The sequence below is a fragment of the Arvicola amphibius genome, chromosome 9 (assembly GCF_903992535.2).
Source record: "Arvicola amphibius chromosome 9, mArvAmp1.2, whole genome shotgun sequence".
Taxonomy (NCBI): Eukaryota; Metazoa; Chordata; class Mammalia; order Rodentia; family Cricetidae; genus Arvicola; species Arvicola amphibius.
In genome coordinates, this window is record NC_052055.2 from 46,094,862 (window position 1) to 46,383,219 (window position 288,358).

The window sequence follows — 288,358 nt, forward strand, 5'->3', positions numbered from 1 at the left end:
TATCTGAAGGTACTTTTAGCAACACAGAAAGGTTTAAGGTGAGTAAAGAAAACTATACCAAGTGATGGGATCAAAAAGAAAGAGCAAGAGATGAGATAAAAGAACTTGGAGCATGGTGACGTCATGTCAGTACAGTTACTTAATGCTGTGGTTGTTTTGCGCATTGTAGTTCAAGTTGAAAGTAAGGAGTAAAGTCTGGGACCCCCGCAGCTGACAAGCATGTTAGAGATGCAAATGAGGGAAATATGACTGCAGACGAAGTGGCCAGAATTGGTGTTTGAAGTTAAAGGTTACATGGAGTTTGAAAGCTGCATATCTGGCAGACTGGGAGAGATCAAACCATCACTGCCAAGAGCAGGAGGCCAGAAAAGCAGGGCATGGGTCCTGTGAATCCCACCTTTCCACAGATGCTTTTGTAGTTACCTGTGGAAACTGGAGTACGAGCAAGGCTGTTGCTAATGTATCATCATTTTCAAAATCGCCACAAAATATCTTTAGCTCCCAGACAGAAGAGGTGTGCCAGCCTTCCTTTCTAGTCTAGATCATGGGGCTGTGCTTCCTTAAGGCCACAGAGGACTGAAGCCAACTTGTCTTGCAGCATGCTACCTCAGAGGTAACCTGGCTCGCAGAACTTTGGTCTGTGTTTATATAAAATAAGCAAGCTGCTACCTCTAGCGTTGTTGCTACAAGTGAGCCATCACTGGTGAGGTCACTGATGTGATCAGAACAGGGCTGGACCACACTGGACAGTCACACATGGGACTAAGGTCCCGTTTAGGATGAAACAGAAAGAATTCAGCGTGTCTAATGAAAGGCGTTCTCAGAGTGAGTGAGTCTTTACAAATCAGAAACTGTGAAAATAAAGAACCTAGATTTGGGGTAAGCAGTGCTCCAAAAAGAGGAAAAATTAACATTGAAATTATTAATTAGCTTAAAAAGAAACACCTGGATTCAGTTGCTGTATCTTTAGTAATCTTATGAAGACATGTTGTTTTTGTTTTATTTTTAACTTCTATTTAACCCATATTTTTAAGGCCAAAAAGTAAATGTAGAAGGAAAAATGTCAGTCTCACATTCAGACTGTTCAAACGTGCAGGAGCTGCCCGTGTATTCATTGGGAAATGGGAGCTTTAATTGCATGATTGTGTGTGTGTGTGTCTGTAAAATGAACAAACATATCAGAAAGGGGAATGATGTTAATAATCTCCTGTAAACTCCTCGGCTGAGGGAGTTTAATAGGCACATTCTTTAAAGTATTTAGCATGCAGGACTCTTCCCCCTAAGTAATGAGAAAATGGAAAAATGCTGGTTTAATTTCAGGAAGCCCTGATTGCAGATGTATCCCCAAGAATGGAAAAGCAACGTTGCTTTTTGTCACGAAGACTGAGGCTGGTGTTACAGGCCTTTTATGGGTATATAGGAGGCACCCAGCTAAGTACCCCTGGGGCCTGAGCCCTCAGCTGTCTGAAGCGCTACAGATACATCTGGGTTCCTGCCGCTGCGGCATTCCTTTGCCAGTGACACTATCAAATGGGACACATGTCATCGACACCTGCAGGAAGCCACAGCACCCTTGAAAAGTGAGACAAAGCCAGTGGCCATACAGCAGGGTTTGTATTAGAAATAAAGTCGTACTTCAGTGTTTCAGAGTCAGGTAGTACGAGATACTTCAGTAAGTTGTTACCCGCACCCCCCTACCCCAATGAGTTTCTTCTTCAGCCAATGCACCCGAAAGGCAGCAGGCACACAGTAACTGTACATGTAAATTGAGAAAATCAAATGAGAGTACCGGAAGCCTCAGACGTCAGCGTCACGCAGTGGTTCTGGTGTTCCCAGTACTGTGTCTGCCTAAAGCCAGAGGCATTGATTGTCCTGCAGGCAGGCCCAGCCCTGCAGGGAGGCCAGTCAGGAACTTCGGTTTACCCCTCCCCCCCCCCCCCCCCCCCCACTGATCACTCTCTGCGTGTTCTTGAGAAACCAGTGCTGGAAAGATCTGAGGTGAGAAATGCAAGCCCCAGAAGCTCAGCTGGATGCCTCAGAAGTAAAATGGACCTGCAGTCAGTGTCTTCAATTTCGAGTGGGATGTGCCCGCGCACACCCTGTGGTGAAGGAGTTGGACAAGCAGTGGGTCCGCAGACCAGACCCAGCTGCCGTTTGGAGATAAAGCCTTTGGGGGAGGGGGGATCAGTTGTGCTCGCTCACATCTGATGCCATAATTTCCATTAAGTTTCCAATAAAATTTGGGGGCTTTACCGATGGTTTTACGTTTTTTCCAATGTAGTTCAGCTAGGGGTGTGTGCAGGTCCTTGCCCTGCTACAGCAGACACATGACTCCAGAGTTAGAATGGAGACAAAGGTCATATGAGACTCATACGAGGGTCTTGGTTCTGGGCTTGAGGCTCTGGCCAGGCCTGAGCTCTGGTTCTGCCACTGGCCTAGATGAAATGCAGTAAGGATCGTGTTGACAAAGTCCCAGGCACTTAATTAAAGTCTGGCAATGCTTAGCGCTTGTTAACTATTGTCTTCTAACCCACGGAACAGACCCTGAAATGTGGTCCTGAAATGGAGCTAAGCATTCCTAAGAGTTGGATTTGGGACATGTCAGCATTTCTGAGCATCTGCAGTTGCTGGGAGGATTGCCTTAGGATATCGGGAAAAGGGCAAGTTGGATCATTACCACACGCCATGTCCTAGATGAAATTCCCTAGGGATTGCAGAATGGGATGAAAACAGCTGGCTGGTGAAGACAAAGCAAGGATGAGCACTGAACCAAGTTCAGAAGGAGGAAGAACGCTGCAAGCTCAAACCCCGCCTTCAAAATTCCATAGCAGCAGCTCACGCCCCCTGGCATTGTGAGCTGGGCAGTGTTCTCTAAGAAGGCAGGACGTACCAAAAGTGGCAGAGGCATGAATGCACCGACTTCGTGGCATAACTTACAGACTGCAGCTGCCAGGCATTTCAAGTACCACAAATCTCTAGCCTGGGGGTGGGGAGAAACCCATGGACTGGAGGTACAGTTCTCTGGCAGATCATATGCCTAGAATGCCTGGTGCCCTTTGTTTATCCCCTAGCCCACTGCCCCCTTCCTCTCAAGGATCAGTGTCCCGAATATCTGTTCTACTAAAATCATTTTAATACGCTACCCATCGTAAAGCTGAAGAATTATAAGTAGAACCGAGGTAATCTGGAGATTGGATGGAACAGTGGACAATTTTGCGTGCTGCAGAAACAGTCTACAGAGGAAAAGGAATGGGATGTATGAATTTTCAATTCCTACCGTGTGGAGCAGGAATGCACAAGAAAATGTGGAGGTTCTTCTCAGGCCATAGTTGATAACACAAATGAGGTGGCTGTCATCAGAGACATTGTGGTTGGTTTTCTTTCCTTCCGGCCACCTCTGTAGCCTTGTAGAAGATACGAGGATGCATAAACTCATCAGTCTTCTGGAAGGCATATGGACAGCATCGGTCTGGATAATCAGAGAGAAGTGCTCAATGCACTTGGAGCCCAGGGTTGCCTTTGCTCAGAAAAGCGAGCCTAGAGTTGGCACAGGACCCTCAGTTCCACTCCTCGTGTCTTTCTACCCACGAAAGAGGATTACCTGTCCACACATGTGCACACCTGTTTATTGTGACATTGTTCAAGCAGCCAGCAGCTAGAAATGGCCAGGTGTCCATCAGTGGCCAGTGGGTACATAACTGTAACACTGCCCTCAGCTGTGAAGAGGAATGGGCGCTGATGCTGGCTGCCACGTGGTACACCTTGCATGCTTCATACTGCATGAAAGAAGCCAAGACTGAGTCCTCATTGCGTGCTTCTGCTGCTTCTGTAAAATGGCCAGTCTGAGAAGACCAGAATGATAGGAAAATGCCAGGAGCTTGTCGGGAAGGTGGATGACGGCTGATGGCCTGGTGTCTCATTGAGGACACAAAATTAAACTAAGCCAAACTGTGGTGGTGATTGCCCAAGCCCTGTGAATATACTAGCACAAATCATGATTAAATATCATGAAATAGCACCATCTCCATAAAACAGCTACAGTGACCATATTGATGTTGTGCGCTCCACCTAGGGAGATTTGCCCAGCATCATCTCACTAGCCTGAACTCAGGAGCCTTTTCCTGATGGACTTCAGTGCTGTGGGACCATAACATCTCTTTGCTGCCTTGAGTCCTGCTCAGAACCTGAAATCTAGCCAGCACTCTCTATCCCCAGGACTCACCACTGGGCTGCAGGGTTTTACTCTTCACCCTGCGGCTCAAGATTCAAGATAGCAAAGGTGAACCAGATACTTGGCCTTGAGTCCCTGTCTCCTCTCTCTTGAGGGTCTGTACCCCTCAAAGGCATCCAGAGCACCTCAGCTTCTAGTTCTGTTCCTCAAGGACCTTCTGCTGTGGATCCTGTGGAGAGGGATGTCACCTCACCAGGGACCATCCTCACTGCTGACAGTCAATTAATTGAGGACGAAGGTTAAAGCTAGGGGTATGACAGTTTGATGTGCTCATGCCTAACCTCATTCCAGTTTAAAATGTATAAGAAGCTAGTTCTTCCTGGGAAGGATGGGTCAGTTTTCTTTTTCTGCATAATGAATTCACAGACTTAGCAACCCATTTTGGCATGCCTCTGAGGTCAGGGGTCCCACTACTGACTAGCTTCTCGAGCAGGTATACACTATAGCTGCATATATATAGATACATGTTCCCCCAACATTTACACATTCACACATATACCTAACCCATGTGTATGTGCTATCTCACAGCTATACAATGCATACAACACAGCCACATGCACACAAGGCACGTGTATTGCATGTATACATGAATCGTATGTGTATATATCATATCTGCAAGCACATACATGTGCATGCCACTCCCACATGTGCACACAATACACCACACCTGCTTTCACTCACAGATACATTCAAATGTACATGCACATATAGCCTACACAATACATACATATAAACATGCACATATTTGCCTGTTGACTAATGTTTATGTCCTACCAGGTCCCACAGCCAAATAGTCCCAAATAAACACACAGAGGTCTACATTAATCATAAACTGATTGACCTATTAGCTCAGGCTTCTTATTAGTTCTTCTAACTTATATTGGCCCATAATTCTTGTCTGTGTTAGCCACGTGGCTTGGTACCTTTTCCGGCAAGGCAGTCACATCTTGCTTGCTTTGTGTCTGGCTCCCTCTGTGTCTGGGTGACGACTGCAGACTGAAACTTCCCTCTTCCCAGAATTCTCATTGCTCTGCCTCTACTTCCTTTCTGGTCACCCCGCCTATACTTCCTTCCTGGTCATTGGCCAATGAGTGTTTATTTAAAATAGAAGTGCAGGGTACAGACCATTGTCCCACAGTATTTGCCAGTATTTTTCTCATAGATACTGCGGTCAACCAGCTGAGAAACTTGTTATTACAGGCCCTTAGCCACTGGCAGGTGGGTTAGGTGTAGAAGCAGGTTGAGTGCCAAAGTTCAATCAGATCTACAGCAGTTATGAGGGGCAAGTGAACACATATCAGAACACTCATTTTCACTTGTTTTGGTCTTCACACTGAGAGTCAGTTACCCTGAGGAGACTCCCAGTGTGGCATCTTGACCTTTTCACACTCAAGTGTTGTGAGACTTTCCCTTGAGGATATATAGTCTTCCTCCAGGGTCTCCTTTACCAGCAAACTTTTTAAAAGCAGGCTACCCCTGGAATGAGGACCAGGCCTGCATCCTGATCATAGTGATGGAGAACTTATGCTGGTGCCTGTCCTTCCCAAGGAACATGGAATGGCCAGCCTGGCAGCTGACCTGGAAATGGTGTGCAATAAAAAGAGCCATCAGCCATGGCTACTTGGCACTTCTGGAAAACTGCCCCCACATTACAGCCCAGCTTCTGGAAGTTTCTAGGAATGCTTCCATGAGAATAGACGCCGAGAAATAGAGATATAAATTCAAAATGGAGTTTTAAAATTGTTTTTCTTGAGCTATATATTTTTCTCTACTCTGCTCCCTTCCTTTCCCCTCCCCTTTTATCCTTTCCCATGATCCCCATGCTCCCAATTTACTCAGGAGATCTTGTCTTTTTCTATTTCCCATGTAGATTAGATCCATGTATGTTTCTCTTAGGGTCCTCTTTGTTATCTGGGTTTTTTGGGATTGTGAGTTGCAGACTGGATTTTTCTTTACTTTATATCTAAAGGCCATTTATCTGTGAGTACATACGATATTTGTTTTCTAGATCCATTTATTTGCCCACAAATTTCAAGATGTAATAATTTTTTTTTTTACTGTGTAATACTCCATTGTGTAAATGTACATTTTCTTTATCCATTCTTTGGTCGAAGGACATTTAGGTTGCTTCCAGGTTCTGGCTATGACAAACAATGCTGCTATGAACATAGCTGAGCACATATCCTTGTGGTACAATTGAGCATCCTCTGGGTATATACCCAAAAGTGGTATTGCTGGGTCTTGAGGAAGTTTGTTTGCTAACTTTCTGAGAAATTGCCAAAGGGGCTGTACCAGCTATACTCCCACCAACAATGCAGGAGTGTTCCCTTTACCACACATCCTCTCCAGCATAGGTTGTCATCAGTCTTTCTGATGTTAGCCATTCTTACAGGTGTAAGATGGAATCTCAGAGTTGTTTTGATTTGCATTTCTCTGGTGGCTAAGGATGCTGACCATATCCTTAAGTGTCTTTCAGCCATTGTAGATTCAGTTCTCTGTTTAGGTCTGCACCCCAATTTTTATTGGATTATTTGTTTTGATAATCACTTTCTTGAGATCTTTGTATATTTTGAAGATCAGTACTCTGTCCAATGTAGGGTTGGTGAAGATCTTTTCCCATTCTGCAGGCTGCCGTTTTGTCTTATTGATTATGTGCTTACAGAAGCTTCTCAGTTTCAGGAGGTCCCATTTATTAATTGCTTCTCTCAGTGTCTGTGCTACTGGGGTTATATTTAGAAAGTGGTCTCCTGTGCCAATACATTCAAGTGTACTTTCCACTTTCTCTTCTATGAGGTTCAATGTGGTTGCTTTTATGTTGAGGTTTTTGATCCACTTGGACTTGAGGTTTGTGCATGGTAATAGATATGGATCTATTTTCATTCTTCTACATGTCGATATCTAGTTATGCCAGCACCATTTCTTGAATATGCTTTCCTTTTCCCATTTTATATTGTTTACTTCTTTTTCAAAAATCAGATTTTCATAGGTGTGTGTATTGATATCTGGGTCTTTGATTCAGTTCCATTGGATTGACTGTCTGTTTTTATGCCAGTACCAGGCTGTTTTCAGAACTGTAACTCTGTAGTAGAGTTTGAAGTCAGGGATTGTGATGCCTCCAGAAGCTCTTTTATTGTACAGGATTGTTTTGGCTATCCTGGGTTTTTTACTTTTCCATATCAAGTTGAGTTCTGTTCTTTTGAGGTCTGTGAAGAATTTTGCTGGGATTTTGATGGGCATTGCATTGAATCTGTGGATTGCTTTTGGTAAGACTACCATTTTTACTATGTTAATTCTACCTACCCAATAGCATGGGAGATCTTTCCATTTTCTGGTGTCTTCTTCAATTTCTTTCTTCAAAGTTCTTATCATACAGGTCTTCCACTTGTTTGGTTAGAATTACCCAAGATATTTTATGTTATTTGTGGCTGTTGTGAAGGGCAATGTTTTTCTGATTTCTATCTTGGACCATTTATCGTCTGTGTAAAGGAGGCTACTGATTTTTTTGAGTTAATCTTGTATCCTGCTACGTTACTGAAGCTGTTTATGAGTTGTAGAAGTTCCTTGGTAGAATTTTTGGGGTCCCTTATGTAAACTATCACATCATCAGCAAATAGTGTTTTACTTCTTCTTTTTTGATTTATGTCCCCTTGATCTCTTTTTGTTGTCTTATTACTCAAGAACTATATTGAACAGAAAAGGAGAGAGTGAACAACCTTGTCTTGATTTCAGTGGGATCCCTTTGAATTTCTCTCCATTTAGTTTGGTGTTGGCCGTTGGCTTGCTGTATATTTCCTTTATTATGTTTAGGTATGTTCCTTGTATCCCTGATCACTCCAAGACCTTTATCATGAAGGGATGTTGTATTTTGTTGATGGCTTTTTCAGCATCTAATGAGATGATCATGTAATGATTTTTCAGTCTGTTTATATGATAGATTACGTTGACAGATTTTCATATGTTGAACCATCCCTACATCTCTAGGTGAAGCTGACTTCATCATGGTGTATGGTTTTTCTGATGTGATCTTGGATTTGGTTTGCCAGTATTTTATTGAGTATTTTTTGTGTCAATGTTCATGAGAGAGATTGGTCTGTAATTCTCTTTCTTAGTAATGTCTTTGTGTGGTTTGGGTATCAGGGTAATTGTAGCTTCATAAAAGGAGTTTGGCAATGTTCCTTCTGTTTCTATTGCGTGGAACAATTTGAGAAGTATTGGTATTAGTTCTTCTTTGAAAATCTTGTAGAATTCTGAGCTGAAACCATGTAGTCCTAGACTTTCTTTGTTTGGGAGACTTTTGATGACTGTTTCTATTTCTTCAGCAGTTATAGGTCTGTTTAATTTGCTTATCTGGTCTTGATTTAATTTTGGTAAGTGATATTTATCCAGAAAACTGTCCATTTCTTTTAAGTTTTGCAATTTTGTGGAGTACATGTTTTTGTAGTATGACCTGATGATTCTCTAGATTTCCTCCGTGTCTGTAGTTATATCCCCCTTTTCATTTCTGATTTTGGTGATTTAGATATTCTCTCTCTGCCTTTTGGTTAGTTTGGACAACTGTTTTATCTATTTTGTTGATTTTCAAAAAAAAACAACTCTTTGTTTCATTGATTATTTCTATTGTTTTCTTTGTTTCTATTATTTTTTATTTCAGCTCTCAGATTGATTATTTCCTACTGTCTAGGGCTCCTGGGTGAGTTGCTTCTTAAAAGTCCCACACTAGAGCGTTAACAGAACACCTGAAGACTCAAAATGGATTTTAAAGCATTGAAGGCAGAACTATATAAGTACCCTGTATTCAAATTCACTTAGAACTCAAGCTGATGTTCAAGAGGACCTAAGTTATTTAACTCACCAGTGTATGTACACATGCCGCTTGTGCCTTGCTTAAAGCAATGCTACAGCTGGCTCTCCCTGTAACAGTTAAGTTGGGGACAGTACCCATGTAGCTCAGAGGGTCCCAGCATCGCGTCCTTGTAGTTCTCTGCCTCATGACATCGAAGGGCTGCTTGGTTCTTGCCTTTCTACTCACCATCTAGCCTAGGTTGGGTAGTACCTGTATCCAGCCACAGTGTCCTTCAGCAGCTAGTGACACTCCACAGCTGTCACTGGGTCACCTTTGCCTCAGCCCCTCTAGTCATGTCTACCTTCCTCCCAGCTCAGGTCCTGGAGGTCTAGTTGTTGCTGGTTAAGGGGGATCTTGGGAAGAAGCATGTGATGTTCTGTCCTTCTTCCTGATTGTGTCCTGGGCTGCTGCAATGGCCTGGCCCTACCTGTACTTCTTCTGCCTCTGCCTTTGTATGAGGGTCTGAACTGTCACTGTGTTCTCTCCTCTGGGTTGGGGCTAGTCACCTGGGATTGCAGGCCCACCTGCCTTTCCTTAGCTGCCTCTGTGGGGTCTGCTTGGAAGTGGGCTGAGGACCTAAAGAGCTGATTCGTCACAATCCCACCACTGTCCTCCTCTGTGTGGGTAGAGGGTGGTCTCCCATCCTCCTTCTGGCTCTTAATCAGCACAGCAAGAAGTTCACTTCACCTGCTATCTCCGCTAGCCAAGAAGGAGCAATATTAGCAGACCAAAGGGAATCTTGGGAGCTAGAAGAGGGTCAGGGGATCCCATGATGGCAGCAAGGAGAATAGGGAATGATTGGTGCTGTACACAGTGGAGATTAGGACCTGGTTTTTCAGGGCCTGCTATGCAGTAGAAAGTCTTCAGGGTTCTTACAGGATTGGGGAACCCCTGGGTGTTGTGAAGGCCTCTAATTTTTTGAGGCAGACTGCCCACTGGGCTTTATTGTGGAAGTTAGCAGAGGTACTTGTTTCCAATCTCAGCCAATCACAGCCCTTACCCATAGTCAAGATAGTACACAGAGACTCTGGAATGGTGCATGGTTATCTAATCCAGCAGTGACACCGCAAACCATCTTAGATGCAAGTGCCTGTAGCACCTGAGTCCTGCCTGCTTTTGTGGGGTTCATATGGTGACAGTGTGGGAACCCCCTTGGGCAAAGGTAGGTGGCCTCTAACCTCAGAAGCTTAACTTGTTAACAGCTCTAAGTGCAAAACTCTAAGATGAGGGTGTGCACTGAGCCTGCTCCCTCCATAGCCTCCAAAGAGGAAGACTCCTTCTGCCTTGCCAAGTCTCTGGTGCTCCCAACATTCCTTGGCCCATGACTGCACCAGTTCAGTCTCCGCCTCTGTCTCCATGTGGCTGTTTCTAATGGCGCCGGTTTGTATCAGTGTTCAAACCCCGAATGCTGCCCTTGTAACAACACCAGCCATTAGATTATGATCCTCCATATTCCAGTGGGACTCTATCTTGCCTTGATTACATCTGCTAGAATCAAGGTCAGGGTAGACAAGTCATCCCGTCTACCATCCGAGGTACCAAGAGTAATTGGGCACAGTCTCTGCTCCCAGTCACGGAGACACGAGAGCCAAGTGACATGCACAGGACTGCAGCTTTTCTCCAAGACTAGCTGCACACGCAGAGCCCTCACGCTGAGAAGAGAGTCCACCTCCACTCCTCTCTGGTTCCCTCCTTGTTAAGGAGTTTGTTTATGGAAGATCAATAAATATTTGATGGAAAGATGAATAACTGTGGGCAGATTCCTCAGGCAAGCCCAAGGCTTTCCTCTGAGCCTCCTACGAGTCCTGAACATAGAACCCTGGGTCCCAGTGGGCTCTGGACTGCTTCAGTGATCACACCCCATTTTGATTAATGTGGGAAGACATTGCTTGCGAATTTTATCAGGGCTGCTGTTTGCCGTTGGGCAGTTTGAAGGTACAGGTCTATGCTGGGCACTGTCTGCCCAGCCTGGTGACATTGGGTTTGGGTCACTTTTCAGAGCTCTCATCATTGGCTGTTGGCAAGGGCTATTCCAAGATAAGCCTTAGTCTCTGACCCTTCCTGGGTGAAGGACTTTGTCCCCTGGAGGTGGGTACTGGTCCTCAGGTAGCAGAATGGTGTTGCTTACCTCGGGTCTCCACTGGACTGAAAAGGAGGCCAACTATGGTGCAGCGCCACCTTTGGGGATGGAGCAGCAGATCCCAGGAGTGAGAACCAGGCACCTAGGCCCAGTGCCTCTCCTGAGCCCTGCAGTTGCTTCTGTTACTGTTTCATGGGGGAATTCACATTTAGGTAGCCCTAAGCAAAGGCCCTCTCAAACAGAACCCAGCTTAACTAAGCTAAGTAGCTCACACAGCTGCTGTCTGAAGCTGCAGATCTGATCAGATTCTGTCCCACAAAACATGTCCTGCTGTGTTCTTAACCAGTCTGGGGGGGAGGAGCAGGAGATAGCTCTGCTGTATTCCTGGAACCATTGTCAGCCAGAAGGGGGATCCTGGATGCTTTGAACCTGAGTACAAGTGACTCCATACTCAGCGCTGTGAGTGTGCAGGTTCCTTATACAGGAACACACCTTTGCCACCTACAGTGACCCATCAGGCCCTTCGTCCAGTTACCAGCATTCTATCAAAGTGTACACGGTACTTACTGTTTCAGGGCTCAACTCCGTGTGTTGACTGCAGAAATGACTCAGTGCCTTTGAATGAACCCCATTTCCATTCTCAACCGACGTGTCCTATTGCTTTGAAGTCGGGCAGAACCTGTTGCCATGTGTCCTTAAGTCCACCCTAGTCACTATGAGTGCTGAGCTGGAGTCTGCAGGATGCCAGAGTGACCTCGTGACTGCTGTGTGGCTCTGTTGACCCCAGAAGTGCGTCTGGGCACCGGCACTGTGGGGAATGATCCAGAGAAGTGCTGCCTCAATAGTGGGTTACTCCTGGTAGCATCTCACTCTGGCCTTCCTCTGCTGGGTGAAATGAGCAGAGCACGTTGTAGACAGGCTGGCCTTCTTTGTAGTTATCCCACTAGGGTGTCCTTTGCTGCCCAGTGTGTGTTCTCAGGAGCCGAGTCACTGTGGTGGGTGTGGGAGTCCCTGGATGGTGCATTCTGGAATCAGGGAGACGTGTCTCCTGGAGACAGTAGTCTTGTTCCAACTGACAGTTGCTCTCTCCCAGATGTGAATAACTTGCAGGCAAAACTTAGAGTGGAACCCACTAGGCCATGAAGGTTTGAAGGCTGGACTTCCCACTAACTGCCTCAGGAATGTAGGAGTAGCCAGGGCAGAAACACCCCACTTCAGAATGTCAGGGGCGGGGTCAGAGAGACCCAAGGATGTTAGGCTGGGCAAAAACATTCCAGAATGTCAATTATTCTCTTTTTCATCTTAGGCTGCCACCTTCTGCCAATCTCTTCATTGGTAAACACTAACTCATGATGTAGCTATGTTTGAACCCGGGGAAACTGAGGTAAAAGGAGGCACATTTTAGCTGTAAACCAGATGTTCAAAAAACAATATGCAGCACAGCACTGAGCCCGGAAGATACATTCTGCCTTAGTCCCTCCTGTGTGACAAAGTAGCCCAGAGTAAGAACAAAGCAGGGGCGGGAGGGATGCACAGCAGACTGGGAAAGTCATGAACAGGTATCCTGGTTCTCATCTCTGAAGCATGATGGTTACCATGATGTTGGGGCTTGGAGTCTTAGACTCAAGACATGCTATAAGTTGCTGGGCTGAAGATAGACGGGCAATGAACATGCTACCAGAGGACCAGACCCTCTGTTGCTGCCCAGACCTGGCCAGATGGGCTCTACCATCCAGACATAAACAAATGGCCTGAGCAGGGCACCCTGACTCCCCACCCTTCATAGCACTCCTTGGGTGCCTGGAGTTAACCTACCTTAATCCATGTTTCTAGTGTTTTATGCTTGTCAGGATTTAAAAGTATGTGGCTACCATACCGAGCCACGTTTTATGATTTTAAATTAAACCACAGACTATGACTGCCCTCTGTGGATCTGACAGTTGTGAAACCCTGGCTCCTTGCGAGTTCTATTTTCCTGCAGGAAATGGAACAATCTGGAAAAGAAAGGAGATTGCTGGGCACAAGCTATTGCCAAGTATCGCTCATACTTCCTTCCTGATTTTCCCAGGGTGTTCCTGTGGGGGTCTTCCACTGTCCAGGAGGCAGACATATTCTCACCAATGTACATGAAACTCATTGTCACATGAAACTCATTTAATACGAATAACACAAGTCACACCCAGGGACAGAGCAGAAAGATTGTTTCAGAATGATGCTTTGCTGGTTCCGGATTGAAAGCAAACCTTGCTGTCCACCTTTAAAGGGGTGATCATCCACAGCATCCTCACTGGTACCCAGGTCATAGAAGTGCCCAAGTCATGCCCTTTGATATGAGCCATATCGATACCTCACCGTACTGCTGCCCATCGCTCAGAATGGAGCTGTGCACAATCCTGCCTGAGTGGATTGTTCCAAACCAACAGCCTTAGGGATTTTTTAGGGTTATTCTTGGAGTCATTCCGACTAGTGCTCAGTCTGAAAAGCCAGAACAGCCACATACAGGGAAGTCAACAAACTACACCATTGAGGTAGATATGACTAAACCAGAATAGTCTCTGCAGGTGGGAGCATGGGGTCACCAACCTGTCTAGGCCAGTCACTCTTGGACCTGGGTCTCCAATAGCTGATGCCAGAATAGCCTAAACCTGGGTACATAGTACAGAACAGCAGTGCCAGCCCTAGAAATCCCACAGTGTTCCTCATTAAGAAGGCCTGAGGTTAGGCTTGTGCCTATTAACCTTGTCAACTTGACACAACCTAGAATGGCCTGGGAAGTCTCAGTGATAGATCATTTACACTGGGTAGGTTCGTGGCCATGTCTGTAGGGGTATTGTATCAAAGAGGTAGTTGATGTGGAAAGACCCGGTCTACTGTGGGCAGCACCATTCCCTAGGCAAGGAGCCCTGAACTCTATGAGGTTAAGTTGGTGCAAATGGGCATCAGGCATTCATTTCTTTTTCTCTTCCTGTGGATGTGAGGTGACCCATTGCCCCAAGTGTCTGCCTTGATGCCCCGAAGTAATGAACTGTGTGACCTGGAACTGTAAGCTGAAAGAATGTGCTTTCTCCTGACGTTGCTTTTCATCAGGATCCTTTATCCCAGTGACGTAAATGAGATTGGGAGCTGGCAAATCTGTTTTACCTCTAAGTCAAATTCAGTTCTCAACTGGGCACTGACAGAGCCACAGCCCCGTGGGCAGCTGAGAATTCAGCAGGACAACAGTGGCAGCATCCAGTGAGCTGTAGGCAGCACCCAGTGGAGCTCAGGATACGGACACAGAGATCACCCCTCTGTCTGGAGTGTTCCCACGGCATCAGGGAGACACTCGGCACCACCATTGCTTTAGTGACAGGTCAGACGTCCAAGAGAGAGGGCATTGTAGTCATGCCAGGCCTCCTGGTAGGCTTGCTCTTTGAGTTCAGCTTACAGGTTTGGTCGGGACGCTCTAGCCATTGGTGGGGTGGGTAGCAGGGAGAAAAGGCCTCTGTAGTGCCCTTCTTGAGGATGGAGCAGAAAGCAAGGCCAGGCAGCATAGGACCACAGTACTGGCAGTGAGCAGGAGATAGGACTGAAGTCATGTGATACTTATGGGACATGCATAGGTCACCTTGAGCCTTATGACATGTCCAATAGGACCCCAACAAGCCTGGAGACCCTGGAAGTCTGTTGTGCCCTGCTGTTAGCCAAGTGGGAAGTTGGTGTCTGTGTGGCCCAAAGCCAGCATGTGGTGCTCGGGTAAATGAAGAAGGATATCATGTGGAGCCAGGAAGGCTTTCCATGCATCCCCTAGGACTATCTTCAGAATACCATGTAGACATGGTGGTTCCTAAGGGATCAAGCAAGGCATGTGTGGGGGTGGGAATTTGTTCCAGCATGGCACTATGCCAAGCCTTGGGTGTGTTGGTGACTCCACCATTCATTACTCGTTGGGCCAGGTACTTAACAAGTCACAACCGTGGATGGGGACAGTGCCAGGACTTCCCCTAGCCATGGAATCTGGGCCACAGTGTGTTCCCATCATATTGCAGATGATTCTCTAGGGCCCTGTGGATTCTGCCATCATCTAAATCCCCTCTGGACCTTGTATATTCCTTGGGGCTACAGCACTCAATGCATGAGTTCTACATAAAAGGGCCAGGGGGACAAGTGAGCATCACCATCACTAATCAGGTCATCAGGTGGGCACAAGTTACTGTCTGGGACCATCACTCACTGTCTGCTAAGCTTTGCTGTAAATGGAGACTCTGCTTTCATTTCCCAGCCACCCAGATCCAAATAATCACACAGGAACTATATTAATTACAATACTGTTTGGCCTATTAACTCAGGCTTCTTTTTTTTTTTTTTTTTTTTTTTTGATTTTTCGAGACAGGGTTTCTCTGTGGTTTTGGAGCCTGTCCTGGAACTAGCTCTTGTAGACCAGGCTGGTCTCGAACTCACAGAGATCCGCCTGCCTCTGCCTCCCGAGTGCTAGGATTAAAGGTGTGCGCCACCACCGCCCGGCTAACTCAGGCTTCTTATTAACTAACTCTTACATCTTAAATTAACCCATTTCTGTTAATCTGCATATCGCCACAAGGCTGTGGCTTACCAGTAAGGTTTCTGGTATTTGTCTCCTTTGGCAGCTACATGGCATCTGCCTGACTCCACCTTATTTCTTCCTGCCTTCTCTTAGTTTTTCTACCTACCTGTATTCTTCCCTGCCATAGAACAAAACAGCTTCTTTATTAACCAGTAATAATAAAACATTCATAACATACAGAGGGGAATCCCACATCACTTTGCCATATGCCTACCTGCCTACCTCTTCCTTCTATGGTCTGTCCCTGAGCACAGCCTCTGGAGACACCATAATCCTCATTCAGTGTCACATTCAGGAGAGTATTGGGAGATGCTGGTGCCTGAAGACAGCCAGTCCAGGTCTTACTGCAGACCAGCCAACTATGACTCCCAGTGTCTATACCAAGCAGAAGGATGCTGCGCTGGTCCCTGCTTTTCCCCACACAGTTTGAGCTCTAAGGAAGGTTTCTCTGTTCTGTGTGGGCAGGACACTCAGGTCCAGCTGAAAAAGACAGATCTTGGATCATGCTGACCCATTAGATAGGGCTTGTAGCTACTCATCAAGTACCTGGGGACATCGAGGACCAGAAAGGGACAGTGCTCAGCTGGACAACTGGGAAGAGGAGCATGAGGTTAGGGTGAGTGGGAAAGTGATGTAGCTAAAGGTCTAGGACTCTTGTGGGTGAGATTTGTAACCAGCTCTGGGCATGCCTGGTTATACAAGTCCGTTATCATGGGCACACACATGGAACACAGATGGCATACTGCTGAGATGGCAACTGTGACAGTCAGCAACATATGAGTCACAGACGCTTGGGGCTGTGTGATATGGCCAACCACAAATCTTTGGCTCTTGGGCCCTCTGGCTGGCCTCCCCCAACAAAGATTGATGTTGGAAATCCGTCATAGCCTGGAATGCATGAGCCCAGAAAGGCTTGTGGGTCCTTCTTTTGTGGCCACATAGGTGTAGTGCAGACCAGGCTGCTCTCCCAGTAAGAAGAGACCTATTCCAAATGTCCCAGCCTGGGGGTCAGGCCCTACAGTGGTCATTCTATAATGTTAGATCATGTGTGGACATGGACTTCCAATCTTTGTCATACTACCTCTGTAATTCTTGGGCAACTGTGGCAGCAACATCCATAGAGACACCATGAACCACCCAGCACTGGTCTCATCCAGTAGCCACTAAGGAGCAGCAGTCCTCAGTGTCCCTCTGTGTCCAGCATGCACGTGAGGACCCTTGTCAGAATGACAGTCACGTCTCTGGAGGAGTTCACAACACCTACCTACCACCCCGAAGCTCTCTCCAGAGATATGAGGCCCCCTTGAGGCCTGGACAGGGAGGTGGGATCCACAGTGCCTGTTTCGGTGGTTAGGTATTCCAGAAGATTTCAGAGCTGGGTGCCGAAGAGTTTACTGCAGGAGGAAATCTGCAGAATGAGTCCTCACTGTGTGGTCGACAGAAGAAGCCCACATGAAGGATTAGTGAAGACCTCTAGGAGGGCGCAGTGAAATCCACCCAAGAAATCCCAGCACTCCACACTCAGAGGCTATGACAAGGAGGTTCAACCTGGTCTGTGGATGTCAAGACTCTGTCTCGAAAAATGAATGAAGGAAGAAGGAGGGAGGTCTAGCCTTTGTCTAATGTGATATAAATAAAAGCAAAAGATCATGGATTGTTGTCCTACAGTAACTGTGCATTAAGTAAGAAAAGCGAAGCCCAGTGACACACCACAAAGGATCGGCGTACCCAATGACCAGAAAATATTTTGGGCGAATTACTAGTACTGTCAACCACCAAAAGAAAGTGGAAAGGGGACCAAACAAAATGCAGCTCTGCCACTTGTCAAACTAAATGTAACATGTGGACCCTTACCTCACTTCAAAAAAAAAAAAAGGCACTGGAGGCCCAGGAGCAAGAGCAGGACTTTTTATTCTGAGGCTCTGAAAAGTCAGGCATCCGCATTGAGAGGCAGGTATGCCGGTTAAGCATAGGCACTTTTTATACTGCTAATGTGGATCCCTTCATCCCTTCCCCCACTGGCTCCATAATCAGAAGGGTTAAGTCTTACATATCATCTAGATCTTTCCCTCTGCTGCTTGGGTTTGTATTTCTCTCTCTTGTATTTTTAATATCTACTTAAGGTCTGTCTGCACGTATGTCTATACGCCAGGAGTGTGCAGTGCCCATGATGACCAGCAGAGGGTATCAGAGCTGCCATGTGGGTGCTAGGAAGCAAATTCTGGTTCTCTGGAAAAGCAGCCAGTGCTCTAACCACTGAGACATCCCTCCAGTCTATGTTTGTATGTTCCTCTTTTGTTCTTGGAGAGTTTCACACAGTGTTTTTTGATCCTATTCATGCTTTAAAACATTCATGGATTCATCTCTGATTTGTCAACTAATTTTTTATCAATTCTTAAACAAGATTTTAATTTTTATTTATCTTTCAAGTTGGCAATAAAGTAATGGATTTCATGAGAGCGTTTTTCATGCTTATGTGTCATTATATTTCAGCACAGTAAAACCAATAGATGACAGATCTGTAGCCAATATTCCATTAAGTGAGACAACGGAGAGCAAGGAATAACATCTCTGCTCGATAAGTGTGTGACATCGTGGCTACAATAGTGTATTAGTGACAAGGTCCTCCAGGCAAAGTGTGCTTCCATGCCTAGAGTGTCCAGTGGCAACTGCCCTAACTTGAGCTGGTAGGAGAGATTGGGATGGGGTCCTGTCACCATGACGCTGAGACCACAGTAACTAACCTCAAGAGTATCTGGACAATCCCCTGCAGCTGGAGCCAGCCCCGCTGAGCTGCCCTCAAAGGCTAGCCAGAACTGTGAGCTGCGGAGCTGCTGATCTTATGAGCTATCCATGTGCAGCCATCGTGACTACAGACCCAGGCAAACTCAGAAGCAGGAGCTCAGCAGGGAGTGGCCAGCAGGGATAGCCTGCTGGCTGCGTGGGAGGCCACCTGTGAGCTATGTCCCAGCAGGTTCATGCTCAGGGACAGCCTCACTGACCATTGAGTGGCCTGGCCTAGTGAACCCTGCTCTGTGACCCTGGCACCTGGGGGCAGGGTCTGGGAGGGAGAGGACAGCCAAGAGCTTCTGTGCTTCTGCAAAGGGTTATTCCAGCCAGCCATGCAGTATCAGGCAGAAGACTTTGGGTGTAGGGTGAGGGAGCACACAGGGCTATGCATGGTCTGCTTGGTCCCTTGGGAGCTGGGAAGGATTTATAATGGAATAAGATGAGCATGAACAGAAACCACCTAGGGTGTGTGCGTGTGCGTGCATGCGTGCGTGTGTGTATGTGTGTGTGTGTGTGTGTGTGTGTGTGTAGCACAAATGAAGTAATATTAAGACCATCCACATTGTTCCTTTCTAGAAAGAGCAGAGACTTGCTACAGAACAGTGGTGGGAGAGCGGCCCCCAGAACACATCTAGAAAGAGTGAATTTTTGATAATTCAACAATATATTTGTCTTCCAAGGAAATGTCATCAGATAACAAATGTGTGTGGTTTCAGCTGTTGGTTTTTCTGTGTTTGCAGACAGCCCCCATCATCCTATCATTATCTAACAATCACCTTCCAAAATGTGCTGCAGACACAGACCACAGACCCATCCCAGTTCAGTATGATAGTAGAGGGAGGGGGTAAGCATCCCTGAAGCCCACACCAAGTCTGCCAAGCCATGGAGACACGCAGGATGCTGTGGTCCTAGTCAACATCTGTAACATGAGTGTCTGCTAGTTGGGGTTTCTGTCCTGCCCAGTTCCCACAGCCGGCAAGTCCCAAAGAAAATCACACAGAGGTCTCCATAAGTTAGAAACTGAATGGCCCATTAGCCCAGGCTTCTTATTAGCTCTTATCACTTATATTAACCCATTATTTTTATCTATGTTAGCCACATGGCTCGGTACCTTTCTCAGCAGGGTAGGTCACATCTTGCTTCTTCCATGGTCTGCACAGGACTGGGAGGAATGGACTTCCTCCTTCCTAGAATTCTCCTGTTCTCATCACCCTGCCTCTACTTCCTGTCTGGTTGACCCGCCTATACTTCCTGCCTGGCCAATCAGCATTTATTTAAAACGTGATTGACAGAATACAGACAATTCTCCCACACCAAACATCTGTTAACTATGGTGTGAATGCTGAGTGAGCTATTCTTAGCATGCACTTTCGAGGGATATTGAGAAGAACAATCTGAGGCTTTTCAGACTCAATTGCCCCTGTGTGTTTGGTAAGAATACGAGGATGCAAAGAAGCAGCTACACCTATTAACTTGCCCAGTCGATCCACCAACAATCCATGGTCTCCCTGAAGCCCCCCTACCATGGTATGTGGCCCGGAGAGGCCACTCAGCAGCTGGACCTCTCTCTCCTCTCTCTCTCTCTCTCTCTCTCTCTCTCTCTCTCTCTCTCTCTCTCTCTCTCTCTCTGTGTGTGTGTGTGTGTGTGTCTGTGTGTGTGTATACCAATCCCGTGTTCTGGAATCAGTCCCAGGGCACTTCCTCACTGTGACAGAACTGGGGTTGTTAGTAGGGGTGTTAGCGTTCATAGTTTGAGTGCTGGCAGCCCCAACAAAGCAAGGCCCATCATCCATCCTAATACAACAGAGACCAGCCTTGGTGTAAAGCAGAGAAAGCAGATTTATTCCACTTGGACACAGTGGGAGGAGGAATCAGAGGTCCAGTGGTCCCTACTGTCTGTAGGATACTGAAGAAATTTAGGCGTAGAGGGTAGGAGGTACATGTGTAACTAAACAGTCTTGATCAAGGTGTGGTCCCGCCCATTGTTGGCCCATCCTCGTCTCAGCTCAAGTCTCTCCTGCAAGGTACTCTGCTGAGTTGTCAGAATTATGTGAGCGCTCTTTCTGGGAGAGCGGACACCAGCCTTTCACCTTCCCCTTCTGTCACGGTGGGACTCCTGGAGATGTTTTATTGTCTGTTGTCTTGGTCTGGTTGCTGAAAGGTGGGGGAAGGGTGTGCCTCCTCTCCTCTGGCAGCTGTTAAAGGGTCCAGAGGGGAAGTGCATGCCTCCTGGGCCAGCACAAGGTGAGTGCTAAGTTTGCAGATTGGTGCCACCCACTCTTGGGAAACCAAGTGGATCTAGACCAGCTGGGGAGCTTACAGCAGTTCCTCTGGGTCCCCAGCAGAGGGCAGCCTCCTCTGAAACAGTGACAGGATGGTGCTTCTGGGGCATAATCTTAGGCAGAGTGACCCCCACCCCCACCCCGCCGCCCGCCGGCCCCATCATCCAGGTCTGCAATCTTAGTCAACTTCCAGAAGATGATTAACTTGCCCATGACGGGCAAGAGGGGAGGTATATGTGTCGGGGAATGTGCCAGAAACATGATAGAGTGGTTTCAGTATAAAGTTGACTGCTTTGTTTCTTTGCTCTTCAGGTCTCCTGACAGTCGCAGCCCCTGCGGTGCCCCTGGGCGTGGCCGTGGCTACCTGGAGATTCTACACCTCAGCCACAGTCCTCCATCCCGCGTGGACACCGCCTGTACTCCACATACCTACAGTTTCCCAGAGGCCTAACCAGGACAGCCCAATTCCTCGTAGCTCTGAGCTCAAGTCTGTCCAGCTGAACCCAGGAGGCCGGGACTCAGACCCACAGGTCAGGGGTGGTGCCAGGAATCAGCAATACCTGGTGTGTGGAGCCTGGCTGCACCCACCCTCCCTAGCCACTTGCTCCCTGGAGTTGGAGGACAAGAACAAGGAGGCTACAGCCCAGCCAGCTGAGCCACAACGCAAGGTCCGGGGACTGTCGGGTGCAGAAGCCACCACTTCCTGTGTCCCAGACTGTCTGAATCACTTTTATTTTCTTATACTTTCAGTATACTCAATAGACCAAAGAGCAAATCTATTTTAACGTGGACACGTCCCTGCTGCCAAGAGTTCCCGGGTTTGATTGTGGGGCGGGGGAGGGCACAGTGGCAGACATGCTGGTGGCCCAGGCAGCATGGAGAGGCCATCCGCGGCCAAGACCCCCGCCCCACGAACACTGCGGCGTGCTCTAGGAGGATGGCTTTGCCCAGAAGGACACCACTGTGGGGCACCTGCAGGACCCAGCCGGGGCGTGGCCGGAGACGGCCCCCAGCGGACAGCAAGGGCCCCGGACACAGACCCTCTGCCCCTGTGCTTAGACCAACTCTGTCGTACTAAAATCACTTTCTGTTTTAACCAGTTAGACATGCCTCTTCCACAGCTCCATTTTTGATAGTTGGATAATCCACCATTTGCCAAGAGCATGCTGGGTCTCCCGTGACTGCTATCTCATCTGATACACCATTTAGCTCCAGAAAGCAAATTAAAGAAAACTGAAGTAACCCTGTTTGAAAGAGATCATTAAATGTATTTTGCAAAAGCCTAAAGTTATATATTTAACAGTTTTTATATGTTGTATATTTGTAGAAAATCCTATTTAACATTTGACGGCAGGTCTGACCATCCCAAGAGTTGTGGCCAGGCCCCCCTGTCATCCCAGAGACTCCAGGGTGGCCATGGAGGACCTCAGTGCAGGCATGGAGGGGCCAAGCTGTGGGTGAGGTGCAGAGGACCTTGCCCATGCTAGGAAGCTATGTCTCTCTTTGCTTTTGTTTGGTCTGGTAGCTCACAACCCCCTGTGAGTCTGTGTGTTGGTAAACATTGCGTGTACAATATTTTCGTCATGCCTCCTCTGATGGATTTCGGTCCCTCTCTCTCTTAACCCCCTTTTACCATCCCATAGATCTTGAGTCCATGTTCGGCCAACTTGCCCTTCCCCAGTAAATGGTCCCCTTGGTTCTCAGAGGTCCTCGGTCTCCACACCAGGAGGCTGAGACAGCAGGGCTGGCTTGAGGGGGCGGAGGAACTGGGGAAGAGTCAGTTTCCTTGGTTGCCCTACACTGTGGTGCCAGAGTCCATCGGATAAGGGACAGCCACAGTGCCCATTCATTTTCCTGAGTTCTTCTAAAAGTATACTACCTACACGTCCAATTAACATGACTATCATGCTAGTAATATGCTACTAAAGGAAAAAGCAAAAAAAAAAAATGTATTTAACTCCAGTATATAGATGCCGTTCCAGCATCATAGGCTAAAGATAGGAAAGAAAGCCCATTTCTGTGAGACTCATTTCAGTATCCACGTGTCTTCCCTTCCTTCATGCAGAGGGATGAGCATCCTGGGCAGAGCAACGAGGCTGAGATGAGGGATTCTCGTCAGAGGAGGTGGCCAGGCAAGGCCACTGTCTGCACGGTGCCAGCCTCCGGTGGCCTGTGTCGCCAGGGGCAAGCAGAGCAGGAGGTCTCATCTCACCTATGAACCTCAACATACATTCCGCCTCCCCTCGGCCATTTCTTTTGCAAGCTAGCACAGACACCTCCATCTGAGGGCAGACCGGGAGATTTAAGATGTTGCAGCGTATTTTCCCCCTTGTTTTACGGTATCCAATTTTGTGTTGATTCAGCTAAATTATGAAAATAAAGAAAAAAAGTCCTTTGATAAGCATGGCTTTTGTTCCCTGGCCGTGGTGTCCTGGGAGAGGGGAATAGTCGGTGTGGCTGGTGGGGACAGTAGGTGGGCACCATGCCCTGGGTCCTTCCTGATCACTGCACCTGAGGCTGACGCTGTCACCAGCTCCTGCTTGCTGCACTCTCTAGGAGTTGAGTGCCAAGAATTTCCAGGGCTTGTACAGTGGGCTCTGAAGCCATCCCTCATTCAGAGGTTGTACCCAGGGTTTCTATACTATATGATAGCCCTGCTCAGCTATACTCCGTACTCATGGGATGAACCCTTGAGTCTTCCAGACACACCCAGAGGGTACCCTACTCATTAAAGACACATAATCATCTGCTTTACTTCATCCCTGTGGGCCAGAAACATCCCAGGTGACCCGAGGGAAGAAGAACTGCTATATGTATCTGCCTGTCTCCCAGTTCTTGTGGGCCATCATGGCCAGGACACAGGGGATTCCTGTTCTCCAAAGGACTCCTTTTTCACAGAAATCTACTCAAGCCTCCAAAAAGCAGTCCTTGGAGATGAGGCCTAGAGTCACCATCCAGTGCCACTTGACAGCTCCTTGTGACAAATACCAACCCTGAATAGCTGTGGCGGTTGGGTGGCATACGATGCTCTGGTATTCTGCGCTGTGTTCCAGAGAGACTCTCATCGATCTTCAAAGCCACAGAGGTAGGTAGACGAGACCAGTCTGTCTTTAGGGATCTGGCTTGTGCTGCTGGGGTTGAGGAAATAGTACAAGGGAGCTTGCCTTACCCTACGAAGGCCCCAACCAAACTCTGCCCCTTCTCATGTGAAGTCTGGATGCCCAAGCCAGGAAAAATCAGCCTAGGATAGGGCACCCTCTGGCTCCTCCTCAATGGTATAATGTGGTAAGCTACCCTGGAGTATGACAGAACATAGTCAGTCTGAGACAGTGGGACCAATTCCAGGGTCCCCTCCTCCATCCTCTAATCACATATATGGCATCACCCCAGAGAGGGAACTGGCAGTAGACTAAAGCAATAACTACCAAAGTTCTACTTGCTGTATCAATGAGTTTATTGGAGTTGCAGGAGATGGGAGAGGGGTTACTGACAGGTGCATAGTGAATTCCAAGGCGGTTACATCACCAAAAACGCACCCAGCATGGGTGACAACTCATGAAGAGGGAGCTCTCTGCGTGACTTGCAGACAACTCAAAAGACGAGTCTCTTTTTGGCATCTTACACAACCTTCAGAAGGGAGGTTTTTGTGACCAATAAAACTTAAAGGATTTCTTTTTAGACTTGTGGATTGTGTACTTCCTGTGTCTTAAGGCGCTTCCCCCAGGATGGAATGTGTCAGTTGTGATAAATTGGCGTATACCAATGCCCTAAGGAGTCGTCATAGGAGAGATTCAGGAGTCTGGCGCGGAGAGGAAGATCAGCTCCCTCTCCAGCACTACTGGGGCCTGTTTGCGCTGTGTAACAAGCAGCCCTTCCTCCCAAAACTGGCCACCGGAGGGCATGAGGAGTTTTTGGGTGAGGAGCCAATATAGGCCTGTTGAACATTCCATTCAGGAAACTTCCTGGGCAAGCAAGCTCTGCGGAGTCTGGTATGGACTGGAAGTCTATCCCTGGCCCAGAGGCACTGAATTAGGTGGGGGGTGAGCTTCTCCTGAGTAAGGGCATGTCATATACGGGCTTTTGTTATCTCTGGGAAGAGAGCCAGCCTTGCTCCTGGCACTTGGGCCCTGTGGTCAGCCAGTAGCCTTTGTTTTTCCTCCCACCCATAAAATCACCCTGGGTGCTTTCCTTCCCCCCTCACAATGCCCTCAAGGCACCTGGGGGTTGACAGCGGCTCCTCTGCATGTGAACGAACACCTCTATAAGGTTCTGTACAAGCCCAGATGCCACCTGACAGAAGAGAATTCAGGGACAAGATGTAACCTCTCCCCTCTCTGCAGATGTAAGCCCACTCCAGGACAAGAGCTGATGCAGTTTCAAAAGCCATTAGACATCACGATCCCTCTGTGCCTGACTACCATGGCAGCCAAGTCAGCTGTCTAGTGGGCAGGGCTTTCATACCTCCCGCCAGGCCCCTGCCGTGTAGGTAGATACATAGTAGTGGAGCCATTCAGGCCTGGGCTGATGCCACTTGATTGTATTTTCCATGGAGCACCTGGGAAGTCATGCTTTCTCCCTGAGCCTCATTTTACCCATTGGAGGAATGACAGGACTTTGGGGAGGCTTTCTGGACAAAGAGCATGCTTCAGTGTTGGGAACCACAGCCCAAGCATGGCATCACCTTCCTTCTCCCCTTTAGGGACCTTCTGAGCATCCGTGCCTGTATCAAGTTTCTGCCTCTCAGAACAGTACCCTCGACAAATGTACCCAGGACAAATGCTCTGAGCCGTATCTCCAGTATCATGTTCTGGGGATCGGTTGAGTTTTGCCACACATTATGGCAGGCACACCTGTGAAACCATGGGCCCATGCAGTGGGAAATTCATGAGCCCGTGCTTGTGCTCAGAGATGTAGCCTGGTGGTGTTCTGACACCAGGAAGTGCTACTCTGTGGATAAGCCTAGAGTTCCAGCACCCAGAGCCAGTGGGAAAGGGTGGTGGGGAGAAGTCAGGTGAGCATGTGAGCATTGGTGATGGTGGCAGAACACCAGCATCAGAAGGCGGGTGCTTGGGGCTGGCAGAGACTATGTGTCGGAGTGTTTATGCACATGTGTTCATCTTTACCGTCACTGAAAATGCAAAGCACTTTCTGATCTGGAGTCCTAAAAGGGTCCCTGTGGTATTTCCCACCTCACTGAACACCAAGATGGTGGTCAGAGGTGTCCCTTGAAGGTAGGAGATAGCTGAGGTGAAATGACCACCCAGAGAGAGTTTTGCTCCACTTTCCCTGCCATGTCTGAGTCTTCCCTGCCTCCTGTTACACTTGACATCTAGATGGAAAGGCACATGGATATCTTGCCTGAGCTTCCCCTCAGCTTGAGAAGTGGGTAGACATACAGGGCTTGTTTCTCACAAAACTGTCCCTAGCATGGAGAGACCCCAGATCCTGGGGGAATCCAGGATTCCACCTGACAGGAAGAGATGGGCTTCTGTCCTTGACTTGGCAGGGTCATCGATAGCTTCTTCCCTCCTACCTGTCTGACCTGACTGTGGCTATTCCCCAGCAAGACCAGCCAAAGGTTGAGCAGCAACTGGGAAAGGCAGGTAGGGAAGGGTAGAATGGGCTTTGAGTGGCGTGGTCCTGCATGCCATCTTTCAGGGATGAAGGACTAGATTTGAGGGTCGTCTGTGTTGCTCCACAGAAAAACCAGTATCTCAGATCTTAGGATAGTGACCCATTGTTGCCCTAACACATATCCAGTCATCCCCATTTCAAGGTTCTGCCTCTGCCTCTGTCCCTCTTCGCTTACCCAGTTCAACCTGCATACCAGTCAACTCCCCAACAACATGTGTGTGGGAAGGGGTGCAGGATTTGGTCCCTCCTCACTCCTGGCCAGGTGCCTGCCAAATGGAGACAGGACATTGCCCAAGATCCAATCTAATCTTTGTGTTCCCTCAAACCTGGGGTAACTATCATGGTTTCATCTCCTCAGAGCTCCTACGTGCTGACTCCTTGCAGTGAGGGCTCATCTCATTCTGTGGCCTCACGTACCTTCATCCAGAAGCCAACACCTCTGGGACATGCTGCATCCTAAATATATTTCATTTCTTTGTTTGTGCCTGAAGTCATGGAATTACTCTGAAATAATAACCACATTTGTTTTCTGCTTTTAAGAATATCATTCATTTGTTCCCCTCCGCCAACGCTTCAGGGGGGGAATTTGTCTCCGTCACTGGTCGTGGGTAGCCATTGGCCCCATGAAGCTGGGGCGGCCTTTGGTGGCTCAACTGAACCTCCTGTCTCTCTTCCTCGGGATTTTCTCTGAGAAAACTCTCTTCCTGGACAAAAATCAACCAGAAGAGCCAATCTCTGTCTAAGGTACAACCCAGTCCTGCTTCAAAAGAGGCCAGTGACTCTAAGGAAGGACATGGCCCTTGGCTTCGGAAGTGAGTATTAAGGAAAACCTGTTTGGATTCCCATTAATCAACACAAGAAAGGAAATGGTTCCTCAAGACCCTGGTGGCACAAGCCCAAGCCAGAGAGACACACAGAGAACCTCAGCTAAACTCCACTCACAGCGGATGACGAGGCCTTCTAGCCACTGAGCGGAGGGAACTGAGCAGAATGAAGAGGGCACATGGGGACAATGACTAACAGTTCCTGTGGAAGGCAGGACACAGGCACAGATGCCCATGCCAGGGGGAGCAGAGCTTGATCAACAGTGTGGGGGTCCCCAACTGCACAGGGGCGTGGACACACAGTAGCAGAAGTTTCCTCCTTTGCTCTGAGCAAAGCATGATCAAGAAGTACCTCTGTCACGAGTCATCTTTGGACACAGTGTGGAGCCTCTGAGAGCTCCCCACTCACCTTCCTGAGCAGTAGAGAGAAGAATGCTCGGGGAAGTGAGGGGATTCTCATGGCAGGAGGAAGTCGCAGCTCTTCTCGGATGGCACTGCTCTGTGATTCCCAGGCCACAGGGTGTATGGAAGAGAGAGATGGGGACAGACACTCTGGGCAGCTGCCATCCTGTGTGACTCTAGTTTGTGTCAGGCTGACAGAAAACTCACTGTCACAGGCAGACTCTCTGGTATAATGAGACAGGGCATTCTGGCACAGCCAATGCCAGTCAGTGCAGTGTGGGTATAGAACTCCTCAGCCCAGTATGGAGTCCATTCTCCAGGAAGGAAGAGCTGCAAGGAAGAAGCCTGACTTAGAGTTCTGACCATGACACTGTGGACAGTGGACCTGTGCCACCCGGTGGGGGCTGTAGTGATCTTATCCCAGGATAATACCCAATTTTCCTATACCTCAGGGAAATCGCAAACCCCATATGATGGCAAAATGGTGCAGGGTGGACATGAGACTGTTATGCTTCCAGTAACAAGCATCCCCATTGGCTCATGAGCCCCACATGAGCTCTGTGGGAGAAAGCAAATGCCACTGCACTCCCTATCAGTGGATCACCAGTGGCAGCGGCTGATGGCTGTGGGCACTTCTGAGTCACCAGGTCACTGTTATACACTTTCATCTGCATGATCCTACTACCAGCAGACAGGTTTGCTCCAGTCAGGGGTTCAGAATGAAGACAGACCCAGGGTAGGTGCCATGCCACGGATAGGCACTGGGACCAGTGTAAAGTATTTTGTTGGAACCTATAAGATTTAGGGGTCACATCCTACTATGCCATAATGGATCCTTATCCATTAGTGTCAGAGACCATTTATGATACCTCATTCACCTTCAACTGTTGGGTGTAAAGTCTGGAATTGTAGACATTTCTCTAAGAAGAGTTACATCTGCGCTGGCTCCCCTGCCACCTGCCCTGGGTCTACAGCTGAACCTGCCCTGGAGCAGAGTCAGTCAGAGGTATCCAGCAACTTGGGGAATATAGCATCACTTTCCAAACAGTGGATCATCCAACCACTGCCACTCCCCCTCTTCTGTGACAAATGAGCCCATGTTCTATGTGTGATGTATGCCTTCTTGCTGTGTAACACCTTAGTAGAAGCATGTGGAGATAGCCCAGGAGCGGTTGCGTCAAACAGAAGAAACTTTTTAAAGCATCCATTTCCTGACTCCATGCCAAATGCTGGTCCTGCCTAAAGTGGGAGGGCTCAAAGAGAAGGACCCTCCATCTGACACAGGCCAATCAAAGTCATTGAGAAGGCTGCAGATCAGATGGTACAAAACTTGGTTGTCTTGGCCCCCATGATGCCCAGGACCTGGGGTCCTCCTCTTGAAGGTACACATGTGGAAGCCAGAAACCTGTGTGAGTCACCCTGCCTTGTGTAAGCATGCAGCAGGAAACTCTGGTAAGTGATGTCTTGTGAGGTCCTGAACCCTGAGTAAAAGCACAAACTTCAGGTGTCATGACCACACACACATGCAATACACGTGTATGTGTATACATGCATGCATACCATGCACATATACACACATGCACACATATATACACATACACACATTTAGAGCATACACACATATAAACACACACGCACACCACATATATATATATAAGCACACACATGTATACATATACACTTGCATTTGCATAATACATGCATACTAATGCATTCACATATTTATAAGCACATGCATACATATTTATACACATTCTCTCCATACACACAAACACATGTGCCTATATGTGCACAGACATGCATAGATGCACATGCATGGATGTATGAACATACTATATAAACATGCACAGACACATACATAGACATATACACATATACCTGCACATTAATACACAGATATGCAATGCAAATGTATGCATGCATGTACCCACATGTACACACACACAGTGTTGTCAGTGGCAGTGGGTTTGTTGATTTGTCAGACTGTGGTAGTCACCTTAAGAACCGTTTGCTATAAATCTTGTGTTTGGACAGAACATAAAACAAGTCACAAAGAAGCTCCCATGAGCAGGATTAGGGAGGCCCCAGAGCAGAGATCAGGACAGCCCCACTATCATTGCACCCAGCCAGTCTGTTTCCATCCTGATCACGTGTCCTCATGCTCTCATGAACGCCTTGCTGCCTGACACAACCCCTGCACCCCACGGTCTAGATCCCACTCACTCTGCAGGTTTAAATTCATACTTGTCTACTGGAAGGCTGGTGGGCCCCAACTCTCCTCTTCCCTTTCTTTCCTCCACATCTGCAGAGATCTATGTCCCTCCTTAGTTTCTTCCCTCAACACAAGGGAACCTTCCGACAAAGAAAGGTCTAAACATTTGTCCTCACTGCGCAGACTCTTGCCTAGCATTGCTAATTGCATGCTTATGTGTGTGTTGGGACACAGAATTTCCACAGAAAAGGTTATAGGTGAGGTGGTGATGTATGAGATCCCCAGGAAAGTTCTGTATGAAACATTATGGGAAATCCTGGTCTATACCCGAAAACCTCAATGCTGGGCTCCATGGGAGGGAGTGCAACTGTCCACTGTGAGGCTCCAGGTAAAGAAGGGTTCCTCTTATGTGCACTGTGGACTAGTTAACTTAGGTTCAGCCTGCATTTTCTGGAAGGTTCTGCAGTGCATGTGTCACATACAGCTTAGCATCAGATGTGGATCAGTGTAACATAGCTGCACCATCCTGGACACTAGTAGTATGCAGCTGCTTGGGCCCACCAGGAGAAAAGGCATGCCCACAGATTCAAGTTCATACACTCTGCAAAAGAGACTCTAGGTTGCTGGATTGTTGGAGCCAAGTGCACGATCCCACCCCTCCCTGTTCAATCCACACACTGCCTCTGATTTTGGCCCCATGACCTCCAGCTAAGTCGCTGGCTGCAAGAATGCTGCTGCAGTGATGTGGGAAGAGCTGGCCATGCAGGTCTGCTCACTCACAGCACCTGCGGACAGACCACACTGCGCCTCAGGTGCACAATGCTACAAGAGAAGCAAGGAACACAGGAGAAATCCCCTTTCCCCAGGACCCAGCTAGCCAAAGTCATGAACCACCAGCTAGCCAGGTCCATGCTCAATCTGCTGACTCTGAGGATGGCTGTGTATATTTGACATTCTATGGCCCGACAGCAACAGCATACCATGAAAGTTCTGATAGGGAAAAAATTAAACTTCCTGAAGCACGATTAATAAAACTCAGAGACAGAAATTGCGGTTCAACTTGAAGATCCAAAAAGCAAAGCAACCAGCTACTGGCTCTTACCTCAACCTCAGTCTGAAATGGCAATCCTGCCTCCAGAAATCTCAGAATGAGACTTGGTGTGAGAACTGTCTCTTCTTGTTTTATAGACTTCTCTAGAGCTGGGATTAAATGTGTGCACCCCTTGGATTAAAGGCATGCACTGTCTGGTTTCCATGGCAAACTAGTATGGCTACTGGGATTAAGGGTGTGTGTTACCACTACCTGGTCTGTAAGGCTGACCAGTGGGCTGTTTAACTCTCTGACCTTCAGGCAAGCTTTATTTATTAAAATACAAATGAAAGGCCAATATAACTTCCCAACTTAATAGTCTAGATCTGGTAAAGATATACCTGTAAATGAATGTGAAATGGAGATACTTGGAGATGGAGAGAATGTACTCCCCTCAGATGCTCACCTCAGAAAACCCCAAAAGGAAGGGGCAGAAAGGAGATCTCCTGACCCCAGGAGAATGCTGGAGCCTGGGGGATGAAGTAGGATCAACTGACCATGGAGACCCAGAGGGAAGATGAAGAGGCCGGGGGTGATTCCTCCTGCAGGCGGCAATTGAAGAGTCTAAACACAGCTACACATGAAAGACACTGGGAAGCAGAAAAGGTCAGAATTGAGCAGAATGGGCTCTGAAGGGATGCCTTTGTGTCTCCTGAGGACCACAGGTTTGCAGCTGCTTACTTGAGGCTGCTCCTTAGAACCCCACCTGCTGTGAAAGCCACAGCCCTGCCAGCAGAGGTGGCAACAGTTCCCTCAGCAACAGAACAACTGGAAAAGTGAAGGGGACATTTGTAAGCTTGGAGCACGGGTGGGTTGAGACCTGCAAGCGGAGAGAGACTTTATCCAAATCCCTTGCTGACCACTAATGCCACGCATGCATGGGAGGCCCACAGAGGAAGGCAGAAAGAGCACAGGAAATGATAGGTTATATTTGCAAGAATCCTGTGTCCCTGGCCAAGCTTGCTCTGCCACCTATGCCTTCCTCATGTTGAAGAAGGAAGTTTCTGCCTTAAAGGAGTCAGCAGCTGCAAAGGCAGAAGCAAGCATCCAGAGGGTGAGCGAGCCTCAAATTTAAGGATGAGCCCTGGCCAAATACCTTTAGCAAAGCCAGAGATATTTCAGAGTGCCCATGACAAGTGAGTGAGCTTCCTGACTCCATTTGTTAGACATGCAAAGACACTGAAAACTGGAGAGCCGGGTGGAGGGCTCAAATGGTAAAGTACTTTTTATACAAGGGTGATGATCTGAGTTTAGATCACCTGCAACCATGTAAAAAAAAACTGGGGGCTGGAGAGATGGCTCAGAGGTAAAGAGCACTGGCTGCTCTTCCAGAGGTCCTGAGTTCAATTCCCAGCAACCACGTAGTGGCTCACAACCATCTATAATGAGATCTGGTGCCCTCCTCTGGCATAGAGATGTACCTGCTCAAGAAACATTGTGTACATAATAAATAATTTTTTAAAAAATACTGGTGAAGTAGCACATGCCTGTAATACCAGTAGTGAGGAGGCAGAGGCAGGAGGATTCCTGGGGCTTTCTGGTCAACCAGTCTAGCCATGTCATTGAGCTCTAGGCTCAGTGAGAGACCCTGTCTCTGTAAATGAGATGGAAAGTACCTGAGGAAGACACCCACATCGGCCTCTGGCCTCTATGTACACACACCCCTGTGCAATCACACAAGCATGTAGATACCAACTAAAAAAAGCAAAGGAAACTGGCTGGCACTCAGGAAAAGACCCAAGCATGGAAGCCAACCAGAGACAACCTTTTGTTGGCATTGGACATTATAAATAAGTCCACATGATTAAGAGAAAAGATGGTATTGATGAGTGAATTTCAACAGAGAAATATATATATATATATATATATATATATATATATATATATATATATAATAGTTGTTCTAGAGGTGAAAAATACAATATCAGAAAAGAAATGGAAATAATTACCAGATGGCTCAAGAGCAGATTGAAGGGACCAGAAAGAGAACCAGTGAACCTACAACAGATCAATAAAAATGGCTTCATCTGAGAAACTGATAGAAAAATGATTGAAGAAAAATTTGAAAGTTTCAGAGACCTTTGGGCCCACACCGAGCAGTCACCCTGTAATCAGAGCTCCAGAAAATAGAGTATGGGGAGAAAAGATTTCAAGAAATCACGGCTCAAATCTTCCAGCCTTAGGCAGAAGAGTAACCGACAGATCTATTCAGAGCCACTCCCAAATATGGGGGAACATCAGAAAACTAAGCTAGCTAAGAGAGTCAGAGCTTCAAAGATGAAGATGAAGAGAAATTCTTGAAAACAGCAAGAAAAAAATGACACATTTCATAGATGGGCAATGGCGAGATTAATGGGTCTACATCCAAAGTGCAGGAGGCCAGAGATACCAAGACTTAGGAGAAGCGGTGACAAAGAAAAATACCTGTCAGCCAAAAGGTATAGCCAGGAAAATTCATCTTCAAAAATAGAGACGAAACAAAGGCCTTTCCAGGAAAACAGAGATGATAAAATCATGGCCAGAGGGTCCCTACTGAAAGAGATGCTGAAGTATTAGATATGCATGTATGTGTATGCACCATCTCTTAATTTATTTAGAATATGCATGACCATTTCAAATAAAAATTGTATTATTATGTATGTTCTTGGGCTTGAAGACTTTAGGACGTCTATATTATATATGTATATTGAGCAAAGGATTGGTACCAGGATAGAAAATGATGGTTTTAAAATGTATTATTTTTCAGAAATAATTTAATTTTAACCTTAGACTGGCATGACACACTGTGATCTGTAGTGTGATAAAATGATTCCAAAAATTATATTTGACAACAGAATTGAATCAACAAGCTTGAAATGTTGTATGACCACAAAGAAGACAGAAAGGAATAGGCCAAGAGGAGTAGGATGGCGCAGTGTAAAAGAAATAAGAGGTGCACATATGTCCAGTTGACTGATAGACTAGTAAATCCAATAAAAACGACAAAGAGGCTTCAAAGGCTATGTGGAGACCTAGGTTTTTCCAACCTAAGGAAAAAAATCTAATTAGAGGGAATAATTAAGACACAGATGCCATGAAAGGACAGGGGGATAGACATGAGATTAAAGGTTTAATTAGGGATGGGGGATTGGGATGAGGCAAGGGTAGCAGGTGGGTTAGTCATGACTAAGTATACATAAAGAAGCTCTATGGAAGTCTGCTAACTTGAAATAAATTAAAAATATATACATACACATTTGTATATTGGGAAGACAAAAGGAGTTTGAGAGGACAGGCGAGGACAATACTGCTCTCAGACAACACGTTATTAAATAAAAATATCAATGTCAGCCATAGGATAAATGCCTATGATTCATTAAATAAGGTAGCCCCGGAGGCACCCAAAACAACATAGACTATTGCCGTTGCTCTTGGGTGCCCACCACAACTATGTGGTAAGTCTCCACTACTCCAGACACAACTCACTTTGGATACAGGACATAGAAAACTCCATCTCAATTGACTAGGAAACTTTCTCTGTACTGGTTAGCTTTCACGGTGCCAGAAGGTGCTTTGTAGGCTGCTGGAGGAGAAAAGACATCAGTGTCTTACCCATTTACTTGACTGGACCATTATTACCATTACCATTACTGGACCCTGTATGCTATTACACTGCCCCACTAGCAAGATGTGCCTATTTGTGCAATAGTAGCATGATGATTAAGGGGAGTAACCAAGTGCTTTCTGATTGCATGTGAAGTATCCTTACAGGAGGGATTTCATGCTTGATACTGTAAGCCCCTAGTCAAGCTTAGGCCTATGGAGAGCACACCCTGTGAAGGTGTGGAGGAAACCTACTGTCATTATTCACTGAATTGCCATGCCGTCAAAGGGCATTCTCAACACGTATGTTAGCACCCGCAGATTTTCATTGCTCTCAGCTTTGGTCAGAGGAGGTCTTGTTTGTTTACTTGTGGCTTTTGTTTGTTTGTTTGTTGTTTGTTTTTGCAGTGGGTAACAGCTGAAGTGGAGATTAGGAAGTGGTCAAAGTGCTGAGGATAACTGCTCTAAGTACCTAGCTGTGCACGGGCCTGCAGAAAGAATGTAAGAGTTAGCGGGTGGAGCAGGCAGCGGTGAAATGCCGACTTCCGATGTTGCATGGCTGTGTGCTCAGGAATTGGCAGCAGCTGAGGCCACCTGCACACGTCCAGCGCGAGGCCAACCAAGGCATGACAGGGGTGGAGGAGAGGCTCCCAACTGAGGGATAATGTCAGATGGTGGCAGCTGACGAAGGAAGGAGGGTCACCGTGCTTTGTGGAGATGGCCCCTGATAAGCCACTCACGCCCTATTGGATGGTCACACACCCGTATGCATAGAGATAGCTCCCATTAATAACATATATAACTAAGGACATTATTAGTAATAAAAAGTAAAATAAAATAGAGAGCGTGAGGCTGGGAGGGAGATGGAGGACACTCTGGGGGCTGGAGGAAGATAATGATAGATGGACATGACCAGAATATAGTATATAAATGTATGAAACTTTTAAAGAAAAAAATATCATGAAAAATAAAGCATTTAAAATTAATTGTCACAAACTACAATTTCCAAAAGAGAAAGATGAGCTTCAGCGTTATACAGTGAATATATTAAAATATTTGCATTTAAATGACAAAAACATAATTTATTAAAATCTATGCATGAAAGTGCAAGGAGGGAAAAGAGATGTCACAGAACTGGAAATAGAAAGTGACGCGGGATGGCTATTCCTGTGTCAGAAAAGCTGACTTCAAAACCAAGACCGTGACACAGGACAAAGGTCACCCCACAGTGATGCAGGAATTCATTGGATGAGAAGATCTCATGGCTGTGAATGTACCCAAGGCAGGAACATCAATCTTGTCCAAGATAGAAGGAGCAAACAGCTCTAGCGTGGTGACAGTAAGATCTCTAGCACCCCATTCCCACTGGTGGATAGACTGGGTAGACAGAAAATTAACCAAAAAAAAAAAAAAAAAAACCAAACACCAGAGCCAAATTGACTGTAGAGCAATGGGCCTAGCATTCGTGAGAGACAATGTGTTCAAGGCCTGCAGAGCAGATTCTTCTCAGGGCATGTGGAACAGCCCCTCCATCATAAGCCAGATATTAAGCCACAGAACAAACCTCAAACGTCCAAGAAATAAAAATCATATCATATATCATTTCTGACAACAGTGGAATAAGCGTAAATCAGCAACATAAGACAATTCAGGAATTCCACAAACAGGAGTAAACTGGCAAAAGTCATTGAATGAACCCTGGGTCATTGACTGAGTCAAAGGGAAATAAAACAGCAACAACAAAAAAAGACTTAACAGAATTCGATTGTTGTTGTTGTTGTTTATGGGTTGTTGCTTATTTGTTTGGTGTTGCTCATTTGATTGAATCGTATGTTGGTTGTTTGATAATCGTTTTCTCTGTGTAGTTCAGACAGCCTTGGGATCAGATGGGTAGTGAGTAAAAGTGGGAAAACTAGTTGAAGCCCATTCTATAATGTCAGCACTACTTTGATACCAAAAGCCAAAAAAAAATCACACACCAAAAGGATCACTATATGCAGCATCCCTGGTGATCATACATGTAAATATTCATAGCTAAATTCTAGCTACCATGTTCAACAACACACCAACACATCCTGCTAGATTTACCCCAGATAGGCAAGGTTGGTTTAATATATCCAAACCAATGGATGTAATTCACCATACTAGCAGAATGAGTGATAAAAAACATCACACAATCATATCAATAGATGTTCCTTTAAAAAAAAGCATTTGATAACATTTAACGGTCCTTCATGATTTAAAGATAACTGGACAAATTAGGTCTAGAAGGATTGTGGCTTAATGATGAAGGATAAATGTGTCAAACAAACCACCACCAACATCATACTGAAAACTGAAAACATGCATCCAAAGCTGGAACCAGATGAGGCTGTCTACCACCAGTGCACTTACTCCGCAGCACACTAAGACTAATCCAGAACATCTGGATGAGGGTGATAAACCGAAGGCATGCAAATAGAAGGAAGGAAGTCCAATTACCCTTGTTTGCAGATGTTAGGATTCTGTATACATAAAACCTAAAGACTCAATTTAAATGTGATTAAAATTGCATCTTGGCCTTGGATAAGATCAAGTATAAAAGGCAACTTGAATTGACCATGAGTTCAGGAAATTTGGGGGATTCAAATTCAACATTCAAATATCAGTAACATGTGCAATGAATTTACTGAAAAAAACATGAAATAAATCCCTTTAATAGTTTAAAAGAAGAAAAATACCTAGGGATAAGTTGTTAAAGAAGTGAGAGTTCTCTTCTTTAGATACTAAACATTGATGAAGTAAACAAAAAAAATAAAAATAAAATAAAAAGACACATCAAAAGGAAGATGTGCCCTGTTCATGGGTGGAAAAAAATTCATGTTAAAATGCTCAGACTACTCAAAGTGACTTAGAGAGTCTTTAAAACTCCCATTGAAATAGCAATAACACTCTTCATGGAACTGTAAAAAGCAATCTTAAAATTCGTATAGCAGTACAAAAGATCCCGAATAGCTAAGGCAATCTTGAACAAAATGATAGAGTACCAGCAGCTGGCCCCTCACCCATGAGTATATGGCACACATGTGACTCGGTGAGTTATTTGAAAAAAAAGGACACGGAATTGGGAGGGTGTGGGAAGGTCGGATTTGGATCTAGGAGGAACTGGGTGAGGAATAGGGGTAGATATGATCAAAATATGTAGTATACATGAATAGAATTCTCAAAGAACTAATAAAATTATTATATTGAAAGCTGTAAAGCTGTAGACATCAAGACATACTACAGACTGCAGTAACTACAGAACAACATATAGGCACAGCACACCAAGCAGTGGGGCTGAATAGAGGACCAAGAAATCAACCCTTGTACCTACAGCCAACTGGTTCATTACCAAAGAACACCATGCAGAGAAGACTACCTCTGTAAGTTTTTTAAAGTTTGATTTGTTTTTATTTTATATGTGTGGGTGTTTTGCCTACATGCGCCCCTATGTAGACATATATGCAGTGCCCAGAGAGACCAGAAGAGGGCGTTGGATCTCCTGGAACTGGAGTTAGATGTTAAAGGTTGGGGGAAAAGGTTCACAAATGATTCTTCCAATAATTAACTAATATGAAAAATTTGTAAGGATATTTTTAGAGCTTCCGAACAAGCATCTCTTAAAGAAAGGAAAACGATGAACAAACAAATGGGAAAGAAATGCAGTATTATCAGCCGTGGAGAAATGCAAATTAGGACTCGTGGGTGAATGGCTTGTATCCGAAAGACCAAAGGAGGAAAGGAATTGATGTCAAGTGTGTGGAGAGAGAGGAACCTGAACATGTGGCTGCCAGAATCAAATGAGTCCAGAAACTACGGGAGGCTGGGCAGGGTCAAGGAGGGAATGCTATGAGTTTGGATTATGGGAACTGCGATGGCAAATCTTGGTTGTTCTTAACATACTGAGATAGAGGGAAACCCCAAATAAGCATTGCCTCTCTCAGACCGGCCTGTCAGTATGCCCATGGGACATTCTTCTTGATTCCTAACTGAGGTGGGTAGAAGAATCCAGACCACTGACCAAGCCGAGGGGGACGAGCCAGTCAACAGTGTTCCTTCATGGCCGCTGCTTCAGTTCCGAGCCCACTTGGGTTCCTGCCCTGATGGATTACAACCTACACCTTTTCCTGCCCATGCTACTGTTGGTCATGGTGTTTAACCGAGCAACAAAAGGCAAACCAGGAAAGGAAAGCCAACAATGAAATGGAGGCTGCAGCTTCCGTAACACAGTAGGCGAGTGTAGTTCCTGGCACCTGGTCTGTCTTCCTGGGAGCTCAAAGCCTCTAAACAAAGACGAGGTCAGAGAACACTAGATGCCCTGATCTGATCATACAGGTAAACGCGAGTATGTTCTGATACACATCCCTCTTTTGCCCTGATCTGATTCACACGGGCAGGTATGCGTGTGATCTGATACTCATACCTCATTAGCATGCACAACTGTGACGTGTTACTACAATAAAATTCCAGGAATCAGAATGTGAGAAACAATACACAGCACACCCTGAATGCACATGTTCCTAGTGCAGTGCTGGGAGCGGAGAGAGGGAAGCAGATAGGAGAACCCCGCAGAAGAAAGCAGGGTACAGAGAACAACTGTGTACAAGTGATCAGATGGTGATGCACGGTTAATAAAAGCGCAGAGGCAGATCTTGGGGTTCAACCTGAAGACCAGAGAAACAAAGCAGCCAAGCCACTGGCTCTTACCTCCACCTCAGTCCGAAATGGCGATCCTGCCCCAGGAAACCTCAGAATGAGACTGTGTCTGAGAGCTGTCTCCTCCTGTGTTATAATCCTCTCTAGTTCTGGGATTAAAGGCGTGCACCACTACCGCCTGGTTTCTATGGCAAGCCAGTGGGGCTACTGGATTAAAGGTGTCTGTCATTGCTACCTTGTCTGTAAGGCTGACCAGTGTGGCTGTTTTACTTTTCTGATCCTCAAGCAAGCTTTATTTATTATCATACAAATGAAATGCCACAATAAGATGGAGCAAACACAGATGGTGACAAAACCAAACCTTTGCTTTTAAACATGACTCTTTGGGGGTATGACAGATAAAAGCTAACAGCATGCATTTAACACATAAAATTGTGGGGTTTTTGTTTTTTGTTTTGTTTTGTTTTTGTTTTTCAAGACAGGGTTTCCCTGTAGTTTCTAGAGCCTGTCCTGGAACTAGCTCTTGTAGACCAGGCTGGCCTCGAACTCAGAGATCCGCCTGCCTCTGCCTCCCGAGTGCTGGGATTAAAGGCGTGCGCCATCACCGCCCGGCTAAAATTGTGGTTTTAATATATAGCTTCAGTCTGCCACTCACCCCTGCCCAGTCTACCATAGCCATCGCAGCAGCGTCCCACAGACGGGGCAGGCTAAACGACAGTTCCTCCCATCTCAGCAGGATCCCACAGACTGGGCAGGCTAAATGACAGTTCCTTCTTGTTCCGTGGGCTGCAGGTCCAAGGTGACGTTGTGGGTGAAGTCTTTGCTGGTGTAGCGAGGGAGGGGGCGTTTTCCCGTGCACAAGGCACCTCCATGCAAAATAAAACCCATAAATAAATGTGATAAATAAGAAATAAATTTAAACAGATGCTACTTTGCAATGTCAGGGGTAGCACTTTGTCTGGCACACTTCGAGGAAAGACTCGGGGGATGCTTGAATGTTCTCTATTTATGGAACCTCCGTCGGGTTTCCTCTATAAATGGCTGGAAGACGTTAAAACGTGCTGAGTGTGATGCTGACCGTTTCCACATACCTTTTACAGTTTTCCTTAATGCTTGTAAATAGCCATTGAGCGACACGTTTGGACAGCTCTTTAAAATTCATGCTTTTTTCCTCACCTCTTGTTGAGTTATAAATCATGAGTAGGCACAATAGCTTTCTTGTTGTGGGATCGTATCTTACTGTGATTTGCCCCGGTTCGCATCACACACCCAAAGTCTCTATAGCTAGCAGACAGCTTTATTTTATTATTGCTTGTCTTTTAGAAAACAGTCCTTTCCAAGATTTATTCTTGTTCTTATCCGTGCCTGTATATGTGTGCACATGTACACATGTACCCGATGAGATCAAAAAAGGGCACCAGACCTTCCGGAACCGGAGTTAAAGGCAGTTATGAGTGACGGGAAGTGGGTCGTTGGACCTGGGTCCTCTGCAAGAGCAGCAAGTTCTGTTAACCACTGACCTGTCTCCCAGCCCGTGCCTATTTTTTAGATCTATCAGTGGAATTTTGGGCTTTTGTTGCTTGCTTTATTTTTATATGTTTCTCTGCATTTCTTCTGCTCTTGCATTTTAAAACATATATATATATATATATATATATATATATATATATATATATATATGGCCTCCCTTTTTCTCATCATGGTATTTTATTCTATCTTTGCGTAGACTTCTTCAAACACTGAAAAGCTCCAAGACAATGCAATCATCTTCACTTTATTTCATTAGACACATTCATTTCAAAGGGAAACAGTCTTTCTATTTACCCGTGTATTCATCTATTCTGGCAGTCTTCACTTGTTCCCGGGGAATCTGAGTTCCCCTCCTGCAGGATCTCATTGTGGCCCCTAGGACACCTTGAACTCCTCCCAGTTTCCCTCCTGGAGAAGGTCTCCTGGCAACAAATGCTTCTATTTTCTTTTATCAGAAAATGAGGGTGCCTTGCCTTTGTTCCTGAAGGATTTTTAGGCTCCGATGGTTTTGTTGTTTGTTTCATTTCTCTCTCGCCGCCCCCCCCCCACATTGAGGAAGTTGAGACCTGTTTTCCAGACTCTGCCTCCCCTGACTGGAAGGTGTTGCCTGCGGAGTTTCTCTCTCCTGTTCTCACATGCCCTTTGTCTCTAGTTAACCTCAATGATTTATCTTCATCTTGGCTCACCCAAAATTTCATTTGATATATTTTAAAAATCTTTTTGGATTTTTTTTTTTGAGATCGGGTTTCTCTGTATAGCCCTGGCTGTCCTAGAACTCATTTTGTAGACCAGGCTGTCCTTGAACTCACAGAGATCTGCCTGTCTCTGCCTGGGAAGTGCTGGGATTAAAGGCCTGCACCACCACTCCCAGCTATTTCTGGAATTCTTGCATCTATAAATTCATGCATTTCACCAAATTTATTAGTTTTGGTTCCTGAATATTAAAATGCCATTTTCTGTCCTGAAAACTCTTTATTCTTTTAACTTAAAAATGATATTTAATCTTTTTTAAATTTCTATTTATCTTGACTATTTCTTCTGTCATCTATTTTCATCGAGTAAGTTATGTGTTTGCTTTGTTGTATTTTTTTACCTAAATGCTATGCTTTTAGAAAGATTTTTAAAATTATGTGTATGTGGGGAGTGTGTGTGCCTTTGTGTGTGTGTGTGTGTGTGTGTGTGTTTATGTGTAATATACATGTTCACGCAGTGCTTCTGGAGGCCAGAAGTGGGTGGTAGATCCCCTGAAACTAGAACCACAAGCTACAGTGAGCTGCCTAATGTGTGTGCTGGGAGCTGAACTCAGGTCTTCTACAAGAGAAAAGGGCTCTTAACCACTAGGCCATCCCTCCATTCCCTTATGGTTTCATATATACTATTTCTTTGATCATATTTTCTAGCTTTTATTATTATTTAAAACATCTGTTATACTTTGGTGACATTTATGATTTTTTTCATCAGTAGACCTACCTGTCAGGGTTTTGATTTTTGTTGTTGTTGTTTGGTTGGTTTTATTTCATTTTGTGTTGTTTTAACATTCAAAATCTGTGTGGGTATTTTGTTAATTTGAATAATTTCAATTCAGTAAAGTAACCTGGTACTAATGTCAGTGATGATCCTCTTACACTTCACCTGTTTCTCTTGTCTTACTTCACTAGGCTGGAGTATCATTAACTGGCTGTGAATTATAATCAGAGTTTCTAGAAGGATCGTGCTTGCTGTAAGGTTCACAACTGACCTCCTTCAGGTGCGGGATGCTCTCCTGTGCGTGCCTCGCTGAGAGCTTCTTACTAAAGGTGGAGTTACATCTTTAAGCGCACCGCCATGAATCCATCACAATAATTGTGTGGTTTTATGTGGTGAGCCGTAGCATGAAGGGTTAATGCACCCTTTTACTCCTAAGAAAATCCAATTTGGTCATGAGTCATTTTTCGATGGGTTCCTGCTCTTGAATTGTTAATATTTTGAATGCTGTTTAAAAGTCTATGCCCATTAATTATATTGACCTGTGATTTCCATTCTTATGATGTCCTTGCCTGGCTGGGGATCAAGATTAAACTCATGTCATAAAGTAAGTTCATTCATTTTTTTATTGTCTGGAAAATTCTTTATGAATTGGAGTGATCTATTCCTTGCCTACTTGGTAGATGTCATCCATAAAACCGCTCATGCCTCTTTTTAAAAAATAATAAAAACATACCATAGACGGTCTTAAAAACACAATTATTCCATTTCTCGCATAGCTATAGGTCTACTTGGGCTTGGTATTACTTTTGAGGTCATTTTTTCTTTAAAGTTATAATTTTCCAGGAATAAGTTTAAGTTTTCACATTTATCAGGGCAAGAATCTGTTTGTAGAATTGTCTTAACTTGTGTTTCCGTGACCTGTGTTATGCCTTCAAAGTTGTGTGTAGATAGCTTTAAGAAGTATGAAACATGAAATACATGGCCACCCCAGCCCTGAATGGACCACTCCATCAGGACAGCCCATGGTGTAGACACAGCACAGCACAGTGTGTCCCACCTCTTTGTCACTCTGCACTGCATTTCATGCTCACAGACTATATATTCCGTTTCAAGGTACCATTTTGTTTGCTTTACACTATACTGAGATCTGATGGATGGCCTCATACAGATGACTTTCATGAATGTTCTGTGTACACAGGAGACAACAGCCTACAATTCTGTTATAAAGCATTGTGTGGTCTGGATTCCCATTCAACCTGCCTGTCATGCTTTTAGATCTTACTATATGTTTATGTTGACTGCACTCTTTTATATGTGATAGACAAATAAAACCTGTCCCCTGTGTTAAAATTTTGTTTGTGTTTTTATCGAATAAAGCTTGCCTGAAGATAAGAGCATGGAGCAAGCCACACTAGTTAACCATAGACGCCAGGCAATGATGGCACACACCTTTAATCCCAGCACTAGGGAGACAGAAGTAGATAGATCTCTGTGAGTTCAAGGCCACCTGGACTACGTGAGTTTGAATCAGTCTAAAGGAGAAACAAAACCAAGCAGTGGTGGCTCACACCTTTAATCTCAGCACTAGGGAGGTGGAGACAGGAAGTGATATGGCTGGGCAGAGAGAGGAATATAAGGCGGGAGGAGACAGGAGTTCAGGATTCAGTCTGAGGACTTGTAGAGACAGAATATCCCATTCGGTTTGAGGATTTCATAGAGATAAGAACTAGTGACTGGCTGCTCTGCTTCTCTGACCTTTTGTGTTTCATCCCCTAATATCTGACTCTGAGTTTTTATTAATAAGACCAATTAGAATTCATGTTACAGTTCCCCAGTGGTGTTGATGTACAAAAATGTTTTACAATAGCCCAGAATGGAGTATATTTATTTGGAGATAAACTCACAGAAAGTGTAGTGATCCACAGTCCTCTGCATGCACTGGAAACTGAAACTGAATCCAGCAGTATAGAGACCCATGCATGCTTTCCGTCTGCATTTATAGTACATGAGACCACGCCCAACATGGGCTGGTATCTTAAAGGCTATTGACTGGAGGAGTTCCCACAGCACAGTGGTTTTCTCTTTTCACTGCAAAGTAGCTTTCCTCCTTTTTAGAATGTTAATTTTGTTTTTAATTTAATGCCATAAGAATGGCTTCTTTCTTTCACACATTTCCAGTATTCTGTCCTTCCATTTGCTTTCAAGGTTCATTTTCTTATGTTTCATTTCTTATGTAATAGGCATGTCTCCAGTATTTAGCTTATACCTACCTGTCAGAATTGGCTTTGTTCGAATTGATTGCATTGAGTGTTTACTGTGCACATACAACTTCATGGTAGCCAATTCTGTTTCCTGTGTCTGAATGCTTTATTTTCCCTCATTTCTTGCTTCCTCTGGAAAGCTAGTCTTTGCTGCCCTTAGGAAGAATCAGAACCAAACCCAGAGGCATTATAGAAAGTGGTCACTGGAAACTGGAAGGTGAAGGTGGTGGGTTGAGAGGAGCAGTGACTTCAGCTATGGGACCAGCAGCTCAAGGAAGGTCTCGATGGAGGGGGCTCTGTGACCATCTCTTGTCTTCTCTCTTAGATCACTTGTATCTCTGTTGGCCCAAATCAACTGCATTAGGCTGGGGCTGAAAATGAAAGGGTGTGTAAAATGTATTACTGGTATAGTTGTTTTTATTTATTTTTTTGGCCATGCTAATACTGCATAATACATTCCTGCCTCTTTTTTTATTTCATGAGCCTTATACAAATCTATTGACCTGAGCTGACAATGGCATTGGATCATTGTTGCTGCCATCACCTTTGTGTTTGATAAAAGAGCTATGACTTCACTTTTTACTTGGGGAATAGTTTGGCTGGATATAAAATTATTGAGTGCTATTTTCATTAAACTGAAGTCTTTATGAATGCTGCTCTACACTCTTTTGACAGTGAAAGAGCCTACAGAAAATTCCAGTGTTAATTCAGTATTGTCCTCTATATTAACTACATGTTTGGGGCAGTGGAATCCTGCAGTAGTGTTTCTTTATCTCTCATTCTTAATAGTGTCACTCTCCTTTATGGCTAACAATTTAAATTACATATATGTTATATAATTGTTCCTATAAAATGTAATTACAAATATATATATTATATATAAATATATCAGAATCTGTGTACATATATCTATGTATACAAATATAAAGACATATAATCATATTTAGGAAACTTTTTTTGGAACTATCATCTGATTCTTACCTGTTTCTATTTCCTGATATTGTCTGTGCCAGTCTTTCCCTGACTGTGGCTTGTCACCCACAGGATGCACCTAGCATAGCTTCCTCTGCCACGACTCTTGTACCTTTCCCCTTCTGTCACAACTAATTTCCGTCTCTTTCGTTATTGCTTTCAGGGCCTCTGGCGTTTTGTTTTTTAAGACCCCAATTTCCTGACTCATTATATCTTAAAAATAAAGCTAGTCTTTTTACTTTCGTGTGATGAGATGTCTCCCACTAATGTTTTTCAATCTGATCCCAGGTCAACTATATGGTTAATTTCCTCTTCTACATTATTTCCTTATTTTTCCCCTTCTTATCTCTTTCTATTTTGGTTTAGATGAGAAGAGATATTTTCAAGCCAGATGTTCATAGAGACGGGGTAGGAAAAGGGCCTAAAGTAAGTACTTAGCTATCGCTCAACTTTCTTTGACTCTCAGTCCTATGTGAGTCAGACTGTGTGTGAGAATGTGTGTTTGGGAGTCTGTGTGTACGTCTGCATGTGTCTGTCTGTCTCTTTCTGCATGCATGCATCTGTGTATGCACCCAAGTGTCTGTCTTTCTCTACATGCATGTGTCTATATGCACATCTTTCTGGCCACGTGTCTGGGCAGCCCCACACATGGTATCTGGTGTGAATTCTCCATGCACTCGCCTTCATACCTGTCATCGACACTTCCAGGTTGGAGAGCCTTCCACAGCCGTTCCGGGTCCCTAACTGAGGACTAGCTGTCCTTGCTAAGGCATCAGACTTGCTTTCCTCACCCACCCTTTGTTCAGTGTGTGTGGTCTTAGGGAATCTGTGACAATGTGCTATATCCTATGCTATCCGCATGAACAGAAGCCAAGTGCAGTGCCTGCTGGTGGGGGAGGGGGCACGTCATGCTCTACCACCCTTCTTGGGACTGCAGGGAGCACCTGGGTCTTGCTAATAGTGCCCTCTTTGTGTTTTGATTTTGTAAATATACTGAAGACCAAGTGTCGGTTCTGTCCAATCTTGCAACAGGCTGTGGTTTCCCCTTCTTCGCTCTACTTTCCCTTTACGTCATCACTCAGAGATGGAGGGAGTGAAATCAAACAGCAAACCTCACTTGGTGTGTGACCCTTGGTTCTAAGGCTTGGTCTCAAGGAGCCCAGGATTTATAGGTGTGAACCCAGGTTGTTCTTTCTACAGCTGTTATGGATAAGGAAAACAGATCATAGACTACACACACCCAGAGCCCCCCTTTTTCCTGGAATTTGCCATTGCTCGATGTGTTAGAAGCAGAAGTCACCACAGAGAAAAAGAGATTAGGTCAAGGTTCTGGGCACTGGAATGCGGGTGGTGAAGTGTGGGTGCTTAGGAAGGGGTACTAAAATGCTGGGTGCTAAACTAGGATGGAGCCATGAGAAGTGTGAGTACTTGGATGGATACTGAGCTGGGGAGTGGGTTGTGATGGTAGTGTTATGTTCACGCATGGATGGTAGTGTGTGGATGCATGCATGCTGGGATTTCTGGGGCTTCATTCTGTAGGAGGCTAGGGTGGATCTATAGTCACTAAACTTGCTCTGGTTTTCCTGGTGCTCTGGATACAGCTCAATCCCCACAAATGCACTCCCAGCAGACAGCGAAGCCTTGGGGATATTGCTTCGTGGGAGGTACGTTCATCACCACGAGAGTCACAAGGGCGTGCCCTCAAAAGAAATGATAGCCTCTTTTCATTCCCCCACTCCATGGCTTAAGTCATGGCACTTACTACAGATAAGGGCTCCTGGATCTGTTGTTTCTCGCTTTCCACAGTGGAGCCGATGCAGGCAATGCTGCTTTTCAGTTTTCTAAACCGTGAGCTAAGCAATCTCTGCTTTCCTTGTCTCAGACATATTGTTGTTGGGACACAGCTTCCTCCATGATTAGCCTCAGGAAGTCCCAGAAACCGACCAGACTCACTACCCTTCTCCATGCCAGAGTAAGCAATAAAAGCTGCGAGGCCCTCTCAGAAACGCAGAGCCAAACTGTGAAGAAGACTCTGAGACCAAACCAGCTGCCCAGAAGAAGCAGAAAACAGCCAAGCTACCTGGAAGAAGTTTGGAACAACAGAGTTACTTGGAAAGGACACTCTCTGACAGCTTGAGCTGCCTATAGGCTGTGCAGTGAGCTCCAAGTTCCCAGCTTTCCTGAATTGTTAGCCATGCAGAGGTGGGCTTTGGTGGAGCAGCTGTCTTTGAGTCATTGCTGCTCTTGTCAGTAACCCCTTACCCACACTCCCAATACAACTCATGGTTCACCAAAGTGGACTTTGGTGGTACCTCTACTTGAACTGTTTGGGTGTCCCTATCTTGGGTGAGTAGGTATGTGTGTTGCATCTCCCCAGGAAGACTTTTGCAACAGCATGAAGCTGACATCGCATCAACAGAAGGAGAGGCATGGGAGGAGAGGAGCTGGAGGCAGAGGGCTTGGAGGAGCTCCTGACCTAGCACAGTTGGGGCACTATGGGCAGCAGGGATGCTAGAGGGGCAGAGTGGGAGCAGGGGGTGAGGGAGATCAGCCTAGTGGTGGAATATGAAACCCCAGAGGACCGGAGATCACTGAGAACCCTGGCTGTCACTGGGAGGGAGGGGAGCCACTGTGGGACTTGCCAGAGCAGTGGTGTGTTCTGAATAAGAACCACAGACACTTTTGGCTACTGTGTGGTCCTTGGCTGCCGGGGGAAACTAAGGCAAATTGGAGATACTCTGAATAGGATCAGGACAGAGTGGGGCGCTGTCAGTGCTGGTCCACTCTCCAATGTCCAGGAATACTGTCCCCTAGAAGAGTGCCTTGGCTCTTGTGACCAGTGCCCAATGTTCTGGGGAAAGGAGCTCGGGGAGAAGTAATGGACAGGGCACTGCTCCCTACATTTGGAAGAAACAGGGTGTGGGGAAGATTAACCCACCCATTTCCATGCTAAGGTGCCCACTTACCCGTGGATGGTAGCTGATGTCAAGCCATAAAATGGACCATTTGCCTTTATTTTCCTGTAACCTTGGACATTGCAAAATTCTGAGCAACTTGCTTGAAATTTAACTGAACATCAGCAAAGTGCCCAGCTCAACGGGTTTCACTGACCCAAGCGAGAGTTTGGTTTGGTCTTGGCTCTGGCTCTTCCCACCCCTGAGTAGAGTCCTAACAGGGTGGAGCCTGGAGGGGCTGGTGCAATCCTGTCTGCAAGTTTGCTCTTTTGCTCCTAAGAAGCCAGAGGAGATCTTGCTTTGCAAGGCTGTGATGGGGTGAAGTTTAAACTTCGTGTGTTTATATGTATGTATGTATGCATGTTCACATGTTTTCAAGTGCATGTGAATATTTGTGCACCTATGTGTGAAGACCAGAGACGGGCATCGGGTGTCTTTCTCATTCGCTCTCTACTTTATATTCTTGAGACAGGGTCTCTCACTGTCATAATTAAGGTTACTATTGCTGTGGCGAAACATGTTGATTAAAAGCAACTTGGGGAGGAAACAGATTATCTGGCTTACACATCCACATCGCTGTTCATCACTGAAGGAAGTCAGGGCAGGAACTCAAGCAGGACAGGGACCTGGAGGCAGGAGCTGATGCAGAAGCCACGGAAGGGTGCCGTGGCTTGCTCCTCACGGCTTGCTTAACTTGCTTTCTTATAGAACCTGGGACCACTAGCCCAGAGGTGGTGGTACCATCCACAATGGACTGGGACCTTCCATATCACTCACTAATTAAGAAAATTCAATTGAAGTCCCCTCCTCTCAGGTGACAATAGCATGTATCAAGTTGACATAAAACTAGCTAGCATGTTCAGAGAACCTGGAATTTGCGAATTTGGCTAGATTGGCTGGCCAGTGAGTCCCAAGAATCCCCCCCCCCCCTCCCCGCCGCCGTTTTCAGCTCTCAAACACTGGGGTTGCAGGTTTACAATACTGCACTTGGTTTCCACATTGGTGATGGGGACAGAAGTTAGGTCCTGGTGAGGGTGCAGCAAGCGCTTCACCAACTGAGTCAGCTCCCCAGCCCTTAAAGTGCATTTTATTTCAACTAATGAAAGCAAACTATTTTCAAGGCCAGAGGTACCAACTCAGAGAGGAAAGTCTGCAGCAGTGTGGACCTGGACCAAGCAGCCTGTCCCTGAGACAGGTCCTCTGGCCTGGGAGGAGGGGCACTTCTTATACAGGGGCAGCCTCTGCTTCCATCCTGGGGAATAAGGTCTCACTAACCACATGGGCCTCAGTGGCCAGCTGGCTACAGAGACCAGCTGGGATTTGAGTAATAATAAACAAAGAATAGAAATATGAAAGAACAGAAATAAGGAAATATAAATGCCAGACACTGTGGTACATGCTTCTAGTCTGACATTTGGGAGGCCACGGCAGGAACATTGCTTCAGCCCAGGAGTTTCAGGGTGACATGGACTACTCTACATAGAGAGTACTAGTCTCACAAACAGGAGGGGAAAGCAAATACTTTAAAAATTATTTTTAAATGTATGTTTTACCTTCATGTATGTCTGTGCTTTGTAGGTGGTGTCCATGAGGACCAGAAGAAGACATTAGATGGAACTGGAATTAGAGACAGTAGTGAGCCCTCATTTGGGTGCTGGGAACCCAACCCAGATCCTTTGTAAGAACAACAATTGCTCTCAGCTGCTGAGCCATCTCTCCAATTCCTTAGTCACATTTTTTTTCTTTTTTAATGAAGCAGAAGTGACTGAGCTGCGAAGGCGGCTGCGCCACAGCTGTGTTTGGAGAGCTGCTTCAGAAAGCATGGCAGACCACAGAATTACCAACACAAGAGGGTGTGGGGTAAGAGGAACACTCCTCCATTGCTGGTGGGAATGCAAGCTGGTACAGCCCCTTTGGATATCAGTATGGTGATTTCTCAGAAAACTAGGAAACAATCTACCTCAAGACCCAGCAATGCCACTTTGGGGTATGTGCCCAAAGGATGTTCAATCATACCACAAGGGCATGTGCTCAATTATATTCATAGCAGCATTATTTGTCATAGCCAGAACCTGGAAACAACCTAAATGCTCCTCGACTGAAGAATGAGTAAAGAAAATGTGGTACATTTACAAAATGAAGTACTACACAGTGGAAAAAATTAATGACATCTTCAAATTTGCAGGCAAATGGATAGATCTAGAAAACATCAAATTGAGAGGGAACCCAGACCCAGAAAGACAAATATCATATGTACTCACTCATAAGTGGCTTTTGGACATAAAGCAAAGAAAAACAATGCTACAATTCACAATCCCAGAGAACCTAGACAACAATGAGGACCCTGAGAGAGACATACATGGCTCTAATCTACATGGGAAGTAGAAAGACAAGATCTCCTGAGTAAATTGAGATCATGGGGATCATGGGAAAGGGTAAAAGGGGATGGGGGAGGAAGGGAGAGGAATGGGGAAAGATATATAGCTCAATAAAAAAAAGAAAGAAAAACAGAAGAGTTTCCTTACAGTGAGCCCAGAGGTGCCAAGGCAGAGCATCTACAGGGCTGGCTCCTCCAGAGTCCTCTCTCCTTTTCCCAGGTCTTCAAACATGGTTGTTCTTCACTATGACTGTGTCCTGGTCTCTTCTTTGCATAGAGTCATGGGTCCTATGGGATCATATCCAAGACTATGACCTCACTTAGCTAGGTCACCTTTCATAGTGACTTTTGCTGCTGCTGATCTATTTCAGGCCCCAGGAGTCAAGACTGGACTCATGACTCTGGCTATACCATTATCCTACAGCAGCAGGCTTGTGTCCAGGTGTGGAGTGTGAGGAACATGGTTCTCACTGGCCCTCCCTGCCTCTATCCTGGGATTAGGTTCACTTGCCAAAGGCCGTAGGTCACTGAGGGAAGGGGTTGTAGCTGTCATGGTGATCCTCTCTGGGACTGGACAGAGTCTGTGTTGATACGATTCTGGAGTCCAGGATGGAGGCTCCATGTGGCTGTGCCACTGGGCCTAGGGCCATGTGCCACCTGCTCTTTGTTGTCGTGCTGTTATTTTTCTTAAAGTGGCTTCGATTTAAGGCAGCATCAGTCTTGGCAAATCTATAGCCAGTGCTGGATTCATGCACTATTTTCATCCTGGGATGAGAGGCAGGGACCCAGTCAAGCCCCTCACTACTCATGAGTCAAGCCCAGTGAGGATCCAGGCTCACAGTTCCTGGTGGGGAGGAGGGGCTGAGATACACCCCTTCTGCCCCCTTCTATTACTTTAGTTTAAAACACTTCAATCCTGGTCATTCCCTTATCCATGCAGTTCTCCAAACAACGCTGAACCCAAGTTCAGTTTGTCCTTGAACACACATGTTCAAAGTTTAAGCTATAAATCGGACACAGGAAATAACAGCAACCAACAATGAGGTAGACTAATTCAGATAGTATCTTATAACGAAGGAGAATTAAAAGTGTGAATTATTTATTCATGCATTCTCCTCATTCCTTTTGTCAGATGAAGGTTGGCTGCAATCTAAACCTGGGGAGTAAAGCCATGGGCAGGAGAGGCCTGCATCAGAACCTCTGTGTGAAAACTTATACAGAATCGAAACGCCCTGTGTGGCCAGTGGGAAGCCAGACTGGCTTTCATAGGGAGTGGAGGCTGTGGCCGTAGCCCTGGGAGATGAACAAATTGTCTATTTGCATCTCATGGGCAGGACCCTCACCTGCTGGCTTCCTGCTGGAACCTGAGAGCCTGGAATTTTCTAGCATGTGATAGATGTTCCATTAGTGCCTGGGTTGACTAAGTAGGTACTATGAACCCTGCTTATACTCCATGGTCTTCATATACCTTTCTAGCTGTCAATAGTAGAGGTCACCTCACTACTTAAAGCGGTGGGAAGGGCCCGTCTCACGAGTCAATCTCTGTTCATTGTACTTACGGCTCCATTACTGTGAGGACCCTGGTAAGCATGGTAACAGCTTAGTCTTTCAACCTCACTGACTAATTTTGAGACGATAAACTCTTGACAGTGGCATCACTGGGCCGAAAGGCATGAAAGGCCGTGTGTTCTAAAACCAACTGTATGCTGCCAATATCACCCTCCAACAAGAGGTACTCTGACTCATCCACCAGCCATACAGTGGGCAGGAGGGTGCCCACTTTTCAGTTTGATGCCAAATTGGGGATTATAGTTCTTCTTAATCGTTGCCAGCTTATAAAACAGAAAAGATATCCGTCTCTTTGTGGCTCTAATTTGCACGTCTTTGATCCTATTGAGTTCAGACACCTTTTCATGCATACATCTGTTGGCCACTTATACAAGTACACTTGAACATTTATAATGCCATTTTAAATGCCAAGTGATTTGCTGGAATCAGAGGTATGTAGCCCAGGGGTCAGGGCCAGCTTAGAGAGAGAGGGTTCAGGCCATTGATGGCTCTGTAGCCCACTTACCATAAATGCCCCTAGTTACTGGGCCTTCTCCCTTTGTGTTGCAGGGTCAACCTCTCTCTCTCTCTCTCTCTCTCTCTCTCTCTCTCTCTCTCTCTCTCTCTCTCTCTCTCTCTCTCTCTCTCTCAGGGTTACAGGCCTCCAGACACAGCAGGATGGGCCTGGCTCACTCCAGGAAATTTGCATTTCAACAGGGAACTCTACTTCAGGCCAAAGAGAGCCGGCACAAAGGAAGTGAAAGTTTATCTCTGAAGCTGTGGAACTTTAATGCTAAATCAATAACCAGCAGCCCTGGTGGCAACAACCTAGCCAAGTGTGTTGAACTGTGCTCCCTAGCAGCAACTCCACTGGAGGGTGGGTTGGGGAAGCAGAAGAAGCTCTTGCCTGTCTCTGTACTGAGTGCTGAGTCCATGACGCTATGGCTATTTGGAAGTGCTACAGGCAAGGAAATATCTCTGAAGTGCTCTACCCCAGGCCTTAGCTATATCACTCCATGGAGGTGTGCGGATTGAGGGGCAGGGCCAGCAGGACCATCCTGCCTAGTCCTTCACCTCTAAGCACCACTGATCTGTCACACTCTCCCATTCATGCCTTCTTCAAAGCTTAGTTTCCCCTCACCCTGTCTGCGGCTGTCTCCAAGGCCAGCTCCAGCCCAAGGCAACCCCTCTCCTCCCCTCCTCACGCTACAAGCCAGCGTTCCACTTTATCTATTTTAATTTCTGATTAGTCACATAGAGTTCATTAAAGGGAAGATAGAGGTTTTCATAAAATATGTAGCAGAATCTTGGATTATTAATTTCAAAGTTAAAAAAAAGGTATCACTTTGGTGATGAAAGCATCTGATTGTAAAACTTCTCAAGTATCTGAGGATAGAGTTTATGGTCCAAGGGAGGAGTCCAGGAAATGCCTGGTTCTTTGCTGATCCCTCTGCTGATCAGGAGCACACCAGACATCAAGTACTCACTTGAGGCAAGCTGTGTGCCTGCAGTAGGGAGGCTGTTCTGGGAAGCCTCCAGATCAGAGACTGCTCTCAGATGGGCAGTGGAGTTCATTCAGGGTCTCCTCTGAGATGGTTGTATCCATGGAAGTGCCCATCTCCTCTCTGTAAAAGCAGGGGCCTCCCCTCTGTCCTGCCTCATTCTTGGCAAGTCCTGCCTTTTGGAAAGCTTGCTGTGTCTGAGCCCCATTAGAGAGTACCCTGAGGTCGTCCCACTTCTCCTTGTCCACGTGGTGAATCAAGTGTGTTGACTCTTGGTGAAGTCTGGCCAAGGTATGCTAGGATACTGCAGCCAAGTAGCCTGGCCTCCTCCAAAGCTTGAGTATGAACTGGGCTAGAACGTGCAATCCCATAGTCGCTGCAGCTCCTTTGTCTTGTGACATCTTGGACATATCATTTCTGTTTTCTTCCTGGCAAGTGAGGATTTTGACACCCAGTCAAAGCAGTGGGGAGTAGAAATGAAATTGAACGCCAAGCCTGGTCTGTGCCAAGAGAGAAGCCCCTTTGCCTTCCAGCCCAGAACCTCATGTACATATCAGGGCTCAGGGAGAGACATACCGGTGGAATTAATTCAGGTCTTCTGTGCATTTCCTGGAATGATGGGACTGGATACTCCCCTCAACTAATGTACTTGAGTCTTCAGTCTGGTCCAAGGCCTGTCTTCCCTGCTATTCTGGTGATGGAAGGGACAAGAATGGTTTCACTGGACGTGGGTTCTGGTCCACTAGTCTGATTTTCCTGACTCTGGAGCAAAGATTGAAACAGAAGGCAGCAGAACAGCTCTCTCTCTCTTATCTAAGGTCAGAGATCTGTGGGTCTATGGGCAAGGACTCAGGAAAGGCCAATTTCTTTTTGATGCTCTCAGTCCCTCCTTCTGAACCAAGGACAGGTCAAGGCTGGGATCCAGCCAGGCCAGGCTTCTCAGTGGCTAGGTCTCTGCTCTAAGGAGCAGGGGACAGCTGTTGTCAAACCACTAGTTGAGAAGTTCTGCCCAGGAGAAGGTGGAAATGAGAATATTCAGGGCTAAGAACTGACAAGCACAGCCTGGGCATTGTCTGGTTAATCACAGTGGGAGCTGCTCTAGCTAATTACTTATAAGCATAGGAGATACTGTCTTCCAGAACAAAAATGCTAGATATGGATTTTCCATAATTGCAAGTTGGCAGGTCTTGTCTCCTGCGTGGAGCTGAAGGTGAGCCATTTATAGCAGACTGGCCCAGCAGCCAGGAGAGCATGGGGTCTTAGCCCCAGAGTGTTGCTCCCAGGGAGAATCCGTCTTCTGCCATCCCACCTGCCTCTGTGGTTCACGTAACAGATAATGTAAATCAGCTGTTCTTAATAACTTCAAAGGCCTGATGGGAGGCCCAGCGAGCACATTGAGGCAGGCAACAGAAGATGGTGGGGATGGGGTGGGTGCCGACAAGTCTGGAAGCAGTAGCCTGACCCTGAAGGTCCAGTCAAGAGAGAAGTAGAGTCAGACTCCATCTCCACCAGGCAGATCTGAACCCACAGGATATGAGGCTGCTAGCTTCCTGCAGTCCTGGGGTCTAGGAACCTAAGAAGAGTCTGGCAGTACAAGAGAGTACCCTGTGGGAGGGCTGGATGGGGCAACGGACATTTCCAGCTCTGCATAGATGGGAGGACTGGCGAAGTCTTCGTCTCACAGTGACGGGCCCTCCTTACCCTATAATATGAAGAAGCCACGTGGGTGACTCGTTCATGCCCTTCAGACACTCACTGAGAAGGGAGCTGTGAGAAGCCACCTGGGAAAAGCCCTCTTCCCTGGAAGAGGTGGGGAGCCAGTAAAGGGGGATGGGCACAGCCTAAGGATGTGCAGACACATTTTTGAAGAGGAAAAACCTGAGATCGGGAAGGTTCCTGCAAGCTTCTTCAGGATGGGTGGTGGCTTTGGAGCGGAGATGGCAACATCCCTGAGAGGTATGTGACTGAGCATGGGCAGGGAGCAAGGCCCTCCCATGTCCTCTGGTTATTTGGGTTTGGTGGCCCCACTCTGAACTTGCTGTGTTTGTTCTCTGCCCAACATTCCAGGCTGGGCACAGCTGGGGAATTGCTCAGTCCCTGGGCAAACTGCACAGCAGAGGGTGGAGGTTTTGGAAAGCTGGAGCCGAGAGGCCAGAGGGACAGCCCAGGTCAAGACGATAGTCACAGGGATAAATGTAAGGCTTGACAGACCATTGTCACATGGGGCCATTGTCTTGGTTCTTAAAAAACAGTTAACTTTTTGGACAGTTTTAGAGTCACAAAACTCTGGAAAGACAGTGCAGAGAATTCTCCACACCCTGTTTCCATGCCTGGTTATGGTTGACTGGGCAAGGGTGCTGTGTGTCACTCACCCAACTACCCACTCTTCTCAGATTCCCTTGGTCTGAATCTCTGTTCAAGGATCTGAGGACATTCAATGGTCATGTCACCTTTAGGTCTTCCTGGCTGAGGTAGTTGCTTAGACTTCTCATCTGAAACGGTCTTGGATGTTCTGAGAGGTACTGCTCACTACATTGTGGGCCTACCTTGACCGGGATTCACATGGCATTTCTTGGTAGACTACACTGTATTTTAGAACAAAATTGTGTTTCTACCATACTGTGTCCAGAATAAAAATTCCACCTGAGATGGTGCATGGATGGGGATCCTGCTCACCTCTTGAGGTCACCCTGCGTTCCTTCTCTGTAGTCTTTGTACTGGAGTGGCAGTGTGTGGCCCATGCTTTAAGGCAGAGACACCACTCCCCTTCACCTGAGGTGAATGTGGTAAGTACAAAAATCACCTGGCAATTGCTTTGCAGAGATCTATTTTCCCTATTCATTTACCTAGTATTTAGTCACACCAACTCTGACTCATGTTTTTTTTTAATGCTTTTAACTATTTCTATATGAAATTTATTCCACAGTTCAAATAATTCTAGTTCTGGCATTAGATTCTCTCTTAGCTGCTTCCTCTTTCACATACCCTCTTTATTATGTGTGTTCATGTGTGTGTTTCCACACATGTGTACGTGTGTGTATGTGCGTATGTATTTTCATGAATGTGAGCATGTGCATATACACGTATGTGCACACGTGTGTGTTTTCATGCATGTGTGCATATGTGTATGCGTGTGCCTGTGTGCATGTGTGTTTTCATGTATGTGTACGTACATGTGTGCACGCTGTAAAAGTGTGCATATGTGTTCCTTTAACAGGAGGAAAGTGCCACTCAAGAGAATCTGGAGGACCTTGTGTAAGTGAAGTAGATCATGCAGAGAAAGGCAAACACTGCACATTCTCGCTGAGATACGGAAGCTGAGACAGTCAAGCTCACAGAGATGACAATGGGGTAAGGATATGGTGGCTGGGATAACAGTCAGAGGGTTTGCTGCTTCCATCAGGAGGAGCAACTGTATTGGAGCTGACAGATGAGAAAACCCTATTGCCTCAGTCTTCCACTGTGTGTGTTATACTGCATAGATATATCTCTTCCACTGTGTGTGTTATACTGCAAAGATATATCTCTTCCACTGTGTGTGTTATACTGCATAGATATATCTATGATAACTTGCTGTATTCAAAACATAGATGAACAGCTATATTAACTTTGGATTTTTGTGCTGTAAAGTTATGTGCATTTTACTGAATACCCAGTATGTTGCAGCCGACCACAGTAGCTCACAAAGTAGCTAGGAAATCCTGTTTTATCTGTTCAGCTCTCTTCCCTTCCTGTCAAGCCCCTGGTGACTATACCTGACTGGAACCTAACTCAGTTGGGAGTTACACCCGTGGGCTGGTCTGTGGGGATGTTTCCAGAAAGGATTAGCTGAGGAAGAGACCCTCACTCAGTTGATATAAAGAGATATAAGGAGATGCTAGGAAGAAGCAGTACTGCCTGCCTCTCTGCTTCTTTCCTGCTGGTGAGGGCATCCACTCTGCTGCTGTGGCTATTGCTGCCATCAAAGCCAACGTCTTTTGCCTTCCAACATGGACTGAAGACCACCACTGCTCCAGGAGTTCCCTCAGGCCTTCAGTGCATCACTGAGACCACATAAGCATCCAGCCTGGGGGCTGAACGGCTACTGAGTTTTCATTTTCACGCTCAGTCAATGAGAGCCCCGTGGCTCAGCATCCTAGGCTAAACTTAAGGGCTATCACCTTGTGGTTTAGTTGGACTGACACCCCCTTCACAGTTCCTGGCACTCAGCCTCCTCCCGCATGCTCATTCGCCACCCATGTGTCTTTCGGGCGCAGGCCCTCTTCCGTTCTCACTCATATTTTAACTCTCTTGTTGAAGTTCAAGGGCTTTTTCTATATTTTAGGAGCAAATTCTTTCTCGTGCAGCTCTGCCCGGGGTGAGGCTCATCCTGCTGTTGTCCACCAGGGTTCCTGCAGATGTTTTCATCTGAGTGTCCTCTGACCCACCCTTTCTTTCAGGGACCACACCAGTGTCGCTTGGCTTAAAATTCATCACAAGATGCAAAGCAATCGAGGTTTTCCTCCCATGGCTTTCTTCTAGTAGTTTCATGGTTTTGCGTTTTGGTTTGATTTAAGAGGTGTGATAAACACAAGTTGGGCCATGTGACCGGTAAGAATTTGTGTGTCTCAGTTCTGCTGGTCTCACGAGGGAGACAGAGGACTGCTACTCTGTTCTCCAGAAAAACCTGCTTGTGAAGATCACATGACTTCTTTTGGGCACATTTTAAAAGTAAATCCTGAATCTTTTTGTGACATTTTATTTATTTATTTATTTCCCAAGGCAGGGTTTCTCTGTGTAACCCTGGTTGTCTTGGAACTCACTCTGTAGACCAGGCTGGCCTTGAACTCTCTGCCTCTGCTTCCCGGGTGCTGGGATTAAAGACATGCACCAGCTCAAAATTTTTGTTCATGTTCGACCTGTTCCCTTTACATGATTGAAAAAAATAACTCAAATTAAAATTTTTCTTACTGTGCTAAATTTAATAATTTCATTTCCAAGAAATTTTTATTGTTCTCAGGACTGTTAAATTATCATAATACTCATCAATACATGTTCATTTTCATTTTAAATAATATATATGAGTGTATGTCCATATGTGATTATGTATACGTTGATGCTGGTGGTGCCTGTAGAGGCCAGAAGAGAGCCTTGGACCCTCTGGGGCCACCATACGTGGGTGCTGGGAACAGAACTTGGGTCCCTAGAAGAGCAGTACATGCTCCTAACTGCTGATCCATCTCTCCAGTCTCAGTGTATCTTTTTGGTTTTGTGTCTGAGACTATATTGCTCAGACTGCCTGAAATTCAGGCTTGCCTGGACCCTGGGACCACCCTCAGGGCTATAGCACCATTTCTATCATCCATTTAATGTAACTGAAAACATCCCAGGGCTCAGAGAGAGGTCTGAGCCATTCTTAATCCCAGGAAAGGATGAAAGTTCCTGAGTTGAGTGTCTTTCTCTGTTTCACCTGCCAAAGTCACTGATATCTCATCTCCCTTCTCAGACTTCCCGGAGCGGACACCTTGAAAGGCCCTGGGCAAAGCTCTCTGGAGTCTTTCTCACTGACTCACCACAGCGGGAGGGGCGGGGGGACAAGCTAGCCAGGGCCCTTGCTGACAACTCTGATGCCCTTGCTGAGGTCCTCTATATGCTCTGGCCACAGAAGTCTCTGACTTGAGACTCGTGGAGTATGATTCGGGTGCAACATTTGCGGGTCCTGAAGGTTCACCCTGTAATTCACTCTCAGGAGCACATTCTGGACTAGAAAGCATGGTTCTCAGGATGAGGAGGCAGCATGCCCAAGAGTATCCCACAGAGGAAGACTAGGGCAAATGGATGGAGCGTGCCCTGGCCCCCTGGATCTTCTCCTCTTTGTGCAGCACGGGCAAAGACACCCTGGGCTTTTGCAGTGCCCCCAGTGCCATCAGAATCACCACAGCTCTTCTGAACAATGCAAGCCCCTGGTCTGAATGCCAGACTCAAGCTCAGACTCCAGAGGAAGCGGCAGGGAGGGGACGCGCTCCTGGTGGAACCTTCTAAGTGTTCTTGGCAGCTGGAACCCCTGAGAGAGTTTGCAGAGTCTGGCAAAAGATGCTGCATTTTATGTTTTATTAATTTATTTTAATTAGTTTATCTCTTTAATTCTACTTATTGTCCATTTTGTCATGATCACCTAAATATCTATCATCTACCTATAATCTATTTACATATTTATCTGTCATCTGTATGTATATCTATTATCTCTGTTATCTATCAATCATTTATCTATCACCTTTTATCTATCATTAACTATTTATTCATGTATCAATGAATAAATTTTATCATCTCTTTGTAGATCTTTTCATCCATCACTAATCTACCATTTACCATCTATTATCTGTCTGTCTGTCTGTCTGTCTGTCTTCTAACTGTATATTTATCTTCTATCTCCAGCTATCCATCCATCTTCATCTATCTATATCTGTCTTGCTTCTTTACTTATCTACTTCAGAAGGTCCTCACTGTCACCCTGGCATTTGTTCCAGTGCCCTGGAACCTAGAGGCTGATGGTATAAGAATGAATGGATGGCAAGAGTCATGCGGGTGGTTGCAGTTACTTTCTGTGGTCTTCATGGCTGTGTGTTCCACACACTCACTGCACCCAGGGCTTATGATCTAAGAAGGGGCAATGGGTTCCTTGCATTTCTGAGAGTTTGATCCTTCAAAGAGAGCATTCTACACAATAGTGTGATCTGTACACTGGGTGCCCTTCTGCCATCTTCAGAGAAGTTGTGGTTGCCATAAAAAGCACAATATAATGCATAGGGGCTCATGAATATAATCCCAGCACTTAGAAGGCTGAGGCAGGAGGATTGCCATGAGTTTGAAGGCAGTCTGGGCTACATAATGAGATAGTATGCTCCCAGGACAGTCTGAGCTACAATGTGAGACTTGCCATCTCCTTAGGTATCCCAGAGAGTGCATAAGATGGGCCAACTCACCACAGGGCTTTATCTTCACACAGTTCTAGAAGCTGAGACACAGCCAAGCTTCTGACTTGAGTCTAGAGTCTGGAATTGTGGCCAAGACAATTAACTATGGTACTCAGATAATCCCAGCATCCCCGGAAGACCAGCCACTGTCTACTTCTGTAGACATGAGTCCACACACCCACGGTACATCTCACCTAATGCTGCCCACCACAGTCCTACAGAGAGGACTTTGGGCTAAGCAGATCCTTCACCGAGAACATTGAGCCTGAATACTACAGCAGGCCCGGACCTTAACTGAGCTGGATATATCAGGACCCCTCTGTTCACACATTGGCTGGGTTATTCTTGCTAATTTACATTTGTGTGGTTCCCAGGTCTCTCATAAAAATGAGGCCAGAGAGTCCATTTAGCACTCAAGATTTCCTCCCAGGAGCTGTCTAGAGGCATGCCCTCTGACCTTCCTGGGGAATTCCATGGTCATTGTTGTGTTCTGGGTCTCATGTGTCATGTAGGGATCCAGGAGAGGTGATTCCCATTGTGTGAGATGTTCCGAATGTGCTAGTGGGGTTTACAGCATTCAGGCTTGTGCTGTCCCTCTTCTAGACATGTCCTCTCATCCATGGTCCTCACAGATGTGGCCATGTCTCTTTATCATTTCTCTGGTTGAGTGTCCCGACCCCATGGCCAGCTTGTGCTTGGTGCCAACTTCCCCTCCAGCATCTCTGTGCAGTCTGTCCTTGCTGCCAGCATCCAGTGATCATCCTTCTTAGCAAAATGTCACAGAGCTTATTGCAATGAAAGGAAGAAACAGCCCATCAGAGTCTCAGGAGACTGACAGGTGTCAGGGATCCAGTTGAAGACTATCCTGGAAAGAAGCAGCGTGACTGGTTTTGGATGATGACCCATGCATCATCTGTAATTTGATTGCTGGCAGCAGCCCTTACTTTACAGCTACCATAGTTCACATGTCCCAGAGTCTGGAGTCTAGACTGCCTGGTGAGGTTTCATGATGTGATGCATAGACTGCCTGAATCCTAAGCCAGTGATGCTACCAGTGTCTCCAGTGCCAAAAGCAGATGACCAGACACCAAGAGAGAGTCTCCACTTGGCTCCATACCCAGGAACCATCTGTAAGGTCTGCACTTCTAGCCCCTGCCACTTACCTGGGGTTGCTCGCAGTTCATGGGAGGACACAGCCTGTCAAGCCCCTGATAGCTCAGTGTCCAACAAAGCAGTTAAGAGTGTGCCTTGATATGACACCTTGAGCAGCTGATACTGTCCTGCATCCTTCAGAATCTTCTGGAAGAGCTAATGAAGGAGTTATATTTCCAAAATGACTCTTATGAAGTGGTTTAGAGGAGTAGGTGACACTGCCTTGAGTCCAGCCCTGTTCTTGCAAAGAACCTTGGTCGGTGCTATAAACTTAACTAGTCACAAAGGCAGCCCTCTTCTTTGGCCCAGGCAAGCCAGTGAATGACCATGAACCAGGAGAGATGTGAACAGACATAGCAGGGGAAGTGGCAAGTGACCCTCTGCTGGGGCCAAAAAACAGACCCATTGTTCAGCTATACTGTTAAGGATAAGTGGGCCCGGGTTCCTACCTGAGACCCCTTCAGGAATACCACAGCATACTGTGAGCAAGAAGCCTGAATAGCCTGTTTGCTCCCAACCACAGCCTCATTGAAGCCCTTGACTGGCCTGTGGGTGACCTCCAACCAACTGGGCCTAGCTTGCTTTTGTCTGGGCCAGAACAGGCCCATTCAATCAGGCAGGGCAATGGTGACATTCGGAGTGATAAATGGAGTCATTAAGGAGATAGATGGCCAGGAACCCGCATTCATGTGCTTCCTGGGCAGGACATGAGGGGCTGGCATTTTTGTCAAGACAGGGCATAGAGCACAAAACCTTGAGGAGGACAGCCTGATGCCCAGCCAGCAGCCCAGCCTGCAGCCCAGCCTGCAGTATCTGACACTGGGAGGCTCAGGACATTGCAGGACAGAGCTTCCCATGTGGTTGGAAGAAAAGGGAAGAGGCCAGCAACAAGGTAGCCAGGCTGGACAGGAAGTCAGTGATCCAGACATGCTCCATGCCAGTACCTCCTTCACTGCTGGTTGCTGCCTGGCTTTCTAAAGTCTGGATTCTGTACCAGACAGCCTGATACCAGCATGGACAGAGTCAGAGTACCTCAGGGACAAGAGGGTGGTGCTACACTCATCATTGTGGGTGGAACATGACACCCTGAGCTGTGTAACAAGTGAATCCAAGTGACTCTCCAGCCTTACCTAACACCAGTAAATGGGGGATCCAGGTTCATTGCTATGGGAGGGACTAGATAAGGACAACTCTGGGGGAACCCAGTGGTTAAAGCTCTTATCCTCAAATGTAGGGTTCAGATCCTGAGATCCCAAGTAGATACCCAGTGGGCTTGTTATTGTGCCAGCATGGGAAGACAGATACAGGGGATCTCCATAGCAAAGCAAGATTAACCACATCACTGAGCTCTGAGTTTGGTTGGGAGACTTCAATGAATAAGATGTAATAGCAATTGATAGAGACAGCATCCCTGGGCCTACACCACACACACACACACACGGGATGGGGGCATGGGCAGGTATGCAAACATGCATATGCATGTACACCCCACAAACACGTGGAAGTGGAAAAAGAAAAGGACAAGCTGTAGGAAGAAATTTCCTGTCCTGACTGCCTAGTCCCAAATAACCACTCTGAGATTTCTATTAATTATAAATGTTCAGTCAGTATCCCAAGCTTATTACTAATTAGCTTTTGCATATTACGCTCTGCCACATGATGGTACCTTTATTAGCATGGCATATTCATCTTCGGCTCCCTCTGTGTCTGGCTGGTGGTTCCTCAGATTCCATACTTCTTCATCCCATCATTTGCAGTTTGGCTTTCCTGCCTAACTTTATCCTGTCCAGCTATTGACCAGTTAGCTTGTTTTTTAAACTAATCACAGGGACATATAGTTGCACAGTATAGAAGAATAATCCCCAGTCCTCTGGGCAGTTGGGGCTTCCTGAGATATCCATATCTCAGGGTTACCCCTGCCTGCAGCTCCGAGGAGCCTGAGCTTTGCACTCTGCTTTGCCCTTGGAGGCTTGGTAAATACCATACCATTGGGTGACAGGGCCCAACCCCCAGCTCAATGGCAGTGATAGAGCCTGCGGACACCCAGCTTGGTCTTTCACGGAGATCCCCTCAGTCTCGCCCACTGTGTCTTCGACACAGAGGCACAGGGCACAGTTCCAGACAGGCCCAGCTTGGCTTTCTGCAGAGGGCTGCTCAGCATCCAGGATTCCTTTCCCACACTGCAGCTGGGCCACACGTGGCTGCCTGCGACCCAAGGGTTGTCTGGGCTGCACACGTGCTCCCAAGCCCAGCCCACCTTGTCCTTTCTGGTGAAGAGTTGGATTTAGACCTGCGGGGCCTCCCCTGGTGCCCTCCACAAAGCTGCCTAATCAACCTTCTCCTAAATGGAGGATAAGCGGGAATTTGGCTCCTCAGGTGGGCACGCAAAGCATCTTGCCTACGGAGGCCTCTTGGAAAACATTAAAAGATTATCTTCTGCTCAAAATGCCCATTAGCATCCTGTGTGCTTGCCACTGTGGCCTCAGGCAGGGAACAGTCTTGCTGCTGACAGAAGTGGGAAAGCAATGCGCATGCACACCATGCCAGATAGAGAAGTCTCAGTGACTGGACTGAGCAGGTGCTGACACTGGGTTACCTGGGAGGGGAGACCCTGCACAGCGGGGGACCACCTGGGAGGGAAGACCCTGCACAGCGGGGGGGGACCACCTGGGAGGGGAGACCCTGCACACTGGGACCACCTGGGAGGGGAGACCCTGCACACTGGGACCACCTGGGAGGGGAGACCCTGCACAGCAGGGGACCACCTCAGAGGGGAGACTCTGCACACTGGGACCACCTGGGAGGGGAGACCCTGCACAGCGGGGGACCACCTGGGAGGGGAGACCCTGCACACTGGGATCACCTGGGAGGGGAGACTTTGCACACTGGGACACCTGGGAGAGGAAGCTCTGCACACTGGGACCATATAGGAGGGGAGACTTTGTGCACTGGGACACCTGGGAGAGGAGACTCTACACACTGAGTCCATTTGGGAGGGAAGTTCTGAACACTGGATTCACATGGGAGGAGAGGCTCTGTACAATGGAACTCCTGGGAGGAAGGCTCTCCACAATGGGATACCTGGGGATGAAGGCTCTGCACACTGGGACCATATCAGAGGGGAGACTCTGTTCACTGGATCATGTGGGAGGAGAGGCTCTACATACTGGGACACCTGGGAGGGAGGCTCTGCCCACTGGGGCTACCCAGAATGGGAGGTTCTGCACACTAGAAAACCAGGAACGAGTACACACATCAGTTGTCCATTTCCTCTCTGGGCATAGCTTTTCTGCCTGTTCAGCTCTGCATCCTTCCATTGATCCCTCTGTGACGCCCCAGCATTCAGTAGGGTGTGCCTTCCTACCTGTACTTCAGGCACAACTGGCTGGACACTCCATCCCTGGTGGGAAAGAATTTCCTGAAGCCATCCTTATATGCAAATGGAGACCAAAGGGACAGATCACCTTGGGAACATTCTGGAAAGGGAAAGGAGACATGATCAGTGGCCCGTTATATGTGTGTGTTGAGGGTGGGATCTTGGGCGGCCTATATGGGGCTTGATACTTCCACCTGCCCATGGTAGGTGTGGCTGGGAAGGTCTCTGTAGAGTTCAACACAGATATCTATAGATGATCCCCTGCTGGAAGAGCTGCCTAAGGCCTCAGCCTCTCCCTTAGCAAGGTTAAAAAAAGCAGGTCTAGACTCTAGTTTAATCAAGCTACAGGCAACTATTAAGCATCTATTGCATTCAAGGAATGTTCTTTCTGCTAAGACTTGGGAGAATGTTCCAGGGTTTGATATGATATGGTGAGAGAGTGGGGTGAAGACCACTAGAAGGGCTCAGAAGGTGTCATGGGAACAATGTGAAGGAAGGCTGAGACTCCATCTTACAGAGTGGCTGTGACTCACATAGCTTGAACCCCCACATGGTGAGTTCATCCTGGCTCCTAGAGCATAGGGAGGAATGTGGACTGGCTGTGGCAGGTTGCTCAGGACATAGGTCCACTGTGGGGTTGGGTGGGAAGGGGAAGGCTTGATCCTTTGGCTTGGTGGGGTTGCTCACGAGGGCAGGGGTTAGCTCCATCATAGCAAAGCCTAGACGGCTCTAGGTCTTTGAGTGTGTCATAAATGTCACCCGGGATGGATCTTTAGAGAGTATCCAGGCATGTCAGGATGTCTTCCTCTCCTCCATTCAGGGTCTGAAATAGGAATCTGTGTGGAAAGGGTCCAGAACCCTTCATAGTCTTTCTTTTCCTGGTATCTTGTACAAATGAATGGTTTCCCGGCAGCTTCTCATAATTGCTGTGGACTTACAATTTTTATGTCACACCAGGAATTCACAGGTTTTATATACCTGAGTTGTGTCCAGTCCACTGTGGTCACACCCTGGTGTCTAAAAGAAACCAGATTAGTCAGGTGGGTAGGAGCACTGGGACTCTGTGTCAATACAGTCCCACTAGTATAACATAGCTTTCTACATTCTAATATCCCATGCGGGCCTTCCCCAGAGCGGGCCACGTCTCTCCATACAGTTCCAACCCCTTGAGAACGAAGCAGCTTCGGAGATGGATGGGCATTGGATGTCTCTCATTGCCCAGACAGACAGACAGACAGACAGATTATCAGATTATATACATACATATATTTATACATATATATATATATAGAGAGAGGGGGGGGTAGAAAGAGACTCTTTACTGTAATAAAGTAAAGTGGGGCAATGGCAGAATCTTTTTTAGGTCATCATTATCCGTAATAAAACCAGACACAGTCATACTCATGATGATAATTTTTAAGCAAGTAAGAAGACAGCACCAACATGGCAACACCTCTTGCTATTCTGAAAAATACTCTGAGTTTGTGCTCATGATTCCCACCAGCCCTTATGAATACCCTGACATCCTTCCTGCTGCATTCCTAGCTTTCCTACAATGTGCACAGTTGAAGAATCACGGCTAGCACTGGCCGGATGGAAGCATCACTTTATATCCAATTACGTCCACCTCCTTTTCATTATCAAAACACCGTGCTTTCATCGTGTGAACTCAGTCCAGCTGATACCTTGCTCCTGTCTGCTTGTTACGGAATTAGGCTCAGGGTTCTTAGCTTGCTGCACAACTGTTAGGATGGGTTTCCCTTTTGATTTGTCACTCCACAGAGCACTTGAGTGGCGTTACAGTCACAGGCCGTTTAGGACACAGACACACCTCCACCAGTCCCCTTTATGCTTCTGTTCCTTTTACCTTCAGGCTCTATTTTATGGTGACATTACCTCATTCTGAAAATGTGAACATATGAGAACACATGTTTGTGCCATCTTCTTATTTGCTTAAATATTACCATCATGAGTACGACCTTGAGTCTGGCTTATTTATGCATAATATGCATAATGTTGAACCGAAACTAAAATTCTCCTACCAGCCCACATTTCTTTATTACTATTCTTATTATTACTGTAGATAGATCTAGCCATTTATCTATCATCTATTTCTATCATCTGTCTGTCTGTCTATATATCTATCTACTTACACTATCCACCATCCATTTCTATCATCTGTCTGTCCATTCATCCATTCATCTGTCCATCCATCTACCTATCCATGTACCTACTTATCTGATAGGATGGTTGCCACACGATTCTGTAGAAGACAATAGACTGTACAATATTTTTCTTTGTTCTGTCCACAGGGACAAATCCCATAGAATATTTCTGTGGATTTATACAAAATACTTAGATCTGTAGCCAATTTATGTCTGTAATATAGTGATCAGTTGACAGAATCAACCCACAAATGAGTGCCTGATTGCTTCTGGGTGCATGGAGAAGTCTCTGATGGATAAATGTTGTTCGCATGTGGATGTTGGTTGCTGCTTTCATTTGCATTCATGACAACCACAACAGAGAAGGAAGATATGTGTCCTGTTGCTTTCTCCTCCTGTGCTAGAGTATGCAGCTTCAGCTACTGACATGCAGCATCTCATCATGAGGGCTGTAGACATGGCCCAAAGATTTATGTTCTGGAAGCATGGTGCCCAGGTTAAGACCAAGTAAAAGACAGCAACTCTTATGAGGCAGGGTCCCAGGGGTATGTATTCTTCACAAAGGGATTAACATAGCTCTCCTGGGACTCTAGTTACTTCATAAGTTGTGATAAAGAGCAAACTTAAGCTCTGAATTCTGCACTGCTCCTTGTCTTTACAGGAGACCTCTCTTTATCTCCTATGCTTCCACCTTGTTATGACATCCACCCTCAAGTCTTCAGTGTTTAGCCGAGCTGGTAGCATGCTTTAGGTCTTCCAGAACTCTGAACTAAACACCTTTCTTTTCTTTACAGATATCCTAGTCTTAGTTACTTTGTTATAGCTGCAGAAAACAGTGTTGTTTTATTGTCTCTTCTACCAGTCCTTATTGCTGGTTTTCCCACACTGAGTTTTGCTGTAGAAAGGAATGCCAAGGTACACAGAGGCTCCTGTCATTTTATGCCATGGCAAACATGCTTCAGAGCACAGTGGCATGGTGGCTCTTGACATTTCTCCAGTCCACTGGTTTTATTTTTAGTAGTTCCTTATTTTCTGTGCTTTCCTTTAACCCCTCTCATTTCTTATTAGTTCTCTGAGAATTTTGTACAATATATTTTGATCACATTCAGCTCTCTCCCACTCCTCCAGACACCCCGACCTGACCAAATCTGAGCTAGAGCAATAAGACAAGTGAAGGAGAGAAGGGAGTGCAGATCAGAAAGGGGAAAGTGGAAGTATACTCCCTCGCCAGTGATATAATCCTATATATTAAGATCCCTAAATACTCCCGCAGAAATTCCTGGCCACAGATGAACACAAAGTAGCAGGGTACAAAATCAACACATGAGAAACAGTAGCCTCCTATAAACAAAGGACAAACCTCCTGAGAAAGGAACCAAGGAAGCAATACTATTTATCATAGCCTAAAAAATATCTGACCAGGGGCTGGAGAGATGGCTCAGAGGTTAAGAGCATTGTCTGCTCTTCCAAAGGTCCTGAGTTCAATTCCCAGCAACCACATGGTGGCTCACAACCATCTGTAATGGGGTCTGGTGTCCTCTTCTGGCCTGCAGGCAGACACACAGACAGAATAATAAATAAATAAATATTTTAAAGAAATCTGACCAAAGTAGTGAAAGATGTTTACAGTGATGTCTTAAAGACATTAAGACACCAACAAAGGAATTAAAGAGGATACCAGGAGGTGGAAAGACCTCCCAAGCCCATGATGTGTAGGATTAGTATTGTGAAAATGGCCATGCTATCAAAAGCAATGCACAGATTCAATGTAATGCCCATCAAAATCCCAATCTGGTGACTCTTCACAAATTGGGCGATGGTGGCCCACGCCTTTAATGTCAGCACTTGCAAGGCAGAGGCAGGCAGATCTCTGTGAGTTTGAGTGAGTTCCGGGACAGCCTGGACTGTTGCACAGAAAAACCTTGTCTCAAAAAACAAACAAAAAACTCCTGAATTTCATTTAGAAATACAAAAAAAACTCAGGCTCTAGAAGTGTCATCATCCCTGATTTCACATTACGCTACAGAGCTATAGTCATAAAAACAGCATGGCTCTGTGTGGCTTCTGAATGTCATGGCATCCATGAACTGAAAATATTCATCTTTTCCTTTGTAGTCACTAATCCTGTGCTTAGTTTCTTTTGCCTAATTTCTTTGACTGCTGCCTGCTCAGTAGTGATGGGCAGGAGTGGAAGGGATGGGTGTTCTTGTCATGGTGTGTTCAGACAGCTGCTTCTGGTGTTCCTCTGTTAGGTTGGTTTTGGGTTGGCTAATCTGTATTACCCTAAAAAATAATATAGTGATCAACTTCTTTGATATTGGATATTACCTAGAATAAGGAACGAGTGTTGAATTCTTTCACAGGCTCTCTTGAATTTTGTAGAGATGGCCAAATGAGCTTTTTCTGCTCTGTCACTTAATATGATGATAAATCACTGAAGGTTCCTCTTAATGCTGAGTGGCACCTGTGTTCCCGGGATGAACCCCAGTTGTCATGTCAGAGTTAATTTTCTATGACTCAGATGCTGCTTACAAACCATCTGTCATATTGTTTGCAGATTTTTAAATATCATATTTGACATTTCAAATTAATATGCACAAGTTGTCATTAATTTGACTTTTTATTGTGAATAATGTTCAAATATTGGTATTAAAATATCAGATACCTTGCTTCAGAAAGAGAATTTGGAAACTAATTAATCCTGAATAATGAGATTTTTAGAGGGAAAGACTGGGTGAAATTTCCTCTTAGTACGTGAGCATTTGGGGTTGTTTTGTGGATAAAGATCTTTATAGCTTTCTTTTGCCTTTTTTCTTTCTTTCTTTGTTCTTTATATTAGCGCCATAAAATTTAAATATACAAAGTCATTAGTGTAGAGTTTTTATAATACTTTGTTTTTATTGATTCTCTTGCCCCACTTCTTCCCCATCCTCCCCCTCCTGCTGCCCTGTCCCACTAATCCCTGTTATGTTTTCACAAGTATCCTGTTACTGTGTTGGTCAGTTTAATCATCAAGAATGGACACAATCTAGAATCTCCTGTGCAGAGAAGGTCAGTGAGGAACTGATGGATAAATTTGGCCCGTGGGCATGTAGGGTGGGCACATTGATCATGCATGCCTTCATATCTCCTTGTTATCAACTGTACATGTGACCTCCCCATATGATCTACCAGAACCTCAAATTGTGAATTAAAATAACCCTTTGTCCACTTCTTGCCTTTTGCTTTTTGTCACAAAACATTTTATCACAGCAACAGGAGTGAAATTATAACAATCACCCTCTTTCTTAAAATTCCCATTTTTAAGTTTCTTCCTTCTGCCCATAAGAGCTCCTTTCCCCTTCTGATGGCCCCTTTCTGTTTTCATGATGTATGGCCCCCTATGAATACTACAATCTAGGATTCACACAGGCAGAAAGAATTATATTTGCCTTCCTAAGTCTGGGATACTCTGTTCAAGATAATACTTGCCAGTTTCATGCAATTTCATGCAATTTTTTTACAGCTGAATATTATTCCAATGTGTGTGCCACCCAGATGCATAGGAAACGAGATAAAAATGCTGACTGAGAAAAGATACCAAGCCATGTGGATAAACATAGATAAGAATTATGGCTTAATTTAAGTTGGAAGAGCTAGTTAATAATAAGCTTGAGCTAATCAGTCAAACAGTTTATGATTAATATAAGCCTCTTTGTGTTTCTTTGGGACTGAACAGCTGTGGGATCAGGTGGGACAGAAACTTCTGGCTACAGTAACTTGAGCGTGCATGTGTGCGGAGTCTAGCAGTTGTCATCACGTGTCTTTTTTGGCCTGTCTCTACCCTGTTTTTGAGACAGTGTTTTGCGCTGAGCCTGTACCTTCCAGTTGGCTAGATAACTGGCCAATGCAATCTAGAGCTCTTTCTGCCTCCATCTTACCAACTCAGAGATGAGAGATACAGTTTGCACCTGCTCTGTGTTGGGTACCCAAAGTCAAGTCTTCATAATTGTAAGGCAAGAACTCTACCCCCTGAGCCAACTCACAACCCTGCCTCTTTCTTTTTGAGTTCTTTATCTAAATAACACTTGTTTTATTTATTTTATATAATAACCAGTTTCCTCCCATCTTCTCTTCCTGACCCCTTCCCTTTCCCATCTACCCCCTTCTCATTCTTAACATTAAACAGTCCTCTATTTTAGAAGATGTTGCCTCTGTCATCTCCTCCTTCATAGATGTATGGGCTTTCCTTTTAAAATTGTGGTTAACATCAAAATCTCTTTACTGATTTCCAGGGTGAAGCAACAGAGGAGGGGCCCATACTCTTTATCAGATGAACTGTCAGAGAAAGACGGGGCAAGGGGGCCTGGAGAGAAGGAAGGAAAGAAGGACTGGCATTTCAATCAAGGAGGTCTGGGCAATCCTTCCAGGACGCCTGAGTGACACATGCAGTCATTTTGCACCTTCCTGTAGCATGCAACCATTTTCTCATTATTGATTACACACTACTGCTTCTCTACAGGTACAGGACGGTGTGTGACCACTTATGAATTGTGTATTTATTTTGTCCATTTCATGACACACTATTGTACACTTTCTTCAGAGCACAACTGTATTCAAACATCTAGAAGCCTGATTTTCTTTTCTGTTATTTGTGGAGTGCTGAGATTTTGTTTTCAGTTTCTGGCACATGATAACTACATATTGAAAGTTGCAGGCATGAGCCACTATGACTGAGTTACGGCTTCTCTGTATCAATTTTATGTGCTTTCACATACATTCATATCTATAATGCTGTACTCTTATGACCTCTTGTTTTGCCCAATGTTTTGGATTGACTTATCTTGTGTTGGAAGTTAATGGTGTGATCCTTGACTCCTGGGAATGCTGTCTTAGGATCTCAGCCTCTGGTTTGGTTTATACCTCTTTCTTTGTTTCAGGCACATCCATGTGCTCAGGATGGATTTAATTTCTCTTTGCTAATGTGGGTACACAGAAGAGGTGGAAGAGCACATAGCAGCTCATACAGACTACATAGGTATCTCTACTGCCATGTACACCCTTATTATCATCTCTTTTAAAAAACATCTTGATTTTTATTGTATCCATCTGGTGTCTGAGGGACTTTTGCTTGTTCTCCAGGATTGCCCTAACACACCTTAAGCTCTGGAACAGAAACTCACAGAATCAGCTAGCTACTCTTTTTTCTTCCCACCCTGGTCCAGGAGCTGTGAGGCCATTTACTTTCCCTGTAGTCTGTTTGTCCCCGAAATCAGTTACTTGTGCCATTGTTTTGACGTATCATGTTGTCACATGCCAACTATAAACCTATCACGTGATGCTGATTCTCCAGTTAAATCTAGTGAGTCTGGGCCTGGAAATAAGTCAGTAGATAAACTGCTCACTTTTGCAAGCATGAGGGTCTGAGTTTGGATCCCCAATATCTGTTCAAAAACTGGGTCTGGTGATAGTCCTCACATATAGCCCCAGAGTGGGGCTAGGTCGGGGGGAGGGGGGGATAGTGTAGAGGTGGGTGGGTTCCCACAGCTTGCTGGTCAGCCCAGACAATTAGTGAGCTCTACATTCAGTGAAAGATTAGCACCTCGAACACAAAGAAGAGTGACAGAGAGACTCCTAGCAAGGACCTCTAGCTTCCACATCCATGCACACCAGCACGTGCATACTCATGGACAAATTTGCACACGCTTGTGTTTGCTTCTCCCCTGGACTGAGCTCAGCAGATCTGTCTGGTGCTGGCCTCAGGAAGACCTGCGGGTGATTTTGGGCTTGTGTTCACACTTGTTCAGAACAGTTCTTCTGTGGTCTTGCTAGGTGTGAGACCACAAATCCCTGGGCTTGTGTTTTGCTTTACTGAGTTCCATTGTCTCCCAATGCAAGGCTTTTCTGGTGATCGGTCCCATGATAGTCTTGCTGTTACTCTTCATGAGCGTGCTGACTGTCTGTCATCACCTCGGCTTATGTTCACACAGCAGAACAGATGCAAACATGACTATCGTCTCTCCGATGTTTCTGCAAACAGATACGCTTGACCCTTTAACCTCATTGCACTAGAAGACCTTATCGTTAGAATCCAGAGGTATATGGAATACTGGCCTTTCTGCACTCACAGATCTGTGCACACTGACCTCTCCTGCTCGTCACCTCTTTCTTTGGAAGCTGTGTCCCATTCCTTTGCCCTTTGAGGGACCCACTCAAACCATCCCGCATCTTCCTTGCTTCAGTTCTCTAGCTATCCATTTCTCTCTAATCTCTGTAAAATTGTCCCCATTTTCTCCCCTTTCTCCCACATATCTGATTGATCTCTGTCCATTTTCCCTTGTTGAACTGTCACTTCTAAACTGTGCTCTTTCTTTGGAAAGCTGTCTTCCGAGCTGTCAGCTGTTCTCTGCCTCTCCCTGCTTCACTGGCTCATTTCCTGGCTTTTCTATCCTCTGCTTATCAGAGGTCTGATGCCTCTCTCTCTCTCTTCCTTCAGCTCACCAGCGGCATTGAGCTCTTTGTATCCACTCAGCCTACTGTTATCCAGCCTACGGTCACACTGGGGCATCTCTTTAGCCCATTGTATCTACTACATGCTTGTACCGGGGATCCTCAGCCCTGTCTGTTTATTTTCACCAGGGAAGCTCTGGATAATCTCAGACCAACTTTCTTTGCTTACTTTTCATTCGTATCCAATGCTCCTGTGCTTGAGAGACAGGACATCTCCCAGCCTCGTAGTGTGTCTTGGCGTTGCCACTACTCGATTCACCTACCCCAGATTCCTCTCTCCCTTCCTACCATATTCTTGCCCTTGGCAAGTTAGACTCTCCCAAGAGGCAGGTGTCTAACTTCTGGGAGGTCCCCTTTTCGGGACGTTTGGCACCATTGGAGCCCTGGTTGTCTGAATCCTTCATCTTCTTCCCATAGTCCTCATGGTCTCTTGTGTTTGCATGAAGACTAGGGCTCAGAGCTTTCCTGAGTTTGGCACTGCTTCTTGCTCCTTCCTGCTTCTGTGAAGGATTTGTGTGGGCATCCTGGCAGAGATGAGCCCTCATCCTGCCATCTTTCATCCCCTAAAGGTCCATGTGAACCTGATGCTCATCTAACTGTATCCCCCAATGATGGTAATGCCTAGTTAGGCAGTTTCATTGAAGGTTATGTCAGAGTGGAGTTGGAGTGGGGAGACAGTTAACAACCTGGTTTGTAATCATTAGTTTCTTCTATCTGTGCCTTGAAGGGTTAGTAATGCCATGTCATCGTATGTGGCCTGGTTTCTAGGACCTGTGGTGAGAGAGTTCTTAACGTTGTCCATTTGCCTGGTGTTCATGACAATGAAGGTTCCAATCACCACATGTCCATCTCTGGCTCTGAGGTGTTGTTCTACAAGGTCCAGGTACTGAGGATGCTGTCTAGTGGTGCTAACAGCAAACAGAAGATCTGGGTTCTCGGGAGGCCACCTGGCCTGAGAGCTGGGTTCTGTGGAGACCACTTGGCCTCAGAGATGGCATCTCCAGAAACCACCTGGCCTGAGAAACAGTTATGTTCAAAGGCCGCCTAGCCTGAGAGCTGGGTTCTGTGGCGTCCACCTGGCTAAGTGCAGGCATCTCCAGAGCCTACTTGTCCTGTCACTGTCTTTTCTGTTGCTGTTTTTTCAGCTCTTAGCTACCCACAGATACTTTCCATGTCTTTTCCCCACCAGTAATCCTGGCCCTGATAATGGAGAACTTGCCCTGGAGGGACCACAATGATGAAATGCGATTCTCTCTTCCGCGGCAGACCATCAGCACAAGGGAAGTGTCCTGTGATCCCTGGCTGCTGCTCCTCAGGAGCCTGCTCCCTCCAACCTCAATCCTTTCACCCCAGTGTGCACTCTCCTGACCCTTCACAGTCAGGGCTGCTTTCCTCGGGTCTTGGTAATGTTTCTGACACTGTCGTGTCAACTGTCACTACTTTCATTTCTCACGGAGGGACACCTATCCAGGGTCATGCTCTGGCTCAGGATGTGGCTAGAGCATGTGCCAGGACCCAGGTAGAAGCCCTGTCCTCTTTGCAAAGGAAGAGGGGGATCTCCATGGGCAGATAAGGAAGAGCGTAGACATAGAGCCTTGATGAATCTCTATGCCAGGTGGTCTGCACTCTTCAGGGGGACTCCAACCCTCTCTGTACTGCATCTTCCCCCCAGTTTCATAATATTAATTTCTGCTACTGGAGAATCCATAACATGGGGACCCCAGGATATGTACAAGGCAAGAAGAAAATATAAGGATATAAGGCATGGTATGTGAGGTCATTTGACTTGTCTGCAGAATGCAAGATGGTTGGATGTCTCCACTGGGCTCTCTGTCTTTTGCTCCTATTTCTGCCTGGTCATGCGACATTGCTTGGGAGCTAGGATTAAATGTCTCTTCACTCTGGCAGGGCAAAAAAGGAAATCTAAAGAAATTTCCCACCCAAGTCTAGTGTGGCAAACCAGTGAGCTTAGTGGGGTATTCGCAGGACCATGGACGCATCAGAGGTAGCTATACCATTTAAGACTCCACCTAGTATAGGTAATGATCCCACAGCTCTCTACACAACTTACAGCCAGCTCCTCCATGTAATAGTCTCCCCAAGCAACTGTTTTGCCCTTGAGACTTGTGATCGTTTTACCTCCCTGAGCTTCCCCCAACCCAATGTATTTCATTTACTTAATGAATCCCACTCCTCCTTCCAGGAGAGAACGCTTCTATTTAGAGGGAACCACAACACAAAATAGGAATTGCTGGTATCTGGCTCTCCTGGGCGTTGTTTGCTAGAGCATCAGTCCCTGCCAAGTAACCACCAGGGGTTGACCATAAAGACCAAAGCTGTGTCTTAGGACAGAAGAGGTCTGGGACCCAGCCGTGGCACAAGCACTGCTGACTGAGTGTCACTAGGTGGCTGTATGTGAGCTGGTATGTCCCCCTCCGTTAGGTGGATTTAGTGATGTCTCTTGGAAGGGTTGTAAGGATTAAGTGAGACAGTGGCATGAGGTCTTTATCTGAGCTCTGCTGGGACTCACAAAGGTATGGTCCTTGGTGTGTGGTTGCAAGACTCTCCACTGAAGCTTATCAGAATTCTTATTGGGCCTTGAACTTGAGCATCTCTCTGGAGAAAAGATGGAGCTATAGCTCACTCCTCACTCCCTGCCAGGAGGAATCCGGCATCTGACCCAACCCCCCAAGTGTTTGGGGCACTACAGTCACAGGGCTTCTGTTCCAAGCTCTGGCTCTTTGTGCTATGGAGGCTTCACAGAGCCTAGAGCGGTTCTGCCCCTCATGGGGGTTCCTGGTATGCAAGCCAGTCGTGCTGAGGACGCCCCTTGCACCTTACTCAAACCAATAATCTCATGTTGATGGACAAAATTAGTCTCTGAATTTTAATGAGACTACGCACCCAGGAGACAGACAGCCCATCTGAAAGTAAATGAGAGAAACTGCCACTTCTGTGGCTTCTTTCAGGGGCACATTTGCATTCTGTCAGCTTCCATTACTAAGGGACGGTGGCCACCAGGAAGGAAAGGAGCCCTCTGCCAGGCGGGTCAGGGCACTGCAAAGTCTGCAGAGGGGATGGACACTCAATCAGGCCTGCTCTCCCGGTGACTTCTTTCTTCTCTGCCCTTTTCTCGGTTCTCAGAGGCCAGTGCCTCTCTCTAGAGCCTGTTTGAGGAAGATGCAGCCAGCCAGCCCTTCTTATCACCCAAATTTCTCTCCTCTCAGAGGCTTCTGGTTCAGCCCTGAAGTGATGACAAATCCTTCCCAAGAGCCCTCACAACCTCCATCTCCTGGGCTGCTTTTGCACTGATCTGGCCTTGTGGGACTGATGTATGGGCCTCAGCCACAGACTGATCTTTCCTTTGTACATCACACACACACATGGAAATAAATGTTATTATATTTATTAGCAATATATATACTATTTAATGGCATTATTTATTATATATGATATCATATTTATTAATAAATATACAATAACATTTTCTAAAAGTGAGTCTTGGCTCAGTATGGCGATGAGCACCTATAATCATAGATCTCCCAGGAAGGCAGAAGTGGAAGAATTGCAAGTCTGAGGCCAGCATGGGCTCTATAGAGAGACTTTGTGTTATATCTAGGCAACCTAAAGACACACCCACATATCTGCTTCCTGATTCTGGGACAGGGATTTTCTGTGTGTGGAAGGTCCTTTTATGCCCCTAGTTTAGAGTTTAGATCTTCACTTGGGCCTAACAAAAAGTCTCACAAAAGACAGCCAGTCACAAAAAATATCTGCAAACCCTGAAAGTTCTCGGGGGCCTGGAGCTTCTCATGAACTGAGCAGCTTAAGGTCTTTGTTTGTTTGTTTTAGATGGTTGCAATGGACTGTAGTTCCATAGCATCCACCACAAGCTGATCAGGGCCTTTTTTTTCCAGTGTGAAATGAAAAGACCAGCAAGCGCACGCCAACCTTGGGGACCTGAACAAAGTTCCTTCTCACGGCCTGCTAACGCGCTGCAGAGTCCTCATGGCCAGTGTCCCTCTTCTGTGTCTGGCTGTGGGCTTTGAGCTCCTGGAAGGAGCTGGCTGCCACATGGGACAATGAAGGTGTAGAATTCAGCAAGCGAGTGAGGTCAGGTCAGGGCCTGTTGTGTCCAGTGGACAGAGTCTGAGCCATGCTGTGTGAGGTTCAGGACAAAGACATCTGGATCAGACGCGGGATCAGATCATTTCACTGGGCATCCGAATCACTGTTTGCCCCAGCGACCTCTCCTTTCAAGTCTCACGTCCGAAGTATAATACAGGCAGATCATTAAGTCAGCCACCAGAGCTAACAGCTGACATTGGCACTAATTGTAATTAAAAATTAGCATAGAAATGTGCTTTTAGGAGATTAAAATTATTGGTGGGTCCTGACCCCCGTGCATCACCCTAAGTGATGGACGACAAATGAGCCCCGCATTAAATAAAGTCCGTCTAATAGGCTTCTGAGAGAGAAAAGATGCAGATTCATTGATTTTCCTTTCTCCTTGATTTACAAACACATCTCCTGCATAGATAAACAGCACACACCGGGACTGTGGGTACAGCAGACGTCACACTGCCTTTGAGAGGCCGTATCTCCATCAATTTTCATACAGGGCCTCGACCTCTGGTAACAGCTTTGTACTGTAAGCACTTTCTCTACTCAGCAAATTGCATTACATATTAGAAATATTATCTCCGCGCAGCAAAGTATCAGTTAATGATTAGCAGAGTGGCTAAAATGCGTGTCAGGAAGAGGATCTAGATTTCACGGAGCAATTACTGCACGGGCGCTGTGTTTGCATTCCCGTGCTGGATTTACGTCAGGGTACGGGAGGCTCCTGTCACAGGCAAAGTGACATGAAGACAGAGGTATCACAGGGGGGTATACAACACCTCCAGCTGCATCTTCTCTACTGTCTCCACTAGAGTACCAAGCTCTGTTTGATGGACAGCCTCCTGGGTCAGTTGGAGGCTTCTGGACCATTTAGGTAGATGGAGGCTCTGGTGGCGTACTGAGTTGGGAGGTAGCATCATGAGACAAATGGCTGGCAGGCTGCATGGAATGGGGATAAGATTGGCATGGCCTTGTGCTTGTGTAGTATATAGAGAGGAGAGAGATGCCATAGACCAATGGGGTCTGACAATAAGGAGCGGGAATGGACTAGGTACCGTGAAGAAATGGAAAGCCAAGGGTGCAACAGGCACCATGGGGGAAGGATGGCTTGGCTGCCGCCATCAGGCCCTCTCTGAAAGGACAGCCCATGCCAACGTCCCTAAGGAGATCCTGGAACAGTGATAGAAAGGGGAGATTCCAGACAGACTCCTGGCCATGGAGCTTTGGGGAATGTCAGGATGGTCAGCTGGGCTGGAGGAGAGAGGGTGAAGGGAAAGAGAGCAATGGCAGACTGGAGAAAGGTACATAAAACCACACTGTAGGGATGCTGGGACCCAAGTGGAGCCACACTGCAGAATCCTAGGTCCAAGAGACCTGGTTAGACCCTGTTTTCCAATGGTTTTCTGGCTTCTACATGGACCTTAACAGAAACTGGGATGGAGAATCAGGCAATCTGGATGAGGGGGCTCAGGGAGGCACTAGATTCTACACACGGACTGAGGATCACTTAAGCCTCGAGGCTTGGGTAGACTAATGGGGAGAGGAAGAATTCAGGGAAACTCTAAGCCCAGGGTGCCGAAGGGTAGCTGTTGAGAAGGGTGGAGGTGGGCAGATCCTATTGGGGTGGGGTGGGGGCAGTTATGACGATTACCCAGATACCTCTAGAACGTCCTATCTCCCAGTGGAGCCAAGGGAAGGCAATGACTTGTCCGCTGTTCTGCCTTTCCCTCATATGCACCACTCTTGGAATATTGATACAAATTTAAGGTCATTTTTATATGTATTTCTGCTCTTGTTTAAAGTATTGTGTTTGTGCAGTTCATTTAAAAATATAATGTATAATTAAGAAATACTGGTTAATAGTCATCTATAATAGTCAAACTTGTAATCATTTTAGTTGCTTTCTAAAACTACAAAGATATATTTCAGATTGGATAGGGATTCTTCAAATCTTTCAAAGTCCTTCAAAATATGGCATTTAAAATGTTTTAAGATCTTAGAACTTTTCATGACAATGAGACACATCTGCTCCTGGCAGCACCAATCTACTTCGAGAGGATGATGGGCATTGAAGAGGCTCATTATGGAGTTGCTAGCCTTTTGGGCTAGAAACTGCTCCTGCCTGGACTGTTTGATGTTATGCTATATAAACTGGACATTCAAGACCCACAGAAAAATGACTGTTGATGTTGCCTAAAGAAGGTGAACAGTCCTTCAGGATTCCTGCTTTATCAAAGAGTCTGCCAGACATTCTGCAGAACACAGAAGGAAGTGACTGACAAACAGCCAATATAGGTAGAACTGTCTTTGAAATTTTCTGCTTCATGGAAAAGTCTACCAGATGCTATGGGCCTGTAGGCTGAAGATAGGTGCCCCAACGGTGTAGAACTTTGGGTGACTGTCCAAGCAGCAAGATGTCTCAGTCAATTTTACGTTTTTGGAAGTTGCTTACAATGCACTTCCTGTTAACTTAAGTAATATTATATTTTTCTGCACTCTTTGATGGAGTTGAAGAATAGATAATTATAATTATAGTTTTCCTTAGTTAATGTAAAATATAAAATAGATACAAATATTGTAGCTGTAATTCTTGCTTGATACCTGTTTTGTACTATGTAATTTTACTATGTTAAAATTAAAACCTTCCTTTTTATTTAGACAGAAAAGGGGAGGTGATGTGGGATTCCCCTCTGTATGCTGTGGATATGTTTTATTACCATTGGTTAATAAAGAATCTGCTTTGGGCCTATGGCAGGGCAGAATAGAGCAAGGCAGGAATTCCAAACAGAGATAGAAGAGAAAAGTAGATGGAGTTGAGGAGATACCGTGGAGCTGCCAAAGGAGACAGACACCCTGGAACTTACCAGTAAACTGCGAGCCTCATGGTAATTCATAGAATAATAGAAATGGGTTAATTTAAGATGTAAGAATTAGTTAATAAGAAGCCTAAGCTAGAGGGCCAAGCAGTGTTGCAATTAATATAGCTTCTGTGTAATTATTTTGGGTTGGGGTGGCCAGGAAACAAGCAAGCAAGTCTCTGCCTATACACCAGTATGTCCTGAGAGTTTTCACCCATCAGCAGAGATGTTTCCAGCAGACTAGGTCAGGTAGCCAAAGTCTGCTGATTCTAGTACCACAGGTGAACATCAGGCTCTGTGTGTAGGGTGTGTGTGTGTGTGTGTGTGTGTGTGTGAGAGAGAGAGAGAGAGAGAGAGAGAGAGAGAGAGAGAGAGAGAGAGAGAGAGAGAGAGAGTGAGTTTGGGAGGTGATTTGTTCCCTGCCATCCCTGGCCAGCCTCCAGGATCCCCAGAGACCATGTGGTTTGATGTCTGGCTTCTCCTCTGTAGTGGACATACTCCTGAGGAAGTGTACACCCTGTATAGCCACCACCTTCCAACTCCCCAGCAACCTGGTACCTACCTGTAAGGTCCTCAACATTGTTGCATTCCCATTGATGTACCCGCTCTCTGCCCTTTTCCTGTTCCAGGTACTTCCTCTAGGACAGGGCCATCTGCCCTGCTCAGAGGTCACCTGACTCTTCCAGGACCACATCTTATCTGTAACCTTTGTCCAGGGCCACTCTAGCAGGCAGCAGCTGCCCATCTGCTCTCCATTGCTGCCAGGGCAGTGATTAATACTGCAATAGGTTGGGTCCAGGAGGCTGCCTGGTGTTGGGGAGCAGGCTTCAGGATCACTAAGGCTCATGGGGCACCTAGGCTTGTCTGGGCTTGGGGATCAGTGGGCAAAACAGGGTGGAGGGGGCTCTTTAGAATTATTTCTTGATGTGGGGTGAGCCAAGATGCCTCTGTACCTGTGGCTGCTAACTAGGAAACGCTAGGTTTTTGGTTCAAAGCCTAAACTCCTAGAGATTAATGGACAATGCAATCATATTCCCGAGAATTGGGTCCTGAAGTCACAGGAAGAGATGATGATGGGGTCACAGGAGGAAGGTGCTTGCAGGCAGTTTTATTAACCCTCGGTCACCTCTACAATCCCCCGCACCCCTACCCAGGCCCCTCTGTCACGGGCAGCTGGAATTGGCTGGTTTGGGTGGGGCATCTCAGACAGGGGCTCTAGAAAGATGAGAGGTTCAGGCTCCTTGCTTCTCAGCCTGCTCTGTTAGGCTGTTTGAAGAATATCCGCTGCTGCTTTTTGGTGTCAGAGTGAATTATTTAATGGCGAGTGAAAACCTGCCCTCGGAGTGCCTTTCGGAACACGGAGGAATTAGGATCTTAGATTTGTTTTTCTTAATATCTCTTTGTTTTTCCCGGAGGTGCCCTGAGAGAGCCAGATCTTGGCTCGGTGCAGCTTAAGAAGAGGCAGTCTGGGCTCTGTCTTCATGTCCTCCTGCCCTTCCCACGAGCCACATAGCTCCCCGGAGTCAGTTTAACTCAGCACACATTGGCATTGTTGAGCCTGTGACAATTCATCCCGCGCCTGCCCTCAGGCTGATTTTGGGGACCCCTACAGTTTATCCCATTCCCCACACCTACTCTCCTGCTCCATCAGGCCTCCTCTCTGCCATAGACCTCAAGACTTGAAAGTGAACCCTGGGAGGGGTAGATACCTGTTCTCTATGCTTATCCTTTTCCTGCCTCTGGTCTGGCAGTGTCTCAAACTTGGTGCTGCCCCATTGCCCTGCAGATGGGACACCAGCATCCTCCTCACTACACTTCACACAGATCTGTTCTGCTCCAGGAGATGCAGTGAGAGCCAGAACCTGGAACCCCATTACCTGCACATCCCAACTCTTCAGAGTCCGGGCAGACAGTACTGGCAATCCTGAGATCTCCAGGGCACAGTTGATCTAAGGGGGGAAAATGGAAGTTAAACTAGAAACTAAGACTCCAGTGGAAAAAAATGTTAATTCATGTGACCATTACCTTATGAAAGTGGTTTCCATTATGTGTGCAATCTTGGCCCAAGAGTAAGTCTCTCTGGGCTTGTAGGCACCCAGGCCTACTTTCTAGAATGGAGAGGAAGAAGGGCTGGTATGGGGGAGTAGATCCACATCCTAATCAGGCTTCTGGGCTCCAACAGCTGTCCACCTTCTACTCACTCAACTTCTGCTTTATTCTGAGCCCTTGGACTCCTCTGGGCACAACCCTGGATTTCTTGAGGTGCTGCTTGATGTTCTCAGGCTGAAGTGAGTGAAGGTACTTGACAAGGGAACTCAAGTGTGCTGGATCCCAGGACTTCAGGTGTGATACTGGGAGCTCCAGGGTGTGTGTGTGTGTGTGTGTGTGTGTGTGTGTGTGTGTGTGTGGTGGTGGTGGTGGTGGTTTGAATAATATGGCCCCCATAGGCCCATAGGGAGTGGCACTATTAGTAAGTATGGTCTTATTGGAGTAGGTGTGGTTTTGTTGGAGGAGGTATGTCACTGGGGACAGGCTTTGAGGTCTCAGAAGCTTAAACTAGGGTTACTGGTTCACAGTCTCTTTCTACTGCCTGTGGATCCAGACATAGAATTCTCAGCTACCTCTCCAGCACCATGTCTGCCTGCATGCCACCATGTTTCCCACCATGACAATAACAGACTAAACCTCTGAACTGTAAATCAGCCCCAATTGAATGTTTTCCTCTATAACAGTTGCTGTGGTCATGGTGTATCTTCACAACAATAGAAACCTTAACTAAGATGGTGTCTATGTTTGTCTGTGTGTTTATTTTTATGTATGCATGTATGTATGCATGCATGCATGTATGTATGTATGTATGTGGTATATGCATATACATATGTATGTTTATGTATAGGTGGTATATGCCATGTATGTATTCATGTTTCTGGAGGCCAAAGGAGAGCATTGGACTCCCTAGAACCAGAGTTATATGAAATTATAAGCTGCCAAATGTGGGTGCTGGGAACTGAACCCAGTTCTTCTGTGAGAGTATCAAGTATGCCTAAGAGTTGTGTGTGCCTCACCCACCTGTAGTTAAGATTCAGGAGTGGAATGACCAAGGGATGACTGAGTTACATTTTTCCCACAAACACTCCTTTCTTCGAGCTCGACCTCCCTGCAGCTCCAGAGAGCCATCCTTGCCCCAGGTTATGGCTCCCGTGTTTAGCTCTACTTCTTGGCTTGATTCCATCTCAGTTTAGGTGCCACTATGCTTGTTTCCAAACCACAACTTCCAGTTCCTGTTCCTTTTTTCACAGACAAATCTTTGTACCTAGCTGAGAGGTCCCGTTGCCTAGTTCTTATCTGTTGTCTAATCTACTCCTTTAATTTTGCTATCCGTGTCTTGCATTAACTAACACAGGACAGTGGGTTTCACTGTGACCTCTTCATGTATGTGCTTAACATGCTTTAATTCCATTTAAAACACTTCCATCCTTTCTTGTCTCTCCTACCCCTGGCCAATTTCCCCTCCCTAAGAGACCCCTTCATCTGACTCATAGTCTGTATATAAGAGAGCATAATATTCATTGATCCGGCCTGATGTATTTAACTTAATATGATTTCCAATTCTCCCCATGTTTTTTAAACTGACACTATTTTGTTCTTCCTTATAGCCTAACCAACCCTGCTGTGTTGATGACATACCCTTTGGTACATCTTTCTGGGGCAGGGTGTCTTCTTTTAAACTTTTTATAGGCTACACCAATAGTAGTTTAATCTGCCTTAGTGTTCTTCTGTGGTTTATTGCTTCCCATGCTCCCTACCCTTTGATTTTATCCACCTGTCTTATAAACACTTCCTGTATTAGTTACTTCCTGTCACCGTAATAGAACACAAGAGCCAAAGGCAGCTTGTGGAAGAAAGGATTTATTTGGGCTTACCATTCCCAAGGGATGGGAGTCCATTGTGGAAGGGAGCATAGAAGCAAAGTATAGGCATGGCAACCTAAGCAAGCTGAGAACTTACATCTTCTACCACGAGCATGAAGTAGAGACAGCAAACCAGAAATGGATCAAGGCTATGATCAAAGACTGCCTGGACCACATACTTCCTCCAACAAGGCCATACCTCCCAACCCTGCCTAAACAGCTTCTTCAGATTGGTACCAAGTGTTGAGATGCCTGAACGAACGGGGCAGGAGGGCATTCTCGGACAGACCACCCCACTCTCTGTATTAAAGTCATGTTCTCTTCGGCTAGAGAGCTTCTGGCTTCATGCAAGGAATGCCTGGCTCCATTTCACTGGATACAATTAAGTGTATGCTGAGGATTAATTATAACTTCACACAAATGACCTGCCCACTCAGCGTGGCTTTCTTAGTCACTCCTTGCTGCACTTTGGATGGTTATTTTCGTCATTTGTCCTCTTTCCCCTTAATCTGGTTCACTATCTCCTGTTCAATGTTGAGTAACACTGCAGCCTTCACTTTGGATGAAGAGGCTCTAACAATGATGAATGCCCTAACACAAATCCCTAAAGAGGCAGGATCTTCAGGCCTTTGGTCTCTCCCCTATAATATACCTGTGCTGTTCTGCACTTAAATTCTTACCTTAGATGCCTCAAATATTATCACAAGTGTGATATATAATTGTCATCACCATCCTCTAAGAAGAAACCCCACTTCTACTTATGTTCTAAAATTGCTCCCTCCCTGTACCTCTCTCATCTCCAACCTGCTGACCAAGGTTTTCCAAATCCAAACAGCAGTGGCATTATAGTCTGAGCCTGTTAAGGCAGGTCCTTGCGCACTTCGGTTCCTCTTGCTCTGAATCTGTGTCGTGCCTATTCCCGGGAGATAGTATAAGCAGGAAACTCTGTGATCTTCTGTCCCCTTTGGGTGCCACTCCTTGCTCCCTCAGCTCACTGCTTCTCACTCACAATTTTAGAGTAAATCCTTGTTTTTTGTTTGCTTTTTCCTCTGTCATTCTTAAGTTCCCCCAGCTCTCTGTCAGCAGTCCTTATTCTTATATACCTAGGATTGAGTTGCCCTTTCCACAGCTCCTTGTAGTTCAACAGACTCCTTCGATCTGAGATTAATATCTGGCAATTAAAATTTTTCTGGTCATTTTCCTTTCACAAAAATGCAAAACTCAAAAATGTAGACTTTTTGCACATAAATCTGGCCCCCCAGTCACTTCTCCTCTCTGCTGGTATCTGACACTCCAGGGGCATTATGCTATTAGGTCATGGTCATTCTACGTCCATACCAGCAGCATTCCGGTGACAGGCCTTCATCACCCTGCGTCTCTGTTCACACCAGGGCTCACTCCTAGAATGGTGTGTCCTGTGGGTTGGGATAAATGACACAGCCTATGGTGAATTTATTGATCTATAATTTTCTGTGAGATACCTACTCATCTCCCTTTCCTTTTAAATTCCATAATAAACAGTGTTTTGCCTTTTCTGCAGAATTATTTAATTGCAATTATATAGTTTTTTTTACATCGGCTTCTTTCATTTAGGATATACAGCTAAGGTTCCTCCATGTGTTTCCGTGTCTTGGTAGCTTTCTTTGTCCTACTATGAGTAATATTCCTTTAAATGGATATGTGAGAGTATTTTTCCCACACCCAATGATTTAGGGTTGATTCTAAACTTCAGTGAGTATTTATGAAGCTGCTGTCAACATCTGGGTCCAGATGCTGTAGGGACAAGAGTTTTCTGTTCATTCGGGTGCCTGGCAATGGGGCACAGTGTTGCATTACACAGCGAGAGTCTTTGGTAAAACGACGAGCTGTCTTTCCATGTGGCTGTCCTGTTTCCAGTTCCCACCAGCAGGGAATGAAAGATCGTGTTTCCCCACATCTGGCCCCTTATCCTGTCAGCACTTTGGATTTGGACAGTTCTCACGGCTGTGCATCTTGTGTTAATCTGTAAGTGAACAGTTTTGCACATGACTGTTTGCCACCTTTTCTTCATGCTGTGCCTCCGACTCTCACCTCTCTGTCTCTCTGTCTCTGTCTCTCTCTGTCTCTCTCCCCCCTTTCTGAAGACCCCTCCTCTTTCTCTCCCTCCACCCTGCACAGACTGGGCTTACTTTGTTGCTCCACCCTTCTGAGGCCAAGTGCCGCTTTTGCCTCAGGTGCCGGTACCCGGAGTGACAGGTGTCACTGTGGCTGGGTTTTGTAGTAGGAAGTTTCTGCATCATCTTTTTGGTAATAATCTTATTACATGTTTTCTTACTACCGAGCTTGAGAGGCTTTTTTGTTCATTTTGGATCAGAGTCTTTTATCTAACATTTCTTCTTTAAACCTTTCTCCTAATCTTCTTATTCTCTTTATGATGGTTTTCACACAATGGAAGTATTATTTTTGGTGACAGCTTATCATGTATTGCTGTTATGGATTGTGCTTTGAACTCTGCACACAAATGGCAATGTGGTACCCAAGATCCTTGAAGTTTTCTCCTTGTCATGCTGAGTTTAACTTGGGACTATGTTATGTCTTGGTCTCATTTGCAAACCCTCTGACTGGAGTTTGCATATATTCTATGTGGACATCCAGTTATTCCAACAACAAATAGAATTAGCATTTTCTACAAATAGAATTAGCTGGTCTGGGAGACAGTGGTCCCCTCCAAGTCCCCCCACCAGACACTGAGGAGCCACAGAGCTTGGACACACTTGTTCCCTATGCAAGTCTTGCAGACCACCTAAGGAGAAGCAAGACGCCTCATTCCTGGTCCCACATGCTGAGATTTTCCCCTTGCCTAGTGCAGCTAACTCCTTCATGGTGAAGTCCCGGGATCCCAGTCATGTCCACTTCACAGTGACTTGGGAATCAGGTAGGAAAAACAAAGGTGCAACTTTTCGAACTTTGGGGAGAGAAGGACAGAACTGAAAGTCATAGTCATCTCTGAACTAGGTCCCTTTTCCCAACCTAAGTCAACGAGCAAGGAAGACATTAAACAGCCCCCCAAACACAGATTAACCATATTCAAGAAAACCAGAAAGATATATGTGGTATCCTGGAGTGTGGGCTATGTGCTAGTATGTGTATGAACAGGGAATATAGCCTTCAACATGCTGTCTATGTGGGCTGCAAAGCTTGGGTCAGGAGGAGAGTGTGGTGGATGGCCCAGGGTGGGTAGTGTGTGTCCTGGGTTGTAGTGACTGCAAGCTCCATCAAAGCATAGCTTCTCAGGGCAGGCTCTGTGGACCTGAGGGATAGGTCTTCCCTTTCTCTTTGCCCTCATACCCTTCTTGCCCTGTGCACAGGTGGTATCAGTCTTTCTGATGCTGCCACTCTGTCTTGGCCCTTGGGAGTCAAGTCTGCCCAAAGCAACACAGTGGTTGTCTGTCCAAACTCGCAAAGCCCACACCCCACGTTGCTGCTAATTCCTTAATAAAAGACTGTGCATATAAAACCCGACATCATCAAAGGAGGATTCTAAGCCATGTACATTAGTCCTTTCATGGGGAAAAGCAGGGAATAGCTAATGACAGGCAGGCTCAGTGGAACAGATATTTCATCTAATATCAGTTTCGAGAAAGTCAATTGCTGGGTGATTTCCGCAGATTAAATTATCTTTATTTGGAGGTCACCTCCTACAGCTAGATTAAGAGAGACAGTCACAATACCAATGCCATCAGCGTGGTGTTAATTCACTCCACAAGCAAGGATGTCCTGCCTCCCTAGCACTCTGAAAGAGAAGGGTTTCAGCAACCCTTCCCAATCTTTACACCTGCATTGAAGGACAGATGTGTACATCATACTGGTACTGTGCACATTCATTTAAACCACTCCTTAGTAGATTTCAAAACAGTGGCAAGAGAATTGGTGGCATTTCTCCAGCTAGTGCCCATACCAAGAGTTCAGGGGAATAGGGATGGCAGAGTATTGTGGGTAGTTGGGAAACTGGGACTCAGGTAGAGGGCCAACAGCTAGCTCCCAAGGTCAGCATTGCTGGGGAACTGCATCCTTCCAGACTGAGGCCACATCTTTCATGCTGACACTGCTCTGGCCTGAACAGAAACCCTTGTACAGTGTGAGATCAGCCCCTCCATGTGCTGTGGAGGAGGCAGGTCTTGGCCTTGCTCTTCTACACTGACTTCTACTTGGCCCATTTTTATTTTTGTTAATTTTCCCTGACCCAGAATCTAGTTGGTATAAAGAGTGAGTGAGTGCAGGGTCAGAGGTTGTATCAGGTTTCCTGGTAGCTAGAAACTACTAAACCATAAACTGATTTTTAAAGATGCAGAGTGAATTCCCTTACCCAACACATAGTCCGGTTCCAAAGTCTTGGTCCCTGTGAGGCCACAATCCCTAGCATGAGACACACACGTTACCACTGTGGTATGTATGAAGGAGACAAGGAGGCAGATTCTCATACTTGGACATGCCATTCCCCAGATTGAATGTACAGGGAACCTTTAGTTCCCACAGCTATATCTGGGAAAGTTTGATCGGGGGCGACCTGTAGTCTGGAGCTGCCATTGTCCCCAGGGCTTGGGGAATGCTCCCTTCATGGTCAGCCTCCCAGCCATTCCTCCCATGTGGATTCCCTGATTTAACTCAGTTGTCCTGGAGCAGGGGAAGTTCTATCAAGCCAATAAGACTATCTAGTTCTGTCAAGCCAGTGAGACAAACTGCTGAAGCTCTTCCCCTTTCCTATGCCTAATTGAATTTTCCACCCCTGACTTCTGTTTTGATCACATTGCCTCCTCATCTCTCCCTATGCAAAGCCCCCATGATTCACGACATCCCTGGCCAAAGCTCAGCCATCACACGTCCGCCAGAACAGGCGCAGGTATGCATGACCTGAGAAAAGGTCGTTGGGTGGAGAGGTATCTTAGTTTCTCTCCCAGTGCTGTGATCAAACGCCTTGACAAAATCTACTTAATGAAGTTTATTCTGGACCATAGTTCATCATGACAGGGGATTCAAGGCAGAGCAGACTCTTCCCTTCCTGCCCCGTTTTTTCTTAGCTGCCCTCACCTGCACGCCTGGCAGAGAAGGCAGCCCACCACCGTCTCTATTGTCATAGGATAAGAATGATACATCCTCTTCCCATGGAACCCCTAGCGTGCTCTGCTTCTTCCCCAAGTGTAAGTTTATATCTGCTCACATGGGCTTCTGGTTCGGTTCACGCGTGTCTCGTGGTTCCCTCGCAGTCTTGCACAATGCTTGTCCAATTTATTCATGGGTGTTTTGTCTCTTTTGTTGCCGTGTAAATGGGACCTGGCCTCCTATTGTATCTCCTGACGGCTTGAACACATTATCACACTGTCTGTGTGAGCAGCGTTCGGCAGGAGCTGTATTCGGGTTTCAAGATTAGATTCCTCAGAAGGCAAAGATCTGCTTCTTTCCTCTTCAAATCCTCCCCATGTGTTGCTGGAAAGTCGTGCCCTTAATAGAGGAAAATGACTCAGGAAGTGGATTATGAATAGAGAGTATGGATCTTGGACAACAGGCTGGTACCTGCTGCTTCTTGGTGTTAAAATCCCCGAGCTGAGCATGCAGCCTCCGCACACTGCGCTGGAGATGTGAAGATGTGCTTGGTGCATGTTCACCTTGTGTGGTGCTGCCCTAGGGGAGCTTGGGAAGTTGAACAAGCCAAGAATGTCCCCAAGAGTTGAGGCGTGCTATGGAAGCAGGTTCCTACTCCATAGTCAGTATCAGGGTTTCTTACCAGACTGGCCTTGCCTGAATGTCCTGGGGTGAAAGCCAATTCTTAGATTCCCCTGAAATTTCCCATGGAGAGACGGATTTGTCACATTCCCGTGTGCCGCTAGTTCCATGGTTCTCAACCCGGGGGTCATGACCCCTTCAGGAGTGGAATAATCTTTCACAAGAATTGATAAGACCATCAGAAAACACAGGTATTTACATTAAAATTCATAGCATCAATAAATGGCAGTTATGAAGTATCAGTAAAAATTTTATGGTTGGGGGTCACCACAACATGAGGAACTATATTAAAAAGTCACAGCGTTAGGGAGTCTGGGAACCTCTGCTCTAGCTGATTGTGTGTTTTGCTTTGGACTTTAGTGAAGGGCCCATATCTCTGAGGCGAAGGCCACACAGAGGATAAAGAGGAGCCAAGGACTAGGAAAAGCCTCCCAGAGCTCTCTGGCACAGTTCTGTTCTCAGACATCTGTGATTCCCACCACGAGCCCAGGCCTTCTTGTCTCTAGCAGGGGCAGGTTGGCCTCCATCTCCACTATTACCCGGGAGCCACAAAGACAGCAATAGCCACAAGTGTGTCAGCTGCAGAGTTCCTTTCCGTGAATCCCCTTCTCCTTCATCACCCTTATACTCCCTCAGGCTCCGGGCAGCTCTTGGTTCACAGAAGTCTCACTGTATTTGCAAAAGAGGTGGAATCTGGGCTCAGTGCAATGACATGAGCCATCCTAGTCATGTGATCAATCACGGTCTCCCAGTGACCCTTGTAGCAGCTCATGCTTAAGTCTGGCTCCATGATAAGCCCTTTCCTGTCATAAGCACTCAGCTGTGTGTGTATGTGTGTGTGTGTGTGTGTGTGTGTGTGTGTGTATGGGTATATCCATGTGTATATGCACAGCAATGAGTTCTCATCTGCAGACATATGTGCTTGTGGCACAGAAGTGTGTGTGTACCACAAGTGTGTGAACATGTTGTCATGGACACATGTGTGCTTTCATATGTGTGCATATGTTGTACACATTATCCAGATGTACATTCATATATGTGAAGGTCTCCATTTCCCAGGCTGTGCTGTGCTGGTCTCCTCAGCCTCAAGATTTCTGGAGGGTCCCCCTCTGTGCTCTGGGTGAGGTGGGTGTGGGCCAGACACAGGTATTCTTAGTCCCCATAGAATCTGAAGTCTCAGAAGAGAGTTGGTATATCCAGTCAGATGGTGCAGTTTGGCAAATCTTCCAAGAGCCTGGGCTTCAGCAAGGCAATCAGGCAGTCGTATCTCACGTAAGATTGTCTGTTGGGGAGGGGGGAGTTATTGGCTTTGTTGGCTCTTGGATGGTCATGGCTCTTCTTCTGGCTTCCCGCTAGGGCTGCTCTGGTCATCCCAGACCTCTCCATGCATCCAAGGATGTGCTAGGAAGGACTTGTGTTCTGGGTATTTAGCTCTAAGTACCCAGAACACAAGTACCCAGAACACACAGACAGGCTCTGCTGACAGAGCCCAGAGTGCCCTACTGGAAGATTAGGCTGGACACTTCAAGGTGGGAACATAGCTGAGGAACGGGCCACCTTCAGATCCCATGGCTCTTCATGCAGTCTGTGGCAAATCCTCTTCTGCCTTTAGGTTGATGGAAGCATGCTCCTCACAGGGTATTTACATCTCTTGGTCCTGTGCCATTGCCTGCGTAGCATGGCTGAGTGGATGATTTGTTCCACTTAACCTACAATGTGCTCAATCCTTTGGCTTCCTATCCAATCCACTCCATCATATATTCTCCACTTTGCTTCTTTGTTGCAAAGCAAGCCCAACCAAAAGAGTCCATTCTAACCCATTTCCTAGAAATTGCCCCAGCTTCCTGAGAAATGGCTGGTGCCTGGGAATTTCATTCATCATCATCCCACCGCTGATGCTGGGCAGCCATGTTTTTCCATTTTATTTGGGGTTTTGAGGAGGCCCGAGCATTGCTTTCATCTTCTAGTGCCTGCCCTGTGGCCTTGTGCACCTAGGCTATTTATTCCCTCCCTCTTGCCTTGACTGTCTTCTACTGAGAGCCCCGTGCTCATGTGTCTATGTCTGAAGAAGATTTGTCCACGAGACTGGTGACAGGGAGTCTCATAAACCTCCACTCCATCTCCAAAGGCAGGGTGGAGCTTCTTGATCATGGCATCCTTCCTATTACATATTCTTAAAGGGAGATGTGAGATGAATGGGTGAAGGATGGACAGATGCATGGCTGCATGGATAGACTGATGGAAGAATGGACCAATTGCTGGATGAGTGGGTGGGAGGACGGATGGATGGACAGATGGATGGATGGATGATATTGGGTGGGTGAATGGATGGGTAGAAAGAAGAATGGATGGGTAGGTAAGTGGGTGGGTGGGTGAATGGATAGACAGCTGACTGGATGAATGGACAGACAGATGGGTGGATGGGTTGGGAGGATTAACCAATTGGTAGATGGGTGGGTAGGTGGATGCATGGAAGGGTTAACAAATGGAGCCACAAAGCAGAGCAGAGGGGGTGTCTTTGGGGCTCTTTTGTACAGTTCTATCCCAGGACTGTCCACCTGTTCATACCCTAAATTAGCACGGCTGGCCCTTGTTGAGGAAGTAAAATACCCAAGGTCAGCCTGATCCCAAGGAGAGAAAGACGAAAGGGCTGTTTCTGACCCTCTTACCAGCTTGACTAAGCTTCAACAGACTTGCCTGTGCCCACAGACCTCTGAATGAAAGTACATCCCCAAAAGAGAAACGTACAAAATTCAGATCCCCCTTTAGGACCAGTTGAGAATTGGGGCACATTTTCTACCTGACCCATTATGGTGTCTGCTCACTTCACCCCCAACTGCCCTGTAGAAGACCAGCCTATTGTTACACGAACAGAGCTTTTCTCTGCTAGACCTTACCATGCTGGCTGATATCTGAGCTGGGGCACGGCTCCTGCAGCAGCCTCTTAAATATCCAGGTGTGAATTTTCTTGATAACTATTTCCCAGACAGTGAGACCCAGAGAGGGTGTTGATGGGGTCCCCACAGACCTGGGAACATGTAACTTGAAGACAGTTGACACCTACTGCCTCAAAAAGGGGCAGACAGCAAGTTTGCCTTGCGGGCACTGTTGTGGGCAAGGCTGGATGGGGTGACCATCCTGACAGTCACTGAATGCTGGTGACAAATACGGAGTCTGTTTTTCACAAGCAGACCCATCATTCTCTGAAGCAGCAGTTACCGCTGTCTGGTAGAGCCTTGCTGAGCAATATTCAGCCTGTTGGACTCTTTGATCTATTTCCAAATTTTCCAATTTTGTCACTCGACAGCTTTTCATAACAATCCTTCTATTCCTAAGGTTGAGCTGAGAGAGAGGCCAATCCATCTGGTGACTGGGAATCCTGAAAGACCAGGATAGGTACACCTGTCCCCTTCAGCAAGCAGAGGACAGGGGAGCTGCAGTGGATGGTGCTCAGTCAGGTGGGTGCTAACTCTAGGATGTGCAGACCCTTTGGACTCTTGGGCTACTCTAATTTCCAGGTCCAGCTCTTCTAGCCTTTTCCCCTTTGTGGACATAGGGTGACCTCTCCCTCCTGATCTTTATTCTTGCTATAAATGTGGAGACTTTTATAACTCCCACAATTTGGAGACGGCTCAGCCTCCCTGGGCCTGCCACTCCAGGCTCCTTGATTTTTTTTTAATATTTTAAGTGTCTTAGGGCCTTGATGTTCTTAGACCAGCTGCACCACAGTCTTTGTTCCGGATATGTCCTTGTCACATTAATATCTCTGTCATGTGTTCATAGTACATTCTCAAAGAGACCCTTGCAGGTCCATGATGTCCCAGGAGGCTACCTCCTCCCCTCAACACAGGATGTTTTGAAGACAGCTTCCATGAATAACACACTCTCTTTCCTCTCTCCATTTTTCCTTCCTTGTTCTACCCTTCCTTTCTTCCTTCTGAGTTCCCCCCTCCTTCCTTCTGTCCATCAGGACTAGGGGACTCTACTTAGCATGTGTGACAATCTACTTGAAATATTGGACATGGCTGAAACTATCCCTCTCTCAGATTTTAGGACCTAACCTTGCCTGTGAAATTGGGGGAGGTGGGCTCCGTGAGACACTGGATGTGAGAGAGGTGGCTGCTTTAGTTGGTTTGAAAATTTGGAGCAAGACAGACTGGAGGATGATCTGGTAATGATGCTCCCTATATAAAGACTTGCCATGGGCCAGGCAGTGGTGGCACATGCCTTTAATCCAAGCACTCGGGAGGCAGAGGCAGGCGGATCTCTGTGAGTTCGAGACCAGCCTGGTCTACAGGAGCTAGCTCCAGGACAGGCTCTAAAGCTGCAGAGAAACCCTGTCTCGAAAAACCAAAAAAAAAAAAAAAAAAAAAAAAAAAAAAAAAAAAAAAGACTTGCCATCTCTGTCCATCGCTCTCCCATCCCCCTCTCTCAGGTAGAGCACATGCAGTGCTCATTTGTCAGATGCTGACCGGTCACCTGATGAGCCTGGGGCCTAAGACGAGACCAACAGCCTCCCTGCTGTTCCAGTGAAGATCATCAGGAGGACCCAGCATGAGGACTGCTGCCTGTATCTCCCAAGACTCCTCGGGCCAACATCCCTCCCTCCCTCCTTCCACTGCTGGCCTGGAGTAGGGGAGACAGCCGCTCAGTGTTGTCATTCATTTTTATTAAGAGCTTGAGATACACTCAGAGCCATTAGTGCCAGAGGAGAGAGAGCAGCGGGCGGCATTAGGGGAGTCTTCCTCTCACGCGTTCCTGAGTCCATTTGTCATTGAGAAATGGATGTGTAGATAGTGCGGAAGGAGACGTAGCTCATGAGGAGGTGCTCGCTGAGTGCTTTAAAACACCCTCAGAGTGCTGTTGGGCCAGAATAATCTAGACAGCACCAATCTGAGAGCCTGGGGAAAACTCTTCATGGAACTCTTACTGCTGATGGGCAAAGTCAAGCACAGACGGCCTGCTGTGAAGCCACCAGGACCAACTATTGCACTTGTGTTTGATTGAGACCACCTTTATGGGACACACACACATGTACGCACACACACACGCAGAGAGAGAGAGAGAGAGAGAGAGAGAGAGAGGAGAGAGAGAGAGAGAGAGAGAGAGAGAAAGAGAAGCATACACATACATACACACAGACGTAGAGGCACACACACACACATGTAATTGTAGTACCTGCATATAGCACATAGACACATGAGCACACAGACACACACACACACACACACACACACAGAGAGAGAGAGAGAGAGAGAGAGAGAGAGAGAGAGAAGCATACACATACATACACACAGACATAGAGGCATACACATGCACACACATATGAACACACACATGTAGATATAGTACCTGCATATAGCACATAGACACATGAGCACACACACAGACACACACACACAGAGAAACTATGACTACTTAGCTACTTACCTTGAATGTCTATTGCTGTGTGGAAAATAATTTTGGCTGGGAGTTGCTTTGTAGCATCCTGTGGCAACACATAGTGTGACTGGCTGCTGCATACTCATTTTGAGGTCTGGTTGGGAGCCTCTGGCTCCACACACTGGCCTGGCTTTTGTTTAGATTCAAAACCTCGTAGGCCATTGACAAGTGTGTCCCTTGGTGCCTTGTAATGGAGCTCCTCTATCACAAGACACCATACATAATGAATAGATGAAGGAAGGGGGCTGGCATACCCCTTTTCCTTACTTTTTCAAATGTATGTGTAAATGTTTTGTCTGCCTTCATGTCTGTGCACCACATTCATGTCTGGTGCTCCCAGAGGCCATAAGAGGCATCAGATCTCTGAAACTGGAGTTGCAGTTGGCTGTAACCTCCCATATGGGTGCTGGGAACAGAACCCAGTTTCTCCGGAAGAGCAGCCAGTGTTGTCTTGGGCCAGAATAATCTAGACAGCACCAATCTGAGAGCCTGGGGAAAACTCTTCATGGGCAAAGTCAAGCACAGACAGCCTGCTGTGAAGCCACCAGAACCAACTACTGCACTTGTGTTTGATTGAGACCACCTTTATGGGACACACACACACATGTATACACACACACACACACACACAGAGAGAGAGAGAGAGAGAGAGAGAGAGAGAGAAGCATACACATACATACACACAGACGTAGAGGCACACACACACATGTAGTCATAGTACCTGCATATAGCACATAGACACATGAGCACACAGACACACAGACACACACACACACACACACACACACACACAGAGAGAGAGAGAGAGAGAGAGAGAGAGAGAGAGAGAGAGAGAGAGAGAGAGAAGCATACACATACATACACACAGACATAGAGGCACCTCTCCAGTTCTTGGGTTACCCTTTTGAGACCCAGCCTCAGAGTGACCTCTTCTTTCTTGTTGGAAATAAGTCATCATCTCCTTGCTGCATTCTATGTATTAGAAGCAGGGCCTTGGATTTGTCCGTCACTCACAGGCAGGGGATGTATCAAGAGCGCAGATCCCAGTAGTTAGAGGTCCGAGAAGGCCTTGCAGAACTGGCTCCAGCCATCACTAAAGATGCTTATGGCTAGGAGCAGAACCTGAGTGCCCATGTCTGTGGCGGGATGCTGTAGCTCCTCACTTTGCCACACTTGCAAATGGACCGAGGATGAGCTGAGCTTGAGGAGTTTTGTTCTGGAGTCACCATTGGCCCGGAAGCACTGCACGGCATTACTTACAGAGACCCTTTATTCCTCGGGTATTCAGACATGGAGAGATCTCTTCCCAGGAGTGAAAGAGAGTCAGGGCACAGAGCCAGCAGGAAGGCAATGCTCTGGCAAAGGTGTGAACAGTTCCTTTGTTTGCATTGTGAGTGTCCAACTTTGAGTGTGAGGGTGTCTGGTGAAGACTCTTGCTTCTGCTGGGTCTAGACACAGTGCCTGCCTCACCGGAGGAGAGGAAGACCAGTTACCATCCTCAGAGATGAAAATCCCCTGAGGCCTCAGCAAGGATGGATTTTCATTCCTTTTTATTAACACACAATCTCTTCATCAAAAGTGGATGTCTTGTTGAGTTTCTAGTCTTCAACTACTTATTAAAAATCAGCACTTTGTGAAGCCGAGTTGGAATGAGCTGGAAAGATGGCCTTTCACAGGAGCAGGTGGAAGGATGGGTTTCGGCACAACAAGCATCACACAGTTTTCCTAAGCAAGGGAGAGAAAGAGGGGAGAAAGAAGAGGGAAGGTGGAAGGAGGAAAGAAGAAGGGGCAGAGGACAGATGTGGCAGGACTGACAGACTATAGATCCGACAAAGTGCTTAGTATGACAGCAGGAACTTGGAATTTGGGGTGGGATCTAGGCGGAACATGAGAGTACCCAGTAGTGTTGCCCAACTTTGATGGTGCTGGCCTCTGAGCCATAGCTATAATCTTGCTATCTTTGGGGCATCACACTGATTTCAGGCCTAGACTTAGCACAACCTGGGTTCCTGAGGCAGGAAGGGTTTAGCAGATTAGAGAGGTAAGGGTTCAGGCTAGTGCCAAGGCCATGCAGGTCTGTCATCTATGTATCATGTGTCTGTGTCTGTCATCTATCATGTTTCTATTATCTATCTATTTATCTATCTATCTATCTATCTATCTATCTATCTATCTATCTATCTATCTATCTATCATCTATCTATCTATCATCTATCTATCTATCATCTATCTATCTATCATCTATCTATCTATCTATCATCTATCTATCTATCTATCTATCTATCTATCTATCTATCATCTATCATCTATCTATCTATCTACCTATCTATCCATTCATTCATTTCTATCACTATCAATCAATCATTGGTCCATTTTCTAGCCATCCATTTCTTTTATCATTCACATATTTTATTTATCTCCCAATCATTAATCATCTGTTATGTTTATTTGTCATCTCTTTGTCCATCAGCTCTCTTCAACAATCTCTCTAGGAATCTTTTCTGTTAGTTCCCTACCCCCTACTTATCTACATACATAATATGATGCATTCTTGCTATGGCTGCTTGGAGTTATCTTTTAGGTTAAGAGAAATAAGAAGGGAATCTTGTCCTTCCACCCTCGCTGCTTTCATCCCTGGCATTTCTACCCCAGTGTGAGTCAGAGTTCTAACTTGCACCCTTTTCCTTCTCTACGATGAATTCCTTTTCTTCGTTATTTTATTAGCTCTTTGACAATACCAGACGATGGATTTTGATTGTATTCATTACTCACCCGTATCCCCATGACCCAACCCTTCCCTCTCAACACATCTCTCTTAGGGCAAGTGCCAGCAAACTTCATTTTTGTTCATCTCAGAATAATGAACAATTTTTTTTTTCACAAAAAAGCTTAGTTGTTGTGTTCACTGATTTTTGAATGTTCTTGCCATCATTTATTTACACTATTTTAAGATTCTGCTAAATTATTAATGGCTTTAAGACTGACCATTCCAACATTTCAAGTGTATCATTCTGTGGCATTGAACATTTACGTTGCGCGGTCATCATCAGGCACCCCCTGAACTTCCCTCTTATAGAAGCAGAGCTCCACACCAGCCACGCAGTGCCTCACAGAGCCCTGCAGGCACCATTCTGTTTTGAGGCTCTGAGACTCTGACTACTCCACACTCCGTGTAAATATCCTCATTCAGCATTTGCCATTTTATAACCGGCTGATGTCACCTACTGTGTCTTCCAGGTCCTATCAGTGCTGTGGTGTAGGAATGTCCGCCCTTCTTACAGCTGATTGATTTTCACTGGCATCTGTAAACACTGTGCAATTTTATGCATGTATCTATTGATGGGTGCTCCGCTGGTTGCCATGTTTACACCGTTGTGAAAACTGCACTACCATGAACATGAGTGTGCAGCATTGCTTGGAGACTCGGCTTGTAATCAGTTTGTGTGTAATTCAGAAGTGGAGTTTCTAGATACATGGCAATTAATTCCATTTCTTTTTGGGAGACTGCAGCGCTGTTTTGCACAGTGGCTGCTGAATTTTACCCTCCTACTAGCAGTGAACAAATGTTTCAATGTCGCTGTGTCCTCAACAGCACTGACTGTACTCTGTGTAAGGTGCCATTCCGGTTGGTGTGGGCTGATTGGACATGTAAACTTTTACTGGAGAAACATCTATTCAAGTCTTTGTCAGTTTCTAATTTTTTGTCTAATTTTATCAGTTCTTTGTCACTTTTGTATAAGGTGATTTGATCAGACTCATGCCCAGTCTCTTCCAAGATTGAAGCTCCCCTTCCCTACCCCGACTCTTCCCAGATCCACGCTCCCCTCCCCACCCACTTACCTTACTGTACTTTTGTATTTGGATGTGCGGTCGGTCTTTCAGTGGAGTATTATTGCTGAACCAGGGCTACGTTCTTAGAGGAAACTTACCCTTCCTTCCCCACCATCAAACAATAGCTGATAGTTCTACTGCTATGGGTGGGATCTCATGCCCAAATCCCATCCCCATGCTGGGATTTGATCTAGCTTAAGAAACCTCAACTTTTATGCATGCTGCACAACCACCATGAGCTCTTTTATTTTATTATTAAAAATTTCCGCTTCCTCCCCGCCTCCCATTTCCCTCCCCTCCCCCACCCTCCCCCTCCCTCTCCAGTCTGTAGAACAGTAAGGGTTCCCTGCCCTGTGGGAAGTCCAAGGTCCTTTCCCCTCCTTTCAGGTCTAGAAAGGTGAGCATCCAAACAGGCTAGCCCCCCGCCCCAAAGCCAGTACATGCAGTAGGATCAAAACCCAGTGCCATTGTCCTTGGCTTCTCAGCAGCCCTCATTGTCCGCCATGTTCAGGGAGGTCCAGTTTTATCCCATGCTTTTTCAGTCCCAGTCCAGCTGGCCTTAGTGAGCTCCCATTAGATCAGCCCCACCATGCAGCATCACTGCTGTGGCCAGAAGACACTGTTTCCATCACCTCTGGCTCTTACACTTTCCACCCTGTATTAGCTGAGGTTCTCTAGAGGACCGGAAAGTCCAAACTCCAATAGTTGATCAGTCCGCTCAGCTGCATGTCTCTCATCTAGTCTTCAGTGTATGCCAGGAACCAAAAGAGAAAGTAGGCTCTAATGCCCGTGAAGGAATGGACTTGCCAGCGAGAGTGGAGTAGACAGGCAAAGACAGCAAGCTTTCTTATTCCATGTCCTGTAGATAGGCTGCCAGCAGGAGGTGTGGATCTTTTCACCTTAAATGATGTAATTAAGAAAACAATCCTTCAGAGGGATACCAAGCCAGTTGGGTTTCAGTTAAGTCCAGATGTAGCTAAGTTGACAACCAAGAATAACTAGCCCTCCCCCCCCCTCTCTCTCTCTCTCTCACACACACACACACACACACACACACACACACACTCTTCCACAACAATTCCTGAGCCTTGGGAGGAGAGAGTGCTGCATATGTACTCCATTTAGGGCTGAGCATTCTTCAGTCTCTTATTTTCCGGCCGGTTGTGGGTCTAGGTGTTAATCGCCATCTACTGTAGATGGAGGCTTAGAAGTCATTAGGAGACAGTATAATACTACGTCCACCTAGCAAAGCCACAGTAGAGATCAAGTTGTTTGTGGTTGGGTTTCAGGAATTGTCCATCTATCAATCTCTTATCAGCTATGTGATTTGCAACCTTCCCCCATCTGTTTTACTCTACCTATATTATGAAGTATGTTTTCATGAAGTCCAGCTTCTCTCTCTCCCTTTGTCGCTGATGCCTTTGGTATCCTATTCAAGAGGTCACTCACCACACTCACAGTCCTGAGAAACTTTGGCCCTATATTTTCTTCCAAGAATTGTTTAGTTTTAGATCTTACATGCAGATTCCAGATCCCATTCTGAATTCATTTTGCATATGTGCAGGTTGAGGTCCCAATTCATTCTTCTGCATGTGAAACTCAGTTTCCCCAACACTGTCTGCTGTGTAGACCACTTTTACCTTACTTCTTCTACTTAGTTTTCTTGCCTAACATCTTCAGTTAGCACCCTCTAGTACTGTGCTGAACAGGAGGGTAAAAGCAAGCCTTTTGTTTTGTTGCTGACCTTTGAGACAAGCACTCATTTTTTTCAGCGATGAACATGTTGTTCTTGGAGGTTTCGCAGATGTGATTTTTATTACGTTGTGATTTCCTTCTGATCTATGTTTGCTGCGTGTCTTTACTGCGGAAGAGGGTTGAATTTCACCAAATCCTGTTTTCTGCAGCGTTTGAGTTGATCACATGACATTGTTTTCCCTCCACCCTGTTAAGGTGGAACAATACCAGATTGTATTTCAGATTCAGGGCCACCACAGAAGCCCAGATCCAAATCCCTCTTAGTCAGAGTGCCGGATTATTTGAGCATGCTGCTTGAAGTTGTTGGCTAGTATTTTGTTGTGGATTTTTGCACGTGTATTCATAAAAATACTTACCTGTTGTTGTATTTTATTCCATGGCTTTTATCTGTTTTATTTCCTAGACCATGCTGCTTCCATAGTATCCATCAGGAAATGGGTGAACAGCAGCAGCATAAATTCCTGACACGTGTTCCTTCCTCACTTTTAAGAGATAGTATTGTGGAGTATAGAACTCTGAGTTGTTTTCTTCTCTAACCCTTTAAATAACTCACCTCAGCCTACTTTTGCTTGTGTGGATTCTAAGGGGAAGCCAGATGTGGTTTTTAATCTTTCCTATCCATAATGTGGTTTACATCCTGAATTCTTTCAAGATTAAAAAATCTTTGATTGTATGAAGTTAGAGTACAGTATATGCCCAGGTATAGGGGTTTTCAGTGTGGGGAGCAGGGATAACAGTCGGCTGGGTGTACTTTAAGATTCTTGGATCTGTGGTTTGGTGCCTGCCACCAGCTCTGGTGAGATTAACACTCGTCACTTCAGACGCTTCGCTTGTCCCTTCCTCTCTCTCTTGCCATTCTCATCACATGCGTTTGTGCCTCAACCATTCTTGAATGGCCTGTTCTGTTATTTAAACCCCATGCCTCTTTCTTCTCAGCTTTGAAGGCTTCTACTGAGAGGTCCTCAAGCTTAGAGACTTTGCCTCAGTGGTTTCAAACAGCTAGTGACCCAGCTAAAGCGGTCTCCATGGCTGTTGCTGCGGTTTGATTTCTGCCATGTTTTCTACTGAGCTCATATTCTTCTCTGCCTACCTTGCTTATCTGCTCTTTCATGCCCCTTCTTCATACTTTGGAACTCACTTAACACATTAGTCACTGCTGCTCCAGGTTCTCAATTCCAACATTCTCCGTCTGGCTCCTTCTGATGCTTGCTTCGCCATTTCAGATTGGGGTTTTCCTGTGACTTCTTTCTCCATAGCCGGCCATGTTACACAGAGTAAAGCAAGCTGTCATAGCTTGGTTTGTGGTAGTGTGGCGGGAAGAAAGGAAAGGAAGAAATGTTTGGTGGGCCCTTGGATCCATTCTCGGTCTGTTAGTGAAACCTAGGCTCCAGTGTGTGCAGGACACTGCACCTCCTGTTGGTTAATCTTGCTCATCATGAAAAACAGGCCAGAGAGGTAATGAGAAGCCACACATCAAATGGCTCAGTCAAAATAGAGTATATCAGCAGTGCTGAATTCTGAGCACAAGAGGAGCAAGAAGAAGCCCATGCATTACTGGTGGGGTTGCAAAATAGTGCAGCTCTAGGGAAATATTAAAAACCAAATATTTTATCTCCAGGATCTGATGATCACACGCCTTGGTATTAACTAAGAGGAGTAGAAAACGTGTGTGTGTGTGTGTGTGTGTGTGTGTGTGTGTGTGTGTGTGTGTATGAGAGAAAGAGAGGCACACACCCAGGAGAGTAGACACTCCACAGCACAGGATATAATTTAGCACTACACAGAAAGGAGCTGTGACACCTCCTCAGTCAAAAACATGTAGAAGCCACCTAACACCACGTGAGACCATCTGGTGAGTCAGGCTTGCTGGTTGTATTCCGCTTCCGTATTTCAGCTTGGCACTGTTTTCTGGTTATATCTCTAGTTCACGTGTGTCTCCCCTCTGAGAACAGCAGGCATGGTACAGCAGTGCCTTAGCAGCCCTGCATCCCAGATTGAGGCGCTCAGAACAGCAAGGGCATCCTTCTCTGGACAGCTCCACACTGGCCTTGACAAGGACAAGGCAGCAGAAAGCACAGCTGCCTACTGGCTGTCAGGATCTGGGTCACCGAGGGCCTGGATGCTTCCCTCCGGGAAGACATTGAAGCACCTGTGAGATGACAGTACATGCTCCCAGCGGCTAGGACAAGGCCAGCAGGCAGCAAGCAGCAGTCCCTACTCACTTCTCAACAAGCAGCCTTTTTTCCTAACCACCAGGAGCCGGAGAGGCCGAGGAGGTGCTGCCTGAGACTGGCAAACCCACCTCCAAGTCCCAGTCCTGCTGGCAGAGAGTGTGAGCTGCAGAAGGAGACAGGCATATGAAGAAGACATCTAGAAACACCTGTGTGGCACAGGGCCTTGTTTGCCACTGAGAGAGCTCGGGGAGTGGGAGATGACAAAGGAACCCTTCATTTAGAGAGGAGACAGGCTTAGGCCTGGAACTGCAACATGCTAGGTTTACAGTTGAGGTGCTGTTGGCTGTGGCTCAGCCTGGATGTTCCTGGGGTATCCGGAAGGGTCCAGGGCTGTTATGAGTATGATTCTTGGGCTGTCTTTGGGAGACAAAGAGTGCCCTAAGAGGCTCTGAACTGTCTTGAGTGTCCTGGACTATCCTTGGCGGGTCTGAGTTCTCAGGCCAAATGTGATTCACGGCAGCGCCAAGTAAATTTGAAGCTCTGAACAGCCATGTATCTCTTAATCATTCTGTCCTTCCAATAGATGCTAGCCAGATTAACCTTGAGAGTGAATAGTGTGGGCCAGGCTGCTGAGTGATGGCCCCCAGAGAACAAACATTGACTCCCCACCCCAGGAAAGAACCAATTATCCACAGGAGTCCATACTGATTTTGCTTCCATGGAAATGGATAGAAAAATCCTCAGGTCACTAAATCTTAATGTTCCTATCACCTGAAGTCTTTGGGGCCTTTCCCATTGTTACTTGTCTTAGGGTTCCAGGGGTATTTATCTTGTCATCACTAGCTGCTGTTATTGGGGAAATGTTATTTTTTTTCCTTTATAGCCTCATTTCTCCTCTAGAAGTAACAGATGAGGAACCCTGGAGGCAGAAGGCAGCTCCTACCTCTCACAGTCCCAGGAGGTAGAATAGGGAGAAGCAGAGGAGAGCCACAACCTCATCTCCTACCTACCACAGATTCCTTTGTAAATTAGCCAGGTGTCTCATCCTTTCAAAACATTTTAGTGTACATAATAAAACATTATGACATTTTATTCATGCATATACACACATATAATCATGTCTTGTTCTCTCTTGTTCCATTGTCCCATCTTCTTCATCTTCTTATATGGTCCCCCTTGATGCTTTCATGTCACATGTCATAGAGGTACCTGTAGCATGAATAATAAAAACCCAAAGACATATTAAGGTTCAAGCTGAAGATCAGAAAAGCAAAGCAGCCAACTACTAGAGAGACCTTTTACCTCTTCAGGCCAAAAGAACAAGATCCTGTCTCCACGAATCCTAAGTCTCCCCTCTCCAATGAGTTCCTGTCTCCTCCCCTTTATATTCCCCTCTCCATCCAGGCATATCGCTCCTGTCTCCACTTCCCCAGTGCCGGGATTAAAGGTGTGTGACTCCCAACACTGGGATTAAAATTGTGAGCTACCACCATCTGGATCTGTTTCTGGATTTATCTTGTGTAGCCCAGGGTAGCTTTGAATTCACAGTGCTTCATCTGCCTACATCTCCCAAGTCCTAGGATTAAAGGTGTGTGCACAACCACTCCCTGACCTCTAGTGGCTTAGCTTTGCATTCTGATCTTCAGGCAAGGTTTATTTATTAAAATACAAATCAAATATCACTACAGGTACCTATACATTGTGCTTATTGTGGCATTGTCCAATAGCCAAGATCTGGAAGCAGCATAGGTGTCCATCAACAGATGAATGCATAAAGGACATGAGACATACATGCATAATAGAATCTTCTTCAGGCACAGAGAAGAATGACATAGCATCATTTGCAGGAAACTGAATAAAACTGGAGAGTATCCTATTAAGTGACATAACTTGAGCCTTGCAGAATTAGACAGATCCTGTCTATGGAAGGCAGAAAAGTTCTTTCTCTGAGCTCTATCCTCAGCTTTGCTGTTCTGGGCAGGTCCTGCCCGAGCATACCTGTTTCAGACCAAAGCCAGACATCCGGGACCAGACACCTGGTGAGAGAGTCTGCAGAAAACCATAGGGCACATGGTGGCCTTGCTTTGATTTGGGGGATTACAAATTATGATTGAAGAAAGGTAAGCCTGCAAGAATAGAGCACTGGCTTTTTAGGGGTGTAGAAATGTGGCCCTCAGAGGCACCCATGGCAGTGCTACCTGTTCTCCTACTACTGTCTACATAGTCCAAGCCCCGCATGTTATCAACTTCCTATGTACTAACTGAAAAACAAGTTCGCTCTTGGCCACAGACCTCTAAAGCGTCACTAGATCCTGAGCCTTACAATGGGAACACCTGATGCAGCCACACCTCTTCTAGGGGGTATAGAACAAGTTAGGGTTCTACACCACACCCTCTTTTCCTGTCCCAGCCATGTGAGTCTTTTCACTCAGTGTGAGTATGCCAAGATACCCTGTCAGTGATGGTTCTATGGGAGATGAGTCCCATATCTACCTCAGCCTCTATGGGTAGAATTGGCAAAGGCTGCCTAGAAGTAGTACCCCTGTAGCTGGTCATATGCCAGTCGGACAAGTGTGATAACTCAGAGATCAACAGATTCATGTGGACAGCTCCCTGCTCACAGAAACTGCCCAGTGGCCTCTGCTTGATCCATCACCAACAGATTCATCCACCCCATCCATTTATTCACCAATTTATCCATCTACCCATCTGCTTATCCATCCATTTATCCATCCATCCATCCATCCATCCATCCATCCATCCATCCATCTATCCACCCACCAAACCACTTACTTATCCATCATCCGATTCTCCATTTAACCATCCTCCACCCATTCATACACCTATCTATATTCTACACATCAATGTGTCTGTACATTCATCCACTCACCTACCTTCCCATCAACTTATTCGTTCCCCTTTCATGTTTGTTATAGGGCGACTGTTATGGTTTGAATAGGAATGGACTCCATAGGCTCATATACTTGAATGTTTGGTCATGAGAGAGTAGCACTATTTGAAAGAGATTAGGAGGTGTGGCCTTGTTGGAGTAGGTGTGACCTTGTTGTAGAAAGGGTATCACTGGGCAGGGGGGGGGGGGGGGGTGGGATTTAGGATTTCAAAAACTCAAGCCAGGCCCGGTGTATTTCTCTTACTGCTGTCTTTGGATTCAGATATAGAACTCTCAACTACCATGTCTGCCTGCATACCACCATGCTCTCTGCTGTGAAGATAATGGACTAAATTTTTGAAACTGTAAGCAAGCCCCAATTAAATGCTTTTTTAAATAAAAGTTGCCATGGTGCCTCTTCACAGCAATAGAACACCAGGACAGGGAGGGACCTTGCTCTATGTTCTATCATTGTTGGAGAGGCTGAGAGATGGCTAGACAGAGAAGCAGACAGGGTCTCACCCTCTATTCATTCAGTTGCAGAGTCAATGTAATAAATATGTAAACCAGTTACAAAGTACTTCATGACAATGAAAGCAGGCTGGTTAAGTGAAGGTTGGGCCTATTGTAGATGGGAGCATATTTTGGGGAGATTAGAGGAGACTCAGCAGGGTCTACTATCACGAAGGAGGCATGGTCCGCCACTCACTCCTCTCAGAGTCTTAGGGGAATGTTTCCATGACCCTGTAGCCTTTCCCCTGTGTCCACAAGAGCAGCCAATGTGTCTTTCATGATTGTGTTATTTAAATGGACAGAAGACTTGGATATTCCCATGGGGACCTGGTTTGAGGGCCATAGTTTGACTAGATAAGATGGGTATTACAGATGGGCCTTGAACTGTCTTCACAAAAGCCATCACCCAGCATGGGCTTGAGGAGGGGCTGTTCCATATCAAGCTTCTAATCACCTCAGTTGAAACCTTTGCACTTGTCACAGCCTGAGTGAGACTTCATGTCCTGGTCTGCTCTGATACTTCAAAGTGGTGATAGAGAAAATGAAGTTCAGGCTTCATAGAGGGTCTCTGACATCAGTATAGGGGGCAGTGAACGTGGATGCCTTCTCTCAGCATCTCTGAGGGACTGGTTTCAGGACTTCCTGTAGATAAAATCCAAGGTTGATTAAGACCCTTATTCAAAATTATATAGTGTTTGCATGAAATCGACACATAGCCCTCCTCAAAGTATAAACCATCTCTAGGTATCTGAACAACTAAATTGTAAATGCTGCACAGAGCTGTGTTGCTTAATAAATGAGGACAAATGAAATATGATTATACTTGTCCCCTATTCACCCCTTTCAAGTTCCCAACATCCCCCCTCAAACTTCATGTCTTTTTCTTTTCTTTCTTTTTTTTTTTTGATAACCCACTAGGTCCATGTGTAGGGTCATTCATGGGAAATCAGTATTCTCAATTAAGAATGATTTTCCCTCACCCAGAAAACTTCAAATATCTGATGTTGACAGGAAGATATCTTGGTTTTAAAGGGCTTACCCTACAAGTATGGGGGCTGTGGTGGTTTGAAAGGCAATGGCCCCCAAAGGAAGTAGCACTATTAGGAGGTATGACCTTGATGAAGTAGGTGTGACCTTGTTGGTGGAAGTGTGTCACTGGGGACAGAGGCTTCAAAGTCTTCTATGCTCAAGCTATACTCGGTGTGACACACAGTTTCTTCCTGTTACCTGTGGCTCTGGATGTAGAACCGTCATCTCTTTCTCCAGTACCATGTCTACTCGTACACTGCCATGTTTACCTGTTTGATGATAATGGACTAAATTGCTTAACCGTAAGCCATTCCCAATTAAATACTTTTTTATAAGAGTTGCCATGGCCATGGTGTCTCTTCTCAGCAATAGAAACTCAAACTAAGACAGGGGTCTAAATTTGACACCAGCAACCAGTGTTTAAAGAAAATCTAGGTGCGGTGGTGGAAGATTACAGTCTCAGCACTGAGAATGCCTACACCAGCAGATCCCCAGGACTCATTGGCCAGCCTATTCTACTCCAAGTTCCATGCCACAGAAAGAACTGCTTCAAAGAATCAAGGTGGACAGCACCTAAGAAAAGCACTGTAGATTGTCCTTGGTCTCACACCTGTCCTTGGTCTCATACATGTCCACGTGCACTCCTTCACATACATGAACATACACGTACCCACACACCACAAAAAGACATGCACTACGTTCCCATAGTCCCACATACATTCTTGAGGTCCATGAAACCACCTACCTTCTCTTCAGTGCAGTCCTGTTGGGAATGGTCTGCTTCAGCTCAGACCCTCCTGAAGAAATGGCTCTTCTGGCCAAGTAGGGCAGGAAGTCCCTTCCCTGTCACCCTATTAGCAGCCCAGATGGCAAGTGGCACCTTGAAGAGCATGTGGGAGCACTCACTGCCCTGCCTGGTCCTTGACACACTTCCAGAAACAATGAGAGATTTGGACGTGCAGAGAGACACAGTGTGGCAGTGTGGGAGGGAGGAGACCTGGCTTTGATGTTGTGAAATTCTATCCTCTGGGCATGACTTGGCCTTCTGTCTCCTAGAAATTAGAGCAACTGTATCAACTGAATAGGACCCTCAGGAGATCAGGACTATTAATATTTCTTCACAGGAGTTGGAAGGTCCTGAGCCCCTCATCTGAGATTCCAGCCACTGGCTCCCTCCAGCCATTTTTCAGCTACACAAGATCTTGACGGGTTAGGCTATATGGGGATGGAAAGTTGACTGGGAGATGAAATCCAATGATATAATTTTCCTGAGTCATCACCCACTCTGGGATGGGCCTTTTAGGTGACACAATTTACTTCGTCTCCCATGTTCTGATATGGAACCCTCGATTCATGCTCCTTCACATAACTCCAATAAACTCACTGGTTCATCTGCTGGATTGGGATGGAATCATTTATTTTGTCTGTTATTGTCTTCTCTGGGGTGAAACAGACTCCCCAGGACATGTTACGCAATAGACGTGGTCAGGCCTCTTGTGACCAGGGCACTTGAGTAAGACCAATGCTTCAGGCACTGGAGGGATGGCTTGTCACCAGAACATGCGGGGGAGGGTTTGCAGAGGATCGGATCTGTGACACTAATGAAGGCCAAGTGATTAGGACACCATCCATCTCAATGTAACAGTCATTAGAGCCACGATTACCATAACCGCTATAAGCTCATGATTTATGGAGATTGTAATGATTATTTTTGTAATACTAAGTTAGAGGATTTTTTGGCAGTAGATCAATTTGGAGGGAATTAAAATACAGTTTTTGAGTGAGAAATGTCACTGAATCACAAAACAGTGTCTGTGTGTGTGTGTGTGTGTGTGTGTGTGTGTGCGCATGTGTGTGATTTGTTCTAAGCCCTGATCATGAACTAACTTGGTATAGGCGGACTTAGAGACAGCTGTTTGTTGACCCCCTAGACCCTGGAGATGACTACTGTGATCTGGAGGCTCAGGTATGGGGCCCCAAAAATGTCCCCAAGGACCACAGGGTACAAAGGCCATCAAGCAAGAAAGTATGAAAATAAGACAAACCACTGCTCTAAAGCTCAGCTGCCTCTGGACCATGATCTCCTCAAGCTGGAGACACAGAAGACTCCACCACACTTGGTGTAAAATACAAGTCTAAGGACAGCCGTGGGTAAGAATGCAGCACCTCATTTGATAATACCCCCTGCCTCTTCCCAGCAACCTCCTCTCTCAGTGACCGGTGCCTCGTCCCAGTAGCCTCCACTCCCAATGCCCCCTGCCTCCTCCCAGCAGCCTCTGTGGATTCCTGGGAATTTCTCTAGAGCCAGGTTTCTTGCTAGCCCCATAATGGCTCTCTCAACAAGATATCTCTTTTCTTGTTCTCAGTCTCTGTCTTTCCCCCATCTCTACCATCCCGTTCCCTTGAGGTCCTCTTTAAGAACAAGTGCTCTTAACTGCTGATCCATCTCTCTAGCCCCCTGGTTTGTGATTTGTATTTGCTACAATGTTTTCTATTGCTTGTAGTAAAGGTGATGCTGGTTTCATGGAGCAGATTTTCTGGAAGAATTAATACACACTGACAATTGTTTCCTCCTTAAATGTTTGGGAAGAGGTGGTAATTTTCCAGTGAATTTGAACCAGGGTTTTCTTTGCAGGGAACTTCTCTTTTCCTAGCTGGGGGTATTTGCTTCATCTGTTTCCTCCTGAGTAACTCTGATGTGCTTGCTATTCACTGAGGTAAGTGCCAGTCCTGTGTAAGGTGTAGGATGTACTGGCACAAGTCATTTATATTCCGGCACTACCATCCTCATCCTCTCCATGGTTTTGGTGTCCTGAATGCTTCCTCTTTTGTTTCCAGTATGCTAGAGGCAGAAACATCAGAGGAGTAACCAACCATTTCTGATTGGATATAAGTCTCACTGTACAAGATAAAACCCATACCCGACACCCTTTAAAAATGCCTGTTTTAAAAACATCTAGCTGTACTTCCCTTGACCTGTGACCCTCCCAGGTATTCTAACGTTGAGGCTGCCATGGCATTGACAGCACCAGCACACTGTCTGTACTACATACAGTAGGCACCTCCTCATGACTCGCATGGTGTAACAGGTGTTTGTCAGCTACGTCAAGACACACAGACGGTGAGCTGGCAGTCCTGAAGTTAACAATCCCTTACAGATTCTCACCAGTGACCGTTGGCTGGATGTAATGTCACTCAGCAGCTCTTTAAAGAAGCACCCCCAAACTCTTGTGCTTTTTCTGCCTGAAAAGTAAGCAAGTCTATGTGGCTGCCAAGTTCTCTAAAAGATCAAATCAGAGAAGCTGGAAACTGCCCCTTGGTCCCCCAGACCCCAGGCTAGCCCAAGACAAGATGGTCATTCACTGCTGGGTATCCAAGCCACTTTCCCCAAGTAATAGTTCCATGTGCAGGTGGCTGTGCTTTACATCGGCGTATTTAACACCTCGGTGTGCTACTGTGTGCATTTGGATCAGTGGAACTCACCCCTCTTTACGTACATACTCCTTCCTGCCTCAGTTGTACTCCAGCGCTCTACCAGCCCATCAGGGGACCAGTCCATGCTGGGTTCAAGCAGCTCTCAAAACTTGGCAGCCGGGACTGCTGTGTTGGGCTGCACCTCTCTTAAAATGATCCATCGGTTGTGCCATGCTTTTTAGAGCTTCCCTAATTCTGTCTGAACCTCTGTCCTCTCTCACAGGGCAGAGCCTGGTCTATACCCTCTGCTCTTGGAGTCTGATCTGTACCCTTTGCTGCCCCAGAATGGTGACACCAGACTTATCTGTCCACCAACACAGAGCACTGCCCAACCTGGGCCTGACCCATGTTGGGGTAAGGGGCTGAATAAGCTGCTGAGACAGGTGGAGGTAAGTTTAACCCCTGCTCAAGAGACATGGCATCCGCTTTTCCCACAGGTCCAACAATATTAAGATTGGAATCTCAAGAAGAGAGAGTAAGGCCATAAATCACTAAATAAGATAACAAGGTAAATCTAGTCCTGAAAGGATGCCTGTGAACAGTGCTTCCCATGCGGTCTATGCTTTAAGATATGGGGAAGACACCTTCGTAAAAATCAAATAAATCACTTTCGGTTTAATCAGAAACACATAAATGGAATTTATTGCCTCCCTGAGAGGCATCTTGTCCAACACATCGGCTCCCCATGCTGACACTTCAGGAGGGAGGTGGCATTATTCTGGGCTTGTTTATTTGCTTTTAAGTCAGTAGTTTATTAGGTTCCATCTTTAAATATTTGCTGAATGAATGATGTCCTTTCTCTGCTGCTTGTCTCCAGTTGCAGGGATGATTTTGTGCCTTTATGTGTTTGTTTGTTTTGTGCTTAGCATCCTGGACTTTTCTATAAAGGTCCTCTTGTGTCCCCACTCACCCCTACTTCTGTGACGTCAGAAGAAAGGACCTAAACACAGAGGTCCCCAGAATTCCCAAGTCAGTCTCCTGTCCCACCCCCTTGTTGTGTGCAGCTTTCCAAGAGGAAGGGCCATCCCAGGCACCTTGTTCATTTACCCAAGTGCCCTGTATTCTAGAAGTGTTTGCCTTCATGATACCCAGATACACAGAACTCAAATGGATAGCTTCTGGGCAATCTCTAGAGCTGAATCTGCTGCCTTTCAAGGGCTGTGTATGCCCCTCCCCATGGCTGTGTTCTGCCTGCTTTGTGAGCAAGGCTTGTGGGACCCATTTTTACCCACAGGAAAATGGGACCCCCAGATAGCATCTGAACCTGTCCCAACAAGGGGCTAGCCTCCAGCCCCCAATCCAGGGGTCAGCCTCTGTGTCAGAAGTCACCAAGGAGAGCAGGCAGTGGTGTTGCATGGCTACTGAAGGATGCATGAAGCCACTACCATGGCTGCTAAGGACACAGAGCAGCAGAGCAAGATGGCCATCATCTTTGCATTTAACTAAGCCAACTTCAAGGCCGGGCGGTGGTGGCGCACGCCTTTAATCCCAGCACTCGGGAGGCAGAGGCAGGTGGATCTCTGTGAGTTCGAGACCAGCCTGGTCTACAAGAGCTAGTTCCAGGACAGGCTCCAAAGCCACAGAGAAACCCTGTCTCGAAAAACCAAAAAAAAAAAAAAAAAAAAAAAAAAACTAAGCCAACTTCCAGCCATGCATCGTCCAGCCTCTGCTACCTCTGCAGTCCCGAGGGCTTCCATGCATTTAGGAAGATGGGTTCCACTCCGACCTCTGAGCTCTACCCATAGTTCCCCTCCTGCTACAGCCCAGGGCTGAGGCTGAATAAAGTACTTCAGAAGCCCAGCAACTATGGCCCTGGCCTTCCATCTGCTGGAGTTTTGCATGGCCTTCAGGTCTTCTGTTACACCTGCTGGGAGTTGTATGTGAGTGTGTGTGTGTGTGTGTGTGTCAGTGTGTGCGTAAGTATATATGTGTGTGTGTGAGTGTATGTGTATGTAAGTGAATGTGTGTATGTGTCAGTGAAGGTGTGTAAGAAATTATATGTGTGTGAGAGAGTGTGTGTATAAATGTATATGTATGTGTGAGCGTGTGTGTGTATAAATGTGTATGTATGTGTGAGCATGTGTACAAGAGCATGTGTGAGCATGTGTGTGTGTGTGTGTGTGTGTGTGTATGCACATGCACTGCTAGTGAACCAGAATCTATAGGGCCCAGACTCAGGGACCTACAGAGTGTCACTGTTGAGAGAAAGCTAGCCATGTCAACCAAGCAAGCCTTGGCATGACTGGAATGCTAGCTGTTCCTCTCTTACCTTACAATGCAGAGTCTGAAGTTGCTGAGGGTTACTCTGAGTCTTCAAATGCTACCACCAACAGCCACTGGGAGGCTCTACCTCAGTGTATGGATGTGAATTCCAGCACATGGATGAAGTTGTTGGAAGGACAGGCCCTCAGTGGCTGTGGTGGGGATACCTCACTACCTTGCACCTGGGTCAGGGGGTCCAGGCTGAGTCAGCTGGACCAGCATTTAGCTTCCAGCTCCTCCCTCTATCTACAAAGATCAAGGACCTAAGTTTGGATACGAGTGCCAGTAGGTGAAGTCACAAAGCCTCCTGGTTGCTCTGCTGTCCTTCAGTGTTACCCAGCCCAGCATTCTGACCTCTGGATGGATAGAACTTGTGGGACCTCAGCTACTATGTTGGCATGGACTTACAGCTTGCTACTGACCCACAGAACATGGCCAATAATGCAGTCAAGAGTGGACTGGTCTTGTCCCTATTTCCAATATGAAAAGTCTCAGGCCGTGGATTATTCAGTATTACAGGGGTGTCATTTTATTCGAGAGTTTTGGGCCCAGCAAAGGTTCTGCTGATCTAGTAGGACTGGTTGAATGAGGGACAATGAGACTGTGGCTTGAGCCTGTGCTAAGGTCTCCATGGAGGGGAGAGTTTGGAGATGAGAGAATCCACTCTGTTGAGTTTTGAGGCACCAACAGGAGATCTGGTGCCCTGGGCTCACGCACGTTGTACATTCTGGCATATGCTGGAAGGTAAGGCGGACCACATGACCCAAGTACCTGCTTTCCACCCAGAGCTGGCTTCCTCCTTTTCTTCTGGTTTATATTACCTTTATCCTTTAGGACAAATTTATATAAAATGGCAGTCTTTGTTTCTTGAGCTTGGTGGGTCATTCTAGAGATTGATGAACCTTACAGAGTAACGGGGATTTACTGTGTTTGTGCCCAGTGTAAGGGATGTGTGGCTAGGGGTACCAGACATGTGAGTGCTGTCTTGGGACCCACCCTATACCCTTAAACTGTTTCCTGGGATTCTGTGAACTGGTGTAACTGCTGTGCTGTGGCTCTCTTCTGCTGGTCTTGCAGTCACAGTGAATTGTTGTAACCTGCCTGTAGAGATGGCGGTGTGCGGTGTGCTGGAGTTGCGGGGAGGGGTCTGGATGCAGACAGGCAGCATGTTTGCTCTATCATTTAATCATTAGATTGTACTTTACTGACACACATACAAGAGCTGTCATAGCACAGCATGCATACGACACCCTCAGCAGCTCAGATAACTCTTGTGTACCATTTGCTTCAAGCACATCCTTTGCTTTTGGGTTGATTTCTTCTCGTGCTGGCATGCCCCTCCCTGCTACTGACTGACTAAGAGTCCTGGCTAATGTTGCCATTAAGAGGCACCATGGAGGGGCTAACTTGGAGGAAAATTAAAAGTCATTAAGGACTGTAAAGGTGGCATATCAATCTCTTGGTGTTTTTAATCTCAAGTGTTATTTGTCAGGTACATTCCACATCAACTGGGTCTTGACAGACAGGGCCAGGGCTGGAAACAGTAAGACGAGCTGCTACACAGGGTCTGGCAAGCATAGGAACCCCAGAGAGGGGCAGGGGACTTCCAAAGCCTTGATGGCTGTGTATAGGAGCTTGCCGCTCTGGAAACTCTGATCATGACCACAGCAGAAATTTGTTTGCAGTGGTCACAGAAAATACTGGCTCCACCAACCTTGACACTGACTTTGCTGCTAACTCAGGGGTATCCAGTCACTTAAGAATGTGATTCTCAACCAGATACGGGGAATCAGACCTGCCATCCTGGCACTCAGGAGGCTGAGGCAGAAGGACTGGCGTAAGTCCATGAGTTAGATGCCAGTGTGGGCTACATGGTGAGAAATGAAGGGAGAGGGGAAAGAAAGGAGGGATAAAAGAAGGAAAAAAGGGGACAAAAAGAAAGAGAAGAGGAAAGGAAATAGTCATTACTGGATTACTTCCACAGTGGAAGCGAGCAGTGAGCCCGACATGTTGGGAAGTTTGCAAGCTCCACCTAGGCTCATGGTGGAAGAGTCAGGTGCCGGGCAAATCTTTGGTGTGGATAATGCCGCCTGCTCTGGAGACAGGTGCTGTCCCATAAATCTGTGGCATGTAGTATGCAAGGCTCCATGATGTTGTCCTGATGACAAAGTCACTCAGCATGCATTTCTTTGGATGTACACCTGGCACTGACCCACAGGTGTCTTGGTTCTAACCAGGTGTTCCACCAGGATAGCAGATGCAAATGATTGGAGTAGAAGCAGCTACACTGGATTCTGAAACAAACGTGGTAGAGGTCAAAGAACAGTTATATGGAAAGGGCCTAGCCCACTGTGGATCCCTCTGTTCAGACTGATCCTGGCCCTGCCATTCATCTCAGAACAGATGACAGATCTCCCATGCAGTGTGGTACCCACTTCTGCATCTCTTTCCTTGGTGCCCATTTGAAGAAAGATTATAAAAGTCTTTCTCTTCTATGTGTATCTCCTCTATGTCTTTGTCCATTTCGTTCTCTGCCCCCCCAGCTGTGTGTCCCTATTCTCTCCATCAATGAGAATTGAGTTTTGTTTAAAAGAAAAAAAACTTTTCTGCATTTACTACCTTCTTCTTTATTCTGTAATACAGAATAGTAACAGAATCAATTTTTAAATCAAGTTTACATTCCTGAGACTCTCCGAAGAGAGCAAAATCTGTGAATGCATGATTCTCTTAAATGAAACGTATAAGATTTGCATGCCACCTGCATATACCCTCCTGTGCACTTTAAATCATCCCAGGTTGCTTATCATACCTAATGCAAGGTAAGTGCTGTGGAAATGACGGCTACACTGCATTGTACATGGTCAGCATAGAGGCAATTTAGAAAATATATTCAATCCAGGGTTGGTCACTTGGATCTGCAAATATACAGCCAACCAGCGAGAAGGGCTCTGAATATGCCATGCCATGGCCGTGTCTGCGGCTGTGCATGGCTGTCTGCCTATAGATTCAATTTTCTCATGATTTGGAAATACTTTCCACTCTGTACTCATGATGTTTTAAGGCTAACACTGCCTTTATCTCCTCTTATGATGGCTGCAAGGAAATGAAACACATGCAGCACACTGTAAAGCCCTTTCCTGTGTCTCCTGAAGGGACTACTCAGGGTAGTGGCGTTTCTTCCTTGAATATTTGATACAGTTCATCAGTGAGTCCAACTACAGATGGAATTTTATTTGAGGAAACACTTCAAATGATAGGTCCAACGTGTAATCCGATTCCATTTTGATTCTTTGCTCTAAAGATTTGTTTACTTTTATTTTACATGCATGACTGTTTTGCTTGCATGTATATCTGTAATGTGCAATTCTGGTGCCTGCAGAGGCCTCGGGATCTCCTAGAACTGGAATTAAAAGATAGTTGTAAATGTCCATATGAGTATTGGTAACTGAATTCACATCCCTCTGCAAGACCATCAAGGGTTCTAACCAATGAGAAAATTCCCCAGACCTAGTGTGTTTATTATTTTAAAATTTGACAGTGTGGCCGGGTGGCGGTGGTGCATGCCTTTAATTCCAGCACATGGGAGGCAGAGACAGGTGGATCTATGTGAGTTTGAAGCCAGGCTGGTCTACAAGAGCTAGTTCCAAGACAGCCAGGGCTGTTACACAGAGAAACCCTGCCTCAAACAATAACAACAACAACAAAATGCAAATGTTTCTTTCTTGGACTTTTTCCATTTTTATCATTTATGGGCCTGATCTCACTCATCCTTCTTTCAGCCTTTTAATTCCTGTTGTGTCTGTAGTGATGTCATTGTGTTCCTATACTCCCCCCAACCCCACTGCTTTATGTATCTTTTTCTTCACTTTGTATGTCTGTCTGAAAGTTTACCAATTTGACTGACTACTTTAAAGAATGTCTGCAGCTTTTTGGTTTCCAGTGTGACACAAGATTCAGGAGTTGAACCCCTGAACATCAAAAATAGGCCTGAACCTTTTGACAAACAGGAGAAAGTTGACTCACAAAGCCTTCTTTTTAGTTAGACAAAAATCTCAGCACACAGAGAACAGCTCTTCCTGGATCTCTCATTCCTGTCATAGGTGAGACACGTCTCCCCCGTGGGTATAAAGTTTGGCAGAATTGGAGATCACAATCACATGCAGAGGCTCAGGACAGAAGCTGGAAGATGAGTAGGTAAGAGGAGGTGCATTTGAGATGCCATTGTGACAAGTTGAAAGCTAAGAATTTACTCGGGAGGCAGAGGCAGGCAGATCTCTGTGAGTTCAAGGCCAGCCTGGTCTATAAGAGCTAGTTCCAGGACAGATTCCAAAACTAAAGGAAACCCTGTCCTGAAAAACAACAAAAAAAGAAGAAAGAAAGAAAGAAAGAAAGAAAGAAAGAGAGAAAGAAAGAAAGAAAAAAGGAAGGAAGGAAGGAAGGAAGGAAGGAAGGAAGGAAGGAAGAGAGAAGTTAAGAACTTGAAAAGGAGAAGTCTTGGGGAACACAGCACTTTCAAATTCCATCTGAGTTCTTCCAGGCTTCTCAGAGAGTGCCAGAAAATAGTCATCTGATACTTCCAGCAGTAAGAGTTATTCTGAAATACATTCAGGCGTTCCTTGACTTAAGCCCTGACAGTTGCTTCATAGGTTGAGGATATTGTAAATTGAGAATGTGGCTGATGGGGAGCTGTGCATGCTGCCTTTGCCTAGAAGAGGCTAGCCCAAGGAAAGATCAGAATGTGAAGCCCATTTCCTACTGAATCTCACTGGCTCTTGTGCCATCACCAAGGCTGATGCCTGGTCATCACAGGTTGCAGAGTCCATGTTACAGAGCACTCTACTCTTTTTGGTAAGGTCTGCCCTGCAGTAATTCTACCAAGTCCAAGACACTGGGATTTTATCAGTAACAAGCCTGGAAAGAGGGCAACACCCTAACTCCAAGCTCTTCTATCCTTACAGAATCACCTATTAGGAAAAAGAATAAAATCAAGGAACATTGTGGTAGTTACAGAGCAGGACAAAGGCCCAATAAAGACTCAGCCACAGATGTAAGACTGACCACTGCTCATCTTATTATGCCTACCAACATACCAGTGAGGCTCTTGTGTGAAACCAAGAATATAACAGGACAGCTACAGCTGAGGCCACATCTGAGAAGGAAAATTCAAAGTCTAGAACAGCTGGGTATGACATAACCTCACTCCAAAGGAGATGAACTTAAAATCCACGCTGAGTTGTCTATCTTTCTTATGCACTACAGAATGTATGTTATTCATCACAAAAAAAAATGAAAAGTACAGTAAAAGGCAAGGGGAGAGAGGTTTCATAGCATGTCCATTTAGAAGAATAATAGTAGTAAATTCACCTCTAGGTCCTATGAGCTCCCCAACCATGAGTTCTTTGCCAGATTTGCATCATAGAGCATGCATTTCCTCCTGTAGCATGAGACTTAAATCCAGTCAGAAAGCTTTGGGTCACCCCTATAATATTGATGCTTCTGTTGCACCTATGGGTGTTTCCTATGCTTGTCATTATTGTGGTGCAAAGATTTCACAGATGGGTAAGAATATTAATGACCTTTCTCTGCCAGCAGCCTACATAGCATCACCCAGTACTGAGCAAATTAAAGTCAGCAAGGGGGAAGATTAACTTTCTCTATGTTCTGAGATCAAAGAGCATGGTATCTTTATGAGTTCTGGTGGGAAACCAAGAGCAATGGTAATAGACTGTACAATTTTGGGGATTGTCTAGAATACCCCTGTTCAAAAACTTGAGGGGAGGTTTTCCATATCTGGTACATTTGTATTTTTATTTCCCAACCCTGGCTTCTGAGGAGCATTACCCACTAAGTAGGGTAAATCCAGTAAAACTGAAGGAGCTCCTTCTGCTCCTTCAGCCAATAGCCTTTAAGATACCAGCCCACTTGGGTGTGCTCTCTAATACTATAAATGCAGCTGTAAAGCATGCGCTTGCTATCTTGCTTCTGGCTCTTACTTCCGGCTGCTAGATTCTGTTTCTCTTCCCCATTTGTGCAGAGGACTGTGATCTAGAACAGTGATCTGTGATTCTCCCCTAAATAAATAACCCTTTTTATACATACTTCTGAACTAGTGTGGGATTATTTTATGACTTCTGCCATCATCTGGCACCCGAACATGGGGACCAGTCCACATTTTTGGGGATCAGCCCACCAGCTGCATGGCATGTTGGGCACTGACTCTCCCACCCGTGACTTTAGCTGACCCTCAGATGCAGCAGGCTGATGCTCAGTGCTCCCTGGCTTGCAACCCACATTCCAGCCCATACACTGCTGCCTGTGGTCTCTGCGGAACACACAGTTCACAACTCACACTGATGGAAAACGTTGGGTTTTCTCTTTATCCTGAGCCCCAACTCTCAGAATCACTTGGTTGCCTTAATAACTGTTCTTAATTTGTTAAACAAAGCATATTTTTCAGTACCTAAGTAAGCAACATATGTTGTTCCTGCCACATGGCTACAACTGTGACACTTGCTGGCTGATAACAATTTTTACACCTACTCCAATTCATTGTAATCACTTTACAACAGGTAAGGTCTGAAAAACTATAAAAATTGACTGATAACATCCAGGAGTTCAATAATTACTTTGCTTATATTATGGAAGGTATTGTGCAAGACTTATGCTATTTTCCTTCCTATTATTTGATTCTAGAAATGAGCTTTTTTTCAATATTGTCTCATTTAAAAAAGTGGTTCAATACTACAGAGAGAAAATTATCTGAAAGAATTTGTGTTGTTGAATCTAACTGTTGGAATCTGTTGAAACGTTATGATATGTCCAAGGATGAGACATTATCCTTATTGAACAAGTTGGAATCCTCAGTGAAGACATTAGAACAGAATATTGGATAGGAGATTCAGATTTTTAAAAAGGCAGTATTTAAAAGATTTGAAAAGATTGAGGAATTTATTGAAATTGATGAGCAGGGACAGAAGGTACAAGGACAGAATATAGCCCATCAGTATTGCCAGATCCCTGGATGACTTACACAGAGTTTCAACTGAATATCTGGTGATTTCCTCAGAAAGACCATCTGGCACAACATACCCAAAGGTAGTCAAAGAATATGCATGGGAACCAATACATATGAGTGATCTAAAGGAAATAAAACAAGCAGTAGTTTCTTATGGGCTACATTCACCGTTTGTCAGGGAAATGGTGAAAATGTGATCTTCAAGCAGTAGGACAACCCCACACAATTGGCTTCAATTAATCTCAGAAGTCCTAGAAAATGGACTTTAACTGCTTTGGAATTGTTATTTGAGAGAAGAGGCAAAAAATAAGATAACAGGGGAAAGCAAAAGGATTTGAGACTTCCAAAGATCAAATTCTTGCTGAGGATCATTACTCTGATCCTCAGGAGCAGGCTTACTTCTACGAATGAACCTTGTCCCTATGTGGTACAGCAGTGTTAAATGCATGGGATAGGATTCAGGAACCAGGAAAAAGGACTGAGTCATGTATTAGGGTTAAACAGGGCCAGAGAGAATCCTTTACTGACTTCTTACAAAGATTAACTAAGGCTGTACAATTAGGAGTGACAGACCCTGAAGCCACACATGTACTAATTGAATCCTTGGCTTTTAAAAATGCCAATATAGAATGTAAGAAGATCCTTGGGCCTTTAAAGGTTAAATTGGCACCCATAGATGAATGGATCTTGCATAAAATGAATGTTGAAACATTTGACTATAGTATTAAAGCTTGGGTAGAAGAACCTATTTCCAATGGTATGAGGAGACACCAAAATGCCAAATGTTTTAATTGTGGAAGAATAGGACCTCTAAGAAGAAACTGTAGACAAGGAATTCCTAGGAATAATGTCTTCTCTAGGAATGGCAAGAATAGGAGGATTCAGCCTCTGGTATATGTAGGAGGTGTGGCAAAGCCTGACATTGGACTAATGAATGTAGGTTGACAAGAGACAGACAAGGCAACTCAATACCACTGGAAAACTCCTTGGGGAGCCTCTAGCAGCTCCTGATGTCAAACAGGGCCCAGTCATTTCCAGCTTCCAGCTGCTAGACTCTGTTCCTGTTCCCCATTTGTGTAGAGGACTGTGATCTAAGACAGTGATCTGTAAGTCTCCCCTAAATAACTAACCCTTTATTATACGTAATTCTGAATAACTACTGTGGGATTATTTTGTGACTTCCACCATCATGTGTGTGTGTGTGTGTGTGTGTGTGTGTGCATGTGTGTTTATCCATCCATGTATCCAACTATGGAAAGATATACAGGCATATCCCTATTCTCTGTCATATTTTGTTCTGACACCAGTACTTTTTATTTGTGTGTTTAACTTGGAGTCAAATCCAGTAATCTAAAAATAGGCCACTGGGAAAGGGAGAAAGATGTTAAGAGGGTTAATAGAACACAGGTATCACCATTAGATTCGAAAGTATATATATATATATATATATATATATATATATATATATATATATATATGAGATTTCAGTGGCAGTGTGGATTGCCAATGTTATTTTTGGCATTGTGTAGCATTTTCTTAACAGGTTCTCTCTTGATAGAAAAGATTACATTTTGACAAATTTGATCTATCACATTTTAACAGAGTTTGCTTCTGGTTTCATGTATCAGTATTTCCAAACTCCAGGCTCATAAATAAATCTTATAGCTTTAGATGCAGATCTAAGATTCATTTTAAATTAGGTGTTTTCCTTGTCATTATTCTTTGCCATGGGGTTTAACTAGGGCACACAGGCTGGCTTCAAAATCCTCCATGCAAGTGATCATTCTCGTGCCTCAGAAATATGCCACCACCTCTGACTTAAACTAAGGGTTTTTACAATAAGGTGTGAGGTTGAGACAGGTTTGTTTTGGCATGTAGACTCAATGTCCTTGCCTCTGCTGAGCTGCCCTTGTCATCCATCTTCCTCGTGTGTGCAGTTCCTTGCCCCCTGTACCCATTCTACTGGCCTGTGTCTGTCCCTTACCCACACCACTCTATATTTACCCTGCAGCCTCATAGAACTGCACTGCTCATCCTGGGTGCCTTTGGCTTTCCACATATAGGTTTGGAATCAGCTTGTCAGATCTTCAAAGTGTCAGAATTTTGACAGAAGTTATCTACATCCACTGGGAGTGTAGCTTTATCTCAGACACACGGTGACTTCTTCTGTCAGCATCGCTGTTGCTTTGCTCTGCTTCCCAGCATCGGAGCTTCGTGTCTTTCAGAGGGTAGATCTGCCCGTCTGCTGACTCAACCGCCAGTAGCTCCCCTTCTCTCCCTCACTTCTTGTCCTTCCTTCCGAAGTTCTTCCTCTTCTTTCATACCTTCTAAACCTCTCTCTCTCCTCTCTCTCTCCCTCCCTCCCTCCCTCCCTTCCTCCCTCCTTCCCCCCTCTGTCTCCCTCCCCCCCTCTCTGTCTGACTGTCGTCTGTCTGTCTGTCTGTCTGTCTGTGGTGTTTAGTTTTTGGTTTTGCCTCGGCTCTGGAGTCTATAGAGCATCCCCCACACATACTCTCACACTATCTGTGAAACTTCTCTCTTCTCTCTTCTGACCTACTCATCTGTTTCCTTTCCTTTCCGCATGGAGAATTGCATCTCTTGGACATGGTGTGGGGTACACCTGAACACCGGGCACAGCACCATCCCACTGTGCAGTAAGACGCTGTTCCATGGACTTTTGTGCCTGCCTCTAAGCAGTGGTTCTCAATCTCCCCAATGCTGAGAGCCTTAAATACAGGTACTCACATAATGCAACATCGTGGTGACCCCCAACCATAAAATTATTTTTTGTTGCTATTTCGTGACTGTATTTTTACTACTGTTATGAATCATAATGTAAACATCTGATGTGCAGAATTTCTAATATGCAACCCTGTAAAAGGTTGTGACCCACAGGTTCAAAACCACCACACTAAATTTTGTTGGGGAAGACCAGTTGTGTTCCCAGTGTGCCATGTTATTGTTGTCATGGATGGATATTGGACTGTGTCAAATAATTTTTCTGCATCTATTAAGATGGCATTCCTGTTTGTTTTTCTGTTTGAGCCTCTTGGGATGATGGATGGCGTTGATTTATTCTCAGATATTTAAACAGATTTGCACTCGCAGCACAAAACCCGCTTAGTCACAATGTATTACTCATACAAATTGCTTGATTCGCTGAAATTTTATCTATTGTCTGAAGGATTTCTTGCCGCTATATTCACCAGGAATATTGGTCAATGTGTATTTTGCTTCTCTTGCATTGTCTTTGTGCATGCTTTTTGGTGCCTTGGTAAAGTTGGGTTTGTGCCATAAGCTTGAGTTGCAGTTTCCAGGAGAGCCGTAGAGAACTATCATCATTTTCCTTGGTGGGTTTGGTAGAACGCCCTAATGAAACCCTCCTGGAGATGTCATTTCCTAAAGATTTTTAATAACAAATAATATTTCTTTAAAAGTTTGGTGCCAGTATTTAATAGAACATCACAGGCTAGGTAATTAAAAAAAAATAATTCTCATGGTCTCAGAAACTGCAAATCCAAGCTAGGTGCTGATTTCCAATTCTTTTATCTTATCTTTTGTTCATTGATTTGGGGGATTTGTGGGCAGGTTTTCTAATCTTGGAGCCCGCTGGCAGTCCAGGAAAGACTCACAGTTAATCGCCCTGAGTAATTTCTCAGCATGCTCTTGAGTTCAATGTATTCCTTTGAGAACATCTTCATCTGCACTGGGACTGAGTCAGGCTTAAGGTTTGTCCCCCACAGTGCAATGACGTGTCCTGGAAGCCAGCACTTCTTCAGTCACCCGCAAGCTTTCTAGTTGGGGAATAAAGGGACTCTCCCTAAAGGGGCACTGACCTCCACACATGGACCTTGTCCCTTCTCAGGCTAGCCCAGGAAGTGTTACCTCTCTCTAATGCTCCAACCTTGGTATTCTCGCTGGTCTCTCAGATGTATTTCCTCAGGTTGTCTCACCTGGTGGCTCTGAGCTGTTTGCAGGGAGATTATTTCATTGTGGGTACTTTTTTTCATATCATTCTTACTCCAAAGCTTTCTTTTATTTTCTCTTTTTATTCCCTTGGTCTGATGAAGTTCACACTCTTACGAGCATTTCCAGATCTTCATTCTCCTTTCTCTTTCCCACAGTCTTCGTGCCATTGCTCTTCCAAACCTTATTTCCCCTTCTTCTCTGCAGGACGGTAGATGGAATGTGAACCGTGCAGCTTCCTCTCCCTTCTGGCCCTAAAGACTCGGGATTGTTTTTGTTTGTTTGTTTGTTTGTTTGGGGGGTTGGTTTTGGTTTTGAGTTTTTCTCAATGAACATGTTTATAGATTTATATTTATTTTTAAGTTATGTATTTGTGTGTTCTGTGTGAGAGTATGCACAGGCGAGGACAGGTATCTGAGGAGGCCAGAAGAGAGGGTCGGATCCTCTGGAGCTGGTGTTAAAGACTGTTGTGTGCCGCTAGATGTTGGTGTTTAGACCTCAGTTTAGGTGCCCTACAAGAAGAGAGTGTGCCCTTCACTGACGGGCCATCTTTCCTGCCCCTCTCCAATGGTCTTTAAGTCTTAAATTCCTCTTTAAGTCTTAAATTCCTCTGAGTGCTTTATCTGGCACCATTTTTATTCTCTTCCAAGTTTGTCACAGGTGCACAATCCCACTTACAGCAATCACTCCTCTCCCGGCTAGACTGGGAGTAATCTTGTGCCTCCTTATGTCTCATGCCCTACACAAAGAGCATAGAGTATATCCTCCCTTAACACATCACATGTCACACACACACACACACACACACACACACACACACACACACACACACGCTCCAGGACAGTGGAGTGGAAACCCCTATGCTAATGCCAATTCATCTACCAGGGAAGGTGTACCATCCTTTTGTAATAGGGCCATTAGCTCTGCTGGTTGCTGGCTGCTGGGAGAGCCCTAGCCCCAGCCTCAGTGCACCTGTTGGCTCCAAATTCAACACCAGCCCAGTGTGCCTGCCAGATCCCAGCCCATCCCTAACCTTGGTGCACCTGCCAGATTCCAGCCCCACTCTAACCTTCGTGTAACTGCCAGATCCCAGTCCTAACCTCAGTGCACCTGCCATCTCCAAGCCCAGGACCAGCCCAGCCCAAAACCAGCCCCAGCCCAGCCCCAGCCCAGAGCACCTTCCAGATCCCAGCCCTGCCCTAACCTCAATGCATCCACTGGATTGCAGCTCAGTACAGGCTGCTACACCACCTTCTGTCTACCCTACACTCCTTCCCCTATCCCAGAGGATTAACTCTAGCAACAAGGCCTAAGAAGACCTAGGTTGCTGTCTACTGCTGTTTCATGCTGCCTGAGGAAGATGACACTGGGAACCTCACCTGTAGTCAGCCTTGGGCACTTCTTATTTGAAATATTTATCTTGGAGACTGCTAAATTCTTTGTTACATCAGATTAAAGACTCAGAGCTGCATATTACAGAGTTATGAAAGTCTCTAAATTCACGTTAGGCATCCAATCCACCCCAGTACTCTCCTCATGAAGAACTCTGAACCAGCAGATCTGGACTCACCTGAATAGCCCCATGTGCCGGTTAATGACGGGAAGGGGGAGCCAGGAGTCTAGAGCTGGACTGGCTCCCTCCAAAGGAGCTCTCAGGCTTTGTCTCCCGCTTCCTTGCTTCAGAGCTCTCAATGTCCCGTGACTGGATGACGATACCAGTGTGGGAGCATTGGGACCTATGCGTGATGATACTCCTGAGCCTCTCACCACGGTCGTGGAATCTGCATCAAGGCTTATGCTTACAGCAGAGGCAGTGGGATCCCAGAGAGTAGAGGACAACCTGGCAAAGAGAAGCAAGCCTTCCTCCCTGACCTCATCCAGGTAACGAAGTGGTATTCTACTCTGTGAGTGTGAGTGCTGTGGGCAGCCCCCATTAGCTACTCTGGATCCTCATCCCCAGGTAGTGGGTACAGTGCCAACCCCACTACCCTGCAGCTTCCTTCTCTGTACACTGAGATTCTCCTTGCCCTCTGGGGAGACTTCTGCACAGGTTGGACGAGGTCGTCTTTGGCACTGAGAAAGGGCTGCTCTGTCCCCTCAGTTCCTCCCAGCCTCCAGAGCCAGGATTCCCTCCCCGAAATTTCTAGGATGAGGAGGTGCTAGAGAGGAGCCACTCCTCCTAGTCAGGCAAGTCTGATGGATTCCTGTAGGGTCCAGGGACTGAAGGCCAGCGAGGAGCCTGTGCTTGCCCTTCAGATCCCTCAGGGTGTGTCTTTAGCGAGAGCTCAACTTTACTGCTCCTACTAATCCTGAGTCCCTCCTTCAGACCATACTCAGTGGCACAATCAACGCATGTTCGTAGAGTTGGAAGAAAGCAGATGTGGTACAGAAAAGCAGATGTGGAAGATAACAGGGAGTCTGTGTCTGATATGTGGAAGGGCCACGTGAGGATACACGCCTGGCAGAAGAGTGCAGGCTCTGTACATGGCATGCTGGCCCTCTGTGCCAGCCAGAAAGGTTGTTCCGTGTGTCTGTTTGCCCACATACTCTCATGAGAGTGGGTATCCAGCTCTCCAGAGCCACCCTGTTCCTTCTCTGCTAAGATGGATCTGTCACCATGCTGCTAGCATTGACATTTGGGAATTCAGGCTTCCTAGTCCATATTGGTCTTGGATGTGGCCAACATGAGATTGTTGGTTAATCTTCTTGGGCATATTCTACCATATTGCTATGGAAGGTGAGGGGGTGGACAACCCACTGAATTAGGGAGCACATCTTGCCTGACTCCAGAACAAGTCAATGAAACCAGGCAATCTTGCCTGGTCCATCCAGGAGTCCAGAGATAGCTGTGATTAGGAAGCCTAACAGGCTCGTGTGTTTCTCAGGGGCTGGCTGCTGGCTCCTGCCCTGCCCAGGCTGAAGGTCTGTGTATGTTTAGGGGAGGTGAGTCAATACGCACAGGGTGAATGAATAGACAAGATGAACATATTTTCTCCTGCTGGTCAACCTCCCAGGCTCCAGGGACGGGCTGTCAATGATGTGATTAATGATGGTGCCAATTCTGTGTAAATGAGCTGGTGTCTGGCCCATGGAGCACAGTGTCCTGCTGCCTAGCTGTCAGGAGACCCACAACTCCCAGGCCAGAACAGTAGCTGCCCCGGGAAGGTGACCGGCGACTGCAGCCAAACTGCCAGCCTGAGGCCTCATTTCCATGCTGTAATCCCATAAGCAAATAGTTTGATTGTATTAGTTGAGGGTAATTTTTCACACTTCACAGTAGCTGCTCAGTTTGCTTCTGGATTCTGCTGACTCTTCGAAGAATTTGTGCAATAAAATAATGGAAAAATACAGTAACCAGTGGAGCTAGACCCCAGATCTCATTCAATCAAACCCTTGGAGCAGCAAGTGCTAATGGGCCTGCTCAACCCTCTTGTCTCCTATGCTCCGGTCTGCAGTTTTCCCCCTGGTATGGATTGTGGGGCCAACTTCTTAACTCACGTGTGCAGCCATCAAGACATCAATGCTCCTTCCATCCAGCTTTATCAGTTGGGTCTTCTTCACACTGCGCATGCTCCTGAACCTCTAAGTCGTCTGCCCTGAGGGGACCTTCAAAAGGGTGAGGTTGGAAGAGAACCTTGCATCAGATTCTCTGTCCTTGATTTGGAAAAGAGTCCCAAGCACAGGCCTGGAGAGGGATGGAAAGGACAGAGGCTGTGGAAGCCTTTGTGGACTCCTAGAGATACTTGAGATGGGCATCAGATAGAAGAAAAGAGGGAAGAAAACAAGGAAGGGAAGAAAGAAGGAAAGAAGGAAGGGAGGAAGGGAGGAAACCCTCACTATTGGAGGTTGAGTATTGGATTGGCCGCTTATCAGCGCTGACACCCCTAACTCAAGTGTACCCGGTGATACCCCAGAAAGCACATCCATTCTGACTCCATACCTGTGGCGGCAACCTCCCTTTGAAAATCTTTGTAGCTGAAATTTAGCTGATTTGATGACATCATCCTAGATTAGCCAATAGTAACTATCCTCATGAAGTCAAGGAGAGGATGCTCCTGTTTGGAAGCCAGTCTCCTCGGAAGTGGAGGAGGACTCTGATGCTCTGAGAAACTGTAGGTAGGGATCATGTGCACTTTGAATACCTCTGTTTATGTCCCTATAGTGCCTCCTTTGTCTTTGTCCTTACTCCTAGATATTCACAAGGCCAATTCCATGATGACCTCCCCCCCGGCTCTTATTTTCACGGCCCCTGCCACATCCCTGTGGCAACTGAAAGCCTCTTTAATCTGGGTGACAGGGCGTGGGTACGGGAACACTGCAGAAGGTAGACCTGTGAGTCCCCATGCCGTCAGGGCAGTGGGTGCAGGGTGGACAGAACGTGTTATGCCTGTGCAGGGAACAGAATGTCGAGGTTGTGTCTCCTCTCGTGGGTCCAGCTCTGTTCCAGGAGCCACTTTCTCAGCTCCACATAGCAAACTGCTGACACAGAAGGACCGTCTTCTTATTCTGAAGACTCGCGACCCACAGTCTCAGCGACAAACACAGCGTGCTAACTAATGCCATTTGCATTGTGTTTGCTAACAAAGGGACTAAGGTTGCAAGGACAGCTCTGACATAAATCAATGTCTTGGTCCTTGGGGATACCATGGCAAGCCCAAAGCTGATTTGCTTTCCAGGAACAGGATCAGCTCTTTCTTAGTCCTAGTAGATGTCCTCTAGGATGTAACCCACTCTGCGTCGAGTGGCCCCAGCCTGGACATCACCAAGTGGACGGTATGGAGATGCAGAGCGGGACGTGAAGCTCTGGGATGCCCGGGAGCTTCCTTCTGGACTGCAGCCAGGCCACACGTCTGAGAGCAGGACAGTGGTATTATGTAGAGGAGGATGTCCCTCCTGCAGGCCAGGAACCTGCACCACGGACAGAGTCTATGTTCACTGTCTGTCTCTGTCGCCAGTCTCGTGCCATGGAAGCTGAGGACTGTGGGTACTGTTGGGTGTAAAAGGAGAGTCATGCCATCCTGTAGATGTTTGTCACCTCCCTCTGAGATGTCTCTGGGGCTTTACTGAGACAGTGCACCTCCCGGCTCTGAGATCCGTACCTGCGGTTCTTCTCATCCTATCCTGAGCTCCATCTCCTGAACTTCTGAGAAGGCCCCTATGTCTTTTGGATGAAGCAGAAGCTCAGCAGTGACCAGGGACTTCAACAAGCTCATTTAATTTCATGATCCGGTGTAAGGGTTAGAATATAAAATGTGACCCCACAGACTCGTGTGTTTAATACTTGGTCCCCAGATGGTGGTACAGATGTGATAAGCAAACTTAGGGAGGTGGGGTCCTACTTAGAGGAAGTAGATCATGAGTATATAAAGGGAGGACTTCAGCACTAGAGGTATGTGGTGACGGCATGATCACATTTATACACAACACATGCATACACACAACACTACAGTGTATGCACAACACCACACTACACTGGCACCCTGTGTCTACAGATGCTGCCACAGACAGTAGGAGGCCCAGTGACCCAGTACATTTTGCTGTGCCTCTGGCTTAGTATGGTCCTCTGTCCTATCCTGAGAGGGCCAGCAAGTATCTCAGCTCTGCTCTGCCTCCCACTGTACCCCGTGGCAGATAGGATGATGGCACAACTGGGGATTCCAATCACTCCTCTCCCTGCCAAACTGAGATTAACCTTCTGCCTCCTTATGTCTCATGCCATACACAGGAGCACACAGTACACCCTCCCTCAATACATCACACACCACATGTCTCACACACATACACACAAACACACACACACACACACACACACACACACACACATGCGTGTATAAGCAGAAAGCTAAGAGAGAGAGAACCAAGAGAGCTCATGGCCCAAATGGCAGAGTTATACAGCAATAAGAACCAAGGGACGTAGGGGAAGGGAAGCCCATGAGCTGGAGAAATTTAGAGTCCAGGGTGGGGCGAGAAGAGCTGGGAAGAGCCTGGGTACCAGCATGGTACTAACAGGTACTCCAGACTATGAGGGAGGCTGGAGGCCAGCATGCTCTTTGGTATGCTAATAGGCACCACAGTCCGTCATTTGTCCCCAGTTTCTTTTGCACCTGACAATGAGGGCATTGCCTTTGAAGCCAGTACGGGGTCTCTTGCCCCTTTTCTTCTTCTCTGAGCCATGTTCCACTCTCAATTCTAATGAAGTACGAGATAGCTTATTGAGAAGCCGAATTTGAGAGATCACGGCCCGCTTAGTTTACCCCAAATTCCACGTCCCAACATGGAAGCAGTTTTGCGGAGTTTTAATAGTACTAGAGCAAAGGAAGTCTCAAATGAAGGCACTTGTGAAATACATAGGTGGGAGGTGGGTTACAGTCAAGCAGTTAGGTCTCACGTATTCCGAGAGCATTCTTCGCCCTCTGGTTGGTGGAGAATGTGGGTTTGATAAGTTAATACGCTTCAAAGTTTTTAAAAATTGGTTTATAAGGATGTTAGGTCTGACACCGAGGTGGCCAAGGGATGGTTCTTTGTAGGACTAAGTATAGCCTGAGAAGTTATAATTAAGTTCTGGACCTGCAACCCTTCAACTTCTCTGTAGCCGCTGGAGCTTTCACCAGTCACCCTTTGCGCACACAGAGTCATCTTGGACATTTCATTCACACTTGCTTGCTGCTTCTTGTCCTCCATGAGATGAGCAGGTTCTAGACGCCAGGTAGCTCCTCCAAACGTTCTCACCCCCATAACTCTCTCTCCGCACCTCTAGGATCAACAAAGTACAGACTGCACACCAAAACCTTCAAAAGGTGCTTCCCTAAGTCGTTTCTGTAGGGTTCTTAGGCACGCTAATGTAACTAACACATCCGGGGGTTTGTCCTATCTGCAGCCATCCTTCCAACAGTGCACTCCAGCCCTAACTCATTGGCTATATGCCACACGGGTTCTGAACAATCAGAGAAGGAGGGACACAGGCTTTCAGACATTTCTAGAACCTGTGGGTTGCGGGGTTAGCAGGTGATGTGGGTCAGGAGTGGGTCCAGGTTACATACACATGTGCATACTCTGGGACCTCACTCTCCTTAGCTGGTGGCACTTGGGGTCTGCAAGGGCCTTGGAGACCTCACAAGAGCAGCTTTCTGAGCAGGCTTCTGCCCCATGGGAGGTGCCCGGCACTAATCAAGGCATCATCAATAGCCATTTGTCTGGGAAATAGCTTTTGCTTCAGTTTTCTTTTTCTTTTTTTGAGACAGGGTTTCCCTGTAGTTTCTAGAGCCTGTCCTGGAACTAGCTCTTGTAGACCAGGCTGGCCTCGAACTCAGAGATCCGCCTGCCTCTGCCTCCCAAGGGCTGGGATTAAAGTTGTGAGCCACCACCGCCCGGCTTGCTTCAGTTTTCTTAAGCAGCATCTCTGCTACACGAATGGAGCTCAGGTTCACAGACACAGGCTACATAACCAGGCTTTCAGCCCAATGCAAGAGAGTAAGTAGGCTCACAGGTCCAAAGCAAGAATCAAAGCCTTTGGTTTGTCTGCTCCTAGCCTCTGTTCCTGGCCAGGGGCTGGAGTTCATGGTGCTTCCAGGTCCTACCCTACGTGACAGTGAGCAGATGAAAAGGACAGACTGGAAGGCCCAGGTCCTAGAGAGTACTATGAGGGGTGTGGTCGTTTGAGTAAGAATGGCCTCTATAGGCTCATTATATTTGAATGCTTAGGAAGCGGTGCTATTTGAAAAGATTAGGAGGTGTGGTCTTGCTGGAGAAGTCACTGGGAGGGGTGGACTTTGAGGTTTCAGAAGCCCAAGCCAGGTCCAGTGGCTCTCTCACTCTTCCTGCTGCCTGTGGATCCTAATGGAGAACTCTCAGTCTGCCTGTGTACCACCATGCTCCCAACTATGCTGAGAATGGTCTAAAACTCTGATCTGTAAGCCAGCACCAATTAAATATTTTCCTTTATAAGAGCTGCAGTGGTCATGGTGTCTCTTCACAGTAATAGAATATTGACTAAGACAGGAAATAAGTCTCAGGAAGAGCCTAATCCAATGGGAACACGAGGCAGATGAGGGCAGGGGACAGAGTGAACCCCAGAAATGGTGAAGTTGGGAGTAGAAAGGCAATGTCAGGGTGGGAGGAGAGGAGGGTGATGAGTGGGAAGAGGAGGGTGTTGGGCAAGGAGGGTGATATTGGGAAGAGGTGAAGAATAGATCTGACATCTGGAGAAAATGGGATAAAGGTGTGAGAAACGGTGCACAGACAACAAAGTGAGCCATTGTGACAAAAATCAGGTAGAATACAGAGCCAGGAAGCAAACATTCAAGGGACAGCACAGCAGGGACTAAGAGTTTCTGAAGAAATCTCTTTCTCTCTCTCTCTCTCTCTCTCTCTCTCTCTCTCTCTCTCTCTGCACAGCAGGCTATGGAAGCTTCATTTCCAAGAACTCCTGTATGTGCCACAGCCATGCAGCACAGGCTGACTCTCCTCTGGACAGGACTCTGGGGCTGTGGATGAAGGGGCTTCCTGAGAAAATGAGGCAGATGCCCCTCCTCTCCCCTTGACAGTCCACACATGAGTGGGAGAGTGCCTCTCTCCACTTTCTGAGATGAGTGTCCCTCATCTATGAAGCTGGGTTGTAACTAGGTGCAACTGACCCCAAGTAGACAATGATCCTGCCTTTCAAGGTCCTCAGAGCAGAAGTTCAAACCATCACCGCCCATGGCAAACAGCTCCCAGAATCCTCCCAAAGTGTCCTCACCACAGCATCTTCTCCATGGCCTCTCAGATAGTCTGGCCACTTGTGGCCACTGACCACTATTCCTGGGGGAAGAGAGGCCACAGCTGAGTCACAGAGAGAAGAGTGGTCCTTCAGTCCAGGCGGGAGAGTACAAATCCCAAGGTATCCTGCATCCCCAAGCTCAGCCTCAGTGGCTCTCAGAAGACACAGTGTGTGTGAATCTGATGTCCATCCCTGGATGTTTTGGGTCAGACTATAAATGGCTCCTGGAAACATTGCTCACAGGGGTCAAGCCATCTCCTTGAAATGCCCATTACTTCACACTAAGCGCTTCCAATTTCCATTGAGTTATTGCATTCAAGACTTGCTGGTGCGCGTCAGCCGGAACAAATGAACATTGTCTTCCTGGCATGAGGAGCACGTGAAGTCCCCTGCAGCTCCTGCAATACTGGGGAGCCTTCCCTGCCGAACAAAACTGATGTCTCCATCCAGCTGGAGGCAAGTACCATAGCTGCTGGACCAGGGTCAGTCGGAGTGATAACACCTCCATCCCCTGGAACTGGGAGCCTCATAGTGGGCAGCTGGATAGGGTGTAGAAGGCGCTGCTTGGAGATCGCATGAGGCCACCTATAATGCCACTAACATAGCAGAGCCAGGTGAAGTTCCTAGAGGTGGCTGAGAAGAAGTTTCCTTGTCCTCAAACCTGTGTGTGACACTTTCTTCACAGGCAGGGGTATGACGCCCAGCCCTAGAGAGGTGGCCTTGTGCCCTGTGGGTCCTGACTCCACATCAGGTGGGGAGAACTTTCTAGCTTGTAGTTATCCAGATATCTCCAGATACCAAATCTGGTCCTGCACTGGGATGGTGGTAGTTGATAGTGTTTGCTTTGAACCTGTATGTTCTCCCTCCAATCTTTGCAACTAAGGGGGCTCCTTTCTCAGGGACACACAAGACACCAGTCTGGGATGGGAGGAAACTAGCCCTCATCCCCAATGCCAAGTACAGTCCAGATGTAAGGGGAGCTCAGCCAATGCACTTTAATGAGGACCCAACCCTCTTTGGGCTCCTCTCATTGTGTAGCTTGTCTTCCAGGCCCCATGCACAGAGGTTCTCTGATGGCCCAGCCTGTCTTAAAATGACTCATATAAGGCTGACCTACCCAGACTTGATAGATTCTTCTGGCTTCCATTGGCACCTCCCATGCTTGAATCCTCCACACATAAATACACATAAACAAATTATCTTTTTTAAATTAAAAATTTACAAAGGAATATGAAAGGTTAATTCCCCTCAGCTAGCATTTTCTTCTAGAGACTTCTATCTCCTGGTCTCACTTTTCTCTTGGCTATTAACTCCCCCTTGTCCTGCTATGTTTGGACTGGTCCCTCCCTGTCCTCAGCAGAGACCCCTTCAGCATCCAGATGGTTCTGAGAAACATCCACCTTGCCTAATAGACACTGCTGAATCTTTTCCCTGACAGGGCTCCTAGGTCATGGCCAGCCTTGATCAAGTCTCTTGCTGGACTCAACTCTGGCCATGTTTATGCCCTTCCTCCTACTGGCTTCTGTCTCCAAGGCCTGCCTGTTTTGCCCTGAGATAGAATGACTTCAGCTTCCAGAACTTGAGGACTTTACAAATGGACACCCATTGCCAAGATAGAGGGTCGCTCTTGGCTTTGTCTGCCCTCTGATGTGTCTCTGTTTCTCCAGCTCTAGAAGGGAAAAGTCATTACATTCTGGGTTCCCAAGGCCAGGTGTCCATGATGGAGCGATTTTTTTTTTTTACTTCTCAGCATGATTGAACTGTCAGACGATAACACCCCTTAGTCTTGAGAGTCCCTGAATGCCTCATGTCACAAAGAGAAACCGAGGCACACACCCACTTGTCCACAGTCACAGCCCCCAGCAGAATGTGCTTGTTTGGATATGACTTGCTGTCTGGGGTTTGAACCAGAAAAGCATTATGAGGAATATCTGTCTGGGACACTTCCCTGGCCAAGTTTCCCTCCAGGCCAGGCCACTGCATTCCACTTGTTCAGATGCCATCTCCCAGTCACCCGAGTCATCATTATTCTGCACACAGCAATGCTGCAGCTTTCCAGAAATGGACCATATTAATACATGTGCACCAATGCCCCCAGGGTGGAATTGCATGGTGCTCTTAATGACGCCATTAATATTGTGTCCAGCTGCCGCACAGCCTAAGTGGATGGCCTGTTCCTCCACAGTCATTTTTCACACTGCGGTCCTAGGTTATTCCTTGAGGAGCCCAGTGCCGGACATTGACTATTGCTCCTGCAGGCATAAGTAACACCGATCACCATCTCAGTCAATGAACTCTCTCTGGTTCCCCAGACTTCCTTCTGGAGGCTCTCACCAAGCTAGCACTGGGTTAATTAAAATCCTGATAAGGCGGTGAAGCCCCTCAGTCGGATCTCCACAGGTCCAAGGGGGCCCATTGTGTGGGACAGCAAGGGGACCCATTGTGTGGGACAGCAGGCTGCTTCTCACGAAAGGAAGAGGTAGAGGCATCAACACACGCCCTGGGGAGCAGCTTCCTTCTTGCCACCTATCTCAGCATCTGGCCACATAAACCAAATACCCTTGCTGAAGCATAAGGCCAGAGGTTTTGTTTATCGCAGATCATAATGTCGCAGGTGCGATCCGAAGACAGCACCTGCTGATGGAATCGTCTTCCTTGTCGTTGAGGTATACGGCACCAGCTCTGCAGGTGCGGAGACCCAAGTCCAGACAGATTTTTCTGTGCCCTATGTATTCATGACCCAGATGAAGTGTAACTTAAAAATTAGATACAGGAATGGGTGAGCATCAATAGCTAATAAAATGGAAAGTCTATAACAAAATACTCTAGCAGAAATGCCGGCAATACTGCTTTTGTATTCTGTGGAAGTAAAATATGAGCACAAAGGCTGGAGTACCACAGGAGTGGAGAGGGTGATGCCGTGATTAATGGAGGGGGGGCACACATACAGCTTGGAAACGCTGGGTGAGGAGCTGCCTCGCCTTCTGGACCGGGCAGAGCAGAATGGTGCACAGTTTAAAATGGGCACATAGTTCAGTTTTTAAAGTTGCCCTTCAGTGTTTTTGACAGTGGCTGTCACGAATTACTGAAGTCTTGAAAGGTGAATGATGGGATGTGGGGGTGCTCCTGCAATGTGACCCTGGTGCAGCCACACCTGAATTCAAGACTGCGTCTGTCACCTGTCAGCTGCAGAGCTGCTCCTCGGTAGCACCCACGTGTCAATGGGGATACTGATTCTCACGCCTGCAACATAGTGTCAACAGGGCAATGTGAATGCCAGTGTATGCCTGTCCTTTATACGGGCCAGATTTTAAAAGTCAAATCAAAGCAAAATCCATGGCCTTGCGGAATTGTTAAGCAATGATCAGCATTGTCTTTCTCTACCCGCAAACACACCTGCCTCCAGTTGTTATCCTCAGAGGTATCTGGTGCAGCAGGGGCAGTATCACTGAGTGGATGAAATTCCACCTGCAATACCTGGTGCTGAAGCCGGTGCAGACTGTTGGTACAGCTTCCTCTTCCAGCAGGGTTAGGGAACTGTCACAGGGGCCGTGAGACCCACCCCTACCTTCCTCTAGCAACCTGGGCTCCCTTCTCCAGTTGAAAACTCTGGATTTGTGCAGGCCACCTTTCCCTCCATGAGAAAGGAAGCCCCAAGGGACAGTCCATCTGGGGGGCCCCACAAAGGGTGAGATGGTGACCAAGGTTCTGTCGATGCCTCGTTGCTGTGGGTTTAGTTCTCAGGTGAGTGAACGTGCTAGTCAGTCACCTCTTTGTTCTGAGCTCAGTGGTCGCAGGAGGTGCTAGCTGTGGGCAAGGACACAGGGCAGGGTGTGGGGCGGGCATTGCTCTCAAGGATGAAGACAGCTCTGGCTACACTTAAAGCTGGGGCTACATTTGGGCTATATTCAGCTCTGTCCCAAGTTATGATCTTGCTCCTCTGCTCCAGTGCCTCAGACTGCAAGGTGAATGCTCTCTTGGCCGAGGCCCTTGCCAGGAGGAGAGCAGATCTGGCCTATGTGAAGGAGACACAGTGAGCATCGGGTATGACAGATTCTGCTTCTGGGTACCAGAGCTCAGGGGATGTCACCAGAACTCTGTCAGGCCCAACACTAAAGCACCGTGGAGCATCAGAGATCGGTGCAGAAGACCCTACATTCTTCAGTAGCCCCACTGGGGTCCTGTCTCAGATGCTCCGTCTGTCCTGAGATGCCGCTTTCCAATCTGAGGACAAGTTTGTGACCAGCAAAGGTTCAGAGAGGGATCTGCTGTGTCCTGTGTCTGCACAGCAGAGAAGACTAAAGGACTGAGTTTAAACAAGGAAGAGTTTTGGGGTTCTGTCTTTCTTCTCAGGCAGATTGGATGCACACTGGCAGGGTTTAGGCACACCCCTTGGCCCTGTCTTGCCTCTCTCACTGTGACCCCCTCTTCATACTTGGCCTGTAACTTAGCTCTCTGCCCATGGTGACTCGGTTTCCCTGGTTTGCTAGGTCCCTGGGAGGACACCCTTTCCCCCATCCCCACCGCAGTCCTTTCCAGAGCTCTATGTAGAGTTCTCTCACACAAAAGAATTCTATTCCGATGATCTAGGCTTTGGCCAGAGATGGATGCCAGGGTCACTGCCTCACAAAGCTCACAGGTGGGAATTGCCAAAACCCTCTTGATTCTGGGGCTGTGAATGTGCAATAAGGTAACAGAGGTGAAGCCCATCCCTGGGAACGTAGGGTACCAGGTCCCTCGATGCTCCTCTCTGTGAACTCATGGGAGAATTTGCATGGCAGGAAGATGGCCAGGTCAGAAGCCCAGCATCCTTATCCCACCAAACCCTACATCATTAATTTACAAAGGGATTCGGCAAGCATGACCCTCCTCATAACAGCAGGGGAGGGGACATTGGAACATGTTTCAGAAATGTTGGCTTACTCTTGGCAAGGACCTCTTCCCTCCCTCCCTTTTGGTGGCCATGTAGACTGTTTCCACAGCCTGGCAGCTAGTTGCACTGTCTAATGGCTTTGTGGCTAAATCCTTCCTCCTATGGGGGCACAGAAATGCTGAGAGGTAATTTTATCACTTGGTTCTGACCACAGAAGCTACACACATCTAATCCAATACCTTCCTAGGGTTGCCTTTTCGATTTCTGAGGAGGGAAGGAAGAAATGGAAAACAGAAGAAGAGCAGGAGGGAAAAGCGTCCTCACATATCCCAGAGGCTGCTCTTTCCGTGGCCAGCCTCTCAGAGCCCTTGTCAAAAGGATGGATCCTGGTCTCTTAGTTCTAAAGTGCTGCTGCCCTTCTCGAGGATAGACACTCACTTGAGGACCATCTGCTCCCTTCAACAGTCCATGCAGGCCTCACCGGTGCACCTGCCTGCTGTGGAATAATCCTCTTGTACACTGTAAAGATTTCTCACTCGAATTGGTTCAATAAAATGCTGATTGGCCAGACAGAAGTATAGGTGGGGTGACCAAAATAAGGATGATGGGAAAGAGAAGAGTGGAATCAGGGGTCACCAACCAGACACAGAGGGAGCAGGATATGAATGTACCATGATAATAAAGGTACCTCCACATGGCAGAGCATAAATAAATTATATGGTTAGCTTAAATGTAAGAACTAGTTAGTAATAAGTCTGAGCTATTGTTCAAGCATTTACAAGACTAGTTATTTGGGACTTGGTGGTTGGAACAGGAAACGTCTGAATCACCAGCCTTTTCAGCTTCCTCAATAGGACACCTCAAAAGAGGGAGTATACCCTCCTTCCCCTTTCATGCCCTGGTCCTCCCTCTCTCCCTTTCCACCTCCCCTCTCTTTTCTCTCTCCCTCTGTCATTTACTTTTCTCCTTCCATACATTCTTCCTTTCCATCCTGTTCCTCTCCTTAGGTCCTCATCTTTCCTTACTCCCACCTTCTCCCTTCCCTCTTTCCCTTCCATTCTCCAGTCTTTTTCCTATCCATCCCTCCTCTTTCTTTCCTCTCTCCCCTTCTCCTTTCCTCCATACTTCCATCCCTCTCTTTCCTTCTTCCTTCTCTCTATTCTCTCTCTTTTCTCTCCCTCCCTCCATTAATCCATCCATCCCACTGTTCCTGCTTTCTCTCATCCCCTCCACCCTCCCTTCCTCCTTTGCTCCCTCCCTTCTCTTTGCTTTTCATCCATCCTAATTTGCATCCACCTTCCTGGCACTCCCTTCTTCAGTCCTTGTGTTCTTTCAGCCCCCCTGCAGTGCCCTGGTTCTTCTGCATGACTCACTCACCAAGTGACAGGGTTTTCCCTTTGTTTTGTTTAAAAATTAAATAGATTAAACAACTCTATTTAAGAACGATGCAAGTATCCCAATCTCAGTAGACAAGGATGCTCTTCTTGCTTTTAAAATCTTTTTCCTTCCCTCTGACTAGTTTCCAAAGGGCCTGAACTCAGCTTTGCAGGTTTTCTCCTGAGTTCCTGCAAAGGTCATCTGGTTCCCGCAAGGGTAGTGTGTGCTGTCTTCATGGGCCACACCTTGAGCTTCTGTGAGAGATATTGTTCTTATGACTTTTGTCAGTATAAATCTGAGACATGGCCCAATCAATCAACTCTTACTTGGAGGGACAGATCAGGAGCAGGCTAGATTCTTGGATTTGGGCAGGGCCACACACCTGGCTCTGTTCCTGTAGCTGAGGGAAGTGACAGGCTCCTCTTCTACCTGACTATCTGATTGTCACAACAGATTTCCGATTCCCTCTAGAATAGGGACCGCCACAGTGGAGATGCTGGTTGTGTGACAGTCAAGGCCCCAAATGACTCAAGACTGTAATATAAACAGAAAGCAAGCCTGAGTTGGGCAGGTGGGGGTCGGTGGCCTTACTGCTCTGAAGGAGAACTTAATGGGACCTAGGCCTGTGTCCCAAGGAATAGGGGCCAGGGCCATAGTACAGTCCCATGCATGTGGGAACAAGAGACCAGACATGAAGGGCTGAAGAATAAACTGAGGAGAAGCGGGCACTAAGGGCAAAAAGTTCTTAGCAGGAGCATGGCTGCAGAGGCCAAAAGACAGGGTTGCTGTGACAGAGTGGTAGTTGTGTAGGGTGTCTACACCTTGCAGTTTCTGGTCTTTAATTCAGCCAAAAAGGGTCCAGCTATGGTCAGGACAGAGCAGAAAGACCAGCAAGCACCCATATCCCTGGAGGAAGCCATCCTGAAAGTGGGACCCTCAGAGGATTGCAAAAGTTTCCTGGTGCCATGATGATGTTGCCCCCAGAAACATCTGGGACAAATGCTTACTCTTTATTCCTGCATCCCCAAAGTTGGCTGATGTTTCCATGTGCCTGCTCTCTATCCTATTGCTGTGACCCAAGAGCAGGAACCTATTTCTCACTCTTCTGGAGGCTGGATGTAGCACATATTCTAATTGGTCTTAATAATAAAAACCCAGAGTCAGATATTGGGGTAAATGCTGAAAGATCAGAGAAGTAAAGGAGCGAGCCACTAGACAGATCTTTTACCTCTACCAAATAAATCCTCAGACGAAAGTGAGCAAGATCCTGTCTCCATTAATCCTCAGACTGAGTGCTTGAGCTCCCGGCTCCTCCCACCTTATATTACTCTCTCTGCCTCATCATATCCCTTCCTGTCTCCACCTCCCTAGTTCTGGGATTAAAGGTGTCAACTACCACCACCTGGCTCTCTTTCTCTTTCAGACTAGATCAATCTTGTATAGCCAAAAGTGGTCTTGAACTCATAGAGATCTGTCTACCTCTGCCTCCCAAGAGCTGGGATTAAAGGTGTGAACCACCACTGCCTGGCCTCTATGGCTAACAAGTACCCCAACTCCACACTCTGATATTCAGGGAAGCTTTATTTGTTAGATCACAAACAAAATACCACCACATGGAAGTCAGAGATCAAGGCTCCTGCCCATGCTCTGGTGATTGGGACACCCTGTCGCAGAAGCCAGGGGGATGAACCTGCCCTTGTGACTCCGCAAGCCCAGGGTGAACGTGTCTGCTCCATCAACTGCTGTTCCTGCTCAGAAATGAAAGGCCGGCCTTGACTGCTCTGCCCAAGAGATCCTGCTTGTCCAGTGACTCACAGGCGCCTGAGTTCAGGTTTCTATCTGTAATCCTCAGAAAACTCCCACTGGACTTTCCCTAAATTAAGATGTTCCTGTCAGTTTGGTGGTGCAGGGCTGACTGGTCCTTGGGATAGTCACTGATTCACTAACTATACTTTGACCTTTGTTAGGCAATCCTGCGTTGATCTGAGCATCTGCATCTCTAAGACTGCTTCTACAGGGGCTGCAGTTACAGGGCCCTCACATCATCACGCTTCATTCATTACTGAAGGCCCCAGCTGTGTAACAGAGGGAGTATAGAAGCCCACATCATGTATACTGAGTCCCCATTTCCTCCTTCCCCTCTGGAGCCCTGTCAATTTTGGAGGCCTGTCTTAACTACTGGTCTCTTTGCTGTGACAAAGTACTTAACAAAAGTCACTTAAAAAAGGAAGTGTTTGTTCTGACCAGCAGTGTAAGGGTGTGCGGGGGGGGGGGGGGGGGAGAAAGGGGGGAGAGCCGAGGATGGCAGACAGAAGTTTGAAGCAACTGGCCACCTTGCGTCTGCCACCAGGAAGCAGAGGTGCTTAGTTCCCTGGTGCTTAGTTCCCTTCTTCCTTTTTATCTTTTTATTCCATCTGGGATCTAGACCACTGGATATGTATTTTCTCACCTCAGTTGCCCTAATCCAGAAGCATATTCCTCTCAGATACTTCCTTGGGTTTGTCTCCTAGGTGATCGTGGATTCTGTCAAATTGACGGTGTTAACCATGACAAGAGCCCATTGGTTGACGGTGTTAGCCATCAGAGGAGCCCGTTGGTTGACCTCTAGGAAAGCTTTCCTGGAAGGCACTCAGGTCCATGGTCTTAGGAAGCAGACCTGGACCCAGACTCGGTGCTCTCTCACCAATGAGGAGTGTCTTTTATTAACGGAGCGATGGGTGACACATGGCCTGCAGAGCTGTGGCTATGTCCTGGTACGCCTTCTGGGAGGGGCAGTATTGATTGAGGCTCAGTTCTTGGTCCACAGCAGACTAATGAAGTGTGGGCCAAGCTGAGGAACCCCAGCACATAACTCCACCAATGGCTGAACGCTTCCCAAGCTGCCATGGCCTGTGGTGTTTGACACTGGCTTCAATTCATCCACTAATTGCTTCTCCCAGACAGGGTAACTTATATCCTGGACTGCATCGGGCTCTACAACCTTTATTCCGCTCTCTGGCATCCTACACAGCATAGAGCCCTGCAAACACCGTATGCCAGGGTTCTCAGATGCAGCCTTACCCTGCCACTGTAGCTGCCATGCTCCCAAGAGCCCAGTTCCAGGTTTGCCAAGAGCTGTCAGGCCAGGAAGGCACGGTGTTTACACATGTCCACACTGGGGATAATGATCTGTCTGCCCAGTCTCTGAGCCTGAGCCTCTCCAATGTGCATGAGTTCCTAGTGCTGAGGTAGGGATGTCATCCCAGGGCCCTGTGAGGCTGGTCTTCGGTGACACCAGAGATGGTCTCCACAGCTCACATGGTGCTGGCTTCCCAGGAAGAACCTTAAATGTATCAGCATTGCCAGGTTCACCCCTCCCAGGTCTCTCTCTCTCTCTCTCTCTCTCTCTCTCTCTCTCTCTCTCTCTCTCTCTCTCCCCCCTCTCTTTCAACAGAACACCCTGCCTTCTTTAATTAGATGCTGGTCCTGTCTCACACGTTTTTCCCCAACCCGAACCCTGAGATCTTGACTGTCCCTGAGCTCCTATGGGTGTCTCTGAACCAGATGTCCAGTTCCTTCTGGCTCTTAGAAACCTCTGGAAACTTCACATGGCATCTTCAGTATACAGGCATTTCTCTCTAAGCACAGATGCCCTGAAAGGGAGCTGGGCAAGAAGGAGAGATGAGATGAGATGAGCCCCCGGCTCTGTGAAGTTTGTGCTCAGTGCTCTGCCAGGTGGAGGGGCTGAGGCATGGGACCAGGACCAACAAGGAGATTCTCACTGTACCCCAGGAGCCTCCTTTGGCTTGTGGATCAGGTGCACAGGATAGCACAGTCTGTACTTGCCATAAGACATGCTGTGCCAGGCTGCGCACACCAAGTGTAAGCTCTGCTCTGTCCCTCCTTTGTGAGTCCTTGAGCTGAGCGACACACTTCTTCCTTACTTCCAATCACTATAAGTGATTTCCAATCACTATATTTTGGGAAGATGGGTATCAAGGTACCCCAATATCAGAGACAGGAGAAGTCTATTTTCCCCTCATTTTTGAGGACATTAAGCTGACCACACAGTTTACCCTGATAGATGGTGGTATGGTGCCCCCTGCATGGAGGAAGAAACCTCAGAAGAGTCCCCTTCACGAGAGCTGGAGGAAGCACGCTGTCATATTTGACTCTAGATTCCCCATGAGAGTCTGTGCTATTGCCACTTCGTTATCGGACAGTGGCTCTGGGGACCACTGTGCTCAGAGATGCTCTCCAGAGGTTTCCATGGAGGATGAGTGCTTCCATGGGAATTACAGTTTCCATGGTAATCATGCATCTGGGCTGCCAGGGAAGTAAGGTGGACCCAGGCATGGGAGATGGGATCCAGGCTTCACTTCCTCCGTGGGGGGGAGAAGGGCTCCTTGTTTATCATAGGCCAGCCAACAGGCTGCAGACTCTGAGTGTGCTCTAGGACCATGATCCTTCCCACCCTCTTGGAGTCCTTGCTACTTCTGGCTCTTATAATCCTTCTACCTCATCTTCCGCAGAGATCCCTGAGCCTTGAGGGGAGAAGCTTGATGAAGACACATCCCATTTGGGACTGAGTGCTCCAGAGTCTCTCACTTTCTGTACCTGTCCAGTCGTGGGTTTCTTTCTTACAAGAAACTTCTCTTCAGAGGGTTATAGTGAGTCACCCATTCCAGTCTAATGCTAACTGATATTTTTTAAATGTGTAATAGACATCTCTAATAAAGTCACTTTTCCAAAAGCAACGTTGTCACTTTCCTCCCCAGAGCTTCCATTTCCTGTATTAGTCCCCTGCGTTGTCCGACTGAACCGTCACACTGCGGCCACAGTCACAGTTATACCCGCCAGGACCATCTGTCTGTCTGTCTCCTTGGCAAGCAACAGGTGTTTGCCAGCCTTTTTAACTCGGCTTCTCTGGACGTCTGTCAACTATATTCATCTTTCCAGTCCATCCTTCGGCTCTGTTCATTTTCTCTGCTGTTTCCTGGTTCATTGGTTTCTCCTTGTTTCTTTGTTGCTTTTTACTTCTGCTTCCCAGAAATTCAAGAATTTCTTATATTTAAGTCTAAAAAGGAAGCAGTTTGCTACCAAGCTTAATCTTCACGGCCCTCCCTAACTCACGAGTGACACAGAGGACTGTTATTAACTTCCTAACCAGACCAGTGGGTGTTTTGCATGACAATTGTTATTGATCGCTACTCTCTGTCCCTTGAGAATTGGACTGCTTGTTTGAGTCCCAGCTTAGGTGATCTGTAGAGCTGGCCCTTCCTGTGTTCAGGCTTCTACTGCAGAGTGCCAGCCCACTTGCACAGACTCGAACATGCCCTACCACGTCAATTATTGTTTCTCACAGCCACCTATTAATTGGCAAGAAAGGTCCGCCAGGTGTGTGGGTTTATTTTTTCCCGTTAATTCTGTTGATATATCCAAGAGGCCTTTCTATCGAAGCTTTATATATCGAAACTTTCGAAGTGTACTAGCTGACTTGTCTGTTTGCCATCTGTCTGCCTTATAGCTGTGTCGGTCCGTCTATCTTTTGTAAGTCGGTTGTCTCTCTGCCTGACAGATGTCTGGATGTCTATGCTGATCTGTCTGTCTTTTATCTTTTGTATGTCTGTTATCCTGCCTTTTGTCTGTCTGACAACTTCCTGACACCTGTCTGTCCGTCAGCATCTGTCTGTACGCTTGTCTGCCTGTCATCCGTTGTCTATCTGTCAGCGTGTGCCTATCTTTCTCCTCTCTTAACTCTAGACCGGCCTCTTGTCTTCGGTTCCTCTCTGATAGTGCAACCCCCTCTGCTTGCACTATGCATCCTCTGTGTGTTTGTTAGTAGCACTTACCACTCCCCATGTTTCAACTGCATTGCCTCTAGAACAGTCAACACCTGAACTGTGCTCTCACCCGTGCATATTTGAAATGATATTTGGGTCATGTTGGGTTGCCTCTATGGTGCTTCTTCCTGGAATCTGTGGCATTTTCCCTCCTCTCCTGCCTCAGGATGGATCAGCTGAGCACACTTCTCCATTCCTGTTTTCTTTTCCACTGACTTACTTAGGATTTGTGGTCCCGAAACACATTTCATATACGATAAAACCATCCGTTTTAAGGGTGTGACACATGGATTTTGTCATCATCAACGTGATGAAAACACTCAACTTTTCTACCACCCCAGATATCACTCACGCTCCTGCCTTGGCCACTGTCCTGGCCAGCAAGTGTCAATCTATATTTCAGCACAGTGGCTTGGGGAGCCCTGGGGTCATTTTGTGTTGAATAGGCACTGTGGGGGCTTTCTCTGAATGTATGATATTGTACATTGCTGGGGTTCTCCATCTCGCTTCAACTTCCCGCACTGATGAAGTCACCCACACTGTGTGTGTTTGGTAGATACCGCTTGTTGCATCCTGTCTCGTTGCTGACTGGCATGTCTTCCCGTAGACATAAACTGCAACGTGTTTGCACTCCGTTTCGCAGGCACCGAGTACTCTGCAGACGTTTTCTGGATGAAGATGAATAAATATTCATTTGCAGGTTTTTGTCGGGTGTCTTTCCATTCTCTTGGATAAACACCTAGGACTGGAATCACCAAGTCATCTGGGGTTTGCTGAGCAGTTTTCTCAAGTGGCCGTCCCCTCCCTGCTTTCCAGGCAGCAGATGTGCCTGCATTCCAGGTGTGAAGGATGCCATCATGGTGGCTTTCATTTGCATTTCCCCTGGAGCCAAATGACAGGGAAGCCTCTTTTCTCCTGCTTCTCGGTCACATGTCTATCTGAGGTCTCCTCAGTTTCCACACACCCCTTCCCGAGCGCAGCAGACAAGCTTCTTTCAATTGAGATTCTCCGTTATTCTCTCCCTGGCCATGAACTGGCTTTTTATTTCTGTCTGGAGTTGAGGAGAAAATGGCTCGACAATTGTGTCATATTTATCAATTTAAAAAATGTCCAGAGTTCACGCTTCTAATATCGCATTAAAGTAATCTTTGCTGTAGCAAGGGGGGAGTACCAAGTGCAGCTGTCATGGTGCACCAAAGATTAGCATTCCTTTGTTATTTACTTATTTTTATTCTTTGCCAGTTTTATTCACGAAGGTAATGAATTTTTCTCATTTTCTCCCCCACTCACTTCCCTTAACCCTCCTCCCTTCCCACTGAAACCCTTCCACTTCCCATCTCCCATTTTCAAGTCTTCCTGTGTGTGACCCACTGAGTTTCATTATAGTTGCTTATGGATGGATGGATGGGAAGTCATTTCCTGGAGCACGAGCAACTTACAAGTGGCTACACAGCTGAAGAAAATGATTCCCCATCCCCTATCTGTGCCCGTCTTATGTGTGGAAGGCACTTCTTGAAAGTCATGTTTAACTGTCTCCTCACTTAGGTTAATTATTACATAAGGTGTAGACTAGGGCTTTGGCCGGGACTTCAAGTTACACACAGTGTTTTTGTGTAACTGTGGATTCCTTGCAGTACCCTTAGCTGGGATATTATCCTTTCTTGTTATCTTTATACCTTTGTTGAGAGCTCCCCTGACGATATTTCTTGGGTCAGTTTCTATGCTGTGCATTCAGGTCTCCTGACCTGTGCGTTTCTCTTTATGCCAGCATCTCCCAGCTGCTGGAGTCTTGAGACCAGTTCCTGTGAATCCTGGCACTTTCTTCTCCTTTCTCACAGCTGTTTTGGCTCACAAGATTGCCTTGCATCCCACACAAGCCTTAAAACTCAGCTGTGAATTTCTGCAGAAAATGCCACTGAGATAATTGTTGAGATTGCATTAAAACTATAAATACCTTTATTGTGAACGGGAAACTGAGCGATGTTCATTCTACATGCTCATGGATGACCCTCTTGCTGCATGTGATTGATTGATTCTGAAGCATTCAAGACTAAACCTATGACCGGACATACAGGTTGAGCCATAGGGCTACATACACTCTCAGGCCTCTTTTGATTTCTTTTTCTTTTCTTTTTCTAATTTCAAGACAGAGATCTCACCAAGTTGTATAGGCTGGCTTTTAACTTGCTCTGTATTCCAGGCAGGATTTGAATTAAGTTGGGACCTGAATCACTAGGCTCCACTTTCTCCATTTGCTTAGGTATTTGCTGTAAGCAGAGTAATCACAGCCCAAAACGCCCTTGAAGGGGAACTGTGAATATCCTATCTCTACATGGCAAAAAAAAAAAAAAAAAGAAAGAAAGAAAAGAAATATCTGTGCAGACACAATTCACTTATGACTTGAGATTAACAGGTTGTCCTGCATTGTTAAGGCAGATTCTATCTAATCAAATAGTCTGTTCAATTAAAGCCTAAGTATTTAAAACCAGAGAAAAGGAAGAAAAAAAAAGCCCTACCCATTCAAAACAACAAAGAAACACAAAAGAAGAGAAGAGAGAAGAAAAGGAACAAAGAACTACAGGGCAAACAGATCCCAGAGGAAAATCTCTCCTTATCAGGAGGTTCTCATGAATGGATCCAGCTCCCCGGTGAAAAGATAGAGTGGGTGAGTGGGAAATCAGAAACAAAAGCCAACTGTATGCTGTCTATAAAAATGCCTCTCCAGGCTCAAGGACATATGCAGTCTAAATGTAACAAGAAGGAAAATGATAGCTCTGCTTCCAGAAGGCAGATGTAGCTTTCCTGTTGTCAGACTAATGAGCCTTCACCTCAAAACTAATTCTAATGGCAAAGGAAATTCTCACTGTGATAAGGGATCATCAGGAAGAGGTCAATCAAAACTGTTAATAAATATACACCCAACATCCAACCACTTGCATTCATAAAGCAAATACTGACAAGGAACTTGAAAGGAGAAATTGACATCAACACATGGGCATCAGGGCCTTCAGCTCTCCACTTCTAATTACAGATGGAACATCTAGATGGAAGCCCGTAAGCAGCGGGACCTAGAAGCATTGGGGACCAAATGGACCCAACATACAGAACTGATCACACATCATACGCATGTGGAACCATCTGCCTAGAAGACACATTTGGAATTGTCTACCCAACAACAGAAAACACATTTTCTTTCTATGTGCACATGGAACATTCACTGAGGTTGATTTCAGGCTAGGCCACAGGTCTTTACAAGTTTAAGGCAACTGATATCATATCAGTTATTTCTCTACTCTGGAAATTCATAGCAAGAGAGTGGAAAAATTCATGAATACGTAGAAACTAAGTCACCTTCTCTAAAGCAATCACTGGGCCAGAGATGTCTGAAGGGAATCTTAAAATACCTTCAGGGTTTGAAAAGACGTCTCCATGCCTAAGGCACTTGCTGCTTTTGCAAAAGACCTGAGCTCAGTTCCCAGACCCCACACAGAAGTTCACAACCATCAATAACTCCAGTTCCAGGCGACCTGGTGACATCTTCTGGCTTCCTCAGGTCCAGGCACATACACAGTGCCCTTACACACAGGCAGGCATAATACTCATACACGAAATAAAAATAAACAAATCTTTAAAAAAAAAAAATACCTGCAGCAGAGTGAAAATACCAAAACCTGTGGGACACTGCCAAAATAAGAGACTTAGAGTGGCTAACATCTGCCCGGAAAAAGAAAAAAAAAACTCGCAGACCATCATCAGTGCTTCGAGAAGAGGAAGGAGGAGGAGCCTGGAGAGGAGAGGGAAGAAAGGGGGGAGGGGGAAAATGGAAGGCATGAGAAACACAGAACAGAAACAAGTCAGATAGAGAAGTGAACGTACAGAAAATACCAACAAAACTGAGAATTTGAAAAAAAGATGAATTTTATTTTTAGTTGTGTATTATGTGTGTCTCTGTGTGGGTATGTGCATGTAAATGCAGGTGCCTGTGGAGTCCAGAAAGGGCACTGGATCCCTGGAACCAAGATGCTGGGGGGCTTTAAGCTGACGTGTGGGTCCTGAGAACTGTACATGGGGGGGCCTCTGCAAGAGAAGCGAGTGCCCTCAACTGCTGAGTCATCTCTCCACACTTCCCCAGCCCCAGAGCTGATTACCTAACCCTATGAGCAGAGGAGCCCCCTGGGCAGGCAGGAATTTCCGGAGGGTCTCCAGTCACATAGACCAGGAACTAACTTGCAGCAAGGTTCAGGGTCTTCCAGTAATGTGGCCTGGAGTTCTGTGCCTTGGTGCGCATTTTATTCCACAACAATTTCACCATGCCTCTGCTATCCCAAGGTGTTATCTGGGTGTTACAGCAGTGAAAGAATAAAAACCCATTTAACGCCGTCTGTCATAGCCCCGTGTTCACAAAGCCACATGCATTCATTCTCCGCCACCCCCATGCACTATTCCTAGGTCAAGTTCCACAAAGGCCTTGTTGATGAGTCCCGTGAATGGTGGCTGGCGTGCTGGCTTTGCTGCTGGGCCATAAATATTCATGTGGAGAGGACAGACAAAGAAACTGAGGTTCAAATATAGGGCATGCTTATGCACAACCCCAAACACCCAGGAATCCTCAGCAATGTGCTACTGGCTTCCCCGGGCCCTGACTAGACACACTCATGGGCACACAGCAGAGTCAGAACAGAGTCACTTAGCATATTGGAGTTTTGCTAGGAGGGTGACAGCTTCGAGAGGCTCAAGAGAGAAGGCACTGGGCTGATGCGCCCCTCTCAGGGCTATGAAGAAGGCTGTACTATAACTTCGGTAGGACACTGTAGTGTGTGTAACACTCTGTGCGTGACCTCAGGCGAGCTAAAAGAAGCCTGCATTCTGTTTTCTCCCCACAGGGAGTCAGGTCTTAAAGCTGATGTTATAATGTCACCTAGGAGGTCTTTTAGTTTTAGATCCACCAAGTAAGCATCTCAGAAGTCATCAGGCCATCCCAGTGTCAGTGGAAACTGAGATGCACGGGCAATCTGACTCTGGAATCTTCGGAGACAAATACAAAGAACCTCCGCAGACCTGAAAGGACCAAAGAAAGCCACTAGCATGCACGCTCTGGCGGTTCTGAAATAGTCGGGTGGATGAGGTGTTGGGGGTGGAGAGTGACTGGTCTGAACCCCAGGTTATAGTCTCAGGTTGCTGCTTGTTTATTGGGGGAAGTCAAGGCAGGATCTTGTGGTAGTTATTCAGGTCACATCCACAGTCAAGAGCAACGAGAATGAAGGATGTGTGGTTACTTGTGCTGAGTTTGCTCTACATTTTCATAGTCCAGAATCCTCTGCCTAGGGAGTGCTATCACCCACAGTGGACTGCTTCTTCCCATTTTGTTATTGTGGTAGTTTGAATGACAATGGCCCCATAGGTTCATATATTTGAATATCAGGTCCCCAGTTGGTGGAATTGTTGGAGAAGAATTAGGAGTCACAGCCTTGTTGGAGGAGGTGTGCCACGAGGGGTAGGCGTTGGGTTTACAAAAGCCTGTGCCAGGCCGAGTGTCTCTCTCTGCATGCTGCCTGTAGTCCAGGATGGAATGCTCCTCTAGCACCCTGCCTGCCTGCCTGCCACCACACTCGTGGCCATGATCATAATAGAATAATGCTCTGGAGCTGTAAGCAAGCCCTTGGGGAACTATTTCCTTCTATAATAATATTGCCTTGGTCATGATGTCTCTTCAAAGCAATAGAACGGTGACTAAGGCACTGACCATAGTCGAGACAATACTCCACAGACATGCCCAAACTGATCTAGCCAGTTCCCCATTGAGGTTCTCTTCCCAAATGATCAAAGATAGTGTCAAGTTGACAACTTTAGGTATCATGGTGGGTTTTATGTTCAGGACTTTCAGGAAGGTTCCTCTGAGTCTTTGGACAAGCAAAAAGACAAATGGTCATTTCAGAGTCTCCCAGTGTTGCTTCCAGTGAAAATCTTCAGTGCAAACTTGGGAACCAAAGTGAGGCAGCTAGTGCACTTAACTATCTTTCTAGACCCTTCCCCTTTTAACTATTTTATTTTTATTTTTACTTGTCTTTTCTCTTGTCCAAAGCCTCAGAAGGACACTGCCAATTGTCTCAGATCCAGAAAGGTATACGAAGGTGGATTCCTGGGATTTAGGGGCTTGACAGCCTAGTTGACTTAAAGATCTTCACGAAAATGGGAAATCTGGTTGATTGCGCAGAACCATCACCCCTGTGTCCCCAAGCCTTTGCCAGTGGCTTTGATGTCTGCCCCGTAGCCAGGAATGTGTGTTGCTGGCAGATGGTCACTTTCTTAGGCAGCTCTAGTGCTAATGACTCTAATCTGTCCTTGCCACCACCAGACCCCACTCTACAGGCCTGGGGATCAATGTAGACACTGAGTATTCAGTGTCTCTCATCCAGTGTCCTGTATCAGAGTTGGGGAAATAGCTATGGATGGTTAAGACACCACTGGACCCCCTGTGAGATCAACTGTGACAAACCACAAATGATGTCTGACCTCAAGTCCTGCCGTGGCCAGAAACCTCAATGACAGATACAGATCTGTGAGTTCAGACCCAGGAGCTAGCCATTCCCGGACCCACAGTGACTTTGTCGAAAGCCCTTCAGGGTGAAACCAGGAGAAGTAGTAACTAAGCATTTGTAAAGTAACTGGTCCCTCCTTCCAGTCACCCCTTTCTTTCCTCAAGGGCTTCTGGGACTATTAATTGGCTTAGTTCTGGAAACTGACTGGAGAGCTGGCACTCTCTGACTCGCTGCTAAAATTTGGGCTCATTCTCAATTGACCTTGAGAGGTTTTGATTATGTAGATAAAGTGAGGACTTAATGGGCTTCTTACCAACTGTGATTCTACGCACACTGTGATGAACTCCCAACGCCCCGGGCTGGCGTACATCAGACTGCTCGGCTTGCTGATCCAAGAGCCACACATTCTCTGTCTTAATCGTTACAAGAAAGGCAATGTGCTATATTATGATTCTGAGATTTACTTCTCTGCTCAGCATCCCATCGTGAGACCTATTCTTGCTGAGGCGCGCACTTGCAGCTGAGTCATTTTAACAACTGTAAGCTCTTCCATTGCGTTATTATGTCCCAGTTCATTTGTCGCTTCCCCCACCGGTAGGCACATTGCTTTTCCCATAGGTCTGCTGCAGTCGTCAGAGCTGTGGGAATGTTCCTGTGTCTACACAGGCATATGAGTGCCATCCCTGCAGGGTGGGTGTCCAAAGGGTTTTTCTCTTTCTGTCTCTCTCTGTCTCTGTCTCTCTCTCTCTCACACACACACACACGCATACATGCAAACATGGTCATCATAGCTGTGTGAATGTTCCCATGTCTCTACAGACACATGAGTGCCATCCCCTGCTGGATGGGTGTCCAAAGGGAAGGGGCCAGGTCTCTCTCTCTCTCTCTCTCTCTCTCTCTCTGACACACATACTGTTGTCACAGCGGTGTGAATGTTCTCATGTCTCCACAGACACATGAGTGCCATCCCATGCAGGGTGGGTATCCAAAGGGAAGAAACCAGGTCTCACAAAAGCATGCACATGCACACACACACACACACACACACACACACACACACACACACACAGCCTCAACTCTGATAGATACTATCTAATGACAAAATCAAAAACAAGACTGTACCCAATTAGCCTCCTCCCATTGGCAGCCACTCCCCATACCCTCTTGGTATTTGATGTGGCTTATTTACTTTTTATGAGTTTGGCTGATGTGGGTAAACTCCTCTCATTATCTTAAGAATGAGGCAAACTAAATTCTTCTCATATATTTTTTCGGCATTTGAGCTTCTCTCTTCTGGACTGGATGCTTATGCCATTTGCACATCGTATTTTCCATTTTATTATTGACTCGCAAGAATCATTGGTATACTCCAGGTAAAAATCTTCACTGGTTTTATCAGATAAATTATCTTCTGTGGCCTCCTTTATGGCGGTTCTGCTGTGCAAAGGTTTGAACTCGGATCCTGTGAAGTCCTCCACTCACCTCTTTGCCTCTTAGTCTCTTGAGTCTTATTTAAGAAACAAGAACACGAATAAGAATTAAAAGATATTTTCCTCTAAGATTTTAAAGTTTTGCTTGTAACATTGAGATTCTTTGTGCCATCTGGAACCCATCTCTGTGCATGGCTTGTGAAAAGGATGAGGTTTTATTTTCCCATATGGCTAGCCAGTTGTCCCTGCCACACTTGCTGACTGGCCCATCCAGTCCTTCCTCGCCGATAATAAAAACCTTTGTTTGGAGTCAAGAACTCCTTTGTGTTTGCAAATGTTCGAGGACCCTCTCTTGGTCCTTCTCCAGGAGGGAAACTGAAAAGCCGTTCGATACTTCATGCCGGGTGTGTATCTCAGGTGCGGGCAGGTATTCTCTGTCCAGAGCAGGCCTTTTTGTTTTGTTTCATTTCTACTTTTTTTCTTCTCTCTATACACGAAACACTTTTTCTGGACTTGGGATACAGCTTACCAGTAGAGCGCTTGCCCAGAACTTGTGAGGCACTGGACTCTAGCCTCAGTACCATAAATAAATAAAATCGAGCAGCTAAATTTCAAAGCGAGACATTTCCATTCTGAGACTGGATTGCAGCTCGCAACACATCCAGTGCCTTCTCAACCAGAGCACCCAGAGGCACCAGGACCAGGTGCATGCTTCTGATGCCTGAGCCCTTCATTTGGCTCCTTCCTGGCTTTGCTGGAGCGTGATGGCCCGGCGGGTGGCCTGTCATAGTCTTGAAACCAATATCCATGGCAGGAGCAGAAGATGGAAGGAATGGTTAGGAGTGAGTTTGCTGTATTCAGACACCTTGCCAGGGCCTCTCATGTGAAGACAGACTTGGGGGTTAAGAGGTGACAGCCAACAACAAAGGAAACAGTAGTGTTATCGTGGCCGGCCCTGCACCATCACCACAGCCAGGCTCAATCCTGATCTCTCTACCAGTGCTGACCTCAGGACAATCTTTCTAAGCAAGGGGTTTGCTAATTCTCTCATTCTTGAGATGAGAAAACGCTGTGTCAGTGGTTGTGAACAGTTTACCTCAGCTGGTGAAGTTGGGTCCAAGCCCAGGATGAGAACCGTTGTCCCTGACCACCAAAGCGCAGTGTTCTATGCTGACTGTGTGCCTATAGATGTATGTCCACCAAATTTATGCTTGTGAAGACCTATTTCTATTTTCTTAGGAGACTTCTGCCTTAGAATGTTTAGTATGCTAAACTATCCAAAAAGACATCCAAAGAGATTCTCCTTCCCCCGAAGTCAGGGCCCAGCAACATGGCAAAAATTCCTGAATCTTCCCGTACCATGCTGCCATGCATTCCTGTATCTCTGAATATGTACACGGTCCTAAGGTACCCTGTAAAAACACTTAGTTTGCACTTTGCTTTTCTACTTAATAAATATGCTTTAGAGATATTTCAGTTCTATATATTTATAATAGTTCAATGGTATTACTGCTCACTCATTCTAGAAAGTGGCATATTTAGATTGGTTGTAGGTATCTGTAATCATTTAAAATATTAAAAAAATTTAAAATATGTAGTCTCTCTCTTTCTCTCTCTCTCTCTCTCTCCCTCTCTCTCTGTGTGTGTGTGTGTGTGTGTGTGTGTATTTGCATGCTTGCATGTTTGTGTGTAGTCTAGCAGTTTAGGAAAGATGGGACAAACTACAAGTGCATCTCAAAATATGAGAGATGGTCTCTAGCTACTCTGCAAAGAGACTTAAGAAAGAGACATGGCCATGGGCAGGCATTGTGTTCCCATGGCTGGCCCCATGATTGAGACGAAAAATCACCAACCTGGAATACATTTTTCTGTGGCTTTGTTTTGAACACATCATATATTTATGAACATGTATGCTCCTTTTGCTGTGCTCTATTTTCTTGCTCTCTTTATTTTTTTTTTTTTGTATTTCTAAATTTTCAGTGGGGAGAACTGTTGCCAATTTTAGTGTGTTAATGGGGGAGTTGTTGGCAACTCTAATATTTTATACAGTTTTATCAAGGATGCATTTTGAAGCCTGGCATGTAGGACGCATCTGTAGTATCTATACTTGGGAGGCTGAGGCAGGAGGATTAGCAGTGAAAGGCAACTTGGTTTCCGAATTCGAAATCATCACCGTTCTCTTTCACATGCTGTGTTCACCTGTGGTTATTCCAGCAGAGTCTTGTGTTCCACACAAAGGGGATATAACTTTAGCTTCGTGAGGGGGTATTTGGCTACAATCCTGAAGGAAAATTTTTGATAATTTAAGTTCCTTCTACATGACTTGAAAGGGTCAAGCAAATGCTATGGAGAATTTCCGTGAAGAGGTAAAAAGCAGGAGTGGTTAGTAGATAGCTTTCTCAATTCTGTGTATGGAAATGGAAATTGGTCTATTCAGACCTCTAGCCTTATCTGTAGTAAGCTGTCTCTGTCTCTTTCTCTCTGTCTCTCTCTCTCTGTCTCTCTCTCTGTCTCTCTCTGTCTCTCTCTGTCTCTCTCTCTGTCTCTCTCTGTCTCTCTCCCCCCCCCCCGTGTGTGTGTGTGTGTGTGTGTGTGTGTGTGTGCCTCTGTGTGTGTGCACATCAGAGTTTTCCGTCTGTGGACCACGCACCCAAGAAATCATCCATCCTCAAATCAGAGAATCTAAAAATTAAAGTAAGTGCCTGCACTAAACACAGATCTCTTTCCGTCTTCTTCTCTGAACACATACCAACTCTTTCTAGAGCAGTGGTTCTCAACCTTCCGAATGCTGCAACCCATTTAATACAGTTCCTCGCGTCCTGGGGACACCCAACCATCATATCATTGTTGTTGCTACTTCATAACTATGATTTGGCAACTGTTACAAATTGTAATGTAAATATCTGATGTGTAGATGGTCTTTGGTGGCCCCAGTGAAAGGGTCCTCTGATTTCCACAGGGGTCGAGAACCGCAGGTTGAGAACTATCATTCTAGAGTATTGAAACTCGAGACCCAGCAGTCAGATGATTCTGCAAGTTCAGGAGGATGTATGGATTACATGCAAACACCTCGCCTCACCTTTTACCTGAGTGTCTGCAGACTGTGTCATTCCCTTTGAGTGTCCTTGGTGACCATGAGGAAAATAAGTTGACCGAAATCGTAATCACTTATTTTTTTTTCTATATCCACTATATTTGATTGGTCTGTGTGGATTCTCTATGGTGTCAGCTCACCGTCTCTACTACTTTCCCTTTTTGATAAGTTTGGAGAATGGAGAAAATGTTCTCTCCATCCCTAGACATACTTCAGCAGCCTGGGTGCTTGCCTGCCAGTGTGCAGTCCTGGGGAAAGCTGCTCCCGGTGACTCCTGTCCTGCCTAAGGTCTTGACTTTCTGTTTGTCAGTTTTATTTATCATTGATACCATTACAAACACAGATGCTTTCCTCACTCAGGTTTTGGATTATTTACTAGTGGTCTGAGATTGAGTTCTTGCAACAGAGCAGAGCGCTGGTTAATATCAGCTGAGACACTTTGCAAACCTGTGATTTTTTTTTTTTTTAGCAGAGTCCTTGGGACCAGTGATGAGGTCTGCAAATGGGTAGTCTCACCTTTCCTCTCAACCATGTCCTATAGTTTTTGACTCCCACCTCCTTTCTCTAGATGGACCTCCCAGCACAGCACTGAGTGAAGTCTAAGGGTGGACATCTTTGCTCACTCCAGTATCATAAGGACATCATTTGCTCTTTTGTCATGAAGCATGCTGTTAGCTGTGACTTTTTACAGTAATAGAGTATCAGGTTTGCATTCTTGATTTTTCAGTTTTGAGAGATGGTTTTACCCAATGAAGAATTGCTGGCAGGTGTGTTTTTCTCCAGCTCCTTCTCTTGCTGCCACAGTGCCCCCTCGGACTCCACAGTTTCTGGTAAGACATTGCTGGAATGATGGGGAAATGTAGAAAGGACAGACATATGGGCATACATATGGAAAGCTGGGTTGAGTGGGGCTTTAAGGGGCATTATGCTAAAGCAAAATGCCCCTGAAAGCAGCCCCACTGAGAGCAGAGTTATTGGGCCCCTGCTGTTCAGTAGAGCAGCCCTGGACTCAAGCCTGACCTGTGCAGGATTCCCAGAACTCCCTCCCGGGCTGCTTTCTAACAGGACTTACTTGGAGGTGTCCCTTAGGTCCTGCTCCCCTCTCAGGAGGCTCCTCTTCTCATTAATTGCTATACTCACCCGATAGCATATGGGCTGGCGGTCTTCACTTCCTTCCCTGTGCAAAGACAGAGGTCAGAAGTGGGCATTCCCAGCAGGCATATGTGTGCACTCTAATGCCCACAGGATTCTATAAAGCAACAAGCTCCCAGGGAGAAAGGAGTGAATATGTAAAACCATCCTTGCAGGCAAAGGCAGAGTCTCCAGCCAGCAGCAACAGGAAACCCTGCCCTGCCATTTGCAGCAGCACAGAATAAAAAAAACAAAAAACAAAACAAAAAAAAATGCACTAAGTGAAAATAGGAGATGTAGAGAGGCAACATCTCTGAGATCTCACTGACAGGTGACATCGAAGAGACAAGCCCAAGGGACAGAATGGACAGTTGTCTCTTGTGGATGGAATGGATGGAACGGATGGAATGAGGAGATCCAGGTCCAGGGCGCCATGTTTCTGGTAGGCAGAGCGGGCACAGCTTTAACACAATTCTAGGGTCTTGTTTGTTATGATAAAGCACTCTGACCAAAGGCAGCTGCTGAGGGGAGGAAGGAGTTTATGTGGATTACTTCCAGGTCCTAGTTCATCATTGAGGGAATTCAGGGCAGGCACTCAAACAGGCGCTTGAAGCAGAAGCCCTGGAGGAATGCTGCTTGCTGGCTTGCTCACAGGCTCACGCTCAGCTCATTTTCTTATGCAGTTCAGGCCTAACTAATTAGGGAATGGTGTCACCCACAGTGGGCTGGGCTTTCTCAGGTGAATTAACAATCAAGATAATCCCTCTAGACATACCCACAGGGCAGTCTGATCTGGGTCATTCCTTAACTGACTCCCCTTTGTTAGGTGACTCTAAGTTGTGTCCAAGTTGACAGTTGAACCCGACTGAGACAAACACAACCACACAGGACAGAGAGTGCTATGCTGTACACTCGAGAAGATGCTAGCGAGGGCATATCTCATGTGCTCTCCCACAAACCAAACAAGACAAAGTAATTGTGGGAAGATGGACTGATCCATCTCTCCATCTCCAGCAACCCCTCCCTGCATGTGAAATCAAACCATCACTCTGCACCCATACGTGCAAGCCATCTTATTAAAAATAAAGGCAGAAATAACAACCACCTCTCGGCTGAAGGGCTCTGGATCATGGCTGGGTTGTCACTGGCCAGGCTTTCTCTGGGAAACTGCAGTCACACATGTACCTGCCGCTGGTGGGTTTCTGGGCAGGCGTCCACCATTCTACTGTGTGATCCGTGATCCTTATTCAGCCCAGGATTCCTGCTCCAGGAGTCGCTAGGATATCAGGAATTGGGGAACAGCTGTGTCTCAATTCTGGTCAGATGGCAGCTTCTTCCCCAGGCCTTTTGTGATTTCTGCCCCTCCTCTGGGGCAGTTGGATGTCCCACTTTTGCCTGTTTTGTGTTCATGTGACATCGCCAGTCTTTCCTAGGCTTGTAGGGGTCTTGCAAGCTGGCAGAGGAAGTGGTGGTGGAGGTGGTAGTTGACAACTTCAGGGAGTTCTTCTTAACTCTGGGCCCTGCAGGGGGTGGTGGGCCTTCTAGTAATCTAGGGGGTACTGTGACAATGTGCCTTCCCTGACCCAACCCCTCTCCAGAGTCTCACACAGAGCAAAGTGTGAGAAACCACGGCATTGAAAGGTATTCATATCCAAGATATCTGGGTCTCCTGACCACTGGGCACCGCGTTAGCTGCTGTTTGTCACCATGTCCCTCAAACCACTGAACTCTCCTTCTCTCTGACAGTCACTGAAGTGGTCACCCAGCCTGCTGCCACTTAGCCAGCATTCAGATGTCATCTCTCCCATCCAAAGGCTGCAGTCACCACTTGTGATGATGGATGACCCCTGGTCAATCAGGCAGCCTGAGCCCCTCTGTGCTGAGGCTGATTGGGTGAAGAGATGAGGCCTCCCTTAGGTATCTGCAGAGTGCCTGGCTCTGCCAGCCTGGGGTGGGAGCAGCCACCACCATGCCTTGGGTAGCCAGGCAGAACCTGGTCTTGCCAACAGAATACTGGTCTTAGCTTAAATGACCAATAAAAGCAACAGATTCAAGATGAGGACGTGATCGGGGCCTTGGGGGTGGGGAGCCAGCAGCAGAATGCCCAAGGGAAACTTAATGAGCTGATACCCTAAGCTCCAGTTTCAGTACCTGTCACGCTGCATAAGGGACTGTGAAGCCTGTGGTGGACTGACCTCCCCCGCCCCCATACCCAGGGCTTGAGCCCCAGAGGCACAGGGATTGTGCCCGTGTGAGTGGAGTCAGATTCTTGAGCTGGCAGTGATTAGGGTTAGTGGTAATATGATGCCTATGAGCACTTCTGTCCAGCAGACAGAAACAAAGCAAGATTAGATATATGGAGTGGCCGTGTGATGGCAAAGACACAGATGACAGATGTGGGTCAAGCCCAGAACTCCAGGAGTCTCCAGTGGCTGGACCAGTAGGACGGGCATTCTGCCTCCAGAGAATCAGCCCACAAGAGTCATTTAGGAATTCCACCCTTCGGAGGAGTATGTGGGTGGCTTGGCGCCACAACAGCCATGAGAAAGCTAAGAGACAATGAGCTGTCTCATAGGCTACTGGGAGCCTTTCAGACTGCCCCTGTGTCCTACCTCCATATTCTCTCTTGGACCTCTGTGACTGTATTCTTTTATTTCTGGTTCCCTTTCCGTGTGTGTGTGTGTGTGTTGCTATGTGTGCATTAGTCTGTGCAAGAGTGTGGGATATGTGTGGGTAGTCAGAGGATCAGGTCTCTTCCTCAGTCCCTCCCCACTTGATTGATTGATTTTTGATTGATTGATTGATTGATTGCGGACAGCATCTCTCACTGAACTTGGAGCTCCCTGATTGGCTGCTGTGGCTGGACATGGAGCTTTAAAGATTCTCCTGTTTCCACCTCTCCAGTCCTGGAACTCGCTCTGTAGACCAGGCTGGCCTCAAACTCACAGAGATCCACTTGCCTCTGCCTCCCAAGTGCTGGACTTAAAGGCTTTCTGATGTGAGCTCTGGGAGCTCAAACTCAGGCCTTCATGCTTGTGTGGTAAATACTTTACCAGCTGAACCATCCCTCCAGCCCACCCTGTTTTGAGACAGTGCATTACATTAAATATGCAAGGTTGACCTCCAACTTGCTATGCAGCCAAGTATGGTCTTAGACTTCTGAACCAAGTGCTGAGCTTACAAGCCTGCACTGAAATCTAATTGATGCAATGTTTGAGCTCAAACCCAGGCCCCTTGTGCTTGCTAGGTCAGCACCGACCTATTTTGTATGGCTTCAAGGACGTAATCCCATAAGTCAATTGAGCCGGCAAAGGGATTCATCCAATAGTTCCAAACTGTCATGGCTTAACTAACACGCAAAAGACACAGTCTGACTAAGGCAGGTTTGCAGAATCTGGGAACCTGTCTGAGCTTTTGGTCACCTGGAAAGCCAGGCTTCTTCTAACCCAGTGGCCTACCTCCCCCAAGTCCCCCGGTCTCTGAGCTCAGTGGTAGATGAGGTCATAGACTACCTCGGTGGGGCTCAGGGGTCAGACTCTCTGCTCCGAGCTTTGGGGCAGCTGACAAATGCAATTGGCTGGAGTCCAGGGGAAGGTGAGGGACCTGAGTGATCAGAACCTGGGGCTCAGAGTTCCACTGTCCACACCCTAGTGAGCCCTCCTGATGGTGCTTGTCAATCTCATGAATATGCAAAGCTAAAGGCTACAGTTTAACACCTAATTTACAAAGGCCTTGCATCTCCAATATTAATACAAATAATAAAAATTAAATGCTGATGAGGGACGTTTGGGCTGCAGAGCTGTTTGGGGCCTGTGTGAGCAACTCTAAACTTCCCTTTATTGAGCCTTATTAATTCCAGTGCTTATGAGCTGGGGATGTCGGCAAGTCACTTTATGCCTCTGAACTGGGCATCCTGTTAGTGAATAGGGATCAATACCTGCCTGGTAGTCCCAGGATGGTGAGAGCTCCCAGTCTGAACACCTGTGTGGAAATCTGAAGTAGACATCAGTGCCTTACCTCTATCCCTTCCCGTTTATAGCCAGAGAAATATGTAGCCTGAGCAGTGGCTTGCCTGCCCCTAGCTGCCACGGCCTCTGGGTACCCAGCCAAAGACTCACAGCAGGTACCTGCTGACCCGACCGCTTGTCCTTCAGACCCTAGCCACCTGCATTTGGGCTGAGTGATGCCCATGGACCCTTGTATCAGCTAAGTATAGTGACTCTGCATTTAACTTGTACCAGCCCATCATCTAATATCGGGGGTCAGCCTCCGTTCTCATTCTCCTGAAGGGGGCAGAATGGTGATCAATTTTACCCAAAGTGTAAACTATATTAAAAAAATAGTTCATGCCTTTAGGAGGACTTGATAATAAGGCCATGAATCATGCCGGGAAAGCAACGCCAGGGAGTAAGAACAAATATCTCACTCCTTAGGAGAGCTAGGGAGGGTAGCCTCAGCCCGCTTCTGATGCTGGGACCTCGGTGTCCCTTCCTCTGGTCCAGTGTGCCTTTCTGGGTGCCACCTGACGCATTGTTCCAGATTGCCCGCACTCATTGACCTATAACTTTTAATGAGAGCCAGTCCAGGACTGTTTCCTCTGCAGGAATCTTTCAGCGCTTCCTAAAGCGTCCATTTCTGCTCCTCTAGGAAGTGTCTGGAAGGGCTGTGCCTTGCTGGGCTGCCATTCCGGGACGATGCTGGAGGAGGCCAACGAGGCCCCAGCTGCAAAGACTCTGCTCAGATGGAAACTCCATTCTCTGCTCTCTGACTCGCATCCCTCCTGGGCCTCTGGCTCACTCTGTTTTCCCCACTTCCCTCCTTGGTCTTATTTTAAATAGAATCCACCAGCAATCAGAGCGTGAGGCCAACAGCCCAAGCTGGAAAAGAACCCCAGCTCTAGGGAAGGCGCGTGGGGGTGGGGCAGGTAGAGGTGCTGCCGAAGGATGTCTCCTGCTGGAGACAATGGCCGCCTAGCTCTTCCAAATGGCTCCACTTTCCCAGCTCTGGCTCCCTCCTTAATGGCCATGCCTTCCCTGGAGCCTGGAAACTGGGACAAGGCATTGTGGTGTAGCAGGAGATGGGCTGCCTGGAGCTCCGAGGGACCAGTATGTTCCCTGCATCTTGGGCAGTTTCTATCTGAGGAACCAGGACTGAAGGCACTAAGGACTTATAGAGGAGGCTTCATCTGCTTTGCAGACACTAGGGATACTGGAATGTTCAGGGCAGATGGGGGGGTGCAGCTTGCTTGATTGGCCCCTGGCTGATTGAGCAGGAGGGCCAAGGCTCAGGAGAAGGTACAGGGTCCTAGCAATCGCTTTGAAGCAGGAGGCTGAGAACTGCACTCAAACCTGGGGCCACATAGGATTTTACTGATGACTGGAGCTCAGAGAGAGGACCATGTCAGACCTCACAGGTAACACAGTCTCATAATCAGGGGCTCTGTGTGGGCCTGTTCTGATTGTCCCATCTGTCCTATAAGAGGTGGACATTAGCTTAATCTTCAGGGCAGGTCACACGTGAATTTGCACCTGTGTATGGTACAGACAGAAGAACCTGCTCCCAAGCTCTAGTGACCTTCGGTGAAACCTCCCAAGGAGAGCACAGACAGGGCACCCACTGGAGCAACTTGCAGTCAGTGTGTGAATAAACAGAGCCAGAGCTCAGCCAACTCAATTGACCCCGAATCCCGCATGAAGTGTTTCTGTCCCCAAACCTGTTTCCAAGCTCAAGGTCTGCCCAGTCTTATCCTTCTGTCTGCACTTGGGGCTGTGCTAGCTACAACTCTACCCAGTCCTGGAGGGGGGGGGTCTCATCTCCAGAGAACCCTTAAAGGACTTTAAAGGACTCTCCTAAGGCCCTTTATGGGATCTCTGAGCCCCAGTGGCTTGGCGAGCCTTAGATAGGAATCCTCAGTGTGGCTGCCTCCTCCCAGATTGCATTAACGGTGAAGGTCCTGCAGCAGCAGGGTGGAAACCCGTGTGCAAAGACTGGGATGCCGCATAGCAGGATGGAGAGGCTCCAGTCTTTCATCTGAAGTGTGGTCCTGGGTGCCAGTCCCTTCACACTCTCCAGGACCCTTGGAAGAGAGGACATGAGAGTGTGCAAATGGCCTGCCACAGTGGTCTCTTCTTCCTCTCGCAGTTTAGTGCCCCAGTGAGGCTTTAGATAGCTTCCCTGGCAAAGAGCAGGGATAATTCTGGGGCGGGGGGGGGAGATAGAGATGAGGAGATAAATAAATAAGTCGATGATAGATAGGTAGATAGACAGACAGACCGATAGATAACAGGTAGATAGATAATAGGTAGGTAGATAGATATAGATAGATAAACAGATAGATAGATAGATAGATAGATAGATAGATAGATAGATAGATAGATAGATAGATAGATAGATAGATAGATAGATATGTAGCTCAGGATAGCCTTGAACTTATGACAATCATCCTGCTTCAGCACCCCAAATCTGAGATTATGGGAGCACACCACTACGCTCACATATGTACAGCAGTGAGGGTGGAAGGTGAGAGAAGGAAAGGGGAGCCATCTGTGTGCTTGTCGTGTCCTCGGTGCCCTTACAGAGAGTGTTTGTGAGAACCGTGAGCAAATGTGCACCCACAGTGAATGGGTGACTCAGCACAGCACTGGGGGTGGGTGGGCAGAGGGGGCATTGATTCAGTACCAAGTGGACTCCAGCTGGGGAAGAAGAGGAGAAAGTGAGACTGGGAAGCTTGGCTTGGGGACTTTGCACACTTCACTCTCTGCCCTGCAGCCTGGTCCTGTGGATCATAGCCTTGTTCTAAAAGATCTGCAGTCAGTCACGTGACCTTCGTTTGGTTCCAACACAGGACTTTGATATCTCACACCTCCTTGGGAACAAAAAAGGCAGAAGGGGAGTGGATCACTTGGGTGCATACTAGGACAGTTCTGGGGAGAGGCAAGGAGCCTGGTTCGTGATCCAGGCTGTAGCAAGGACCGCGGAAGCTGGTCTCTATGACTTGAGACCCTGCCCTTGAGTGTGCATGTCTCCCTAGCTACACAAACACTATTGCTCTGCATAAAAGGGGAGACAAACAAGTGAGGTCTGCATGAGGAAAATATCAATATTCCAACAATATCGAATTCCTGTTTCTCAAATTGTAGACGAGATAATGGGCAGAAACGAGTTGCATTATCGGCCGTCTCTCGTGGGCTCTTCGGTGCGTAGGGGCATCAATCCACAGTGCCGGCTGGTGTCGCCTCACCGGGAAATTAAATAATGCTGAGTGACAGCTGATGTGCTCATTACCTGGAGGAAGCCCACCTTCCAGAGGCAGGAATTTCAAGTCTCCACCAGGGCGGAGGAGCCAATTTATAGCCCATCACTCAGGGTTCTGACACGGAACTCTGCGCTTGCCATTTTGTTAATGAGGAATCGTGCTCATCCTAAGAGCCCGTTTCCCTGAAGAGATGCTTGAACGTCCTGGTGAAATTAAGATGACTTTGATAGGGACACACAGCAAATGCTTAATGACTTTTTAACCTTTCATGACTCAGCTAGAGCAACTGCCAGACAATTCATCGTGGCAATATCAAAGCCTGCAAAGGGGGAGTCATGAGGACTGGCTTCTGCCTGAAAAGATGGCCCAGCCTCACCTACCTCAAACTCCCAAGAACATTTGGGCCTCAGTTTCCCAAGCCTGAACCTCATGACTCATGTTCAGATGGAGCACGGCTAGCAGCACAGGCCACACACCAATGATCCCTGACCCTCTATCACCCAAGGGTGCCACCTTGCTGATCCCCCATGCTCCAGCTCCGGTCTTCTCCCCTCCCCACACCTTCTCCAGTTCTGCACCCATAGCACTATGACTGACTACACACTTGGCCTCAAGAGGATGCACCTAGTCTTATGATTGGCTCTCACTGGTTCTCTCATTTACATACACAAGCATCTGTTGAGTGGCACAAACAGACCCACTAAGCCAATGAGGTCGGGGCTAGGTGGTTCTTTTGTGACACATTTCCCCGAATCATCATCAAAGGCACCAAGCTAAGATCGACAGGCTTGCTGACTTCCTGGGAGATTCAGCCTTGCTGTCTGGATGACTTTTTGTGGATGCTGCTATCTGGGAGATAGGGTTGTTTATAGTATAGAGGCCCACCCTGCAGAAGCAGGTCCCTGCCTGTAGGATCTTGACAGGAGAAGAGATACGCTTGGAAAAGTGTCACTAGGGTGATACACAGTGGTGGGGAGAGGGTGCAAGCACAAAACAGAGCAGAGTCTCTGAATCTCCAAGGACCACTTTGCTCTCTGGTTCTGTCCCCAGGAGACTCAGCTGAGTGGTTCACTCTCCATTTAGGCTGTGGATAGAGCAGAACAGGGCTACCTGATCCTCTGGAGGTAATCACGGCAGCCAGGATGCTCCCGTGGGTGTCATATACGAAAACTTAGCTCTGCAGTTGGGAAGGATGCCTGGTACTGTTTTCTTTCCAGGCTGGGAGAGGCTCTTCTTGGCCTCTGAGCTTGCGGGTTCCTGGATTTCCTTGGCTGGTGAACGCCACCTCCCACTGGCTTTCTTCATATTGCCATCCTTCATCGGCACTTGTCAGTCTCTGTCTCTGTTTTGCTCAGAAACACCGGTCATCTGGTTTAGGGCCTGTTGGGAGACTAATCCCAATTCCCAATGAGTTCAAAGACCTGGGACAGATGTATGAAGTCAGCGAAACAAAGAAAACCCCGATCCCTTCTATCAAATGAGTGGCCCCGGATAGCCTGATACGTCTTTATTTAGACAGTTCCAATCATCTGCATGAACAATTTTACAGTCGTAGTTGCTTCCTTAAGTTTCTAATAATGGTTACAATAATTGCCAGTTTGCTCTCTTACCTCATGCCACTTCTGTCCCCCAACTTTCCCACTGGTGACCACTACCTGCCTGATGCATAGCTCTAATGTTATAAACACAAGCAGCAGAGCAAGCAACAGAGGAAATTCTCTAGCTAGGCGCAACCACAGGTAGAACTGTGTGCCCGGCTGGCAGTATTTGCAATTACCACATCATGCAAAGTGAAAGAGAATGTTGCCTCTAGTGATTAATGTTTTACCTACGGTCAAATCTAAATTCTCACAATTAACTCATCAGCCAAAGCTGAATTAATTCATTCCTCGTTCTGTGCGCCTCTAACTCCTATAGGGGCTGTACCAGGCTTTCTCCTATCATCGTGTAAACTACATAACTTAAAAGCTTACTCTTACGAGTTGGCACTGTTCATTTCCCGTTCTCAGAGCCCCTTCCTCTCAGCTTCCTATAACATTGGCTCCTACAGTATTGAGATGAGGACATTGTGGGTTTCTATGATTCTGCTTCCTTCCCTGTACACAGAGTGTTCCCATCCACTCTTGATATCATCTGTTCATTAGCATCACTCTTAGACTCCTGAGGGTTAGAACCATTTCCGATAGGAAAATTATGCAGATTTGTAATAATTGTCATAAGTTTCTGTGACTCTTTCAGGACAGTCACAAGGTGTGTTGGAAAGGCAACATCCACTTCTCGAGAAGCCTGAATTCATGGTCACACCTGAAACACCAAAGGCTTGAGGGACTAAATCAGGTCCACTGTTTATTTTTAACAACCTCCCTTCTGGCTCACCGAGAGAAGAGTCATTAGGAGGAAGTTTTCCCCATGTAAAAGCCATTTTATCCATAGCTCTAAGAAAGTGAAACTAGAGGCAGCCAGTGATATAATTTGTGTGAGGAAAGCAAGGAGAGCAGGCAGCACATGTTCCTGGGGTCGTGTCCAGAATTATACAGCGAACCACCCATTGGTCTTGCCAAAAATGGGTTAAATTCTTCCAGGCCTTGCTAAAAGGAGGACTTACTCGTGTTATTCTCAGGCCTTGTCCTCAAAAGAAGTCACACAGCTCCTGGCCTGGGCCCACCCATCTAACCCATCTTTACAAACCCAGTTCTAAACCTTCCAAATCCGGCCTCACTTTTGAATCTTGCATCAGGACTCTACCTCCTTGAGGGGACATAACTAAGACCATAGCGGGGGCCAGTTTCTTAGTTTCTCCAGCAGGAATCCTGCTTGAGGGTTTTTGCTTTGGACATCCCAGAACTGATAAGTCTCTGGAGAACTAGCAAGTGGACTGTTTGATTGCATCCTGGGCCCTGTGGACAGCAGGTTCTGTTCTCTGCAGAGACAGCCCCCCTCTCACTCACTTTTCCCTCTGTAAAGCATAGAAGAGCAGACCCCGGAAGAATCTTCACCCTTCAGGCTCATTGTAAGCCTTCTTATGGCAGAGCCAAGGCACCTGGGAGTAACGTGCTGGACTTGGGGATGTCCCTGGGAAATATGGTTAGAGCCAGCACCCCAAAGCAAAGGTGGGAGGTGCATAGAAGGCAATTAGCTAAGGACCCCCAGTCACAACCTCTGGTAAATCCTGGGGTTTACAGCCATTACTGAGGGGGTTAGAGGGTGCCAGTTCAGCAAGCTATTTGTTTTGAGGAGCAGGCTCACATCTGTCTCTCCACTGGGGAGCCAACAGAGGTCCTGCTGCCCCCTCTGCTGCTCCTCTGGCCATTTGTCATCATGGCCGTCAGTCAGAAATTTCACAACTGAAAGTTAAATCACAGCCAATTGTCACAGCAGTCATTGCCAAGGCATTAGAGTCTCACTTATGGGATTGTTTTCCGAAATGGCTCATTGGGAAATATTTTCTGCTCAGCTAAAAGTTTTGCTGCAAGGAACACAGCACATGAATTTGAATGATAAACTTGGGTGTCCATTTGCAGAGCCCGGCCTCTCCCTGAGGCTCAGCAGTATCCCTTGATGGCTGTTCTTGTATGCCCCAGACACACTGTCAACCTTGCTTCCTATTGCACCGGCCACCTGGACCCGGTGGAAGATGGGGATTCTGCTCTGTAGTGGGTAGAGATGACCTCGCCCTGCAATGGATATCTATGCAGAAGCCGTGAGCAACACAGGATTTGTAAACTATGCGGACAGAATTAAGTTGCCCTTGAGGTCATGGGAGATTCAGAATAACCTCTAAATCCAATAAATACTGTTCTTAGAAGAGACAGAAAGGAGAGAGAAGACAGGGACACGTCCTGGTTATAAGATGAACAATGCTGAAAGTCACTAGGACCTCAAGGGACAGTAGGACTCTTCCCCTGGAGACACGATGGGACTGCTCTGGGGGACTGTGGCAAGAAGCTCCTGGAATGGTTTGTCCTAGGTAAGGACTGGGCATTTGGGTACTATACATATGGAATGATTTGGGCTGCTCAAGGGCATCCAGTAAGACCAGAGCATCTAGATGCCACTGATAGGTCCTGCTGAGGGCAGGGTTTCACAGTAGCCCAGGTTAATCACCTCAGAGATTCTTCTTCCCTTTGGTGACACTCGTGGGGACAGTAGAGCAGGTTCTGGTATATGTGACTGAACACAGGCATTTATATCAGGAAATGCAGAGAGGGGTCTGTGCCCAGTGGGGGCAGGAATATGCCCACAAAATGGCACAGTATCAAGCTCAGCCTGTGCCTGGCCAACTTGAAGGTCCCTGGGAAACACAGTCATACTATACATGGAAGTATTGGGCCTCTGGTAGACACAGGAGGGCAGTAACAGAATTGAGCCCAGTACAAACACTGTCTTCATTTCTCCCCATAAAGAGCTAGTATGGAGCCGGATAATGGTGTCACACACCTTTAATCCCAGCACTTGGGAGGCAGAGTCAGATGGATCTCTGTGAGTCTGAGGCCAGCCTGGTCTACAGAGCAAGTTCCAGAACAGCCAAGGTTACACGAAGAAACCCTGTCTCAAAAAAACAATAACAAAAAAACCATAACAACAAAAAGGTTAGTATTGTATGGGGCTTCTGCCAAGTATATGATTCAACCTGGCCTGGGACAAGGCTGTCACTGCTGTGGTGTGGACAGAGTAGGGGAGATCAGCCACAGGACTAGTGATGGTGGTGTGTACCTCTCAACCTTAGGAAGCTAATGGAGGTGAACACAACCCCCTTCTTCCAATATGCATGTGGGACTGGGCTCTGGGAAGCCTGAGGTTGCGGGGCCCCAGTCATGTAGTTAAGAACAGCACCAGGATGTGCTGCAGTCTGCATCACAGCGGGGTCTGAACCTCCTTGATTCCTTCTGCAACCATAAAGCCCCTCTCATGGGTAAATTTCCAAGGGCTGACGTGGAATTTGGGACTTAAGCAACAAAACCTCAGGCAGTCCATCCATAGTGGGTGACAGGTACTTTCTGATAGAGTGACCCACAGTCCCTGGTCTCCCTGGTGATGGTGACAGAAATGCAGATGTCCTGATGAAGAGCTACATGTTCACCCAGTTGCTGCAAAAGAGTCCCCAGGACAGAAGGGAACATGGGAGACCTGGGGGTTCCTTGCCCATCCCTAATGCTAGGAAGATCTGATGTCACAGGCAGCTCTGTGGGCCTCAAGGCCAGCTGGAGAGGTGGCTTGTGATGCACAGTGGCTAACTTGGGAGGGGATCTGCTCCATGTTACCCCCTGCAGAATAGACGTAAACTGGTTCCCACCTGGCTGTCATTGTACACAAAAACGCACACGTGTGAGCACTTGCGTGCATGTATGAAATGAGCCAGGCGGAGGTGGTCAGTGAGTGAGCATGGCACCACTGGCCCCTTTGCAAGATGTAAGAAAGGAACCCGGTGAATTCATGAGTTGTGGGAAAACGATGCTGGCACTGCTGCCCTCTGGCCTTCTTAGCCTTTGTGCCTGTTGTGGGCACTTCCACCCCATAATAATATGGAGGAAAACATGACGTATACCCAGAAGAATAAGACAAAGTGAACTATGGCCCAAGCTCCTGACTTGGAGCCAGATCCCAGGAAGAATTTGCTTCATTTCCCCCATTGTCTACCCAGAGAGCCACGTGGTACCCAGTTTAAGTAGCTCCTGTCAGAGGGTACTTTGGGGAGATGGGGCCTTTCGGGTACCACACAAGAGCAGAGGAACAGTTCACACCAGGATCCCTGGGTTAGTGTGCTTTCTTTTCATGCTCCAAGTAGACATGGCAGTTTTCCTAACCAGTGGGCAGGTCCTGAAAGGGCTATGGGTGTCTAAGATAAGAACACACTCTAGATTAAAAAAAAAATGCCTTGTGTCAGCAAACTGAGAGTGAGCCAAGAAGCTACTAGTTGGGTCTTGCAGAGGCAAGAGTGTCCTTTGGAGACAGCAGAGGCTCCAGGGGTCTCTAGAGGTGTCAGTGTGGGAATGGCTCTAACAGTGTCCTTCACAGTGCTGAGTGGGACCAGCGCTCTGATGCTGGGCACTGTGCTTGCTGGAAAGCTGGTAGCCAGGAAGAGACTTTCCACACAGAGTGCTCAGGTCTGTCTTCTCTTCATCCTCTGCTCTTGTGTTTGTATCTAAGGGATTAGATGAACAGATGGACCCTAGGCACCCAGAGCCTTTCAAGGCAGAATCGGCTTCTCCTCTCCATCAGTGAAGTATCAGATGCCAGTAAAGGTAGAAAGACATGTCAAACCCAGTCTCTTTACTGTATAACACTGTGACTCCCCAAACATAAACATTTGTGGTGCATCTATAGAGACTTTGTGGGCTGGGGACCAACTAGCTAAGCAGAGTCTTTTGAGGCCCATCTGGTACTTCTTTCTCTTCTTGCCCAGCCCTCCTCATTCCCCTCAGAATCCACTGTTTCTTTCCTAGGAACCATCCACGTATCCTGTCTTTCTAGAGCCAGGCCTGGGCTTTGGTGCTTTTCTTTCATTATTGTCAAAATGCAAGAGTAAACTCGCTATACGAGCTGCCTGTCACTTACGGGAGCAAATCCTCCCCCACTGCCTCCATGTCTTCCACAGCTTGAGAGAAAGGAACATCTGCAACTGCTCTTGACTGACATCTGACCACTGGCTACTGGGGTAAATGCTTTGCTTTTCTTGGACTGAGTTTCCTGGTTATCACAGGACTGCAAGAAAGGGCAAATGTTTGTTCATTTAACTTTTAAGTGCAATTAACAAATTAGCAAGTTAATTCACTCAATGTGTATGTTCCTGAGTGTGTGTGTGTGTGTGTGTGTGTGTGTGTGTGCATCACAGGTATGTGTTGCTTATGGAGGCCAGAAGAGAGCATCTGATCCCCTGGAACTGGAGTTCCAGGTGGTTGTGAGTCACCTGATGTAGGTGCTGGGAATTGATCCTAGGTTCTCAAGAAGAACAGTCAGTGGTCTTAAACACTGAGCTACCTCTCCACTCCCAAAATAAACTTTTTATTGGTGTATAGCCACTGTATAAAGTGGTTTTATTCAGCTGAATCATGGGCTCTGACCATCTTCACTTCTTATACCCCCTCCTGTCCCTCCATCCATTCATTTTTCTCCTGAGTAGTGCCCATTCTACTATAATGTAACAGGCATATTGTTAAGGGTGGCAAATGCCAAGTGGGTCTCCTGGGATCATTCAAAAGGAGGATGTACAGAGAATTTGGAAAGTAAGCGCAGAGCTCTTGTGGCCACTGGGGAGAGAGTACATGCTCAGCCCAGAAACTCTACCCATTCTTTCCTTTGAATGTTCATGGAGGAGCCTATATGACGTCATCCTTGAGTCTCTTCTGCCTGTCAGTTTAGATGTAGACGAAAGTCTAAGCACAGTACTCCTAAGACCATTAAGGACATGGGAAGTCAGAAGCCTGCCCTCTCCTCCCTCACATATACCACATCCCTCTGTATTCAGCTGGCTGCCTCTAGGGACATTTCAAGGAAGACACCTTCCTGGAGCTACCACTGGGTAGTGGCTAGTCTTCAGGTGAGTAGGGAAGGGACATCTGCCATGACTTTCTGACTCTGTCCAGCAATAGCCCTTCCGTGGGCCGTTGGGGACATCAGCACAAAGCACATGTAGGGCTGGGGTTATGAGTCTGTCATGTCTTGGGTAATTTCTTGGGACTTCTCAATAAAGTGGTCACTGCAGAGAAGCAGACTGCTCTGCTTTCCATGAGTGGTCTTGGGTTTCCAGTGCCTGCTTAGTGGTTGTGTTGTCTCAAGTTCCGATGGTCCCAAGTATTGAGAGAGCTTCAGTACATAGATTCCCAATCATACGCGTGCGACCATGGTGCCTGGAAAACTAGTGTGGCTACTGGGATTAAAGATGTGTGTCATCACTGCCTGGTCTGTAAGGCTGACCAGTGTGGCTGTTTTACTCTCTGAACTTCAGGCAAGCTTTATTTATTAAAACGCAAATGAAATGCCACTACATTTGTCAGCTAGATTCTCACCTTGGCACCCCAAATCTCAACTGTGAGGATCCCACAGATTGTCTCTATGCAGACACCCCAAGAAAGAAGGAAGGCATCATGAAGTTTGGGATCTGACAGATAGGTGACCTTTAAAAACTGGGCCAGCGGTCAGAGGGTGGACATGGTTAGTAACCACTTTTTTCTTTGGGGATTATAAGAAAATAAGTGTAAGATCTGAGTAGATTAATTTAGACAACAGAAGTCTATGGATGCAAGGACCAGAGACACCAGGCAACTAAATTGAATGAATAGAAGTCATATAAAAGCTGAGAGAGGAGGGACAGTTGGTGGCAGCTGTCAGCACAGTCATCCTTGTTTTTGACAAGAGAAATACGATTTCTTTATGGGATATTGTGTTTTCCGTAAGCCATGTAATGAAATTTTGAAAAACCCAGTGACGTTGATCCAAATTTTAGCTGGGAAGACTATTATTAAAATTGATAACGCCGGCCTAATGCAGTCTAAGTTATGGATACCGGAGATGATAAATCTTGAAAATTTGCATTGTATAAAAACGTTTTAGTAGATGGTTTTGTAGTCAGGAAGATGAGCTGACTTTTTGATTGGCTGCTACAGTGCACTAGAGTCGAGATGGATGCTGGATAAGGCGGACGCACCTCCAGGGAAGAGTTGGAGATGATGAACGGCTTTCCTGGGCTGTTCACGAACATTTACTTCTAATCATTTAGCTGCATTTACTGTTTGGAATGCGAAGTACCTGAAGGGGTGGGGGACAGGAACTGAGTCGATGACTCCTGCAGCTTCGTCATCTTTTATGGACCCAGGGACAATGATATTGGGGGAAGGTCAGGCTTCTGTTTGGGCACACTCACCACCCCCCACCCCAACACTGTCTCCACTGGGGGACCTGACATCCTTGATTCACTCACCTGCCTCTCTTGGGCTCTTGTGAAGCCTGGACTCCCAAGCCCAATCATGCAGACCAGCTAAGCAAACAGACATCTTTCTTCTGAGAGAAGCTCCCCCACCTCCCACTGGGTTCTGACTCACAGGAATGAAAGATCGCTTTTCCATTAAAGGATGCTACACTTGTTGCCATTTCCCCCATCACTGTTATTAGGCCATAAATACAAATAACACTGCATCCAATGCTTAATGTCTGTGGTGGTTTGAATGAGAAATGTCTCCCGCGGGCTCAGGCATGTGAACACTTGGTCCCCATTTGTTGGCACTGTTTGCAGGGTCTTGCTGGGGAAAGTGTGTAATGGGGTGGCAGGCTTTGAGATAAGATAGTCTCAGCCTATTTTGGCTCACGTCTCTGCCTCTGGCTTTTGTTTGAAGATGTGAGCTCTCGACTCCTAGCTCCTGCCATTGTGCCTGCCTCTTGCCTCTTGTGTTGGAAGAAGGACTCTTATCTCGCTGGACCTTTAATTCCCATTAAACTCTTCTATAAGTTGCTATGATCGTGGTGTTTTAGCAATAGAATAGTAACAAATACAGTGTACAAAAACTAAAGTCCATACCACAGGGTAAAGATGTCCCTGCAGGAGCACCAGGTCTCCAACAGGGTTGGATGAGAGGTGAAGGAGATCCGGGTGCAAGCCTTAGGGAGACCCTCACATTTGGCCATCCACTCCGAGGGCAGGTCCTGCTTCCATCCACGCTGGCGTCGTCTCCTAATGGCAGCCACCCTGGCTAAAGAGCTACAGCACAAGCGCCCATTCGGACACACACAGCCCATTGCTTTGGAGGTCAGCGTCTTCCTTTATTCATTTGTGATTATTATAATTACGCTGTATTGGACAGTGACTTGTCAAATCCTCACTCCCACAACTCAACTTATAATGGGCCTGCATCCTGTCGACTTTTGCTGGTCTTCTCATGCTTGGGCTGTGCAGGCCGCGGCATCAAGGAAGCGTCGGTTGCTACGTGCAGTGTTGGCATCGTCTTCTATGCTGTGATGAACATCTGGGATCACTGATGGTGATGGATGGTGGCTGCAGTGTTCATGACTATACTAAACACCACTGAACCCGATGCCCCAGTATAGTGAGCCTGTGGGTACGCGCATTCCATCTCCATCCAAGAGACAACCACTGGGCAGCTTTTCTAGCCAAGAGTGGACAGTGCAGCCCTGCTTGCTAAGCAATGGAAACTTTGGGGAGTTGTTGAAAAGAGGTGGGCTCCTAAGAAGTTGTCCCAGTTTGCTTTCTAGTATTGTGATAAACACCATGACCAAAAGCAACTTGAGGAGGTGTTAGGGTCCTGGAGAAGCCCCACAAAAAACTACCACCCACATGTGAAATCAACAAGAGCATTTATTTTGAGAACAAAACCACCCGCGTGCAGGGGAGGCAAGACAGTGACCACCAGAGAGGCTCGCAAGCCCCATTAAGCCGGGTTAGGGGAATTCCAGGGAGGAGAGATTAGGTTTTGGTCTGATTGGTGGGTGGGTCTAGTGGTTAGGGACTTTCACAGGATAGGTAAAGCTATCTTTAGCTAGCAGGAGGCTCTGGGGAATCTCCTGATTGGTTTTCCCAAGAACTGCTTGCTCAGCTCCAGCCTGTTCCAGCAAATTGAAACTAAAGCCCAGTCTCTGTGAGGGCTACTAGCAGGGCCTGTCATGGTTCTGGTCTGGCTCCCTGGCCCTATTTGAAGGAAAAGGTTTCTTTCCTATTACAACTCTCAAGTCATGCTCCATCACTGAGGGAAGTCAGGGCAAGAACTTCAAAACAGGGCAGGAACCTGGAGGCAGAAACTGGTGCAGACACCATGTAGGAATGCTGCTTACTGACTTATTTCTGTGTCTTACTCAAGCCCCACCCCCTTCTTATACCACCCAGGACTGCCTTCTAAGGGTGATACTGCCCACAGTGGGCGGGACTCTCCTACATCAATCAAAAATCAAGAAGATGCCCCCACAGACTTGCCTACAAGCCAATCTGATGGAAGTATCTTCTCAGTTAAGGAACCCTCTTCCCATGCGACCATAGCTTGTGTCATGCTGCCAAGATCTAGCCAGCATAGGCTTCCAGAGCTGGGAGAACACAACCTTTAATAGGAACATGGTGCCCCCACAATAGAGATGGGATGTTTGTTCTGAAGATGACTGATGTCATGTCCAACAACAAGGCAGACAAGCCTGTCTGGAACAGAAGCCATTCTAATGATACCAGCTAAGGCTACCCTACCAGGAAGGGACCAATGGTCAAGGCTTTGCATGAAATGAGGCCCTCCCTCACATGGTCCTAGACTCCCTTTTGTGTTGGAGAATGTAGTCAAGAGAGAGAGCTAGCTCCTGCCAGGCCCAAATCTGCGGAGCTCCTTCTACCTTTGCATTAGGATCCCCAATGCCCAATATTAAAGCACTTGGTAGTGCTGACATCACGCATGACCCTCCCCTGGGCCTGGCAAATTCTCCTGAGAGATAGCTGTTCACCTAATAGATGCCAGATATTGCTGAAATAGTTTTATAATGTCTGGAATTTAAATGGTGTGGAAACCACGGTCTGTGACCATCAGCCTGAATCTGCACACTGAACACTGGGTGGAGGATTTAACTTGGAATTAGAGCTCCCCCTGTTACAGGCAGAATCCCTAGCCTGCAGCTTAAAACCACTCACGGAGTCCAGCCAAGAGCAGAGATGGTTGCAACTAGAACGAGAGTGACAGTCGCTTGAACCAGACCCCTGGGTTCTCCAGCATGAACTTAGAGTTTTCAGAGGAGCCCTAGCAGGCATGTGTAAAGATTCTTTTTCTTATTTTCAGTCCTGGAGGTGTAGCCCAGAGGCTCCCCTGTGCACTAGAGGGGACCATGCAATCTCTGAACCTCACTCTCAGGCCATTTTAAGTGTTCTGTGTCAACAGGTCTCGCTGATTGTCCAGGCTGACTGTGAACTTTCTATATGGCCCAGGCTAGCCTTGAACCTGTGGTCCTCTTCCTTAACCTTATCAACAAAAAGACACAAGCCCAACATCAAAGGAAATAAGAGACAGATTATTCAGGAGTTCAACGGCACAGGTGTACAGGTTCAGGTTACTCCAAATTCCATGTTCCAAATGATGTGTTTATAGTAACACAACAAAGACAGTCATCAATCAGGGCACTTTTTAAATGTGTTGATGGAAACAGTGGGTGGGCAGGTTATAGCAAAGTGGGCGGGACCTCTACTGCCGGCCTCAGATACTGTCTGACGATACTTAGCCTTTTGGTTGGTGGAAATCAATGGTCAGTTAATATATTCAGAAAGGTTTCTAATCTGTTAGTCACAGGCTATTAGAGCAGACAAAGGGGTGGGTAAAGAATGTCTGCTAAGGAGGTAAAGATAGCCCAAGATAAATATCAATTAGGTTTTGGACCTGTAGCCTTCCAAAGTGTCCACAGCCATTGAAATTCTCATTGGTTAATTACCTTGTAGAAGTTTCCATATAAAGTATGGTCCTTTCCAGGAATTTTTATTCGCAGCCTCTAAGTAGCTGGGACTATAGTGGTGGGTTGGCTCTTTTTTCTTTCCCTCCTCCTGCTCCCTCCTCCTTCCCCACCTCTTCCTCCTCTGCATCCTTTTTTCTGGTTTTGCAGATGAACTTAGTACTTCACTCATGCTCAGTACGTGCTTTGCTGCCTAAGAACATCCCAGCCTTTACAAGTGTTCTCAAAACCCGCGACATCATAAAACATCTCAACAGATAAATAGAAGTCACCAAAGGGAGCCAAGGGGGAAAACAGAGAACTAAAAATACACAGACTCAAGCGCCTGCCAGTTGTGTCAGTGATAGAAGCCAAAGTTCAAAGAGGCCAAGCCACTGCTCTCCAAGACACACAGAGAGAAACCTCTAAGTCAGGGCAAACAGCCCCAAGGCAGACACACAGATCTGCTGTCATCTGTGGGATGAGAACAGAGCTGAAAATTCAGATCCTCACAGAGTCTTAAAAAGTCTTTGAATTAAAGAACCCAAGTTGTCAAAAGACGTAAAGATGTAGATGAAGGGAGACTGCACAAACCACAAGATTAAAAATGAACCCAGGAGACACACCTTAACCAAGATTCAGGACAACCTGGAAAAAAAGAAAGCTAGCTAGAGAGCAGCCATATGGAGCCATGGGAGATCACCAACCTGAGCTAGGATTTCTCCTCTGAAACCAAAGAGAATGAAATGAGCAACCATTGCCTGAAGAATGCTAAACCATGAGTTCTAAGTCTGGAAACAGGTTCCTTAAAGGGTGAAGGGGAAATGACAGCATCCTCAGAGGAGATAGAAGAATCTGTCCTCTGACTCTCCCCTCAAAATTTGGTCAAGGTCTTCAGGTGAACAGAAGTCACCATCAGGGGAGTCCCAAACTCCTCTGAGGAAAATGTGCCGACACAGCAAGGAAAAGGCGCCAAAAGAAGGGGAAGCTCAAACGTTGTTGGTTCTTCTGAGGTGTGGGAGATTAAGCCCAGGGCTTCACATGTGCCAGGCAAGGCCTTTACTACTGAGCTACACCCTGAGCCCATGCTTTTTATCTTGAGACAGGGTCTCATTAAGTTGCTTTGCACTTGAGTTTCTCAACTTTCTGCCTCTGTCTTCCAAATGACTGAGATGACAGGTACGTTTATGTAAAAGAATTCACGCTTCATGATTTTAAAAAAGTTATACTCTTTTGTACCCCAAACCACATTTGAAAGTAAGGAAAAGGAAGTGAGAATGAGGACTCCACTGTCCTTGGACCAATGCTGTTATCAGAGGATGGCGTAGGGCCATATGTGTGTATTAAGAAGTATCCAGGATGGCTACTCCAAGCTACTCAAGAGCACACACAAGCATTGCTAAGGACACGATGACAGATTTCTAAAATATAATCATTCAACACAAAAGATACCAGAAAACAGATCAATAAGATTTAGAATAAGAAAATGAGAGACAACTACCAACCTATCAAAGATCTCCTTGAATATAGGTGATTAAGTACACAACCCATAGAAATACCCACAGGTTTGAAGAATGGATACACTCCTACACACACACACACACACACACACACACACACACACACACATATCATGCAACTTCACCCCCTTACTCATGTTCCAGCTGTGTGCTGACTGTAAGAAAATCACTTCACATCAGCAGTGCGGACAATAAGAAAGTAAGAGGACGGACAAAGATGCACTATGTAGACGCTCAAAAAAATTAAAGGTACTCATTGTGTCGACATCTAATACAGCAAAATTCAAAGCCAAAAATATCCTAGACACATGAGCTTGCATAATAATAGAAATATCAGAGCACCAGGAATCATGAGGATCGTAAGTGTGTGTGTGTAACTGAACAATAATGTCCCTACTTAACAATCAACAGAGATGAAATGAGAGTCATGGGTCACTAGTACATGTCTTGTCTTGGTTACTTTTGTCAACTTGACACAACATAGACTTACCCGAGAAAAGAACATCAATGGAAGAGTTGTCTAGATAAAGTTGGCCTGTGGAGGATTGTCTTGAATATGAACTGATGCAGAAAGGACTAACTCATTGTGAATAGCACCATTCCCTGAGCAGGTGGACCTGGGCTGTATAAGAAAGATTATCTGAGGATGAGTCTGCCCACAGGCCAGCAAACAACGCTCTTCTGTGGCCTCTTTAGTGCTTGGCTGTGGAATGAGTTCCTTTGTTGGGATTAATGCTGTGTAGAAAAACAAGGCAGCCTGCATTTAATTTCCTGCCTGGAGGATATGCTTTTACTATCTTCAATGATGGATGTGACCTGAAATTATAAACTGAATAAGTTCCTTCTCCTTATAAGTTGCCTTTGGTCAGAGTGCTTTGTCATTGCAACAGAAATGAACCCAGAATGAATGGCAACTATGACATTGTCTCTCAGATAAATATTAGGAAAGAGCTAGATGAAAGGAACATATTCAAGAAACACCTTCTACTGTGTGTATACAGAGCTCTGCAGGGAAACCTTAGAACATTCAGCAATATGAGTCTTGAGTCTTATCCATGCCAAACAAACAGTGAATGTTTTCTACCATGAAGGGATCAAACTAGAAGTCAAAAAAATCTGTTAAGTATCAAAATGTGTGGGGTATAGTTCAACAAGTATTGAAAAGGGTATTGAAAAAGAAATTTATCTTACACAATTTCAGATTTTGAAATGTATAAATCATATTTAATTACACTCTCAGAAAACAATGATAGCTCAGAAATCAATGAACTGAATAGCTACTTAGAGAAAAAAAGAAGAGCAAAATAGACAGAAAAAGGATAAAAGGGTCATGGTACACACCTGTAATGATAGCTTTTGGGAAACTAAGCCAGGAGGATTGTCATAAGTTTGAGGTCATCCTGGGCTACATTGAGCACTTTAGGACAGCCTTGACTCTAGAGTGAGACTCTGTCTAAAAGAAAAAAAAAAACAAAACAAAAAGAGAATAAAAATAAGAATGATTGAATGAAGTGACAGCTTGAGTGGAGCCAATGAGATTGAAAATAAGAGAGAGGGGATAAGAGAGAATATGGTCAAAGAACATTATATGTATGTAAAGAAATATTAAAAGAATAGAAGAAATAAATACAAAGCAAAGCAATTGAACAAAATTTTGTAGTTATTTGTTGTTGTTCACAGAAAATGCATAAAATCAGCAATTTCATATCAGGATAGAAAAAAATGAAGAATAAAAAAAAAGACAGCCACCATTGCAGATGTTTGAGGAGCTATCACTACAGACCCTACCTACAAAGTACCACAAAGAAAGATAGCAAGCAGCCCATTTTCATACATTCAGCAATTCATAAGCCCAATTAATGTCTTAAAATGCTAACAAAATTCAACCCAGATAAAATAATTAATCTAGCTGAAACTAAAATTGGTAAATAAGTAAATCTCTTAAAAGAAAAATTTCAAGATGAGGCATTCTGCTGGATAATTCTGATATTTAAAGACTTAACAATGAGTTCACATACTATCTTCCAGGAAATAGAAGAGGAAAGAACACTTTCCAACTCCTCTCACAAAGTCAGCCTTAACTTGACATCAATGTCCAGTGAGGGTAGCATAAAAAACTAAAACAAGAGACCATATTTTTTCATGTATTTGATATAGTCCTGCTCAACAAAACAACAGAAGACATTAAGATGCATGAAGTAGTGGTGTGTGATGATTGAAGTTTATTCCAGATGTGCAATATCTGGGATCAATCCATGTGATCTACCACATGAATGCACTGAAAAATAAAAGCCATATGTTTACATGGATTGAATGAGCAAAGTGCTCTCAACTGATGCAATGCTTTTTCATGTGAGAAACTCAGAAGGTAGAAACACACTGGAAATGGCTCTTAATAGAAACACTCCAGCTTGTATCACATTTAGTGGTAAAATGCTAAACAATTTCTTTGAAAACAGAGGGCAGGGCAAGATGTCCACTCTTACAAACCTGCATTCCACAATAGTACTTGACCTAGCCACTGAAAATGGGTGAGGGAAAAGAAGGGCATATGGTTGAAAAGCAAGAATTGAAATGATGTGTTTGAAGATAATGGCATATTATTACAAAAAATCCACAAAAATCTCATAGAGCTAGTAGACTTGGCATGGTGTAAGTTAAAAGATGGACACACAAAGTCATTTACAAACCTGCACGCTAACAGAAAGCATGATAAAACTGAGACGTTGTCCCTGAAACACCCTCCAAAAGACAAACAGCCATGTTTGTTTGACCTGATTTCTATGACTTTTCCCCCCCTTTTTTTTTTTGGTGTGTATGGTGCACGTGTGTGTACTCATGCTTGTAAGTGGTGCATGGTGCATGAGCATATGCATGTGGATGTGTGATCATGAGTGTGAAAGTCTGAAGCTGCCATAAGGAATCTTCCTCAATGGCTCTTCTACCTTATTCAATGAGGTAGGGCTCTCCATAAAACCCAGAGCTCAACAATATGACTAATTTCTGATAGGGGGCAGCTTGTTGGAATTACAAGCAGTCAACATGCCCACCTGGTGTTTTCATGGGTTCCGGAGATCTGAATTCTGGTCCCCACTGCTGCATAGCAATATGAACAGTGTCCTCAGTCTCAAATTGTTTTTTTGAGACAGGATATTACTATGCCAGGATGACCTTGAATGCATGATCGTCCATCCCATGATAGTTGTGTATACTTAATATTGACTTGAAAAAATTAAATATGAGCAAAATATTCACAGAATACCTACCTAAACAGAAGGCACTGTATGTTCTAGCTGAGAAGGTTTCTATAGAGAATGAGTAGATACCCATAAACCCAAATAATGAATCTCCACCTCAAATTCAAACCTTACAGAAGTTAAGGAAAACATGTCACAGACTTAAATTAAAATGTATAACTCTTTTAGGACAAAGTGAAATAAAACCTTCAGAATCCATGTTCTGCACATAGTTCTTAGACTTAATACAAAAATCACTTATCTGAAATGGGGAAACTGAACCTTATCAGAATCTAAAACATTTCCTTTGAAAAAGGTTGTGTGAGGACCAGGGGAAGAGAGGAAAATGTTTCCAAACCAGGAGTTTGAGCAAATGTGGAGTGAGCTCTCAAAACTCATCATAAGAAATAATTGAATTAGGGAATAGGCGTAAGTCCTGGTCTCCTAGTTATTTCTTCTGAGAGCAGGTCACTCTACATTCCTGTCAATGGAAACCACATTTGACATTTTCAGTTGTCCCCAGAGTCAGACCTCATGTGAAGAAGGCTCCATCAGAGTGTATCAAGGCCAAGTACTTGCCTCAAGAGCACAATGGACCTGCGTTCACTCCTCGGAATCCATGTAAAGATGTGGAGTCATGTACCTATAATCCCGCAGCTGAAAAGGCAGAGACAGTCAGATCACTAGGCTTGGTGGTCAAGCCACTTAGCTAAGTTAGCCAGCTCCCAGGCAATGAAGAGGCTTTGTTTCAGAACCCAAGTAGGTGGAACCTAAAGAGCATCACTTGAGTGTCCCCTAACTAGGTTGACCCCTAGCCTCCATTTATGCATGTACACATGTGTACCCCACATTAACACACACAAGGGGATATTAGCTTCTATGGGCACTTTGTGCTAGTCCTGATGGATATAGCAGAATTATTTGGTTAAATCTTGGTCATCTCCCTGCCTTGTTTGGATTACTTGGCATGATGGGTGTCAAGTGAAGGATGGTTAGCTCAAGTAGACCGTGTATCATGAGAGAAGCTAGTAGTCATGACAGGCAGAACCGTTGCGATGCACCCTTACTTCAGAGCAGTTAGAATGTGTTTGCAGGAAGGACATTTTTCAGAATTATTAGAACTAACAGCATCACCTAGGACAGTTCTGTGAAGAACTCATGACTTAGACATTGAATAAAGATGACCCTCAGGAAACAGTCAGGCCCCTGTGGAGAAGTGAGCCTGGGGCTACTCTCCACACAGCCAGACTCTGTTCCAGGACCTTCCTAGGCCTCACTACGAGAGCCAGCATCTGAAGCATTTGAGGTAAAAACTGGGTCTCTGGATGGACTGAGCCTTGAAATGAGGTTGTTGGGGTGACCAAGAAATGGAAAATTGTAAAAGTGATCATATCTACATATGCTCCCAATCTTGACAGCAAAGTTTGGGCATCTCCATTTGGCCCCAGACAGGTAGCAGCTCCACCTTTAGGCCATATGTCTTTGGGATGGAATGCAGGGCAGACCCTACCAACTGAGGAGGTCTTGTGAGGAGGCCACTAGGGGGGTTGAGATGGCCTGGGGTCCTTGGACATTGAGGGTTATTGGGGGTGATGGTCTCTGAATGCGATGAACTCAACAGAGGTTATAGGTGGGGAGTCCTTGTGGGGTCCACACAGAGGTTCCCTCAGATGAGAGCAGTGTAGGAGAGAAGAGGGTCACAGGGGATAGGCAGCCTGCCCATCTTGTGGGTGGGGACCTGAGAAGGTCAAGTGTTCCTCGGTGCTTGTATTTTATGTGGTGGAGATGAAAGAGACCCAAGTGGTCCCAGGCTGCTCCTGGAGCTCTTCTCTGCTGTCCCGTGCTATCCCAATAGCTCAGACCATCAGAGGACTGCCTTATAAAGGCCTCTTTAGTGGGTAGGGTCTACCATGGGCTTCATCACATCTGGCTTAGAAGTCTAAGTATTACATGTTTGGGGCCAAAGGATGAAGTCTGGGCTAGAGGAAGGCAAACCGCTTCCATCTAGGAGGAAATAAAAAGTTCACCCTTGTCAAACCTAGGCGTCAGAGAAACTATCCCATGCATCTAGGTTTGGGCCCTGCCTGAAGGGTGGCAAGCTGGAGGACCGTATAAGGAAGTCTGTTGGAAATTGGTTCTCTGAGGTGACAGAGAACCTCAATGTCACCTTCACGGTGATAGCCTGGGAACAGATGCAGGATTTAGGTGCCTGTCTCAGGGATCCATGGCTTTGCCTCCCTTTTTCTCCTCCCTGAAACCTCAGCAGGTGTGGCTGGGGACAGTAGGGTCCTTGTTCCTTTAGTAGTGTGTGTGTGAAGATGGGTGGGGAAGGGGAGTGAATCTCTTGCTGGGAGTTTTGGATAAACTTTATGTTTTAGTAGACATAAAATGCATACCACCTGGGCATTCCCTGGCTGCTGACAAGAGAAGACATGGTGAAGACAGGGACTACCATGGGATCTCTTCCATGGAAAGTACTGGAATGGGAAACCTTGACCCCAAGGGAGAACCCCTGTTCTGTCCAGATATAGTGGGGGGTACTTTCACCACTAGAGAAGGTAAAGAAACCTTGGGGAGGGGTGCCTAGTCATCACAGAGCTCAGGGACTATGTATTTCATGTACCAGCAGCTCTGTGGCCGAGCTTCTTAAGCCAGCCTCATATTGAGAGAGAAGGGAAAGATCTGGGTAAAGGACTTCCTGCAGATCTGTCTTCTCATCTAATTACCTTCATGTTCCCCACCATGTGGCACACTGGTTCCAGGAGAGCAGGACACATCTCTTTCCTCTCCCGCCTGGCTGACTGCCTAGAGCAATGGTTCTCAACTTGAGGGTTACAACCCCCTTTGGAGGTTGAAGGACCCTTTCACAGGGGTCACCTAAGACCATTGGAAAACACAGATATTTATGTCATGATTCATAAGAGTAGCAAAATTTCAGTTATAAATTAGCAATAAAAACAATGTTTGTTTTTTTGTTTTGTGAGACAGGGTTTCTCTGTGAAACAGTCCTAGCTGTTCTGGAACTCACTCTGTAGACCAGGCTGGCCTCGAACTCACAGAGGTCTGCCTGCTCTGCCTCCCAAGAGCTGGGATTAAAGGCCTGAACCACTGCTGCTGCCTAGCCTGAAAACAATTTTATGGTGTGTGTGGGGGGGTTGTCACCACAATATGAGGAACTGCATTAAAAGGTTGCAGCATTAGGAAGGTTGAGAACCATTAGAGTATGCCTATAAAACTATTCTTTGGTTCCTACATGTGAGTTTCCTGCTCCAACTTGACCCAGATATGTCTATTCATGTATTTGCTTGCTTTCCTTGTGTGTGGCTGAGCAGTGTAGTGGTCATGATATAAGAGACATAGGCACCTGATCCTTCCTGTTCTCTCTGATGTACTATCAGGACACTCAAAGGGGCCATGTCTAGGCTCAGCTGTATCCAGGTGGACAGTGACCAAAACAGAGAACGGCCCTGCCTGCTTTTGGTGTTCAGCCCAGGCGACAGTCCATGCTGGGCTTCTCGGGGAAGTTAGGAACTCTGGAGGAAAGGCTAGCAGAGCACTGGGTAGGCTGTGCTTCCGGAGGCCCCATTGCTATATGTGGGGTTGACCTGTGACACTGGGGATTTGTTGATAACGTTGGTCTATAACATCAGAGTTTCTATTAAAATCCCCTCCAAAAGAAAGGAAGCTTTTCTTTGTTAATCCCATGTATGCCCTCCCTGACGTGTCCCTGTGATGTGGGATGTGTCATGTCTTCTGACCAAGAGAACTCAAGGCTACATATGGCTTCGAGCATCACCAGTGAGTTGTTCTTGGATAGAAACATTGATCTAGGTACCCGGATGGCCAGTGCAGTGGGTGCCAAGCCCTTCAGTGGGGCATCAGGACACACAAGGCTAGGACTGTGGCACACACCGGGAAAAGGCTGTCCAGTTAGTGGCCAAGGCCAGAATCTCTGCAGGGACTATTTGTGAGACAGGCATAATTGGAAAGCTGGTGACCACAAAGAGGTCATGCACGCTTACTGACCTCACTCCTCCTTCTGTCTGCAGCTATTGGTGGTACAGTGTATCCATGGCTGTAAGGACTGCAGGATGGTGTGGGTCAGATGTGTCTGATCACATCTACTACTTGGCCTTCGACACCCTCCCTGACTTGGAGGCATGCTGGGAACTCAGGTACTGTTCCTGGGTGCAGAACTGGGGCTCTAACCTCAAGCCCAGACAGGATCTGAAATCTTCATTTGACTGGCCGACCCTATTTGGTTCTGCTAGAGACCAGGCCTTCCCACAATGTGGTACCACCCCCTGGTTCATACAGTCACTCCTGGGCCTTCTTGATGATGTTTACCAAAGTCCTGCTCTTTCTAGGGTTGCCAGTCTACTCCCACCACTGGTGATATGATCTTTCCCCACAGGGTTCAACCAGCAAGGTCTTCAGTCTGCTTGAGAAGCTGCGGCAGGAGACCAGGCCTCAGGACTGTGCAGTGTCCACTCCCAGGCTCCTTATGTAAGGAAGCACTCACCCTGCCGGTGTTTCCAGGCTGCACAGAGTCCAGCACTGAAAGAACATTGATGGCCAGCATGGTTAGGCACAGGCAAACTTTGATCCTAGAATAAATATTATTACCTGGTCATTGCTAAGTGAGGTCCAGGAGCCACTCAGACAGGTGAATTTCTGCAAAACCATGTGTGGACCTCATGGGTGGAAAGAGCAGGAAGCTGGAGCCATGCAAAAGCTCCCAGCTACAGAGACTGTCGGACCCTGCCTTGCTGTGTACCTGGGGCAGGGGACAGTGTGTTCGCTATAGTTTCTGCCAGGTTCCCATGACTGGAGGGCTGGTCTTCTGTGGCCTCGGGCCTCTAAGCTCTATATCTGTGCTCCCAAAGTACTCCTGAAAACAGGAAGGCTTTTAGTGAGTCAAGGCTTCCCTCTGGAAGACGAGCACTGGGGCCCACAAGGCTCCAAGCAACATACCTCACAGCTTCTTCCGGAAGCTTCTCCCTGTATTCCACCTGAACCATTGCTCTCTGCTCCCTGGTAATCACAGAATCTTCTCAAGCTTGCAAGAGGTACTAAGCCCCACCCTCCTCACAGTATCCATGGGAACTCCATTCAGGTCATCTGGTCTACAGGGCAAGCATGCAACTGAGGTTCTAGACCTTTCTCTGACCGTGTTTCCTGTAAAGTTGTCTAGTGGCTAAGCAGCCCACAATTTCACTTCTCACAGCTTTCCTATAAAACATCTTGTTTTAGAGTTTCTATTGTGCCAAGAGACACCATGACCATGGCAGTTCTTATAAAGGAAAACATTTCATTGGGACTGGCTCACAGTTTCAGAGGTTTAGTCCACTGTTGTCACAGTGAGGAGCATGACAGCATGCAGGCAGACATGGTACTGGAGAAGAAGCTGAGAGTTCTACATCTTGATCTGCTGGCAGCAGAGGAGACTGTGTGCCACACTGGGTGCAGCTTGAGCATATAAGATCTCAGAGCTCACCCTTATAGTAACACACTTCCTCCAACAAGACCACACCTACTTCAACAAGGCCACACATCCTAATAGTGCCCCTCCCTATAGGCCAAGCATTCCAACACCCGAGTCTATAGGGGCCATGTCTATTCAAACCACCATCCATCTCATCTGTGGGATCTGGAGGCAGGTGCATCATGTGATGGCTACACCTGGTATGCCTCTGTTCTATCTAATTTCCAGAGCCAGATTTTTGATAGAAATTGCAAAATAGCCTGTTTTATATTGATCTAATTAGCCAGAGTTGGGCCATTTTCACAAGATGGAACCTAACCTGGAGGGCTCAGTAGAACGGTCACCTCACCCCAGACCAGCTACGCTCACACCAAATGCTGCCAGACTGTCTTTGGGAAATTCAAGTTTTGTTCTCCTCAAAGGGTCGATTTTCCTTGATTAGAAAAGAGAGGGGCTGACCCTGTCAAGTTTCCTCTGTCTTGTTGTGAGCAGAGAAGAAAGCACATGTGACCAAAGCTTGGGTACAATTTTCCTTCTTACACATTAAAAAAGGAAGAAGAAAGCAACCCAGGGTGCTATGGAAAGAAGCTGCTGGCCGAACTCCAATGGGGCTGCGGTCTATGCCTGCCGCCTCTGGGTGTTGCTGCGCGGAGCTGCGGCCTCAGCCACTGCAAGTTCTGAGTACACTTGCCAGCTCTCCGGGGAGCCTCCTAAATGCCAATTGAACAAAAAGAGGTTTTTCTAATTAGCAAAATAATTAAGACAATTGGAAAAAGAAGCATGTAGCTCTGAGAGTTAGAAGCAGGGCCTGCTGGGAGGGACACTGGAGACCCTTGACGTGGTAGGGTACAATGCAGCGCAGCGTCTGGGGAAGATGGGAAGCCAACAAGAGGATTGCCAGAGAGACATCTCTGTTCCAGCTCAGCCTATTTCAGGCCTCTCCAGAAAGTTCCTAACCAAGGCAGGTGGTGAAGCTTTGCTAGGAGCTCGGTGAAAAAGGGTCAAGGACCCCTGGTACCCAGGACCCCCCTCCTCGCCCCCCTCCTCCACGCCATGCTGCGGCAGCTGCTCACACCCGAAGACTGCAGAGCCTAGGGGAAAGTTGAATGCCCATTGGGTTCTGACCTGGTGGCTCCATGTGGGGGTCATATCACTGTGTTTGCTTATAGACCTGCAGCCAGGGATCTGAGGGTACAGGCCCTTGCTCCCCAATTGATACCGGAGGAGAAAGAGCAGGTGCTCAGCCTGCAGCAAGGCCTTCTCTCCAGGTTTCCCTCTCTGCAGGGATATAGATTGTGGCAGCCCGTGCCAGTCTCATTGCCACGCTAAGCCTGGGCTTCCCTGTGCCTGTGACCCAGTTTTCCTCCCACCACGCATCATCTATGATCTTGGTCTGCTCAATTACATGGTAAGGGGACACATGGAGTACGGGGCAGTCCACCCCATGCTCCAGGGATCCACAAAGGTGGCTGTGGCTCATACCCCTTTACCCAAATTTTAGCTTATATACTGAGACAGCACCCTGAGAATGAGCTAGGATAGACAATCTATGCACCCAGGTGACGGATGTGAGGCTCAGAGCTGGTCTGCCCTCTTCCTACCACCGTTCCAGTGACCAATGCTAAGACTTGTCATGGTGGCTGATGCTAAGCTATGGAGCCCCAGGAACATGGACAGCATGGTCCCACTCTGAGAAGAGGCAGATGTGTGCAGAACACAACATACAACTGTCCCTTAGCAGATGAATCCACCCCAGCAGCCACAGAAAACGGGAATCCCCCAGATTCTTCTAGAAGCATCCATAGTCCTGTTTGTCAATGTAAAGGCACTTGCAGTTGGGGAAGTTCCACTGCTCATGTAACGCTTTCAATGCTACAATCATCTGGGGGAGCTACAGGTGACAGGCCATGCACATGTGGGAACACTGCCACCTTGTATGAGCCCAGCTACAATACCTCCAAATGTCTAGTGTTACTTGGGTAGACCTCTGTCTTCCTGTCACCAGTGAATCAATGGGTTTATTCTTCCGTGACTATTACAGGTTAACTGCACTCTTATAGTGGGGTTCATTATAACATCTCCTCTCTTCCCAGTCGGATGATTTCTCTTTAAGAATCATAAAAGTTGTTGTGATCAAACCACCACTCTCCTGCTTTCCCTCTGTGGTGTGATTTCCTTGTCCTGTGTATCCCACGTGGCTTGGACAGCTCTCTCTCTCTCTTGTAGTTCTGCCACCTGGACTATAGGACACTTGGTGATTAGCCTGGGAAGGCGGCCCAGTCTCAGCAGCTTCCGCAACAAGTTGCAGGTCACTGCTACCCAAGGTCTCTGGACAGATTGGTCCCCAAGTGTGCTGCACAGTGGTGATATTAAGACAAAGAGGCAGAGAGTTCTGACGGGCAGCATGGATTCAACACTCGCAGCAGAAGAAAGCAAGAGATCACGTATGCTCCGGGATGGTGGGGAGCGCAGCATAACACACGGCAACCCTTGGAACAGAATTGGTCTGACGAACTTGGGTACTAGGAGCTTTGAAATGCAGCCTCAGCCTTGGCCGGCTCCAAGGGACGGAAAGAGGAAGAGACAGAGTATAGTGGGTTCATAGCTGTGAATATTTGACTGAAAAATCCCAAAAATCAGTGGGCAAACAACAGAGATTTATGCATGGTCGATGCCCAGGCCAAGAGAAAAGCTCTTTGTAGAGGTAAACAACTCTCGGCTCCCCATGCAGACATGGGCAAGAAGAGCATAGTGCCCCTTTGAGGGCCACAAAGGAACTGGTTGCAGAATAGGGGACCTGACCTACGCAGATCCAGGAGACTTTTCAAGAGGTACACTGTCTTGAGAAGGAGCACTAGGCAGAAGAGAGAGGAGTGGCCACAATACTACCAATCCTGTCAGGGCAACTGGGTCTTCACATAAAAAAAAAAAAATACAAACTTCAGCTTCAGCTTCTATCAATACAAAAGCCAAGTCTCAAGTGGGAGGATGGCCAGGTTTAAAAGTAAAATGTTAAAATACTCAGAAGAAAAAAAGTATTCTATCTTTTATGACCTGGGTTAGCTAAAGACATGTCAAAAAGACCTAGGAAGTCTGTCTCAAAAAAAATGGATTCTTTCAACGCATGAAACTTTGAATTTCTACAAAACAAAAAGCATCACAGATAATAACAGACAACCATGGGCCTGAGGAAAATGCAGCCGTGTGAGCTGGCAAAATGTGACAGTCAGACTATATAAAAACACTTCCAAGGAAATGACGTCACTAAACAACCCCCTGCACAAAGGTGTGAGTAGACTTTTCACAGAAGAGAGAGAAAAAGAGCCAAGGACACCTTGTAAGTCCAAAATTCCAGTACGAGAATACAGTTTCAGGTGATAGCGCTTAGGAGGTGGCTCAGTGGTTCAGAGCGCTGGTAACTCCTGCGGAGGACCCACGTTCAGTTCTCAGCACTTGCATACGATAGCTCACAACCCGCGGTAACCCCAGCTCTAGGAGAGCCAGCATATACCATGGTACAGGTCTGGGGATCAGAGAACAGTTTTCAGGAGTTGTCTCCTTCCACTGTCAGTCCTGGGAATCGAACTCATGCCATCAAGGCGTGACCAGCAAATACCTTTACCCCCTGTTACAGTTAAGTCTCCGTTACTGTGAGAAAACACCCTGACCAAAGGCAACCTGCAGAGGAACAGGTTTTTTTTTTTTTTTTTTTTTTTTTTTTTTTTTTTTTTTTTTTGGCTTACAGGTTATAAATCTATCATTGAGGGAAGCTAAGACAGGAAATCATGGTAAGAACCAGGAGGCAGGAACTGAAGCAGGTGCCCTGGAGGAGAGATGCTTACTGGCATACTCCTGATGGTTTGCTTCAGTTTGCTTTTTTTTTAAGAACCCAGGACTACCAGTTCAAAGGTGGCACCACCCACAATGGGCTGTACCCTCCCACATCAATAATTAATAAAAAATACCCCCAAAATTCTTTCAGAGGCCAGTCTGGTGGGGACATTTTCCCATCTGTTTCCTCTTCCCAGGTACTCCAGCTTCCATCAAGTTAATACAAGTTCTGAAAGCATGCCCTCTAAGCCATTTTTTGCAGAGATGGGGATGGAACCCACAGTCTACCATTGTAGACTAGCTCCCATGTTACTGGGTCACATCCTTTACCCTATGAAAACCTTAAACAGTTGACCACTGAAGGGCCTGCTCAGGTGCAAAGTTCCAGAACTTAGGAAGAGGAAGTACATCAGGGAGGTCCCCTGTGACCTGGGAGCCTTTCTAGTAGTCTTCCACTCAGAGACGGTGTTGATCACATATCAGGGTTGAACCTGAAGGAAAGTCAGGGGAAGCACAGCTTTCTATGGTGCAGGCTCTTGGGAAAGCATGGTGCCTAGCAATGTGGAATGGGTACAGCCCACACAAAGTGAGAATGGAGGAAGAGTTCCACTCGTTGGTCTGGATGCATCACCAAAGGCACATTGATTAAAAGGTGGGAAAAATTTGCATCCCACCTACCTCCTTACAAGTAGAAAACATGCTGGGTTCTCAAATGCTGCATCAGGAGCTGTCAGTGTGGCGGGTGATGCAGATTCAGGAGACGGGACCCTTCAGAAATAGCTTCAGTTTTGATAGGGGATGGGTAGCAACAATACCAGATCCAGCAGCAGCAGTGGGAGTATGCGTTATGCAAGTTCCAGGGCAACAGTCGAACCCCAGTTGCAATTAGAGCCAGCAGGGACCATGGACCTGATAAGGATTTTCTTTTACCTCTTGTTCCATTTATGCCAAATTCTCTCCAACACTGAGGGAGGGGAAAAGGAGACAAAGGAACTTTCTTGAATGAAGATCCCCTCCCAGTTTTGACAAGTTTGTGCTTCCTCTTATTGAGTTGCCAGTTTCTTTCTGGATTGGTCCTTATTTGTAGCCTTGTTTACATATATATGTTCAAACCATCAGAACCTGAAGAGCTTATATGGACCTATGGGATGTCATCCCTTAGCAGCCTCCTGGCTCTGGCTGGGGGCCCAGTCTCTTCTGTGCTGTTTCTGCCTCCAAGATCCACAATTCGTGCTGCTTGCGGGGAATCTTCGCTTAGATTCTTACCCCTCCGGCTCTAAGATCTGATACTCCTGGACAGACAGGGGAACCTCCTCTAGCATTGGTGGCTTCTGCTCCAGCTCTGAGAGAGGCTTGCTTCTGACTCCTGTAGAAAGAACTCATTCCTGTTATCAGGAACCAATCATTTCTACCTCCAAGACTCAACCAGGGACTGACCCATTGGGGACCCAGCAGAGGCAGGAAACTCATTCCTGTCTTGGGGTCAAACACACCACCACCTTTGCTCTCTAGGCCTGCCACCTAGACTCATTGTTCAAAGAATGACCCGCTCTCAGCTGGTGGCTCAAGGTTCCCCAAGAGCTCAGAATTATAACAGTTGCCAGAACCCCTGAGCTGGCATCTCAAGGCTAACGAGGAATTTACCATCACGGCACTTGCAGCTCCTCTTGGCTGGCATCTGACCTAGTTCACTTTCTATTGCTGTGATTAAACAATATGATCAAAGGAACTCAGAGGAAAGGTTTTGTTTTGTTTTGGTTTTGACTTGTAGATTACAGTCCATCATAGAGGGAAGTCAAAGCAGGAAATCAGGTGGGGGCGGAGCCAGAAGTGGAGCAATGCTGCCTACTAGACCATTTTCCATGGCTTACTCATCCTGCTTTCTTATACAACCCAGGACCACCTGCCCAGAGGTGACACTGCCCACAGTGACCTAGGCCCTCCCACACCAATTATCAATCAATAAAATGTCATAAAATCTGGCCCACAGGCCAGTATTATGGAAGCAATTTCTCAGTTAAGGTTCCTTCTTCTCAGATGAGCCTTGTCCATGTCAAGTTGACAAAATTAACTAGCACAATTGACTCTCTATCAGCTTGACACAAACACAACATTGTTAAATGCTGGTATTTGCTTTCTTGTTTGAATACTTTCCCAACTTTTCAAAGTACCACTGTTTTTAAAAGTTCAGTCTCTTTGGAATATCTCAAGTCTCTCTAAAATTCCAAAATCTCTCAACTGTGGTCTCTTATAAGATAAAAAATAAGTTACACGTATTTTATTTGAAGAAGGAAGAAACCAGGGAACAGTTACAATCAAATCAGAGCAAAATAAAAATCCAGCAGTGTAGAAAGTTTGTTGCCTGGTGTGTGGGGACCACTCACAATCCTCTGGGCTCTGAAGGGTCTGGGCAGCTCCCTCCTTCTCTGGCTTTGTCACCTCCAGCACACACTGCTTGTCTTGTAGGTTCCACACCTGCCATTGTCATTAGTGGTTGTCTGATGGTCCTGGGGTCTCCAGTACATTGAGGTCTCCACTGCCACTGAAGCTGCACCTTCCCCAATAGTTTTTCCTGCTCTTCCACAGTGCCAAGCTTCAGCTGCTCTCTATGACCCTCTAAATCCTGAAGCTTCCATCCTGCCTAAATCAGTGCCATATGAGAGACGCCTACACATTTATGCATTCAGTTGTCAGCATGAGATGTATCCTGGGCCCCATCCAGACCACAGCTTCTGCATGCTGACCTTTGGTGTAGGAGGGTTTTCTGTCTATGTGTTACTTTCATTGGTTAAATAAAGAGACTGCCTTGGCCTAGTTGATAGGGCAAACTCAGGTAGGCAGGGAAGACAGAACAGAATTCTGGGAGAAAGAAAGCAGAGGCAGAGAGAGCCACCATGGAGCCAGCCGCCAGGTCAGACATGCTGAATCTCTCCTGATAAGCCACAGCCACGTGGTGATACACAGATTTAATAGAAATGGGTTAATCAAGATATGAGAGTTAGCCAATAAGAGGCTAGAGCTAATTGTCCAGGCAATGCTTAAATAAATATAATTTGTGCTGTTATTTCGGAGTGTAAGCTAGCCAGGCCTCCGGGGGCCGGGAGGCAGGAAGTGGCCCAGCGCTCCTTTTACTACAGAATGGTGCCCAATGTGGTCTACTAACTTCATGTAAAACCTGAGAGGGCTTAAAAAGGAGAGATAGAGTTTAACACAACTTTTTGTTGTGCGTGTGTGGCTTGATGAGAGAGAATTTCCTGACTCAGCAGCCTTATTTAAAAAAAAAAAGCCACGCCATTTTAAAACAAGGCTTCCTGGGCCCTGCCACTGGTGCAAATTCCTGGCTATGGAGCATTTGTGGGCCCACTCGGGGTCAGGAATAAAGTAGCTGAGACCATGCCGGTGGCTCAGCTCTTCCTGCCTGGGTAGGCAGTGGGATCAGGTCTACTAGAAAGGGACGGTTTTGAAATACCAGTTTCTGGGCTATGCTGCCATTGCGATCTCTGTCCGGCTCCTGCAGGAGACAGAACTTTTGAATGGAACATTTGGAGTAAAGTGCTACAATTTGTTTGATGGCAACTAGACTTGCTATGTGCCTAAAAGGGGGACAGGGGGACATTGCTTGCCGCAGCTCAGAGGCACAAGCAGCTCCACCATGCTAGTGTTGTAATAAGCCCGGCTTGGAGGCACGAGCAGCTCCGCCATTTTGGACTGGGTGTGGCAAGCCCACAGTACCTGTTTTGACCTAGGAATGTCACAGCTTAGATTCTTAAGTGCTTATCTTGTGGTCCTCCCTCATTCTCCAGGTGTCTGAGCTCAAGACACCCCCTAGAAGATTGAAGATAGTTAACACCTGCCAGTGCCAACCCTGTACTCTTTGAGGAGCACTTGGGGTGGGTGGAAGTGATTCAGAAAAAATAAGCCATGAACTGTGCATGCAAGGCAAGCTGTCCCTAAGATAGGTGTGCAGTCCCCTTTCTACAGGGGAGTGCATGTGTGTCTTTATGATACAAAATAGAAGAGTGTCTCTATCACTTTTGTCTATAACCTTTTTCTCAAATATCATTCTAGAAACAGATACAAGTGACTTGAAAGTTTTTAATAGTTTCATTTTTATGTTTGTGTGTGTGTAGTGTGTGTGGCATGTGTGGTGTGTGTGGTATATGTATGATGTGTGTATTTGTGCTATGTATAAGTGTGTGTGTGGTATATGTGGTATGTGTATGTATGGTGTGTGTGTGTGGTATGTTGTGTATGTGGTGTGTGTGTGTGTGTGTGGTGTGTGTGCATGCATGTGTGTTTGTGTGGTGTGTGCATTGTCTACAGAGGACAGAAGAAAGTGTCACATGCCCTGAAGCTGGTGGTTGAGAGCAGCCTGGCATTGCATTGGAAGCTGAACTGGGGTCCTCCATAAGAGCAGTGCATGCACTTAGCAACTAAGCCGCCTCTCTAGACTCTTGATATCTTTAAGTAGCGGGAAGAGTGCTTTCCACGGAGCTTGTCATCTGGTTTTGTTTGTTTCAGCCACTTAGACAGAAGCCTGAATGTTATAGGGAATGTGTCTGGTACTTGATGCCTGCTAACAATATGGACTATTTCAGTAATTTATAGCAATTTAAAAAAGCAACTAATTATTGAAAGTACCTCCCCTCCACTACACATTTCTACCTGTTAATTTTTCTAACTGAAACGCACCTAGCCCTACAGCCTCACCAGGGATGAGTTTGTTTTCATCCTTGGTGACGTCCCTGTCCCTCTTTCTGCTCAAGGCTCCTCCTGTGCTTCCTCCAGCCAGACTCCCATCCTCTGCCCCCTTCCCCTGGCTACTCACCCCCTGATGAGGCTCATCCATACACCTCTGCAGAGCCCTCTCTGTGTCTTTGCAGCTTGCTGGCATGGAGGTCCTGTGCCAATGTGACATGGCTGATCCGGGCCATGCCAGTGTACCTCTTAGGCACAAGGAGTCTAGTAGCTTTCATGGTTTCATCTGTGCCCTTCCAGACCCAGCAGAATGGGGTGGCTGTCCCTGAAAGCCATCAAAGGTCTGCTGCTAACTCTGGGACACCTCTTGTTTGAGAGCTTGCAGGAAGATCCTGAATAAGCAGGTCAGGGGAGGAAGAGACAAGCATACACTACCCTGTGGTATCATTGTGCTAATGCTGACAAGAACAGTGTTTGGTGTCTCCTGGGTAACACCCAGGTATCACATCCTGCAGTATACTGGACCCCAGCATCTACTTCATCTCTCTCTGTCCATCCATTATCTGTCTCTTTATCGACCGTATTTCCCAAGATCTGCTGACTGGCTGTGTCTTACACCTTCCTGCCAACGGCGCTCTTGATTTCTGACTCTTAAATCATTTCTAAACACGTCTCCTACCAGCCCTTCTGTGTCTTGTGCATCCTAAGGAGAAGCTGGTTTCAGGAGAAGGGAGGTAGCATGGTATTGACGGCACCTGCACCCTCTGGGGACCATCCTGTCACATAGCATGCAAAAAGCCCTTCCCGTGGTCCCTGCACACCCATAAGAATAGACAAGGATGGGAGTCTTGGGTGGAGTGACCACTGCGGTGCCTCACGGAAACTATCATTTGTTCGCTCCAAGAAAGGGATCCCAGGGGAGATGTTGGGAAATCGACAGCTGTGTGTAAGTAGGTTGGTGGTAAAGAACCCGGGGAAGTAAAATGCTCTGCAGTCGCTCCCCCCTCCCCACCCCCTAGCTCCCTTATAGCCACCGAAAGGTAAATCACTAGTCTTCTAGTGAACAAAATCATCATTAATAAGATAAAACCATCTTTGGAATAACTGACACTTTGATGAATGTGCCGGGAGGATGGGATGGGATGTTTTTGATGGATAATATTTTGGGTTGCCTCAAGTTCCATTTAATTGTTCCCCCTTCGTTCTCGGCTTTAGTTAAGTGAAATGGAAAACCTCGGTAACGCTGGAATTTATCTTTCAGGAGGCAGATGCACAGCTTAATTGTCAATCGCGCTGACAGCTGCTCAGCAGTGAGCAGGGCAGAACGGGGCTGGGCCCGGTTCCTGGAACCTCATTTTCTCTGATTCTCTGGACCATGTGCCCACAAAGGGGAAGAGTGGCCTCCCAGTTGGCTAGCCTTCCTTTCTTAGAAAAGGTGTTAGGGGCTCAAGATGCTGAAGATGTGGCTCTAGCTTCGTACCACATATGCTCCTGCATCAGGACACCCATCTCCATCTCCACTGAGAGCAGGCAGGCAGTTGAGAGGAGGAACACACACCTGGAGCTCATCTGTGGAGCTTCAAGAACTGTGCTCGTCAGCCCTTCTGAGCAGCTAGCTGATTCAGTATTTAACCTTCTCCATGGCCGATTTTTCCACTCCTGTATGAACGCAGATGCCCTCTGTCCCTAGAGACTTGCTCCAGATCCTCTGGGGTATCTTCTCCCTTCTTGGTGGCTGCCCAGAGCTGTTCCTAACTCAAATGTCCAGTGTCTGTTTCCTTGTGTCTGTCTATACCGTCTGTGTGTCTTGTGGACTGTGACAACTCACCACGTGACTAGCCCTAAAAATAAGAAGGGTCCAGGAGAATGGACAGACGGCAGCCCAGAGAAGAATCCTCAAGGATTCTTCCCTTACTAAGGGAAGAAAGGAAGCCGGAACTGACTGTTTGCCAAGGACCAGATTGGGGCTCGGATGGGGCGGCAGAGGATGGAAACAGGAAACATTCATTCTCTGTAAACAGAGAAACAGATTCACCTCCTCCCAAAATTCCAATGCGTTTGCGTTTGTTTAATTTGGCTAAGAGTATCTTAAATTCAAATGACAAAACACATACCTGTGACCATCAAAACAACTCTTGCCCCAGAGCCTTGAGAGCTCTGTTGAGAACAAGGCAGAAGACGGGAGGAAACTGTCCAGGCAGGGGCCAGAAACGGGGAAAGGGGGAAGGCTCGAGGACGCACAGGCAGAGAGAGGTGGTGGGTGCCCGTGCCCTGTGAAGAGAGACTTGGAATGGGTGGTGCAGACTCTGCAGCTGTGTGCATGGACGCAAGTCAGGCCATGCTTCTAATCAGCCACTCAGGAACCAGTGTGCATGGGAAGCTTCAACCGTGCGATCCTAACAGAATCAAATCTGCAAAGGAAGCTGGGATTAGGTGTAACCGTGGCTTGGACAAGTGTTGGCAAGCAACGTCGGCAACTAGGAAACTATCAAAAAATCACAGCAGGAAGCAGTTCCTCCATTTGAACAAACATCTGGTCCAAAGGCCAGCGCCCTGCCCCGCTCCAGGAATGGATGCTTAGGGGCTTGTTTAAAGCTGTAATTGTTGTACTGTACTAGTGCTTATCAACCTGATATTTCAGAAAAGGAACTAATTTAGAACAGCGCTAGCATGGCACATTTATAGAAACCTAGAAAATCCCTAAATGGCAGAAATGCATATACAAACTTCCAGTCACAGGTAAGCCAGAAAGCCCAACTTCTGTTAATAAGAAGAAACCAGTTTCCAAGAGAGACAACAAACGGTTTGCTGTGGATGCAGTGTGCCCTCTAACTAACGTTGGAAGAGCTCTCTGCAGTGTTTGCTCATGCTGACAGTAACTAAAACCATGGATCCAGCTTTCCTATCCTGAGCATCCACCACTCTGAAATAAGAGCAAGTGAGGATGAGGACATATGCACAGCAAACACAAAGGACAGGGCTTGGGGACAATGCCAGTATGGGTAGTGACAAAGCCTTTGGGAACAGGGCTCTTTCAGCCTGGAGAAAGGCAGCTGGAGCAGTCTCTGGAGCCTGAGAAGCCACGCAATTGTGTGAAGCTGAGACCTGAGAAACATGTTTAAGACTTTGGCTTTGCTGCATGAAGATGAAGAGAGTCAAAACTAGGTGCACAAGCCGGGAGGTGGTGGCTCATGCCTTTAATCCCAGCACTCGGGAGGCAGAGGCAGGTGGATCTCTGAGTTCGAGGACAGCCTGGTCTACAAGAGCTAGTTCCAGGACAGGCTCTAGAAACTACAGGGAAACCCTGTCTCAAAAAAAAAAAAAAAAAAAACTAGGTGCACAATAAAAGCACAAGGTCGCACAGCATGAAGTGTCGTCTTACCATATGCTCTCGTTTAGTAAAGCTCCTGTTCAGAGTGTGTGAGTGAATGTGTGTGTGTGTGTATGTGTCTGTGTGTGTAAATGTGTGTGTGTCTTTGTGTGTGTGCACGCATGTTATGTTTGAGTGCATATTAGATGCTTATGTCTCCACGGCAGGGTAATCCTCAGATCCTTCCATGCCCTTCTGCTCTCCTCCTCCACTTCCTCTGGTCCTCCTGTCTGTATGCTATACCACCTCTCCGAGCATGACCTCCCAGCTCTGACTTAGCCCCCAGCACCCACTCCATGCTTTATTCTGGAACTTGATCTCTGATGGGTGCACACTGAGTAAGGCTTAGGGAGCCTCAGTGCTTTAGGTGAGTTCAGAAGGGGTCAGGATGGAGTCAAAGTCCAGATCGCTTGTGTGCGACCACTGCCATGCCTTGCTTCTGTGCTCTGGGGGAGAACAAGGTACGTGTCAATGGGGAGGCGGCCATCAGCACCCTGCTCTGCCCCTGGGCTCACCACCCCAGAACCAGTACTTTCTTAGTCTTCAATATGATGGCTTCTGCCATTGGTCCTTCCTCTGTAGACACTTTGACATGGATAAGCATGCACAGTATTAGACCCCATCTTGTAGGTGAAGGGCTCAGAAATCAGGGCAGTTGCATTCCCAGGATGTCAATCATACTTAATCCTGCAGCTCACGATCCAACCACAAGCATATCCTAGGAGTCCTGGCCCAGAGTGTAGCTTAAGAATGATGATAAAATAGAACCCAGCCTCACATGGGAGGAGGCAGAAACCAGGCCCCACACCAGTGACCATGATACGTTCCCTCCAATCCACCTGGACTGAGCTTCCTGATTGGTATGAGAAGGTGTTGAGAGTCCACAAGCAGGCTTAATCCCTACTGTGGTGGTTTGAAAGAAAATGGTCCCTAAAGGGAGTGGCACTGTTAGGAGGAGTGGCCTTCTTGGAAGAGATGTGGCCTTGTTAGGGGAAGTGCGGGGCTCTGAAGGGAGGCGATGGGGTCTCCTATGCTTAAGCTCCTATGTGGTGCACAGTTGCTTCTGCTGCCTGTGGATCAAGGTGTCGCATTCTCAGCTCCTTCTCCAGCATCATGTTTGCCCACATGCCACCATGCCCTGCCATGATGACAAGTGACTAAACCTCTAAAACTGTAAGCCACCCCAATTAAATGTTTTTCTTTATAAGAGTTGCCATGGTCATGGTGTCTCTGCGCAGCAATAGAAACCATTTCTCTCACATCTGGAATACAAACCCTAGCTATCAAAATGTCCATACTTGGAGCAACAGAAGACAAAGACAATGTCAGTCCATCCAGACCCAGAGGCCAAGCCCACCAAGGCTCCAGTACCCTTATTTAGGGGTACAGGAAGCAGGGGATTACAGGGATGATGGATAATGCTGAGGAATGGATAATTATCTTTTCAGCAGGTGGCTGCCCATTTGGTACTTTACATGAAACATGTTGTCTTCCCCCCATTGTGTCTAGGGTACTTGGTAATTTTTCATTAAAAAAAATTCCTCTTTTCAAAGAATGAAACCAAGGTCTTGTTGGTCAGGCAGAGGGTCAGTTATGAGTCCCATATAGGCAGCTCTTTTTATCTGCCGCGCCAGGTTCCGCCCTCCGCAGCTGTGCTGCCTGCTTTCCCTGAGGTATCACAGAGCTAAAGCATGGTAACCCTGGCTCTAGCTGTGACAGGCACAGGGCAGACCAGGGGCAGAGAGCGCAGCATGTAAGGGCATGAGGCCAGAGTGAGGGCTGGATAGGAAACACGGGATAGCATTGACTGACATGTCCAGGGTGCCTGAGAACAGGATGCTGTGTGGTTTGGAAGGCCCTCTAACCATTTGTCTGTGATTAGCTGCTGGGTTCAAGCCCAGGAACTGCTGCCCTCAACTCCGTCCCTGGCTAGGACCCACAGCATCTGTTTCATCTCTAGGAGACCAGCATGTCCTGTACAACCAGGCCCCTGTTTCCCCCTGATCAGCTGCTCTTTGGCTACGCTCGGCTTGGCTCTCCACCGTAAAGCACACCCCAGGTGCATGGAGTGTGCAGATATCATCTGGGACAAAGGGACACAGCCACATGACAATAACAGGGAGTGTCCCTGTGCATAGTGTCTTCATTCTGAAAACACAGACCTACAGAACCCAGCACCAGTAAGGAAATAAATCAGGTCATGGTACCCCCGGGCAGTGTGGAATTGGCTGAGAGATGTATTTTGTGTAGACTTGTAATCCTGTGCCCTTGTAATGGTTAGCTAAACTCACAGGCTGGAGGAGGTTGTGTGAGTATTCCCAGAGGATATCTGTTATCAGCAAGGCACTAAGAGTATTGTTCTTTACCATAATCACCATCACATACCACCACTACAAAGTAGCACCATCATCATCACCACCTCCGTTGCCATCACCGTCACCACGATCACCAGCGTTATCCTCATCATGACCATCATCATCATGGCGATCACCATCATGTTGCCATCAGTATTATTACTGTCATTGTCACCATCATCATCACAATCACAGCCACACTGCCACCACCAGTCATCATTACCACCCCGACCACCATCGCCATGACCACCATCATCACCACGACCACCGTCACCATGACCACCATCACCACGACCACCATCACCACGACCACCATCGCCATGACCACCGTCACCACGACCACCATCACCACGACCACCATCATCACCATGACCACCATCATCACCACGACCACCATCATCACCACGACCACCATCGCCACGACCACCATCACCACGACCACCATCACCACGACCACCGTCACCATGACCACCATCACCACGACCACAATCACCACGACCACCACCATCACCACGACCACCATCATCACCATGACCACCATCGCCACGTCTACCATCACCACGACCACCATCCATCACTACCATCGTTATCGTCATCTCTCTCACCACCACCAACCATCGTCACTGTCACCCCGACAGTCCCAGGAAGAAAGGTCAACCATGGGTTCTCTAGCTTGGAAGTACTTTCAGATTGTCACCGCATATAACTCGGGTAAAGACCGATCACTTGAAAGCATAGAAAATCTGCAAACTTGGTGGTACCCTAGTTTCATTTTTCATTTGCCTGCATGTAGAAATTAGGTGTTCTCCCTGGCTGCTGGGTGTCATAGACCCCAGAAAAGTCAACAGCCAAATGGCTCTGAAAAGAGCAGATTGCCCAAAGCACAGAGGACCAGAGGGAGGCTTCCCGCAGTCCCCCTGGGGGGTCCACAAGAGGTTCCCAGGCTGTGTTCCCACATAGCAGTGGGGAATGGCAGTCATATCCAGGTAGCACCAGGGTATCAGGTAAAGAGATGTATCACAGCTATAGTCCCCAGTGACTGACACCTGCTTCCATGTCCTTAGTCCACAGCCGCTATTCAGAACCATATCCTGATCTCCAAGCCTGAACTTTTAAGGACTAGCTCCTATTGTCCCTGAAGAAGCAGCCATGTGTATGGCCTGCCTCCCTTTACCAAGTGTTTATGGACGAGCTGCTTCTGGCTTCCCACCTGCCCTAGTATGCTTCCGGTTGCTATGATAAACACCATGGGGAAAAGCAATGTGGGGAGGAAGAGGTTTATTTGGGTTTCACATCATAATCACACTTCATCACGAGTGAACATCAGGGAAGGAACTCAAGGCAGGAACCTGGAGGCAGTAGTTGAACCTCCATCCCTGGAGGAGCGCTGCTTACTGGCTTGTTCATTGTGATATGCTCAGTCTGCTTGCTATCTTATATAACCCAAGATCACCAACCCAGGGTGGGATTATTCATAATGCCTCCTCAATCATCAGCAATCAAGACAAATGCCTCAGGAAAACAGTGGAACTGGTGTGTAAGTGTGGACGAACCAGCCCCAAGGGCAAGAGAGCAGGAGAACTGACCCTGCTCCTTGCTGCCTGATACATTGAGAGAGCCAGCCAGGGCAATGCTGTAGAGCTCACCCTGGTGGTGTTGATGAGGAGAGGCTGGCAGGCTGACTATCCCAGCTACCACCCAGGCCCAGAACCAGGGCTATGAGTTGGGCCACCCCAACATCTACCTCATCTATGAACTGCTGGAGTATGTGAAGGGACTAGGCCTACAGATCTAAAGTTTCAGCATCCCCATGACACAAGACAACAATAGAACATCCAAGAGGAATCCCAGTGAGGGCCCAGTGCCAAGGGTTTGGAAAAAATCAGAGGCCTCGAACCAGACCAATGACTCGTTGCAGTGAACACTTACAAGTAAAGATATATGGACTAAAGGGTACACTGTGTGACTCACTGTGTCATAGTACAGCTTCCATGCTGAGGCTTTTGTTTGTTTGTTTTGTTTTTATTTTATTTTGGGGGGGTTGCAAGGGCAGAGGGCAGATATGAAAGGGCAGGGAAATAAATGGGATCATTTTGCATGATGTGAAATAAAAAATCCTAATAATGTTTGTATATGTATGCAAAATATGCATATAAATATATACAAGCATATATGTGTATTGTGTATATATAACATATACAGACATATACACAGACATATATATGAAAGAAAGAAAGGAAGGAAGGGAGAGGAAGGAAGGAAGGAAGGAAGGAAGGAAGGAAGGAAGGAAGGAAGGAAGAAAATGCCTCCGAAACTTGCCTGCAAACAAATCTGATGAAGTTATGTTCTTAATTGAGGTTTCTTCTTCCCAGATGACTCTAGGCTCCTGTCAAGTTGAGCAAACCTTAGGAGCAGAGCCCCATGTGGCTGACACAATGTTGATATCCTCCTCCAGTCCTTAGCTTATGACTGCACCCACCACTGGGGCCTCGGAGCTTCTGCTCCCTCTGAGGCCCAAGAAAGAGGAGGACCACAGTGCTGAGCTCCATGTGTGGCCTCCACAGGCCCAGTCCACGTCCTGCTGTGGTCTGTTTGTGCCTGTTCACACGGAACCCACCTGACCTCAGCATGCATTCACCAGGGCTGAGAAGCCCAGCTTCTGCAGGGGTTGTGTGCCTGACTCATCAGGGGACCACCATTGTGACGGTGTGTCCTATGATCAGACGACATCCATTTTGGCCTCTCCATTGTATACACAGTTATTATGGGCTTCAGGATAGCACAGTCCCATTGACGTCACGGCACGGAGGGTCAAGGGTCTCTGCCATCCAGAGGCTTGGGGTGGAAAGAAATCAGATGTGCAGTGGCAGGATGGCAGGGAGCATTGAATCCACAGAGAGGTGTTGGCAAAGATCCCTGCAGAGGGAAGCCCCAAGGGAGCAGTGGCCTGAGGAGACAAGACACGGGAACTGGGATGTCCTGGGAGGAAGACCACAGCTCCTGGGTACTTTCCCATCCTTCCACAGGGAATTGTCCAAGGATAGATTACACTGCTTCCAGTCTCTGGGAAGGGGCAATAGGGGAGCTCTCTGGGCTCAGGGGGCTCTGGTCCAACAGGGCAGGTATGTCCCAGCCTGCTGTGTGGCAGATGCACATCTAGGCGCCTCCAGCTCTAACTGAAGTCTGTCTTCAGTCTCTTGACCAGTGGAGATCCTGCAGGACACCACAGCCTGAGGCCGCTAAGTGGCTTCTAGTTGTTCAGTCTCTCCCTGGAAGATGGCGTCTCAGGACCTCACCCTGGCCCGCACTTCCAGGCAAGGCCCGCCTAGGTTAATGGACTCCGACAATCATTGTCTGAAGCCTTCCTTTGCGTTGACCCTTTACATCATGTGGATATCAAAGAAAGCCTTTAATAACTCTCTCTGAGCCTCGGGAGTGTCTGCGACCCCACCACTAATCCCAGGTCTCCACAATTGGCTGAAGGCTCTAAGAGCTTTTAATGCCTTCTGAATCTGACAGTTTTAATTATTTCCCCTGCGCCATTATTGATCGGCAAGTCAAGTTGACTTTGAAGGCCTTTGTCAATACCCACTGCCAATGCCAGCACCCGTCACTTCTTGGTGGTGATGGGGGGTCGGCCTGCGGCCTCTGGTCCGGGAAGCTGAGAGTTCTAGGTGGGCACATGGCATCTGCATGTGCCTCTTGGAAGCCTACCCTGGCAGGAACACTGTCTTTTCGGAATAGATTTGACCATCCCTCCTTGGTATTACGGGACCTGTGAAGTCACCGTCTGAGTGATGGATTCCTCACAGGAGGACACAGCAGGCGGTGGTGGCTCTTCTGAGCACTGCTCAGGGACAGCCATTTAGTCATGGCTAGCTTAGGGAAGTCAGCAAGAGTTCTTTCTCACCATGAAGTGTTCCTGCAGAAACTCATGGCCACATTAGGGGCGATCATGATGGGTGACCTCAAAGACAAACCGAGGGGGAAAAGAAGGTGCCTTGGCAATTGCCACACCTCCCTAATACTTCTGTCCCAGGCTTCTTCTCTCTCCCATTTTCTCCATCCCTCCTCCTCTCTCTTCCATCCATTTGCTATTCCTCCCAAGTACTTCACCCCTCCTTTCTTTGTCTCCCTAGTGCTCAGCACAGATGCACCCTGGGCCACTAGCCACGCCTTTCCCATGGACACTGAGGCCCATTAGCTGGGGTACAGGTGGCCATCAGGGTCATTTCTTATATCTCAGAACACAAATACAGGTCCATACGGCTTTTCCAAAATCATGATTGGAACAAAACAAGGGAAATTTCTGAGATGGTCAGGTGTCCTTCCAAAATGCCCAGACTCAGGTGGCATCCTCCCTCAAGGACAGAACCCTGACTCGCACCCTGCAGAGAGACCCCCCTTTCCTTGCTCTGGATCCCTCATTGGCACGCTTAGTCTGTGTCTTTGTTCCCATTTGCCGGTCCCCAGTGGCGTTCATGGCTTGTCTGCGGCTGTATTACACACCCCAGGCTTCCTGCTCATGGTTTTTGTCCCACTGTTTCTCCCTCGTCTTTATTGCTACACACCAGCTTTCTCTCTCCCATATATTGCAGTTACTTTCTCTGTTACATCTGTTTGCATGACTTACGATGACATGTTTTAATCAAATGTGTCAATTTCCCCCAATACCTGGATTGTAGCTGTTGCCTAGAACACGAATTCTTGTTTTCAACTTTCGACTTTCAGTGCTTTTCTGTCTTCAGACTGCAGTGTCCTCAGGATGGTTTATTAAATCTGTCAAATCCACGGTGTTTGGGAGGCCAACCTTTACCATATGTCAAATATCACATGTTCGTCAGGCCCTGTCTGCATTTTATTCTTTTGCTCTGGCAGCTTCTCAGTGAGAACCTTCTCTTCTGAGTGTAATGACTAGGCTTCACCTGGTAACTCACTGGCAGCTCTCTAGGTTGCTCCTTAAGCCTTCATGGGTAGGATTGTGGCTTTCCTACCTCAAATAGGCGATTGTTAAATTGAGATCTTGATTGAAATTGCATGGAGCCTACAGAATCAGCTGGGAAGGATATGCAAGCTCACATGGTATGATGTTTAATTCCGGTCCACTTGACGGTAGCAGGGACTTCCTGGAGTGCTGTTCATGCAGGTAAGTCTGTTCAGTACCTGTGCTGGCCACAAGAGGGCACCAGATTCCCGGGAGCTGGAGATGTAGATGGTTGTGAAGCACTGGATGTGGGTATTAGGAACACTGCTCAGGTCCTCTCTGCAAGAAGGCCAAGTACTCCTCACCGCTAAGTCATCTCTCCAACCCGAGGATGCCATTGTTGGCTGTGGCCACATGTAGGGCAGTGGACCACTAATATATTTTCAGCGTCTTGTGGTCAGCCCCACGCTCCCTCTGGTTACACTTTCCCTCCGCTGGAACCTCTGTCTTCTGGCATGGGTGGGTGTTGCACTCGTCTCGGGCCCACAGAGAGCAGCAGAGACGACAGGGCCATCTCCCATTCATTCACATTCATCTGCCCGGAACTCTTAAGGGGTTCCATCTTCTGCGGCTCTCTTCTCTAGGACTCAAGATGCGATGTGGACCACTGTCCTGGAGGTCTGACCTTGTGAATGACAGTAGAGGAGTGTGTGGGTTGTGCAACAGCCGAAGACAGTGGCACACGCCGACGGTGGGAGCTTTCTGTGTCAGGCAGTAAAACACAGCACATACTGAATATTAAACAGGAAGTTCAGGCCCATCAGTGGCAGGGTCGTGGAACCACATAAAAAAGACTCTTGATGTTATTAACTCGTTAAAACTTTAGCGCTGAAGTGCATTTAGCCCAAGGAGTGCCTTTTGTCTCGCGGCATGCTAACAGGCTTATTTTCCCCATGATCAGTTAAGGCGGGTGAATAGATTTCCCAACACCGAGACACCGTTGTGTTGCTGAGATAAAACCTTTGGCTGGTGATGTATTGGTTTTTTAAGTACCTTGTCGAAATAGTTTCCATCTTTTGTGGAGGGCTAAAAGCTTTAGACTTGGAGGTAAGAGGTTGGCGAGAGCACCCTCCACACCTGCCACCTGCTGTCACAGAGCGCTCAGGCTGCCTTCTTTTGTCTTATTTTGTTTCCTTCAGGCAATTCCCGGTCGTGTTTTCTAAAGCATGCCTTACTTATTCTGGCGTTTAAGCTTCATGATTGCGTATTCCGCATCGCTTTCTTATGATTATTATTGCTTTCCTTTTGTTTTTAGTGGGCTTGTTGTTTGTATTTTTTAAAGGAGCATTTGTCGTTTTTATCTTCTACTTCTATTTTTGTTTTTGTGTTTCGGCTTTTTGGAGATAAGATTGATGAGTTAGCATAAAAAAAAGCCACATTCAGCTTGTCACAGTTTGAGGCACCTTAACACAGGCAGGAAGGCCATCGTCACACAGAAAGAAGTCCGTCATCTTCCTCCGCCTTTGTCTTCACAGACGCCTGCATCTCAGACACCCCGACCAGCCACCCCATAGCAGGCCATCAGCACCTAGATTTCTGTGACTGTACCTGTGTCTACAGCTTTATGGGAGTGGTGGCAGACTGTCCTCTTATGCCCTCTGTTAGTATGGTGGCTTCTACACACCTGCACTACAGGCTACACAGTTGAGCCTTTTTGTTGTTGTTGAGTAATATTCCATTGAGTGGTCAGTTGAGTCTTTTCTTTGTTGAGTAATTTTCCATTGAGTGGTCAGTTAGCTGTTTAAGGACAGATGTGTTGGTTTTATGTTGAAGTCTTTGATCCATCTGGACTTGAGTTTTGCTCATGGTGATAGATATGGATCTGTTTGCATTCTCCTACATATTGATAGCCAGTTATGTCCACACCATTTGTTGAATATGCTTTCTTTTTTTTTCCATTTTGTGGTTTTAGCTTCTTTGTAAAAGAAAATCAGGTGTTCGTAGGTGTGTGGATTAATATCTGGGTCTTCAATTCAATTCCATTGGTCCTGCTGTCTGATTTTATGTCAATACAGGCTGTTTTCATTATTGTAACTCTATAGTAGAGCTTGAAGTCAGGGATTGTGATGCCTCCAGAAGTTCCTTTGTTGTACAGGATTGTTTTGGCTATCCTTGTTTTTTTTATTTTTCCATATGAAGTTGTGTATTATTCTTTCAAGGTCTGTGAAGAATTTTGCTCGAATGTTGATGGGCATTGCATTGTATCTGTAGATTGCTTTTGGCAAAACTGCCATTTTTACTCTGTTAATTCTACCTACCCAATAGCATGGGAGATCTTTCCATTTTCTGGTGTCTTCTTCAATTTCCTTCTTCAAAGTTTTAAAGTTCTGGTCATACAGGTCTTCCACTTGTTTGGTTAGGGTTACACCAAGATGCTCAATGATACTACAGGGACATGTGCTCAACTATGTTCATAGTAGCATTATTTGTAATAGCTAGAACCTGGAAACAACCTAAATGCTCCTCAACCTAAGAATGGATAAAGAAAATGTAGTGCATATACACAGGGTACTACACAGCAGTAAAAAATAATGACATCTTGAAATTTGAAGGTAAATGAATGGATCTAGAAAGAAAAAGCATATTGAGTATGGTAACTCAGACCCAGAAAGACAAATATAATATGTACTCACTCATAGGTGGCTTCTAGACATAAAGCAAAGAAACACCAACCTACGTCTACAACTCCAGACAACCTAGACAACAAAGAGGACCTTAAGAGAGACATACATGGATCTAAATAGGAAGGAGAAAAAGACAAGATCTCCTGAGTAAATTGGGAGCATGGGGGTCATAGAAGAGGGTAGAAGGGGAGAGGGAGGAAGGGAAGAGAGCAGAGAAAAATGTACAGCTCAATAAAAATATTATAAAAAAGTATTCACTCAGAATAATAAAATAATTTTTTATGTTTCTCAATTATCAAAAAAGGGACATATGCGCTGTCCATTGTTGTCTTCTATGAAGTTGCTGTGAGCTTCCCACACACAAGTCTTTGTGGGAGTTGATTGTTCTGCTGTGAATATTGGAGAGTCAGTGGGCTGGCTGTACTAACAGTAGGCTCCAGGGTCAGCCTCCCAAGACCTAGAGCATCTGCCCCATTTCGAGGCCCTGTCAGCACTGCTCAGCAGTGCGACTGTTCTGTGTATTTGCCAGCACTTGAGAGATCAGACTCTAAATGCAGGCTTTTCTGGAAGGTTAGTGGGAATGTGTCCACGTGGCGTGTATTTGTGTTCTTTTAAAGCCTGAAGAAGCAGAGCAAATTCTCAAGGGCCCCACCCTCCTGATTTTGATGTCTTTAATTCTTTTTCTTGCTTATTTATTTGTTTGTTTGTTTGTTTATCTTTGTTTTAGACATGATTTCTCTGTGTAACTGAGAAACTGAGAACTGACAGCCCTGGCTGTTCTGGAACTCGCTCTGTAGACCAGGCTGGCCTCAAACTCACAAATATCTGCCTGTCTCTACCTCCCAAGTACTAGGATTAAAGTTGTGTGTTATCACCACTGCCTAGCTCCCTTGCTTATTTTAACCACCATTTGCATTACCAAGTTGTGAGAATCCCTGTGTTTTCTGGCGTACATCCTCTGTTACTTCCATGTTTGCACTTCCTTCTTGTTTCCATTGCTCTGTGAAGAGCAAACAAAACCTCAAATGAGTCCCGTTTACTCCTCATTTTATTTTGTAGTGTGCCCTATCTGTATCGAGTTTAGGAAACACTCAGCTAATACAAGGTGGTTACAATATTCTGTATGTGTTCCTCAGAAAGCAGCATTTTTATATACCTGTGTGTGAGTGGGTATGCAGGTGGATGCACATGTGTGTATAAACCAAGGATCAGCCTTGGTGTTGTTCCCCGCGCCATCCTTCTTGGCTTTCTGTGTGCACACACGTGTGCATACATAGGTGCACTCATCTATGTGGGTATAGGTGGAGGCCAGAAGGCAATGTTGAGTGTCTTCGATCTGCTTGCCAATTTGCCTTTTGAGACAAGGGTTTCTCACTGAACATAGTTCTTGGAGGCTCATCTAGACTGGCTCTTCTCAGCTGCACATGGCTATGCCAAGCTTGTACATGGGACCCAAGATCGGGTTCTTATGCGTGTGTAGAAAGCATTTTGCTAACTTAGCCATCTCCCTAGCGCCCAGAGTTTATAAGCCTGTAAGCTGTCTTCAGTTTTAAGGACATGAATGACACATATTACGATATTGGGAATTCCAGGACCAATCATTAACAACATTTAAAAAGATGTATCTATTTTTAACTTTTATACATGAGTGTTTTGCCTGCATGTGTGGCTGTGTATCTTGTTCATGCCTGTTGCCTGTGGAGTCCAGAAATGGGAGGCCAGATAAGGACACCAGAAGCTCTGGAAATGGTTGTGAGTTGCCATGTGGGGACTGGGAATCAAACCCAGCAACAAGTGTTCTTAACTGCCGAGCCAGCTTTCCAGCCTCCCCAGACAACATTCTTCCCAACAAGCTATTCACATCTGGATGCAGCAGACAGAATGCGTCTGTCCCTGCACCTTCTGTCACAGACTCTGACTTTCTATGGCTAGTTTCACTTCAGGGCAAAAGCGCCACAGCCCTGAAGCTAGGTAGTGGGCACCTCCAACTTCGTTCTCTTCCCAATCGCTCTGACTATTTCCTTTCATTTTTACATGTACTTTAGAATCAGGTGAACAATCTCTTTAAATAAATGGGGGAAAACAAATATATTATTATGTGCAGCATCATTTCCCAAAATTGCAGGGGCTTACAAGATGAGTTGAGCGGATTTTATCTCAGCAGTATGTGCTCTCCAAGCCATGAACAAGTACATCTCCCATCTATGGGCAGCTTCAGGCAATCTAGCAGGTTCCATAGCTTGCAGGGTAGCATCTTGCCCATCTTTTATCAAAATTATCTTTAGCCTCATGCTATTTAAGTATTGCTGCTTTTTCAAGGCAAGCTCCGAGGACACATCACTACATTGGTAGAAATGAAGCTGCTTCTCCTGTATTAGCATGCGACTGGCTGGGAGTCACATATCAACTCCAATGAGGGCTTCACGGGCTACTGGGGATTTGCTACACGGAGTATCGTGCAGTCTGATGACAACTTCACTTACTCTTTTCCAACCCATATGCCTCTATTTTCTGTGCCAAGTTGAACTGGCTCGGAATTCAAGTTCAACGCTGAGGCTGAGCGGCGAGACAGATGTCTTTGCTTGCTCTCAGTCTCGGGGAACACGCCGTGCACTTCTCTCCCCCAGTGATGTCAGTCGGTTGGCTTCCCTTACGCCTTTACGAATCTGAGGGAGCACCGTTCTATTTGCAGCGTTGTTTAGTCTTTTGGTGAATGGGTGCTGGATTGTGTCAAGGACATTTGCTACATTTTCTAAACTGATATTTTCTTGTGTTTCTCAGCCAGCAAACATGATGAATTGTGGAGATTGCCCTTCACAAAGGCTAGCCAAGTCTAGAAGCCGGGATAGACTGACAGGAATCTTCTTCTTAACTGGTGTGTGTGTGTGTGTGTGTGTGTGTGTGTGTGTGTGTGTGTGTGTGGGATTGTGTATATGTGTGTGCATGTATGTGTGTTTATGTGTGTGAGTGATTTTGTATGTGTGTGTATGTAAGTGTGTATATGTGTGTACATGTATGCATTGAGTGATTTTGTGTGTGTGTGTGTGTGCGTGTGTGTGTGTGGTTTTTCTCTCCACTTCTAAAATATAGCAAGTAGAGCCTTTTCCCCTGATGTCGGTGATGAATGCCATGTCTGTTGAATCAGTCTGGCTCATGGCTCACAAATTTTACTGCTATCTCCTCAGAGCTAGCGTACTCTATGATTCAGAGACTCCACTCCTAGGTACTTACCAAAAGCAAATCGTATGTCACCGAAAATCGTAGCCGGTGTGCCAAAGACATAGCTCAAAACACCCCTGCTCCTCAGAAGGTGGGCAACTGAGTACCCCAATCCCACCCCATGAATTCAGCAATTAAAAATAGGAGACACAAAACCATAAAGACCCTCTGGAGAATTAGCAGAAACAAATTCCAATCACAAGAAGTTACAGGTGGCATGGCTCCATTCTATATCATTCTTAACAGGACAGCACAGCAGAACTGGAGACTCCTCAGGGAGGGGGAGTGGGGGTAAGAACTCAGTGGGACTGCTGTAGGCAACACCTGAACTAAACCCACAGCAGTACTCTGTGGCCAGATTCTTTCAGTTTTGAAGATGTTACTGTGGACCAACTCCATGGTGCATGACCAAGGCCGCTCTCATTTTATATAGATGCCTCTCAATCTATACCCCAAATAAAACATCACCACCCGCTTTCCTGCTTCCAAGGAGTGCTCTCTGTTTCTTGGGGGACTTTTTATTATTTTTATTTTTCAAAACAGGATTTCTTTGTGTATTCCCGACTGCCCTAGAATTTGCTCTGTAGACCAGGCTGTTTTCAAACTCATAGAGATCCACCTGCCTCTGCATCTTGAGTGCTAGGATTAAAGGTGTGCACCGCTACTGCCTGGCCAGTTTTGGAGGACTTTCATACCTAGCTGCAGTATGACAAAGAAAGGAAGAAAAGAAGGAAGGAAGGAAGGAAGGAAGGAAAAAGATTTGAAAATTACAGCCAATGGTGAGTGGCCAGCCCAAAAATGTGCTTAGGAACCATCACAGAAGGGGGAGAGGAAGAATGTAAGAGATGGAGGAGTGCTGTAAACACTGTCACATCAGCTATGGGGACCCACAGAGCATTTGCACATGATCCAACCAGTCACCATTCCATCATGGATTGGGGAGCAACTCAAAAAGTCTCACCCCTCCTCAGGCAGCTATGGGTAGTTATTAGTTTCTGGGATAAGGAGAACCATATTTCTCAGTAGTGTAGTCAATGATGAGCCGCTCTTACGCAAGTAGAAACTGCCACCCCCACCATGCTCGGCCCAGCAATCACAATTAAAGGAAGTAGGTCAGAAGGAAAAAGACATGCACATAAGATAAAAGAGGGCTTGGAGAGCAGGGGAAAAGAGAAAGTGATGGAGAAGAATGTGATTAAAATATATTAAATATATATATATATATATATGATTGTATGTATGGAATTGTAGAAGATAAAAGAAGAGAAGGAGAGAAACAGAGAGAGCTAGTGAGAGACCCATCTGTAGTGAGGCAGCTCTCTCTCCCTCTGTTTCCCTGACTGCATCTGGCCTCCTGTGTAGCTTTTGGCCTTTTTCCTGCTAAATCTGGGTGTGGATGTCCAAGAATCGCTGTTGGCCAACCATCACTGAACTTTCTCATTGGTCCATGCTAACATCTTCCACAGGGATCAGAGGCTGCTGATTTACTTTAAGAACCCTGACTGGATTTTTTCCCTGTGTTCTCTGCTGCACATTGTTTTTGGTCTTTTCATATCACTCACTCCACAAGTCTCTGAACTCCATGTATGTTTTTCAGTTTTCCTTTTTCCCGCTGTTCCATTGACACATTTTCAAGTTGATTAGGTATGAGAGCACATGCAGGCAGTGATTAATTTTTACCATTGGTTATTGGAAATAGCCTGTGGTTTTTGGGGAGGTGTCTATGTGAACATTTTGATCAACAACTCAAAAATATATAAGCCATTCCTGGCCCTAATATCCCTCTGTGGATATTCTGAAAGCAAAAGACATATCTAAAGCATACAAGCTAACATCTACAAAGAAGAAGCTCACTGTTTGTCTTTCCGTGTCTGGGTTGCCACACTCAAGCTGATTATTTCTAGCATTATCCATTTACCCCCAAAGTTCATAATTGCATTTTTCTCAACAGCTGAATAACATTATATTGTAGAAATGTATTACATTCTCATTATCTATTCATCAGTTGATAAACATCTAGGCTGTTTCCAGTTTCTGGCTATTATGAGTAAAGCAGCAATGAACATGGATGATCAGGAATTTCAGTGGTAGGATGTAGAGTCTTTTGAGTACTGTTGCTAAAGACACCACATTTTTAGGTCATTGTTTAATTGTAGGCTTCACTCACCCCTACTGACTAGCCGCCATGGTGCTGAAAGGTACCACATATGCAACCAGAGGGGAAAGGTCGTCTTCAATCTCATTCATCTACAAACTCTGTGAGCCACGACAGAGACATGCTTGAAAGGAATACCCACCAGTACAATAGCAGCATAAATAGAGTTATGGGACTAACCAACCACTTTTTTTTTTTTTTTTTGGTTTTTCGAGACAGGGTTTCTCTGCAGTTTTAGAGCCTGTCCTGGAACTAGCTCTTGTAGACCAGGCTGGCCTCGAACTCACAGAGATCCGCCTGCCTCTGCCTCCCGAGTGCTGGGATTAAAGGCGTGCGCCACCACCGCCCGGCTACCAACCACTTTTTGCTTGGCATTAAGGCCAGCTCCTTGAGATGGAGCCCATGCCTGATACTATTAATAAAGCTAAGAGCATAAGACTAGATAGGTCATGGGCCTAGGGGAAAAATCTAATGCTATTATTCTACTAAAGCAACGTAACAATAAAGTGACTCCTAATAGTATACTGCTATACCCATACCCACAGAGCAGTACCTCATTCAGCCCACATCAGAGAGGCATCTTCTTGTGGTGGACGGGAGTTAGCCCACAAATGGACAATATACAGAGAGTGAAAAGCTTTAGGGTTCTCGGCCCCAAAGAGGATGTCGTTATCATATCCCATATTCTCATGTGGATGAGAAGATGGAGAGATCATGAGATGGTGGATGTCACCAGGGAAACAGGATTTTCCAGACACAACAGGGCTGATGCACATGCAGACTCACAGAGGCTGTGAAGGCGTGCACTAGACCAGCACAAGATCTCAAATGGAGAAGGGGCATGTGCACAAAGTCCCACCTCTAGTCAGGATGATAGCTGCTGGGAGGGAGAACAGTGACCTGGACCAGTGAGGCTGTTCTTAACTGGCAAGTCCCTGACAGGGAGGACAAGGGATGAGAAAATAAAGAAGGCAGAAAAGTTGGGGACAGGAGCTCTTGTATGAGCTGATAGCTTATGTCAAAGGCATTTTCTGATTTCAACAAGAAACTCCACTTCTTCTCCATACTTCAAGGCCTCAAGGAAAGTCTTGCATTGGCTTGGATCCCGCTAGAAAATTCACTTTTCTCCAATGTGGGGTATATTAACCACATTCCAGGGCAGGCCCATGCTCAGGAGCAGTTGGTCAGCACAAGACAAACTCCATATTTTCTTGTGCACTTTTCTGTTTTGGTTTTGATTTGTTTTTTAAGAGGAAGAAAGAATTTGAAGTTGTTTGGATGGCAGAATATAGGAACTAGGAAAAGTTGGGGAAGGAGAAAAGACAATGATCAAAATATACTGCATAATCTTTTTATATTATTTATTTTATTTTTTTTTATTGAAAATAGATTCCTTTCTTAGACAATATGCCCTGTTTACAATTTCCTCCCAGTTCTTCCCCAATCAGTCTCCCCTCTGGATCCATTCCCTTTCTCTCTCATTAGTAAAGAAAAGGCTTCTGAGAATTAATAACCATATGTGACAAGATAAAATATAACAAAATAAAACAAAAGCTGTCACATTGAGGGTGGACCAGGCAACTCAACAGAAGGCAAGATCCCCAAGAGCAGGCACGAGAATCACAGAGCCACTTGTTCACACACTCAGGAGTCTTAATGTGGAGTGTCCTTCTGTATATGTGTTGCTTTTATTGGTTAATGAATAAAGCTGCTTTGGCCTATGGCAGGGCAGAATATAGCCAGGTTGAAAGGGATAAGGAGAGGTAGAGTAGGTGGAGCCAAGGAGATGCCATCTAGCTGCCAAAGGAGAAAGACATGCAGGGCTCTTACCAGTAAACCAGAGCCTCGTGCCAATACACAGATTAATAGAAATGGGCTAATTTAAGATATAAGAGTTAGCTAATAAGAAGCCTGAGCTTATAGGGCAAACCCTGCTGTAATTAATATAGTTTCTGTGTGATTATTCAGGTCTGGGCGGCTGGGAATGAACAAGCAATCTCCGGTTACACAGTCCCATAAAAATACTTAGCTGAAAGCAGTAATATACATGCAGAGAACCTGGTGCAGACCTATGTCAGCCCTGTACATTCTGTTTTGATCTCTGTGAGTTCCTGGTTTTCCTAATGTCTTCTATCCCCTCTGGTCCTTTCATTATTTCTGCTTCTTCTTCTGTGGGGTTTTTTGTAGGGTTTCTTGAGCTCTGAGAGGAGGGATTTGATTAGGACATCCCAGTCAGAGCTGTATATTCCATGGCGCCCCCCCCGGGTGTGTGTGTGTGTGTGTGTGTGTGTGTGTGTGTGTGTGTGTGTGCGTGTGTGTCTGCCCCATGTCAGGCCATGGGTCTCTGCATCTGTTCCTGTCTGCTGCAGAAGGAAGCTCATCTGATGATGACCGGTAACACACTGATCTGTAAGTAAAGCAGAATATAATCAGTTATTTTATTTACATATATTTTTAGAGCAGTGGTATTTGGATTTACCCTAGGTCACTGGGATCTCTAGTCTCTGATTCTTGGTCATCCATACAGTGTCAGGTATGGGTTCTACCCTCTGGAGTGTCTTTTTTTATGGTTTATTTTTTTATATTTAAAAATTTCCATCTCCTCCCCTCCTCCTCCCCCTTCCTTCCCCTCCCCTCCCTCCCTCTCCAGGCCAAGGAGCCATCAGGGTTCCCTACTCTATGTTAAGACCAAGGTCCTCCCAACTCCCCCCAGGTCCAGGAAGGTGATCAACCAAGCTGAGAAGGCTCCCACAGAGCCCGTCCATGCAGAAGAATCAGAGCCCAGTGCCATTGTCCTTGGCTTCTCAGTCAGCCCCCACTGTCGGCCACATTCAGAGAGTCCGGTTTGGTTGCATGTTCCATCAGTAACATTCCAACTGGAGTTGGTGAGTCAAATCAGACTTTGCACTCTTGCTTTAGTATATACCTCAGGCAGGACAGATGGTAGGACAAATGCTTTGTGGCTGGGTTGGTGTTTACATTTCTCCTTTGGTTTCCTGAAGAATACCTTCTTACGCCAAAGACACTAATACATAGGGGTAAAGGTTTTGTGTGGGTACCAGCTCGTCTTCTCCATGCTCAGTGGATGTTGTCCTCTGCAGTGGGGTCTGGCTGTCAGTTTTCAGACAGCAATTCATTGTCTTAATAACAGTCTGGGCTGTTGAGGGATTTCCATATGACTTCAACAACCAATTGAATGCTACCTAGTTCTGGTACTGGAAGCCCCATTTGATGACAAGAGATGGCCAGCGGGGACTCTGTCTCCTTCATTATTAGGAGACCTCACTAGGCTCACCTTCGTATATTCTAGGAAGTTTCTACTGCACTAGACTTTTATACCATCTTTCAAATGCCCCTCAATTCTAGCTGTCTCTCTCCACATTCCCTCCCTCAACCCCATTTCCCCTCCCCTTCCCCAGCTGATCCTCCCATTCCTGTCCTCCACCCCTGCCCCCAGTAAAATCTATTCTATTCCCTCTTCCAGGAAGATCCCTGTGTCTCTCCCCACCACAGTCTCTTCCTCTCTATATAACCTTTATGGGTCTACAGATTCTAGATTGATTATCTCTTTAATGGCTAATATCCATGTATAAGTGAATACATATAATATCAGTCTTTTCTGGACTGGATTACCTCACTCAGAATGACTCTTTTCTAGTTCCAGCCATTTAAAAAATAGGAGAAAAGGAGAAACCAAAGATACAAACTTTTAAAACATTGGCGATCTAGCAGGCAGATGAGCAGACCAGAATGTCAATGATTATGGAGCAGTTAGGATGGTGCAGGTCCAGCCCCAAATTACAATTTCCCCTGGGCTCCCTTTAGCCCCCTAAATACCCATCCCTTGCCAAGTCTCTGTCAGACTTCACATCGTTGTGGCTGACACACAGACTCTTTCGGGATACACTGACCTGGCAGAGCTCTGCTTCCTCCATTCCACATGTGAAGACGCCATCAGGCAGCATCTGAAACCCATAGCCGAGATTCCTCTGCTCTGCTCCAACTGTCTCTCTGATGTCTCCACCAGCTTATTTGAAAAGCACCTTGATATATGACTTTCTTCATTGTGCAGCTGTAGAAACTTCACGAGCTGTCTCATGTTGGGACAGAGTTGGGGTAGTTTAACCCTGTGCTCCTGGGCCATGGTCGCTCCTATTTGTCTTCATTTGAATCAGTCTCTTGGCTTCTTTGCACTAAGGGTTTGTGGCTTTGTGCTGTCAGATAAGAGTCTGGAAAACACTCTGCTCTGCACTCAGCCTTTCTTTTCTGTGCTGATAGACAGGAAGGCAGGTTCTTACACTTCTGGGGTGTAGTTGGAACAACCCCAAGTCCTTCTGATGAGACCAACTTCTGAGTCCTGGCTCCTTCTCACTTTCCTTTTTTGGGTTGAGATTTTTCTTCTCTGTTGAGACTTAGGTTATTTTTCTGAATATCTCCATATTTCTCTAAAACCTGGGACCTTTGATGACTGAGGGAGATGTCGATTTCTTTTGGCTTTGGTTTTCAATTGTTATAATTGTTATAATTGTTTGTCCACGGCCCTGGGACTCATGGCAACATCTTCAGGTCTTCCCCTCTCCATCCTTTCTCAGAACCTGGAGTCGCTTTTGCTTCCTTCACTTTCGTTTTGCTCTGTTTGAGTACAGTCCACAGATTGTGGTCTCATCTCCTAGTTCCAGTGTTTGACTCCACGCTGACACAGACTGCTCAAGTAAAGCCTGTGTTCAATGGCCAGGCATTGTCTGAGCCTCACCTCCTAGGCTGCATTGCCATCTTTGATAGGTTTAAGAATGTGTGTATACACACACACACACACACGAGAGAGAGAGAGAGGGAGAGAGAGAGAGAGAGAGAGAGAGAGAGAGAGAGAGAGAGAAAGAGAGAGAGAGAGAGAGAGAGAGAGAGGCGGGAAGAATGAGAGAGGGAGAGAGTGAACATTCAGTGTTGAGGCTTAGGTTGCACATGGTGCCCTAGCCCTGACTTTTATTTCTCCCTCCTTTGTACCTCATCTCTAACACCCCACCCCACCTCAGCATCTCCAACTCAGTCTTTGGAACCTGGACCCTGAAACACACTTCAGTGGCTATATTTCCATCTTGTCTGAAAGCTTGGAGGACAGAAAGAGGGGGCTGTTCTCATTCCTGGGGTTTCAGACCTGATGGCAGGAGAGGAAATATGTGCGCCTATTGAGTCCCAGGTGACCAGCAGACAGCTTACTGTCTCCTTTTGTGCCCATCATCAGCTCTGCTGCACTGCTGGCAGAGAAGCGTGAGAAAGGATGCACGATATCTCTTCCATGCATATTCTCTGCTGTCTCTTCCCATTCCTTAGATGCTACCTGATTGTTCCTATGGGGACTCTGTCCTTTGAGGGCCATTTGTGGGTTTAGGGATCCCTGGCACCCAGCCATATGGCACTGAAAGAGAAGATGGTAGTGTCACCAGAGGCTGGGCAGAGTGCTGGGCTCTGGAATGCTTCATCATTCCCACTTAGATTGTCTCTGAGGTTTATCATGCAACCTGAGCAGGACCCACACAATCATGTTCTACAGAATGCACAAGAACATGTATGTGCTATGTGCATTAACTCCTTCTTGCCCAGCATGGGGTCCCATCAGTACCATTTTATTCTTTATTTCTGTTCTTACAGAAATGCTCAAGCATGAGAGGGTGACTTCTAGAGATTTCTATTCGCTTTGAGTCCACGACCCCAGCTCATTTCTCTTGGGTGGATTTGGTCTTTTTATTCACTATTTTAAGATCTTCTGTCTCGGAATGGATCCACCACAGGTGTTTCTGCCATCATCTCTGTACCAGTTTGCGTATGTGTGCTGCCCTGCAGACAGCTTGCCTTTCTCACATACTCAAAGCAGTTCTCCGCACTGCCATATGTGTTTCCAGGACTTGTTGCTTGCTATGCTTTTTTTTTGCATTTCTCAGCACTTTGGAACCTGTCCCCTATGTACAGCATAAGAAATGAGCCCAACTTACCTGGTCTACTCATAAAGTGAAGTCATGTGACTTCCTTGGCATCTTCATGGTGGCCCAAATCTTCACTTTGTTCCTGGATTGTCCCTCTGTCAGTCTGTCCCTTCACACACAGACACCATAACAACCCTTATAAAGGATGCCGCGTCTGCTCGTTGGGATGGCTGCATCCTGTTTCTTATGCACTTGTATCAACATTGCTCTGGTTCCTTTTCCCTGGAAGGAAAGTGTGGTCAGCCTGCTTCTGCGAGCACAGCAAAAACTGGTGGGATTTCATGAGATCCTTCTAGGCTGATTTCCTCCCTGTTGCTATAGTAAAATACCCTGGCAACAGCAACTTAAGGGGAAGAAGAGTGAGTCTGTCTTACAGTTTAAGGTACAGTAGTCCATTGTGGCAGGGATGCCAAGGCAGCAGGAACTTGAAGCAGCTGCTCATAATCCATCCATACCCAGAAAGCAATGAATAATGAAAGTGTTAGTACTTAGCTCCCCAACTCCATCTTATACAGTGCAGGATACCCATCCCGGGGTGGCCCAGCCCAGAGTTAGAGTGGGTCTTCCAACATCAATGAACATAACCAAGTCAATTCCCTACAGGCACACCCAAGATGTCTCCCAGTTGACTCTAGAATTTGTCAACTTGACAATCAACGTGAATCATCGCGGGTAGTAAAGGGTTACTTACATACACGAGCCTTTGTGGTTTTCTGCCCTCAAATACTAGGCCTTTCCTTCAAGTTTGTTTTTGAGGGATGGTTTAACCATCTGTGTCATAAAAAGTTACCTTACATTAGTTGCCAACAGACATCAAGGAAGCCCAGCTCTGGGGAGACTTGGAGGATGAAGTCAAACATGGGCACAGGTGTCCTGCAGACCCTGGAACTTCAGCTTGCCACCCACCTGCTGGGCTGCTTCAGGCAAGCTGAGGAAGCTCTCTGTGCTCAGGGCTGTCAATCTCTTCTGATTCCGCTGGTTTTCCTCACAGCACAGCAGATAGAACTTAATTATTCTCCAGTGTCTCTTAGCATCACGCCCCAGCCACGAGCCTTTAAAGGGGATTTTTTCCAAGGCAGGAGCTCTTGGGGAAGAAAGCAGACACCAGTTGGATGTCCTTTCCCTCTCTCAGCAGGAAATATACGCTACCTCCACATGGAAAGTTAAAAATAATAGTCAAAATTTCATGTTGGAATTTGATGTTCTATTCTTTCAAACCTTATTTTTGAAGGAGAAAGTACATGCATTTACATAATTGGATTCTTATCTGGAGGAAGCGGGGACCCGAGGAAACTTGTGAGATCTGCTTGCTGTTAATAAACATTTTTCCTTCTCGGATGCTTCAGTGGCTTCACCAAAATTTGGCAGATTACGTGTGCTCCCATGGTTTCCCTGCTCACATGTCTGTCCCCAGGAGGTTCTCACCTGCAGATAAAATGCCAGCTTTATTTAGAGCTCTGTGGAAACGCTTGCATTTACTGTACATGGAAGGCAGGTCGCATGCGCAGTCAGTACGCATCTGCCAGAGGCCTGTTGCGTATCCCACACTGTGTTCTCGTGGGTGATATCAAGCAAACACAGAACGTTGCTGTAGGCTTCTCAGTGCTCAGGTCCTAGTCGGGGGAGATGGAAGTGATCTCCCAGCCTCCGCTCAGCTGCTCAGCTGCTCGTGTTGTCTCACTGTTATTCTCCTTCCATTCACGGTGCCATTCGCTATGTACCCTATCTATGGAGGGTAGTTCTGGCCCCAGCCTGTAGACCAGTGTCCACATTCAGTCCTTCAGTGTGGTGAGATGGCCACCTCCTTTAGGGAACACGCAACCACTCAAGGGTGAGAATCATGGCTTAACTGATGTGAAGAGTTCACTGAAGCTCACACGGACATCCCAAGGCCTCAGAAGGAAGTGGGGTGTGAAATCAGACAACTGGTCTTGCTATTGGCCACCGTCTTGCTCCTCTGGCCAACATGGTGACTGGCTGTACTGGTGAGGGGTACTCTTTATTCTCTCTCCCCAAGTCAACCTTACTGAACAGAAAAGTGTGCAGGGGGTACCTGGTGCTTGATCATACGCTTCTATCCAGGGTGCTGTGTGACTTTTCCTGCAGAGACACGGACAAATGCCTATTTGCCTCAGATTGGACACCAGTGACCAAAGAAGTGATTCGACCCAAGTCTAGCTTAGGGACACAGCCACGGCAGAAGGGTGACTCCAAAGCAGCCGCATCATGGAAAAGCCCACTCCAGTGTGGTTGACCACTCACGAACGCTGCATTACTGTGGCGCTCTGCATGTCTGACAGGCAGCTCTGTATTGGGATATCCAACTCACTCCCCATCAGTTCTGACTGTCTGTGACCTTGTGGACATCTCTCTCAGATTCCTAAACCTGGAAAGTTCATGAGCTTGCTTCCTGCCTCCAGGAGGAAATGTCTCCACTGGGAGGAACAGCTTCCATGGCATGGAGACAGGACAGGATCTCAGGACCGCACGGAATTGATGACAGAGGGATGAGGGCGTTAGTGCAGACTCCCTTAGCTGATCCGCTGGAGCACAAGAGGGTGGGATACTCCAGCTGGACAGAGCGCAGGCAGGAGGGTCGTGTCATCTGTTTGGCTTCTCAAGGATCCGATGTCTGGAGGAGTCCAGGGCCAAGATAAACCCCAGCTGCTCTCTGTCACAGCTTTTTGTCCTAGTGTGTAAATATTTATGGTTCACGAGTGACGCTGGGGATGTTGTGATTGCCTTTAAATGGGAAGGCTTCATCAAAATCTCAGGCGAAGTGTTAACGGACACACTGGGACTGGCCTGCAGGCTGGCTTCTTGGCTCGTGAGCTGGTTCTCCCGCCCTGACATCCATACAGAGGCCAGTGTCACATGTGCTTTCTGCCGCCCAGTGACCCTTTCCTTGGGAGAACAAGGCCTCACAGGCTGGTTCGCTGTCTGTGGAAAAGACCAATCACAGCAAGTCCCTCGACTGTGGCGCAAACCAGTTACACCATTAGAAGAAAAATCAGAGCCTGCACACAAACCAGCCCCCTCGTCAACGGCAGCACTAACTCTTCCTGTTCAAGCCTGAGCAGCCTGCGCCTATGATGTCAACACCCTAGGGAGGCTCAAGGCTGAAATCCCCAGAACCTGCAGGGAGTATGTTGATATAATGGGCACTGACATGCACACACACCACACACACACACACACACACACACACACACACCCCACACACCCACACACCACACACACACCACACACACACACATCACACACACACCACACACACACCACACACACACCACACACACACACACACACACCACACACACACACCACACACACACACACACACACACACACCACACACCACACACACACACACACCTGTGAGTATGAGCATGTGCACCTGTGTATGCACTGAGTGTGTTGGCATAGCAAAATGGGGCTTCATGGAGCGTTTCCCTGTCGGAATCTTGAACTGAGACTATTGAGATCTGAGAAGCAACTCAACACTCACCTGACTCCAGATGAGGGCAGGAAGCACAAACCAACTGCTGGTTCACATTCCTCCTAGGATCCCTGTGGCTCACCTCAGCTCTGACATGGCCTTTGCAGCACCTACCCACCAGCAAAATGCAGAAATTGTCACGTCTCTGTTTTGGGGACGTGGAAATCAGTTCAGTGGGGGCTCTCTAGCCCCCAGCACTCTGAAGAGGACACATGTCTTAATGGGCCGGATGGGTTCTGGAGCTCACTGGCAGGAAACCGACAGCAATGAGGTCCATGTGCTGAGTGTGGTGGAGTCTCCCAGCCTCAGGACGTCCCCCTGACAGTGAATGACAAGCACATCAGATCTACAGCCAGAAATGGCATGCCACGGAGTGCAGGTGTGGGGAGGAGTGTGTCTCCAGCAGGATGGATCCCTTAGATATTGCACTACTCTGTGTGTGTGTGTGTGTGTGTGTGTGTGTGTGTGGAGAGAGAGAGAGAGAGAGAGAGAGAGAGAGAGAGAGAGAGAGAGAGAGAGACTCTGAGTATGTGGGTGGAAGGGGAGTCCTATTGTGTCTTCATTTGTCCTATAAACCTCAGAATTAAACATCTGAATCCAGTACTACTCCATCTTCTGAGTATAAGGTTCACACTGGGCAGAACTCTGCCCACCCTGGTGGCCCTGTGTGAAAAAGGAGGTCATTATGCCTTGAAGGCTCTGGAAAGCCTTGATCCTGGCTCAGTGGACAGAACTGGCCCCTTTCGACACTTCTCTGCTGTTGCCAGGGACAAGTCAGCCTAAATCTAAGGCAGGATGAGCGGAGTGCCTGCAGACCCTGCTGGCTGCCCTGCAGGTTACTAATAGCGCTAGAGGGCATCTTTGTGGGTGTAGCCCAAGGTTTTGGTTCCTTCCTGGGTCATTGGCTTTGCCAGACTTGGACTAAGGGAACACTTGTTCAGACTGTACTGGGAGGGACCCAATCAGAACCATCAGTCCCATGATAGAGAAGCCAGGTCTGAGTGGGGTAACTAAATGTGGAAGTTGGTGGTTCTCAAGCTTCCTAATGCTGAGACCCTTTAATTCAGCTTCTTACCTTGTGATGATGCCCAACCATAACGTTATTTTTGTTGCTACTTCCTAGCCTTAATTTTGCTACTGTTTTTAATTATAATGTAAATATTTGTGGTTACTGATGGCATTAGGTGACCCCTGTGAATGGGGCATTCAACCCTAAAGGAGTCCTGACCCACAGGTTGAGAACCTCACATTCAGAGGGCCTCCAAGGCCCAGACTGGCAGCTGGGATCTGGGCCCTTCTCCGACTACCTTCCACTCTGAAGAGGGACCATAAGGCTGGCCTTTCATAGTAACTTCAAGAAGACTCTGTGGCATAAATGTCCTCAGCTCTGGGGCCCCGTGGTCAGCAGAGGAGCAAAAAGAGCACATTTCACCCCCATGACTCTCTTTAACTATTTAATTCTGTGTCTATGTATCTATGTATGCAGATCCCCAGAGGTCAGAGGCATTGGGTCCTTCTAAAGCTGAAGCTATAGGTGGCTGGAAGCTGCCCGATCTGGATGACAGGGTTCTTTGTGAGAATATATGTTCTTAACCACTGAGACATCTTTTCAGCTCCGTGCTTCCCCACCTGATTCCTGCAAAAACTGCCAACCTTGAGATCAACCAGATTTGGTGCATTCAGGGTGGTGTGACTCTTCTTCTTTCAAGCTGGCCTGATGATGCAGCTAAGTCCCTGACTGGACTTGACTCCTATGATGGACGCAGGTTAAGATCTCTCCTGGTAAGCCGCACCTGGTGGTGCTACACAGATTACTAAATATGGGTTAAAGAAAGATGTGAGAATTAGCCAATAAGAGGCTGAAACTATGGGCCAGGCAGTGTTTTAAAAAAATACAGTTTCCGTGTAATTATTTCGGGTGTAAAGGTAGCCAGCGGCCGGGTGGCGGGACACAGCCCTGCCGCTTCTTTCAACATATGACTCTGACCTTTGTGGAGGAGGCCAAGGGCAACAGCCTGTGCAAAGATGTTTTCCCAGTCCTGAGGTCCAGCGGCTCTTTCCCTTAGACACATGTGAGCTGGCCTGCTTCATTCTTAGGATGGAGCACCTTCTTTTGCTGTGGAGATCCAGGGTGAGTTTCTCCTGCACCAGCCAGCTTCTGGTGGAAGCAGAAGATCCTGGCCACATTGCTTGCCTTGCTCTGTGTCACCTCCATTTCTCTCAGCTCAGAACCAAGCTAGAGGAGGCAGGGTGGTGCGTCTGGAGACTGATAAGGTGTGTGCACCTGAAGAATCCCTTTCTCCCATGTTTTCCACAGGTATGCCCTTTGAAACAGCAACCCTTGTACCACATTCCAGTTTGCTATTGGCCCGAGTCTGGTGGTCCTTGGAGTTTCCTCTTGGTCCCAGCCAGATCAGCTAGTAGGAAGGGATGAGAGCTTAGCATCAATGCTCACCCATGGCTAGGAAGGATCCTTGAATTCTTTCCACCTGGTCTTAAACACAGATGTGCCCTTTAGCCTGTATGAGATTCCAGTGTCCCGAGAGAAAACAGTTAAGGTCAATTGGTGATAAGCTTCTATGTTGAGAGTTCTGTCAGCCCTTCAGATCCTGGAGAAGGTGGATGTGAAATGAACCAGGTCCCCTGACCCCTACCACAGAGCATAAGAAGGGATTTGAACAACTGTATTATGTCCCAAGATGGCTATGGAAAAGCTTGGGATGATTCCCCATCAGGGCCCAAGGGAGGCCTGCTCAGGACACTGATGTAGGAGGGTCTCTCTGGACTGAGTCTTACGGTCAAGGGAGGCTGAGTAGGCTCTAAATGCCTGTCCATCTACAGGTCAAGAGGAACTGGAAGATGTTCCACATTTAGTGGAGTATCATTGTTAGCACAGACGCTGCATAGCAGCACACCATCATGTTTTCAAAGACTGTAGCTTTGGATTGCAGCCCGGAAGCTTCCCTAGACCAGCCACTCCCCAGCTCTGACTGTGGATATTGTTGATCATTTTATCCTCTCATCGTCTTACCTTGGCCCTGGTAAGGTCCCTCAGTTGCATCTTACACCATGAATGCACATGTGCACAGAAGGTCTATCGTTCCTGCCCGTTAGGCTGACCTGTAAGCTTGGAGGCTCTTGACCCAAAATGAGAAGGAGGCTTCAGAACCTCTAGAGGGACATCACTTCTCATGACCTGGTGTTTGGATTCAGACAGGGTCCATGCAGAATTCTGAACCCTCCTAACAGAATCTGCATAGTTACCCTGAAGCTGTGAGGGAGTGGTAAAGAGTATTAGTGCCACCCTATAGGGTATCCCTTCCTGAGGGTTGAATAATTTCCTCTGGAGGAAGAACAGCTCAGGGCAGAGCCTGAGTATCCTCAGGAGATGGCGCCATGTGGGTCACAGCTTCTAGGGTATCAGTTATTGCTCCCGCATGTGGCTTTCCTCTGTCCTGGAAGGGAGAGAGCTGGGTCCCAAGTAGGGGTGTCACCACCTCTCCTCTCAGACCCTGGAACTATATATGAGAGATGCCTATGGGGACAGAAACTAATCCCAGCCAGGCTTCCCAACATGCTTACCCCTGTCACTGAAGGCCCAGTATCTAGCCTCCAAAGCTTGTCAGCTAGTGACACAAGAGTTGGCCCTGCTTCTGATGTGAAGTACTGGGTAACACACCATCAACCTAGCACTCCACACCACAGGTGTGTTACCAGCCTGTCACAGGTGAGTGGCTGAGCACACATATGCACACCATGTGCACATACATGTATGAGCTCACACACATGTGTATACACAAAGGCTTCGGGAGCAGGTGGCCTGGGGCACAAACAGATGGGAAGAGAGCAAAAGTCTCACCACCATGCTTGGTAACTGGGGTCTTGTGGGAGCCCCTATCTGGACTGGGCTGTGAGATGAGGCGGGCACAGGGCGAACAGGCTGGGTATGTGGTGCCCCCTGCTGGATAATTGTTCCTCCCCTGGATGACTGCAGATGTACACTTGGCCAGCGTCTTGATTCCATACTTGGAATTACAGCCTCTAATGACAAGTAAGTGGACACTGATGGATAGCCTAGTCATGACCTGTGACCTTCCTCCAAGGAAAAGCCCACCCATGGTGTTCTCTCCACCTGCCTCTTTGCTTTCTCCCTTCCTTCTCAGTTCCCTCATGGTCCTCAGTCCTCCAGTCTCTTGATTCAGCTGTGTAAGGCATCTGCTTTCCTTAACCCAACTATCTAGAAAGCCCCTCAGATTCCCCATCTAAATGTCAGCCACACTCCTTCCTTACCATCCCTCCTGCTGGTGTTGCCATCCCCCCTCCACCTCATCCCTGTCTGAAGAGCTGCTTCCTTTAAGTACATCTTGTCTGTGATCTGTACCCTTAGGATAGAATGGAAGTCCCCAGAGACATTTGCTTCTGTTCATTACTGAGAGGCAGGACAGACTGCAGACAGAAAAGACAGTCTAGCATTGTGTCTGGGAAAGAAGGAGGGAGCGTAAGCAGCTTCACTCAGCTACCAGGCCCCCAGTCAGGCTGGTCCCGGCTGTGGTAGATTTGAGCTGGGGACCCGAGCATCTCAGTCATCTTTCAAACTGCTGCTTAGGCCCTGTAGTGCCCCCTCAGGCAGAGCCTGACCTGGCCAGTGTGAGAAAAGCTGCGCTTGTCCATCCTACTCCAGTGCCCAGCCTCTGGGAAAGAACATTCCCCAGCTCGAAGATAACATTGTTCGGCCAAATCTTATTAAAGGGCAGACAATGTTTAAAACCAATTTGAAGTCCATAAACACCTCGGCCCACGCATCCATAGCCCTGACCGCTGTGCCTTCCCGATCTGTCTTCTCCCAGGCAGAGCAATGCCACTCCTAGGAATGGCTTAATCGGATTCCTCTGTGGCTCCCAGGCAGGCGGCTCTGGGAGTGTTTATTTTCCAGACTTCCAGACTGTATAGAAACAGACAGCTTGTACCTGCGCCAACGTGGCGTCTGTATTTTGGGTGAGGATCGCATGTAAGTGTACTATTTTGAGGGTGCCTGGCCAGACTTCTCTCCCCAAGTCCCAAGCTCCAAAGCTTTCTGTGCAAGGAAGTCTATAGTTAGCACCCCCTTCTACCCCCCCCTTCCCCTTATGCTATTATTTAAAACTTGATCCTTTCAAGAGAAAAGTGCTTGGAAATTCTGCCTGGCCCAACTGGGAACCTGTCCCAGACACCTGCTATCACCTCGCTCATTTTTCTGGGTGGGGTAGGTTTCTGGAAACTGCTCTGATGGCCGGACTGTCACTGAGGAGGGGAGCTCCAAGTGACTTTGCACACTCAGCAGCATATATACTGACAAACCCTGGAGAAGCAGATAAGGGAAAGGAGTTGTAAAAGGTGAGATGTCAGAGGGGTTAAGTAAGTGGCCCAAGGGTAAGGAGCTGTGAGGAAGGTTGGAGTCCCCAGGATGCTTCACATGTGACCCCTTTGCTCTCCCGTATATACTGCTTGGTACTGAGCATTTAGATCATTTGGTCCACATGATCTGCCCTTATTTCTACAAGTGACTATTAGTTCATTTCTCGGCTACTCAGACCTGAATAATCACGCAGAAACCATATTAATCATAATACTATTTGACCAATAGCTTAAGCATATTTCTAGCTGGCTCTTACATCTTAAATTAACCCATTTCTATTATTTTATATTTTACCACGAGGCCCATGGTTTACCAGTAAGGTTCCCAGGCTTCTTTCTCCTTCGGTAACTGCATGGCATCTCCCTGACTCCACCTACTCGCTCGATATATCTTTTTCAGTCTGGCTATATTCTGCCCTGCTATAGGCCAAAGCAGATTTATTCATTAACCAATAAAAGCAACACATATGCAGAAGGACCTCCGACATCACCAAGGAATGGGCCTGTGATCTGAGGATGCTCTACTGACCAACCTGTTCTGAGCAATTGACAGAGGCAGAGTTGCCATGTTAGGTACTTTGGGTGGCAATACTCCGAAGTCCAAATATAACCCTCTGCTTGGTTCAATTAAGCTTTTATCAGAGCCAGCTGTGTTTATTTCATTATTACTCAGGGCATTGTCTATCTGCAGCAGGGTTTAGCATCTATAGTGGAGATCATATGGCCCACAAAGCCCAAATTATTTCCAGCTGCCCCCTTTTATTAGTGTCTATTAACTGAATAACACAATTGGCCATTCTAATAGCTTACTATATGTATGTGCTATGAGGTTATTATAGCTGTCCTGTGTATAACAACCATTGCTTTCTTGCCCCTCTGTGCATCCTACGGAACAAGTTAGGAAACTCCAAGGTTCCCATGTCTCACGGAGGATTAAAAATTCCCACATGTGCCTGGATGACTATTTAAACCAGTTGAGAATTCAGGCAGAGGCCACGGCATGGACATCAGACTGAGAGCTCAAGCTAGAATGTTAATCAGTAAAGTGGAGTCCCATTCTAGGTGGCTTGTTCTCCTGGGCCAGAAGCCAAAGTCCATCTTCTGGAAGGTGCTGCAAGGCAATCTGCTCCTCACATTGGCAGATGGAAGGAGGTGCCTCTCCCTGCACTGAGCCAGAGTGGTCTAACTCAGAAACAGACCTTTGACAGTGATGGGGCCTCTCACTGACCAGATGACTGCGGTGCTCGGTGATCGATGGTCACCAAAAGGCAACCTGAAGCGGCGTGGCTCTCAAATTCTTAGTCTCATGGTGATTGGACAACAGATTGAACAAAGCAACAGCAGCTTTATTAAAGAAACTTCGGTGTAGCCCTGAGACCTGGAGAGGTGCCGGACGCTGCACTGCTTGCCCAGGAACTTCTGACAAAAGCTGAGATTATTTCTACCACGATTAAGTGCTTCTCTGTGAGTATTGCTGGCTCAACCAGTGGGGTACCCACATATTCTGTGTATGTCCTCCTAGCTCAGCTAGGCAGATGGTCACACATTAATCATCCAATTAGGGCAATGGCCCCCCCTTTAAGTCCCTTCTCCATCCATCTTTGGCTTACACTGCTAACTGCTACAGACCTTGACTGGCAGGGCAGGGGTTGCTGGTGTCTGACTCTGCCTGTGTCTTGCTCTCTGTTAATTATCTAATGTCCTCTTTAGTCTCATGTCTGTGTGATCAGCTTGATTTTAACCTGAATCTTTCTTTTTACCCCCACCATCTATAGAGAACTAACTCTCACCTCAGTCCCACTGCCGACCATGACACCCCTGTGTTCTCAGGCTCTGGGCACAGACAGCGCTGATCAATTCCCTTCCCCCAGTGCCTTTTCTCTCCTCCTCCATGCCCATCTTGGTGGTAGAGAAAGGGGGGGAAATCACACCGCAACCAACATATACAGACTAGATCAGTGCCTTGTGAGGGCCACTCATGCCAGCCTGGAATTCTTCCTGTCTTGGGACCGTGGGTGGGCTCCCTTAGACTCTGGCTTCATACAATCAGCTTGTGCGGTGAACAGCTAAACCTGAACGCTGGTCCTGGATGCTGAGACTCTGAAGAGTGGAAGGGCACAGAGTAAGTGCGTCTCTAGTCTCTAGAGAACACCTGCAAGGTCTCATGGGAAAGGTGCTCACCCACCTAAGCTGTAATTGGAAGCCCTGTGCCAGGGTTGGCAGAACTCTCAGTGCCTTTCGGCTATAAGGTAATAAGGTACACAGAGCAGAGGGTGGTGGCAAACAGTCGTCTCGGGCCCTTGTGAAGGACTGTGCACTTGGGGTATAGGTCACCCCAAAGTGCTGACCCCAGATAGAGACAAGACCAGCCTCAGGCTCTAGTCTCACTCTACTGTCTGCTGGATGAAATTCTGGAGCCTTGCCAACTGGGCTCAGATTTAAAGGTGGAAAGGAACTTCACTTCCTGGTGAACTATTGACCTCATCCGTCTGACACGTTCCTCAATCCGTCTGACACGTTCCTCAATCCGTCGACACTGGGGCACCCTGACCTCCGATCTCTAAGAGCCAAGCAAGCCAGGCGCCCATGGCACGTCTGAGCAGTAGGAAAAGACACTGCAGTGGCTGATGATTGTTCTGCCCCACCCCTCACTCTTTTATAAGTCCCTTGTTTAAATCGGACACTCAACGATGGTCAGAACAGGACTTAGACACCTCGCTCTGCCTGTCGTTTAATTACTTGATTTTGTTTGATTTTATTCACAAAATAATTTGCCCACTAAGCATCTAATTATTACCTGGGCATTCATTCTCAGACTCAGCCCTGCAGCTTGGGACGTTAGCAAACCTTGTGGCCTTTGGTCTCAGCCTCAGAAGGCAGAAGCAGTTGGAAATTAGTTATTTTCTTTTAATAAGGGCTCCTGATCTATCCCAAGGCTCATTGTGGGCTGGGCATTGTCTGTACCTTGCTACAGATTCGCTAGTTCTGGTTTCCTTTGAAAGGCAACAATGTTTCCAATTGAAACCGGCCCTGAAAACAATGACTCCCACTCAAGGTCAAAGCTCTTCTCTAATCCAAAGTAAACAGGGTAAATCTTTTATCTCTGTGGCTCTTGGAGATTAAGGTGGCATCAATCCCTTTCCTTTATTAAAGGTGCAGAATCCGCATGTCTGCAGCAGATACCAGAGTTTGGGAAGTCTAATTAGAGAGATGAGCCGATAAATGGAATGGTTTATAATTTATCTAATCATGAAGTCAGCTTTGCCTCGGGTGTGTGGTGTTCACAGGAAGATTTCTATCTAGCATGTGCTCTGATGATCCTGAAAAAGAAGCTACTGTTGGCCCCCTTTCTTGGCAATGGCTTCAGAAAACCTTTTGGGGGGGGATGTTTGCTGTCTGAGCATTTGCCCCAGGTTCGCCTCAGAGTAGCTGGTCCTTGTTTTCATGTGTCTGTTTATGACACACAGGCAATGAATATGATCTCTCAGTGCCCTGCTTTAAAGCCTGTGGTGGAGAATTTCCCCAGAGAATGTATTACCAAGCATTTGACACCCTGGTTAGCTTCTCTCCAATCACCCACCTTCTATTGACAACTAACAGACAGGTACTGAGGTCAGAAGTCAGCCTGCCTGCTTACTTTGGTGGGGTTAGTGGACTCCAGGGAACACCAGGACATGCAGGAAGCTCTCAACAAGAAGATTTGCTGCCAACATGGACTATAGGGGGGTGTATATGGATGTCACTGCTGAGTCCCTGAACAACTCCAACTTTCTAGTTACCCCACCTCACCCTGCTGATACCTACCTAACTTTCTTTCCTTTCCTTTTCCTTCCTTCCTTCCTTCTTCAGCATACTGAATATATATAACATATATGAATATATATATATATGTGTATACTGATATAGAATCTTCATTTAGGGAAAGAAAACAGTGTATAATGAATCTAGAATTTTTGCCATGTAATCCTAGAGGGATATACCCCCTGTGAGCAGCTGGCCAGAGTGCATGATGCTTGATGCCCAGTCTGCTCTGTTCGTTTAAGAAATGACACTCCCGGGCCTGGTTGAAGGGGTGAACTCAGTCCTAGGAGAACACAGTGCTGATAAGAAATGGGTGAGTTTAGCCATTGTACTCCTGCCCTGTCTGTGAGAACTAAATGACCCTTTTAGGGACTCAGAGGAGACTCACATGTCCTGAAGTGGGGAATAACTCCACAATCACTAAACCTGTCAGATTTAGGGATACCTTCATCTTGACAAAAAAAATCATTTGATAGACTTATTTTTATCATTTTTTGTTTGGGAAACTTTAGTTTGGGATGAGAATAGCCGGAGCTACTGAAAGCTCAGTCAGGAGTCACAGTTTCCTCAGGGCCACTGACATCAGTGATCGACATCCTGGGGATCAGAGGGCAGAAGAGTAGTCCTAACCCACCTCCTCTCTTGTCCATGAGCCCAGATGACAGCTCTTAGCAAAAACCAGAGGACCAAGAGGTGGGAAATGAAGAAATCTGTTTCTCTTTTGTGATGATAGAGGTGGTCCCAATCATGGTAAGCCACTGGGCTATGGCCCTGGTCCAGGCTGCGGAGAATAATTAATGAGGGTGGAGGAAGAGACAGTGTCGGGGCTGTCCTGAAGGATGTGATGATAGATAGACTATAAACCCCAAACCACGCAGACCAGTTCCATGCCCCCTCATCAGTCCTGGGGGAGATGGCTCCACCCTGGAGCTCTCGAGCAGGCTTGGGTCAAAGCATGGCAGTGGAGCTACAAAAAGGAGGAGAAGGCTGGCCGCCCAACCCCAACCCTGGTCTGCACGATGAACAGACGACCCTCAGTCTTCTGAGTTAAAGCAAACACCAGCTTCAGCTGATGGCTCTGAGCAAGCTGTACCTCTGAGCCTCGGTTTCTCTTCTGAGATAGTTTACTAGAATCAATCACATGGGGCAGCCATGAGGGCTAAATGAGAAGGGGCTGTCCCACTGGGAAAGCCTGATAAATGCTTTCAATAATATGGATAATGTAGGCTGGGTGACATTGACTTGTGATCCCAGTATTCAGGAAGCTTAGGAAGAAAGAACATGATTTCAAGATCATTTTCGGGTATATAGCTAGAATTTGTTGAAAGGAAGGAAAAGGAGAAGGAAAGAAAGAGAGAGAGAGAGAGAGAGAGAGAGAGAGAGAGAGAGAGAGAGAGAGAGAGAGAGAGGGAGGGAGGGAGGGAAGAAGGGAAGGAGGGAGGGAGGGAAGATTGCATGCCCTCCAACAGCAAGGACACGATTCCCCACATTAGACATTTAAAAGTACCTAGAAGGATACAGAAGACACATACACATAATCTTTCTATCTTCAGGGAACAAGAAATGCCTCGCTCCCCTCCCAATTCCATGTCAGACATATCTAGTGTCATTATTAGCCAATCTGATGACTAGGGGTGGGATAGCAGGCTGTATCACATCTGTCCTTTGTCCTGTCAGATAACCTGAAGAAGGAAGTGTGTCAATGGAATGAGCACAGCACCTATGGGCTTTCCTTTTGGGCTTGTTCCCATTCATAGAAGCAGAACAGGGCTGGGTGTGTGATTCCATCTAGGGTCCCCCACAGAGACAAGCACAAAGTGCACACTGTGCCTGCTGTTGGTACTGACCCCCTGTCTAGAAACAGATCCTGAGTCACAGTGGGGGTCTCCTCCCTGGGTCCCCAGCGACCACTCACAAGCACAGGTGCCCCAAGGAGAACTTTAAGAAAGATGCAAGCTTTCTAAGTGACTAAACACGGTCCTGAAAAAGTCCCTTCAGAGCAGAATACAAACAAATGCCTTTTAAAAAATAGCTTCCCATGCATCACTTAAGGAAGGGGAATGAACATTTCAATCAGGGCGCATCCCTACCAGGATGCTGCTTCCTTTACAGCTCTCTAAAGGAATGAAACCGAGAGACTGGATGCATGTATATGTATATTAAAAGGGGGCTTATTATTACATTGGCTTTTACAGCATAGTCAGTGTAGTTCAGCAATGGCTGTCCTACACTGGACAGGCCCAGAATCTGGTAGCTTCTCAGTCCTTAAGATCAGATGTCTCGGCAGTCCCAGTAGTCTAGAGGATTCCAGGAGAGCTGCTCTTCTTCAGTCTATGTTGGAATCCCAAAGAAGCTGGTTTTTTACCAGTGAAAGACACTGCACCAACAGGGCAGATGAACTTGCCAGTGAGAGCAAGGGCAAGCAGGCAAAGAGCCAAGTTTCCTCCTTCCGTGTCCTTTCATCTGGTCTGCCATCCTAGGTGCTTCCCAGGTGGATCTTCCTGCTGCAGATAATCTGGTCGGGAAAACACCTCACAGGAAACAGCCACTATCCCAGTCATAGTTGATAATGGCAGGTGATATAGATTTCCATAAGCCTAGAGATAAGGAAGATGCTCTGTCCTCCAGTCACCTGTAGGAGTCACAACATCAACACCTGTTTTGTTGTCATAGAAAGTCACTGTCCCAGGCTCTGTGAATTGACATATTGGCATTTATATGGTTTGGAGGTGGTTGAATGACCCTAAGGATTCCTGTGTATTGACATTTTATCTTCATTGTGGGGCAGGATGGCAGAAGAGTCAGAGGACATGGCGGCAGCAGAATCACAGGACGTGATGGCAGCAGAATCACGGGGCATGATTGGCAGCAGAATCACAAGATATGATGGCAGCAGAATCACGGGGCATGATGCAGCAGAATCACGGGGCATGACGGCAGCAGAATCATAGTCTGACCATTGGGTTTGGAGACAGGGCTTTGAAGTTGTGCAGAATCAGACAAAGTCATCAGGATGGAGCCTGTGACTGATGTCTAGGTGGCTTTGTAAAGGGAGAGAGAGTTAGAGAGATGGGGAAGGTAGAGAGAGAGAACCCTCTAGAGGATGGATGGACAGATGTGAACACAGGGGCATGTGTGCACACAATCACACACAATCACACACACACTCACCCATATACATACACACGAGAGATAGAAAGAGAGAGAGAGAGAGAGAGAGCCCTCTAGAGGATGTATGGACAGAAAGTCTTGGGCACAGGGGCCATGTGCGCACACACACACACACACACACACACACACACACACACACACACACACATGAGTTCCTGCCTACCTCTCACCATTTGATGCTCCAAACTGTCTTGTGATTTTGTAAGCAACAATATGGCCTCTGAGTTAAACCTCTATAAGCACTTCATTGCAGCAATGGGAACTAAATGAAGATATATATCTTTGGAGAAACCTTTCCCTGACACAAGCCAGGATGGCAGAAGTATAGAAGAGCTCTCAGCTCTGAGCACATGCCTAGAGAGGTCACACTCTTAGCCCCCTAAGGTGTCTCTGCTCCTGGGACGATCTTATCCTGCCCTGTCTCCGATCCTTGCTCTGTGTAAGTGTGATTACCTCTCTCTCCTCCCCTCCAGCAAACATGTACTGGGCACATACGACACAGCCCGGCCATGAAGCCAATGGTAAGATGGAAGTGTGAGTCGGGCCCAGAAACAACACTGAAGGTGTGGACTGGGTGGGATGGGGTGGACTGGGGTTAGTGCACAGGACACAGCAGGTCTGCTGGATGGACTGGAAGGAATTCTGTGAGAAAGCTGAGGGGTGCTGGCCTAGCTTGAAGGACACAGTGTCTATGCTGTGTAAGGCCTGAGACATCCTAAGTAATGGTGGAATTGAAGGAACCTTGGGAGGGGACAAAAGCAGGGATTGGGGGAGCTATTAGGGAAGCAGGACAAGGCAAAGCTAAGAGTGAAGGGGAGCTTTGAGGTGAGTGTGGGAGCCGTGGAGTTCTGTATGGGCCATGGGAATACTGACCTGACTCCGTTCCTCCTGGCTTTCCCTGCTTTCAGCACCATGCGGAGGTGCCCCAGCCTCCATGTTGGTCCCCCTGGGTCACAGGTATGAAGAACAGCACATTTGCTGTTGTTTCTGCATTCTGTCTGGGATAAAGGGAGGCAGATGAAATTAAGCTTAGAGCTTAATCATATCGCCTTTGAGCACCGAATCCCTGGCCACTGCAATTGTCTGCAGCTCCTTCTTCCCTAGCCAGTTATCCTCAAATGCATAAACAACAGAAGCAAATTAACTCTGGGGCTTGTTCAGCCTTGGTGTTCCCGCCCTGCCTTCCAATGAAGCTCCAGTTTGATGTTAATCACCTGCTTCTCTCTGATCAGTGGTCTCCAGTAGGGAGACACTGCTCAGACACAGTAGACCTTGATTTCATCTGGAAACCTGGCTGGAGACAATCTCCCTCGCAGTGCCTGGCACTTGCCAATTCATGAGATACTGTGCCACCTACCAGCATGGATGCAGGAGGGCAGATCCCAGTCCCTGCATCCAGTTCTTTCTGTAGAAGTAAAATAACTCACTGGTGTAGGATTCCTTAGTGTAGTGTGGACTCGGCTGAGAGGAAACAAGGGCCGAGAGCATCTCTGAGTGGGAATGATGGAAAGGCTCCTATGTGGTACTCTCTTGTCGAACCCGCTTTATGCCAAGGCAGAACAGCATAAGTGGCCCAAAAGAACCTTAGCAGAAGTACAGGATACTCTTTGGACCAGGCTACCATGGAAAGCTAAGTGTTGTCATGTGACATCTGGTAATGAGCCTTATATTATTGCATTTTCCTGTTTGATCTTAGGTGTACTATGTCACCCCACTGAGCAAGCTTGAACTATAGTGTCATCTGTTAGGGAGGCTAGTCCTGTCAAGGTTCTTAGGAAGGATGTAACAACATCTAGGAACATGTTCCCACAACGTCCAGTGAGTGCTAACATTCCGTCATCATATCTACCACCATCATCACGATCCCCATCATCATCCTCATCCTTGCCGCCATCAACATAATTGTGACCCTCAACATTGTCCTCACTACTCTCACTGCCACCATCTCAGAATTGTCACCACCATAATCACCATCACCACACAACTACCATTACCATCCTCCTCGTCCTCACTCTCCTCAACATAACCATCATCATCACCCTCACAACCACCATCACTGTCAACTTCACCCTCATCATCAACAGCACCACCATCACTGTCAACATCACCATCATCACCAACCACACCACCATCACTGTCAACATCACCCTCATCATCAACCGCACCATCATCACTGTTAACATCACCATCATCATCAACCCCACCATCACCATCATCACTGTCAACATCACCCTCATCATCAACCGCACCACCATCATTGTCAACATCACCCCCATCATCAACCGCACCACCATCACTGTCAACATCACCCTCATCATCAACCGCACCATCACCATCACTGTTAACATCACCATCATCATCAACCCCACCATCACCATCATCACTGTCAACATCACCCTCATCATCAACCCCACCATCACCATCATCACTGTCAACATCACCCTCATCATCAACCGCACCACCATCACTGTCAACATCACCCCCATCATCAACCGCACCACCATCACTGTCAACATCACCCTCATCATCAACCGCACCATCACCATCACTGTTAACATCACCATCATCATCAACCCCACCATCACCATCATCACTGTCAACATCACCCTCATCATCAACCCCACCATCACCATCATCACTGTCAACATCACCCTCATCATCAACCGCACCACCATCACTGTCAACATCACCCTCATCATCAACTGCACCATCACCATCACTGTTAACATCACCATCATCATCAACCCCACCATCACCATCACTGTTAACATCACCATCATTATCAACCACACCATCACCATCACTGTCAACATCACCATCATCATCACTGTCAACATCACCATCATCATCAACCCCACCATCATCACTGTCAACATCATCCTCATCATCATCACCTTCACCACAACCATCACTGTCAATATCACCCTCCCAATCATTATCACTATAACCATCACCATTGTTACCATCATTATCATTCTCACAGCCATTACCTTCACTACCATCATCATCAACACCACTATCATCAGCAGCAGCACCACCAATAATACCACCAACACCACCAACCTTTACCCCACTGTCTTAGTCAAAGTTACTATTGCTGTGGTGAAACGCCATGGCCAAAAGCAACTTGGGAAAAGGTTTATTTGTTTTACATTTCCACATCACAGTTCATCACCGAAGGAAGTCAGGACAGGAACTCAAGCAGGGCAGAAGGCTGGAGGCAGGAACTGATGCAGAGGCCATGGAGAGGTGTTGCTTATTGGCTGGCTGCACATGCTTGTTCAACCTGTTTTCTTTTTTCATTTTTTTTTTTAATTTTTAAAATTTTATATATTGGCACCAGTTCCTGCTTCCTGCTCTTCTCCCATCCCTCACCTTCCCCCATCCCACCTCCCCTATCCACTTCTCAGAGGAGGTAAGGCCTCCCTTGGGGAGTCAAAAAAGTTTGGTATACTAAGTTGAGGCAGGACCAAGTCCCTCTCCCCTGTATCAAGATCAAGTAAGGCATACGACCATAGGGAATGGGCTCCAAAAAGCCAGTTCATGCACCCAAGATCAGTAGTCCTGGTTCACTGCTAGTATCCCCTCCCCCATAACAGATCAAGCCACACAAGTGTCACCCACATTCATGGGGATTATTTTAGTCCCATGCAGGTTCCCCAGCTGTAAATTCAGAGTCTGTGAGCTCCCACTAGCTCAGGTCAGCTGTCTCTGTGGCCTTCCCAATCATGATCTTGACCCCTTTTGCTCATATGATCCCTCCTCCCTCCCTTCAACTAAGCTCCAGGAGCTCAGCCCAGTGCTTGGCTGCGGATCACTGCATCTGCTTCCATAAGTTACTAGATGTAAGTTCTATGATGACAATTAGGGCAGTTACTAATCTTATTATAGGGGAAGACCAGTTCAGGCACTCTCCACTATTGCTAAGAGTCTTAGCTGGGGTCATCCTTGTGGATTCCTGGGAGTTTTCCTAGCACCTGCTAACCTGCTTCCTTACGGAACCCAAAGCTTTCAGCCCAGGGGTGCTCCCACCCACAATGGGCTGAGCCCTTCCACATCAATCACTAATTAAGAAAATGCCCACAGGCTTGCCTACTGCCCCATTTTAAGGAGCCATTTTCTCTGATGAAGTTCCCTTCTCTCTGATGACTCCAGTTTGTATCAAGTTGACATAGAGCTACCCTGGACAACATCTAATATCACTTCTATCATCTTCATCACCACCATAACCTGCACACAACCACGGCTACTGTGATTGTGAGGCTCACCATTGTCCTTATCATCTTCACCACCACCCTTACCTTCATCATAACCATCAGCATCTTCTCCATCATCACGTACTACTATCATCGTGGTCATCACCATCAACCTCACCACCATTACTACCATCGGCATCACTGTCACCATCAATATCCTCACAGTTCCTACAAAACAATTATTCTCACCATCCTCACCTTCACCAGCATCATTATCACCACACAGCTATCACCATCATCATGATCCTCCTTATCATTGCCATCACCCTAACCAACCTGTCATCGACATCACCGCCATTTCCTCTATCATCATTATATGAAAAATCCTGTCCTTCACACAATACCTAGGCATATAAAATAATATTTGACTGCACAGAGAGACTTCCCAGAACATGAGCTTAGTGAAGTCTTCTTTACTCTAAGATCTGAGGTCTTCTTTGTACAGAAAACATCTAATTAAAATGGGTCTGGACATGACCCAGTCCCCATTGTCATCATCTTGGCCATGGCTCCCAGCTGATTATCTGACACGCAAGCTTAGGGAAACAGAGGCCTGTGAGGTTAGAACTACAGTGACTCTCTACTTTCTCTCCTCATCATCCTCAAAGGAGCCCAAGGAAGAGAGTCTGCAAACCACATGGCTAGTACCGACTAGAAGATGCTGTGAGGAGAACAAGGAAAAGTGAAGAGGAGAACGGAAGGGCACAGAGGCTGCAAGCAACAGATCTGAGACCTAAGCTGGATGTGGAGGAAGTCGCTGGAGCCATGGACACCAGAAAATCCTGGGAACTGGCAACTAGAGGAGACATGTGTAGATGTAGTGCCAGGAGCATGGGTATGAGGTGGCTGCAAGTCCCCCAGAGGAACTGATGACAGCAGAACCCTCTATATACCACCATGGTGGACTAAGGTAAGACACACCTAGAAAACAATACCAGAATAGACAGAGGGAGTGTCCAGGTATATGAACAACAGGCCCTCAGCCTGCTTTTGGGTTTCCTGTGTTGTAGTGGTTGGATTAATGCTAGAACCATCTCTGGAGTAAGCCCCAGGGTGGAGAAAGTCCCTAGAGACTGTGGCTTAGTGAGATGGCCTAATGGCTAACCTGTCTTCCATCAGTACTGAGTGAGGCTTTGCTGCCACACAGAGCTTCTGGTTAGCATGGGGACTCTTCTGGTCACACATAAACGTGTGGGCTGTATCCAGCATCCCTGGAAAACATCTTTTATGAAAGGCAGGAACCAGGATCAGTAAACCAAGAAAGGAGCTCAGTATTCACAGAGGAGTCTGGGGAGAGCAAAGCACCAAAACAGTACATGCTACTTGTTCATGGAGGACAACTGTCTCCAGAGATCAGGAGACATCCCACTGCATCACAGAAATGGGACAATAAAGAATCTTCAGAACATAAGGGGAGAAATTAGAAGATTAATATTAGTACAGTAGGTATCAAAGCAAGGTAAGATGTGAACCCATAGAAATTCCCTCAGGTAGCACGGCAAGCACACACAAAGGCTGTGGTATGTACCATGGAGAAATTACTGATTCATCTGTGCAAGCTCAGTGTTAGCACACTAGAAGGTCGAAGAAATAACAGAAAACTTAGTAAAGATGTTACAATGAAAGGCCATCTCCTGGGGCAGAGGGACTGTAGGCTTTCGACAAAGTACAGAGGAAAGAGCCTGGGGATCAAAGAAGATGAGCTGTAAAGCCCTGGCTGCACCTTCAGCACCATGAGGATGGGAGAGCTGACTGGGTTAGGAAAAAGGAAGGCAGGAAAGCAGAGCTGCAGAGCAGGGCCCCAGTGTGAGCCCAGCTCTCAGCTGCAGCTTGGAGTCTAGCCTAGACCTCTGCACCTCTCTAAGAGTTCTGTTTAGCCTGAAAACCAGCATGTGTGCCTAGATGATTTCACTCCAGGATGTGGGAGAAGCGCTGTCCTGACCTGAGCAAGGAGAGAAGCCATTGGTCCAGGTGGGGATGCTGAGGCAAATGGTGAAGGGCATAGTCCAGTGGTGTGGCACAGTTCCTGTACAGTCATGTCCAACTGCATGTCTAAAGGAGGACAGAGAATCTTCTAGAACACCCAACATATGTCACATATCACATATTATACTCCGTACACATACCAATCATAGGTGACCCATGGCAAATGCACCGTAAAGTCACATGGCACATGAACCACATACATAAACCCCTCCACAGCTTGCCACAAATAGAAATACATATGCCACGTATCACGTAGTGCACCACCCATGTGGAAAATACACAGCAGCAACCTCATCATACAGAATCACACCACAAGGATGTGTGTAGACATGGGCCCCAAGAAGCTGGTCTCAGAGTGATCCTAAGCAACTCACCTATCCACCTTCACTTGGCCTGGGAGAAATGGAAACTGTGACCTGTTCTCCCTTAGTCTTCCAAGGACATCATGTAGGAGGCCACATCACTCAAGTGGCTTCCCCTCTCTACCTGAAATGGCTTGCAAAAGACTCACCCTGCAAGCCACCACCAACCTTTGTCCTGGGAAGTGACAGCAGGGGCAATGTAGGCAATAGAAGAGGGATGTGTCCGGCTGTTGGCCAGGGGGAAAATGTTACACAGGGAACAAGATTCATCTCTGGGGACTTCCATAGAATTTCACAGCCCTGCACTTCTACCTACAGCCCTGGCTGGTCCACTTACCCGTGGTTTCTTCGGGAAAGATGTATCTGTGCCCTGTGGTCTTGCTCTAGAACACAGGAGAAGGATCTTCTGTAGCACTGGATAAATTAGATTAGCCGGTATGTGGTGTGATCACAGGGCCTTACAGCAGGGGCCCTGGTGATCTGCGTGGACACTTTGATTGCTGTGAACCTATCCTCGCTTAGACTCTGCTTCTTCTCTAGCTGGGTGGTATTGGGAGCCTTTGGGGAACCTAAGAGAATCATCACCCAGGTCAGGGAAGCAGAAAGGAAAGCAAGATGTGAAGAAGCAGCATCTCCCAGGGCCTTCAGGGCTGCACCAGGAAGCAGGGTATCATCTGTGTGGGTGGGAACCAGGGTGGGAAGCGCACACTGACTGTAGTCTGTGCATCATGACAAACAGCATCAGCTCACCCCCAATGACTGGCGCCTCCAGGAAGTGCCAAATCAAGACACCCTCCTCTCTGTGTGTGCCAACAGCAAGAGGCCGAGCTGCAAAGACAGCTGAGGAGAGCAGATGTCTCCCGGTGCCTCCCATAGGAGCTTACAGTCTCTGCGGACTCAGCATGCCCAGGAGACTGGAGTGTAGACGGTCAGAGCAAAGAGGGCCTCACACAGCGCTCCACACTGGCGATCTTGTTTTTGGGGTTTGCTCCTGCCATACTGAGGAGTTCTTAACCATCTGCTGTTGTCAGACACTCCAGCCTTGCTTGGACACCCTGAATGTTTCCTGGAGTCTCTGGAACACAGAACAATTTGAACCACGTGGCTCTGGGCCATTCCTCTGTAGAGCTGACCTAGTGATAGCCAAGGTAGAGGCCCAGGAGCCCTCCTGGGCTCAGGAGACCAGTTTCTCCAAGTGTATCTGGGGCCTTCCTTGCTTTCCAAGAATCCTACAGTCCTGGGCAAATGTGGCTTCTGAATTGCCATGTGTGTGTGCAAGGGGCCCCACTCCTCAAGTAGATGTGTGGCTGGGAAGAAGGATTCATCTGCTCAACAACACAAAAAAGCTGCGGTAGAGAAGAATCATAGCAGCCTAATGGTCCGGTGCCCATGTACCCAGAGGCACATGGATGGAAATCAGAACAGGGCCGGTGGGCGAGGGGTAAACCCAACCTCATCTTGCTGCGATGTGTGCAGCTTCAGTCCGAGGGTGGAAACTGAGTGATCCCAAAGGACAAAACACCCAGAGCAGCCAGGATGGATTCCTTCTCTCACCCTGGTGTGGCCACGTAGACAACCATGCTTCTCTGGCCCATGGCCCCTGGACTCCTGTCCTTGCCATGAGTGTGCTTGCTGGGGAAGGATTTGCACTGGACTGCCAAGCCTGATTGGTCAGCTTTGGCCAGGAGGAGTCTTTAATAAAACAAACCACTGGACAGCCAAAGTCGCATCTCTCCTGTGTTTGGAATGCCACAGCCTGCAGTCCAGAACCATGTCCTTCTCTGCAGTTTTACTACCTGCCTAACACCCCCATACACATGTACTATTGATTTTTCTTCCCAGAGGATGTAAGAAATATGCAAATTGGTCACTGTAAGAAGGCCTCTGCCAGGCTGCCAGCCCACAACCTGAATTGCTTGGCCCTCGGAGAACGCCAGAATTAGAAAAAGACCATGCCCACTGAGGTCCTGTGAGTCACGCCCTCGTCCCAGTTGAAATGTGAGCATGACACCTGGAAATTCCCTAGGACCATGTACCAGGGAGGACACAAGGAATGGCAGTGACTCTTGGAGAGCCCACAGTAAACTCCTAATAATTCGGGCCTCAGGTTGCTGCTCCTTGAGCTATCGACCTGGCTTCCTTCTGGACTCCTCAGCAGCCATGTATTCTTCTGAGACTTCAAAGATCCTGGAAAGCTTGTACCCTGGCTGTGGTGGGCTTCTACTCCCTGGACATCGGTTGGTACTTGCCTGTTGCTAGTGCTGATGCTGGGAACAGGGAGAGTAGTATCTGAGCCCCAAGTTCTACTAACTTGGCTGAGTTGCTCCTAAGTCACTCCTCCATCTCTTCCTTAGGTGGCTTTGGACACTACACAATAAAAAATAACACACACAGAGTCACCCAATGTCCCCCATTCTGAGCCAGCAGGGGAAGGGGCCTGGTTTACTGTGTCAGTCATCCAGTGGTGGACACCCCAATGTGGTTTCCTTACCCTTAGGTGATGTTGCAGTAAATGATTGAAGAATGGAAGGGATAAAGATTAGCATTCAATACTGACCCACGTGGAGACATTCTTCTGTACCCCTGTCCTTGGGTCCCTTCCGCACTCACCCTCACACAGTTATGCTCCCCCTAAGAGAAGCCATCCACACTGCTGCTCAGAACACACAGGCCCAGATATGGAGATGTCTGCAGATCCCGCTGAACACTCCCTTTGCAGAAGGTTCTGTTAGGCGTTCTCTGCCTTGTGTTAGCGGTAGCCATGAAACCACACTCCCCCAAGCAAGGCGTTATGGAGATACTCACTGTCAACCTTAAAGGGACCTGCTGCCTGCTGCCTGACACCTTTGAACAATTGCCTCCTGGCAATTACCTCCTGGAGCTTGCCAATCAAATAGAAGAATAGCAAAACACTTAGTAATTAATTAGTATAATTAATAAAGTATACTTAGTGATATGATTAATAAAAGGAACTTGACTTTGAACATACAGTAAGTTTCTCTTCTTTTTAAAAAGATGATTTATTTTTACTTTATATGTATGACTATTTTGCCTGAACACGTGTTTCTGTGCGTGTGTGCCACACACAAGTGCAGTGCTCACAGAGGCCAGAAAAGGGCATCGGATCCCTTGTGGCTTAAGTTACAGTTGGTTGTGAGCTGCCACACGGGTGTTGGGGCCTAAGTCAAGCCCTCTGGAAAGGCAGCTGGTGCTCTTGATTGCTGAGCCATCCCTCCAGCCCCCATTTATTCTTCTTTAAGTTGCACCTCAGAACCAGTACCAACTGTGCTACCAGAATGCTTGTCTGTTTCCCAGAGAGCCTTGCACTTCCTCAGCTCTCCAGGGCCAGATGTGGCAGATTCCCCTGAGTGCCGCCAGTCCCTGGAGCTTACTCATACAATGTCTGATAGTCAGTATTTTTAGAGTTTTGTCTAATGCAATTTTCCTCTATATTCTCAAATAAAGCTTCTGGGTTTTCTATGAGGGAAGCTTTTGCTCCAAAGTCACAGGATGGTGTTCTAAATTTTATCCTGAGATTTTTATTTTCCTCTTGTAGTCTCCTTCCCTGAATCGACCCATGATAGACTTATTCTCAAACATGAGGTTAGAATATTTTTTTACTACAAATGATGACTATTTAGATAAATATCAATAAAACAAGGCTCTTTCTCTCTGAAACCAGGACCCTCCTGCCATTACCAGAGCTTGTGTATCAGAGGCGACTGTCTCAGAGCTCTGAGCTGTTTCGGTCATGTGTTCATTGGTGCCCGGGTCAGAGCCTTGCTGTTCTGGTTTCTGCCAATCCATATTAACCTCTGATGTTTGACAAGGAGTGTGTTCCCTTTCTGTCAGCCTTCTTAAGCACATTCTCAGGTAAGAGAATTTCAACATTTTCCACGGTGGGTGTCAGAAAAACCCCATTCTGATGCTATTTGGAGCAACTACAAATATAAAAACTATTATTTTGATTAAAGAAAATACTACAGAAAAAATATATTTTTATTTTGCTGACTTTTTATTTCTAGACAGAAAAAGCATCTTTTTATTTGTTCAGAGTCTCCCTCAGCACAACTTTGTATTTGTCCTCCTGGGGGTCCGGTCTCCTTCTTGCTCAGTCCTATGCCCCAGGCATAACTTACAGGCCTAATTCTGAGTGAGAGGCTATTGTCCATCCCAAGCTAACACCTCATCAGTGAAGGGGGAAAGTGACTAGTTTTTGTTGATTTCTTTTTGATCCAGCTATCCTTCATCATCAAGTTTCATTAGCATAGACTCGTATTTCATGTAACAATAATGGAGGAGACAAAAACCAGGAGCCAGTTGGTGGGGGCGGGGTATCTCCCATGTGTTTGAGGCTGTGGATCTTCTACTCATAGATCTCACAGATACTAGCTCTTCCTCGGGGCTCTGATCAAGTCCTCTAAACATGCATGACATAAACCAGGACATTCAGTGCTCATGGGTGTGGCAGGGAGGGGTGCACAACACTTGTTCCCCAAGGGAAACAGCCCCCACTAATGTATAAAGAGACCGTCAGGTCCCAAGAAGCTCTGGTGCCCACAGGAATCTCAGCAAGGCTGGGTCTACTGGCTAGAGCTGAAGGTAGGGCTCCCAGGAAGCTCAGAACCCCCAAGTCCATCATCCACCGAGGACTAGACGTTCCTAAAAACAAAGAGGACACATTGTGATAGCAAAATGCAAAATTAATGAAGGGTGTAAATAGGCAATTTGAAGAAGAAGAAGTGCTAATAGAAGTTCAAACTCATTTTACTAATAATTATATATGTGATTGGCTTTCTGTCTTTCAAGACTTTGATTGACAAGGCTTAAAATAATTGCCAGGAGAGAGCAAGGCAGCGGGTAGGCACTCTTGTGGAGAGAGACGTGCAGGCTGGCTGCAGAAGGGGCTGATCAAAAGCCTGCTCCTTCTTAGCAAACTCTTGCCCTTTGCCTGAGAAACCAGAGGGGCTGGCTTCTGGGTGCTGGGCAGGGTAGGTTCACACCCAGGACAGCTTGCTCACAGTGTGAGACTAAGTGCTTCTCTGCTGATTTCTGAACTCCGTCCCACCCCCCCCCATCTCCACAGAGGACCAGCCACACTCACAACCATATGTTCCTCTTTCCTGTCCTAGTCTCTCTACCTCCTCCCTACCTCCTTCCTAAGCTTCAAGAGGCATCCAGAGGTCTCCAGCAGAAAGACTCAGCTGGCTTCCCTGTCCTCGCTTTCTACCTCCACATCTACCTGGAGACTTTGACTTTGCCTTTGCTCCACAATGCCTCTGGGGCTTTGTACCTGTCTGTAGTGCAACCCTAGGAGTGAGAGCTCTTTTGTTCTCAGTGGGACCTCTCTGAGGACAGCACAGCTGGAGTGTTAGCCAGGAGAAGCTTACCAGTGACCCCCCCCCCAAAAAAAAGGACAAAAAGAACAAGAAGTTATTATGGTCCGCTGGCTGCTTCAGTTCAAACTGGCTCTCCAGGGAACAACACCGAGTGCCCCTCCCCTTTCTTTCCCCCTCTTGAACTCTTCAACTTTGGGGGAATCTTAAACCCCAATACTATTCTTGAATCTCAGACATCTAATTATATCAGATTGAATTCTGGGTAAAATGGGCTTTTAAGAAAAACACAAACTCTTTCCTGGAAGGGCCTTCCCTGGGGGAGACACAGGAGAGGGGGTGTCATGGAGAGAGAACTAAGCCGTGGCTGCTGGGGTGTGGGGGTGCTCAGTTTCAGCCACTATCTTTCTGGAATATATTCTTGCTTCCCCGCTTTCTCTAGTTAAACTCCTGACTGCTCACTCAGCTACGGTGTTCAGTGTGTGAATTCGTCTCTTTCAGGAACATCAGAACCATGAGTGTCCCTGGGGTGGAGACCAGCATGTCACCTCCCCATAACGGGCCAGCTTGAGACTGAGGAGCCTGGTGTCATATCAGCCCCTGTCACCACACATGTCCACAGTTGCTGGGTGCTGGGGTTGGCTACTGAAGCCTCCTCTGTAGACGGGAGGCCATGGGGAACCACCAGACCATGAAGAGCAGCTGCGGAAACTAAAGCGGTGGGTAGCACTTAGGGCACCTCTCAAGGTTCCTGCTCTGGTGCTGAAGGGCAGACAGAGCTACCAAAAGCGAGAAGGATACATAGACTCTAGACCATGAGACAATGTGACAATGGCTCAGAGCAACGACAGGCAGCCCCAGTAGAGTGTTCAGGGCCTGAGGTGCCTGGAACAGGGTGCGTGGAAGGCATGACCCAGTCCCTGCATCCTCGAGATTCCCTGTAGGAGAGCCCTGAGATCCTGGAACCTTGCTCTGATCTGGACCCATTTCCCTGGAGGAGACGCGACACAGGGAGTCATCCTCTGACTCCAATGGCCTTTTCAGGCAGAGTTTTCTGAAGCAGGTCAGCCTCGGGTCCTAACAAACTATCTCCTTGTCCCCATTAAAAGTTTTTAGGATGGCAGGCTGGAGCTGCGAGTCTGTGTTTTCAAAGGCTGGATGCAGCTATTGGCCCAGGATCTGGATGGACCAGAGAGGGAGGGTGACCTTTGTCTCCTTTGTACACTGCAAAGCTCAGCATCTATATGACCTTTCCACAACAATGGACTTCCAGCATGAGTCCTCTGGCAGCCACTAGACACCCTAGGCTGGCAGACAAGACCCTCATTACTGTGCCCAGCTGCTGAGCTGAGTCCATTCCAGATCCTGGGGGAAACAGTAAGTATGTTCCTAGTGCTGAGGAATCATACTGTCACAGGGGCCAGAGGCAGCCTCTCCAAATGCCAACACCAACCATTGGCTTAGCACGGCAGTCCGGCAGCCCCTCATAGGGATCTGAACTCCATGAATGCAGATAGAGGCCAGCTCAGAGGACGTTCTCAGCATCTGTGCTAGGCTCTCATAGAACTACTGTCTCCTAGTGAGGGACAAGCATGCTCAGTGGGATGATATATCCTATGGAGTGGAGAGGAAATGGATTGCGTTACATGGTGGTCGCACCTCTGTCCTGATTTCCAATCCTGGTGATATGGATTAATTAAGAATTACCTCCCACCAGCTCATACGTTGAACACTTGGTGCCTAGGTGGCAGTGCTATTTGAGGAGGAAGAAGTGGGTTCTTGGGGGAGGAGGGCAGGCTCTGTCTGCTGATTTCAGGAACTTTCCCCTGGTCCAGGGGTGTATCCTTGCCATTTTTTCCAGGCAGAATGCATGTGCAATGGGTATGCAGGCTTCTCTTCCCCCGTGCATGGCTTCCCTATCTTGTCACTCTGCTTACTTTTATACTTAAACTTGACTCCCAAAATTACATAAAACATTAAACAGAGAGTCCTCAGGTGCCCCCTGGTGCTGATACCTATTTTTAGCGCATGAACAGGTTCCTCAAAGCCCAGGTGTGTGACTTCTGCTTCACTGTAGCTTTGCAGAAGACCAAGCCCAAAGACCACAGCGCATCTATGCCACTCAAGCCTGGATTAAGAGCTTGCGGTTTAATTTAAATCAACGTGACAGGGAATCATGACTATTCCTGTCCCGGCAGCTTGCAGGGAGACTGTCTGATACAGAGCTCCGGGTGTCTGAGGGCTACACATCCTCAGCAGTCAGGCTTTGAGTCCAGCTTGGATTACACGGACTGTAGACACCTAAAATGTCTAAGGTGGACAATTACAGGACAGACTGACAGACACTGGGCCTCCTTATCCTTCCCACATCACGACTGAATGATGTATTTATCCTCCCCAATTTTCTAAAGACATGCCAGGTCCCAAGATGCACTGGTTCCCTAAAGTATTGACCCCAAACCCTCCCCCTTCTTCTCCCTCCTCTTCTTCTTCCTCTGCCTGGCATGGACCAACCTTTCACAATCCCTTTCAAGAGCTGCCTTTCCGGCCTCTGTTGGCTGAGCATGAACGCACAGCCCCTGATAACAGGCAGGTGCATCCTCAGGTCGCTGAAGGTCTTTGCTGCTAGAAAGGAGCTCTGGGCCAAGAGGCCGCAGTTGGTGAAACGCTACTGGATCTTGGATCCCTAGGTTTGGTGGGAGGTTATAACCTTCCCAGAGCATCTTGGGGCACCACCCAGGCCTTAGTTCAACTTCTGTCCTATGCTGTGTAGCTCAGGACTTTCACAGCTTCTTGAAGTATCCCAGCCTGAATTTCTACCTCTAGGGTGACAGTTACCTTTCCAGGGTCATCTTCCAGTGCCTGTGCAAATATTCTCATGGTAAACCCAACATACCAAAACCCAGTGACCAATTCTAAGTCCCCCTGGGTCCCCAGCTTTTCTGTCTCTGGACTGTGGACTCTAAAGGGTCTGGTACTTCGGACCTTTCTTTGGACATCTTCTGGCTCACAGTGCCTGGGGCAGAGCAACAGCGAGTGGACAGGGGCCACAGGTCAAGGGTTGTGGTGTGACCATTCCTCATCACAGATAAGGATTGCTGACTGACGTATCACTGAAGTCCAATTCAACCGGGCAGATCCTGCACACGCACTGAGTTAACACATAAGCTACATTCTTGATAGCCCATGTTGACCAAAGAGTCAGGCAAATGCCTCCACTACAGACAAGGCATGGGTCCCCAAAAGTGTGCACTCTCTGCCCAGGGACCCATCTATGCCTCCCCTGTCATGGCTGATGTCCCGCCAGGCCTGGTCTCTGTTTTGTCTTGTCCCCCATATCAGGAAAGCAGAGGACACATGTTGCACTTGCTCCTCCAACAGGAGGAGAACTGTGTAGGTTATGAATATCAACTGGCGGGTGACAGGTGACAGACATTGCCAACCTTCAGCTCCAGACTAAAATAACACAGTATTGACCTTGCTTGGAAAGGCTACTGAAATAGAAAGTTCAATACTCTCTATTTTTACTGACAGTTAAAAATTCAATAAATCTCCCTGTGCCAGACACCTGTATGTATGCAATCACACTAAGTAAATACCCTCAGATTTCTTACAGAAGGCCCGGCCTTTATGTGTAAAGCCATTGGCCACAGCTGGAAGGGATCGAGGTCCCTCACGCGAGAGAAAGATCTTTTTGAAAAGTAAACAATTGCTCAGTCAATCATGGATCACGGACTGGCTCAGGAGTTGCTTCAGCTCTTCTGAACTATTGGCTACAGATAGAGCTGGAGAAGGGAGGGTCCTTGTCTTCTGCTATATACCCAGTGATGAGCCTGCTAGTCTCCAGAGGACAGCGCCAAACCTGTAGACATAGGGATGGCCCTGGTTATATTAGTGGGTCCTAAAAAGACTTAGATGTGGGAAAGAGGCTTTTAGAGAGGAGGAAAGGATCTCGGAAGTGGGAGGAAGAAAGAGAGTGTGGGGATGAGAGGAATCGGAGTGCATTATAGACTCATGCATGTAATCGGAAAAGAGCAAACACACGATAATGGCAATCATTTCAATATAAGTAGACCCAGCATGGCCACCACAGAGGAGGTCCTAGTCCACTTCAACAGCAGAAGTCAGAGTGCTAGCTACCTCCAGGACCATGCGGGCATGGATCCACCCACAGGCTTCAGGATAGGACCAGGTGCAGATTAGCAGTGGATACAGGATGGTAAGGTCATTGAAGGACCAAAGAAAACCTGCCATGCAAAAGAAAAGAGTCATTCTGATGGTTAACCTTGATGACCAACTTGACTGTGTTTGGAGTCACTCAGAAGACTTGGTTCCTATGTCCCCTAGACTGCAGTGATACCTAGCATGGTTGTGTGCCACAAAGCTAATACATGCTGGGCGACAGGACCTCCTCAAATGCAAAATGCATTTTCCTCCCTTAAGCATGGTCCAGGAAAAGCAAACACATTCTAGAAGACTCGGTCTCTGGGCTCTCCCAGACTCTCATTTCAGCAGCAAGGGAGGCTAATCAATGGAAGACTACACCCCGAAGACTCCGAATTCAGTATCTTGGCTCCTCTAAGTTAAGATCCACCTGTAGAGCACCCCTCAGGACAGAGCATGGCTGCACAAGATCCTGCATCCAGCACATCTTGGTGTCTTTGGCGTCCTCAGTCACCACCATACCTCCTCCTCCTCCTCCTCCTCCTCCTCTTCCTCCTCCTCCTCCTCCTCCTCCTCTCTCTCCTCCTCCTCCTCTCTCTCCTCCTCCTCCTTCTCCTTCTTCCAGTTTTTGGCAAGAAAGTAACAGTGGGGATCAGGGGTAAGAGCAAACTTCACTGACCTCTAAATATCTCCCCAAACACAAGTGAGACCTCTGCCCCTGAGTCCATAAACTGCACAAGATGATTATGATCCTTGCTGTGACTGTCACTTCCGGGAATAACAGTTGATTTGTGCAAAGGATTTGTTGGTGTCAGACACTAGAGACATCACCAGATTCTGGATACCCCAAGGAGACTTTTAGGAATTTTCTTATTATTGATTGGGCTTCCTTATCTGGGAAGTTTTCTTCTTTGATTTTACACTTCATTGCTTCCTCTTAATGGTACTGGAATTTCAAAAGGCACATTCAGGCACCCTGATCTGTAGCCCCAGCACTGGGGTTCCCCACAGCAGTTAAAGGGAGAGGAACAGAGAGAACAACCAAGTACAGGGTCCAGTCCTGCACTACTGTTCTGTGCCTCCGTGACTCGATCCTCAACTCTTGGATAGACTTACGGTCTGTAAATACAGGGAATTTGCTGCCTGTGTAACAGGTGACAGCAAGGATAGACATATAGGAGTGTCCCAGCAGAGCACTCGGGAAGATTGTGACCATGGGTAGCAGTAACGGTGTTTATAGCATGGAAGAACATGAGGGGTAAGAGTGTGGAGGACTCTGAACCTCACCCCAAGTTGGGAAGGAGATGAGACGGCTCGGTTGTCCACACCCCTATGCCCTCCAGGTACCCTGAAGTGCTATGATACAAAAGCCTCCTAATTCCCACCAGGTCAGGAATGGAATTTCATTGAACAAACTTGAGTTCTGTAGGAGCCCCACCACACATTGAATTCATCTGCTTAGGTACTTGACCCATAGGCACCCGAGAGGCCCTTTTGGACTCTGATTTGTTGAATTCACCAGTGATAATAACTATAGCCAGCAGAGTCCCCACTGCTCATCATGCCTTGATGAAAGTTATGGGACTTGTATCTCAACCCCTCTGCTTTGATTTCCTCCAGGGAAGTCTGCACGTGAAATCTCAGCCCTCTTCAGGCACCAACACTATTCCAACATTAAATGAGCTGCAACAGTGGCCTGGGGAGGTCTAGACTTTGAAGATACATTTCTACATAGCAGAATCTTTGCATGTGTACACACATGCCACATACACATGCACACAGATACTCAAATATTATATAGAAACATGTACATGCATGCAGGTACATATAAACATTCATGCATACACACACACACACTCAGAAATATATGCTCCCATATCATACATGCACACAAAAGCATGGTCTGGAATATGTACACATCAACACATGTATTGGCACATACCTGTGCATACATCACACACATGCATGCTCATGTTGCATCCCTGCAGGGTCCATGGGGAATGTTGAGGATGCAAAGCCTCTTGTGACAATGGCCTTAGCTCCCCACACAGACTGCTGTCTTGTAGTATGATACAAGCATTGGTGGCTGAAACAATCCCTACTTCTGTCCCTAGCTAAGCATCCTGGTACAGGCCACATTTGCTCTGTGGAGGAAAATGGCTTCTAGAACCTATGTGTCTGAATCAGACTGGCAGCAGCTCTACCTGGCATGTGGCTGCAGCCTGGCATCTCTTGACAGGTTGAGGAAGGCCAATTAGCAGAAGACTGTGGTGTTCTGTGAATCAGCGATGCCTCTAGGGCAGAAAAAGCAGAGGACAGATTAACTCGCTTCTTTATCATTTCTCTGGTCCTGGTTCCAACACTTCGAAACAGAATTTGGCTGTTGGAATCTTTTACTTGAAAAAGACATCTCCCCACCCTTGGGTTGCAAACAATTTGAGATTTTGTTTCAGTGTGTGTTATACCTTTCTCTTTGAGCCACATCCATGACCAGCTGGGTCTCTAGCCAGGCACAGAGATTTGGAGTCTGATGTCTCATAGTGCAGCGGGTGTGTGTGACAGAGTGGGGTAGGTTGGGCACAGAAGTGGGTGTTCCAAGCGCTGGCTCAAGTAAACACCTCAAGATGTGCAGAACATTGTGCTGTGGCTCAGACACCTGGAGAGCGCTGGGGGCCCCAGAAAATCAGCAAGGGAGGACATGAATGCTGGATTGGGTAAACCAGGGCTTTCATTCATTAGTTCACTCCTTTAGCTGTTGACTTGTTCCCTCATCCCTCCATTTGTTCCATGAACAGCCGTCAAAAAAAGAGTTAAGCTCCAGTGTGTTGTTGTTTCAAGTTCAGGGACAAAGCAAATCCCTGCCAGGCGGTGGCGGTGCTGGTAGTGGTGGTGGTAGTTACCATCTTGGTTGGACTTGAGAGAGGGATCAAAGGAAGCCAGCGCATGGGAGTATGGGTTGGTGGGTGGTAATGGCCTGGATAAAGGAGAGGAAACTGTGGGTTTCTGGAGAAATGCATACAGCCTCAAGACAACGGAAGAACAGGACTGGAGGAAGGTAGCAGCTTTTCCCCTCAGCCACTGTAGTGGACACCTGAGAATCCCAACCCCTTGGGGACATCCACTCTCTGATTCTATGGCATGTGTAGATAATGTTGTAGCAGTAGAAGCAAGGGGAAAGTCCTAGCTGCCAGGAGTAAGCCCTGCCCTAATCTACTGCCCCAAAGAGTGCAGAGGCTCCCAGTATCCTTGAGAAGATGCCGGGGAAGCCCAACATCACAGAACTGGAGCAGAAGACCATTTGCCATGTGCCATGGCTCCCTGTCCACTGCTCCAAGCCAAGGCATCCAGCAGGAGCCAGAGAAGGACCTGATGTTTGGGGGCTTTGAAGAGAAGGGCTGTCTCACCCAGGGTTATCATTACTTGGAAGTCTAGGCAGGAAATCTAGGCTCAGCTCAGCCCAACACTCGCTGTACCCTAGAGCAAGCGAAATGGGATTACGGTTAAACCTGGAGAAGACTTCTACAGAAAGGAGGGTGACTGACCTGAGCTACCCACCCACGCTTCTGTCCTCTCAGAGGCCCCCTCCTGGAATAAGTCCAGGGTATAAGACATTGGAGTTTTTTTAAAAGGAGCATTTCTAATAAGATAGGGGCAACATTCACATAAGAGCTTGCAAGCTCCCCGCTCCAGGGCATACAAGAGGACCCTCCCAAGCAAGGACTATGCAAGAATGCCTCTTTGCACCAATACTAAGATGGTCAAGGGAGAAAGCAGCCCAAGGTGGCACAGTGGCCTCATGACTCCACTATAATGCCTCCTCCTGGCTTTCTCCTTCACCATCCTGAAACTGAGCTTACCTCCTAGACAAGGAAGACAGTTTTATCTCCAGCATTGGATCTTTGCTCGGGCAGAAAGAAGAGGAGCAAGGAGTGGGGACAAGGGTAAAATCCACCCTTTACCTGCTAGTTTCAAAGGTGCCCTGGAGCTCTGCAGAGAGGCACGGCTACTGCTCCCAGCAGCAAAGACTGGGTCATGTGACCAGTATCTAGGGGAGATCAAGACTGGAAGTGTTACCACTTTCTTTTATTTTGCTTCCTTGTTCAAAGGTCACAGGAAGAACTATACCCATAGGGGGAAGTCAAGTTTCCCCAAACCTCTATAGTAAACAGTCTGCCTTTCCCATGAGATTCAGAAAAGTGACAGAACTTTCTGGAACTGTGGGTGGATTTGAAGCCAAGCAGCCAATTCCAGTAGCATCTGTTGGAACCTTTGTACCAAACCCTCCTAAGAGCTTCCATCAGGGGTAGTCCCAGTGAGGTGTTATCTCCTGTGAAGGACCAAGAGTCCCCGTGACCGGAACTAAGCAGATTTGATTGGAAACCTGTCTCCATGCTCAGAGAAAACCTCTCATTTTGCATTAACCTGACACTTGGTGCTTCATTTATTTTAACATTTATGGTAATGTTTTTTGATTTTTTTTTTAAAGATAAAGGGGATGGAGAGTACAGGGTAACAAAACGCAATTGACAGTAAGTGCTTATTATGTAATTATGGGATCTTTAATATGCATATTTTCTCTGTGGTTGGTAGCAACTAAATACATAATTACTGAGTTTTAAAGAAGAATATTATCTACAGAACCTTCTGTCTGATGAAAAGTAGGAAAAGATTCTTGCCTGGAGTGGATGCACCCACCCCACAACGTAAGGTCAGTTAAGGTGAGAGGCAGCAGGCCCGTGTGCAGAGAGGAGGCCCCAGACTCTGAACTAGGCGGTCACCAGAAAATGAGCTCGTTAGCAGTGAGCAGCCGGCTCTAGCCGAACCGGAACGGTTGAGTCTACTGTGGTTCCTAAAGCAAAATACCACAGGCAGGGTCATTTCCACACCCCAGAACTGAATTTCTTACTCTTCTGAAGAGAGGGAATGTAGGCCACGTGCAGGCAGTAGACACAGCGTCTGTGGGGACTGCTGGGGACTGACCTGCCCAAGAACACCTCCACTCTGCACCCTCGCATTGTGAGGGAGGTGAGGAGTCCCCAAGACCTCTTTACCAGGATCCCAGTCAAACTTACTGTGAGACACCTCCCTCAAGACGTCATCATAGGCCAGGCCCACCTTGCTGCCCACTGCTTGTCGGTTAGGTTTCATCATGTGTGGGGGGTCACATACTCATATGACAGCCGTGAGTAGATCAGAGTAGATCAAAGAGAACCATGCTGAATGTGGTGTGGGCTTCAGCAGAGCTGGGTAGGGGCATTTAAGAGTTGGGAAGTAAGAACCATCAGATGGGAATGCGCAAGAGTGGCTATAAGAGCGGGCTATCCTCTTCAGACACAAATGTGGTGGACACCACTCAGGGAAGACCAATGGGGGACTCCAAGGGAGGTGGATGGTGTTCAGAATCATATACAGATAGCACAGAAACAGAGATGGGGGCAGTGTCCATGGGGAGATCTAGGAATACCGTCACTGTTTGCTTTTCCGTTGCACTGATAAACACCATGACCAAAGGCAACTTAAGGGAGATAATATTTTATCTTATGGAAGATAATATTTTATATTCTACTTCCAAGTCATTGTCTATCATTGAGGAAAGTCAGGACGGGGACTCAAGGCAGGAATCTGAAGGCAGAAACCTAGAACAGAGCTATGAAGGAATGATGCTTACTGATTCAATCCCCCTGGTCCATGGTCAGCCAGCTTTCTGGACATCTGCCCAAGGGTGGCCCCAACCATAGTAGGCTAGGCCCTCCCACATCAATCCACAAAGCCATTCTCCACAGACATGGTCTAGGCTGATCTGATGTAGTTAGTCCCTCAGCTGAGACTTTCTCTTCGCAGATGATACTTTTATTGTTCAGTTGACAATAAAAACTAACCAGAACAATCCTCCTGCTCCTTGCTCACTTGTTGTAACACACATCATCCTTAACCATAACCTGTTACAGTTTCTTTCTTGTTCTAAAGTCTCATGTTATTATCACAATATAAAATAAAACAACTTCAAAAATTCCATAGTCTTTAGATTTTTCCAATAATTTAAAAGTTCAATGTCTCTTTAAATGTCCAAAATATCTCATCTTTGGGCCTCTGGTAAAAAAAAAAAGTTATGAACTTTGTTATTCTAAGAGGGAAGAACAAGCACACCATTAAAACCAGATCAAAGCAGAATCCCCAATCCAGCCGTGTTAAATCAAACCTGTAGCTCGGTGTCTGGCATCTGGATCTCACCTGTGATCGTCTCAACTTCAAAAGGCTTGGGCAGCTGTACTTGTTCGGCTCTGCCACCCACAGCACATGCAGTTTGTCTCATAGGCTTAGATGGGCCCACTCCACATCTGTCATTAGCATTAGCAGAAATCTCATGGTCCTGGCATCTCCAATATCAGTATCCACTGTAACTAAGGCTGTGCCTTCGCCCATATGGCCTTATTTTGGGGTGACTCTGACCCTGCCACACGATGTCAAGCCTTGGCTACTTTTCATCACCCTTCCTACTTCTGGAAAACTCTAACAAATTACTTGACAAGTTCTGCTCAGCAGCCTGACCTGATTGACCATCAGTGTCATCTGTGTGCCGATACCAAGGAAATCTCATCAGGAGAACTCACCTCAAGTATGCTCATCATTTATGAGTCATTGCTGATTCTTTAGTCCCAGCTGACCACAACCACTGATTCTTAATTTAAATACATCGCATGAACAGCCACAATAGAGTCTTTGCTTCCCTCTGAAACACCACAAGGCGGGTCTCTATTGTCTGTACGGCTCTCAGCATTATCTTATCTTCCGAGTTCCCACAGAACAGCCCATTAAGTTCTGATTATTCAGTGGCTTTTTCTTCAACCAAAAGCTTTAAAATCTGATCTAAACAACTCCTCACCTGAGACTCCTTTCTCTCAGGTGGCTCTTTGTCATATTGAGTCTAACTACGACACATGCTGAACTCTGGACACTGTTGTGACAGCCCTTCTGTGTGTCACCACCCAGGGGTCCTATGTGACCCTAGTCATTGTGTAGATTCGGGTATGTTGTAGGGCACTTGTTGCCCTTATTGTGAGGTGTCCCTCTAAGACCCCACCAGCCTTTTGACCCTTCAGGTTGAGGTTCTCCGATACTTCTGACACAGCAGGGGCAAGACTGGGGTTCAGTTTCCTTCCAGAACACACAGGACTTGCTGGGTAATCTTCACTTTCCATGAACTTGGTTTCCCATAGGATCCTTCTGTTCATCCAGGTCACTGCTGTTCTCCTGGCCGTGGTTCAGGGTCATCAGAGACTCTTTTCCTACTGAAGTGGTTCATAGGAGGATTCCTCCAGCAGACGTACTGACCACCATCATGCAGGTGCCTCAAGATCCTTTATCTTAGGGTTGACCTATGAATCAACTGTTCCAAGGTCCCCAAAGACTCAAACTTCTGGAGTCAAGCAGTCACCTTGGCCTTTGTCACCCAGAGCTCTCCTGGCTTTACCTTTCCAGGCCTCAGAAGGAGATGACTGATGGTAGGCATACAGAAGAAGGCATCCTCTTTCAAGGATATCCCGAGAGAGTCAAAGCAGGCTCTCTACTGCCTAGCCCTGCTCTGACATCCCTCAATCTGAAATACAGTGCCTGACCTTGACTCTGAATCTTGGCCACCAGTGTGACCTTCATGTGACCCTGACAAGGCTTCAGAGGCTACTATTCCCTTCACTTTGGGGCTCTTTGCCTCCACTTCTCTTTCCGACTATTACACTGTGTCTGGGCAGCTTCCTCTGCCAATCCCATCCCTCGGGAGATTTTTTATGACCTCAACCCTTCTATCCTGGTTCCTTAGCACAGAAGGCACGGAACCACCCTCTAACCTGATCATCACCCAGGACTCCGAGCTTTGTGCATTCAGGATGGCAATTATGGGCATTTCCTTCCATATTCCCAGGCTGCAGAGCCCACGGTCCCCTACTGAATAATTGAAGGTTTGTTCAAGGTACATTGGTGGACAGCATGAAATGAATGGATTTCAGCTCTTCCTGGCATGATCCTATCTAGATACCGGGGGGAGCTATTTTGGGTGCAAAGTATGGAGTGACACCCCTTTCCTACAACCTTGGCCCCCAGAGCTCTGGCAGGCTCTGTCACTTCTCCTGCTCAGCATTTCAGGACTGGGGAGTTATCCATGCACGTTGAGCATCAAGGTCAGTATTTTTAGCTGTGATTCTTAAATTTTTGAAAACCCTCCAAAGAGACTTTAGTGATGGGTACACAGCTGATAAATATAAATAAATGTAAGAGCTACAAAAATAAACTCAGGAAGCTCTCTATTCTGTTTACCACCCCAGGAGGGCTACACAGACGTTCTTACCAGAGAACCAGGGCAAACCCCAGCTTCTGCAAGAGAGAAGGGGTCTGTAGCTAGACAGTAACCTAGTGTCCAGGACATTGGTGGTGGAGTTGACACAGCATGTCTTCAAGTCTTTTCCAAACCAAGAGCCTACACCACACCAAATAGTTCACACTCCAAGCTATAGCAATCTGGACTATGGATCTCAGGGGATGTTGGCAGATCTCCAGGAGCCTGGCATGGCTGGGTTGATAGCAGTAGCTGTCTTTGCAGCATGCAGGGGATGCCTATGTGGATCCTGCACCCTGTACATCATCCTCAGGCAACAGAGAAACTAACCGGGAAGGGTTATGCCTTTGATGAGTCCTAGATCTGGAGAAAAAAAAAACACAGGCAGAAGTACTTGGGTGGCTGATGCCAAGAGAGTTGCCTAGTGTCCAGAAAAGAGGGTCCAGTGAGGGACCCAACCCTGGGGCAGGCCTTTCTTCTAAGGGCAGGATTAGAGCCAGTATGTAATGAGCTCCAACAGAGGACTAGCACAGACACATATCCCGAGGTCAAGGATGTGTGTGACAGTATGGAGCGGGCCTTGAGTGGTTCAGAAGGAGGCTGCTCTGGAGACAGGATAACAGTGGAGGATCTAGGGCCCCCACAGCTCTGTTCTTTGGGATTTACCCAAAGGGCTCGACTCTAGCTGCTAGAGGAACAAAGAATGTGTTAGAGAGAACTGTACCTACCCTCAGAGGGGGCTTGCACCTCCCACCCTGAAGTGCCTTCAATGTCATAACATCCCAAACACAGCAACTCAGGTTATTCCAGATAGCCCCCTTGGGGTTCTCTAAGGACCTTTGATTTCAGATAACCCCCTTGGGATTTTCTAAAGACCTTTGGCTTGCTGTCTCTTTTGTTCTTGCCCACTATCCATCCCAGCTCATGTCCTGGCAGCCATAATGTATCCCTCTGGCTTTCTGGCCTCAGAGTCCCCACCTGGGGCCAGCCCCTTCCATCTTTATGAACCTGCAGACAGACCTCTCTGAACCTCTGGAGGAGGACCTTGTCCACTCATTGGCAGATCCTACACGATGAAGTGATCCTGGCTTAGCTCACACACACACCCTACCCACACCTCTGCAGGTATCTGTTGTACCCTTTGGTACCCCGCCCTTCCCCATCTCTGCAAGCTGATACCTTCTCAGGTTCCCTACACCCAAAGAGGATGCTCTCCTCTGTCCCTGAGGACACTTTTCTTCCTGTACCACGGTCATCATGGATCTATAACAATCATATATTGAACATGGGAAGCAGGTTCGGGAAATATCCATGAGAACAGCAATGGCCTGAAGATGTTCCCTAATCATGAGTAGGCAGAAGCTGCAACTCCACCTTCTTCTTCCTGCTCTGAATGATGTGGTAGATTGTCCATAGAAGATGAACGATGCATACATTCTTGATTAAATTAAAGTAAACTGTGGGTCTTTATCCTGGACATTCTTGCATATATTTAACAAATGAAATATTGAAGTAACTGGTGCACCTAAGCGTCTACGTTGTGGGTTTTAGATCTTGCCACCTTCATGCTGTAGCCTTCCTGGTATTGGTTGTGCACTGGGGATGAGGATATGATGAGACCAGCAGTCCTGGAGGAAGGACAGTGGCCTAGAAGTCTTCCATCACATCTATGTGTTAGGCACTTGCCTCAAGCCCGAGAGTGAAATGGAAGACTGGTATGTGGGACAAGTATGTGAGGATGGAGATACGCGACTAGCATGCTACAAAGCCAGAATCTGGATATCTGGATACAGACTCTTTATCCCCTCCCCTGCTCCATTGCTTGGCTACATGTAAATAAGGCCTCTTTTGATCTGTGCTGGCCCATTTGGATCCGCAGGGATGAACAGGGGTCCCCCATGGGAATTGTCTGAGGCTTATGACACATTTGCCGTTGCTTCCACTCAGGTAAAGCTATCTCCCTCTGTCTTTTACCCAGCACCGATGGCCTCTGTGGTCTTTGTCAACCACCCCACAAACGCACACGGTCATTTTAATTGTCCCACTTTCTCTCTAGAACAGTCTCAATTTCACCCTCAGGACTGAGCCAGGTGCCTAACACACAGATGCCCTGGAAGCCTTCTAGGCCACCGCCCTTATTCCAGGTCTGCTGGTCTCATCACATCCTCATCCCCAGTGCACAACCTATACAAGAGGCGGTGCACCCTGCCTTTCCTGATGCTTTCTTGTTCCTTTTGGCCCTTGTTTGACTCCACTCTGTAGACAACCTATGTGTCAAAGGAAAATCTTTCCAGAAGTGGGCTCCACACAGAGACCTATCTGCTCTAATATCCGCCCAATGTCCTTTTCTGTGTCCTGTCTTTGTCCCGGCTATCTGCTCATCGCTTTCTGTACTTTTAATATCCTCTTTGTCTGTCCACTTCTGTGCATTCTTGCTGGCATGATCTCGTCCCCATGTGTGCTAATTTGGTCCTCATTAAGCACATTGGCTCTGGCTCAGATAAAGGCTCTGGGCATTGGACAATCACTGGCCTCTGGTGGAGATGGGAAGCCCAGCAGTGGCCACCTCCCAGGAACAGTCTTACTTGTCTCACATCCTCTCTGCTCTGTCCTTGCCTCTGGGCAGATACTCACTTCTGTGTCTAAGTCAGAGTTCTGTAGTGGAACTTCTGGGCAGAAACACTAGACAGCAATTCCTCGGAGAGGCTGAGAGACACCTCAGCATCTGAAGGTGGAATACAGCAGCCACTTTGTGCTCCTGACCTTCACACGCAGGTCAGTACCCCAGGGACATCTCAGAGTCCATGACCACCTGAGTTCACTGTCAAGGGAAAACTGAGTAACTCAGGACCAGGCTGACTGTACACTGTGATGGAACATTCAGGAAGGCCGAGGAACCAGATTCAGACTTAACACTAATGGAAAAAACATGGTCAACTGTGTTTTTGGTCCAGTGTTCAAGTGCTTTGATATATTCACGTGGTGAAGTACGTATGCAGGTCTACACATGTGGATATCCAGTCACGTGTACATGTTGACATGTGCTATGCACATGTGTCTATTCTCATCATGTTTATGTGCACACATTCATGTGCAGGCCCTCACATATATTTGTGCATTGACATTGACATATGTGGCCTAATATATTCATATTCATTCCCACCTACAAATGGGTGATCATACATGTATGTTTTTACATGCATGTTCCCATGAACACCAGCAGGTGTGCACACTTGCACTCATTGCACATGTTGATCAGCATCTAACAAGCTGCACTGGGCACTGGGATTGAGCGGTGAGCATATGGAGTGGGTGGTGCCCCTCTCCAGGTAGAACTTGTCATCTAGAGCAAGTAACAGATGGTGACAAGGGAACAGACACATGCAGATACAGTAGCGACAGGTGAGCAGGCACATGCAGATACAGTAGCAGTGATGGCCCTCAGAGGTAGAGTTTGCTGCTGTGGGATAGCCTGAATGCTGGTGCAGGAAGGTGGACACAAGGTTCTAGTCTGGAGAAAATAGAAGGCCTAGTGCCCCTGGGCTCCAGAGTTTAAAGCCAGAGGAAAGAAGGACTTGAAGAGTGTGGAGAAGTGGGAACCATCAGAGCGACCGAGAGAGAATCCTGTCGTTATACACACATGCACAGACAAGCACACCACAGTATGCAGGTATTATACATGGATACATGTGTTCACACATGCACAATACCCACATAATATGTGGACACACATACACTCATATACACAGTGACTGAATATTATATAAAGATACACACGCATTCACACATGCACAGACACATAGTGAGCAGGTATACATGGATGCACATGTGTTCACACATACACAAACCTGCACGGACATACAGACACGATGTACCTACATCTTCAGAGAGTATTAAACAAACAGCATAGATATTTTTATAGCACACACATGTATACACATATTTCTGTAGTGAAAGTGTTGTGTGAGGGTGCACTCAGAGGTATTCACACACTTAGGTAATGGAAAGGCTGTTCATGCAGATGTGAATACACACCAATACGCATGTGTGCAGATGCACACACACGCACACACAGAGGATAAAGTATGAGCTGGTGATTCTGACTTGGTCTCCACCCTGCACGGTGCCTGCAGTCCAGTCAACCTTCTGGTGGTGACAGCCAGCCCTCTTACCCGTATCCAAAGCATCACCAAAAGATCTATCTGATGTAAAAACAGATTCACATTTGACATTTTAGAAAACAAAACACTTCAGACCCAGAGAGAAGTTAATAATACAAAACAAGACACGCATTTCCTGACACTAAGGTTTAGTAATTTTTGAAATATTTGCTTTAAACATTTTCCTAAGGATCCTAGGGCACTCAGGAGCTGACAGGTCTTAGTCCTAGCTCCAGGGTGTCTTGTGTCCTCTGCCTGATGCCAGCTCTGTCCAACAGTTAACACATAGCCTTCTCCGTTCTGTTTTTAACTGATACAGGCATGTCTCCTGAGCTAGGTGGGATCACCGTGTGTGTTGTACAGAACAGACCAGTGGGGGATGAGGAAGTGATCACCCGGTGCAAGTGATGATGTACAAGCACAGGGATGTGAGACTGGATGCCAGCACCCATGCAAATATTCAGGCATTGGTTCGTGCTCTGTAATCCCAGTGCTGAGGACTCAGTGATGGAGACTCAAGGACGGCTGGCACTTGCTGAACCGGTCTAGCTCCAGATTCAGTGAAACTCCATCTCAAGAGATCAAGGCAGAAAGCACTGGATATTCTCCTCTGACCTCTGTGTACGTGCATTCATGTGTACACTACACACATGTGCACACTGACCATGGACACACACACATACACAACAACAACATTTGGTGGGTAGCTTCCTCCATATACCTCATCAGCATCTTCATTCTCCAAAGCCTTTGACCTTGACATGTATCTATCTACACGTGCACGAGGTTTATCCTTCTCAGCTTCCTGCCGGCTTTCTATTGGGGGAATAAAATGCAGCAAGGCGAGTTCCTGTTTGTGATTCTGCAGGGCATCCTGAGAGGTATATCATCGCATACACATGAGAGCAAGACACTGCTGGCTTCCTTTAAAGCCCTTGCACGCCCGATCCCAAGGACCCTAGGACTGCAGCCCCAAGTTCAGCCCGTGCCACCCATGCTTGGCTCAGTCGGCTGCGTGGTTCTTGCTAATCCTGGGGATAAGGTGTGGAGTATCCGCAGCATTTTAATTTTCTTGATTAATGATGAGACTGAGAAGATCTTGGGAGTATGTGAGCCAGCTCTTCACATTCCTCCTTCCTGCAACTCGTCCTTGTTCAGGATGCTGAAGAGCATACTTCTTGGTGATTTTTTTCAGGAATGATTTTCATGTTTTGAATAGCATCCCGTGTTTAGTAAAGTTTCACAGATACAGATAACTTCTTTCATCTCTGGCCTGTGTTTCCTTTTTCTGTTCTAGGTCACAAGACTGTTCTGTCTAAGGGGAGGGCATGCACTCACACATGCCCTCACAGAGGCCAGTGGTTGACACTGTGTTATTCTCTCTCCTTCATGTTGTGTTTGAAAGAGTTTCTCACTGAACCTAAGAATTGCCCACACGTTCCATGGATATACCTGTGCCTCCCCCTCCCAATTCTGTGGTTATGGGAGTACACAGCCAATGTCCACTTTTATGTGGGTATTGGGGTTCCACTTCAGGTCCCAGTGCTTGCCCAAATAAGCACTCTGATTACTAAGCCATCACTCTGGCCCTGAAGTTTTACTGTTTTTTTTTTAAAATTTAACTTCTTTATTGATTCTTTGGGAGTTTTATACCATGCACCTTAATTCTGCTCACCTTCTAATCCCCCCATATCATTCCCTCACCCCTGCAGTGTCCCCCAAAAGAAAAATTTAAAAAGTCAAAACAAAACAAAGCAAGAAAGAAAACAAACAAAAACAAGAACAAAACAAAACCTCTTTGCTTCTCCTTTCCAACACCTTTTCATTCATCCTAGGGGCATAGGAAACCCCGGTGTATCATGTATTATACATTTTTGTCCATTCAGCTGATTTTTTTCCAGTCAGCTTTCCTAGTTCATTGTTATGAATCAGTGATCTGATGTAGATGTGATTTTTCTCATTCCCGCCTACCCCACTTGACCTCTTTCTCTCCGCCCACCGGATCTCTGCAGCCACTTATGGAATAACCACTCTGAGGCTTAATATCAGTTACAATTGTTTGTCCAATGGCTTAGGCTTCTTACTGGCTAGCTCTTTCTTATAAATTAACCCATTTTTATTAATTTATATTTTACTAAGAGACTTGTGGCTTGTCACATCTTGCTTCCCAGGCAGCTAAATGGTGTGTCTCTGCCTCCTCCTTCTCTCTTTCTATCCTTGTTTCAATTTCCCACCTAGGCATATTCTACCTGGCCATTGGCTGAAACAGCTTTATTCAGCAACCAATAAGAGAAACACACAGTCACTGCATACAGAAGGACATCCTTCATCAGTCTGGTTCAAGGTCTCTGGTTTGAGGCACACCATCATCCCTGGATTCCCACCAGAACTCCTCTGGGATATTCCTTGACTGCCCCAAATCATGGAGATCCTGCAGGTACTGCTCTACAGGACCCATCCCTTCTCCAGCTCCAACAGATCCTAGAGGGGGTAGACATTAGCATGGGCCAACCCAAGACTGAGCTGTGGGCCTAAGTGATAGATGAGCTGGTTGGTCCAGGCCCCTGGGGCCACCCACCTCAGGGGAGAGGGCAGAGTCAACTCCCCTACACCTCTGCCCTTAGGATCAGTTCACCCTCACCTGTGGTGACAAGGTGGGGCCATCTCTCCAAAGTGCAGGGGCTAATTTTGCCCTTTAGTTAACCTCTGCACTTCCGGATAGTGTTTAGGGCCGCTTTCCATAGTCTTAGGTCATATGACCATTTCTGTGATAACTTTCTGAGAGAAAATAAAACTTAAAGGGAAATGTTCATTTTGTGTGGGTCTTGGCTTTGAAGGTTTCAGCCCATGGTGTGTGGACCTGGTGCCTTGGGCCTGTGTGAGGAGGAAGCGTGCATCATGTTGCCCTTCAGTTCAAGTCAATGACTTTGTAAGTAGTTCTCTCTGGTGGCTTTGGTCATTCTTAAGCCTTTACTCCAATTCCCAGCGCATCGTTGCTTTACATTCAAACTACCACACTTGTGTCAAACACGCTGCTTCAGTTTCTGTTCAGTCTGTGATATTGGCATGCTTATCTCTATAGCATGAGAGACCGTGACCAATAGGGAAAGAACCGAGGAGGGACAGAGACAGAGATGGAGGCACAGATGCAGAAAAACTGTAGAAGGCCCCAATGGAATATGTTGGATACTGTAGGGATCAGGACACAACTCTTACTAGGAAACACACATGCAATGGTACTGAAAATTTATTTTCAACTTCTGAGGATGAAGATGGCTTTTCGTTTATTTTATACTCTAGTCCTAATCCCTTCTTGAGTAACATGTGAAATCAGGTGGGTGAGGGGTGCAGGCCCCCCCCTCCCTGAAGAATTCTCCGCATGTCAGAAGAAATGTGCACACATGCATTCCTGTGAGCTGTGGAATTCCATGTGAATTCTATGGCATTCCATAAGCATCATCTGGGACCTTCATCAGTCTGTGTTTGTCTTGGAGCTAGAAGGATGCCATGCCCTTGGATCTTGCTTCCTTTCTGAGTGGCAAGAACTGTCCATGTGGCCACTTCCTTCAGTTCCTGGGACTGGTGGTCACAGTAAGGCTGGCTTCTGACTGTGAAGGAAGGATCAATCGCAAACCAAGGAGCAAGCACACAAATGACACAGAAAGAAGCAAAGGGTGGGGAGAGGTCACCTTGTATAGCTAGTGTGTTGGGGGATAGCTCTCAAGAGGGGTGACATTCAAGCAAAACAATGCAGACGTCTATGTTTTAGGGCAGGGTATGAGCTGTGGATGGCTGGGTCACTGTGTACCCACATTATTAAATACTAAGCTTTAAAAACATTATTTTAATTATGAAGTGTTAAAGCACACAGAATATATCAGGAAACAGTTGAACTGGACCTAAGTGTGCGCCTCAACAAATAGCCCATAAGAATACTGTGTGTTTGTTTAAAGCTGAAACACTTCCCTGTGTTTCACGGGCTGTGTTGTCTCCATGCTGATTTGTACTGCCCAGGGGCTTCTCTGCACTCGGCTTGCAAGGCGTTCTTCATTCTCTCTGGCTCGCCCATCACATGCTTGGCCCACATTCATCACCCAGGCACCATTTCCTTGATAGTTTTACAGTTCCCTTTTCTCATGTTCAGATGTGAATGCTTTCAGCTTTAGACATTGAGAACAACTTTAAACCCGAAGTCTGTGTTTTTTCCTTAGTATCTTCTGCTCATCATTAAAGCTTTTTAATTTAATAGCATTCAAACTGATCAAGCATTTCCTTTGTGGTTACTGCTCATTTCACCTTGTATAAGAAACTTATCCTACTCCAATGTCATAAAAATATTCTGAGATTGTTTTTCCAAACTGTCATTATGTTTTTATAAGCATTTAGTCATCCTGGATTCTGTATCTGTGCACTGTGTAAAGGGGGTGTGCCTTAGTTAGGGTTGCATTATGTGAGGAGACACCATGACCACAGTAACTTTTTTCTTCTTCTTTTTTATTAAGAATTTTTAAATACAATCTTTTCTTCTTTTACATAGCTATCCCTGTTCCCACTCCCTCCCCTTCTCCCTCTTCCTCCACCTCCCTCCCACTCCACCTCCCTCCCACTCCACCTCCCCATCCACTCCTCAGAAAGGGTAAGGCTTCCCATGGAGAGTCAAAAAAGTCTGATACTTCACTTTGAGGCAAGACCAAGGCCCTCCCCCCATATCTGGGCAGAGCAAGGTATCCCTCCAAAGAGAATATGCCAGTTCAAGAACTAGGGATAAATCCTGGTCCTGTTGCCAGTGGCTGCACAGACTGTCCAAGCCTCACAACTGTTCCCCAAATTCAGAGGGCCTAATTTGTACTGTGAAGATTTGTCTCAGTTCTGAGTCAGGGAGCTCTCACTATCTCAGGTCAGCTCTTTCTGTGGGTATCACCATCATGGTCTTGACCCCTTTGCTCCTATTATTGCTCCTCCCTCTCTTGGGCTGGTCTCAGGTAGCTCTGCCCAGTGCTTCACTGTAGATCTCTGTATCTGCTTCCATCAGTTGCTGGTTGAAGGTTCTATGATAACAGTTAAGGTAGTCATCAGTCTGATTACAGAAGAAGGCCAGTTTAGGCGTCCTCTCCACTGTTGCTTAGAGTCTTAGCTGGGATCATCCTTGAGGGTTCCTGGGAATTTCCCTAGTGCCATGTTTCTCATTAGCCCTTTAATGGCTCCCTCAATCAAGATATCTCTTTCCTTTCTCTCCCTCACTGTCCTTCCCCATTCCTGAGCATCCCATTCCCTCATGTTCTCCTCCTCCCTCTCCTTCTCCCTCTCCTTCCACCCTCTCTTCTCTGCCTAATTTTCTCAGGAGGCCTTGTCTGTTTCCCCTTCCCAGGGGGATCCATGTATGTCCCTGTTATGGTTCTCCTTGTTACCTAGATTCTCTGGGATCAGACCACAGCAACTCTTATAAACTCTTATAAACTCTTATAAAGGAAAGCAATTAATTGGGGCTGGCTTGCAGTTCAGAGGTTTAGTCCATTAACGTTATGGTGGAAAGCAAGGTGCAGACAGACATGGTGCTGAAGAAGGAGATGAGAGTTCTACCTCTGGATCCACAGGCAGCAGGTAGAAAATGAGCTGAGACCCCAGAACCCACCCCTAGTGACACCCTTCCTCCAACAATGCCACACCTGCTCCAGCAGCCACATTTCCCAGTAGTGTCAGTCCCTATGAGTCTATGGGGGCCATTTTCATTCAAACCACCACAGAGCTTAGCCGTACCAGCATCAGGGTGTCTGTGATTCTGTGTGCAAATAAAGAGCATGGCACGCTCTTACACGTTTATACATGGCATGCTGCACTTGTTCACAGCCATGACACAATAGCACGGGGAATGCCAGATTTTCAAAGTATTGGTTTTTTTAAACAAATTTTGGGGACTTTTAAAAGTTAAATTATATTTTACATTATAAAGTAAATGTAAGATTTAGGGAATGGTTGGTAGAAGGTTATTGCTTAAAGTGTTTGGACATCAAGTTGACAAATGGGGGATCTGTGATGATTAGTGTAATTGTTAGCTTGATATGTCAAGAATCATCACCTTAGGAGATAGAGAGATTGTCAGATCACATGACTTGTGGGCATGTCTGTGAGGGATTGTCTTAAGTGTCTTGACTGCTATCGGGAGACCCAGCTTGAAAGTAAGCAGCAGCATTCCGTGGTTTGGGGCCCTGGGCCATGGAGTAGAGAAAGCTTTCTGAGCAAGAAGCATGCGTGCTCTGGACTGTGGCTGTCATGTGACCATGTGACCATGTCATGTGGCTGCCTCACGTGTCTGTCAGCTTGTCTTGCCTGCAGTTATAGTCTAAAGCAAACCCTCCTGCCTACATTGCTTCTTCTTTGTGGTATTCTATCTCAGCAACAGAAACAAAACTAAAGCACACTTGGACTGGCACTACATGTTAACGTGTGGACTACCGTTGCATGTGTACAGTGTTATTTCACATGCATCATACCCCACACAGAAACTCCCTCCCTCTAAGCAGTTAATGGACATGACCCCTCCCTTCTGCAACAGCAAGGCTTCTACCTAGAATAAGCCTTGCCTTCTTCAGAGCACCCTGCTTTGTTCTGCTGGCTTATCCATCTCTTGTTTGTTAACCAGTTGGATCTACTCTATCAAATCTTCGTATCTACTCAGAATATTCATCCCCTGTATCTTCACTTTTCTAATTAAATTTAGCATCCATATTCCAAAGTTCATCAAAAAACTCCCTGAGACTTTTTGTCAGAATTAATGCGTACTTACAGATTCATTTTAAGAAGACATGTAATGCTTCGGGTATGAATTCATCTATTCCGTGAGCCATTCATTTAGGTTCATTTCTAATATTTTGTCCAGATTTCTGTGTTTCTTTTGTTGTGGGATGTATCAATAATGCAGAGATTTTTTTTTTTAAATGATAAATGGTACATGTTGAAAGCTCACTGTAGCTTTTCTAGATACCAATGATTTTTTTTCTTGGTTCTCTATATCTTGAACCCTACAGGGGTTGGCTAACACACTGTGATCACTCAATAGGAATGAGTTACCCTATTCCTCACTTGCTGCCTAGTCAGTCCATGTTCATAGAGTGTGACCGCATGTCAGGGACTAGTTAAATATATCAGAATCCTCTGTGAATAAATAGGAAGACCCATGGTTTCTCCCATCCCAGTGGCAAAGGCAAAGACCAATGAATACATTCATGTTTTTGACACCAATTTTTTTGTTTCTTTTATGTGGCTCATCAAATGTGGGGTAGTACCAAGGTAGCAGCTGTAAATGGCCTGCCTTCTCCCACCCTTCCTACTGACTGGCTCTTTGTTCTTACTGTCCTCGAAAACCAGATTCCCCACCCCAACTCAGTATGCTGTTACTTCTCAACCTTACAAGTTCGGCCTTCAGATCTGAACACACATCACACGTCTACTGGTAGACACAGCTTCCCCTAATGCCCCAACTGCATCTGAACAGTCTCAGGACACTTCCCCTTTTGCTTACTCTGTCATGCACACTCTGCCATGCTTTATAGCTATGTGGGATTGGACTACTGGTATACCACTGTTTATATAAATTACCCAGGGTTGCTGGACATGCTCAGGTATTCTGCTTTCTTCAAGGATGCAAATATCAATTAACACATGCCTTTAAGTTGTTCTGATGATCCCTTGGGATAAATGCCTTAGATGGAAGCGTCATTGTGTTGTCACTGGCAAAAGTGTCCTTGGTCAAAACAATAAGGATTCTAAAATTTGCCTGCCTGTCTTATTCATCAGGAAAGCTGGATTGAAGACTGTTATGAATTTATCATCATCATCATCCTCCTCCTCCTCATCATCATCATCCTGAAGTATACGTGTGTATAGTATATGTATGTGGTATCATGTGCGTATGTATCTGTATGCAAGGGTGCTTGTGGTCATGCATGTATGGAGGCCAGAAGGGATGCCTTGTGGTCTGCTCTATGACTCCCCATCTTACTCCCTTGAAGCAGGGTCTCTCACTGAACTAGAAATTTCCCTAGTGTAGCCCCTCTGGGAACATTCCCACTCACCCTCTAGGAAATCACAGGTGGAGTCTCTAACCTTCACCTGGGCAGAGTTACAGCCACAGTAGAAACTCAATAAACGTTCTCTAAGCCCATCTACAAGCACAGCAGGGAGCTCCATGAAAGGCAGAGCTTGCTTTCAGATGTTAATTGTGTGGTTTAATAATGATTTCCATTAATTACACTATTAATTTTCTGAACCTAAGCTCTGGGGCCATCTGGCTCTGACTTTTGTCCTCAGACAAAGCCAATGGCATTGACCTTTGAGGTTCTGGAGATAGAAGGCAGGCTGAGTCCCCTCTGGATTAAGTCACTCCAGGGCAGAGTTGGGTCAATAGCCATTAGGTTGGTCTGATCACCAGCCTGAGGATATTAACGGTTTTGTGTAAATTACTCCAGAACAAAAAACAAAACAAAACTTTAGTATTCCTCATCCTCCTCCCCCACAGCATTAATTAAAGATGTTTGAATAGTAGTAAAACTTGAAAGAGGGATTTGGTGCTTTGTTGTAATTAAGTTTAGCTTTTCTGTAAGGCCCTCATTATGCTGATTTCAGACTTTGTCTGTTTGCCTGCTCATGCTATGCATTAAGGAAGTTGAGTTAAAGACTCTTTTTCTCACACCTAAAGGAAGCAGTAGCAGCCAGGGAAATGGGCATGGGTAGAGGCTATCAGCAGGGTTCTTTTTAGGAGCCATCCCAGGGGGATAATTCTGGGAAAGAGAAAACGATGACCAGGTCACTTTGATCCATTTGAATGGGGGAATTCCCATGTCCTTTTCATCTCTACTCCAACTTAGAGATCCAAAATCTTCCAGTCACAGCAAAAAACCCATACTTAGAGTAGGCAGAGATAGAAAACAGAGTCCGAACAGGAGACCTCACTCACTCGGTTCACACTGAGAAATGCACAACCCATGTAGCCAGCAGGGAAGGAAACAGCACCTGGCAGTGTGGGAATCCATTCCAAGGACATGATGATGGGTCAGAAGGGCCCTCGCTTCCGGTTAACTGATGCCAAGCTTCCAAAAGCAGAGCAACCACCTCACCCTCTACTTAACCCAGTTTCTGACTGGAGATGTAAGGTTGCCTCAGCCCACAGGTTGTTGTGTGACTCTCTTCCTGGGGCAACATGACCAAACATCTATTTACCTCAGATAGGGAGCTGACAATAAACCAAAGTATGGATACCACCAAAGTGCAACTGGGTAAACCAAAGAGTTTTATGGGGGCTACCTACAGGAATATGAGTGAGGAGTTAATTCCAAGAACAAAAGTAACTCACGGAGTTGTATCACCAAACACCAGTCCTAGCACAGGTGACAGCACATGAAGTCTGTAAACCTGGAACACACTGCAGAGCCTTCAGGAGGCTCAGCAGGTTATCAAGTGTCTTTTCCAGATAGTTCAGCTGATCTTAGCCTCCTCCAGGCAGCTCCGCTGATCTGTGAGCCCCCACCTCAGCAGTTCTGGCTGCTTATGGAAGTGTGGGGAGTTGTGAATCTGGCAAGTTTCAGGGATTTCCTGAAGCTTTTGAGTTGTGTGCTTCCTGTGATTATGAAACTTCTCTGCAGGGTAAAACATTTCACCTCCTCTTAAAGCATCCTGTTGTTTCATCTCCTCTTTAACATCCTGCATCTGATCTAGCCTTCCTACAAGATGGAAGGTTTTAATCCCAGGGAATTTGCTATGTGCCTCAGATAGAGATAAGGGAGAGACCATGGGCAGCCCACAGATAGTTCTGGAAATGCTGTCTTCTCTCAAGGAGGCAGAGGTATATTTGATACAAATGTGATGACCCCCCAGATGCTTGCAGTAAAACCATAGGTGTCAGCAGGAAAGACAGAAGGAAGGTGTGTCAGTCACAGCCAGAAAACATGGAGTGTCCCTCCCGTGCAGGGCACTGGGGAAACATGGCAGTTCACATGGACTTCCTGCAGAATGGAGGGGATATGGATGAAGATAGTGACAGGTGGGTAGGAGTGTCATCCCTGCCACAGCTCCATTCAGGCTCAGGGATGGGGTCCTAGAGGGAGTCACAGCCCAGAGGTAAGAGGCTCAGCAAAAATGAGTGAGTAGCCACAGGTGGCCCAGCCTGAGGTCATGACACCCTGTCCCTCTAGTTCTTGTGACAGTGGGTCCCCGGGCTGGGATGTGGAGGGATGTGACAAATGTGACCCGAGCTCAGGGTGGCTGTGTGGAGGGTGGAGTGGAGTGGAGCAGGAGTCCTCCTACCAAGGCCCCATTCCTCCAGACTGTCCGGCCTGCCACAAGACACCCACAGCCACTGGGAAGGAAGCGCACTGCTGGCAAAATAGGCATCAGGATACAGTTGGAAGGCACAAGCTGGATAGCTTAGCTAATCTCAGAAGAGGAGGTGTCAGCTCACAGACAAACCCTGGGTTTCTGGTTGGGATAATGGGAGTGAGGTGATTACAGCAAAAACCAGGTAAAGGCAGTTAAATGTGAATGAATGACAGATGCCACAGAGGAGCTGAGGGAGATTACAGGACAGTGTGCAAACAGAGGGAAAAGATGGCATCCAAAAGCTGGCGACACACACTGGAAGCTAACAGAATATTCTAGAAGGAAAACTTACTCACAAGTTGTATTTGATTATAACATGGTCGGGAGGAGAAGGTGTTGGGGAACTCTGGTTGATGTAGATCCAAGAGACTTTAGCCTCCTTTCCAAAGAGACCTCCAAAAAAAAAAATAAAAGAGCGCTTGTTTGGTATCCTACAGGCTGTGGAACTCAGTTTCCTTCACCCTGCAGGGCAGAAGACAACTGCCACGTTCTCAGAAAAGGCTGCATTTTGTTTCTTGGACATGAGACCATTTGTTTTGTCACCAGTGTTCCCCACTTCAGTGCCTGCCCTCCCCTCCCACGCCCCACACAAAACAGAAGTCACCTGGTCAGTAGGAAGGCAAATGAATGCTTGATTTCCAGTAGTAACCATGGCAAAGAGAACAAAATCAAGGCAAAACAACAGTGCCTGGTTTAAATGGTCAAGAAGCAATGGCTGGGCTCCAGGAGACACAGCTGGCTGTCCTGGGGACTACTGCTAAGCCACAGCCCATCTGGGGACATATGCTGAGGCCCAGTCTAACCAGCTAGTCAGCCAACAGTGAGACAGTTTCAAGATGTGGAAGTAAAGAAGGAGGCAGAAATATCACAAGAGACTCCCATCCCCTTTCTTGCCTGGACTTGTCCATCCAGAGCCACAGGGCCCCAGAGGAGCCCAGGTGATTCCGGTGCATGGTGAGGGAACCTGGCAGGTTCCAGGGCAGGCTGCATTTTCTATCACAGGTGAGCTATCTGGGAGCCCAACACCTGCTCAAGCAGAATACATATGGCAGACACGAGACCAAACGGCTCTGTGAAGGGTGTTTGTAAAATGCAGCACCAATAAAACCAACCATAAGTTGGAAACTGAATGTCAAGAGATCAGCCTCAAGCACCATTAGTAATAAAGGATTGGGGGATACATATGAAATTCCCCCAATCCCTTGGCTTGAGTATAAATGCTGTGTAAACACTATTCTCTTTGTATGTATGTGCATGATGGAAACAGTGGTCATCATACAGATTCTAGAATTTAAACATAGCTTAGAGAGAAATAAGAAATGGTGTGTAAATAAAAGTCATAGCAGATGAACAAAGTAAACGCCTTCGATGTATACACTGAAGAAAGCAAACACACAGATGCCTAAGAGAGTTCAGCTGGACCATGAACCCCTCACTAAGAAATAGACCCCACAGGTCAATATCCAGCCTATTGCAGAGAATGCTGCAGATATTATCTAGCTGGAGAGATGATTCTGTGTTTAAGAACCCTGGCTGCTCTTCCAGAGAATCCTGGTTCGATTCCCAGTGCTCACATTGCAACATACAACCATCTAGTTACTCTGATTCAGGGGTCTGATGCCCTCTTTGGGCCTCTGTGTACACAGATGCAGGCAAAACACCCATGTATGTAAGATCAAAATAGATATTTACTAAAGAAAGGGTAAGGCTAAGAAAGTGAAAAGATGGGCCAAAGATACCTCTCAATTATGAAATAGGCTACCGTGAAAACTTCCTGGGTGTTGACATTGTGTGATGGTTTCCTTCACTGTGATTCTGTGATTCCACCTACACTACCATTTTAAGTATGGACGCATTATTAGTAAGAGGTGGATGCATTATTGATGAGAATTTATGTGAACTCTTGTGAACCACAAGCCCTAGGACAGCAGAACTTAAGACATAAATTTTAAGGTAGTATTTCCTTTCCAAGATGCAATAAAATTTAAACCACAAGCCAGAGACATTGGAAATAAAGGGAGAGTTATAATAACTTTAAATGGTAAAAGGAATTGCTATCCATCCCGCTGTAGAAGATGAGGATGCAAGAACATATACGGTGGTTTGTAGCCATAATAAAGATAGGTGGCCAGAACCAAATCAAGGATGAGGTAGTTTTCTCACGCAAGTGGAAGGGCGTGAAGAAACAAGCTAAAAGATCAACATACTGAGCTGGGAAATGGAAAATCTCTCAAAAGATTAGAAGCGTTCACTTTTATAAGTAAGACAAAATACACACAAACTAACTTCTCAGTCCACCTCAGTTCCAGGGAAAATAAAGGGACTTGGCAAGGTGAAATGGCCCTGAGGTTTCTGAAGCAGGAATGCTTGACCATTAGTGTCCCAGGATAAAATAGAGTCTTTAGCTAAATGACTGGTTGCTTAGATTATTTTTTTGTCTCTTCCCCTCTTTTCTATGTCTTGCCCTGCATGTGCACACACACAGAGACATACACACTCACACACGCACACACACTCACACCTGCATACACTCACATGTCTTCTGACCAGGCAGGTGAGAAGAAAGAAGAGAAGATGGGAATCCAGAATCAAGGCCTTGCCAACTTCTTAGCTTCTAAGCCTCAGAAAAGGCATCTGTGCCTGGGTGCAAGCGCATAGGACAGGGACCATATTGTATCTCCTGTAAACCAGCCCAGCACACCTCTAGGTTAAGACGAGAACATGAAGCAACACAGAAACCAGAACCCTCATTCTAAAATTCTGAGGGAAGGTTCTCGTGAAACTGAAGACAACTTCCTCAGTGTGTTTTGGATGCCCACCACCACCAATCACACCCTGGGCCAGAAAGAATACCTTTCCACCTCTAAAAGATACTCTTTCACGTAGTGAAAATGTCTCCCTCTTCAAAGATGTGTTCTGTGTTTGCTGGTTGATGGTGGCACGTCCCTTTAATCCCAGCACTTGTGAGGCAGAGGCAGGTGGATCTCTGAGTTTGAGGCTAGACTGAACTACAGAGCAAGTTCCAGGACAGACAGGACAGTTCCACAGAGAAATCCTGTCTCAACACACACACACACACACACACACACACACACACACACACATTCTGTGGGACAGTGATGAGGCAGTAAGTAACAGATGACATCCTGATGATGCTAAAACATGTTTTGGACAAATATGACCATTTTATTAATGTGTATTTTTAACATTCTCATTGATTGTTCTGCTTATTATAATAACCTTCTCTACCAACTCCAAGATCATCGAGGAGCTTTTATGCAGATGGGCGTTTTGTGCGTGGTGATTTGGATGAGAATGGCCCCCATGTGAGCATATGTTTGAATATTCAATTTCCAGTTGGCAAAACTATTGGGGAAGGATTAGGAGGTGGGGCTTTGTTGAAGGAGATGTGTTCTCTGTTGTGTGTGGGCTTTCAGGTTTCAAAAGTTCATACCAATCCCAGTGTGTTCTCCTTTCCCCTTCCCTCTTCCCTCCCTTGGCTCTGTGTCCTCTATGTGGCTTGAGATGTGAGCTCTCAACTGTTCCTGCTGCCCTACCTTTGCTCTGGCATCATGGACCCTGGCCCGCTGAAGCCATAAGCCCAATGAAAGATTATTGTACAAGTTACCTTGGTCCTGGTGGTTTTGCCATGGCAACAGAAAATAACTAAGACAGTGTGCACGCATATGTAGTACCGAGGTTATCTGAGTGTTCCCACAGTGCTAACATTGACTAGGTATCCTAACAGTGCTGGCATTAATGGGGTGTTTCAATAGTACTGGCATTAACTTAGAGCTCCAACACCACTGACATTAACTGAGTGTTCCAGTGTTTCTCACAGTAACTGAGTGTTACGATTGTATGGACATAAACTCCATGCTTCGAGAGTACCGATGTGATCTGGGTACTCTAACTATGTGCTCCAGCAGTGCTGACATGAGCTGAGTGCTCCCACACTAATTGGGTGCTCCAACAGTGCTGGCATGAGCTGAGTGCTTCCCACACTAACTGGGCGCTCCAGCAATGCTGATAGGAACTGAGTGCTCCACACTAACTGGGTGCTCCAACAGTGTTTACAGGGACTGAGTGCTCCCACGCTAACTGGGTGCTCCAGCAGTGCTGATATGAGCTGAGTGCTCCCACACTAACTGGGTGCTCCAACAGTGCTTACAGGGACTGAGTGCTCCCACGCTAACTCGGTGTTCCAGCAATGCTGATAGGAACTGAGTGCTCCCACGCCAACTGGGTGCTCCAGCAATGCTGATAGGAACTGAGTACTCCCACACTAACTGGGTGCTCCAGCAATGCTGACAGGGACTGAGTGCTCCCACGCTAACTGGGTGCTCCAGCAGTGATGTGTGGCTGCTTCTTCACTCCCTCTTCACCAGACACTCCACCTCCTAAAATTTCCTTCCACATAAATTCTCCCCAACAGCCTTCGCGTCATTTTTAGTTCATTTGCCTTTTCTTCCCTGGCTCCTCTGTGTTCTCCATAAGATGTATATTATCTTTGTAAACAGAAAAATTCAATAAAACCTGGCCATAAACAACATAGAAAGCAGCATTCCAATTTGAGGGGAGAAATGATGTATCGTCATAGAATGGAGCCTGAAAGAATTTAAGCCAGCTGCTAACCAGGCCTGCTTAATCACTATTGATCAGTGCTCATTCATGAACGCTCTTTGCTATCACCCCTTCTGGGTGAGGATTTATTCTTTCACAACTAGGAAGCCATCTAGGTCTTTTTGTCTTCAAGATTTTTAATAACTGTTTTTAATTATGTGTATGTGTGTGTCTGTGAGGGGTGTATGAATGCTGATACAGGCATCTGAGGATGCTAAAGTCCTTTGCTCCTCAATTGTGAGCCACCGGACATAGGTGAATTCAGGTTCTCCAGAAGATCAGCAAAGGCTCTTAACTACTGAGCCACCTTCCCAGCCAAAAGAGGTATCTAGGTGCTTTGAATCTCTCTCTCTCTCTCTCTCTCTCTCTCTCTCTCTCTCTGTGTGTGTGTGTGTGTGTGTGTGTGTGTGTGTGTGTGTGTGTGTGTGCTTTGCCTAAAGTTCAATTCAAGACCTTGAACATTCTAGTTGAGTGTTATTGCACTGAGATATCACCCAGCCCATCAGTTATTTCTTTAAACTGGAATTCCACAGCTATCTGCGCGAGTTGGAATCTTGTCTGGGAAGGGAACGGGATCCACAGCAGACTGAATAAATTCAGGTGAGATGTTATGGACCAGGGCCGCACTAGAGTGTGTTTGTACTGTGAGCGCTAGGAACTCTGAGGACTCCTGAGACTCCAGCATCCATGCAGGGACCATATATGGCGCTGTCTGATGGTCCCCCCCCCCCCACCTCAAGCTCATCTTGTCTCGTGAAGATCACTAGCATTTCTTCAGCAGGGTTTGCTTCTATGAGACCACAGCAGCGGGTATATCCCTGGGTCCTGACAGGTCCTCTGTGAGGTCTGTGAGATCAGGAGCCGCAGGTGAGCACAGCGCAGACACACCTGACACAAAATTAACACCTGACACACGGAAGAAGGTAAGACGTCCTGGGAAAGAAGGAAGCCTTGGCCTCTGGTTTGGGTCTTTTAGCTGCTTACTGAGACCATATGTGATCTGTAGACATTTCTGTGTCGGTCAGTTTTTTGTCAATTTGACACGAACTAGAGCCATCTGGGAAGGAGAAAACTTAACTGAGAAGCTAACTCCATAAGATGGACTATTTGGTAAGTCCGTGGGGGCATTAGATTAGTGACAGATCAAGGAGGGCTCAGGCCACTGTGGGTAGTGCTGTCCTTGGGCAGGTGGTCCTGGGTAGCCTGAGAAAGCAGGCCAAGCAAGCAAAGAAGAGAAAGCCAGTAAGCTGGGTATGTGCCGGTTCTTTGCTTGTTCCACTAAATGGTGCAGAAGCCCCTAACACTCTGAAGTTCACTTACGCAAGGTCCTCAGGACAAGCAAACTCATGAGACAGAAAGTAGAACCAGGCTGCTTGTCTGAGTGTGGGAGGCAGTGGGGAGTTACTAGAAAACACGTTTGGGGGCTGTTTAGGAGATGTAGAGGCTTGGCTTCTACAGTACTCATGGCTTCTGCTTCAGTTCCTGCCTCCAGGTTCCTGCCTAGATCTCTGTCCTGACTTCCTTACAGGGGATTGTAACCTATAAAGAAAACCTTTCTCTCTAAGTAACAGTTGTCATGGTGTTTAATCACATCAACAGAGACCTGATTAGGACAGTTGTCTTCAGAGGTGTCCCTTGCGCTGTGTGTTTCTCAGCTACCACCACCCTCTGCCTCTGCTTTCTGTTTCATGAGTTTGCTTGTCCTGAGGGCCTTTCATAGGTGAACTTCAGAGTGTAAGTGGTTTCTGCACCATTTAATGGAATAAGAATGTGTTTCAAGTACACCATAGAGACTGTTGTTGTACTTCATCCCACTTCATGTCCCGACAATATTCCACGGTGTGGTGGATGATGCGGGGGGAGGGGGGGTTGTGGTGTTTTCCACCCATGGGCACTTGGCTTGTTTCTACGATTTGGTGACCATCAGTAGTGTGTGGCATGGGATCCTTACTTGTTTGTTTTCTTTCTAGGGCATCTTCCCATGCTGTGTGCCAAGTTCTTCGCTTAGCTGTTTGAGGGGCTGCCATGCTGCAACCACCAGGGACATTCCCCCATCACTATCGGTGTCCCTGCATTTCTGTGTCCTTGCCAACATTTGTTACTGTTGACTTTGCTGCATGCGGCCATCCTCGTGGCTTGCAGTGGGGAGTCGCTTGGGGTCAGAAACTAGGTTTGCCTAGTGGGAGTGACACCAAGTCTCCTACCGAGCCCTCTGCCCACTTTTTAGCAGGATTCCTTTCCCCGTCAGGCTTTGTGAGAGTGGTATTTGTGCCGTTCCTTTGCTTTTAGTATAAATCATTTCACTCTAAGCTGGGGGTGATTTAACACCCTACAGTGGCTGAGCTCACAGCCAGCTCCCAGAATTCCTGGAACTTTGACAGAGCTTCTCAAGGGTCAAGATGACCCAGCTACTGTTCATCCCTGTTCATCCTCCCAGGATTGGCATTAGGATTAAAGAAGAAAGGGTTTGTGGCGGGGTTTTGAACAGTCTAAAGTGTTTTCCTAATCTGAGTAAATACTGTCATTATTTATGGCTGCTTTTTGACTCACATAAGCCCCTCAAGGCCCCTCGTGCTGGCCCATCTTTCCTCAGAGCAGAACTTGGGCAGGGAAGGAGATTGGAGCTGGGAGGGAAATGCCGGGCAGAATTATCTGTAAGCTGACAGGCTGCTGCCCCCATGCCCCCGACGGCTGATAAATAGGGAAAGCGAAGGCGGTTTCCCTCCCACAGCTTTTGAAGAGTCTCAGGGCATTTTAAACCCTTGCAAAGCACTTAGCCGATAAAAACTGTTCTAATGAACCACAGACAGGCCCTCGCAGAGCCTCGGCCCACTTAGACAGTGACAGGCAGGACTTGGCTCAGCCCAGGCTATCCCAGGAGACAAGCTCTGGGCAGAGAGCTCAGGAGCTCAAGACTCTGAGTCCTCCCTGCAGGATCCTCTTGGCTTCATATCTCTCCTGTCCCTTGTCCTTACTCTCGGTGGGAGACCAGGCAGGAACTCAAGGCAGAAGAGCTCAGGTCTGCCTTATTCCTGCCAACAGCAGGTGGTTCAGGCTGGCTCTTCCTCCCTTCCTCCTGCCCTCCCCCGTGTCTCCTTTTCCTTCGCTTTCTCTCTCTCTCTCCTATCTTTCCTTCTTCATTTCTTCCCTCCTGTCTTCCTTCCTCACTGACTTTCTTTATTTCTTTTCTTCTTTTATCCTATCCTTCCTGCCACCTTACCATCCTTTTCCCCCACTCCTGCCATCTGACGGCCCTTATTTCCCTCCCTTCTTTTATTCTTCCTCCTTTCCCCCTCCCCTTACCTACACTTCTTCCCTGTCTGTCTTTTATTTTCCTCCCCCAGCTACAGTGAGCACGGTGCATCATTTTGTGATGCACTTAGAACTCCGGAGCCCGTTTCCCTGTGACTGTCTGCCTGGTGTCTAAGAACATGGTCCCTCCCAGACTGTCCCTGGGCACCCGTGTGTACTGTAGGCCCTCCGGGCTCGTCTGCCTGAGTTCAGCACTCATTCTCCCCCTCTTTGGACTTCTAGTAGACATGTGCGCAAATGAACTGAATGCAAGCTTTAGATTTGCATTTTGAACTGTATGCGAGGCAGACACGCACACCAGCCCACTCTCTTGGTATGTCTACGCTGATAACCATCCTATGGTGTTGTCGTAAGTCATTTGTGTTGGTCCTTGTGTACCATCATGTCAGGAGCCAGTGTGTGAGGGCCTGTGGCTCAGCCTTACAAACAAAGCTTTATTAGAGCACAGTCGTGCTACCTCCATCATGAGTCCTCTGTGGCTGCTTTTGAATTCTAATGGCTGAGTTGTGTGGTCAGGCCAGGGTCCAGGAGACCTGCAAAGGCCCTTAGCCAAAGATGATGCGTGGTACCGCATGGCTGTTCTTGATCCAGTCAATACACAGGCAAGAGGTGGCTCGCATTGGTGTCTCCTAGCCCATCTTAGCCCATGGGTAAAGGCCGAGAAAGGCAGCCAGCAGTCACCGTGATGCTCATATATGTAAACAATGTTTCATGGGCGCCAAAGTCCATGACACACTGGGCTAAGTCTCCCCCATTCCCAGTGGTCCTGGCTTTCTGCTGATTGGCTGGAGTAGGCTGGACTCACTGTCAGGGAGCACAGTGGACTTTGCTTTGCTGCTCGCTCAGTCTTCAGGAGACAGGGCTGCAGCCCATGCTATCATAAGGAGGCTGCTTGCTTGCTCCCAGCTGCCCAGAACCAAAATAATCACACAGAAACTATATTAATTACAGCACTGCTTGCCCTATTAGCTTGTGTATATTTTTAGATAACACTTACATCTTGATTTAACCCATTTCCATTATTTTCTATTTTACCACGAGGTTGGTGGCCTACCGGCAAGATTCCAGATGGCAACTCAAGTCTTTTCCCTCCATAGTATCTCTCTGACTCTGCCTTCTCTCCCTCTCTCTCTCTCTCTCTCTCTCTCTCTCTCTCTCTCATACATATACATATATATATATATATATATATATATATATATATATATATATATGTTCCAGCCTGGCTATATTAAGCCATTGGCCAAAAGCAGCTTCTTTATTCATTAACTAAGAAAAGCAACACATATACAGAAGTGCTTCCCACACCACCACCATGCTGTGTGGCATGGGGCGTACCTGCAGGGGAACCTAAGAGGACCTTTTGAGGAGGCTTGGGTAAATGAGGTATTTGGAATCACCATGGTAAAGTAGGGTGGTATAGGTATCTGAAGCAGCTGTGGGACTCAGGTCTTGCGTGACGAGTGTGCACTAGGTATCAGGGCTCCTCTACAGTGTCCAGAGCATCAGGAAGGCATGTGTCTCTGTGTGGGCAGACATCCCACTGTACCTCCTCTTACTCAGTAGAGAAGAGTACCGGCATCTTGAAGAATGCAATCCACTGCCCAGGATGCTAATTGTCACCCATCATCTGCCAAAGGGGAGACTTAGACAGAGAGGGTAGCTCTACTCTCCAGACCTTAATCTGTGCCTTGGAGTCGACCACAACACTCCAGCCAGCAGTGGACCCATCGCACCCGGGCCAGGGAGTCCATTCACAAGACAGCTTGCTCAATGTGAGGAAGGGAGAAGACTTGGTCAGAGTTTGCATTAAGGAAACTGACTTTGGGGGACATGAGTCTGGCCATTGTTCAGTAAGAAGCACGGATGGGTCCTGAGATGTGGGTCTCTTGGGGGTCCTGATTGTACTGAGAATTCCTTGTTTGTACCACGTGTCCACATGGTGCAGGATCATGTGAAAGGAAAAAGGGCCTGCCAATGATGCCTTACTGTAACACACACACACACACACACACACACACACAAACACACACACCACCACCACCAACACCACCACCATCTTTTGTCTATTAGGTGGGTCTGATAATAATTTTTGAGTCAACATTTGGGGACTGGGAGTCCCTAAACAACTAGTGAGGTTTACCTGGGGATGTCTGGGGGTGTTTCTGAGAGACATCATTTTCAAGATTGATGGGTCTAGTCCTATTTTCTTTGAGGCCTGCACTAAACAAACAAGACCAAGAAAAAGAGATTTCCCATCTACCTGCAGTGCTTCCTGCCCTGGACTGCTCCTTACATGTCTCTCTCCCGTACTCAGGGCTGTGGGCTCCGGTGGAAGGGCTCCCTGGCTTTCCTAGAGTCTAGCTAGCTCCTGGCAGGTGATGGAGTTAGTGGGAGTTTGAGTGAGACGTGGCTCCCATAAGATCTGTGTTTGAATATTTAGCACCTGGTTGGTACTTGAGGAAGCTATGGAACATTTAGAAGCACTGAGGCTGGGAAATGTGTCAGGGTCAGGGCCTTTGTAAGGAGGTCTGGAGGGGTCATGACCCAGAGCTGTGATGAGGAAGCATGGGCTGTTGGGGATCTCCAAAGATTTTGGAGGGGGGGCATGAAGTATCTGCTCATGAGAACTGCGCAGAGAGAGTGGAGCCAGCCTGAGAGATGTCTGTTGTAGGCAGCAAGGCTGGAGGGGCAAGGCCATTTCCACCTTTGAAACTTACCAGGTGCTATAGAATTTGCTTTGATGGGTTTGGGTCTTGCTTTGGTCAGGTCTTTCCTTCTATGGGCTCATTCTTACCTTTTTAGACTAGGAATGTGCTTTTGTATATTGGAAATTTCTAAACTGATTTATTTTATAGGCCAACACAGTTGGGAGACTGCTTTGAGTCTCAGAAGATATTGAACTTTTGGTTAGTATTGAGACGTCTTTTGAGGTTGGAAAAATGTTGCGTCATGAGATGATCATTGGTCTATGGGGAAAACCGGGTGGGACTTGTGCTGGTTTGAATGAGAAATAGCTCCCATAGACGCTTGTATTTGAATACTTGGTCCCCAGTTAGTCTTGCTGTTTGGTAGGGCTCTAGAACCTTTATGAGGTGGAGCCTTGCTGGACAGGCTCTGAGATTCTTGGACCTACTTCTTGTTATCTCTGCTTCCTGTGTGTGGATGGAAATATGACCAACCAGTTTCCTGGTTCTTCCGCCACACATTTTCCTCCATGGTGGACTCTATCCCTTTGAACCACAAACCCAAATCAACCCTTTTGTTTTCTCTCAAGTGGTTTTGACAATGGTATTTTATTACATCAACAGAAAACCAACTAATCCAGGACTCTCCATTGCCCAGGGGCCAACTTCTTACAAGCGTTTCTCTTTATGTAGACCCAGTAAGTTCCATGTCTGTGGCCCCTTTGAGCACTAGATGGCCTGCCTTTCTTCGGATACGGTGGTGGAGCAGGTAAGGCGACAGAGAGAACACAGGCTAGGTCAAGAGTCACTCTCTACCCCACTCCCGCCACAGACAAAAGGAGAGGGTGAGCCTAAGAATCTTGGTCTCTCACTCTGTCCTCTATGTCCTGTCCCAACGTGGAGCTAGACTCCAATGAACTGGAACCATCCAGTGCTTTGCTTACAAACTGGGCACAGAACCCATATGAAACCTGGGTGCCCTGCATGTTGCAAAGCTTTCCTGGGAGCTGCGGGGCTAAATCGCTCCAGAGTTGCTTTCAGCCATGAACTCCTGTGACTCCCAATCAGAGCTGTTTGTCTGGAAAACAATAGCAGACAATTAGCAAGAGGAGAACGGAAGTTCCTTGCCACGGCTCGCTGCTTTTACCAACACCTCACCGCTGTCACCCAGAGCAGAATCTCCCCAGAGACACAAAAGAAACCTTGGAGCGCGGGGCACGCTCTCAGCCCTGCTAAGGTTTTTCTCTTGCCCCTTGAAGCTGCGGACAGTCAGAAGGTGCACGGACAGTCAGGAGGTGCACGTAACTTTGTCGATTGCAGGGACACGCAAGTGCATGCATGTGCACGCATTATGAATGTATGTGTGTCTCTTTATGTGAATGTGTGGACATGCATGCATGTGTATACATGCATGCATCCCTGTGCATCTCTGCTTGCATGTGCATGTGTACATTTGTGTGTGTTGCATGCATGCATGTGTGCATGTGTACATATGGATAATCTGCATGCAGAGAAAGCATGTGTTGCCGGTACCTTTCCCCATTCCCAGACCTTCACATGTGTACAGGAGGTGAGAGAGGCAATGGGAATGCTGAGGTCAGAAAATGGCCTTGGAGGAGACAGACATATCCAGTCTTTGTCTGAGCAGGCATTACCCACGTCCTGTCCAGGAGGGTCTTGAGGACAGTTCTGAGGACCTTGCCTCATTTTTACCCTCACAGACCATGCTTAGTTCTTCTCCATAATCCTCGTGTGTCTATGTACCGATGGGAAACTGAGTTACCAAGCAACCCGATGC

The 288,358-nt window shown here is 46.8% G+C and overlaps 1 protein-coding gene across 2 annotated transcripts in view; it reads left to right on the forward strand.

Annotated features, from left to right (window-relative positions):
* Positions 1-23,209, forward strand: part of Tafa5 (TAFA chemokine like family member 5) — a 201,930-nt gene extending 178,721 nt beyond the window's left edge. For both annotated transcript variants that reach the window (XM_038343065.1, XM_038343066.1), the window contains exon 4: positions 21,121-23,209. In XM_038343065.1, the coding sequence (XP_038198993.1) occupies positions 21,121-21,129 (9 nt within the window). In that variant the 3' untranslated portion in view covers positions 21,130-23,209. The remainder of the gene's footprint in view (positions 1-21,120) is intronic.
* Positions 23,210-288,358: the final 265,149 nt, after the last annotated feature.